Source organism: Falco biarmicus, chromosome 1, assembly GCF_023638135.1.
Source record: "Falco biarmicus isolate bFalBia1 chromosome 1, bFalBia1.pri, whole genome shotgun sequence".
Lineage (NCBI taxonomy): Eukaryota > Metazoa > Chordata > Aves > Falconiformes > Falconidae > Falco > Falco biarmicus.
Window position 1 is genome coordinate 56,762,398 of NC_079288.1, and position 255,947 is coordinate 57,018,344.

Here is a 255,947-nt window from a genome sequence, read left to right on the forward strand (position 1 = left end):
TTAAGATCTGTGGACTATATTCAGGTTCCTATAGTTTGACTGTTGCAAACCAGCTCATTTTTCTAGGAGACGAGATTTTATGGACTTAGGGACCACAAACAGAACTACAGGTGGCCCCTAGCTTAATAGTTTTCTGGAGTTCACAGCTAGTTTCTTTGAACCTTTTGAACAGTGAAGTAAATATATTATATTTTACTCTTCACAACAGACTTTTAAATGCCAGGAGATCTGTTACTGTGCCAATTTAAATCTCACTGAGAAGTTTGGGATCCAACCAGAAGCTGCTGAAATTTGTGGAAGTCACCTGAATGATTTTGACGGAGATCAGACTTCATGTGGGTATAGGAACATGTTGATGAATGTCACAGAAGATGATCCTTTGCCACACAGAGTTGTTGCCTCCTTTGTTTTAAGGAAAGAAGGAGATAAAAAGTTTTCCCTTTATTTTTGACACAGCTGGACACATTGGAGCCTTACTGGCTTCATAGAGTCATCTTTTTCACAACAGTCAGGGAACCAATCAGAGACCTTTTAACATGGAAACAAAAACTTTTCATCCAACATACTCTAAAAATGTTCATATATCATCCTTGTACACAAAAGAGTTATTTCCCATGCTTAAATGTGAATCAAGGGTTTTAAAAACAGTATAGTTCTATGCCTGTTTGTTTAATTCTCTCTGTTCAATTCAAAATAGTTTTGGAGCTAAGCAGCATTATCATAAAACAAACCTAGACACATTACAGAAACAATACAGCATTTACAGGCTCAAAGAAAAGGTCATATATACTCTGTCAGGTTTTTTTCCCTAGGATTTCTTTTCAAGAATGTTTCATAAAACCTCAGGATTGCTCAGTCTGGTTTATAGTTGGTTCTTACCTCAATTTGATTAACCCAAATCAGAATTTTGGCATAATTTCATCAATTAACTCCCTGAAGTTGTATCAGTGTATAGCAATGCAAAATGTGATTTAGGTAACTCATGATACACGGTAACAAACTGAGTTGTATGCATGAGCTATACTAGATAATTGCAAAAAGAGGCATTTCGCTTTTTTTTTTTTTTACTTTTGCTTTTCTAGATGACAAAGGGAAGAGAGAAAGATGGTTTTAATGGCAAAAGTACCCGAGTTGTCCTCACACTCACAAAACTGTAAGCATGCACCATGTAGTGCAGTGCCAACTTGTAGGTTCAGGGCTCCTGATCCTGGGTGGCCAGTAATCACTGGGGTGAATTCCATCAAATATGGGCAAAAGTCATAAATTTTGTGCTGCTCTGAAAGAGCTGCAGCCAGTGCAGTGCCTGAGTGCAGTTGTCCACTAACAGTGTGTCACACCTTTGAGTCTGTTCCCCTCATCTCCCTCACATGGCAGACTGTGCACCCCTTCCCAGCAGTGCAATACTACAGACTTCCTTTCACTGGCTGTGTCGGTTGCAGCAAAAGCAAAAAAAGTATGTGCTTAGTAGGACACTGGAGTAAAATCATCAGTTTTATAGAAATTAATGAAAAAAAAGCAACTACAAAATATCTTTCACTAGGTTAAACTGCTTTTCTTGGACCTTGGACTCCTGGCAATTTTTCGAAGTAACATGTACTTTTGCTGTTAAGACTGGATTTCCTTTCTGTTACAACTGCCAAAACAGCATATATAATTACAAGAAAGTATCAGTTGATAAAATTGAATATGGTAGAGGGTTTGAAACGTTGACTTTTATGCTACTACATACAAATAGTGAAATTATGGTAAGAAAAAATAACCTATTTAGTAATTCTAAAAACATGAAGGGATGTGATATTTTATCTTTTCTGATCTGAATATAAGTTAAGAGTATGATTTCCCTCTGATGAAGACTATGGCTACCACTGATGTTAGTAGGCACTGGATTAGCCTAAAAAGTTAACAAAGGAATTGGTTCATAGCTCAAGTTCACATTCAGTCTTTGAATTCTGCTGTTAAGATCTACATAACACAAGATAAAAATAACAAAAAACTAGCAAATGCCTTGTAGAAATGAAAGCATTCAAGGTGTTCTGATATCTTTACCCTGGTAAATGGTCAATACTGCCATGTTCTGCTTTACAAAGCACGTCTTATCTGTACAGCAAACTGTGAACAAGTGAGAGGTCATCCTGGTTCCCGCTCACATCCCACCCTAAACTGCCGTGCAGAGGAACAGATCTCAAATCTGCTGATGTGAAGTCTAAATGACTAAACTTACTAAGCTCTCCAGCTCTGCGAGGTGTATTAGCAAATGTAAAAGAAGTGAAAACAGCATCTGGAAAGGTGGAAATGTGAAACAGTGGCAAGATGGTTGTTTCCTTTTCAGGCCTGATTATCAGTGCCTGATGATAAAGACTGCTAAAATGAACTTTCCCAGTCTTGCAATCTTAAGATAGAAAGAAACCATGCCTGGCTTGCAGGTTAACAACTAAGGTACCACAATATCTTCAAATAAAACAGGAGTCTTCACTTAGAGACTGTTACAATACCACAAATTTAATTTTATATTTATGTATATTTATATTTAATACTTATTTTTATTATATTTCCATGCTTATATAGATTTATATTGTTAATGATAATCCACATAAATAAGAAGCCAGCTATAAGAACTAACCTCTCTATCAAATTCCTATGTTCTACCTTCTTATTACTAAAAATATTTCTAGGCTGGCCAGTGGTAGTTAGCCACCAGAGGGAGCCGGCACAACTTCAAGAATTCCAGAAAGACCGTAAGATTGACAAAAGAAAAATTGGCAGTTATTTGTATAGAGAATAAAGAGGACAAATGAAGTCTTTCTCAGGATCCACAGAAATGTTTCACATAGAACCCAGGCTCCAAGTGACATTATTTTACTGCTTCACTTGGAAAAGATAGGAAGCTACTCAAAGCGGATGAAGACACTGAAAAAAGTTACAGTAATCATGTAATAAAGGGGACAATAAAGAGCTAACAGGTTCAGCTTCATATAAAACGACTAACATAGGAAAATCATAATTTATAACGTTATTATGATATATTAGAATATATTCCATCATATTCCTGTTTCTGTCTGAGTGGGGCTAATCTGCCTACAGTGGAAGTCATTTCAGAAAAGGAAATAATCTCATTTTGTATAGGCACAAGTATGGACAATATGGGTATCATGAAAAAGAAACAAAGCAATGGACTCTCTGTACTTGTACTGCTCTAAATATTTAATATTACTTCAACAAATGTCTTTATGAATGAAAAACAAATACTTCTGATTATTATAAAAATAAGAAAACTGAACATGCCTTGAGAATAAATTCACAGTTTTCACCATCCACTGGTCAGATTTGCTTCTCTGAAGAAGATCGCTGTCCTTTTGGATACCTTATATTTATAGCTGTAGCATTCTAAACGCATTCAGTGATTTCTTCTCAAGCAACCCTGTGAAATGCCAAGTTGACATTTATGAAAGCAGTAAGATTTATGGAACACTCTTTCAGAACAAATTAGAAATTTCCTGTGATGACTTTATTGGAAAAAGATCAAAGAAACATCTCTCTAATAATATTGATGTTGTTACAATGGTAACTGTTTATTTTCCTGCAGTGCACAGGAATGAAGACGCATCAAAAGGAAAGTGGGGGCAAGAGACAAAGGATGGAAGGGAAATGAAGGCAAATGGCAGGGGGGCGCTCCAGGTAATCAAACTGATCAGAAACTATGTAAAAGAGGAAAAAAAAATGAGTAAAAGAGGAAACAAAAAGGACAATGTGTGTGTGAGATGTCTGCATGTTGAATTCGACCTATTACACAACACCCACCAGTGAAACTACTGGCGGCTCCTGACACCTCACCAGAGAGGCCTGCTGCGGTCGTGAGTTACAGCCTTAGTGCCAACATGACTATTCTTGCTGACTGCAACAGATGCAATATGAATAGATGGCCACATACTCCCTCCCTGCTCGTCACAGAGGGCAATTAAGCTCTTTAGAGGCCTACATCCAGGTTATGATTTCTGTTCAATCCAGTAACTGTTGGATGTATGGCAGACGTCAGAAGATATATGTCTTGAGGCTCACAATTAGTGGGAACGAAAGTATTGGGGTATCCTACAGTCAAGTATCTTTGCTCACACCTTCAACTCCAGCTGCTGGTAGGCTACCATGAAATTGTGCTTGCTTACACTACTGTTGTAACGCCTCAAGTTTTATATATCTTTCCTAATGTCATCCCACACTACAAATGTCTCAGGTAATTGAAAAAATTGTCACAGGCAAAAAAAATTGAAAGGTTTGGTTTCTCATTTCTACACTTTTGAAGAAATAGCTATGATGATTGGGCCAGTTTGCCACTTATGAGTTTAAATCTGTTGGGAAAATATAATTTCAAGCATATTTCTTCCATTTCTCACCACCTACTACAGCATAGATTGGCAGAATGAGCAGTACAGATAGCTAAGAAGCTTCTATTAAAAAAAAAAAAAGTTCCAATATTACCTCATCCTAACTACAGAACATCCCTTGTGCAGTGACTAGAACAGCCTCAGTTTAATTGCTTCTGCAACTTTGCCAATTTGCAGTGTTACTGGAAAATCTCATAGTATTTATTTATTTTTTCTTATGGGTCAAGTACTGCAGTCAGTAGAATGTATGAGAATCTCAGTTTTCACTTCTAAAGAAACTGTAGCTTCTGCATGGTGCAGTTCTGACTTACCTCTATGAGCATCCAGGATTAGAAAGTAATTAGAATCAAACAGCTCTTGTACATTTTAAGTTTTGTGTGATTCTTTGGGGCAGACATATGCTGTGGGTTTCCTCTTTGCCTTTTTGATTTTCTGATGACTTTCAGTTTTCATTGTTGGATGTGGTGATGCAGGACTGACATAGCACTGATAGCCACATGGATCGTGTTTTACCCAAAGTAACCCAGGGTTCGGAGCCTCGGAGGGGTGGCAAAACACCACACAGGATTTCTTAGGCTTTCTCCTTCGACTTTTCTGACGGACATTTCAAGTGGCCAAGTTACAAATGCAAGGAAAGCACTCAACTCTATGGAAAACAAAAGAATGCAGGCATGGGCTTTGCACTGAGCATTTTAGTTGCATCGGAAGACTTTACATTGTTCAGATCAAACAAAAGATTTGACTCAGAGAAGTCAGTGGTATCTTCAGTTCCTACTTTCCTAATCCAAGTAATAAAAGAACGCAGGAGACATTAGGATCTGACATCATGGCCACCTTCCAGTGAGGCATTCATCTCTCTTCACCCAGCTGCTTCTTTGCACATTTAGTATGCATCGCAGGGTCCTTTTGTTCTCTCCCTTGCACTAAGACACTGAAATGTTTGTCACTGTGCCCCACATAAATGTAAGTGTTGTTCTGTACCCACCTGCCTTGCTACAGCTATGCAACCCACTTAAATAAAAAGCAGAATTCTTCAAATAGGACAAAACAGCAAGAAGTTAATTTTAAGAATTATTAACTTGTTACCTGCAATGTTTGAATAATTGGATTATGTCCTGAGGCCTGGCGCAGTTTCACATTACAAATTGTACTGGTAGCTCAGGACTCAGGTTGGAGTTTCTAACTCTTTAAGTTAGAGAGATACATCTCTTTAAGTGTAAACTCTTCACACCACTTGTGACAAGTATTAGAATGTGCTGCTATGTTTTGATATCAAATTGTATCTGCATATATTTTTCATATTTATACAAGAATGTCCAACTGAGATGCAATGTTTTGTTGATAGGAACACCTGCTGGGTTTCATTACAGCATACTAATAATGGGAACATGCCTGAAGTATTTAAAAAATAGAAGAGTTTTTCCCTACAGTTTAATTGGAATGGAAAGTTGAGAGAATACGGCCTTCACTGAATAAGGAGGTAACTCAGCAAAGGAGATGTATGTGTGTGCTTCATAAAGGTATCACTTTTCTTTCCAAATATAAACTGGCAGCTTTGGAGGTAGGAAGAAGTGCTATGTCTATTTATTTAAAAACATGGGCAATATTTATAGCATTCATGTATTCACATTTTTAGATCTCTACTCAAATATAATTGTCTACCATATACATAATTCTAGCTACTTAACCCAAACTTATTTTCCTCTTCAATTTTTAGACAATAAACAGGAGACATAAAATCAGTATGTGTAGCCAAAAATCCTGTGAATATATACACCACATCTATGCAGTATCCACAGATATACATAAATCTATGTATATGCTGTTGACATTTTACAAGAAAAAAACTTGTAAAAATATGTAAAACTACTTAAAGAAGTCAATTAAAAAAACCCCAAACATCTCTAATGTATTTCAATTCTGAACTGCCCTGATTTTATTTAATCAAAGATGTAGGAAGAAAACCATCCATTACAAGGCTTAAAAATACTTTCAAGGTATTGTCCAAACATGTGTGGCCCAAATATGAAATAGCTGTGTAGTGTGACATGAATTTAGCTGGCAAAAAAATGCACAAAATTGTTCATGAACAGCATAGAGATTAAAGTGTAACAAATGACTAAAACCATTACTCTGCAAACACCATTTATTCTACACAATTTTTTCAGAAATGTTTTAAGAAAGTTTATGTATATGTATATGTGTATATGTGTGTATGTATAAGCATTTTTAATGCATACATGTACATATATTTTTATATTTTGACATTTATTTTTGCATCCCTCTGTATCTAAAGCCAGGTCTTAAGGACTGATTCAATATCCACGCTGACAAGAATCTTTCCACAATTTTCAGTGGACTTGATTAACTACATTGGTTTCAAAAGGAGAGAAAAAGAATAATTAATAAAGCACACCAAAATTCCAGAAAGAACAGTTGTCTGGAACACAAGTATGCCATTGTTTCTAGGTTTACTATTGCCTGGCTTTTTAAGCTATATCTTTCATTTCTAGTTGCTTTAATCAAACACTAGGAAACAGACATTGCACCATAGCTTCCACTTAAGCTGTCTGCCTCAACATTAATTCTTATTCTTTCTCTTAAATCAACACTAGCTACAACCAGAGACAAAACCCATATGATTAAATGGCTCCTCAGTGTTCACCATAACTCTAATTTTGGTGATAAAACCATGGCTATAGCTTTGAGGATTTCCAATATACAATATTGCATACAGTTGCTGCACATCTTGTCTCATCTTCCCTGTTCTGCACATACATCATGGGTTAAATGGCTCAGAGGAACAATAGTTTGTTTTCTACACCACAGAAGTCAGCAACTGACTGCCTTCACTTTGTAGCATTTATTGCATTGCTTGCTTGGTGTCCAATAATCCCTATGAGCCATGATGCTGGAGTTTCACATCTCTGAGCCACTTTCACACAGCCCACTCACCACTCAGCATCCTGCTGCCACAATAGTTATTTCAAAAACCTGTTTTGAAACAGTGTATTTAAAAGGCAAGCCCCACAGAACTGCACTGTACTAACAGACAACACAGCACCATTTATTCTGAAACAATGGAACATGACAGGAAAGTCAGTATTGCCTGAATCCTTTGACTTTGTATTGGCACATGCACCACAAAGCTGCACAAGACTGAAAATTGCATAAACTGTTTGTTTATAGGATACTAAAGTAGGTGGGTGAGAAATATCACCCTTACAAGACTCTTGCTTGCAAGAATATATGTATGTATTCCTGCATATATGAACTGATGGAAAAAGGTATGATGAATTACTAACAAGGAAGCAAATCTAACTTCTGTTCCCTGCTGGAGCACAGAGAAGCAGAAAAGAACTGTACTGTAATTCTGTATTTGACTTTTTGTGCATCCAGTCCAGAACATTGTCCCTGATCGTAGTTAGCATTAGGATTTTGAAATAAAGGTGACAGATACCTTCCGTCATCTATATCTAAGGTCTTGTCCTAAACTCAGTACCCCAAATTCAATCTCACTTCCAAAATTTTTATTTCTAAGTACTGTAACTTGAGATGTGTTTCCAACAGTCTTCAGATCTGCCTAATTTTTGACCTTGATACCATTCTGTTTAGCTAGAAGTTGCATGAGAATATTTAATGAAAGTCACTTTTGGTGAACTATGACTCAGTGGTGTAGCTCTGAATCACTGTGCCCCTGAGGGTTACTCACAGGGTATGATGAGGACAGTTTCTGGCAACGTGGGCTTCCCAAAGTCTGGAAATAGATAAAGGTCAGTGGTTTCCCCTCCCTTACAATACCGCATCCTTTTTCACTTCAGCTTAGCCCGTACCATGCTCTTTTTCCCTGAACCATTAATACACTCATGCCCTGGTCCATTAGAGCTTGCTCTGTGTTGTGGTTTAACCCCGTCTGGTAATTAAGTGCCACACAGCCACTCACTCACCCGGAGGGATGGGGAGGAGAATCGGAATGTAAAACTCAAGGGTTGAGATAAGAACAATTTAATAATTGAAATAAAATAAAAATGAAAGAGCAATAATAATAATAACAACAATAACAGTTATAACGAAAAGGAGGGAGAGGGGGAGAAGAATGAAATCCAAAGGGAAGGGAGGAAAGAAAACAAGTGATGCACAATAAAACTGCTCATCACCTGCTGACCGGTGCCTAGCCAGTCCCTAAGCAACAACCAGCTTGTCCTGGCCAACCTCCCCAGTTTATATACTCATAATGACATCCCAAGGTATGGGATACCTCTTTGACTAGTTCAGGTCAGCTGACCTGGCTGTGTCCCCTCCCAATTTCTTGTGCCCCTCCAGCCTTCTGGCTGGCAAGGCCTGATAAACTAAAAAGTCAGTGACTTACTGTAAACATTGCCTAGCAACAACTAGAAACATCAGTGTGTTATCAACATTGCTCTCACACCAAAGCCAAAACATAGCACCGCACTAGTTATTAGCTACCAACAAGAAAATTAACCTTATCCCAGCTGAAACCAGGACATGCTGTGACTCTGCACACTGCAAGACATGGCAACACTCAGGTTAGATCAACACTGGTAGGCCATGATCTACCAGTTCCCCTAAAAGAAATGGGAAGGAGGCAGCATTAAAGGTAATACAGAGGTAAGAAGAGTGACGGAGAGAGACAACTATTGCACAAGGTCTGTGGAGGCCTTGGAAATCCTGTTTTTTTGCCTAGTTACAGCCCTCCTGTTGTCAACCACTGCAAAGCAGCCAATCATGTGGGTACATTGCAGGCCAAAGTTAAGTCAATTGAAGTAGCATTACAGGGCGATTACATTGCTTTGCCCATGCTGATTGCATGGGCAGGCCGCCATCAGCACAAACCACAACTGCAACTGCTGAATCAGCTCCTTCTTTAAGGAAAATTAAGCCAACCAACCTGTAAGTCCCAGCAGCTACCCCATTACAGTCCAAGAGAATTACCCCCTCACAAGCCCTTCCTTCCCTTTTCATTTAATTGGCAATGAAATGCAGGGAGGTTATTCATCGGAAAATAACTCATTCAAATATTCACAAGGGCTGTTTGATAGCTGGACTCCAATTCATACACAAGATGCCTGCATAGAAAAAGGAGTGCGGTAAGGCAACTACTTCCAAGCACAAGAGTGCTGTGCTAGAGGGTGGTGAAAAATTGTTTGGATCATCAGCAGATGGCATCTATTTTACCTTCACATCACTAAAAGAAAATAAATGGTTGTTAGTCCCACTGCCTGAGACGAGTTTCCCTGGGTGAAATCCTTAAAGTCATCAAATTTTGTTTTAATTTATCATGTATGCATATTGGAGAGTTGAGTCTTGCTGTGATAATTCCCCTGGAGTCTTTGGAAACTTTGCTTAAGGAAGCTGTGACAAAATCTGGCTTTTGAGACAACACCTCAAAACTGTATGGGTTTTGAAGGAGGTCCTTTCCACAGACAATGATTTCTCTGTTTCCAGTGCAGGAGCTATAGGATGTGTGAAGCTCTCATTCTAGTCTAGTTTTTGTAGCTTGCATTTATCTTCATTTGTATTGTCTGCCTTTTGCGTAAGATTCATAGCTCTTCTGTGTAACAGTCCCAGCATGAACAATTCTGCCAGCAAAAATGAAAAACTACAAACCCATGTATTACTGTAAAAGCTACAACTGATTCATAGAATGTAAACAAAAATGCAACCATCTGAAGGTCTCCATGTAAAACTAGTACAAAAAAAAAAGTTAGGTGAAGATTTGGGCAGACATATTCTGTTGACCGTTCATTTTGTGATTGTAGATGTGTCGGATATTAACTTTTATTTACTTTGCCTTACAGAATGAATCCAAGGCTGTTTGTCAATTATAGCACATCCTCCTCAGAATACGAGAAACAAGCAATGGACATTCCCCGAGTACATTCTTCAATATGAATCTACAATCACTAGCCAACATCTCAGCCATCTATGATGGGCTGTTCCCATTTTGACATAAAAGGAATTGCTGCTGGCATGCTGTGTTATGTATCTCTCTGATTTTACTTCAGAAGCTCAGCTATTAAGAATATCAGGCAATTTTGGTTGTCTTCATCATTTGCTCTCTAAACCTGTAATTGAGAAAGAATCCAACAGGCAACTACAGCACCCATCAAACAACATTAAAATCTATTGTAAAGAGATGGGATGGTATGAGGGAGTGAGGGACAGAAAGAGAGATCTCCTAGAACACACTGTGCCATGTGGGAAATTATATAATCCAGGCAAAGCATGATACAAATATTTCTTGTTTGTGTCTGTGTGTGAAGGAAAATACAGCATCACCTTCATTCGTGTTCACGCCTCCTCTTCATAAAGCAAAAATCTTGTGGTCCACTGTAATAGAAGGTTCGTGAGCATTTCATGTACTGAAATGCTACCCATAAACAACAAAAAGGCAGCATTTTATTGCATTCTGTCTGGGTTATATAGTACCCAATGCTATAATGTGTTCTCCAGTGGCCTAGATATCAGGGTGTAACTTGGATGTAGAAGATCTTTAGTTTTTAATTAATAATACATAGTGCAGAATCTGAAAGGCTATCTATAATTTATGTATCAGTGTCTCAAAAGCAGTCATTCATACATTATATATTCAGACAGAAAATTATCTCGCTTTTATTTTCCAATAAAAAGTATATTAAGATGTTATTATGTGCCCGCCAAAATGGATCAGTGCTACCCAGAGCTTCACAGCTCCCAAAAATGCCAGGTTCTGTTGGGTTCTGCTTGCTACAAGACGCTGAATGTACAAAAGCATTACCGACTGAGCACCTCTCCTGCTCTTCTGATGGGCTTTTAAAAATGTTCAGGCCACCTCTTGGATATGTGCTCATTTACCCATAGAGGGACAGATAATGTCAGGAAAAAAAAGTTTATAAAAAGGGGAGGAAATTATTTACCAATACGAGGTTTCTAAACTGGACTTTTGGACAGTTACCAAACTGATTATGGTAATATATCACAACTCCTATAAAACAGAGGAAGAAAAAAGTCATTTTTGAAATACAACTTTTAGCAAAGCTACTGCATATAAAGCATGTTTGATATTAACAGTCGTTCTCATCATGCTGTCCCATTTTGCAAGCACCCACCTACTTATGGGCACTTTAAAAAGTAAAAATAAAAAAATGCATAGTGTATGCCGAACATGCAACTCTTAAGAGTTGCTTTCAATGCTATATTTTCTCCCTGTCTCTATCAAGCTACAAAGCCTAAAATAGCGATACCAGGCTACATGGTGCAAAGTCAGTCAGCCTCTCTTAAAATTCAGTCTTTGTTCTGCCCCTTTTATGTGTAAAACAATGCCAGCAGGATCAAACAAGCCCTCCCTCCTGCCTCAGGCGCTGGGGAGTCATTTCTGGGTGGCTGGGAGTCCCAGTTACCTGACAGACTGTCTGAACGCCTTCACTCCAGGACAGAGGCAAATGAGTCACATGCATACTGGCTTTGCTGCATCTCCACCACAGCAGATGTGGGACCAAACAAAGTATGAGTTGTGTTTCTTTCAGATCTCCCTCTCTTCCACGTTCTGCACTCCTAAAAACCTATTCACTTTTTTTCCCTAAAGTACTGAAATAATCCAGCCTCAACAGATTTAATAGAACTGAGATAAACAGTTTCCAATCTCATATGGGCAAGGAGATGATAAACTAAATAATATTTGTGACGCATCTGGAAGTATGATGATTTGTATGTAGTGAGACTGTGAGCTAGGAGATCAGAATTCAAAAGACAACTTTCAACAAAGTGAGAAAAGGAGTAACAACCCACATAGGATACAAAAACTATATATTTTTAAATGTGGATCTAAAGTTGCTGTCTGAATTTTATTTCCTCGGTACAATAATATTTTGGAGAAAACAAAACAAAAGAGTTCAACATGACCTACAAACAAACAATCTAGAAAAGAAACATAATTCCTTGAGATTAACATACTTTCCTTTATGAGAAGAGCCAAGCATTAAGCTGCTCCTGCAGGTATGTCATGGGGGAAAAGACTGGTCATAGATATTTTTGGGTTAAACCTACATCTCCCTCTCTACCTAGCACAAGACAAAACCAGTTTGTGCAGTATGTACAACTAAAATTATCACCTCTCAGAACTGAAATTTGGGGATGGAAGGGCTTCTGAGAGACGTGATTATTAGTAGACTGAGGTGTTATCAAACAGAATATTTAATTTGGGTAGTCTAAAATCACAGCATATTTTTCCCCCACAATTTGTGGCTCAATAACTAGGATTATCAATTGGCTCTTGGCAGTTATTTTGAACATTATGGTAATTACACTTCAATGAATCTCTTCATAATCATCTGCTTCTTAGTATAATAAAATTTTAGAATATTACAGAGTATGAATTAGCAGGTAGTTACCACAGATCTCTGAAATACAGCAGGCCAAATCCACCTCTATTTGAGTTTTGAAATACTATTTCTTAATCTTGTAAACTGTCCACTCTGGTGGTGAACAGTTTTTCTATTTATTTTTTTATTCTCTGCTGCTAATCTTTTGTTTCTATTCTGTAAACTTGCATCACTATGTATTTTAAATAATGTTTTTTCTCATGGGACCTTACTGACAGTTTTTGCACAGTGGTCTATGCTATAAAGTTGTATTTCCGTGATATGAAATTAGTAAGAGGAAAAAGGACACTGAGAAAAAAAATGTCTATGTTACATTTATCAGTTATTTTTTAAAAAAAGCTTTAAAAAAGCCCTGTGAAACCTCAAGCTGAGGCAAATATGAAAAAGAATTGTATCTTTGCAAGTAGTTAACTGCAGGCAAATGGCAAGGTAATGTATGCTGAAATTGCTTCTGCAACAGGAACTGTTAGATTTTTCTCATTAGTTAAAAAGTAAAATATTGGCAAATTAGACTACAATTTCAGCAAAAAACTCTTAAGTCACATGGTCTATTTCTTCTATTCTGACAGGACTGAGCTGTTCATTTTGAAGGAAGTGTTTTGTACAACCTCATTTTGAGTAATTCCAATTAAAAAGTGAGTAAGATCATTCCAGTGAAAGGTTCTTTACAATTCATTTGCCACCTGACAAGGTGTCTTTGAAGACTATCACAAAGTACTTAAACTTCATGCTATTAGAAAATATTCTTTAATAGACATGTTATTGGTTTCTTCATAATACTTCAGTTTTATATGAAAAGGAATTTCTTACTTGAAGAATAATGCCTATAATCTGGATTACATTAATTCTGTAGTCCACGGTCAAAGGTATGCACATTATTAAATTAACAGGAAGAGGCTGTAAATCATTATTGTTTTAACAAACCATTACAGTACAATAATGGTTTTCTTAAAAATTACAAATAGTCCTCAATGAATCAGTTGTCAGGACTGCATAATGTTACATGGGCTACTGAGAAGAAAATAATGTTACCTTAGTCTCTAAGGCACATGCAATCAATAAAAAGCAAGTGCTGACTATTGGTCAGGAACTATGCATCACCTTTGCTCTGGTTTCATTCTTGGATAGCTCTCTTTCCAATCCCAAACATTGAAATCAATAGCCTCATTGGTTTTAAACCTCCACATGTTGCTACAGTCCTATTAAATTGTTTTAAATTAGTCCTTCCCTGTTCACAACACATACATTAGCTATTTTTCAAGAATGCAATCCAAATGTCCCCTTCCTTTATCTTCCAGACCATTCTTAACAATTGCTTTTAAAGAGGAGCCAAGCATCACTCCTTTGTCATTCAAGCAGTCGCTACTTCGCTAAACATATTAGCAGATATTTTACTAATTTGAAAAGAACATACAATATGATAGAAAGGAAGAAAGAGTGATGTATAGGAAGGTATGTCCATAGACTTTGAGAAGAGTGAACAGGGAATAAACCTGACTTGCATCAGCCAAGAATACAGGCCAAAGACTGTGAGTAATCTAGGTCTAACAAATCCAGTATGTATGCATCCAGTTACACTTTCAGTGAAGCGAAGAAACACTGAATTCTGCTACTGGGGATCTGAACTGACTTCAACAACTATTAATTGTCTTTCCAGTCATTCCTTTGTTAGAGGTTGCATATGGGAAGACAAACCAGCAGTTCATTTATGACCAAGCTTTACTTATAATCCATAAGCCACTCTGTTGTCTATCTAGTAGGATTTGAGTCCAAATCAATTCAATCTCAGTTTTACTAGCATCCTGTGGGGCACTGCATCAAGTGATTTATTAGCAGTGTAGTTCTTCAATACAGATTTCCAAATAAAGGTATAAAACAACCATGATGGCAGACATTAAAAATTCATCTTTACCAACAATTACCATAAGGCATAGACAAGACACATCAGGTATTACCTTCCTAAGTATGTAAGAGCAGTTTGCTATATAGCATTATATTGTGGCATTGACTTTCTTATGCTATAACCAGTATTTGAACTGATTTCTAATCACAACATGCATTAATTCAGTTTGTTACCACTGAAGTAATCCTTAATCTATGAGGACTGATGTGACATGTACATGCATAGCAAAAATTAAATCACAATAACAGGTACATGGGATTCTATTCTGGGGGGGGAAGAATTTCATTTCTGCTCTGTTACACCTGTGAAGAGACTTTTTTTCTTTAAATCCACACAGATGTATAATGTATCTGAATTTCTTCAAAACTACATAAAACCCTGTTGTGACCACCAAGGACCCTATGGAAGGCAATAGATTTTTTTTTTTTATTTAAGAATGAAATTAAAGAATGACACAATTTTTATGACATACTGGCAGTGCTTTTATGTTCCAGGGCACCTATTTTATATTCTCTTATATTTCACCTGTGTCATTAGCCAATTTAATCATAATGGTACTAGAGAAAGAAGCTATTAAATTTGTCTCACTTGACCCATTTTTTCCTTAACTGATAGTGTTACTGTATACAGTAACATTTTCTTTTGGATTCATCTTCCCTTCTAGATCTTCTTTATTATTATTTTAGCAGGCATTAACTTAAGTAACAAAACGAAGGTCTCAAGCACTATTTTCTTGCTTCCTTGAAAGCTATCATACAAACTGAGTTACATTCTTAACGCTTTGATATCCCTTCATAAGATTTAACCAATATTTAGAAATATATCACATACTTAGTTTCTTCTTTTTTTCCATTAGACTTAACGAGAGTGGACACTCAGCTAATTCCATGTTAATTCCTATAGTAACGTCTGAAATGAAGTATCTGTGTGCACAAGCAGATAAACTAACATGATGACAGCATGTATCTAAAAAACCCCACATATATGCAGACCCCCGTTAAAATACAAAACCAAATAGTATCCTGCAAAATGCAATAGTCCCAACTGCTTGTATTAGTGATTATATATATATTATTTTCATTGTTGTATAACCTAGAAATATTATCAGTGAATTTTACAATGAAAGCTGCAGATAAAATTAAGAGTTTATAATGAACTGTGAATAAATCTTCCAAGACTACTTCAGCCTCTTCAATAGAGAAAAAGCTGTTCCAAATTTAGCAGATCTGTAGGAAACAAATGTGTAATATATGCATGAAATTATACTGGCAATGTATTGAATATTAATTATATCCAGTCCAGAAGCCACTATTTCAATAACAGCAGTATATTCATTAAAGGAAAAAGAAAACCAGTATTAATAAGAAATCAGTTCTGAGAATATCAGTGAGAAACCAAAGCTAAAAAGCATTCTAGAAGTATATAATTATCCCCAAATTAGTGCCACGAATCTAGGACCTTTGGAGGTAAGCTTATACTTGAAGTAAATTTATTAAAATTGAAGCTTGAAATTCATATCAAGCACACCCAGACAACTTGGACACAACACTGACGTAATTCCCAAGACATGTTCTTCATGTTTTAACATGGGTTTTCTGTTTGTTTTCCCTCTCATATAGCACTGCTGCATGACAAGTACTGAGGTTGCTTAATAATTTAACTAGTTTGTCCTTGCCTAGAAACAGTGAGTGTTCTTACACATCCAGTGTGAATTATAAATTCCTTGAATTTATGACACATACAAAGTGCAGTGATTAGGAAGCTAAAGAACTGGGGAAACCTAATTCTTCTGCTGGGCTTGTAGAGAAGACCTCAACATGAGAGACTTCACAGTAAAGTTATTTTGTCAGCAGGAGTATTTGCTGGAAATGGCATTGGCAGTAATATCTAGTCACATGCAGACATTACACCCCATCAGAGAAAACCTTCATAACTGGGCTGGTATAGGAAGAAGTATAAACTGATGGCAATAACCCTCCTTTGTTCTTAAAAATAAGGCTGCTGGTTGTAGGCCTTCCTATGCCTAATACTATCTTGAGTTGCAAATGGTCCAGCTGACCAGCACCACACTCACTGTTACCTCTGTTGTTCTTATTGTTGTCCCAGACAGGCCAGTATCACTGTCTCAAAAGCTGTGGTGGCAGCACCATAGCTCAGGAAAACCATATTCAAGTGAACACTAGTTCAGCTCAGTAGCAAAGGCTGAATCAGATTCAACTAAAAGCACAGACCCAACACATCCAGCCTAATCATCATCAGATAGGGGTTAAAGTGCATGTACCATGACAAATGATTTACACTACACCAAGCAGTCCTCCTTAAAACTGCTACAATCCCCTCCAAGTTTTATCCTCCTTTAAACTGTGATCTAACAACACAGCTCCTACATTATGTTCCATCTCTGTCTTCATCTTCTCAGTAACCTGTCCTAGGTGGTCCCCTTCCAGCCTTATCCAGATCATCCTACACATAGCACCACAGTTCCTTCTTCCCCCCAGATGAGAACAAACATTTTGCTCATACCATTGCAAGCCTCCGTGTGTGCCATACGCATTGACCAATGTTCCAGCAAGGCCTCCATGTGGAGCAGAGCTTCTTGCTTTTGGACTCTGCCGATGGCTAATCTTTCTATGACTAGTAGAAGCCTGCCTGTTCTTGGTTTAAAAATATGAGTAGGACAAACCTTATTCTTCCTTTTAGGACTCATTTCCACAGTGCTGGATTACTTTTATTTCTTCTCAAAATGTAAAGAACTGGCTTATCACAATTCCATTTTGCCCCTCATCGTAACACCCAGTGAAAACTAGTTTTGCTTCGGTTTAGTAGAATAACAGAGTTCCAAGCTTCATTTTCGTTATTTTTATTTTTAAATACATTTATATTAATTATCTTTTCTATTTTTCTGAATTCTTATTCCTACAGTGAAGACCATCTTCAGACTGCTAAATCATCCCAACTGCTTCCAACCACATTATCTAATCTGTCTTTTAAGAAGCAGAAATCATTATTGTCTTGGCAAAATAGTCAGATACAATATTTCCAAATGTTTAACTTTGACATATTGGTTCTTCAATTATATCTCATACCTGTTCATCCCGCTCACGACTCAAGACTATTGACGCTCTAGTGCTGCATCCCTTGTGTCTAAAAATACAGTACTGGAATGAAGTATTGTTGAGATACTTGTCACTTCAATGAATGGAACATGAAGGGAAAAATGAGCAGAAAGGAACAATGGGAGGTATTCCAGGCCCCTCCTGATGCATCTGTAGATTGACACAATTGGTTCTAGTTTGGATTTTTCCTGTCGTCCTGGTTTCAGCTGGGATAATTTTCTTCTTAGCTGGTGCAGTGGTGTGTTTTTGATTTGGTGTAAGAACAATGCTGATAGGACACTGATGTTTTTAGTTGTTGCTTGGTAATGTTGATACTAAGTCCCTCTGCCAGGGAGAGGGCTGGAGGAACACAAGAAGTTGGGCGGGGACACAGCTGGGACAGCTGACCTGAACTAGCCAAAGGGATATTCCACACCACAGAACATCATGCTGTGTATATCAGCTGGGGGAAGAAGAAGGAAGGGGGGGACATCCAGCATCATGGTGTTTGCCTTCCCAAGTAACCATTATGTGTGATGGAGCCCTGCTTCCCTGGGGATGACTGAACACCTGCCTGCCCGTGGCAAGTGGTGAATGAATTCCTTGTGATGCTTTGCTTGCTCATGTAGCTTTTGCTTTACCTATTAAATTGTCCTTATCTCAACTCTCAAGTTTTACGTTCCTTTCTGATTCTCATCCCCATCCCTCTGGGTAAGGGGGGGAGTGAGCGAGTGACTGTGTGGTGCTTGGTTGCTGGCCGGGGTTAAACCACAACACCTGCATATACGTAGCTAGAGGTTTTCTCGTTTCCTCTGTGTGGTAGGCCAGGCCAGAAATTCACCAAAACTACCCACTCATTAGCAAAAGCATACTGACCCACCCCAACCCCGCTAAAAAAACCCCACATACCAAATAAAAAACCAAGTATCATCTACCTGTGCAAGAAGAGAAACAGGAACAGCTCACGATGGTTCAGTTTTTTACATATTTCAGTTGGACACAGGCCCTGAAGCGTGCAAGGGCTTTACAGAAGTAGTTCTTTGACTGAAGTCCAGCTTCCTGCAGCTGTGTGGTTTGTGGCTGATAGCAAACGGAAGGTTTAAAGACTGCCTCTATGTGGATTTTCCTTTCTCTAATACTGCTTGAAGTTCACCCTGCAGCCTTTCCTTCAGGCAGAGCTGCACATTTGTCTCCTCTATTTTGGACACCCATCTTCCTGAAACTTATACTTAGCCACTTCACCTTTGAGATCTCTTAAAACCTTTGATAAATTTCAACAAAATCAGTCACAAGGCATTAAAGTTCTGGTAGGGAAGGGGAACACTTCAGGATGTTCAGATGGCCGAGAAGCACATACTCATGCATAAAGTGCAGTTGGTTAAGCTTTGCTTCCTTTGGACACCAGCTCAACACTTCTTTCTTCCAGAAAGTACTTTCAGTTTTCCTGCAGTCCTATTTTAAAGGGCAACTCCGGCTCCTCGTGGTAGGTCAAACCTTTATTTTGAACTTGAAAGATGCTACCTTGATCGATGGCTCCTGACTAAATTTTGCAGACAGCACAGCAGTGAGCTGGTGCTTGCAGTCTCTCTCATTGGCTACTTCATCTTACTTCTTTACATTTTGGTTCTCTTCTGTGCCACATTAAAAAATAAATATATGGCACAGTTATCACAGAGATACTAAGTCAACGCTGCATCACGCCACCTTGCCAGCAGGGCACAGGGACTGCCATACTACGACAGAGATCTCTGGGGACTATTGCCCAGGTGCCCTCCGCCCTCGGGCTTTCTGTGCAAGGCGGCGGGTCCCTGGGGTGACCTGGGGTCCCTGCTGCAGCAGCGCACTAAACCCAACTCTCTGCGGAGCTAGAGAGGCTCACCTGCCTTCTCATTTTCTCTCCGCATCCCACCAACCTCGACGGCCGAGGGCTCTCGACCGGCGTCTAATGAGGGAGGCGGGGGCGGGGGGCGTACTGCCGGGGTCCCCTCACCCTTCCCACCAAGAGCCGGGCGCAGGCGCTGCCCGCCGGCGGGAATATGGGGGGGGCGGCGCGGGCAGCGGAGCCCCATGGCCGGGAGGAGCCGGGGGCGGCCCCACGTTTCCGGCCCGGAGGCGGCAACCTCAGCGGCCGGGACAGCGCGCTCTGACCCGGGGCCGAGCGAGGAGCGGCGGCGGCGCCATGCGGCCGGCAGGTCGGTGAGGGGCGGGGGGGCTGGGCGGGGGTGTGAGGGTGGGCGCGCGCCCGTCCCGCCCGCTGCCTCAGCCGTTGGCGCAGGGCCCGGGGGCCGCCCCGCCACAGCCACCAGCCCGCACGGGGGCGAGCGGAGGTGGGTCGGGTCGGGTTGGGCTGGGCTGCGGCCCGGCCAGAGCCGTGCCCAGGTAGGCCTCGTGGGTGAGGAGTCGGCGAGCAGGAGGGCATGCCCGCGGGAGCAGGTGCGGTGGTTTCCTCTGGGGCTGCTGGCGGGGTGTCGGTGAGGGGCGGTGGCGGTGGTGTGGCAGTGAGGTTCCTGTGGAGAAATGGGGTGCGCTGCTCCCCGGGAAGTGCCTTGGCTTCCTCAGGTTGTCGTCCAAGTGTCACGTTGGTGCGTGGAGAAACCTACCTGAGGTATTATCTGCTTTTTCTTGATAAGGCTGCGTGCTTATTGGGTGCATACCCAGTTAGCATGGCTGGTCCAAAAAAAATTTTTTTTTCCTTTTGGTATTTCAGCTTATGTTACCAGTTTTCATGACAAATTATGCCAGAGCTTTTATTGAGGTAGCTGGTCCTGGTACCTCAAGGCAGTTTTAGATAACTTTTCCTTGAAAATAACCCTGAATTCCAAGTAGTATTCAATGCGCCTATTACTGTCTTGCAGTACAGAACGTAACTTTTCTGAAGAGCAGGAAGTCTGGCACTGGAAAGTTAGGACATGAAAGAATAAAAGTTGTATGAGCAATGTTAATTCTGTCTTACCTGTATATTCACTCTGGGATAGTCTCAACTGGCTAATCATATGCTATGGTATTAATTAAAAACTGATCATCCTTTTCCAGTCTTTCAGCATTCAGGATCCAGCCTTATTTTATACCATACAGTAAAACCTTGCTAGACATTGTACAAAAATACTCATTTCCTTATTTATGTTTTTATGGGTGTTTGTCATGTTATCTTGTGTTCCTCAAAACTGTTACTGTACCTTCCATTAGTCCCTTGGTAGTATTGGGCTGTATTATCATCCCATTTACTGGTGAAAAAAAATTGATGAAAAGATAAATGACTTACGAAGGTCATGTGTAAAACAGAGGCAGTCCTGAATCAGAACCAGAAAGCCCTGACTCCATGTCCCTGTGTTCATTCTTCCCAGTCATGTTTCCTTATTCACAGAAATACTGTGTATTTACTGCTCCTGTTTTCTTCATGTGCGTTTGCAAGGCTCAGCAACACATAAATCAAACCAGTGACAGCAAAGCTGGGCACTTATTAAAGGGGAAATGAAAGATGTGCAGCTAGATGCTAGAGGTTTGACATGCTTGCAACAGGGAGCTCAGCTTTACCTTTGTGACTCCTCCATTAGATGGGACGATGTTTTATCCTTTCTTTATGAATGAGGAATCAAGAAAGAGAGATCTGAAAGCTTGACTCTGCAAAGGTGACTCAATGCATTGGTTTACTGTTCTGGTTCACCATTTTAAATGACTACTTCAGATGTCAAGGCAGGTTTTTTCAGAGTAACTAATATTTTATATCCTTTTATAACATCAAAGTAACCATATAATATATTAATTATCAAATGCAGCATTCTAATGACGTTAGCATTGCAACCCACCTTTACCTACTACTCTCATTATACAGATGAAAACACTAGAGAGGAAAGGCAAAGTGATTTTCCCAACTGTTGCGTAATACATTCGCTTTAGATAAAATGCCAAAATTCAGGACTGCTTTGATTTCTGCCCAAGGCTGGTTGTAAAATGGATGTAGTTGTTTTACTACTACCTAGCCTTTGACAGGTAGGATTTTCTATCTAGACTCGCAGTATTTCACAGTTCTTTAAAGAAAAAAGTAGTATGCATGAGCAAAACCACATGTTTAACAGCATTTCTAAATATGCATGTACTATCCCAGTTATTAGGCAAACATATTTCTAGATGTGACTGGTCAGTTGTATTCTGATAATCAAACGTTTGCTTAGTGATCATTTTGTATAAATGATGGTATAGAATTGTGCATGGCCTGGGGACATCCAGTTTATAAAGTCTGGTTTTTGTTGAATAAAGGCAGTCAAGCTCAGAGTATGCATGTGAAATTGTTGGAGTAATTGCTGAGCAAATACATAAGGGCACCAAAGAGGGATGTCTAGTTTCCCAGCTGCTGGCAGCCAGTTCCACACATTGGCAGGGAAACAACTAACTGTAGGTTCATCCAGCAGTGAATATGCTGGCCTTCTACTCTGTCGTCATCTGTCTCTGTCATTTTTTTTTCATGTATTGCTCTGCACAAGCCTCAGTCACCTGGGTCCTCAGTGCATAGACCCCTTTATTGCAGTTTTACTGTGGCACCAAACCTTTCTTTCCACAGTGAGAAGAGGTCTGTTTTCTCCTGATGAAACACTAGCTGTGAGGTATTGAAGTTGCTTTGGGTGGGTTGCCCAAATTTGGGTGGATTTGTCTAGCACAAATCTGAAACCTGTTTGGGATACTTGATGTGAGGGACAAACTTGTTATTTGTCAGTACTTTGTAGGAAACTGTAGCCTAGATAAACTCCTTTATGCAAATTCCATTAAACATGCTGTACCTAGTAGAAATAAAATATCCATTATGCATGATCCTTGATGACATCTGTCTTCACTTGAGGTAGGAGGTAGTGGCAGTATAACTTGCAAATGGCTATGCTGTGTTTGAGTTGTCACTCCTCTCCATACTTATGAACATAAATACCAGCACTGAGGTCTTCCATTGTGAACTCTTTTATTTACATGATGTACATTTCTGTGCATCCAATTGTTTTTGGGGCAGTGTTTACATGACAGATGTTCTGTGAGGGAATCTGGCCTGTGAATAGACACAACTAATACTTGACTTTTGTTTTTCCTGAGAATTGGGGATCACTTGAATTTTTAATAGCCTTAAAAAATTTTAAACCCTTTCACTTTCAGGGACAAAATAGGTCTCAGACCATGACTTGATTCAAAATCTAAGGGGTCTAGTGGTGGAACTTTGAAGCATATTCAGCAATAACATCATAATATGAATAATTAATATTACTACCAATAATGTATTAGTAATTTGAGTGTCAAAGAAGCCCGTACTGCAAAAAGATACTGTCATCTGTTTACAGTCTTATTATTCTGAAAGGAAGTTCCTATTTTTTGTTATTGATGAAACATTTTGGTATTTCTGCAGTGAGAAACAAAGATATAATATTCAGATATTTTAAAGCTGAAATCTGTCTCCTTAGAATGTATAAATAGAGATCTTCACTGTGGGTAAAGAAATTATTCCGGTGTGTACTCCAGGCACACCATTTTCAGGCGAGTGGTGGCTAGAAACTAGATTTTGATATTTTAAAAATACATTGCGTAAGGAAGAAGAAAAATGGATCCATTAAGCTTTGAAACTCAAGTACCTTATGATTAATACAAAGCTACCATTTGTCCTCAGAAGTGTTGGGTTGCTGATTCAAGTTCAAAAGTTGATTCTAAGGCATTTTCCTAATGATAATCCTCTCTGGTCTCCCTTCTCTTCCAAGCAGTGATTACTGAAGTTTGCATGCAAGCAATTGACCACTCACATTTGAAAAATTCTATCACTGATGCCACAGTAATGGTGGAAAAGCAGTAATCTCAGTTTCTGAAAAGAAGAATGTTTGTGTCCAAGTGTCCCTATTTTCTTGTCTGTGTATCTTTTGAAGCTGGTCTTTGAGCATTAGGTTAGCTTATATACTTGCTTGTAGGTAATAAAGAATGTTTTAACTCCTCTAGTAAGCTTAAGTGCCACAATGCAAACAGCAGCAATAGCTTGTGATATAATTATATCCTCCTGGAAGGTCCAGTCATTTCTGGCTATCATTAAAAAATAAAGTTGACTTAACCTTTTGTATAAATTAAAATCAGACTATTACAATGTGATCTGTGATAAACAGCTAGGTTTTATTAAATGTAAACAAAAGTAGTAAGTTCAGAATGTTATTTTAAATATCTAGGCATTTTGAAACCACTGTGAAGATGATAAGAGTCACAAATACCAGGATCTAAATTTTAAACTAGGACCTATTTCATGTGATAATATTGATTATTATTTAGAGTTTATTGGCTCCCTGCATAGTAAGAAAGCGAGTCGTTGTACTAAGCCACAGAGTATAATTTGATGCAATTGCAGGCCTGCCAGTTAAAGCAAACTAGTCTTAAGCAGTCCCCATCATTACTTTATTTTTCAATGTTTTTGTGAGTCTTTGTGTACAATTAAGGCTTACACATTTTTGATGTTGAGATAGTTCAAGCAGAGGTATAGCTGAGTCTGGAAAGCACTGTTTTGCTTTCAGATCACATGCTTAACAGCTGTAAATAACTTGCTACTTTATACAGGAGATTATAAATAGCTTCAGTTTGTGGCTATGTTTCATTGCTCCTTGTAAACTTAGGGGTGATGAGCAGTCATTTTTATTATATGACCAATTGCCAACTAATGATGCTTCATTATTGCCAAATATTACATGCTATTAAAAACGAATTTACAACAGTAAGTATAAATCATTTTAGCAGTATCTTGAAATTGCTTTTATGGTGAATGAGACCTCAAAACACCTATAGGAAATACAGTTACTGTCTGAGTATAGACAATTTGGAATATCTGCATTCAGTGATACTTTCATCAGAGAGCAATGTTTTACTAGTATACCATCTGAGCATTGATTCAGAGTATTTTAACCCTGAAGTACACAGTAATGTATATTGCAATTAGGAAAGGAAAGCTTCTTCCTTTTTGATCATGAAGGTAGTATCAGTGTAGTTCAAAAATATAAGTGACAGATGTTATTGAAAAGATGCCAAGGTTTTTTAAGAGCATGTAGTGCCAAGTAGTTCCCATTATTTTCAGGAGACGAGCTTTTTTGAAAATGTGGGACAGACAGTCCATGAATAGATTTTCTTAAATGTCCATGTTTTTTAAAAGCCTGTTTGTTTACCTTCTTTGAAATACTTGGGATTTCTTTTCAAAATACTTAGGAATTACTGTTGCATTTTACCACAGGTGTGTTTGTGAGTACTCAGTCTTTTGAAAGTAAAATCTTGGATAGGTAATGCAGATAGTGAAAATATGCAGGTCTGTAGTAAATGTTAACTGATCAGCTGCATGAGAACTTTCAGGGCAGTACCTTTCAACCTGTGGGGAAACAAAACACGAAAAGGATAAAAATAGATTTATTTATTCATTTATTATTACTTGCTTCTGCTGTCTGTTTATAAAAACTGACTTAAACATGATTGGTAGAGTTGTAGCTCTCTTATGTGTATGTAGAATGCTGGAAAACTATTGTTAATGTTGGGGCACATGTAGAAGATACATTTGTGTCTTCTGTCAGGTCAGAGCAAGAATTGTTGTGAATACACTTAATTATAGGTCCCATACTATTTTAAGCAAAGAAAACGTAGTTCTGGTGAGGGTAGAAAGAGTCAAATGTTCAGGGTGCTGTAATAGTGTGCAAAAACCCAAAGGGTGAGTCTTTGTACAGCAGTTCTTTGCTGTGCAGATAGACCCAAAACTAAATCTAGATAAAGAATATGATAGTTGTAGCAATAGGAATTCCCTTGGGTGGGATGCTGCACAGAAAGATTTTGATCTTTTTGGTATTTATGATGGTCCATTGAAACTTGTTGTCTTGGTGCTGAATTACTCTCTTTAAGACTATGATAATATTTTTTAAAAAGGAAGAAAGATAATACGTCCTAAATTAAACAGCTTGTCTAGGAATGACATAGAAAACTAGGAATGTTACCCAAGGTAGGAATGTCTTAGTGCTACAAACCCAGGACCCTTATTACTAAGTAAAAATAAATATATAAATAGTAGTAATAGTAATGTTTGCTTTTAACTGAAAAAAACAAACCTATTTTCAAAGCCTATTCAACTCTTTGCAGTCTTTGAGCATCTATGCAGAGTTTGGACATAGTGGTGGTTTGTAATGTGCAGTGCAGGGCTTAGCTTTCCTGTCTAGAGAAGCTCTTAAAGGATGCTGAGATGAAAGGAGATGGTTTTACAAGTGTATGTTCCACCTTTCCAGTGGTCAGTGCAGTAGTGGGTTCCTCAGATACTAAGAGTAGTGAGCTTCTCTTGGAAATGCTGTCTGTAGCATGTCCAGCTGTCTTGATGTATACTACCTTATAGTTTTATTTCTGAGTTCTATGATTATATCAAGTACAGATTCATACTGCAATACTTCATTATTATTATTGTTAAATACACTGTTCAAATAAGGAAATCAAAAAAGAAAAGCAAATAAAAAAAGGGTGAAAAATTGTTAAAACTTCATTGGTGACTTGGCATTTTAAATTTTTCATTTGTGTGTGGTAAATGTGATGTGCTTATGTCTGTATATGCCTAAGGATGTTCTTTAGAAAAAGGGAATAGGGATTTTCATAACTGCTGTTGCTTCTGTTTAAGAGCTAGACACAATTAATGTAAGGCTGTGAAGCTGAAATGCAATATCTTTTCTCAAGTTTTGTATTTTTCTCTCTGTATGTACTGGTAAACTTCAAGTGAGTTGCTGAATCTTGTGGGTTTTCATAGCTGAAGAAAAGAACTGCAAATATCTTCCCCCTTTTCCAATAGAATATTTTAGTAGGTGTCTTTATTTCTTCATTCCTTTATTTTAGAGGAAGAAAAGTTTTCTTGTAGCTCTGAAGTCCATAGGTCCTGTATGCATTTATTGTTCTTCTCTTTACCCTTGTGAAACATGTTCTAGCAGTTTCCTGATTTTGCACATGACTTTAGGGTAAAGAATTTGGAAGGAATGAGGAGAGTACATTCTTACAAGGTTCTCCATCTTACTCTATTTAGCAAAACCTCTTAAAACCACAAGGAAAACACCTATCTCATCATTCAAGTGACTTAATAGCTGTGCCTCGTCTTCCTGCTGAAGTGTACTACAGCTTTTGTCCAGCTTGCATTCTTGGGTTTTCTTTCTATGGAAACCAACATCAGATGTGAGAAGGAAGAAAGTTTTTCATGGATGCCTGAGTTTTGCTGTGACACCAAGTTAAGGTGCAACTGAATACTGCAACTGGATCTAGGAACTAATACCTGATCCAAGATTCCCTACTCTATATATACCATATTAACCAGGTAAAACACTTATTACAAGAAATAGACTAAAAGATAAGCAATATTGTCCCTCCAGACCTCACTGAGATCCTGTCAAGGGCTCTCTAATCTATTTAAGTCTTTGTGTGAATACACATTTCAGTTCATGCCTTAAAATACTTTACCCGCCAAGTTTCTCAGTGTTGAGGACGTGCATGTGTTCTGTCTCTCAAACAAAGCAAGCTATTTTCCTGTAAAAATGTAATGAAGTAATATTTTTCACTCGCTACTTATCATTATACTTTCTTCCAAATAACCCCCCCCGAATACTACATTTCTTAGTTGTTCTCAATGGCATAGGGGAATGCTAACTCATGAAGAATAAATAATTCAAGTTTGACTGTATTCAACAAAAAGTGGTGGGGTTTTGTTTATTTTTTTAAATAGCAGATTAGAGGTATGGTTGAAATAGTAAGCATTATTTATATTCTAATGGAAAATACAAAACATTATAAAAGCTTTTTTAAAAATAGAAAAATGTATGGTATAGCGTTTATGAATTGAACTTTTAGGAAATTGAATAATATATGTTAAAATATACATTCATATAGTACACCCTTCTATTATTCATAATTTTCATTTATTCATTAAACATTTACAGTTTAAATAGCTGAAAGGAAAAAAATATGCCTGGATTGAATTGAACAAGGACCATTTAGAGCTATTTGAGGACTGAAAATAAAAGCCCCCATCTTAAGTAATGCTAGTGTCTTCTGTAAAAATGAAAGGCTAAATACAGTATAGACTTCAAAGCAGTTTAATGCTGATATGATAGTGGGAACTAAATGAAAACAAGCAGTACTTATAGCAGAAGCCCACAAGTGTGGTGTTCCTCTGATTTATTAAGATTTATGTGATTGAAAAGACTTGGGCACTTGCTCTTTCTTAAACTGTAATATGCATGACTGACAGAAATCACTTTTTTTTTTTTAACAAAACCATACAAACAGCAAAAACCAGGTATCTTCTGACTTTGATTAGCTTCCTTTTTAAAAATAAGATTTAAAAAAAAAAATTAAAAAGAAATGGTGGGAAATTTGGTGAATATTAAGTATTCAGTATAAAATCAATATGCAGAAGAATGGAAGCTTACAACAGCAAGTAGCCCTTAGGAGGAAGAGACTTTCCCCAAAGCCTGAGTTGCCCTTGCAGAACCACTTCACTGCTCTGCAGACTGAAGAGGAAAGACCCGTCACATCAGGAGAGACACTAGAGCTGAGTAAGGCAGCCTGATCTGCTCCCCCTATAACAATCAGCACAACTAAGAGAAGGTGACAGGTGATATTAGTAGGTAACTCAGAGGGGTATGGAGGTGCCCCTCAGAGCTTGAGAGGTGGGCCCGTGCAAACCTCATGAAGTTGGGCAAGGCCAAGTGCATGGTCCTGCACATGGGTGGGGGCAATCTCAAGCACAAATAAAGGCTGGGTGGAGAATGGATTGAGAGCAGCCCTGAAGAGAAAGACTTGGGGGTGGTGGTTAACAAGAAGCTCAACATGACCCGGCAGTGTGCGCCCGCAGCGTGGCCAGCAGGTCAAGGGAGGCGGTTCTCCCCCTCTGCTCTGCTCTCGCAAGACCCCACCTGGCAGACTGCTTTCAGCTCTGGGGCTCCCAACATAAGGAGGACATGGAAGCTGCTGGAGTGGGTCCAGAAGAGAGCCATAGAGATGAGAGAGCTGGAGCACTTCTTCTATGAAGACAGACTGAGAGAGTTGGGGTTGTTCAGCGGGGAGAATAGAAGGCTCCAGGGAGACCTTACTGCAGCCTTCCAGTACGTAAAGGGGGCTTACAAGAAAGCTGGAGAGGGAGTTTTTACAAGGGCCTGTAGTGACAGGACAAGTTAATGGCTTATTACTGGAAGAGGGTAGATTTAGATTAGATATTAGGAAGAAATTTTTCACTGGGATGGTGGTGAGACACTGGAACAGGTTGCTGAGAGAAGTTCTGGATGCCCCATCATCGGGAGTGTTCAAGGCCAGGCTGGATGAATTTGCTCTTTGAGCAACCTGGTTTAGTGGAAGGCGTCCCTGCCTTCCACTCGATGGAGTCATCATAGGAACTCGATGATTTTTAAGGTCCCTTCCCACCCAAACCATACTGTTCTGTGATTCTATGAAAATCCTTCATCACACTGATTTCACAAAGGTTTTGTTACTGAGATTTTTTTGAAGTGTTTGCAGTAGCATTCACAGAATTTAATTATGACCGATAATCATGTATCGGTAGCCAGGAGTGTGTGCTTGAGCATATGTATGAAAAAATTTTAGAAGGTGGCCAATATGGTTAATGGTGTATGAGTGGACTATATCTACCTTGAACAAGTTCTTTGCATTATATGCTCAGTTTAGCTGAGCATTAAAAGAGAAGGTGGCTCAATCAGTTCTAAGATGTTTACAACTTTAGATCCAACTTAAAAAAAAAATATAAAAAGAGCCCTCTGAAAAATAACTATTTGATCATCCTTAATTTTCAAATGCCTTTTTTTTTGTTCAGGAAACTGAAGTAAACAATCGGTGTGATTTATGAGTCTCCATTCACTTTGATTTCAAAGCAAGTCGATTAGGCCTTTAAGTAAACCAGAGAGACCACACAAACATCTTTATGAGTGTCTAAATGATTTTAGTTATATCCAGAAAGTAATTTCTAGCAGCTTAATTTTACTTTTAATATCTAAAGATAATTTACGTGTCAATTTTTTCTGAATCTTTTAAATAGTACTTTTAAAAGGTAGGGATACGTTACCTGAAAATTCGATAAAGGTTGAATCAAAGAATTAAAAACATCTTGCTTGGAATGAATGTTCAATATCATCTAGAAAATCCAATAAAAATGCAGAGAACTCAATAAATCTTTTTTCCTCCCTCCCCCCCCCCGATGTCTGCTACTAGAGCATTTCACTTAAGCTGATTCCCCAGGCTAGTATGTCAGAATAACTCTATTTAATCAATGAAGCTTAGTTGCTGTGCACTGTCGGGGGAAATTTTGCCAGTTTTTAATCAAAACTTTTTAAGGTTTTCATACTTGCATTCTGGTTTTATAATGCTATAATCTTATCATCAAAACTTCCAAATTTGTTCCTTTCCCTTATAAATTCTGTTCCCTGTTCAAGATTGACAATTTTAGAGGATGCCAAATCTAATTTGGCCTTTAATGCATGAAAGAGTCTGTAATGATTGAACTGGAGAAAATATATTTTCTGTGGAAGTTTGAGGCAGATCCTACATTTATCAGTTTGGAAACAGAAATATTTTCTGCTTACAGGGTACATTCAGAACAGTTTCATTTTAATGTTCTTGTAGTGCTCTTGCCAAGCTATTGTCAGTTGGTTTTCTATGGGAGTTTAAAAACAGTTCTGTTTCATTGGCAAGCTTGCAGCCTGTATTTCAACACCAAAGCTTATAGAATTCATTAAAATGGCAATCCATATTCTTGTGCTTTAGCTTGCAAGCAGATAGTGTATACCAGAAATTTTGTACTCCCACATTCTGTTAAGTCCATGCTGTTCATGGTGGAAGATGTATAATGATCATTATTATTATTAATCTTGTACACAACCCCTTCTTTAAAACATGTATTAAATAACGTCATAAAAAGGCAGAACTATCCTTTGAAGCTGTGACAAGTCATTCATTGGATTTAATGTTTTGGAGACTTTTGTGAAAAGCTAGTGCTTTTAATCAGAAATCAAGGGTTGAACATTAATTTAAACTATCATAGAAGTCAATTATACTATTTTATTTCTATCGCCACGTTTATGTCACAGATGAGCACTGTAAAATTTAAATTGCCAAAATGTATATACTCTCCTCAAAAGTGTATTTTGCTCAGTATACTGAAAAGGGCAAAGTTTTCACACTCACCTAGCAAAAAAAACCCCAAAACAAACAAAAAAGCTTGCCTGAAACAATCCAGTACTGAATAAATTATAGTTAAGAATCTAAGTCTTCATTAAAGCAGTAGGAGTCTTTAGAGGAGTGTTTCCAAACATAAATTCCTCTTTTTTTCTGTTTTCTTTTTTTTTTTTTTTAGTCGTTTTATGTTTCTTGCTGGCAGATCAGGTTGATGAAAAGTGTCATAAGATATTTAAGCAACTGTCAGGTCTTGAAAATGACTCAAATATGGTTTCTTTGTGGATATTTATATTCTTATTATATTGTTAAAGTCTTGTTCACTGAATTTTAATGTCTTAATAAGCGTTTCATTTAACAAGTGTTTCATTTTGTTATAGTCCTAATTAGCCAATCCAGGTACCTATAAATGCATTAAGGACTACAGGATCATATAGCATTACAGTCTGTACAAGCTATGAATTGAAAGTAGCCGTGTTACTTGAGGAACCTGCTTTGGCACAAACATGCAAGAGTGAGTGGGAGCTCTGATGCATGCTCACATTACCTGCAGTTTAGCACTGAGTGTCTGTGGCCAAGTCAGCGAGCACTCTCAGGTCTTAGTTTCCCAGATGCTGTAAGGCTAGTTCCACACTGGTAAATAGTGTTCCATAAAGAGGGGGAGTTGTACATGCCAGCAGTAGGTGCTAAGGACCTCAGACATGCAGGATACATTAGAGGGAGCTTATTTTGAACTCGCTGTAGTCTCACCCTGTGGCATTAGAAGGTGGTGAACATTAGGTGCAATTCCAAAGCACGTTGTTTGGCTTTACTTTCGTCTGAATGGTATGCGGTTTATGTGCTTTACGGCTAGTTGGTAAGGTGAAGCAAAGCCTGGTGAGGTTTAAAACTCTCATTTTTTTATGAGATATAAAAACAATGGTGGATTGGTTTTAAAACATTCAGATGATGTGTTTTAAAAGTATACGCATGATCTCAACTGAATATTAATGTTGACTAAGCCATAGTTGTTGCTACAAGTGGCCATCTTCCTCTCTCATTAGTTTCAGAGGTTTGTATTTATTCCATGCCTCATTTTCCCTTTTGTCAACTGAAGTGCTTAGGCAACTGCAAGGCAAAGCAGGCTGGAGAGTTGATCAAAGTGGTGAATAAAAAAATAGGTTGCCAGAATGGGTATAAACAACTGTATATTAGAAATGTGTAGGATTGCCTCTTCTGATAGCAGTGAGGGTTTTTTTGTGGTTTTGTTTGTGCAGTTCTAGCAGTAAACTATAACTAGTAATTATATAACTAAGAATAATCTGTAAGATGGAGCATGGGAGGTATGCACTTCAGAGGAGGAAATGTAAGACTGCACATTTTATTTCATATCTATACCAAACATGCAAGCAGTTACTGGTGAGCAGGTGGCATATAGTAGCATGTTAAACTGTTGTATCTTGAGGAATCTTAGATTAGACAGTAATAAAGTGTATGTGGAAAGAAGGCGGTGACAGACCTATGTGGTGGGTTGACCTTGGCTAGATGACAGGTGCTCTGTCACTCCCCTCCTTAGCAGAACAGGGCTAGATGGAGAAAATAAGATGGAAAAAAACTTGTGGGTCAAGATAAAGGCAGTTTAATAAAGCAGTAGCAAAGGTTGTTTTCCTTTGTTTCCACATACATAAAAGATGTTATTCTCTACTTCCCATCAGCAGGCGATGTTTGGCCACTTCCCAGGAAGCAGGGCTTCAGTACGTGTGGCAGTTGCTGTGAAAGACAGATGTTGTAAATAACAAATGCATACACACACCACCACCCCCCCACCCCCCCACCCCCTTTCTCTTAGCTTTTATATCTGACCAGATGTCATAGGGTATGGAATATGCTGTTGGTCAGTTTGGGTCAGCCATCCTGGCTATGTCCCCTTCCAAGATCCTGCCCACCCCCAGCCTACTGATGACAAGGGGAGATGTTGGAGAGCCAGCCTTGATGCTGTGTGAGCGCTGCTCAGCAGTGGCCAAAACTCTGATGTGTTATCACCACATTTCTAACTACTGATACAAAGCAGAGAGCACTATGAGGGCTGCTATGGAGCTCAGCCATACCCGATACAACCTATGCTATCTTCAGCCTGTTTTTTCTTTTAAGATTTTTCTTTTTTTGGATATTCAAGAGGGAAGTAAAGATTTGGTTATTTAGATTTGGTCAAACAGTGAAGGGCTTGATCATGTAAAAAACCAGCATGTTTCATCATTCCTTGGTCCTGTTCTGTGCCCCTCAAGCTTCTGAGTTTTACTGTAAATTTGAACTATACAGGTTCTCTGACTGTAATGAGGTAAGGGTTAGTTTTGTTGCAGAACTGGTTCAAGAAGGATTTGGTTTTCCTGTTTCTATCCAACAGTGAGAATATACAGCAATGACAGTAAAGTATAATAGGTATGTATATATGATGTGGTAAATCTGTTTGCAAGAATCAGAACATACAGAAGTTCCAATTGGTTCATTTCCAGGAAGCAACCCATTTGGTCAAAGGTAGTAGTAATTACATTAAACTTTTCTGTGAGGGCTGTCTGCTAGAGGAGGACTCAAAATGGGTGCTCAGGTAACTCTCTGGTTTGGTCCTATTTTTGGACTGGTAATTTGAGAATTTATATTTTGCAGGGAGGAGACATAAATTGTATGTATTAAACTTATACTGAGGAGATAGGCTTGCTGGAAAGACATTTTTTGAATCTCATGTAAGCTTTATGGTATTTGGGCATCACGGTTAATTTTGTAATCCTGTGGGTGAATTGTGTGAAGGTAGGCTTGCACTCATGTGACTAACTTGATTTCTTTCTGTCTGACAGGCAGAAATAAAAGTAGTTTGTAACATAGCTAGTGTCGAGGATCTTTGTCTTAAGGCAGTAAAGAGGAAGCTGAGATGGGTTTAATATAGAGATGTCAACTTTCTATTGAGGTTGTTGCTGAATCTTTTATTTAGCTTGGTTTCTAACTCACTGTTGGCTCTGTCATTGCTCATTTTATGAAGCCACACATATTTATGTAATAGTTTTATACTTCATTTACTTTCTTCTGTGTGAATCATTACCATAAATGCTGTTGAAAAGGTCAACACAAAAATATAAAGTGCTTGCCCAATGCTGATTAGAGATTTGTCTTGTTGGTTTTGGGTTTTTTGGCTATTGTTTGGGGGGGAGGGGTGTTGGTGACTGTCACGTATTTGTCAGAAAGGGACAGAAGAAATGAGCTGAAATGGGAGGACACTTCTACAGCCTCATGGCTTAGACATGTTATACATCAAATTGAAACTGCTTCTCACACTTCCTTTAATTTCTGAGTGAACGCTCAAGTAAATGAGATGCATAACAAATGAATTTAAAACCAGTCTGCAAAAGGAGGAGAAGATCAATCTATTTGATTCATGGGGTGTCAGAAGCCCTTCCTGGATACTCTGCTGACATGCAGCAAACAAAACTAGTTTCAGAAACCTAAAGAAGTATGGGTGAGACACCGGAACAAGTTGCCCAGAGAAGTTGTAGATGCCCCATCATTGGAAGTATTCCAAGTTAGGTTGGATGGGGGCTTTGGACAGCCTGATGTAGTGGAAGGTGTCCCTGCCTATGGCAGGGAGGTTGGACTAGATGATCTTTGAAGGTCCCTTCCAGCCCAGACTGTTCTGTGATTCTGTGACTGCTTTAAGAGAGTTCTACCAGACAGTTTTCTTGTGTCAATGATAGTCTTAACTTGGCAACTGTTGAGATGTCATCTATGGTTAATTCAGTGCATTTGACCACATTACAAATTCAGGGAATGCAGAAATATCTCAGCAGAAATTGCAGTAAGTGGTGATATTTATTGAAAAACATTGTCATATAATGGTGATTGTCTGATGATCAGTGTCTGCCCAGTCCTTGGTGTACAAATTACACTACTTAATGTGTAAGACACCTTCTTTGTGTTTGATACAGCAGTGCTACTGTGTGTCCTCCCCAGATCACAGCAGTTGGAACCACAGCAACATGCCCAAATTGTTTTGCTTGCAAGATTAGCGCTTTCTGTTTTGGTACTTAGGCACTGTTTTCTGAGGTATGTTCTCTTGTGATAGAAGTAAATGTACTGGATTTTATGAGACTGTTTCCTCTAGCATAGTTAGTATCTGCAGAAAATGTTTTCCATCCTCTGTTTCTTATTTTGAAGAAATTTGAGGTAAGAATTTGTGAGGAACTGAAGTAACAATGGAATCAAAGGTGGCAGAGAAAAAAACAATAGAAAGCAGAACAAAAAGCTAAGAAGTTGAATTTAAACGAGCAGAGTTTAAATGTAATCGTAAATCCAAAAATCCCTGGAGTAAGTTAGGCATCTAGAGAGAGCCTGAGAAGAGAAACACTGGCAAAAAAACCCAAAAAATAAGTAAGGTCACTTTGGTATACCCTAACAGTGAAATTTTGAAATTGAAACTTCTAAAAAGGTTTCATGTTTATAGATCTATAGTTACAGTGATAGTATAAGGGCATTGGTTGTTCTTAGTAGCAATAGCATCAGTTAATACAAACTTGATACAGCTTGTTCAGGTTTTCACGTGACCTAAAAGACTTGTTCCACAGCAATCATAAAAAAAGTAGTGTATATACTTCCTCTTTATCCTGTCATTATGGTATATTTTTCTCTTCATGATTTGTATGTGTCTAAAGCATTTCTGAATTATCCAATTATATTGTGCTAAAATCTACCAAAGGTGTGGTTTTTCTCTCAAAGAAGTGACTATAGTGACCCAAAATTTTGTCTTGTGGTGGTGATACAGGATGAGGTATACCTTGAAATAGAGAACTGAGTTCTGATCTCTGTATCACATGTTTATGTTTAGTCTTGTTCTTTAGAAATGAGAGCACGTGTCAATCAGTAGGTATTCAGCTGTGAATGACAAGATGTTCACAGGTGAAGATGCTGTGATAATCATTACACTTGCGTATGTATTCACAGAGAGGCCTAAAGCAGGGAATAAGGCCATTTCACTCTTCAGGAGAAACAGCTTTTTGGGCTGTCATGGTTTAACCCCAGGCAGCAACCAAGCACCATGCACACACTTCCTCACTCCTTCCCACCCCCCCCCCCCGCCCCCCCCCCCAAGGGATGGGAAGGAGGATCAGAAAGGAATGTAAAACTTGAGGGTTGAGATAAGAACAATTTCATAGGTCAAGCAAAAGCGGTGCACGCAAGCAAAGCAAAACAAGGAATTCATCCCCCACTCCCCATGGGCAGGCAGGTGTTCAGCCATCCCCAGGACAGCAGGGCTCCATCATGCCTAACGGTTACTTGGGAAGACAAACACCATAATGCCAGTTGTCCCCACCTTCCTCCTTCTTCCCCCAGTTTATATACTCAGCATGATGTCATATGGCATGGAATATTTCTTTGGTTAGTTTGGGTCATCTGTCCTGGCCATGTCCCCTCCCAATTTCCTGTGCCCCGCCCCCCAGCCCTCTGGCTGGCAGGGCCTGAGAAACTAAAAAGTCCTTGATTTAGTATAAACATCACCCAGCAACAGCTAAAAAATCAGTGCGTTATCAACATTGTTCTCACATCGTAGCCAAAACCCAGCACCATACTAACTACTAAGAAGAAAATTAACTCTATCCCAGCTGAAACCGGGACATGGGCCTAATGGTAGCTTTGTCAGGTTGGGTATCTTTGTAATCAACCTGTGTCAGGTCCATGCTGTAGAAAGGTACCTCAGGAACTTATCTGGCTCTGTGTTCCTATTGTGACTGTAGGGAAGGTCAATGAGACTTCTTTACAGAGAAAGCCCACAAGACAAAGCTTAAACTCATCCCATTTGTAGGAACCTTTTCCTCTCTGTAGAACCTCATTTTGCCCACTCCAGACCTCACTGAGCTTAGTGAGAAGAATGATGAAGACATGAGGCTTGATTTTATATAGAGCAAGTACTTGTTTTCACACACTGCTTAGCAATGAGTGATAGATGGTATGTAAACAATGAAAATATTCTTATTATGTGCTAGTTAAATAGGCATCTGAGAATAGAAGTGCAGCCGCTCTGCTGGCTGATAACAGTGATGGCAGGAATGTCCCATGGTTTAGGATAATTGCTTTAATTGAAACAGGTGTGCCACAGTGCTGCAGCAATTTAGGTGCTTTTTGATCTCACTCTAAAGTTTACAAGCAGGCTTTTATAATTTTCATTTCCATTAGAGGAACATCTCTGAGAAGCAACATAACGTTTTCCATTATCTGCAAGTAGTTCTAAAGTGCTTTCTGCTGTCCTTCCCGCGATGAATCCATTTTGGCTTGCTTCAAGGGATTTGCCTTGCAGGATTCCAGCAACCAAGAGCTAGAGATGCATTTTGAGATATATTTACTGGATGTGTGTCCGGTGTGCTGCCTGGGAAAATCAATGCTTTCTTGATGGGTGAGGGGCAGTTCATTATGCTAAGACAACTGATTAGTGCTGAATTAAATGTTCTCATTCTGTTTCCAAATACTAAATTGCAGGGGTTGTTTGAAGTCCTAGTGGAACTTCTTCCATAGTTCCTTATATCATTTTAAGTAATGAGGGCAAGCAATATGAGGAGATGAACGGCTGAATCCTTGTGAAAAGATTGCAAAGGGGCCAAGAGACTAAAGGACTTCTGTTTCTGAAATCTTATTTGACCTACTATATGTGGTTGCCATTCTCATCCTACATACAGCCCGAATGGAAATGGATCTTCTTGAGATTAGAAGAAGGGTTTTGCAAATGTCTGAGCTTATGTTTCTCATGCTCCGGTCTTTGTCATTGTGTCATTACCCTTGACTATACCTTTAGTTTTATCCTACAGGGCAAAAGCAATGTGGGGAACAGAGAGAGCAGATGAAATGCCTCAGAGGGAAAACAGACATTTTTCAAACCTAGCAGTCTTAAAAACCATCTACTTAAGATTCTCTAGATGAAGAAGGCATGTTTCTGTGAAATGGGAGCTTATGGAACAATGTTATTAATTTTCTTTGGGTGACATTTGATTTGTAAAGTGAAACGAGAATCTTAAGATACATAGGAGTCTAATCAGGTAAGTGTGGTTAATTTTAAAATCTTGAGTTTCCTTACCCTGGTTCTCTTTGCCTGGAAAAAACTACTACTTCTTTTTGTGTAAGTTTTTAACATGGGAAGATACTCATGGTAATCCTAGAGCGTAGTCTGCTATTCAAAAAAGTATTGAAGATGCAGTGGGTGTCTTTCTGTGTTGCTTATGTCACCTCAGGTTTTCATCAATATGTTACGAGAAAGTGACCAAAAACTTTCATTTTGTGTTTTTCCACTTCTTCTTTGAAATATTCAGCAACTGTACTCCAACAGATTTTTGCTGATGGACAGTAGCTCATTACATACTGACAGAATTAATACACTTCTTTCTCAAATATCTTTTCTTTCAAGACTGGCATTAAAAAAAACAACAGTAAAACAACTTCCCCTTCCCCAAGTGAAAATGTCTGTGACAGGAAGAAATAAGAGGTGAATTTTCTTCTTTCTCTAGCAGTTGATCCTCTCCTTTCTCAACACAGTGTTTGAGAACAATTTGAAAGGGAGTTTTCTTCACACAGATATCAAAAGCCAGTGTGCTTGAGGCAATGATTTAAGGAAACTTGGATAACTTTTTCGTTAGAGTTGACTGTGGCAAGCTTGTTGGGTGGTTACAGGAACTCTGGGGCAGCTGAATGAACAACAGAGAATGCCAAGGTCCAGCACCCCAAGTGCAGAAGGCTGTAGATGACCCCAAGAAAGAAATTGCCATGAGAAATGTTGCTGTTCAAATGTTGCTGTTCAAGTGTCACCTTTTTTTTTTTTTTTTACCAAAGCATCCTAAGGCAGTGGGACTGTAGAACCAATTTTTAAACCCTAGCCTAATTGAAACCAGCCTTACTTAGTCAAAGTACGTTAATGCTGAATTGCTGGAAAAAACTATAGTAAAATGCAGGCATATACAAGTAAAGCACATCATCTATGAACATTAAGTCTTTAAAATGTGGGGAATAAGTTGGCATCTGTGCAGAGATCTTGCTTTTCTGGATCTAGCAGTGTTATTATCAAAGGTGTGTTACCAAGTACTACTTGATCACTTCTAAACGCACAGAAATTCTTTTACAAGATTGCAAGATTCATAAACAGAGGTACCTGTTTAAGAGTAGCCACCAGCCCCCAATCTTTGATTTGTTTCCTTTGCCTGCCTGATGTTTAGTGCATTACAGAGTTCTGAAGATTTCCTTTCATTTTCTAATATGTTTGCCTTTTTTTTTTCTCCATACTGTGTCTTTTAATTGTTGCCATAAAAAGATGTTCTGTTGCCTTATGTAAGTTCTTACTGCTTCATCACACTAGTCTGCAAAGGTGTTTTCATCTCATTTGGTTCTCATAACATTCAGAAGGTGTTTTCAAAGAAGGTTTCAGGTGGCATGTTTCATGAGATGTGCTTTTTGGGGCAGCTACATTCCAGTAACTAGAGAATAGTTTTGCTTGGCAGAAGAACCCATTCAGGTTGTGGATGACTGCCTAAATTCTCTTAGTCTTTCTCATTGCCCGTTTCTCACTGCTGAACTAATAATACATTTTATTTCTACCTTTGAGTCAGTTTCCAAGCATGAGTAGTTGAAGCATGGCTTAATTTTTTCAGGATATGATAGTTCCTATTACATTAACTTTCAAGGGAACAAAATTCATCTCAACTTTTATTATATTCCAAGTGCAGTAACTTCAAAGAAATATTCAGTGAAAGATGAAAATAATGAAGGGAAAAAACTCTAGCTGAGAAGTTAAGCATTGTTACTGTGTATTCAGTATTGGGTAGTGTCGCATTAAAGATAGGCCAGTTTTTGTTGTTTCAGGTTAAAATGGTACTGTTTTGAAGGCAGAGTTTTAGGTGGGCTTTAATTTTCAAGTAAGATGCATTCAAGCATCTACACGTTTGCAAAATTTCTGAAGGCAAAACCATTGTTTAATAGGAAAAAGCTAAAGGCACATGGAGTAGGTTTTAGACAGGGGACTTCATAACTATCCCTAGGGTAAGCTTTGACTCTACATTTAAAGTCAGGCAAGCATTTTGAAATACCGATATTTGATCTCTTAAAATAATTTTGGGGAAGTAAGATGTAGTTCTTGCATTCCTGCTTAATATCGAAGTTAACTTTCAATACAGAAGGCAGATCAATAGCAGAAAAAAAAAATACAAGCATGTAATTCAAAACAAACCCACATTTGGTTTCCCACAGGTGACTTTATAGCACTAGCTGTTTTCTTCAAACCAATAAACATTGCACCAAAGTCCACTGTGAAATACCTCACTCATATGAGTCTCTCCTCAACAGTATGGCTCTTCCCTTTACGTATAGACAGACAAATTAAATATGGCAGCCATATTAAATTAGTGTTTTATGAGATGTATGTTGCATAGTCTTTCTTCCATCAAGTATGGTGTTAGGTGTATTTTGCTCCCTTTTCTTATATAAATAAAGCTTTCTTATATATAAAAATCAATATAGTTAAAAAGAAATAAAGTCGAGCCTACAATAAACGTCTTAAAACACTCATGCATACTTAGCTAAGATCAAAGCTGTGGACTTGGGTGTAGATACGCTGAATGGAAATAGAATTACTGTGTCTTCTTTTAGCATTTCAATGCAATTTGCTCACTTTTATCTTTAGCATTTCTTGAATGCCCAAGCCTTGTACTGTCCATTTGCACAGGGGTGAACTTTATACCTTATGTATATTTTTATTATGATTATTACATAATGTCAGCTCTTTAAGAATATTTCTACTGAAGGAATTACTCCTCCATGCCCAGCACACAGAGAGCTCTTGAGCTGTGCCTGAATGTTTGAGTCCAGCAGTTAATTCCTGCTCTGGCATATGGGAATGCTTCGTGGGTGCTTCCAGTCTTCACAGGGACGAGGCGCAGTTGTGCACTATTTCTTACTAATGCTCGCCTTCTACATGGAGAGGATACTTAGGCTTTTGGTCAAGTGGGAGACACCAGCAGATCCCTCTTCAGCACAATCAGGACACGAAGATTCTGTGAGGCTATAAAAAAACCAAACATTTTTACCATTCAATTTAAATATGCTTTTTTATACCCCCCTGCAATTCCATTTAGCTATGTCTTTACCCAAGTCCATGATAATAGAAGGAAACACAGATGTGCGTGAACTTAAAATGAGACTTTTTAAGTTAAAGAGTTAGTATGAACTTTCCATGAACATCCAAGGTAATCTCAAATGAGATTATTTTATTCTTCCCATACACTTTATCAAGGAGCTTCAACGCTGTATATGTTTTTGGGTTCCTCAAAAAGTATTTTGAAGGGGTGGGAGTTCACAAAAGTGCAGAAAGAATGGTAGGAGTTCTGCAAAGCCTCTCTTGTAGTGGGAAGAGTAATAATTCCAATTTACAAACTGTAATGAAGGAAAGGCTAAGAGTCACTTCATGGGAGTCTGAAGACTTTAGGGGACAGATTTCTGAGAGCAGGTACTTCTTTAAGCTTGCAGAAATAGATAAAATTATATTCTGTGGCTGGAAGTTGAAACTAAGCAAATTCAAGCAAAATGTAAAGAATGAATTCTTGAATCTTCATGGACTAAGCATCCTCTTTAAATCCTTATTTTTGAAGGACCACTACAGTACTTTTAGTAAACAGGGACTGAAAATAGAAGGTGCAAGGTGATTCCATTTCCTGTGATGTGGAATGGTGTGATAAGACTGGAAGAGCTTCTGGCCTTACAGCTCTGTTAACATAATTTCTTCTTTTGAAACTGTGCAACAAGCTTCATAGCTTTTTGTCTCTTTATTGTGAGACAAATTTATGGAAAACCAAATGAGCTGCTGAAAACAACATTGCAACAAGCAAGGTTTCTTATCCTAGTGTCAAAAACCACATAGTTTTGCTGAGTTAAATGAGAAATATGCTACTATTTATTTTTATTTCAGCATTTCAGCAGAAACAGGAGTTTGTCAGAATGCTTTTACCATTGAAAATGTAGCGGTTACCTTTCCAAATACATTTTGACAAATACTACCTTGCTCTAATGTATTGGTCAGGGTCAGTTATCTTGAAATATCATCACCCACTACCATATTGAGCATGGCCCTATATGATTTCCAATGACTTTGAAAGGAGGAGTAGTCACAAATGTTTAAAAGATAGCAGCAATTCTCCAAGCAGTTTATATACATATAGCAATGTGAAGAGACTAAGCCACAGTGTCCCCCTATGGTACAAGTTTTAGTCAGCCTTCAGGTGGGTAGACTTTGAAACATCTCCTGAGTAAAAGATGAATGAACAAAATTTAGATTATATTAAAATTTAGAAAGAATGTATTCTAAAAAGAAGGGAAGTCCAATAGATAAAGCACTGATCCTAGACTGGAGATATAGGTTCGTTTTCTTCTTATGTACAAAGACTTATGTGGGATCCTTGACAAGTTTTTATTATCATTAGCTACATCAGTATTATGCTTCCAACGGCGCATCCCACTATCCAGATCCATTGTGCGCCCAAGAAACACTTTAATTCTGTGTATGCCCACCATTTCCTTGCTTCTTTGTGACTATCAAGAGACAGCTTAGATGCTCACCTGCAAAGAAGCTCTGGTGCACTGCAGACAAGTGTCCATCGGGTTGCCTGACCCATCAGGAACCTGGGAGACACAGTCAAGTTCAATGGAGGGTTAAGTGCAGCAGCTACTTCTATTCCCGAGTCTCTTACTGTTGCTCGACAGGGCTGTTACTGTGAACTACCCCAGGGGTATTTTAGTGTATACTACCATGGTGTTTTAATGTATATTTTATTGGTCAGCAAATCACAGGTTTTCTATTGTTTCACAGAATCACAAAATGCTAGAGGTTGGAAGGGGCATCAGGAGGCTGTCTTGTACAACCACCCTGCTGAAGCAGGGCCACCTAGAGCCAGGACCATGTCCAGGTACCCTCTGTACCTTCAGGGATGGAGATTCCACAACCTGCCAGTGCTCACAACAAAAAAATAGTTTCCTGATGCTCAGAGGGAGCCTCCTGTGTTTCAGCTTGTGCCTGTTGCCTTTTACATACTGTCACCCTAGTTAACATGTGGAAGAGTATTAGTCATGTTTTACATTTTGTGGCATCATGCTTTACATCTTGAAAGGAAAGCAGAACTAAAAAAATGTAGTTCTAGATTTATTTTTGTCAGGTTCGTAAATAATTTTGTTAGAATAAGGACAGGAAAGAGAGATCGATAACAACTGTCTTAATACCATGCTGCCAAAATATCCTGAACATACAAATCGTGTTTCTAATGAAGTCAGATCATGTCCAGTGTTCAAATATATATGCTTTACCTTTACCATTGATAGCTAACTGTTGCATTTTTAATAGTATCACCTATTTGTCAAGAATCTAGGAGTAAGCAGAATGTGTGAATACGCTCTGCTTTCTACACTGCAATTTCAGTATTTATTCTGAAATACTAGTTGAAGCTATGCTAAACATATATTATTTTGAGGTATTTTACCAGCATTTTTGTGGGTGATCTTTCTGCCTTGGTCTAGAAATAAGTAGATGGTTATCATTTCAAGGTGATAACCTGTCCAGCACCTCAAGGTTTTTTAAGAGGGGGGGAAAACATAACTATCTGTCTTCTGATATTTATAATGGATTCAAAATGCATTTGAAATTATTTTTTAATATTTTTTTCTCTCTAGGAAATACGAAGGATATTCTCGTGATATATGAACAAGAAGCAGAAGAGTGGGCTTTGTATTTAAAATGTCTTTTTGGACACATAGTGAATGAAGGAGGAATCTTACTCTACAATCTAGAGACTTCATCTTTCAAGCACCAGGAGCTGTTCTCTTTACCCTGTTACAAATGTAAACTCCTGATACTATCGTGTGGACTTCTTAACTGCCTGAATCGAAAGAGGAGTTATTTTCTGGAGCAAGTTCTAAAACCTCCAGATAACGTGGTGATTCTACTTTGTGGGGTGGAGAGCTCGGAGATTCTTTATGAGATACTGACCTTAGATGGAGGCAGCAAAGAGATTTCCACTGATCAGGAACCTGAGGAGTATCTCTCTGTTGTTACTGGAATTATTCAACCAGGTAATCTAAAACTGAAAACTTTGTATGGTTATTAAAAGTTAGCTGTATTAGTATCATTTGGAAGAAAAAGTGATATTTTTTTCCAGAAAATCTGAATTATGTCTCTTCAGCTTGGTCCAACAGTTTTAGTTCTGTGATGCATTTCTTATTGAAGTGTGATGAGATAGTGCACTCTTAGTCCAGCTTCATTTTTGCAGCAAAGCAGTTTTGGAAAGCCTCAAATCTGCTGCTGGCACCTGTGATCCTACCATCGCTTCATGGTCAGATTGAAGACCTGATATGCACTTGTTTCTCTGTTTCTTGGATTTACAAATCTCAGAAACCGTACAAAACTAGGGGTTTATGTTTTATCTCTTTCAAAATGCCGTAATGTGACAGTGTATATATCTCTTTAGATAAATCTGACAGTGAAAAATAATTACTAAGACCCAGTTTTGTGGATGGCATCATTTTCTGTGTGACACAGAAAATAAGAGCAGAAGTTTCTTCCCCTTTTGCCAACCCAAGTAGTAAGGACTAAAACTATCCAGTTTGTATGTTTTCACACGTCCATGGAAACTACAAAGAAGTATTGTTGTAGAGATTAGCACTTCTGGAATGTAAGTAAACCTCCTCTCTTGAGAGTGAGAGGTACTGAAATGGCAGTCTGTACACATGGTTTAGTTTAACCTGCAGTTTAACTTTGTCAGGCTGCACAAATATAAAGAAGAAATAGCTTTAGAAAGATAGATGCATGGGCCATTTTGGCAAGGTGATATAAGTTGTGTACAGGTTTCAACTAAATAGCTGTGTGTTTTGCTTTAAAAGCATACTTACTACTAGTTCTTTAGAGTCTATAGATCTCTTACCTCCTCTCAGCTCTTGCTATGTTATCATGATTTTATCTAAGCAGAACATTGTGTTCCTGTCTTTGTTACCTGCAAGGTGCCATTTTACTGGAATGGGAGTTTGGGCTTGAGAAAGACATCCTGCAGTTCAGGGTTCTTACTTAGAAATTAACCAGGTTTTGGGTGCAGATGAACAACCAAGAATATTCTTTTGAACACAGGGATAGAGAGACCCTAGTTCAGTCAGTGTGACCTATCTAGATGTCCCTAATGCCTTGTGCTTGAGCGGATAAACTTAAGCGTACTATGAGGCTTGCAAACCTGCCCAGAATATGTCTACACACAGTGTGGCTAATATCATATCAGTGTTTTCAAAATTAAACTTCTCCTGCCTAACCATCTCCTGTTCTAACATTTCTTGCTGTCCAGTATTTTTTAACCTTTTCCTCAGTATATCTTTTCAAGTGTCTCTCAGACTTTTTAAGTTTTGGGGGTCATTACAGCTTTTTACTGGAATGAAAACAGCGGGTCTATGCTCTCTCTATGTGTGTGTATACAGCAGGGAGCTGGGTCCAGAAGCAGTCAGTTGCACAGGAAATTGCAAACTTTTCTGATAAAAGTGTTTCCTAGAAGACAGATGATGGTTCTTTTCTTAGGTCTGTGCGTTCGCAGAAGTATTTATTGCATATGCCCTTACTTTGTAATGTTGAAAGACTAATTTTAATTACATTGTAATGTCGAAAGACTAATAAGTGCTCAAATGACCTTTTCTTTGGCAGTGGTCACTATCAGTAACTTCAGAGATGAGTACAAAGCTCAATTAGTGAATAGTTGTTGAAAGCCTCAGTGTCAATGTGTACACCTATACCAGGGATGCACAGACTGTAGCTGGGACAAGTTAAATTGACTGTACTAGGTCCAGGACTGGGATTAGTGTTGCTGCCTGTGGTGCCTCAAGCTGTAAGCCCTCCTCCATACACATAGTTGAGAACTGCCTTGGCCCTGTTTTTTCTATATTGGTGTGCCCCGGTCATCAGGCAGGCCAGCTCAGATAGGTGCTTGCTAGGAGACCTCTGCACTGCTCTGTGTTGCACAGTGAAAGTATTCCAAGTGCTAGATTTGCTGTCACCTGGGTGTTGATTTAATCTCTGAGGGATGAAGATGTGCGTATTTTATCATTATTTACCTTTGCTTAAAGGTAATGGTGACTGTTTGCAGTGTCTGTATTTATGATACACTTTTGTAGAACCCTGTTAAGTTCTTAGCCTTTGTGATATCTGTGGCAGGGATTTTGACAGATTACACATCTGGGAAGAAGATTTTTCCCTTGTATTTAAAATGGCTTGCTAAGGGGTTATTAAGTATGCTTGGATTATTTTTGCTTTGGAGCAAATTTTATGCCTTTCTTCAGGACTATGCATTTACGAGATTTCCCATATCTCTTCATATGGATCATCATCTTCTGTCATTTTAAATTGTTTTCAGTGCTTGTCCCTTGTCCCTTACATTGCTTTTGGAGATACTGATGAAAACACTTTTGTGTATGTTCTTCATGCTTTCCCATTCCTTTTTATTTTTTTCCCCCATAAACTCTTCATTGCTGTTAACTTCTTCCTCCATGCATTTGCACCTCCTTGTCTCCTCAGTATTAACAAGAGCTATCACTTTACCGAAGTCTAAAAATTCAGTGATGCACTTTAATTACAATGATTACATGGCACTATGCTGCTCTACACCACTGCAACTAAATTCTGTTAATCCCTTAGGGCAGCATGGTATTGAGATCCTAGGTCTAATTGATGCCAGGGCTCAGGAATGACTTGTAGGTAGTTAGAACAACTGGAGACGGATGCTAAATCAGGTTGTTACCTCACAGTCTTGAAGAATTTTAATAATAGCTTAGGTGCTAGTAATCACCACCCTTCCACTACAGCTTTCTCCGTACTTTGCAAATTTCCTAGGCAAGGTAAGTTCTCAGCTGTGTCTTCTCTCCTAGATGGTATTCTCTTTGCATTGTCTTTATAGTCTGAGATGGAAAGAATGCAAACTAAATCTAATTTTATATGCCCCCCTCCCCCCCCAGTTATTTTGCTGAAACCTTCTACTTACAAGATGGTATTAGTTTCATCTTGTTGGAGCAGGTAGGGCTCTTTATCTGCTAAAACTTCTTTCTACCTTTTAAAGTAGTATATATGCAAAAAATTCTAAGCCAAACCCAATACTAATTAAAATGTTCAGTAAAACTAAATACAATGGAAGATGCAGGGGGGTTTGTACCCAATAGAGAGCTTGTTTGCCCTGTAATCTGATTCAAACACAAAATCTGAAGGGTTTGTAATTTCTGTTTGAACATGTTCTTGGAGGAGTAAAGGGAGAACTGAGACATGGCAACTGGCCTAACATATGTTTCCTGGATGGTGACAGATTTTATTATATTCACCTTATGCATGAAGAGGAACATAAATATTTTTATTGATGTCAAAATATTCCTTTAGCAGGACTTGTTCACAAAATACTTCACTGTTTGAAACCTCTACCTTTTAGATTTAGAGTTGGTTTTGAATTTTGTGTAAGGGCCTATTGTCATAAAAAAAGATAAACCTCAGGGAAAGAGTAGAACACTTAGAAATTCTTTTATTCAGTGTTAACATTTAAGATGGCCCAGTGTGACTCTAGAATTCTGACTTAGCTTTAACAGCTTTCTCTAATATTGCTGAAAGTAGAATCAGGAGACACATTTTGTTTGCATCTGTCTTTTCCCTTCCCTTTTTCTTTCTACAGCTTCTCCTTGGTCTGCTGAAGTGTGTACCCCTTTTTATATTAAATTGACATACTTTCAATGTACCCTGGTGGATTTTAGCCTAGACATAGCTGGGTTTTTTTTGTTTAGTCTTGAAACACTTCCACTTCAAATTCAGGTGAGCCTTATGTTTAAGCAGGAGATTTGTAGATACAGATAGATATTTGCAGCTGGAGGTAGTTACTTGGCACTTTAAATGTCCTGAATTCCCTGTAGTTATTCGTGCCTCTGTACTGATGATTCAAAAATAATTTTCTGTGACACTGTTTCTAAAGTGTGCTGACACTTTTATGAGACTTTTTTTGTGGGACTTTCAGTACAGCTCAGGAATCAGAAGTATCCATTAGTGTGCTTGCTGTTTTATTAGGTTTTGTTGTTTACAGTTCAACTAAACAACACTTGTCACTTCGACTTCCAGCCTTTTCTCTAAGCAGTGTTATCCTTTTTTTTCTTTCTTTTTTTTTCTTACACACACACACCCCCCCCCCCAAAAAAAAAAATAATGAAGAGAATCTACTTCTAGAAAATTTGATATTTGGGAACTGCTCAACAAACTTATGTGTATCTATTCATTACCTGCTATTTTATCAAAAAGTGAGAAGAGGTATGTAAAGTGACATAACCCAACTAGAAAACTCTATGTACTGTTTTGAAAGCCCAGGAAAGATTCTCAGAATGAATATGTAACTTTTATCTGAGACAGCAATATGCTGTTCATTTCTGATTGTTACTTAAATATTCAGTGTACCTGCACACAATTTTAATCACCATGAAAAGGAATGTTAAGAAAACTCTTTTGCAACTATTAGTAAGGTTTAGATCTGAAGTAATGAGATACTAGCTGGGTATTTGTCTCTAATAGTAAATGAAGGACAAAGAGGCTGGGAGCTTATGATAGGGCTTAACATACAAATCTTCAGCCTGCTTCAAATATGGGGCTAATTTTCATTGTGCAGGTCACAGAAAAAGAGGAATAAATCACTATATTTTTACCATATGCTTTTATGGTATCTCTTGTTTCATTTCTAGAACAGTGGCATAGGTTTTATTGGAATTGTAGCAGGCATTTGGATGTAATGTTGAATACTGAAGTAATACTTCACATTCTGAATCACTTCTTTGCTTGTTCTGTAAAATCCTCTTCACATTGGTACTCAAATATGAGTAACCAATAATGATACATTTTCCTAGACTGTCAGCAAGACTTGTGCTGATGAGCTAAACCCCTTAATTTAGGTGGGAACTTTATCATTCTCTTCAGTGGGCAAGTGTTTCACCTATGTTTTCACAATGACTTGCAATCTACGAAGAAATGAAGCTGACAAGCACGAAGTGCTAATAGGAACCACCGTTGAAGAGAAAACAGAATCACTAGAATTTTGGGGTTGGTTTGTTTGTGAGCACTGAATACACTGTGGCTTTGTGTGTGTGAATTAAGTGTCTTGATTGTAAAGATTTCTTACAAGGTCACACAAGATTGAGTAAATGGAGGAGGGAGGAATGGAGGTAGTTCTGGCCTCGTTCACTGTGGAGGAATGAAGGCAGTGGGTTGATTAGCATTGATAACATGCAGCTGTGACCTTGCCTCAGAGGCAGTGGGTTGATTGACATGGAAAATGTGCAGCTGTAGCTCGTTCCCACTAAGTGGTTAAATAGCCCTGAAGATTGTAGGAGAGGGGGGTTTGATGGAGGAGGAGTTGTGTGGTCTGATTGCTGGAGGAAGAAGATACAGCACAGACAGTCGAATCTGACCAATGGTAAAGCCTTGTTGCAGCCTGCTAGTTTGTATGTGCTGCAACAGTTTGCTGCTGTGGAAGTTGCGGTAGATGAGACTACTCAGTTGTGCCTCCCTTTCCTCCTCCTTCAATGTATTTACAATCAGGCAGTGGATACCACTGTTGGTGCTTTAAGGTAATGAGGTCATCGGCTTATTGAGGAGCACCTCAAATGCCAATTAATTTTTTTTATTAAAACAAAAATAATCTGTATGAATTTATCATAGGCAGAAGGACAGAAAGGACATTTTGTTAGCAGAAGTATGCTCCAGTATAGTCCTAGTTTCTGTTTTGCCCTGCCAGTGAGTCTTTGGACTGCTGCGAAGATTACCAGATTGATAATTTTTCCTGAGAAGTTCTGTTTCTCCATCTCCACAGAGGATGATTGCTGGGATGCCAGTACCCTGATGGGGATTTTTAATGGGGACAACTGTCAACAAAAAAAAAAGTTAGTGTCGCTTTTTTTCATCTGGTATGTGATCCTGGCTATTTCAAACCAGAAGAGAAACTGAAGTGGCAGCCTGGAGGTGGCAGCCACAGATGGGATTTTGAAACTACCACCCCCTGCTGCTTAAACTGTTTGAGTTCTTTGTTTTTTCTCGTTCCTGCAAAATCCAGAGAAGACTTAGTTAATTATGTAGTCAGGTTTCTAGGTAGCTCGTGTTTTGATCTGTCTAGCCAGTCGTGGTGACCTGTACCCCTGGATTCTGAAGTATGCATCATGTATGTGATGTGTTTTCCTCTTACTTTTGACACTAAACTGCTTACACTTGGAAAAGTAAATACACTGACATCTTAAAGTGAATGTTTTTTAACACTTAGGACAACCTCATAAAAGGTTTTATTAATAATAAAAAATGTGGCTAGAACAAAAACATTATTGCAACAACATGTACTAATTTAATGTAATCTGATTTTACTGTTGCTTCTTTAGGTTATATATTTTAAAATTAATTAATGGATTTATTATCATTAGTCTGTTCTTTCAAGGTTGCAAGTGGACACCATCCAAATTTATGTCTTGTTTATGGCACAACCATGATCAGTTAGTATTTAGTTGCAGTTGTGATGTTATTTCTAAAGGTTACAAATAATTCAAGATTTCCAGCAGATATTTTGCAGCTAGAACCGTAATATGGCTGTATGAATCTGTAGTTTTACACGTCCTTCACATAATGCATTACTGACTCTCATCATGTTTTGCACTGTGGTTATCAATCACAATTACTGAAAAGTTGTTGGTAGGCATCTAGAGAAGTTTTCTGGAAATGCATTCCTTGTATATTTTGTGGCACACACGTTTTGTTACAACAAAATTGCTATTTGCAATTTCACCATGATGTATTTCTGTTGAGTTAGTGCCAGCTTTTTGAAAATAGGATACAATGTGTCATGTGGTTTTTCAGATTTGAAAAGTTGTAACACCTATGTAGCACCTACTTAATTTGATACTGAAAAAAACAACTTTTTTATTTAGATTCAGATTTTGCTCTTGTTAGGGTCTCTCTGTACGTACTTAAATGGCTATAAGGACAGATCTTGGTCCAGAAAATGTTATTACAGTTAGAAAGTTAGGTGTTCAAATGTCAAAAAGATACAGGCACAAATTAGCCTATTAAACTTTAGGTAGGACCATTGTTCGTTGCATTGATTGCCTTTAATTATGTAAGTGCATTCTTCCTCCCCCACGAAGAACCTGCCCTCATTAGTATACAGGATAAATAGTGCTCAGTTAATTACCAGTTATTTGATACTTTGTTTTGTGTTTGAGTTTGCAGTTGCATTATTTATGTACTGAATGCCATTCAAATCCTGTTGAGAAAACAGAATTATTAATTTCCTAATGTGCATTCCTGTAGAACTCTGTTCTGTATTGAGTACTGTCAAACAGTGGGTTATCATTTTATGTACTAGTATTTAGCATGATCAGGGTGAAGCATTTCTTCCAGTTCTGAAATCACTTTAAGACATTACTTCTCATAACACATAACAGTATACAATATTTTTTTATGTTTATATTCAAACTTCCTTTAATTTCAAATGCATTTGTGACTGCTGAGATGTCTGCAGGTCAGCTGTAACGTCTTTCGTATAAAGTGCAATGCAAAACTAATGAGCACGTCTGAAAAGCATGTTTTAAAAGCCTTCTAGCTCTTTGCCTGAAAACTTCAGGATGGGAACCTGAAATTACCTAAATTCTCTAGATCAGCAGTCAGCTAATATCACTGCCCTTTCCCCTCACTAGAATTCTCTCCTCATTCACTGGACTTCTGTTATTACAAGAATAACTGAATCAAATCAGGTAAACAACACCTTCTTTAAGTACAAAACCACAAGTCAATGCCAGAGTAGGTCTAACTTGTGCACTGTCCACAAGATCAATTTAAAAGAAATAGTCAGCAATATACTTCAAAGGAGAAAGACTGCTTTTGAGTGTTTGGGTTTACGCAACCTTAATGAAGTCATTTTAATGCAATTGCTTTCCCAGGCTCCTCTTCACATCCCAGCCTTGGTGCCCTTACTCAGTGACTCTTACTTTTCAGACTTGGTCCATTGTAGTAATATTAGTTAGTCACTTCCAGAGTACCCAGCAATATAACACAGGATCTTGACTGGGATCCCACAGATGCTGTGTAACAGCATGTTTGTTGAGTTAGTTGGATCTCACAATATGGAGCTCAAGAAGGCCTTGTATCTCTTATGTGAATGTTACCTCAGATGTGGAAAACCAGGTGATAACTTGATCCAGCATAAAGAAAGAGTGGCATAGACAGACATTGCTTAATATGGCAGAAAGTCTCCTGGTGGTTACTAAGCCAAAAATAATTTCAGCAAATCGGAACTGACAGTTTTTTAATATTGGACCAGTATTTTACATGATGTGGCCATCTTTTTTTTGACCCAATACTGGGAACTCTGTAGCCAGATTTATTGTGTTACCAAACACAGCCCTACACAGTTGTCTTCCAAACCCTAATGCCTGCATCCATTTTCCATTTCTCACTTTCCTGCATGGGATTTTTTTCTCTTTCATTTTTGCCCCGCTCCTTTTGCATTGTTTGCTATATTGACTTTCAGGCAAACTTCTCTTCTTCCTGAAGTCCATTTTTCTTACCTGCTATAGTAAATTGAAAAGATCAGTCACAGGAATGTTTATTGAAAAAAATTTAAATACAGTTCCATCTCAAGATCTGTCTAGGCTTGTTCCTCTCCGCTAGTCCTTGGATATTTTTTTTCCTATCTGCAAAACTTTAGCTTTAAAATAGTTTTATCTTACATCTTAAATAACATACAGAATTACATCTAAAAAAAGAAAATGGAAATTGCTATCATGGTATTTCCTTATTTCTGAGAGTTTAGGTTGCTTAACTGTTTTATTTTACCATTTTTTTCTTTTTTTTTTTTTTCCTAGCTTGATTTCTGATGTTAAGATCTTCCTTAGAGCAAAGTAAAGATTCTATGAAACAATCAAGTAGGATAGTAGTGAGATGAGATAGTGTCATGAAAGTCGATGACCAGTTAGGGATATTTCTAGGTAGATACCATTAAAAGAACTTAATCTTTTTTCCTAGGTAAGCCACAGAATGAAAATCTTGGAGACTCTTTGTCTTACATTTATGAAGCAGTTCTTGCAGATGGTGAGTTGAATTCCCCTTGCATTTACTTGAATAAAGCCAGTACTCTTCAGAAAATTAAATTTGTTTTCTTACATCTTGTCAGACATGAAAGGCAATAAATTAACCTTACTATAGCATACAGTTGTGTAGAGGAACATGCCTTGTTCTCAAACATCCACCCACAGATCTATACCCACACATTCTCCTGAGGAGTGTGAAAGGGGGACAGAGATTCAGCTGGGACATTTCCTTTTTTTGTTTTGTTTCGGAGTAGAGAAATGGAGAGCTTTCTTTTTGTGTTCCCAGCTTGTAGTGAAGAGAGAGCTGATATGAAATTGCAGATCAGTCCTACTCGCATTACATTTGTAGCATCGCTCATTGTCAGACAGTTTTTGGGAGAAGCCCTGCATCATGACTTCAGTGCCTGTTGATACTTGTCATTCTGGTTTATTTATATTTGTGAAAGCCCATAAAGAGTTATAGTAGAGAAAACAGGCAAAATCTCCACTTCCTAGTGAAGAGCTACATAGCATCTTTCCTATCCCCAGTTCTTACTTAACTTGATTTCTGGGTTGACACTGTTGTGTACTGATCGGCTTAACAGCAGCATCATGCTAACTGATAGAAAAGCTTGGGTAAGTTATTTTGGAGTTCCTGGTATAGCAGTTCTGTGCTGCTGGACTCTAAGGTTAGTGACTCTATGGGTCATCTTTGCTGGCAAAGTGGAGCGCTGCAAGCTCAGTGACTCTTCCTTACTGGCACTAATTTAGTGTACATGTCAATGATGTGTGGAGTTTAGAATTTTAGCTGCTTCAGTTAATTTCAAGACACCAGCATCAACCTGTGTGCTTTTAAATGCTCCAGTTATTCCTGCTCACCATGCTTTCATTCACAATGCAGAAGAATTTTGGAGCATGCACGTTGGTTTCTTTTCAGATAAAGCTAAAAGGGAAAATGCACTTATGGTGCTCACTGGGTTCACTTCAGACACTGAAAGGTGTGCATTCTACAGGTCTAGACCAGAACTAGTTGGAAATATGCCTCTTTGAAATGTGGAAGGGAGTATTTAGCACCAACTGTTTCCCTCTACTAAATTTTTTTCTATTGGTCTCCCGCTCCTTTCTGATAGGAACTGTTTATGACTTTCTTGGTACCTTGAGTGCACTGGTGTGGTCTCAAGCAGAAAACTCCTGGAAAGCTGCAGTGTTTTATGCCTACAAACCTACTGTCAAGGCTTCCAAGGATATCTCTTTTGATTGTGTGTTGAATGTGCCATGGGCCAGTGCGTTGAAGAAGTTTGTTGATATAAAGAAGGAGTTTTGTTATTACTGGCTCATCATCCAGGTGCTCAATAAGCTGGCGTCACTGTTCCTGTCATTCATGAATGTGATGTCCAAAAAATGAGACAGTAAAAGAGGGAGTGGTCAGAGAGAACAGAATCCTAAGAAAAGAAAGGACTAGGGAATTGTTTCTCCAAGCTACTCCCATGTTAAACCCTGACTCTCTTTATATGAATCCTTTTCTGCTTTTATAGGTGGACTTGAAGAGCAGCTTAAGTCCAAGTTTCCCATCAGCTGAATGGTTGATGTTGTATTAAAGTGAACTGAGGATTTTCCAGCTAAGAAAATCTTGTATTAAAATCAAAAATTTCACTTAATCTTCGCTCAAGTTGCCTGGACCACAGTTCTCAGTCAGCTTTTGGTAGTCGACAGCATTGATTGTATGTAGCCTGTGCTGCTTAACAATGTTTAGTTACTGCTAAGAGGACCAAAAAGATTCTCAATTGCTGTGATGAGTGAAAAGGCCAACTAGAAAAGTGGGTTTCCCAATAATTGTATCCTGTATGTGAGGTTCAGACTGACTCCCGCATGAGTGTAAGGCAATACGTGGTCATTTCTTCTGTGGTGGTGCAATAGGGAGCAGTGATTTGATACCACTGCAGAACTTTGGAAGGAAAAGTAGCCCAAGAAGTGAAATGATCGCAGTTTCCAAGATTCAGCATGTCAGTCTTTACAAAGCCAAGAAAGGAAATATGGCAGCTGCAAATGAGCCAGTGTTTGTGCCCTGTAGAAAGCAGGTTGATCTTCAGGTAACCAGACAGGATTTGGCTTTGGATGAATTCTGAAAAAATGTTTCCAGGCACTTTTTGTTCTTCTTTTTTCTTTACAATAAGAAGGAAATGTATGCAGTGCTGAATTGTATGTGTGACACAAAACAGAAGTGTCAGGAGGAATTATAAACCAAGAAAGGATTTTTGCTAGAACCCTATAAATTCACAAAATAACAGCACTTTATGTAAAGTCTGAAGTGGAGACTGGCATGCTGAAATCTGAGGTTTGTTTTGACTGCACAGATATTGTACGAAAGAGGGATAAATCAAGGGAAGATGGAATTTAGACTTTAACTGGAATGAAAGTTAAACAGATCAGAAGTGTAAAGCTAAACAAGAAATCTAAAGCAACAAGGGTGGGAAGAGCAGTAAGTGGATGACAGGACACATAAAAAAGCCCTAGACCATAACAAATTATATCCAATAAAGCAAAGATAGATGGGGAATGAGCAAGCACTAACAAATCAATAAGAAGTGATTGACTAAAGTGCAATTGTGCAAGGCCTTGAGGGAAGAGGTCAGACAGTACATTGGAAAATGGAAAAACAATATGATCACTGAGATCCTTTTGGGGAATATGAGCTACAGGCAGATGTGAAAACAATTGATTTGCCTAGTGAGTGATGGAAAAGATCCAGTTGTGGAATGCTAATCACCGTGATATGAATATATGAGCACTTATTCCTGTAGGTGATAATAGAGCAAGTCAGCTCTTTAGCCACTCCGAAATGTTGTGTGTTTGCTGTGTTTCTTGTTTCTATATAAGAAAAGTAGACTTATTTTTATTACTAGATAGCTGTATTTTGAGAAGCTGTTGTGGTTCCTCAGGAAATTTTTTGCTCCCCAAGGAATCATTATTTATAATTTGTACTAAGGTTGGAAAAGTGAAGCAATCTTACTAGAATCTGGGAGTAGAGCCTTGTACCCACACAGATAAAATGTGAATGCCTTATTGTAGAATTGGCATTCAATATTTTACCTGCAAAATAGAGCTATCCTCAGATTTAGATGCTCATTAGGTAATACTCAGCTTCAGAAAAGTCTGTTCCCCAGCTGTGAAACAGTTCTGTCTTTTTTTAGCATGTGCTATTGAAGCTTGTATCCTAGCACTAATTAACTGGACCAATTAAGGACAGGCAAGCAGAGCACAAAAACGGTGGTTTTAAAATATAATAGCTGTCTTCCTATTAAGTTTAACAGCAGACATCTTTTGGTTCTGCTCAGAGGTCTCATCAAACTCACTTAAATGTGCATGTTGTGTTACCTGTAGCCTTTACCAAACTAAACCAGAGAAAGGCCAGGCCTTTGTAACAAAATAGGTGGCATCCCTTCTGCAGATAAAGAAGAGCTATAGGAGTACCTCTCTCTGCTATACTGTTCTTTCCTATAATGCTATCTGAAATCCTGTTTTACTAAAATGTGGCTCTTCTGGGGTCTAGGTGTTGGGTTAAAGGACAGTGTCTTAAAAGATAAAGACCTCACATTACTTTCCTATTCGTAACCCTAGAAAAAGGAAAACAATCAGGAGTTAGAAAGCAAGCATAGTTTTCAGAAATGTCTAAAAAACATCACTCTTGATTGTGTTCCTGAGAAAGTAGTGTACCTTTTAGCCTGCTTTAAGGTTCAGTAGATTTTAGCTATTTCAAACCAAAGGTGGGAGTAAATTGCAAACCAGCCTGTCCCCTAGTGAGTCAGTCTTGCTGACAACTGACTTTCCCCCCCCCCCCCCCCCCCTTCTTTAATACCAAATGTGTCTGGTGTGAATCTTTCTGCTGACAGCAGCTGTGGCAGCGTGGCACAGGGAGACATGTGGTCTCTTAGATAGACAAGTTCCATGTAATTTATTGCTGTACAGATAAAGAACAGCATCATAAATTTCATCCAGGCATTGGTAAGAGCCCTGTGCAGGTATTGGAGCTCTGCTGGTCATATGCAGGCTAAAATACACTGTTTGAGCTGCTGCAGTCCAAGCTGGCTTGTGTTACCAGAGTGATTCAAGGGATGCTGTAACATGGAGTATACTTGTCTTGTGTCAGTAAACATTTTCATGCTATTAATAATATGTATCCTGTACTTTGAGTAGGGCAAAGGCTGAGAATGCCAGCTACCAGCATTTCTCCCCCAGCCTCTCCCAATGCAGTTGTTAAAGGACTTCTCATTTATGTTAAACTTCATGTCCTTTCAGCCATGTAATTTTTTGAACTTTCATGACTGGAAAGAATATTCTTTATCAAGAGAATAGCTTCAAACATGGCCAAGAGGGGAAAGTTTGGCTGCTCACTGGTAGTTCCTTGAGGGTGGTATCTGTAAAAACTTTAACCCATATTCAGCCTGATATGTGAACACTTGGCCTGCCTGCCAGGTGTGCTTCCCTGAAGTATGGCTTGATTCTAAAGTGCTTCTCTCTAGCTATGTTCTTTTAGATCTATGTAATTCAAAATGTAACCTCGTGTCACATCTGTGTCCAAGCACAGTGTGCAGTTTGTGCCAGGCCAGTTATGAGAGGCTTGAATTGTAGTTATAGAAATATAGAGCCACTAGGCAGCTACAGCTAGCCCCTCTGGAATAATAAGGAAGTTGCAGGACCATTTTATCAGGCAAACACCTTTTGGAGGTCTGCTCACAACTGTGGATGCCTCTGCGTATCAGTCCTTTTGTCTTCAGTGGTAATTTGAGTCAGCAGCAGGAGGATAACCTGTCACTGTTCAAACAGCACATCTCAGATTTGGGGCAATGTTTAGTGCTGTATAATCCTTCACTGAAACAGAGGTGAGGGGTGTGTGTGTGTGTGCGCTGATACCCCAGAGAAATGGAATAGAAATGCCAGCTAGAGTGTTCTTACTCTGGTAGAACTCCAGTAACTCTGAAGTGGATAGATGGACTCTTCAATAAAACATCAGGCTTTAATAACTGAGAACTGCTGGTACACACAGAGGGCCAGACTTCAGTTTGCTTCTCCCTGGAGAAGAGACAGGATAAAAGCATGCAGAATGTAGAAAGTGGAAATAACAGGCTTGGGCTCCATCAACAGTTCTGCTCAGCAGCTAAATGACCTCAGGCAGGTAGCTGTTATTTCCAAAATAATCAGTGTGCCTAGCAGTTTAGGAACTTCTTGGGACTGTCTTCCTATGTGTCTAAAGCTCACAGAGCAGTAATGCTATTAATACTGCTGGTACAGCTGAAAATCATGTGTTTGACTGCTGTAAAAATAATAACATTAATTGATAATATAGTAAAACACAAACTTAGTCCCAAAAAGCCTCTAAATGTATGCATCCTAACCAAAGCACTGATTGTTGAGTTTAAGTCAAATCTTTCTTCCAAGCCACAGACCAGTTACAAACTAGTTAGTTGTCATAGCCTTGCATAGTCTCTGAATATACAGTTACAGTTATATAAAAGTATATATATAAAGAAACATCTAGTTTATGTGGAAATTATTTCTTAAATATTATTGGTAAATTAATGGTAAGTTGCTTTTTACTGTTTTGGGGTTATTTGAAGGCAGGATTTTTTGGTTTAACTATCAGATCCAATATGGCTACTCATAAGAAGACTTACATTGTGTTTAGATGCTTACATGAATCAATCCATTAGGCTACAATTATATCAGAGTGGGGTGTTTTTTATTGTTGTGTACAAAATTATACCTAATAATACAAGAACAGGTTGGTACGCACCTTTGCAATCAAATCAGCCTTTGCCTTACATGTATGAAGTGATGCATAAAGTATTAGATGTGGGGGCTGTTCCAGGGATTGCTCTGATAAGGGAGAGAAATAGATGTGAATGAAAATTACAGCACCATCAGTTGCTTAGATGACATAAACACCAACTCCAAATATTCAGAAAAGGAAAACCTGTTCTTCATAGCTTTTAAAGGAACTGTCAACTTGATGCTTATTTGGAAAAAAAATTGTTCACCGTAAATAAAGTAATAGAAACTTTTTGGAAACATGTGCAAAATAGGCCAACTCACAGAAATCTACTGTTTTTGACAGAAGAATGCAGCCATGCAGGAGGAACTGGGACTGAGAATGCTTTTGAGAAAAACAAAGGTAACTGTCAATCTATTTAAAAAAGATAGATGATTCAGCATAGAGAGAAAAATTATTTAAAGCTTGTTCAGTAGTGGATATGTTTACCTTGGTCTGGAATTTACCTGATAGGAAACAAATGAAAGAAGTTAAGATTTAAGTCAGATGTTTATATGTTTTAGAATGTATTTAGTATTGTTCTGTGATTTTTAGAAACCTTTCTGTTCCTAAGTCCTCTCTCACCATCAGTAAAAGAAAATTTTTCAGCAGAGCAGAAAAAGGGATTTGCTTTGAAATCATATCTTAGATAGGGTTTATGGTAAAAAATAATAAATCTCATCCTCATGCTGAGGAAAACAGGCTCATTGAATGAAGCCCAGTGTGGTGAATGTTTTCTGCCTCCATGTTTCTCACAGCCTTTCTCAAGTCATTTATAGAGCAATCCATGCAGTTAGAGGCTGCCTTTCCATCCCACTCTGCTGCACTTTTCTGAGTTCATGCAACATTTACAAATACCCATATTTTAAGAGGATTAGCTTTCATAAATGTGTATGATAAACTCATGGTTGATAGCAGAAAGAATATGACGTGCGTAAGTCTTGTTTCCTAATTTTTCCACATAACAGAAGGTTATTTTGGTTTTTTTTTGTATGGCTTTACTTTCATCCATTTTTCTGCAGAGCACACATCTGTGTTTGGCTTGAAGGTTTTGAATTGCAATGAAGCTATTTACACATAAGCACCTTTTCAATTATACTTCACAGAACCCAGTGGGACCATCTCTGCCTTTACCTCATATTGTCTTGAGGAGGGGTCCTGCCATATTACATGGGATGACTCCTGCACTTACATGATCTGCTGAATTTAGCCTGAGTGTTCTTCCCTGTAATCCCCTTTGGCTTACTCTTTGACACTGGAACACCCTGTCTTTTCTTTCATGTGGCAGGTTGGCCACGCGCTTCATTACTTTTCCATTCCCTGCCATCTGCCTAACCAGATTTGCCCATATTTCTCATTCTCTTGTATGTTGTGTGATCTAGGGATGAGGACCTTGTTTGTAATTCAGTTGCAGTTCTTCAGCTAGCATTGCTTTAGCAAGACTTGAGGAAGAACTGAAATTTGCTAAGCTAGCAGGTATTTTGCTTTTGTAAAGCCAACTAAATTTTGGCTGTGAGATTCATTCCATGGGTAGCCTTAGAAAACACATAAATCTTTCATAAGTTTGTTTCTGCTATTTTTAATACCCCAAATCTGTCACATACATTGTTGACTCAAAACACATAGCAAGTACCAAGTAATCAAAGACAGAGACGGTTTATAATACTCATGTAGGCTGCAATATGGATAGCTAAATAGTGTATTTGAAAAGTTAGAATTTGGGAGCGGGAAGGAGGTTGGATGTGGCGTGGAAGTTGTTCAGAAGCCATGGTGAGGCATTAATTGTTGAATCCACAAGAGAGTAGAGAGGCTTCATTAAAAATTCTGAGTTTATGTGTAGGAATGCAATTTCAAAGTCATTTAATGAATTCGGTTAAAAATGTTAAATGAAAAGCAATAATGCATTCCAAAAGGCTTTGTGTAAAATATACCAAATTGATGTATTGAAGTTGCATGAATTAAGGGAACATTGAAGTAAAATTGAAAACATCAGCACTGTGCCCAATTAAGTGAATAACTGTTACAGTAAATGTGTGTGATTTTATTATTTAAATATGAACTTAAATTTAAGATCAATCCTTTCAATGTGACCATCAGCAGTAGATATTTGTCAAAAGTAAGCCAACAAAAGTAATGTGATGGAAATAGAGCATTACCCTCAGTAACAGACAGTAATTCCTGGTGGGAGAGACATGAATACTCAAGGGAAGATTATAACAGATTTTCCTTTCTTTTCAGCTTCTAGCTCATAGTGCTGTCTAAGGATCATTAGATATAGTTAATAATTTCTTAGACTTCAATCCTACAAGAAAGGGTCCAATTTTATTAATCCATTATTTTAATTGTTACTGCTCCATTTTAAGAATCTCACAGATAGGTCACCGTTATATAAAATGTTAAAAGAACACATTCACCAAGCAACAAATACCCTTTAATAAATCCTCTCTCTGATATTTCAGCATTATAATGATGTTCCTTTTATGTTTCTTTTAAGCTAATCTTCGCCTACAGTTTTAAATCCTTGTTGAATGATCATTTTTCTGAAAGCCTTAGCAATTAGTGGAGCTCCTTAGCCATTGCTTTCAGGTTAAAAGTGAGACTGTAAAGGATTCACAGTGAAGATGTCCAGAATGTAGGTGTTCAAAAGACCTGTACATCAGGCAACACCTTCTACCCACAATTAAACAAATACTGTCTGTACTTGTTCCATTTGTGTTACTAGAATCTCATTACTTTAGTATTAAACGCTTATGAGCTACATTGTTTTAGTTAATGCCACCAAGCCAAGTATTGCTTAATCTCTGATGCAGTGTTTGTTCAGCACTGACAAGTAACACTTGACATGGTTGTTTCATGTTCTACATTTTAGGACAGTGTGTGCAACTGCTGGTAGGAATCTGAGTGCTGGAGATGGTTGCTCTGGAGTTTGGTTATTAAATATATAGTAGTGATAATAGAGATCCCTGTTACTCTTGGACTGTTGTACGTGTCTTTCACTGATTCTCAGGTAGACCTGACATTTAGTGAAAGAGTTTGTGCTTGATGGTTTTTAGCTAATAAATTGCTAACTGCTTTCACAGTCAGTAGGGGAATTGCTGTTTCTCTTGAATATCCAAGTCTGATGCAAAGGCTGCATTTTCTTCATAATTTGTCTGAACTCTAGGGCTGTGTAATCCCAATACTGACTGAGTTGAGGTCCTGATACTGTAGTTATATGTCACTAAGCATAATAAAAATACTAAAATGCAGTTAATGTGGGAGGAAAATATTATCCTAATTTGAACGAGCTTGTTAGCACTAGCATTGACCTTCCTAGTAGATGAATTATTGTAGACATTAAAAGGTGGAAGTTAATACTGTCATCTTTGATAAGCAGAGTGCAGGCTAGAAATAAAGCTGTCGTGAACTTCACATAGATTAGAATGCATCCACACGATCCCTGAAGAATGATCACTGACAGAAAGCTGACATCGGAAAATCCAGTGCCTACCAGATTTGTTATTCAGTCCTTTCATTTTGTCAATCTGATAATGAAATATTTCTTGTCTTTGCAAGACTCCTTTGCTTAAAGTGGAAGACAAATTTTCAGAAGAAGCATGCACCTCATATGAGTTGTCTTAAGTAAATTCTATATGATTAAAATTGATGGGAGACTTAAAATATGAACACGTAATATTCCCAAAGTACGCGCTGTGGGCATATAGTATCCTAGCTGTTCACGTCAGCAAGGGTTCAGGCCTTCCATTTTCTGAAGAGCGGTGCTAAAGTCTAGTCTTCACAGTGATAATCATAGAAACTAATGTAGTTACTTTTTGAGCTGGAATAGTTAAACTGCATTGAATTGTGCGTGGATTCTCATTCAGAATCAAAATAGCCTTTGTTCAGTGAGCCTATTTAACTTTCAAAACAAATTAAAACAAATGGAATTAAAACTATTTCAGTAAAGTATGTTTGCACGCAGGTTCAGTGTAATTTTATCAGTTTACATTGAATTCACAGTTTAAATTTAGAATTAGTTTGCTTTAAAGGCATGAGACTATAAGCAGGAGTAGGGTAGGAAAATTTACTAGCTGGTGACCAATGCTGAACCTGCACACCTTAGATGTTCAAAGAACTTTTAGCTTCCTTAATGAAGCAAGGACAAATGATGCTACTTTTTTTTTTTCCTTTCTTTTTTTTTTCTTTTTCTAAGATCTTTCCAACAACCAAAGCACACTTCTGGGAAAAAAAAAAAATCTACATCAGACATAGCATACCCAAGTTTCTGTACTGCATTGTCTGGCATAACTTCACTTAGTAGGCACATTTATTATAGAAGTTTATGAAGTCTGTGCCTTCTTAAGCAAGGCAAATTTGGTAAGGAAAGGAAACATTTTGTATCAGACGAACTGGTACATATGGGGGAAATAAAGGCAAGCAAGAAGTGAGAAAACTAATTGTAAATTACCAATACTGATGCTAAATGTAAATAGTTCTGTGCCGCTTAGGAGTACTGTGTGGTTTGTATAGCTCAGTCACTTGGGCACTTTTGGAAAAACCTCAAAATGGCTGCAGTACTTGTTTGAGCAAAGCCAGATTGCTACTGTTCTGTATTCTGCCCATCACTAATTTATATTAATATTCTACATTCATTTGAGAGGAAAATATGTGCCTGAAAAGTTATTTATGTCCTTGAATGTAATTGACTGTGAATATTCCATAATTTACAGTAATACAAGATACTCTTGATGACTCTCAGGATATTTTCTCACCAGCCAGTCAAGACTTTAACTCTGAGCTGCTCGGAATGATACTATTAATCTAACTAGGTTACTGCAATATGCTGGGTAATCCTGTGTGATGAAGAGCTGCTGCAGTCCTTTGAGATGGGTGACAAGAGCGTTTTGTACAGGGTAATGGAGTGTCTGGAAAGGAGTAGTAGTGATACAACTGTAAAGTGGCAGGTGTGAAGAATAGCTTTTCTGAAACGTAGGCTTAGTCAGAGCTCTGCAGATGCAGTTGTCAGTTCTTTTATATTTTCTCATTAAAATTCTGTGATTTGGTGAAGGAATCACTATGGCTTTTGGGCCTTTACTGGTATAGCAGAGCAGAAAAGAAACTGGTTGCAAGCTATCTGTATGACTGGCATAGCATTTCCAAACCCAGAATATCCTACGCAAAAAATGTATGCCTTCAGTCATTCATTTTGTCTGTAAAGGAAGGCAGAGACCATAGCCTGTGTTAAGATCTTTGTCTACCGTCATAGTCACTTGGTCACAGGTATCACTGCCTTTACATAAATCCTTCCTGCAGCCAGGCAGGCTGATGTTGTAAATGTGTAGCATGCCCTTGTTTACATATAGAGAAAGCAAGAGTGGTAAAAATCCCACTTTGTCCCAGTGTATGAGAGTTTGTTGTTCTGAGACTAGAAAACTGGCTGATCTTGTGACTTCATTGGTCACGATGTTTTTGGTGTAAAGGCCTTGTCTTTGACTTCACAAGACAAAATGTATGAGAAGAATCTGTTTATATAAATAAAGGCTGCAGGTTCAGGACTTCAGAGGTGAGCTCTGATTATCAAAGGGGGGAACCTCATCACATTTGCAGAAAAAGGAATATTGCCAGGCTTTCATGCAGTGCTCTTAATGTGACTCCAAATGCCATATGAGCTATATATTGGAAACAACATCATTGCTATGTTTTGTTGCTGGGTTTGTTAACGATGTCCTCATTCCGCATTATATATTTCAGGTCACCACACTTGCTCTGATGTTAACTTGACAGATGTCAGGGGAGTATCAGAAAAAACGGAACTCTGTTTTAAAACAGAGATGCTTTCTGAAACGTTAGAAACTAATGAGCAGTCAATACTGGTGCTTCCAGGAAGAATATCATGTGAGGTAAGGTTTTTGGGTGCTAAAATCGTTAGGATAACAGTCAGTGCTCTTCTCCTCTTCCTGCTGTAAACTCATTCATACTATTAACAGTTTTGAAAACCGATAGCAGGTAACAGGCCAAAATGAGAGTTCATCAAGACTGCAGTGGGGTTTATTTTGCCTTTGTCACATCCACGCTGCAGCCAAAAGATTTGTAAATAAAATAGTTTTGAGAGAGCCTCTGAGGGATTTTTATCTCTATTAGAATTTTTTGGCAGCTTGAGTAGAGATGTTAACTGTCATGTGGGCCTTGTAGTTTAGAGGGAGCGTGTCGTCAGGCACTTCTTGAGGGATACGGAGTGTCTCATGGCAAGAATCCATGATTGGTTTATGGGTACATGCATATGTGGCCATACCACAAGTTACACAAGCGGTTGTGTGAGCATATACCTTGTCTAATTTTAAATTAAATCAGAAATATTTATATATACATATCTCCATGCATATCCAATGGACACAAATATTCATATGTGTTTGTTTTTAATCAGAGTTTCTGTGAGAAAATATATGAAAATATAAACAGAGGAAGTACAATATCCTGCATTAATTTATATAAATGACTGGCCACAGTCAGATTTTGAGGTTGTGGTGTGTATAGAACGTCATGTATTTTGCTTGCTATCTGTCTTTCAAAGATGGCTTACATTATTTCATTATTGCGACCAGTACAGTTCTAAGGGAGTAACATTCGCTCTCGTTCAGGAGGCAGTAGGATGGTATTGTATCACATTACCTGCTGCTTCTGTCTGTCTTTACTGGCAGTTCACTGTAAAGAATTTGAGTCTAAAGTATTTTAGGTGGTTCTTATTAGGCTGAATGTCATTCTCTTGGACTATAAAGTAGAATGTTCTTAGAAAACATAACAGTTCAGCTACATATGTATTTAAAATACTGTCTTAAAATTTTGTTAGATAAGATGAATTTAAAATACTACATTAATTGTGTCATTTATGTAAGTAAAATACTAAAGTATAACACTGAGATGGCAGCATGTTTTGGTATTACTGTTTTTTTGTATGAAGGAACTTTTCTTCCCAGTTATGTTTTCATTTGCATTTTACACTTCCAGTATAATTTTCTGAAGGACTAACAAGAACATATTTTAATTTTATAGAATCCTGGTGAAATATTCATTCTGTTGAAAGATGAAATAGATGATGAAACATTAGAAATTGAATTCATAGCAGGTAATAAACGAATTAGGACGCAGCCAACCTCTTGGAATAAAAAGGTCAAGTACGTGAAAGCCTTAGGTAAGAAAAACTTTCTTTAAGTAAACAGAAAACTTTGGGCTCACATCACTTTTTCTGATAAGTAGTTTTACTTCCCACTATTTTGTAGGTGTTTCCTGTACATGGGTTTTGCACACAGAACATTTATTAATAATGCAGAGAAGAAAGGCCTTGTGATTTATGGGAAACTAGGTTCTCTTAGGTTGTTTTTGTGTGGTTAAATGGCAGGTGGCAGTCTTAAAATGTCATTGATTAGTCACAGGTTAACATTCTTCAAAATTACTGCCATAAAATGCAAAGCTAATATTCTTTTCTTATTACTCCATTACTAAAATGTTTCATTTGGTATTTAATGCAGTAAATTTGGTTATATTCCTCTCTATAATTCTTACTGATTAGGAAATAATTTCTTTTCTTTGTTTGTATCCATGCCATTTCTCTGTATCACTCAGCTCTGCTGATTTCTAATGATTTTTTCAACTGCTTCATCTATAACTAGTTGTCAACAGTTTTAGCTATGTAACAACAGTTTCTTTTAGAAGGTCTGTGCAGATTTAAGTGCCACATCTATCCCTACTCACATGATGTGAGTTAAGAATTAAAAAGATTTTCACGTAAATATTTAGAGTGTAGCTTGCTACTGCACTGCATGCTGTGAATTCGCAAAAGAACTTAAATTTTATTCTAAAAGCATTAGAATACAACATTAGATAGAAGAAATATATACGTATAGGCTACAATTTTCAACAGTGGCTTCTTGGAATTACATTTGGGTAATTCTGTGGTCTGATTTTCATCCAGAACACTGTCCTGAGGTGACAGCCACATATGATCTGAGTTTTTTTTATCACTGTGATCGTGCAGAGAGTTTGTTTTTAGAGACCTGATTGGGAAGTACATGACCAACAGGAAACTTCCATCTGTAACTGATTTCAGAGGAGAGCTGAAATCCTCATTCACAGATCTTGAAAGATTCTTCCAGAATTATACTTTGAGAACATTGTTGATTACAGTGAGGTTTCTATAGTGCATGAGGAAATAAAATATGAACAGTAAATGAAATATTGTGAAAAATCTGGCAGAGACCTGCAGCCCAAGTTTCATTTTGTTTCTTATATTACTGGTATTTAATGCTTCCCTCTGTAAGCATTTTTCTGTTCCAAAATCTGGAAAAGTTGGAAGTTAGGGAGTACCCTGTTTTAATAAGAGTTCAGCTGACCAGAAAATGGTTTTGGTTTGTTGTTTTTATTAAAAATGCATTTGATCAGTTTCCATTTGAGTGATTTAAGGTGATGTTCTATTTGTTTTGTTTCTTTGGCCCTATTACTCTTCTCCATTTTCAGGATTGTGCATTTTCATTGCTTTTCTGTGGGCAGAGTTTGAATTTTAAGGAAACTGTGCTAGTGCTGGTATGGTACAGCAGGATGCCTGGCACAATGAATACTAATGAATTATAAAATGTGCTCATGAAAGGGGCTTATGCTGCGTACACAGAGCAAGTTACACTTAAGTAACAACAGACTGTACAAATGCCTGTTTCCTTTGGTTTTACTAGGTAAACAACTGGAATGGAAATAATTACACTGCAATTTCTGCAGCCTAGTTCAAATCCAATTTTGAGAACCTTGTCTGCAATTAAGAAAAATGTTTCAAAAGATGAAGAGCAATTCCACTATTTGTAATAAATGAACTTTTCCTTAGTTTGTAGGCATAGGGGATCTGTTTATAGGTCATCAGTATATCAAAGGGAAGTTGGAAATTTGAAGCATACTCTCTTCATCTCCTTTCTAACGTGAAGCAATACTATAGCTTTGTTTTATACAGATTTACAGATATGTATTTTCTTCTGTCAGCTTTTTAATGTTAGACTGAAAGACCTGGATAAAAAACTGATTACACTGAATCATGTGTGAAATGCAAATCCATTTAATTGACTCTATGCATTTTCTGTGGTATTTTCCTGTTCTTTTACTTATTCCCCAAGACCTCTGGTCTGGGACTGGAAAATATTTTCAGCTACTGTTCTGATTTGTGTTTTAAAAGATTTTTGTGCTGGCCCTGTATATATAAATGTCTACTGTGGGGGAGTCATTAAGACCACAGCGCAGATAGAGTACTATACTGCACTAGAGGAGATTGAGCACATTTTCAAGAAGGTGGCTGACCCAATAGCTTTCACTTGTCAGGTAAGTTGACTTCTGCATTTTTAATTAAAAAATACAATATAAGTGCCTGTATGAGCTAAGAGATAATGCACAGTCTTTTGATTGCACAGTAATGAGTAATGGCTCAGTAACAGGTTTACAATTACAGAGGCCTGTCTTTTGAGATGTCTAGTTGTAAGCAAGTCAGGCAAGTGAAAACAAATTTTCTCTTTTCTTGTTTTTGTATAGAAAGTAATATAAACATCCTTTGTACTGTATATGCCTAGTGGACAATATCCTGCATTACAGAGAATGAAAATAATAACAGTAGCAATGTCCCTCTCCATTTAAAGTGCCCTTTTTAGTATGTTCTAAGACCAATAGAAGCAAGTAATCTTAAATCACATTGTATTTGGAGGGTTATTATTCATTCACGGTCAAGCAGGATTTTTCTGGCATAGCTTGTATGGGAGACAGTAGGTTGCTATTCATATAGAGTACATTTACAGCTGCTGAATTATCATTCATGTGGTTTGCTGGTTGCCATGCAGATTCTTTGCATATATTTAGAAGAATTCAGGTTTTGAGCTGGGTTTCAAATCCAGCACAGCAGGCTGCAGTGCTCTGCAACGTGTCCTTTGCCAATAGCACATACAAAATAATAAGAAAAGAAAGCATCTATTAAGAAAGGACGGAATCTCAGTTATCATTTGTTGAATGGTGGATAGCCCAAGCAGACTTGTCATGATGTCTATATTGTAACTGCAAAGCCAGAACAAAAATAATGGTCTGTGTTTCCAGTGCAGACAGTCTCATTTTCCTGTGACAAATCTACCTTATCTACCACCTCAGGCATTACACTCATAATGAAAGGATTAATAAAAAATGATGTATTGCAATATTAGTGTTCTATTAAGGGTGGGGGTAGATTCCTTCCCAGTACAAGTCACTTCTGTTTTAAGAAAACAGGCTATTGCACAAGAAAAATAGTGCAACTCCAAGTACAAATGCATTTTTAATATCCATTATTCTTTAGCCTGTGTTTTGAAGGACATCAAAGTAAGCTTCTAACAGGTTTCATTTACAATTTTATGCGTAAGAAATATCATAATGATTAAAAAAATTATAATTAACATGGTAACCTAGATACCTACAACACACCTGGTACTTCCACTGGAGAATTATTTGCGTTATTCAGGAGTTTGACCCTTCATTTAACCAGCATGACTAATATTTAGTAAGACACATGCAATTCAAATTATATTCAAATGCAAAAATAATTCTAGGCAGAGCAGTAGTGCACACCAGGAAATACAGCTGTAGGTTATGACTGCCAGGTATGTTCCTCAGCTTTACTCATCTGGATAATAAGCAAGGGTTTAAATGAGGCAATGCTGTTTGCCTGCTCTTAATTTTTTGGTTTTAGCATCTGAAAAGTTAATACCAAGAAGATATTTATAATTGGATAAGTTTTACAAGCCACACAATATAATGGCTGCTCTGTGGGGAAGTATACTAATGGTAATTCTTTTGTAAGTGTACATATGTGTTGGAAGATTTGTCATCACACTTAACGTCACCTGCTGGGCCACAGATTGAGGTAAACTAACTAGCTAGGTAGCTAAAGTATTTCCACAAACTTTTAAAATACTTTAAGCTCCCATGTAAACCTGATTTAATGGCAATAAGATAGATCATAAAGCTGCAATTTACATAACATGAATTACCTTAATCTTTAAAAATATGTTCACGCAAGGAAAAACAAAACAGACTTGATAGTAATTAAATTCCTGTCAAGTCGCAGGAGTAGTAGTAACTTTTATTTAGCCAGGATAATTAAAACCTTTGAGACTATCAGCTTATTTGCAAAAGTATCTGGGGGGCAACAGTGCAAAGTAACAATCAAACACAATGGAAAACAAAATTAAAATAAAATAGAAAAGCTTACAGCAATTATTGATCAAAGCAATATTACTCCGTGGTTCAAAGAAAAATTCAAGATTTTCACAAATGCTTGCAATCTGAGAAGTATCTCCTTATTAGAATTCTGTGATGAAAGCAAATTGCTACAGTAGTGCATACCAAACCCACAGTGCTTTGGTAAAATGCTTTCATTGTACTGTATATTGTGTTGCCAACCCTTCCAGCTAATTTGAGGTGCTATTGTTGTTAAGATTATTTTCCCTTTCTCCACTTTGTCCTCCAGTAAAGCCAAGCAGATAAACAAAACCCAACACATAGGCTTACAGCTAATCCATTCCTTTTACTGATGGTCGGGGCAGTTCATATATCTTAGTGGGAGACCAACGAAGTGTGGTACTGTTGCATTTGTGAATTCCTCCTGTCAGAGAGCAATTAAAGATTAACATTGGCCACATTTCAGATTAAACATATTCTAAGGTTTTTACAAATTACATTTTTGGATTAAATTCTTTGCCACATCTGTTCGGTTGTAATTTTCTGTGTTGCGAATTTTTCTGAATTTAGAAGTAATTTATCAACATTAGCAAGACATTTAAACAACTGAATAAATATTTAAAATGTAAGGAAATAAATAGAGTAAAAAATGAAATAAGTTTATTTGCATAAGCTTTTCAAGAAAAAACTCTGACATTTTATAGTAAAGTAGGAAGCGCTGGGGTCATAATAACTGAATCACAATGCTCAATGAACTTGCTACCAGGACATATGAGGGTGGGTGCTGGCTAAAGGCTGTGAATTTTTTTGTTCTCTTGTTTTCTTATAATTTTGCATTAAAGAAGCTGTTTTAGGGAGTTTCTGTAATAACCCAGTATACAGACTGATTTTAAGGTTCTTATAATTCATAAATAAACTTTTTCATATCTTTTTTTACTTTTTATCAACTTCTCATTTCAGCATTCTGCTGGATTTACATGGTGTATTGATTTTTCTCTCAGACGTTCTACTAAATGCAACTATTGATTCAATTAGTTAGTGTTGGGGTTTCCTGGTACAGATTTCTTAGGTTTTTAAAAAAAATTGAAAATATGGTCATATCCTTATTACTGAAATTAATGATTGATAAGGTTCATGTTTGTTTGAGTGACTTAGAATATCTAGAGATTCAGAAAGTCTGTATGACAAGCTTTGACGGAATAGTACTGCTATGATTTTGAGAGACTTGATATCTTAAAGGATGTTTTTATCATAGTCATCAAACAGGATTCCGGTTACAGTGTATGTTGAAAAAGAAGAAGGAAAATAAATTGCAGATCCTCTATGGAAACTTGTAAGAAAACACTACATGACTTATGTGGTCATATTATGTATGCGCCTTTACCTGATCCCCAAAGATAATTTGAAGCTTCTTAATGTTTCAATCTTCTAAGCCATGTCAGCAGCAGTTACTTTAAAATGTTTCTTTATTTTCCTCTAGGTATGAAATCTCTCCATGTTCTGTCAGTGGCTAAAACTGTCAGAAAAGCCTAAGTGATTTTTAAGTCTAGCCCATTCTTTTTGGCAGAAGTAATCTAGATATTGAAGCGCATATAAAGTAGTGTCTGATATATAAGAACTACTGAAAGAGTTCATCTTTATGTAAATCTAACCTTGTTAGTACTGCTAAAGCCAGCAAGAAATATGTTAATTTACTGGCTGTGTGTGCTGTGTTTCAGTGGCACATATTTTCAGGCTTTGTTAGCAGTTATTGAAGAATGTAGACCATCTCATTCACAAAAGTAGCAAGATATGTGCTTCATTTCCTTTTTCAAGGATGTTTTTGGAAGCCCATGTGTGATGGTCAGCAGTTGGGGTTCCTCTGTTGCATACAGCTGTGTCATGTTGCTGTGAAAAGGGAGCGAAGGAATGCAGGTAGTGCCTACACCTGAGGAGGTGGTACTGAGTGAGGAGGACAAGCTACTGGTGGTGAGCTCTGGGGCAGGTAGTAGCACTTGCAGAAGGACCAAGATTGAAAGGTGGAGCAAAGAGCAGCTGGCTGTGCTTCAGAGACCATAAGGATTACCTACAAACTCACTAGCTTAATTCCGAGTGGCTCCTGGAAATAACTTGTCTGCAAGAACACAAGGAGAAAGTAGTGCTTTTACTTCTTTTCTGTCATGTTTTAAATCAATATTCAGATAAAATGTGGACTTCCTGAAACTCCTGAATGGCTCAGTGTTCCCTTGCAGTGTGCTTAACTTCAAATACAGTTCTACTTCCCTTGGCTTTGGTGAAGATTCAGCATGAACTTCAGGCATGTACTGTTGGGATTTCTTGGGAAGATTTCACGGGCCTTTAGAGACTTGTGTAGGGTGCATCAAAATATGTAAATGCAGCTTACTTAGAGTCTGTGAGTGCTTTGGAGCAGGAATAGGCAGTAAAGTAAAATTCTCTAAACTGAATTCTTTCTTGGGGGAAGTGCGCTTTGTGTTGGTATGGAGCTAGATAGTGCTAGATACTATTGCTAGTTAGGTTTCGCTGTTGTTTCTGCTGTTATCTTCACTTAAGTACTGGAACAAGTGCTCCTGTATGTGAGACAAAAGGCATCAACGTAGACTTTTAAAAATAACTAACCTAGATTTTCCTGCTGTGCCTTTGTTGCAGAGTAGCAGAACAAAGCTCCTCGTTATGGTTTAGTTAACAAGATAGCTTGTTAAATCATTGCTTGAGCCTTCAGATTTTAGATCCCTGGAGCAAGAGAAAAAAATAATGAGGTGGAAAACTTTGAGCAAATTGCACTAATAACTGTGTATAAGAAGTGTATTGTGCCTGACTTGGAAATCATAGAAATGTATAGACAGGCCATTGGAAGGCAGGCCTGTTAAAGCATGAGAAATTTAACTGTAAATTAGTCTGTTCCCTTTGGGAGATCAGTCTAACTTCTGTCTCAGCAGCTTGTCAAAATTGAGTTAGCCTGATGTAGTTAAGCCATGCAACTGTTTATGGCCTTGAAAATTTTGCTGCAAGTTCCTGAAGTTGTGCATTCTCATTTCAAGAACTTGCTTGATCTCGGATTGTGAAACATTGTTTTATCCCATGTAAATTTGGTTGTCTGAGTGCAAAATAAGAGCTAAACACTCCTCAGGTACTTCTCTACCAGATTTCTGCCTGAATAAAAGGGAGAAGGAAAGGTTCCTGCCTCAGGTCATTAAAAAGCAGAGGAGCTTTGCTGGCAAGATTAACGAGCATGCTTGCTGAAAAGAGGCTGTAGGGTGTTTATTTGGCTTTGATATACAAGACAGTCTGAAATGGTTTTGGTTTGAAATTGCTCCTTGAGCATTTCAGGACAGATTATAAGAGGCAGGTGTTGTTGGGGTGTTTTTACTTTGTTCATTTTCTTTTGAACAGGGAAGGCTAGATAGGTAGGGGTATGGAATGTGTAAGGGGTATCCCTGCTATTTTAAAAGGAAATTATAAATATTACTTCAAGTTCAGTTTGTCTAGAAACCCACCTATATGATTATTCTCTATGTACTGGAATTTCTGCTATATAGTTGTTTCAGTGAATACCAGTGGGTTTGAGCCTCTTTCTTCATGGCACAGTACCTGCACATACTCTCATCTGAGACAGTTCCTATGTTATTACTTCTCTCTGTCCTACTCTAGATTGAACTCTGTTAAGGTGGTACCAATGATGATATTGTATCTAAGAAGACCTACTTGGAATAAGAGAGAATAGTATGGTTTCCTAACTGAATTACTCCCCTTAATTTTTAAATGTGGTTATTCATGTTAATAGGGTTTTTTTTTTTTCTTAGATATTTGGGAGGTTTTGCATATCCTTTCTCAATTCACACTGTAAGTCTGGTACTCCAATTAGATCTTTGTTCTAGAACAAGTCTTCAAGATTTTTTTTTCTAGGTAGAGTCTTTTTTTATAATACTTACTGCTTTGGTTACTGAGAACTAAATTATGTATTTGTAATTATTGAGTAACAAATACAGAGAATATAATTCAGCAGTACAGAAAGGGTGAATTATGGAAAGAAATAGGTGACGAGTTACTAAATGTGATGAATTTGATGTGTCATAATCAATATTGGAAGGGCTAGTATCAATTATGGGAAAAATAATCATTTTATTATTGGTAGCTCCCTATCTGCGCAAACTTGTCTTCTAATTCTGGCTAGGACTCAGCTGAAAATTGTATCTTGCTTGTGTACTCAACATTTTCTGATCACGTCACACTTATTTTCTTACTCGCTTTTAACAGCCTCGGGAGTTAAACTTTGTGTTTCATCAGTAGACCCCTCTGTGTCCTTTTCTTCTCAGCATGTCAGTCACAGAGTTTCTTTTTAAGTTTATATGCTAAGTGTATCTGCAGATATTCCCTGTTAGTGATCCCAGAATTGTCTTGACCAGAAACAGTTCAACTGTGGAAAGGCAACCTTTAACACACAGCTGCTGCCATCTGACTGGAGTATGAGCATGGATGACCATCAATGAGCATCTTTTGGCACCCAGTGCAGCACAGACTGGACTAGTGCCATAGTAAACAGTGTAAAATAACCTTACTGCTCAAATCTCTGTAGTCGTGCTTATCATGTAGTCTCCTATCACACCAAGCAAACAAACTTAATTATGGCTGCCTTGAGAGTCATTAGGAATAGATCTTGGCCTTCTCTCCAGAAAGAGGCAATCAAAAAAAGATCTTGTGGCAAGTCAGTGAGGATTTCTCATGTCTAAAGACTATGTATTTAATAGGAAGCTAATCTCACTGGTTGCTATCAGTTCTTAATCTATCAGGAATGTTAGGCCTCTGCAGACTGAATTGAAGCCGTTTCCTACCTACCAAATCTTAATGTAAAGATTTTGGGTAACAGAAGGCTACTGTAGTCAACTCATCCTGAATTACTGCTGTAGTAAGATCTTGGATTTATTGGCGACTCGTGTCTGTCAGAACAGTTCCTGGTTATCACCCAGCATTGTTGTACACAGCTAAACCAAGAAATAATCATCCTGTCCTTACCCTTCATTCAGAAGGTTTTAGTCATGGCTGAACTTCATAAGTTGTTATACCTGGTTTTCTTCAGTTGGATTGTGTTACCATGATCCTTCTATCTATACCGGTATCTCTTCTGTAGCTTTCAGAAACTGCTTCTCTTACTAAAAGTGAATTTGTAATAACACTGTTTTCATTCATTTGATTCAGCAGCACCCTGAGGATAAAGCTAAAAACATATGCAATAAATAAACTATTTTTTTTCTTTGATTTTTCTTATTTTAAACAGGCTTTTAAATTTTCTTCTGTAGAGAAGCTGGACAATGTTCTGACTTGGTTATTGAAAAGCAAAATATCTACTTATGAATTCAGCCCATTCCAAAGTGAAGAAGAGCACCATCAACAAACTAGTGAGTCACTTCTTGTATGCATTGATTTTTATTGCTGATGCTATGGTTATTACTTACAAATGTTAATAAGACAATCATTAAGTATTTAAAACCACTAGTAAAATGGAGGAATCCACAATAAAGACAACATAGCAAGGAAAAGTGGAACAAAGAATTCTATAAATCATTACTTTGAGACTCAGTACTATGTATTTATAATTGTCTGGATGTTTTTTAGCTTTAGATTAACTGCAAATTGACAAATTTGCAGCTGAGAAGATTTATATTTGCAGAGAAAATGGGCAGTAAGAGACCTAAAGAGATTGTAGAATCACAGAATAGTCAGGGTCGAAAAGGACCTCTGCAGGTCATCTAGTCCATCCCTGCTACTAAAGCAGGTTCACCTAGAGCAGGTTTCACAAAGCCGTGTCCAGGTGGGTTTTGAAAAGAAACAGATGGGGCTTTAAGTATTTCTTTGGTTTAATTGATATTGACACTGTAGAAGTCATTTTAACTGTCTATTTAAATTGCTAAAAAAGAAGTAATGTTCTGTGTCAATAATTTGGGAAATAAGAAGGATGTCTTCTAAGAGCTGCAGAAATATCACTTTAGGCTCTTGTTTGCTTACTGCAATTTTATGAAAATTCCCACAGACTAAGACAGTACTACAATACTGTAATATTAGATTTTCTGCTTTTTTTATAGCTGAGGTGTTCTAGAACCCTCTGCAGAGAATATCAGAGAAGGGAATATCACATGACAAAACATACAAAACAGCAGTTCCCTCTTAACCTTGTGCATGTCAACTAAAACTTTAATTAAGACAAGCACTGGCCTCAAAGTTAGTTGAAAGTTGAAGAAGCCACCTTAACGCACTTAAAAATATGCCACTTGTCACTTTATCTTTAACCTTTCCTTCCTGCTTATGATCACTAGCTAACTAGTTCTTAGTGTAGGTTCCAAACAGCAGCAGCTTTTCTCTTTTAACGTTCTTCATTAAAATACTGCTACTGAGTAAAAGTGGTTCATTTCTAGTTACCCTGATCACTACTACTTTTGTTCAGTTCTATATATTTAGCTGAAATGTATCAGTTGTTCCAGTTTCACAGCTGATAAAAGTTCAGCAATTTTCCCCAATTCAGTTTGTCACACAATTCAGTATGACAAACTTGCAAGTTCAAGAATGGTATTTTCTGCCTGAAGCATGTGTGCTTTCAGATAATTACAGCCTCTTCCTACATGTATAATACAAAACTTCAGTTAAAGCAGTTAAACACGGTATGGTGGAAATTTCTTTACATTAGAACATTAATTTGTCTTAAGAGCTCACTGAATTTTGTGAATTGGCAATTAAGTGAGCAAATACAATTAAAAAAAACCCCAAACCCCAACCAAAACCAAATGCAAATAGATCTTGTAGTCGGTTATTCTTACCTGATAATTTTGACACTGGTACCCTTAGTTGCCATTGACTTTTGCTGTAGAACCTGAAAGAAAGAGGTAACTTCTTCACCTTTGTCAGGGGACGGGAGGGAATTAAACAGTGGTGCCTCTTTTCAGAATTAGGGCACAAAGAAAGACCAGTAGCCTTCAATCATCTCTTGTGAGGTCATTAACCTTACTATATTTTTTAATTAATCAAATATGTATTTAGGGGAGGAATTTGAGAGGTCAAGTCCAACAACATCCTTTTCCCCTCACTGCTTGGGTGGCAAAGCCATTATCTTATACAGGGCAGAGAATGGTAACTGGTACCACAGCTGCATGCAAAATGGGCATTGAAGTGTTCCTGAGGTTGCTGAGGGAACAGCAGCCATCTTAGCTGTTGGTATAGTATTTGCCAAGAGAACAATTGTATCAGGATGGCCTCAAGTAGTTCAATAGTTCAGAGTTTTCTATCAGCAAGACTTGGAAAGTTTGGCCCTTGAAGGTTGCGTCCTACTTTGTGTAAGTGCAGGGTGCTGCTGGTTGTTGCCTGAAAAGGCTTCGTGAATCAGAGTGTTTAAAGCTGTCTTAAATTGGTGGAGCTCAGTATCGTCGTCTGATGGTCCTCACAATAACTTTTTGCCTTGCGTCACAACTTGATGGTACCAGGCTTTTGTGTAATGGTCAAGAAATTAAATCTGTCCATTTGTACCACTCAGTAAAGCCTTTGCATGCATCTGCACTAATGGACAACCAATCCCACATGACACTGAAACAAGATATGAAGGTCCTCCCTTTGAGAGTAAGGCTGGTGGTGCTGTAGCAACTGAAGATGACATGAGATTAGTACCTGAGGATAGAGGGCTTGCTTATTTTCTGTATTTTCAATATACCACCGTATAGTGATACCTAGAAAAGATGTAATTATGAGGCATTTAGTGGGTGGAGGGGCAAGGTGACAAGTCAGGGGCCTCCTAATCCCAGCTGCTGATTTACATGACTAAACAATGCACATCTGTCTTGGACCTGAAGAGACCCTCGTAGTCCAAAATCGTTGTGATAATTAAATGAAATGGAATGTCAAAGCCCAGGACCAATAGACAAAGCCGCATACCTGCTTTCCCCACGAGTTTCTGATGTTTGTGTGGCCTTCTCCCTTCAGACCACATGGTATGTATGAGCCATCTGTGGGAGGAGCTGGTACAGTTTGATGTCTGAAACTGCTCGTGACTGACTGGAATGCAGAAACAGCAGTCATCATGGCTGTAAGCTTTATCCTCCTACATTGTTCATGGCTGAATCTGTAACTGCAGCAGCAACTGATTAATCTCATGCCTAGCATTAATTCATTGAGTGGAAGGGAAGAGAAGTCTGAACAGAGCTTCTTCCATTTCTAATCAGAACCTTGCTAGTACACAGTCTATGCTGGAGATGGAATATTACCATGTTCAAAAGAAAGCGGTTTAAGTCCAAAGTAAGATACTGGGAATAGTATGATGATGTGGTTCAGTGATGTTTGGATTCCTTAAAGGAAGAGTCACCCCAGGTGGTGTCTTGAGTTACCAGTCTGTATTTCTTGTCGTCAGAATTTTCAGTTGTTCATTTGGGAGTATGGACACCTGGCTGAGGAGAGCATGATGCTGTGGGTTTTTTTTTTTTTAGCTGGGATCACTAGCTTAGGGTGGTAGGACTTGTGTGACAGCAGTCAGCTACTTTCAGACAGCTTTTTGCTCTTAATGCATCTGTACAATAGGAAGCCCCAGAAGCCACGAAGCCACGTGTATGCTCACCTGATGTGCATTTTTTTTCTGGAAGGTGGCCATGCAACCACCCTACCATATGAGGTCTGTGTAGTTCAGATTTCTTTGCACAAGAAAATAGGTCTTTGGGTTCTGCTCATTTTGAGCAGAGCAGAAGTACCAAGAAGTTCAGTAATATCTGAAGGGAAGGACCTGAAACTTTTGAATGTAGTTACACATTGTGATGATCATGTCCACTAGCTAACAGTGATACTAGGTATTGTGTTGCATGGCCTGCAAAAATCTGGATTTTTGTCGATAGTGTATTTTGCTAAGTATTTGTTGGGAAGATCAGCGCATTTATACAGTTACATTACTGAAAAGAAACTGTGTTTACCTTCATGGAAGGCTCATAGCTAAAAAATCCAGTCATAGAAAGCTCAAACTGCATATTTAGCTATGCAAAATATTTCAGGCAGCCAGTTTTACTCAGTTTTACTTGTAATAACAGTGTACCGACAATGGTGCAAATGTGATGATTTTTTTTTTCACCCGGAGTATTGAATTACTGTTAAAATTGCTATTATCCCATCATATTTTGTACTACTGAAACACTTTCAATTCAAGGGTCAGTTATTTATTTATAGATAATACAGCCATATTTATTATAGAAGTGGGTTTCACTATAGTATTCAAATTTGTCTGTAACAATAGATGTTGCAGAGAGATCTCTTGAATGGAATTAGGAGATAGGCTACAATAATTTTGTAATTCCCATGCAACATATGTTATTTGTCCTCTCTGGACTTAGGGTTTTTTTACTTTTGTCTGTTGCACCTGTTTTAAGCATGGTGTGGAAATTCATACTGTGAAAGTAATCTGAATTACTCTGCGAACAGAACTTTCCTTGTAATGCTTATTTTTGAAGTGGATGCCATGAAAAGGTAGGAAAGATGAAATTATTTATGACTATCAGTAGATTTATGTTTTAAGCAAGATTTGTTTCCTGGAATTAACACTTCAATACTTAAGTTCAGTCTTTAGATTTAACACAATCCCAAGAAAATAAGGTAAACCCTCTACCTTCTTTTTCAGAGATGTAATAGTGATGCTAGCATTGATGCTTGCTTAAAATTAACCTTGTTGGAAATTGCCTTTTAGTCTAAGATCCCATTGGACCGTGTACAAAAATAAAATCCCTCTGCTATTGAATAAAACAGTCCTTCTTTTATCTGCATGTATGTATGGAATTTTGTTGCATTATTGCACAAAGTTGCAAACAACAGGTTTGTGTATAGCAATAGCACTTTCCTCAATGGCTCCTTTACCTAAAATCACAACTAGAACCAACATTTTGAGGCTGTATGATATTATGAGAAAGCTCACGTAGCCCAAGATGTGAAGATGTACAGGTTAGATTTATCTGAATACTCATTCTCAAAATAAGAAATAAATAAAACTATTTATCTACTGTTCTTGGTCAAAGTGCTGTAATATTGTTTATGTGGTGTTAAAAATATTATGTCTTTTTTGAGTATTACATAAAAGATCTCGCTGCTAGTGCTGCTTTTAAAGTTTTCATACCCAAAGACAGCCTTTTATTCTGCTTACTGCAAGAAATAATATTTTTTTAAAAGGTTGTTTTAGGAAATTAATTTATTTCATATATTTCATATATGATTTTTACCATCCTCCATAGCTGGCTGAGGTATTTCATTTGTTAATGATACAGTCTCCTGTAATGTTCCAAGTATGTAAGTGTAGCAGTCCTGCTTGAATATCAAACCTAGCTAGGGAGGAGTTGAGTGGTAACCAGGAAAAAGCTTAATTGTGAAGGAGCTGAAGGGATTTTGGAGTTGGTTCTGGGATACCTCTGTTTTGTGTTACTTTGAAAGCTGAGATAAAAGCGTAGAACAGGCTTATGAATACCACTGACTTTTTATATTGATGGAGTAATCATAGCATCCAGTCCATTGGTAATAGAGACTTGATTTCCCTTTCAGATTTGTAACCAATTGTTTCAGGTTTCGTTAGCATGAGTGGAAATTCTTTTAGATCATGTTATTAATACTTCATGAAGGCTCTTTGTACTGACTATATTTGACCTTCTAGAGTCTGCTAACAGGATGAAGACTGTTGATTAGAGTTCATGTAATTTGCTCTTCTTTAAAGTTAATGCTAAACACCTATTTAATTGCTGGATATCTCAAAAAAAAAGAAGCAAAAGACAAGCATTAAGAAAAGCAACTTGATGATTTGTGGATGTTTTTTGAAGTATTAGCTTGGGCTTGGGAACTTTAAGAGAATTCTGTGCAATATGTAAAAGTACACTTAGCTTTGATGCGGTTGTCCCAGCCCTAAAATCACTTGCATACTGTTCACATGACTGCTTCTTAAGTTGGTACATGTCTACATCAAGGGTGTGTGTGTGTGTGTGTGTCTGTGTGTCTGTCCCTGCAGTTAGCAAAGTACAGACAAAACCCAAGAAGTCCAAATGGCTATATTCTGGGATAACACTTAGAGTTCTTGTAGTTTGTGGTGGGTTGACCTTGGATACCAGGTGCCCACCGAGCTGTTGTATCAGTCCCTTCCTCAGCAGAACAGGAGGGGAGAAAATAAGATGGAAAAAAACCTGCAACAGCAAAAGTCATGCACATGGAAGCAAAGGAAAACAAAAGATGATATTCTCTCCTTCCCATCAGCAGGCAATGTTCAGCCACTTCCTGGGAAGCAGGGCTTCAGTATGCATAGCAATTGCTCCGAAAGACAGACTTTGTACATAACAAATGTGTCATTCCCCCACTTCCTCCTCTTTTCTCTTAGCTTTTATATCTGACCAGATGTCGTACGGTATGGAATATGCCATTGGTCAGTTTGGGTCAGCCATCCTGGTTACGTCCCCTCTCAAGATCTTGCTCACTCCTAGCCTACTAGTTGTTGGAGAGCCCATCTTGATGCCGTGTGAGCGCTGCTCAGCAGTGGCCAAAACACTGTGCGTTATCTATACCTTTTTAGCTACTGATACAAGCACAGCTCTGTGAGGGCTGCTATGGGGCTCAGCCAGAACAAATACAATCTCCATGCCTTATTCTGTACCATTTGCATTATGTTCAGGTTCCATATAACTTCATACATACATATATATGTCTTCTAACCATTCCATTGTCATGAAATTCCTTCTTATCAACACTTAAACCGCATACTTAAACCATCTTTATACCCAACATATGGATTTATACCTTCTCATTAACTACGGTGCCCCATCCTTTAACAGATATTATTCTTCTGTTCCATGAGCATCCTCTTCTCCTTCAGATGTTTACAAAAGGCTATTACTTGAGCCCTGTCTGCCAAGATGGGTACTCAGGACAGGAGAAGCAGTATGTTCAATTGTTGGGTACCAGCACCAGCTTTTTACTGTTTACCTGAAAGGAGCTCAACTTCTTGTGTGTAGGAAAGCAACTGGGACAAGAGCAACGTGGCTTGAAACACACAGAACTGAAATGGTTGAGCTGATGTGGTTCCCACCCCTGGGGCAGTCAGTTCCAGGTATATTGAACACCCCTCCATGTGAAAGCAAACTGTGACCTGCGCTCTGCCAAAGCAGTTGAGAAAAATGCATTGGCAATGTCAGTTGTAGCACACCACTTGGCTGCTTTCAGCTCCAGTTCATATTGGAGCTCTAATGGGTCTGATACAGCAGCACTCAGTGGTGGCATCACTTTATTCAGCCCATTTTGTTCAGACTGTCTGGAGTTGAAGCAATCAAGAAGTTAGAGCAGAAATGGTCAGGTTGAGCACAAGAAATTGCCAGAACTAACTGGTATTCATTAACAGCTCTGAGGAAACAGTAAAATAGCTGTATTTCTAACAGTACTGTGCAATTTTTCAGTTCTGTAGTGCTAGAAGGTGTAATTGTGATTCCAAAACCCAATTTCTCTGCAGACCTGAGAACTAGAAGCAGGTTAATGTGTTGCCTCTACCAGACAAATTAATAGAAATTGTAACCAAATAAATTTTCTGTAATGTGAAGTCTTGCTTTATAGATTTCTTGTTGGTTTTTTGTAAGAGTCAGCAAACCTGATTAAGTCAGTAATTGGTTGGGTATGGATGAGTAACTGGCCAAAGACAGGAGGCAGACAGTTGGAAAAAACTTACACTAGTGATACAAAGTATTCAGAGTAGTAAGGAAGAGGGCTAATTGAAAAAAAAAAAGTATGGGAGGAAAGGCCTTACAAGATTTAGTAATTATGCAGTAAAATGTCAGATGATATTAATTGTAGGTAAAAACAGTGATGCAAGTGGAAAAAGCAGTCCTATGTTGTCATACAAAATAAGAGGCTTTGAGCAGGCTGTTAGCACTGAGAAATAAGACCACGCAGTTCTATGATAACATCAACTTGTTGCTAGGCAGCAGATCAAAAAGCAAATGAATTACTAGGAATTGTTAGAAAAGGAGTAAAGAACAAAACAGGACATAATTATGACAATGCATAAATTACATGGCTCACCCACAAGTTGTCACGTGCAACTCTTTGCCTATCATCTCAAAATAGTTACATTAAAGCTGAAAAAGGTAGAAGAACACTTGGGTGATGGAGTTTATTCTCTGTAAGGCACGATTAAGGAGACGTGATCTCTTCAAGAAAGAAGTTCTGGGAATTAGTAAATCACTAGAAGTGAAGAGAGGGCAGACAGGGATGGAGACTAAGATTAATTTTAGGGACTATCAATTGAACCTAGCAGGAGCCAGGCTCAGAACACACTCGAGGAAGCGCTGCTTCATGCAGTGGGTAGTAAAGACCCTGAGGGTGCATGAAGTTGATGGTGCCTGGGGCAGATTGGATGCATACTTGGAAGAGAGATACACTGCATGCTGATATATAGACAAATCACTACACAACAAACCACAAGTGGTTATAGAGGAGAGTATTAAGGCAGTGGGAAGTATTGTTTATGCTTGAGCTCTTTTTTGTTGTGGGGGTTTTTGTGGGTGTGGGGTGGGGTTATTATTCTATGTAACTCATAGAATTAGAATAAAAGACTATGCTGAAATTATTAACTTCACTTTACATTTGTCCCAGTCCTCCAAGCTGAAAAATAAAGTCTGTGATAGAAATTAGTATTATGCTATTTCAGATAAATCCCAAAAACCATTACCCAATACATTAATCTTTAAATTCTCTGATTTTTCATTACTGGGGTAAGCCAAATTTTGCAAGTCTCTGGTAGACATGGGAATTTTCAGAAATTTCTTTTAATATGAAAACATAGCACCATAAGCCTATAAAAAATGTCCCATTCAAATGTCTCAAATGAAAATATTCCTAAAGCATTAAATCGTATACATCTAGAGCAAAAGCATGTTTTGGCTGTAGAATTTTCTTCCCCTTGCAAGAACACTTATTTCTCAATAGAACTAAAGTGTTCAAAATCCCTCTATCAGAAAAAAAAAAGAGATTTCTCAGTTATGCTAAAGGCTTCTTTATTAAAATACTTAAGTGAATTGTAAAACTGTTAGTTGGAGGAATTGTTCCTTGAATGCCAGTTCTGCATTGGCAGTTTGATAACTGTGATTCTGTAGCACTAATATTCAAAGGACTTTTACAAAAGAAGGTGGAATATGTTCCAAAAAAGCAAAACCGTTCTTATGAAAACTTTGTTTCCATATGCAGGTAGCTATTTGGAAGAATTTCCTACTCTCCTTCACTGTGCAGCCAGATTTGGATTAAAGAACCTTGCAACATTTCTACTCAGTTGCCCTGAGGCCTCATGGGCTTGCAAAATAACCAACAAACATGGAGAAGATCCAGCAAATATTGCTGAGAAGCACGGGCACAGGGAACTAAGAAAATTAATCACAGAGTTGTCAGTAAGTCCACATGCTTTTTCATGTCATCTATAACCAGGGACCAGGTGTTGTACTGCTGAGATCCCATAGTAACAACTCTTGTAAAGCCTCATACGTTGTAGTCCTTCTGTCTGAAAATACTATTACACTCCTCCTATCTCAGAAAGGGGTCAAAATGGAGTACAGCCCCTTTCTTTGTACACTGTCATAATGGAGATCCGAGCTTTTGTGCTGATTGAATTTGAGGCATGGAATGGAGGGAGAACAGTGAATCAGAAGCTCCTCCTGTGGCCTAGCTATCTTGGTGCTGTCAGCACCCAATGATTATATTTTAAGTAGTTTAGCCCAACCACCTAGAGTAGGAGATAAAGACTTCTTTCAAAGTCACTTTAGAAATGACTCTGAACTCTCTCAGGATTGCCACTCTTAACCATTCAACAAAGAGTGGTTGCCCTGCCTTGGCTGTCCACTCCACTGTGAAGGAAGGCTAAATTTTAGCACCCTTTGTTAGATGGAGTAAATCTTTCTTCAGCCAGGTATGCAGGAGGAGTTTGGGGCAATAGTTGCCTTTCTGCATGAAAGATAATAATAGAATAACGGTCTGTGTGTAGTTCTAGCATGCAAACTATCATCAATGAAATCTAACAGAATTGGCAGTGTAAAAAGCAATATACTGTAGCAATATTTGAGAGCTTTAACCTGTTTTAAGTCTTTAGTGTGCTAATTATAATGTAAGCAGAGATGATAATTCTTGTCCTAGAGGTTTTAAAGCCTAGAGAACAAATCAGATAAATCATATATCAAAAGAAAAACAAGGTGTGATTGTTAGCATAAGTAAGCCTATGTTGAGAAGACCTGGTGCAGCTTTGCTGATAGTGTCGGGTTTTCTTGGTTTTTTGGTGTTGGATTCCATGTTCACAGACAAATGGTAACAACAGACATGTCAAGAGTAGAAAATGCAAGGAGTGAAAGCCAGAAGTTTTGCTTTTCTGCTAACCAATCATCTTGATGGATAGACATAAGACCAAAGATAGCACTTGAAGAAATACAATACCTGTCTAGATTATGTAAGGGAGAATGTTTTACATGACTGAGGAGGAAAAGGCAAGAAACCTAAGGGTAGTTTAATGTAGAAAGAGATATCATAAGGAGTGGAAACACTGGCTGACTGAGTTAGTTATTAAAATCCTAGAGCAAGGGCATAGAGATTTGTCAAGTATTTTCTTTGACAGAATTGGTATCTAATGTAAAGGTGTAGGAGAGGGATTGAGAAAACTAAAGACAGGCCTGTCATGATGAGTGGAGAACCATGAGGATAGCTTTAGCGGTGTTTTATGAGTGGTTTAGGTTTGGTTTTTTTTCAATAGGTTCAAGAGGAAGAAAACTGTAGACCCCAGAGACTGAAAGTAAGGCAATTTGGCAGTGGTCAAGATGCTGAATGAGAGTGTACTATTTAAATTTTGTTGTTGAACAGCTATTGACACAGGTGCTGAAAAAACTGAGGGTGACAGAATATCTGCAATCTGGTATTTCTCTTTTCTCATACTATTAAAGAAAGTTCATACCTAATTAAGGAAGTGATCTGGTGTTGTCGTGGTTTAACCCTGGCTGGCAACCAAGCACCACGCAACCACTCACTCGCTGCCCTCACAGTGGGATGAGAGAGAGGATTGGAAGAGTAAAAGTGAGAAAACTTGTGCATTGAGATAAAGACAGTTTAATAGGTAAAGCAAAAGCTGTGCATGCAAGCAAAGTAAAACAAGGAATTCATTCCCCACTCCCCATGGGCAGGCAGGTGTTCAGCCATCCCCAGGACAGCAGGGCTCCATCACACATAACAGTTACTTGGAAAGACAAAACACCATGATGCTGAATGTCCCCCCCTTCCTCCTTCTTCCCTCCAGATTATATATTCAGCATGACATTATATGGTATGGAATATCCCTTTGGCTAGTTTGGGTCAGCTGTCCCAGCCGTGTCCCCTCCCAGTTCCCTGTGTCCCTCCAGCCCTCTGGCTGGCAGGGCCTGAGAAACTGAACAGTCCTTGACTTAGTATCAACATCACCCAGCAACAACTGAAAGCATCAGTGTGCTACCAGCATTGTTCTCACACCAAATCCAAAACACAGCACGCACCAGCTACCAAGAAGAAAACTAACTCTATCCCAGCTGAAACTAGGGCAGCTGTATTTTCTGAAGTGATAGAATATTTCCTTGTGTTTAGTGGACAATTAATCTGATCACAGAATCAGAGAATCACAGAATGGTCAGGGTTGGAAGGGACTTCTGCAGGTCATCTAGTCCAATGCCCCTGCTAAAGCATGTTCACCTAGAGCAGGTTGTATAAAGCCACATCCAGGTGGGTTTTGAATGTCTCCAGAGAAGGAGACTCCACAACTTCTCTGAGCAGCCTGTTCCAGTGCTCTGTCACCCTGAAAGTAAAGGCTTTTTCCTCATGGAAACACAGATGGAACTTCCTGTGTTTCACTCTGTGTCTGTTTCCCCTTGTCCTGTCGCTGGGCACCACTGAAAAGAGCCTGGCCTCATCCTCTTGGCACTCGTCTTTAAGATATCTGTGTACGTTGATAAGATCCCCTCTCAGTCTTCTCTTCCACAGGCTAAACAGGCCCAGCTCCCTCAGCCTTTCCTCATAAGGGAGATGCTCCTGACCCCTCATCATCTTCATATCCCTTCACTGGACCCTCTCCAGTAATTCCTCATCACTATTGAACTGGGGAGCCCAGAGCTGGACACAGCACTCCAGGTGCAGCCTCACCAGGGCAGAGTAGAGGGGGAGGACAACCTCTCTCAGCGTGCTGGCTGCACTTCTCCTAATGCGCACCAGGATGGTACCATTGGCCTTCTTGGCCACCAGGGCACACTGCTGGCTCATGGTCAGCTTGCTGTCCACCAGGGCTCCCAGGCCCTTCCTTTGCAGAGCTGCCTTCCGGCAGGTCAACCCCAGCCTGTACTGGTGCAGGGGGTTGTTCCTCCCCAGGTGCAGGACCCTACACTTGCCTCTGCTGAACTTGATTAGGTTCCCCTCCACCCAGCTCTCTGGCCTGTCCAGGTCTCGCTGAATGGCAGCGCAGCCCTCTGGTGTGTCAGCCACTGCTCACAGTTTTGTATCATCAGCAAACTGCTGAGGGTGCACTCAGTCCCCTCATCCAGGTAATGAATGACTAAGTTGAAGAAGACTGGACCCAGCACTGACCCCTGGGGCACACCAGTAGCTACAGGTCTCCAGCCAGACTCTGCACCGCTGATCACAACCTCTGAGCTCTGCCATTCAGCCCGTTCTCAATCCACCTCACTGTCCGCTCCTCTAACCCACACTTCCTGAGCTTACCTATGAGGATGTTATGGCAGACAGTGCCAAAAGCCTTGCTGAGGTCAAGTTAGACAACATCCACTGCTCTCCCCTCATCTACCCAGCCAGTTGTTCCATCATAGAAGGCTATTAGATTGGTATGGGATGGTTTCCCCTTGGGAATCCATGTTGACTGCTCCTGATGACCTTCTTTTCCTCCACATGCTTCGAGATGACCTCCAGGATTAGTTGTTCCATCACCTTTCCAAGGATGGAGGTGAGGCTGACTGGTCTGTAGTTTCCTGGGTCCCCCTTCTTGCCCTTTTGGAAGACTGGAGTGACACTGGCTTTCCTCCAGTCCTCAGGCTCCTCTCCTGTTATCCATGACCTTTCAAAGATGATGGGGAATGGCTCTAGAGCAATTACATCTGCCAGCTACCTCAGTACTCGGGGGGGGTGCATGCCACTGGGGATATCAAGTTTGCTTCAGGGATCTCTAACGTGATCCTCCTAAACCAAGGGCAAGTCTTCCTTTCTCCAGACTTCCTCTCTTGCCTTCAGGGTCTGGGAGACCCAAGGGCTGGCCTTGGCAGTGAAGACTGAAGTGAAGAAGGTATTCAGTACTTCCACCTTCTCTGTGTCCTTTGTCACCAGGGCACCCACCTCGTTCAGCAGCCTGCCCACATGTTCCCTAGTCATCCTTTTCCTGCTGATATGCTTGAAGAAGACCTTCTTGCTGTCTTTGACCTCCATCACGAGATTTAATTCCAGATGGACCTTCACCTTCCTCGTCACCTTCCTGCATGTTCTGACCACAACCTTATATTCCGTCCAAGTGGCCTGTCCCTTTTTCCACATCCTGTAAATGTCCTCCTTCTGTCTGAAGTTTGCCAGAAGCTCCTTGCTCATCCGCGCAGGCCTTGAGGTGGCTGAGGTGGCTGGCCTTCTGGTACTCATCTTGGGAGGCAGCAAAGGAGCACACATCAGCGCTCTGGTTGGCCTGGCTTATTCCCCAGTTGGATTCGGTGGCATATGCATTGCCATGTTGGACCCCTCCCCCTGAGCCCTTCAGTTTAAAGCCCACCTTACCAAGCTGGCCAGCCTGCTGCCAAAGCTTCCCTTGCCACTTCTAGACAGGTGGATCTCATCCCTCCTTAACAGGCTACAGTCAAAGAAGTTCCCATGGTCATAGAAGTGAAACCCCTCATGATGGCACCAGCTGTGAAGCCACAAGTTAGTGTGTGTTACATGTCTGTTTCTGGCTGCACCCTTTCCTCTTTCTTGAAAAATGGAAGGGAAGATAACTTGAGCACCAAAATTTTTCACCTGTATGCCCAGGGCTTTATATTCTTCCTTTATTCTGTCCAAGTTCTAGCTTGCAGTGTCATTCATGCCCACATGAAAGGGTACCAGAGGATAGTAGTCCATGCTCTTGACCAGTAGTGGTTCCCTCTTAGCATTAACTTGGATGTTAGCTCCCAGAAGGCAGCACACCTCACATGACTGCTGGTCAGGCCAGCAGATGGGTGCCTCAGTGCCCCCTAACAGAGAGCCCACTGCAAAGCACCAGATAGTTCTTTTTGCAGTAACCAAGGTGTGCTGCTGGCACAGCATGTCCATGGAGATCTTGCTTATGGGTGTCTATAGCTGCTAAAGCTTCATATTTGTTTCTTGTTGTAATACAGATCTCAAAAGTACTGCAGAGCTTTTTTCTGTTGATGGAGGGGCGTTATACTACAGAGGTGATGCTTTTACGTCAGTTTTTGATACAGCAATTGGGATCAAATTTAACTGAAGAAAATGTGATCCTCCTTATTATCCAGCATAAAGATGTCCATAAAACCAGGCTGTCTTCCTGGATCAACATGTTAGTAATTTCACATTCAGAAATTTCTAATTGTTGCTGTTGTGTCCCGGTCATCCTTGCACTGGTCAGAGAGGTCCTCCGAGTAGCAGTCTGATGCCTTCAGCAGTCAGGGCCTTCAGCTCTTGGGGTTTACCAGTTTGCCTTGAAGAGAATGGAAGGAACTTAGTTCCCCAGTATCCCTACCTGTCCATCTGGCCAGATGTCATCTTTGCTCATGTACTGCCAGTACGGTACAATGTATTTGTAAAGGCTTGTTAAGAGTAGGCAGAATTTGAATAAGGTGATATTTTAGTTTCAGTGAGATATCTAGATTTCTTTTGAGATGGTCGTATGAGTCAAAGGGTTGAGCATGGGAACATAGTTTCCAAGGGTAATTTATCATGTTTAATGAAATGGTTAATTCTGTAGGACATCTGTTTTTTGCACTAGTGTTTTAGAAACTAATCTCCCTGCACTTCAGATGTCTTTGTTTTGCACCCCAGATAGGATTGGAGGCTTCAGAAAATCAGTGATTTTCTTTTTATCCTCAGGAACACAGTCATACTCAACGTCATGATATAGTTTAGAACCTTTGTAAGAGGAGACATAAGCACATATGGTACCGGCAGACTACAATTAATAGGGCTTGAGAGAGTACGTTACACTTCTTTTTACATGCCTTTTTACATTTTGGTAGACACTGTCAGTGGCAGAAGACAGTTTTGTGAGGGTGTTATATTTCACTCTAAAAGGTGTGCAAATTATATGCATACCTCTGATAAGCTTTTCTGTTTTAGTAGAATTATTAATTGTCCTAATAAAGTCTCAGTATAAAAGTATCAATCTAGACATGGATTTATAATGGTAACTGACTTCATACAATGTAATTTTTTGTTCAAATGGTTCCTTCATGTTACATATTTGCTATTGTTTGCACGTAAACAGTTAACAATAGTTGTTTTCTGCTCAAGATGGCTGGTCTCCCAGGTGTGAATACTTATACCAGCACTGAGGTAAAAACAACTCTACTACCATCATAAGCTTGTGTAGTCTGGTTAGGACATGCAGTTGTACTACCCATTTTCAGTTGATTCAAATGGCACAGCTTACTAATGCAACACATATAAAAATGGGAGCTTTAAGTCTGCCAAATGTGTAATATGGTATTTTAGAAATGTTAGCTCCAACCACTGGAAGAAAAATGGCTTATTTGTGTCCCCTGTAATAGTCCACTTAAGAACAAAAACACTTACTGTATTCTGTAATTGATGGGAATGTAGAAAAGAAATATTTGCATGGCTGTGAGCCAAGCAGAATTTAGCTTAACCATGTTCCAGGAACTTTCTGTTACAGCTGGAGTGTTGAAATTGCTTGTTATTACAATAGAAATACTTTTGTACTTGGCAGACCTCTCACTGTTCTAAAATTGTTACCTGTGTTTTGCCACTTCTTTAAGGAATACCCCCAAAATAATACACAGTAATTCATCACTTCTATCTTAAAGAGCAGTAGGGTTCCAGAAGAATGAGTGTATTAAAACATACGTTCAGTTTGTCCAAAATCCTGGAAAGCATCTTCCATTTGCCTTTGTGCTGGAGAATCCTTAGGGTAATAACAATTTCCCAAGGTGCTTAGAAAGAGAGAGAGAGCAGCAAAAGAGAAAGTGGCAACACCACAGCTACTGTTTCTACCTTCAAGCCCAGAGCTTTGCTGTGCAGCCCTCTTTGGTGGCTGGTGGGCAGATCTGTGCTCAGAGCTTCTTAGTGATGCAGCTTTGATGGTAAGGCCCTTCAGCTCCCATGTCCAGCAGGCTTACTGAAAAAGTGTTCACGGCTCTGTTTACAGCATTGAGCTGTAGGAGCTGGCTAACTTGCACAGTGGGTCATCTGTATGGCCCAAGTTCCCTGTCCTTGTTTAAAGGGAAAACCTCTTTTCTGGAACTGGACACCAACAATGTTGATGTGGGAGTGTTACGCCCAGAGAATGCAGATTTGAAACGTCTGGTGGGTATGCTGGGAGCTGATCTGATTTGTGTCAAAACAAAGTACAAAGAAAGGATCATATAACATATGGCATGCTTCTGTGATACAGGTGTATGAATGGGGGGAAGAGATTTTCTCCTTTTAGTACCAGTGTCATATGCAGATTGTTAAATACTAAAATATCACGCTCTTTAAGAACCCGTATAGATGTGTGCTTCCACAAGTGGTAGTATCTGCCTTGTCTGTCAGAAATCTTGCACTTCAAACACTCATTGAAAATGTGTCCTTTGTGCTGAGGGAACACTGCAAGCTTGAACCGTTTGTGTTAAAGGTACTAAATTGATGGAGCTGTCCCTAAAAGAGGCTTTAATAGTGATTATGGTAAAGTGCAGTTTCAAATGTGCCAGCAGTTTATTAAGCAAATGGTATTTTTCTTGTATTTTAGCACAAAGCCACCTTAATGGACATTCATTTCCAATTTCTACATGTTTCATAATAGTTTAGATTAAGTAATTCCCTCTTCTATAGCATAAAAGATGGATATCACTTAACATTCTGCAATAACATCCTGAATTGTTAGTCTTGTGATTTGATTCCTCTATAGAACCAAGTAGTTGAATATTTTCTATAATTGCTCTTAGGTTGAATTGCTTGAATCAAGTGTGTGAATTTAAAACTAGTAAGAGTCATTCAATAAGAATACTGGCAGGAATCCTTGTCTCAGAGTATCTGAACAGGGAAACAATGAGTCTTTTGAGTTTAATTGCTCCAGATGATGGCTCTAACACCAGTAAGAAAGGCCAAAGTACTTTTGCTTTCCATTAGCCAGAGGCTCAAAACATATTGTGGCCAGTTGTTACAGTACCTGTGACAAGTAGTAGTACCTTGTTAAGTTGCAGTTGTTTAGTGGGACATTGGAACCCTATTTCAGATAGTCTGTCTTTTGCATATGCTTTGTCCCTGGAAATTGCTTTGGCACTAGCTTGTTCTTGTCACCAGCTGTGGTCTTCTAAGCCTATGTAAAAGTTCTGCCTCCAGAAAATAAAGAGATCACGTACATGAAGTTCTTATCCAGCACACAAAGGAAGACTTTAAAAAACAGATGAGAGAAAATTTCTAAGCATTAAGTGACTAATGAGGGGAGTATGATCAATTTGTGACCTAACAATTTCAAATTGAAGGTCGTACTGATAGCCAGTTTAGGCATTTATGTGTTTGTATGGGTGTAATTCTTTGTTCTAGCACTTTGGGTTGCTAATTTCTCCCTTCTTTTACTAAGAACTGTGCTTCTCAATGTGTCGTAGTCAGGAAGATTACTGTGTACCACTTGTAGTATACATCACAGTTTCTAAGAAAAATACAATTCAGAAAGCATTTTATAGGTTGTTTAATGCAAATAACTTCTGATTGTTGGCTTTAGCCTTTAAACCAGATTCCTAGGGGGGACATAAATGTTATTTAAATATAAAAATTGAAGCAGTCATTTCAAGTTGCCACCACATGATCAAGACAGCACAAATTCATTTTTGTTCTTAAAATACCTTCTAACATTTCAGAATTGATTGCCTTGAAATCTAAGGCAGAAAATGCAGGTTATTGGAGGGGGTTTTTAACCTGCGCAAGATCTATGGCCAAACCTGTGCCAATCCATGGCAGAACAGTGGACTCATGGAAGAATCTTCTTCCTCTGCCACCAGCAAAAGTCTTGTCTGGATTTCTTGTTTAATAGAATTTTCTGCCTGCCTGCTTCAGGCATCTCTTAGGCAACTATTGAATATATAATAGCTATGTAATTCTGTACATGTTGGCAAAGTTCCTTTAGAACTGCATAGATTGACACAGTGCCCTAGACAGGCTTTTCACAAGAAGCTTGTTTTTTTCCAGAAGGGAGTTATATAAATTCCTTTCTAACTATGTTGAGGTACATCCTGCAATGTCTAGATCCATAGCTACGGAGTTCACTGCTCTTCGAAGTTCCCTCAGTAGCATAGAGAAATGTAATCGTACAGGTGGTCATAATTCTCACTCAGAGCCTGTTTTATGGAAGATATGTTTCAGACAGGTGGCAGGGTGAAGGAGAAGGTTTTTGTTTCTGAAATGCCAAGCTATATTTTTATAAATTGTAGTGAAGGTGTATATCTTCTGTATCATGATTAATATTGATTAGGTGAAGAAACAGGAAATTAAAAATTCCCGTTGCTGTCAGTGACCGTCCAAGAAGAATTTCCCACCAGTGCTGTTCTCCATTCTTCTTCACTCTGGAAGACTTAAAGGATGGGCAGGGATGTAGACTGGCGAGTAATTCATCATTGACCATCTCTCTGCCTCATCTCTTTGTCTCTATCTTTTTTTTAATTGAATGGTTGAAGCAGAATACAGAATTCTTCAATTATCTTCAACTTGATGAAATAGATAAGAATCTACAAAACCAGTGTATTGTGGAAATGGAGGGTACTTTTTTTTCCTTGGATGTTTTATGCAGAAGGAATCCTACCTGGCTTTGTAGCTACTATCACCAAATGACAATAAATCTTTAGATAGCAGGAATCCCTTCAGCAAGGTTTCTCATTATTTGCTGTGGAGTTCTGGAAGCTCATCTGGAATCAGCTTTTTTGAACACAGTGTTATTCTTACATTTACATTTAGCTTTGTGTTTCTGTAAAAGGCTATATGATATGGCAGAGCTCCTCAGCATGAAACAATTATATTTTTAAATCTGGTTGCAATGTCTTCCTGAGCTATTAATTTTCTGCTGTGTAAGGAATGTGTAGAAAGATGACGTGCATATATATTAAAGAATCTTAAATTAAATGAATCTGCTATCAATATTTGTTTAATTAATTTAAATGCTACTGTAGTATTGCACTGGCCCATAGCTCATTACTTTCAAATAGCTGGTAGAGTATGTGAAAGAGGATTAGGCTGGTTTCTGAGATCCATGCTAATCCACTGGTGATTCCTTGGTGAAACCTGCTGGGATTGTATTCTTGCCACAATATTTTAATGTTCAGAAATGTGTGCTACATATATCTTTTGGTACACTGGAAGTTACTTAAATGAATAAGTAAATGTATTATTTGATACTCTTTTAATAACTGGATATTCACAAATCAAATCCTTAAATTTCTTGAGGAATTTAAGCTAAGACCTGTGAGCTTCTGCCAGCAGATATGAAAATGTTATCCTATGGTTTCCACCAGACATTTGTTCGCTGGGTTCTCTTTTCCAAAATTGCTTGTGGAGAGGCTTCCCATTATCAGTGCTTGGTGTTTTACGTTTAAGATTTGATTTCGGGAGTTTATTACTGGGTGACGAGGTTTCCTTCTTTTTTTCACATGTTATTAGAGGACATGCTCCCTGTAATAATAATTTGCTGGCATATACTGCCCTTTGGGGTCTGACAATTTATGTTTTAGTGAAGAGATAAGGTACAGACTAAGTATGGAAAAGCTTGGCTTTAAGGAGAGAAGGCTAGATTTCTCATTTTTAAAAAGTCAAAGTCATTAAACACGTTTTTAAAGTTTCTATGTAGACTTTTATTCAGGCTCGAACCTTGCACCTTAACTGTGACTAAAATATTCTGTCATAACTACGCAATTGAGTACAGCCTTGTTGCAAAAAGAATGATAAATGGAACTGCAGGTTTGGAAACTTTACTTCTGTATGAGATGCCTGTTGAAATTTGTGTGTAATGTAAAATGGAGTGGGATGTTTTTTTCCAAAGAATTGGCTGGTACTTTGTCTCATCTTTTGATATTCTGTAACTATAGCAGTGACACAGTAGAAGTCAGTTATTTACAATTCACTGTTTTAAAAGCCTTTTACAATTTTTAAGGAAAACTTGAATACTAATGGAATTTCAGGCAAAATGCTTGTGAATTAGAAGCAGGAAAAATGAAAAAGGGTTTTGTGATGATATATCTGTTCTTAAATGTATTTAGGACTGTAAAACCAAGGGATTACCATAGGTCTTTCTGACTGTTTTGCTGACATGGCAACATAAGCAAAGATACTTACCTAAGGGGCTTTTTGGGAAGGTGGGATGAGGATTATCCACTTTTTCAGAAGGAGTACTTAGGGTGAAAATAATCAGCTGGAGAGACCTTATTGCAGCCTTCCAGTACCTAAAGGAGGCTTATAGGAAAGCTGGAGAAGGACTTTTTACAAGGGCCTGTATTGACAGGGCAAGGGGGAATGGCTTATTACTGAAAGAGGGTAGATATAGATTAGATATTAGGAAGAAATTCTTTACTGTGAGGGTGGTGAGGCACTGGAACAGGTTGCCCAGAGAAGTTGTGGATGCCCCCTCATTGGGAGTGTTCAAGGCAAGGTTGGATGGGTCTTTGAGCAACCTGGTCTACTGGAAGATGTCCCTGCCCATGGCAGGGGGGTTGGAATCTGATTATTTTTAAGGTCCCTTCCCATGCAAACCACTCTATGATTCTGTGATTCTGTTCAGCTAGTTAAGATACCACTGAAGCTAGGATTCAATAGGCTAGAGATTTTTGTGGGTATTGAGAATTTTTAGTCCCTATGTAGTATGTTGTTTTCATCATAAGGGCATGAATCCTCTACCTAAGTTACAAATAAATTGCATGAGGTTAAGGAATAAATTTTCCAAGGGAGAAACTAACCTATAGTTGTCCATTAAAGCAGTCATTCCTTGCACCTTTCCATTAACGTTCCTGCACTGACTATTCCACCAAGTTTATGATTAGGTGAGAAGGTTGCCTATTTATTTCTTCTTCCTCAAATACAGATATCTCAGAAGCCCTTACAGTGCAAAGGAAAAGGTGAAGTGGTCAAAAACTGTACGCTGGCTCCAGGTTTACTACAGAAGGAAGGATTGCTGGGGCATTCCAATACAATGTCTGGAAGCAAGTTTTGAATCTTGCCTCTGTCAGTTGAAGCAATTTGAAGGTATATGTATAGCTGTCAAAAAACAGGTTCATCTTGATTTAGTATATGCTCTCAATGAAACTACCTGGAGTATGCCCTTTGGCTGCCTCCCAGTGATCTGGAAGGAATCAAACATCTGTCATATCTTACAAGTTGTTGAGCACAAAGAAAGATAGTATATCAACAATGTCTTTCTCCAGCTCCTCAGAAGGGAAAAAACAGAAACAAAACCAAAACCAGAACGTAACAGTAATAAGGGTGTTTCAGCTTTGGGGAGGAAAATGACGGAAAATTAGGAGAGGAAGGGTTATTGTGATAAATATAACCTGTGAGCCAAAACCGCCTACCTTTTGAGTGACATTGTGAGGTCTAAAGGGAGCTTTTTGATCTCAAACCCCTAAGAAAAACTAGGTGGAGAAGCAAGAATTAATGAGTGAAGTTAGGTAAGAGTCTTATCGTGTCCTCAGCAATCCAAAGATTCAGAGCTCTGCACAGATCTAATAGTGACTTACCAGACAGCTGTAATTTATTGCTTAATTAGAAAAATTGTCTTTAGGCACTATGTCAATAGAATGACCATTAGGGAAAGGCATTTCTCAAAGCTACCAAGCCCATTATATGAAACTGCTTAAGAAAATCCATTTCTGCCATGCATAGTGTTAGTTCTGTTTAACACAGCCATGCATAGACTCAATTTATAATTCTGTCTGAGGACCCTGCACAGAAGGCACACTCTTTATTTACCTTCTATTCTTCCCACCCCGTATATTTTTTTACAATAAATGATTCAGTATTTCATCGCCAGGACTATAGGGTGTCTAGCAGTAATAATTTCCTTTTCTTGTGTTTGATGTGAACTTAAAAGTGATTTCTGAGTTCCCACAGTCTACCAAAGTCAGAACATGCAGCGACTGACATACATATGTTCACTTTAAGGAAGAAAGCCAATATATTAATAGATTGCTTCATAATATGTGTTTAATAACCATTACAATCACTTTATTTGAAATTGTATGTTGTGTCTGTAACAGACCTTGCTCAACCCCATGAGCTATGTACCAGAATCTTTGTGTAGCTAGCAGCAGTAGTATACATACAGCAGAGGTTTGGGAGTTGTTCTCAGGCTGAAGTTATTAATGGTTCTCTATGGCTCTTACTGTGAGTGTGAGGCATATAACTGGATCTTAGCACTCTCCAATGATGCCAATCTTATGAGCCAGATTTGCTTTATTTTACTTGCTCCTGAGATTTCAGGTTACTCTGCTGCAGCTGTATAGTCTTGGGGTGACCTGGGAGCCATCCTTGATATATTAGAGAATGGCTTGAAACCTGCAGTTGACCACCTGTGACCTTCTGAATTCCAAGTGAGTTCATCTGCTGTTAATAAATACCACTTTCTGAGAGCCACGAGAATGAAAGTAGGCAGGATTTTCTTCTGCCCTATGGAAGACACTAGCAAATTCCCTTTGGGCTAGCTAGGAAAACACAGAAGCTAGTGTCTGTACCAGGCATGGAAGTAATATAAGTGTGATTCCTGATTGGATCACTTAATCAAACCTTCAAAGATCTTTTTTAATGAAGTATATTTTTTAAAATGCTGCTGGTTGATAGCTTGTCCTGTCTTACATAAATTGGTTGAAGGACTAAACAAAAGTTTCCATGGAGACTTTATATGAATGCAAGGTGCTTTCCAAATTACTTAGTCTTGTGTTACAAGTAAAAGAGTTAAAGGAGACAAAATCTGGTACTGGTATATAGATCTGCCGTCAGTTCTGGCCAGCTTATCCTAGGGACACCTGTTATCATTGACAACACAATCAGTGAAGTTACAACTGTAAAAGCTAGTGGCTTTTATGGACTTCTTTGGTCCTCTCTTCATAGAAGGTAAACAAGACAGACCTAGGTACAGGTTTGAGCTAAACATGCACATACAGAACAAGAAAAGAAAGCCTCCTTCTAGAAAATCCAAAATAGATAATTTCAGAATTCTGAAAGCAGTAATGACTGAGCTCATGAGCGAGGACCGTTCACTGTCTTTTTTTCCATATTATTAATTAAAGAATAGGGGTTTATTTGTAATTTCTTTTTATTTTATTCATATTAAATGCATCCATATAATGCAAAGAGAAAGATTATATTTCTTACTAGCGTATACATGTACAGTACATTGGGACTGCTTTGTGTTGTATTGTGGCTCACGAAATACAATGTCTTTAGTTAGAGCTTGGGCACACAGTGAAACAGGCTTCTGTCAGACCCTTGACTGTGAATCATTACTGAAGAACAAATAATGCACAGTGCCAGGAGCAAAAAGCAGCACATTGTTCAGGCAGTACTTAACTAGGAGGAGCAGTTAAAAGACTTACTGGAGTTGAAAATCTCCAGAAAGGTGGTAAACAACTGGGTAAGGTTTTAACAGTGATTCACTCTATATCTGGAAGCAGTAGGTGCCAGCAGAAAGGGTAGATGGTAGAAGTGTATCAGCAGAGGCTTTAAGCAACCTTGGAAAAATGCAGAGCTGGTGGGCTACTGTTGAGTAAAAACAGTAGTTCCACAGAGCAGAAATAACATGCCCACGGCATAAATGAACAAAACTATACCTTTTTTAAGAGCTGAAGTTTTAACTGCCTGCTACAATAGAGTTGAAAAAAGTAAAGGGATTTGAAACAGAAGATACGGGGATTTGCACTTACTTTGAATTGCAAATTTGTTCTTAGGGAATTATTTCTGATCTAATTTTTCCAATGGCAACTGAAGATCACCAGGGGTGAAAATATACATTGGACAAGGTATGCTGATCTGAGTAGAGATGGAAAAGCTAAAAATGATCACTAAAGTGTCTGGAGTTCTGACAGTGAGTATCAAGTGAAGTTATACTGTGACACCATGTTCTCATAAGCCTATGGTCAAAATCTGGTGCTTGTGACTTATGTAATACGGCCACTAGCAAAAACAAATGGCATTATACCTAGCAAATGAGAAGGATTTAGCAGACTTTCAAGATTTTTAAAATATTAGTATCCTTTTCAAAAGCTTGTGTTAAGCAAAATGGATCACACACAGCTTTTTCGTTGTTGCCTAAGTCCATGAGGACTCAGGGGGAAGCTAGCTATGGATATGTGCTCTGAACACCATACGCAGAAGTCTGGTTATAAAAGAAAAAATTTTTAGAATTTAGTGTATTTGGAGAAAGCAAACTTTGTGATCTACTGTAAAAAGGGCTGTAGACCGTTTGTGGATAGTAATGATGACAATACTATAAAGCAACAAAAGTTGCATATTCCTAATTTTTACTATAAGTTTTTCTGCTATATAGGTGGGATTTCTTCTCCTTTTTAACTGGATGAGACTGGAAACTTTTATACTCTTGTGTATCAATACATTGTAAAGGATACAAAAGAATACAGATGCATTTAAGAACAGAAAAATCTGTGGTAGGCGAGGCAGAGATATTTTATACTTGCATTGAATGAACCATATGATTGGAGACACAGATAAGACTTTTCATATGTGTCAAAAATAGAGGCCAGGTCAAGTGAAAGAATTAATTGTTGATAGTTTAAGAAGAATTGGCTCCCTAGAGAAAAGCAGACATAAGTTTGTTTATATTGCTGGGGACAGGGGGAATCATGTATTCTATATTTTTATTCTTCTCATTTCCTTAAGAGAGCTTCAAAAGATCTTTCAATAGCTCTCATAGAAAATGTAGATAAACTACTGATTGGCTTGCTTGACTTTGCTGGAGAATACCACGCTTCACATAATATATGAAAATTGACCATATTTATGTGGGCAAGAGTGAAAGGCTTTGCAATTAAATATAGGTTTAAAAATTTGAGTGCTGCTATTCATTATTTTCATTCTTAAATACTAGTGAAAAATGGTACTTAAAGTAGCTATATGCTAACAGGCTGTTGAATTAATACTTGGCTCTGTATTAAATCCTGTAAGTTAGCAGAATAGTGCAAATGAATCATGGTTTGTCATATTCTGTAACCAAAAAGGTTGTGCTCCTGGCAGCAGAGGACAGTTGCTGTAAATGTAAAGGGTTACAGCAACAGACAGTGGTCAGAACTCAACATGAATTGCTCATCTAGCAGCTCTCTACACAAGACTGTATTTAGAGTGGTCTCAGTGACTGCAGAATTCAATGTTTTCACAAAAAATAGTGGACTATTTAGCAGGCTAACAAGAGATTACTTTAAAAAGCCGAAGCATAAGAACTGCAGGATCTAACCCATCCAGAAGAAACAAATGGATTGTTGCTACCTGACAGCAGCAGTGTTGACATATTTTAGAAGACTTGGAAATCTAGCCCCATTTACAAGGAATCACATGGAGTATTTGAATGCTACTAGTTTGTTTAGTTAATAAATTGACTGTAAGAATTTTAATTGCCAAGAGCCCGAGCTTCATGATACTAGTTTCAAACATTTCCTCTGATATTTTGTGAAACTTCATCATAGCCTCAAGAAGTTTGTGAGTCATTTTTGATATTCAGAATTGTAATTTGACCTTTCTTTTGGATTTTTCTAGTTACAGGTATTTCCATTTCTAATACCTAATAGTTGGGAAATTTTATTGTGTTCATTATAATTCAGATTGCAGTGAAATGTTAATTGAATACTGCTAGTTTGTTAGATAATAGCTTTAGATTAATTTGCAGATTTTTCTTATTGTAGCAAGTTTTGTGTTAGATTGGTACACAGATTATTACAATGGTCTTATAACTTTTATTGATTCTATTGGTACTACACCAAGGTCATAACATGCTGGTGTATCGGATAGGAATGTGGTTAGTAATTGTTCCTGAGTGATTTGGGGAATAAATGCTTCCATGGTTACTGAATACTCCAATTGGTGTCAGCATTGAGAAGGAATTTATGTGAGCATCCCTATCTCGTAAATCGTGTCAATACTGTGATTTAACAAAATTATTCTAGTGTTTGGCTGATAACATTTGCATTTCTATGTTTTTAGGAAAGCATTTTGTGATTTTAAAGGTGTTCTTGATTATATCCTTCAAATGTTGTTTTAGATGTAATATTCACATATCAGTGTAGGTTGTATGTAAAAGTACATGGTGATCTTTCCTAGAGCTCAGGCACATGAAATATCGTGCATTAAAGTGTGATGTTATGAATAACAACTAGAATTATCTCACATTACAAAAATCTGTCAGTATTTGTCATCCTATATATCAATGTTTAATTGCCAAACTGTATACTAAATTTTTTCCCCAGCTCCTACATGTTTTAAACATTGCATCCTCAGTGTGTGCTAACTTTTTTCAAGATTTAAAGCTTAAATTTATTTGGTCAATACACATATTATACAGATTAGACACCCTCTGTTCCCACCACCTTGAATGATCTGCAAAAAGTAACTAGAGACCTAAGTTCAGAAATTCTGACAAAATCATTCCCCTGATCCATTACGCTCATGTTGTACATCTAGATACAGCAGAGGGATAGAGACAAATTGAGTACAGACTTTACATGTGTTATTCCATGTTTTAGCTGTCTGTAGCTACTTAAAGGAGTACGAAGACGTTTATTTATAAGAAATGGACTTACAGGATCTCAGCCTTCCTGGTTTCTGCAAACTTCTGTTTTGATCTGGCTTTCTGTTACTCCCATCACAGCTAATGTGGGTGTAACATGCCTGACATAATAAAAAGTCAGATTCCATTTGTGATTCTGATCTATTTCTAATTATAATCACATTTTTTGATTTCATGCTGATCAAGGATGAGGTACAATTTCATGACAGGTTTTTCCCCATTAACACTAATATTGGGGATATTTTAACATCATAAATAAGGAACGTATTCTACCCAAAAAAGAATACCAACAATACCCAAAACTGTGATAGTGGTGTGCAGCTTTTGAGTAGTGTTTGCAGGAACACAAAATTGTGTGTGTCTTTTTGTGATGGTGAATCCTGTTTCCCTCATTCAGGCTGTATGTAACAGGCATTATTGCTAAGTTGGCTAGTCTGAGATGGAAGAGGCCTAACTTTATTTTTAGAGAAGCTCTAAGAGGCCTTTAATAAACGTATTTCTGAGTAACGTGATATTTTTTGAGATCCCAGTTATATTCATGTGGAAAAGCTAAGATTTTGCTCAGACTGGCTCTTTAAGATACTCCTTTTATCTTTGTCAGTTCTTTTCTTCTGTATTTTTACTATTTTTTTACCTCCATGCAAAGGAAGCTGGTAAAAAAAATTGAAAGAATGTCAGATGTCTTTACACCGGCCTCTATCTGGGCTTAGTCTTGCACTTGTGCTTTGCACTCTGGCTCTTGCAGACTTAATCAGGCTTTGAGAATATGCAGCAAATGGAATATTCAAACCCTGAAGCATCACAGGTTCAGTGGATGTCACTAGGCCTTTGGAAAGGAGTGTTTTCAGAAAAGTTCTTCAGTCCTTTTTCAGGAAAAGCTGCTTTCCCTAACCTTTTATACAAAAAGGACTGGAGTAAGTAAGAGAATGAAACGGAAACAAAACACTATTACTTTTTTTTTTAGTTTGTTAGTTTGATAGTCCTAACATTATTTCCAAAGCATAGAGCAGTGTTGAGCAGAAGGCAGATTAGTAGAGATGACTAATCTATGGACTAAGCAGAGATCAACAGCAGCAGGAGGAGGATAAATCAGTGCAGAAATCTCATATTTATTTTATTAATGACGTCTAAAATATCAGCCAGTTCTGCTTCATGGAAGTTAGATACGTTACATGTGTAAAATTTAGATTGGTAACCTGATCATTTTGTTTGTTTTGTCTTTCCCACACCAAAATTTCTGATACTTAATCCCAAAGTTGCTAAGGTAATAGAGATGAATTTGTGGGCATCTACCCAATTCTTTACAGTTTTGACAAGTAACAGGGCTACAGCTTGTCCATGACATGAGCTTGTGTCACTTCGGGCTGAGTGAGTAGGCGATTCTGTCCCAAGGAACTTAGTAGATAAAGAATCAAACCTGCAGTTTAATACCAAGTTATGAAAGTTAACTCTGGTTATTGTTTTTTGTTAGGCCTAGTTGCAAACTATTGTTTTCATTGCAAACTATTTATTTATTTTTAATATATATTAGGTTTATGAATTTATTCAGATCTAGTGAAACATGTCATAGTTCAGGTGCTTTCACTGTAATTTTTTCTTTGCCACTTCTCTCCTCAAAGTTTTGTTCTTTTTTCTGTTGATCGGAGAAGTGCAACACCAATTAAGAAAAGGATGAATGCCATTGGGGCTGTCAGTTTGTCAGAAATAACAGGAGGGCTGTTCCTAGGGTTAGAGAAAGATAAAGGGAGTAGAAGTCAGGAAATTTTGTTGTATGTATATGTGGGACTTTTATGTTTGTAAGCTTTTTGTTTAGTGCTACTTAAATTGTGTCTGCTAATAAAATTATGGTGCTTGTATGAGGCACTTTTGTATTAATTATGTATGATAGGTGGACATGTTAAAAAGGTGTAAAGCTATTTTAGTCTAGTGTTAATATTCTCTGGCCTCATAGAGCACTGATTGGTGGACTTGGAACATGTTAGAGCTCTTGTTCAGCCTTACGTGTTCTTACTCTACACAGAGAAATATTTCATACCTTTAAATGAGAAGAGTCTTTTATTTTGAGGTGTGGGTCTCTCACCTCTCTCTCTCTTCCCCCTTGTAACTCCACTTACTGCCCTCAATGAGGTTCACAGTACACATAAATGATGTTAACCTTGGACAGTATCCCTGAAATAGCTTCCAGGTCTGGAAAAAAGGCAGTAAGTCTGACCTTTTGAAATTCCAGGTTATTCTATCCAGTAGTGCTCGTGTTGCTTATCAGCATAGAGGAAAGAAGAAAAGAAGAAATAGCTAGAGCAGAGGTTCAAGCATAGCTTCGCCTGGCATTTTCAGTGACAGCAAGCCACAGTGATCTGCTACAACAAGAACAGCTGTATTTTTGTCTGTTTTCTGTGCTTTAAGGAATATTAAGGCAGACAGGCTTTGGTGTTCAGATCACCAAAAAACTTGACCTTTTTTTTAGCACAGGAAACTTGACCTAGGCAGTTACCTAATTGGAGGGTAATGCAGGTTAGAACACTATTTCTGAAGAGGAGAAGGAATTTGTCTGTATGACACATGTCTGTCTTTCTGTGGAGAGAACAGCAGATAATGCTCTGGGAAAATAATGCAGATAGCCTAGAAAAGAAGGAAAAGCAGGGATCCTCAGGTTAATAGCAGTGGACACAGAAGAATGCGAAGCATTTTGAAGCAGTTTTATGTGCCAGTTGTGGGAGTTCTTAAAAATTTTGCAACCGTATGCATTCTCCAAGCAAATGAATATATGCTACAAGAAAATGGCTAGAAAGATTCACAAACTTAAATATAAAGGTGACCTGACTGCTAAATTCAGAGTTTAAATTCAAGTATAGCTTATTTTCCTGTGAATTCATGCAGAAAGTAGCCTTTTTCCTCTAGATTTTTGTTCCTTGTTGTATACAGTCTTGCACTACTTTGATCTTACTGGTCTTCTGAATGAAACAGATTATTCTGTAGGTAATCAGTAGCTGTTCCACATACAGGCTTTGCCATTAAACTTCCGTATGGTCAAATCCTGACTCAGCTGAATAAACATAGTATCCGTCTCAAATGATCTCAGCCACATTGTAGCTGGCAGTGCAAGGCATTCCTGCCTGTGTGTCCTTCAAAAATACTTATTTACATGACAAAATAGAAAATTAGTTCTAAATACTATAGATAAATCTACAATATTAAAAGCTGGCAGGCAGGAAGATGATATTTGGCAATCAGTATTTTTTAAGTGCTTCCAAATCTTAGTCCTGCTGTAAGTCTACTTGTGGACTGGAGATGAACAGCTAGAGATGAGTACAGCTAAAAATGCTTACGTAAACCTCTGTTTGCATATCAAATACATTATAAAAGAATACATGTGGAGGTGGGCTCAGAGACTTGGGAACTTCTAATGGGAAGGACTGATGAAGTAAATACTATTTTTACAGAAGTATTTTTTTAATTATTTTTTAGTTAAATTTAAAATTTAAAATGTTAAAAATATTTTAAAACTTAGAAAAAGTCTAGATAGACTTTTGTGTTTGCTTCGTGTGTTTTGCCTGGTGTGATTTCTCTTTGTGCTTTTCCCTGCCACGAAGTCTGTGGACATGTAAGTGGGTTAAAGAACTATAGAATGAGATGCTACAGGTGTATTACAGTGATAGTTTGAAAACATTTTATAGATTAATTATGTTGTTAAGTGCACAGTCACAAAATTCACAACCATATTAAAGGAACAGAGTAGCTCCAATCACAACTGAGCTGTTATCCATTTGTATATATTTAGATGATGAATTATGTATTCTGTAATTTGCCAAGTCTTTAACTAACAGCAAAGAATAGCTAGATTTAGGTGATGAAAAACAGTAATAATCTATTAAAAATAAACAAACAAAGCAAGTCAAAATATCGGAAGGAAACTCTTCAGAACAAAATTAGTCCTGGAAGCTATATTTGACGTCCAGTGGATACAGCATGACAAGGCTCCTGTTTGGTTTTTGTGTTGCCATGACCAATAAAATACAGTCAGTAAAGACGGTAGTGAAAGGTTTGTGCTTTTTTTCAGTTCTGAGTCGTGGTCAAAATTGGTTTGTGCATGTTATCTCACCTCTCATTTTCGTAAGGAACTGTAGGCTGTTCTTCAAAAAGCTGGGGGAAGTGGCCAGTGTGTTAGGCCATGTACCCAGCAAGATGGCAAGGTTTTTTTGAGAAGCCAGACTGCATGAGGAGCTTGAGGAGAAGTTGCATACCTGTTATTCCTCTCTGATCTCCATGCTCAAAAGATTTTGTTTATACAACAGAAGAGTTGTATAAGAGGGAAAAATTAAGCTAAAGGAAATGAGCTGCTTTCCCTGCTGCTTTATCTGTCTTGCTCCTCCTTTCTTCCTTTTCTGGATGGTTTTGAAAAATCCAGAGAGCAGCAGATTGTGCAAGTCTAGGGATAGTCTATTTCTGTGTTTGAAGTTCCCAAAACTTGCAGTATTACCAAGATGTTTTGATTGGGGCTTTCTAAATGGTGTTTACTGTAGCTGATGATTCATTCACAGCTGTTTCAGTAACTGTTACTGTATCATTTATACATTTCATACAAAACAGACAAATTAAGTTTGGCAGGGAGTCATGCAGTAGGAGCTCAAGATTTGTAACTGATGCAGAAGCCTGTCTCTTTGGTGAAACCATCAGATAAGGAAGGCCTTTTGACTGTGAAGAATTTTTTAAAATTTCTGCTATGTGGATCTGTCCTGCTTCCTATGGATAGAGCAATGGAGGGAGAAGTCTCCCTGTCCCTTTCCTGCTTGAGTGTGAGGGCAGGAATAGTTTACTGTTGTCCTATCCAGGTTCCCTTATGTTGCAGTGCACACTCAGAACGTCCTTGTTTTGGGATCAGAGAAAAAGTCAGCATACAAACATTGAGAGAAATGTAAGGGTGTCTGCAGGCAGGCCAGTGGGATTTTTACCACCCTGTTTTAACACTGGTAAATTGCAGAATCAGATAGTGATTTTTATACTGCAGCAGTTTGGAACAACTCACAGATTGATATGCAGATGTTTACTGAGGATTTCAGAGTAATAGCATGGGATTTGTTAGTATCAGAATTGCTGGGGCGTGTGCAGAAGGCTCTTTCTGGCTCCATTTTTGCATGCTAGTATGTGTATTTTTTATCTGATTTAGAGACCAGTGCCTGTCTGAATTTGCTAATCTGTCTGCTAATCTGTGTTTGGGGGTTGGGATTCCCCACTCTGTTCTGGGTTACTCACTCCATGAACAGAGATGAGTCATACTGTTCCTGTGAGTCTGTTAAGGCTCTTGGAACTGGAACTATATCACACAGGAGGTTGTGGAGAGTCATATGATCAGAAGAGTGCATGCTGGTTGTCTCTAATTCAGTTGCTTTGGGAAAAAACTGCAGCACTTAATGGTTCAGAGTTGAAGAGACTGAAAGAAAAGCCTTGATAAATGTGATTTTAAAATGCAAATTACTATTTTTTAGGGTAATGGTAATAATTACTGGGGTTTAGTTCTTAACCTATAATAATTTTAACTAATATAGCACTGTATTATGCCCAGTCATTGGTAAAATGCTCTAACATTAGTGATGGTGATAATGTATTATCCTTCTGATTTATTATTCATCAAACTAATCCCTTGGAAATTTCTTTTAATTTTATTTGCCTTTTGTATGCAGGAAATCCATATACCTTTTAGCAATTTTTGCAGATTTCTCAGTAAGAAAGAATTATTTTTTGCTTTTCCAGTAAGGCCTATGCATTAGTGGAGAACTTCCTCTTTAGAGATGCATTTTAAGGGAACTGCAATGTTAGGCGTACAAACCTGCTACAGATACATTTTTGAAAACATAAACCCCAAAAATCAGTATTCGCAAAACATTTGCCCGTGGTTCTTCATTAAGAGTTTTGTGTTTTCTTCCTTTTTTTATTTTATTTTTCTTTTCTGTGGGAGTTCTACAAAGTGCTTAAACACCAGAAACAGCTAGAACTTGATGCAAGCAGAGTAAGACTTTCACAGAGTGAAATATCCCATTATGGAACCATCAGCATTATATGTTATGGCACCTTCAGGAGAGATATTAGTAGTGACTCTCATTTATACCCATATAAGAGATTACAACCAAGGCAAATACGGCTAGCCAGGAGTGTCTTCTCTGTAAAGCCCTCTTCTCACTCTCTTACTATAGAACAATATTTTAAAAAAATAGCCTTTCTCTGGATACTTTAATAATTGCTAGTTGAGAAACATCACTTTCAGGCTTTGCATAGTTGTTTGTTTACTTTTAATTTTGCATATTTGTTTATTTGTCTTAAGCTTTGAGCAAAACAGCACAGGGTTTCAATAAAACAAATGCAGAGATGAAGGTGAACTTGTAAGGAATAGACAAGCTATCAGAGAACTTGAGTATGCTCAAATTTTAAAGCTATTTGGCATTTTTTTAAAAACTCTTAATGATTAGATCAAGTTTCTTATTTACAGTTCTGTGCATGCTTATATATGCCTAAAATGCTGTGTTAGCTGTGATTTTGAAGATGGCTTCAACTAAAAATATTTTGTGCTGACTCAAAATACTGCTGAAGGAACTGTCTGATTTCACAGGACTTGATGATGTTTTGTAAGCAGATGTTTCCAGTTTTTATAATACTACTGATGTTAATTCTAGCAACACAGTTTGAACCGGTGCAAATACGTTCAGATGGCATATGTATGTGGGAAGTAGTTTTGTCAGAATGTTCCAAGGATGATTGTTCTAGAGATGTGTATGACAACAGGTCACTATTTAGCCTTCAGTATTCATGGCTGAAGTATATCTTAGAGCATAAATTTAATTTGACTTGACACGTGGCAGAAGACATCTGTCATCTCTTGTTTTTATCACTTCCCCCACTTGTATATTTTTAAAATAATAGAAAAATAGGGGAAAATGTGTATTAAAATTTTTCTGAGAAGAAAATGTTGTAATTTTACCTCTTAGCCTGATTTCACAGAACTTTTTAGCCATTTTTAATTTTTTCATTTTTATTTTATTTTTATAACTTATTGAAAAGAATTGTCTCCTTTTTTCAGCTCAGGCATTGATTAATTTGATCGTAATTTTTGGAACTATTGCTGGTAATGCAGTTCTTTTCATTCCATCAGACAGGCTATAAGATGACCATTTTCTGCACTCTTTTTTTTTATCGTTCTAGTAAAGCAGTGCAGTTATTACATTTCTCCTATTTTTAGAAGAAAAGATTGCACAGAAACTTTCAACATTAGCTGAAGGTATTTTTCATTTGGAGATGAGGAAGTTCCTGACCTGGTTCAGAAGTTAGCTGAATAATAAGATCATTTCCACTAACCTCTGCAAAAGTTGTAGTGTGCAAAAAAAATTTCATCATTCTAATACATATATAGCACAGTACTGAAGTGCAGATAGAATCTTATCCTCTTTATTCATGTCTCATTAAACTGGGTCCTGTTCATATATGGATTTATCATAAATATTCTGTATACATGGCTATAGAGGTAGTCTTGTGCTTTGTATTTGTAACAGTACTTCTGTATATAGCAATATATACAGTTGGAGAGCGCCAGGTTGTTCCTTTACATCTTTAAACATCTTTAAAACTGAAAAAAACCCCAACTTTACATCTTGTTTCTCCTACAGGAGTACCAAAGGATAAGACTAGAGTCTGTTTCCTGGAAAAAAAAAAATGCTTTGGTGGCATTAGACAGAGGAGTAGGAGCTCGTTGTGGAGGCCATAGGGAAGAGTGGTTAGATATTCTCCAATGTTTGCAGTCGGATACTATTTAGATTCAGAGCCAGGCATCCATCGGGCTACAGCACAGTTCTCTTGAGCGTCCATGGAAACACTAAGGCAGAGGTTTACATGTGCCCTCTAGCTATGCACTTGTGGGCTACTCAGTCTGGTTCATGCATTGAGGTTCTTTCTTCAGGAGTGTGCAGCTGATCTTCTGTTTCACAGATGCCAATACTTTCTGGGAAACACTGATGCAAAAATCAGGGAACCATATGCAATGTACTGTAGGAAATGAGAAGACTTCCCCACCCCCCAGCAGATGTAAGTCCAAGACAACATCCAGTTAAGGCAGTAACTTTATGGTTTACATTGTAGAGGATTTTATTGGAATGATTGTACAGCCTAAGTTCACATTTGAAGGTCAGAAGAGATAGTGTTCATTATCTAAGTAGCCTGCATTGTTTATACATCTTGCATTAGTGCTGCTGTGCTGACCTTTTAGCTCTGGAGCTGATGTAACCCCCAAGGTTTAAAGGCAATATCCTTTCTCCAAATGCAATTGCGTCTTACAAAAATATTTGCACTGACAGTGCTTCCACAGAGCTTGTGGGTAGTAGGAGAAGATAAAAGTGTCATGAATGAGTGATGTAGATCACTGAAAGTATCACTGTCAAAGGTATTAGCAAAAGTGGTTTTAATATGATGTTGTAAAATTGTGACTTAACAAAGTTCAATGGCAAGGTTCACTCTTAACCATACAGCACAGTCATTTGAACAATGATTCAGTTACTAAGGCACCAGTCAAAGTTACCATACTACAAGGTTACACGTGATATCTGTTGCTACCGAAGACTTGCCGTTGGTAAAAGGTTTCTCTGCCTTAAGGAGCAACCTTGAGGGGCATCCCAGCTCAAGGGGAGACCACCGCTGTGCAGTTACGCTGCCTAGCAGGGAGAGCTGAAAAGTTGGCTATCAGGCTTTAACCCCAACTGGCAGCTAAGTACCACACAACCACTCGCTCACTCCCCCCACAGTGAATGAGGGCGAGGGTCAGAAGGGTGAAAGTGAGAAAACTCGTGGGTGTAGGCAAAGACACTTTTATAGGTAAAGCAAAAGCTACATGAGCAAGCAAAGCAAAGCGAGGAATTTATTCACCACTCCCCATGGGCAGGCAGGTGTTCAGCCATCCCCAGGACAGCAGAGTTCCATCATGCCCAATGGTTACTTGGGAAGGCAAGCGCCATAATGCCAAATGTCCCCACCTTCCTTCTTCTTCCCCCAGCTGATATACTCAGCATGATGTTCTATATTATGGAATATCCCTTTGGCTAGTTTGGGTCAGCTGTCCTGGCTGTGTCCCCTCCCAATTTCTTGTGTCCCTCCAGCCCTCTGGCTGACAGGGCCTGAGAAACTGAGAAGTCCTTGACTTAGTATCAACATCACCCAGCAACAACTGAAAGCATCAGTGTCCTATCAGCATTGTTCTTACACCAAATCCAAAACAACAGCACTGCACCAGAGAAAATTAACTCTATCTCAGCCAAAACTAGGACAAAGGCTTACTTAAGCTGTTTTATTTATGGAATAAAGTGGTTGGCTCGTAGTCAGATTACATGCAGTGTCAAAGGTATGCATGAGACTCCTTGTACCCACAACTTTCTTTGCTCCTTGATAAGTGAGTCTTTGAAAAAACACCCACTAGTCATGTGTTAATTGCATGATCGGTGTTCCAAGTTCATATGCATCGATGTTCACAGTGTGACTCTGCTCCTTTGTGGGTTTTCAGAGAACAGATTGAAACTAGAAGAGTTCTTGGCTCAGCTACAGCTGAGACCTTTACCTCCTTCAGAGCCTGTACCAAACTACTGCTAGTTTGGTTAAGGGGTCATGTGCTTCCATCACACGTCTCTTGCTTGTGTGTCGTAAATATGTGACATATATCAGTGGTAGGAGTCCAATTATTTCATAAGCTGTTTAGTTTTAGTGTCACAATTAATATTCTATATCATTTCACATACAGAATCAGTTGATTGTACACATTTTACTGTTGGATTGATGTAATTTGTTTCATCTTTTGTCAAACTTTGGTATACAGAATTATAAGCAATAGACACAATAAGGTCAAAACTGCAATTGGGTGCAGCATCAGATTCAAAATTCCAGATACTGTTGCTGACCATTCAAAAAGAATTTTCCACCATTGATGTTCTCCATCTTTCTTCACTCTTCTAGGACATGGTGCATCTTTCCTGTCATGATGGATGGTAGTCAGGGTTCTTTGTTGTTCTGAGTTAATTTTAGCAATTGACTGAGGTCATCATGTTGCAACAATTCTTTGACCAATATGAGAGTCATTCCAATAGGGTTAGGCAATCAGTCTTTATACAGTGTATAGTTAGATTGTAGCAATTGGTGGGTTGTGACAGGAGCCGAATAGCTAAAAGTTGTATCCTATGATTTTTGTAAAATTAGAAATACAGATATTTGAGTGATTGTGTGTCTGTGCAGTGCTGTTGTCTGTAAATATAGACTCACAAAGGGTTCCTATACAAACACAGCCATTTGCAACATACACAAGCACAGTTTCAGGGGTTTAATCAGTATTTCAAAATTACAGACACTTTGTTCAGTGTCAAGGCGAATGTCTTGGGCCTTAATGGTATTACTTTCACAAATAAATCCCTGTTGTTCCCATACAACACATGCATCAACACTGACAGTTTGCCATTTGTTCCCATTTTGTTGGGCCCATACTCTATGTTCTAACTAATACAGGACAGTTCCACTTTGATTCAATCTTAGCACAATGATTGGGTATATGGTATATACCAAAGCATTGCATATTGATAGAATAAAATCTGTGGCTTTACTGTTGGTGGGGTCATAAGTGAAATTAATTAACCACCAGGATTGGAATTCCCTTTCATATTCAGTTGTGTTATCCCAGATTACCTTTTGAATTACAGTGGGTAAGGTGCCCTCTTCACTTTCTCTTACAATCACTGCCACAGTAGATGATAGCCATAGTTGAGCCTGAATACAACTCGGAGTGATAGAGACATTAATTTAGGCTGCACCTAGTGTGTTCACAATTAGTTGGTGTTCCTTTTCATTAATTCTTTCCCATTGGGGTAATATATTAAGTGAGAGCCATTGGTTAGTTCCCAGTGCTGATAGAGAAGACTGCAATGGATGTTCTAATTTGTGTAAATTACTTGTTGCTGAGCTTATTTTGTTTGCTAAAAATTCAGTGTCCATGCTGTTTAATATTCCTAATCCTGTTCCTAAGATACCAGTCACATCTCTTCTTGATCATTTTAGAGAGGTGAAGGTTGATCCGTGCAACTACACTAACCATCCTGCATAGGAGGTACTTAAGAATAGCAAGCAAGTAGGTTTAATTGCAGAGATACTGCATTGATAGTTCCACTCGTCTGAGGGACCACTACAGATTAAACAACAGTTGTTGTTGGCCTGTGTATTTAATAGTGTATGGTCCAATTTCAGAAGTCTGTGAGGACAGAGCAGTAATTTATGGGGATAGAATTGTCTTATCCTTTACAATCAGGGTGGATGTTGGGGAGGAATGGGTCAGTAATGTCTATTTTAAATTTAAATTATAGTCCCATGTCCTTGTGAGCCCAGAGGCAGATTATAAAAATGGGTTGTACTAAGGTAGAATTGTACCAACAGCCCAGTCTTTCAAAGCCCAACGTTCTGTATGTGATGTTTGATGTAATGTTGTGCACAAAAATCTCAGTTGCCTTCTCATGGGTAGAGACATTGATCATGCAGTATCCTATTTTAATTTCTTTCCCTGCTGTTCCCTGAAGTCGGGGAACTTTATTAACATCAATTTCACTTTTATCCCAGCTCCATTCATTTTCTAAGTATACTTTAGTTCAGTGCATGACCACAATGGAAAGGTTTAAACCTCCCTTACTAGGGAGTGTTCCCATAGTCCTGGTATACTTAACACAAGCTTGAGACCATGGCCACCCTAGGGTTCTTTGGCCACAGGTTGGGAGAAGAAGCATTGTTAGGATTTGGAATAGTAATATGAACATATCGTTTCTCTTTGCCATCCTGCAGGATGCTGTAAGAGAAAAATAGACTTGTTTCAGTGGGGAGAGTCTGAACAGGTTAGCCCATTAAAAAGAAGGAAAAACCCACTGTGCGCTAATTCTATGTTTTGTACCACTGCTATCAATAGCTTCCCAGGCAAATGGGCCATGAGGTTTAGTTAAGAGTCATATAGGTACAGTTCCAATTTGTGGTAAATTTCCCATGACAGGTTATCCTTGCTGTAAAATTGTCAGCTATTGTCTTTTGTCAGAAGGTTCATCAATTTCAGATTTTGCGAAGAATGCTCAGCTCACAGGGCTCCCAGTGGGCCCATACCAGTTATTGAATTGATCAAGTACTTTGGAAAGTCAAGTGTCCCAGTGGGCCTGGTGTGGCTTATGGCACTTTTTCAATAAGCCATTAGGTCTTTATACCATCCTGTTTGATTGAGGATAATATGGTGTGTGAAATACCCATTGAATTTCTTGTTTTGCCCATTCTTGCACTTCCATACATGAGAAGTGTGAGCCGTTATCACTCTGGATGACATCAGGAGGAGGCAGACTTAAGAACAAAAACAGTAGCCCTTGTACTGTATTTTGTCCTTTGGCTTTTTGGCACTTAGTTGCCACAAGCAAGTTGGAGACTGCTTCCACTCCTGTGAGGATATACCGATATCCCGCAGAGGGTTTGAGTGGCCCAGTGTGATGTTTACCATGTAGAGCTTAAAGTTTTCCCTTCATTGATATGTAGAGGTTGTGCCTTAGCGGGATAATCTGCTTGTAATTTCAATCTACTCTGGGGACATTCTGTAATAATAGTTTCATGAGTTTTTCTGTTTATAGGCCAACCCTTGCAGCAAAATAAAGCACTTCTTTACCTATGTGGCCTAATCTTTGGTGTAGTCATTCTCCCAACCAATGCCACTTGGGATTTAAGGAGTTTACTAATTTTATTTTCCTAGTTTTACTCTGTTCATCCACCTTTTGGTTCTAGTTTGTGGCCGGTTTATTGTCCTTGGCATGAGCTTTTACCCATCCCATCTTACATGATGTTTTTCTGGCTATATTTAGTAATAGGTGCCAATCTTGAGTTCTCCAAATTGGAGATCTGTTTACTTCCCAGTTCAGGGATTCTCATTGACAGAGCTGTTGTGTGGCTTCTGCCCACGTGGCATAGGACTCAACAAAGATAACTGGCTCCAATCTGTGCTGTTAGAATAACTGCCCTTAAGTCTCCTGCTTGTGCACTACCTTCATTTTCTTCTATTACTTGTTCGCTGGTGCTAATTTCTAATGTGGTGGCTTTATACTGCCATTTACCCTCTTTGCTGAGGCACTGGTAAACCACGTCTTCAGTTGGTGTTTTCTCAGGGAGGAGAGGTGCGTTTAGAATCAGTGATGGTTTAAATGGCTGTTTTAGTACTAGTGGGTCAGTGCTTATAGGCATTTGTAATTTGGAAATTTTTGTATGTCCTTCAGTCAATTGCATTTCATCTGCTACTCCCATCAGGTAGGCATACCGTTACCTGGTGGTAGGTTTATGTGCAATTCCTTCTAAGGGAGCAGTTCCTTTTAGGATTGTTTCTAGCAAATTAAATGGCCCTCTAGTCTGAACAGGTTGCCCCTGGTGTGTTTTCTCAACTTGTTTAACGGCTTGAACTAAAAAGACAGATGTCCCTTTTCCCACTCAGAATATCTCTGTTCTGTCTCTTTAAATGCAGTCAAGCTAAACGTTAAAGGCCTTTTTGGCCTGCTTAGCCAAGTACCTGCAAAACGCCATTCTGCTATAACAGGGCCACAGGGGTGTACTGGCCCCAGTGACTGATATGTTTTTAATTCCTCTGTTAGAGTTTTTACTGCCTGTTCCTATTCTGGCTTCCATTTCCATGGTTTTCCCTTCCATAAAAGTGAGTACAGTGGGTGAGCAATGATTGAAACTCCAGGTATATTTCCTCGAGTATCCTAAAATACACATAAGTTGTTGTAATTCTTTCCTAGATTGGGGCATGTGTAATTGTTCTATTTTACTTTAGGTGTCTGCTGGAATTGCCGCACTACCTGCAACCCACCAAGTACCTGAAAATTTTACTTCTCTACTTGGTCCCTGCATTTTTCAGTTGGAACTTCAACTTCTGCTTTATATAGTGCCTGCCACACTGCTTCTGCCACTTCTCCCAGCTTTTCAGGGGAGGTCCCTCCAATCAGAATATCATCTATATATTGGTATAGTTTCATATCCTGAGGAAGTGAGATTGTCTGTGAAAGTTTAGCAAGCACAGCATGAGCAGTCATGGGTGAATGTTTATACTCCTGTGAGAGCCTGTTAAACGTTCATTGTATACCTTCCCAAGTAAAAGCAAATTTCTCTTTATTCTTCTCCTGCAAGAGGACCATAAAGAACATACCTAACATCTAGCACTGCCATCTATGGATGTGTGGCTCCTTGTAGTGCAGCAATATTAGGTAATTAGTTGCAATATTAGGTATGGCAACTGTTAGTGGAGCTGTGTTGGCATTTAGGCACCAATAATCAACTCTCAGGTGCTGTCTCACATCCAACTTTTGGACTGGCAAGACAAGCGAATTGTATGGCGAGTGGGTTCTGGAAATCATATGCCGTTTTTTGAAGTCTGCTATTACACTAGAAATTCGGGGGGGGGTTCAGCAGCAGAAACCGGATGTCACAGTATTTTTTAATCGGGGAGTGCAGGGTCTGCATGGAATACACACACTGTAGTCTCCTGATTTCTGCTGGGGTTGGCATAGGTACCTGAAGAACCACACACTGCCATCTGGCAAGCAGCAGTTTTTTCCGGTTAAAACATGAAAATACAGAATATTTTCATAGTACTTTTTAATCAAAAAGCTAGTAGAGGACAGGCACTTCTTGCCCAGGAGCCATAAATTAAATTCTGCGGTTTAGCAAATAACACATGCTCCATTTTCTCTGGTGACTTTAACTCTCTGCTGTCCAGGTCGCACACCCAGCTTCTCAGCATCCTGTTGTGTTAGTATTGATATCTGTTAGAGATTTCAGCAGTTGTCATTGATGACCAACTGGAACCAGAACGTATTCGGTTTTAATGATGGCTCTAGCCTGATATTTAGGGGAAACTGAGGGGATCAAGGGGTCATCATAATCATCAGGATCACCTCAAATATCACCATCCTGCTCCTGGAAACACTATTAATTTCCTAATTTTCATGGGGTTAGGCAGGTGTGGGGCCTGCCTCACATCATCTTGATTTTTTCTTCCAACTTTTGTTTTTGCTCCTTTTCTTCCTGTAACTGCTTTTATAGTGGTTCAATTTGCAGGGCCAGTAATAACACAGCTGTCTTCCTGCCTTCTATTTCCTCTCTCAGATCTTGTCTCTCTATATTTTGGTTTTTTGTATCCTGACAGGTGGCTTCTAGGTAGGTGCCTAACATCTTAAAAATAATTCCTTTACCTTTATCATCTTTAATATTTCCTCTTGCTAATGTTAATTGTTCTTCAGTAACACCCCAGTCATGCCAGTGGTCACGAGCCCATTCTTCTGAGGATTTGGGACCCAGACTTATTCCGTGTTTCCCTAAGTAATCAGTGATACTACTTGCCATCCTGCTGACTACACTTATTTGTGTCAAATGGGTGATGTAAATTGCTGGAAGGACCACTGTCAAAGTGTGGTGGTTTTTACCCTGGCTGGACACCAGGTGCCCACCAAAGCTGCTCTGTCACTCCCCTCCTCCTCAACTGGATAGGGGAGAGAAAATATTACAAAAGGCTCATGAGTCGAGATAAGAAAGGAGATCACTCAGCAATTACCGTCATGGGCAAAACAGATTTGACTTGGGGAAATTAATTTAATTTATTACCACTCAAACCAGAGTAGGATAATGAGAACTAAAAATGAAAATTTAAAAACACCTTCCCCCTTCTTCCTGGGCTCAGCTTCCCTCCTGATTTATCTGCTTCCTCCCGTGAGTAGTGCAGGGGGATGGGGAATGGGGATTCCAGTTCATCGCATGTTTCTGCTGCTCCTTCCTCATACTCTTCCCCTACTCCAGAGTGGGGTCCCTCTCACAGGAGACAATCCTGCATGAACTTCTCCAATGTGAGTCCTTCCCACAGGCTACAGTTCTTCACACGCTGCTCCAGCGTGGGTCCCTCCCATGGAGTGCAATCCTTCAGGAACAGACTGCACCAGTGTGGGTCCCCCACAGGGTCACAAGCCCGGCCAGCAAACCTGCTCCAGCGTGGGCTGCCCACGGGGTCACAGCCTCCTTTGGGCATGTACCTGCTCCAGCGTGGGGTCCTCCATTGGTTGGAGGTGGATATCTGCTCCAGCATTAACTCCATGGGCTGCATGGGCACAGCCTGCCTCACCATGGTCTTCATCACGAGCTGCAGGGGAATTTCTGCTCCAGTGCCTGGAGCACCCCCCTGCCTCTCCTTCCTGGGTGTCTGCAGAGCCGTTGCTCTCACATATTCTCACTCCTGTCTTCCGCTGCAATTTTGTTTTGAACAGATTTTTTTTCCCCTTCTTAAATACGCTGTCACAGAGGCGTGATATCACGTCGCTGATGGGCTTGGCCTTGGCCAGTGGCAAATCTGTCTTGGAGCTGGTTGACATTGGTTCCATCAGACACAGGTAAAGTTTCTAGCAGTTTCTCACAGAAGCCATGGCTGTAGCCCCCCTGCTACCAAAACCTTGCCGTGCAAACCCACTACACGAAGGTATTAGCAAAAGTGGGTTTAATACAATGCTGTAAAATTGTGACTTAACAAAGTTCAAAGGCAAGGTTCACTCTATTACCATACAGCACAGTCATTTGAACAATGGTTCAGTTACCAAGGCACCAGTCAAAGTTACTAAGGCACCAATCATAGTTACCATACTACAATGTTAGGCATGATATCCGTTGCTTACCGAAAACCTGCCATTGGCAAAAGGTTTCTCTGCCATAAGGAGCAACCTTGAGGGGCATCCCAGCTCAAGGGGAGACCACCACCATGCAGCTACGCTGCCTAGCAGGGAGAGCTCAAAAAAGGCTCATTTAGGCTGTCATATTTATGGAATAAAGTAGTTGGCTCGTAGTCCAGTTATGTGCAATAGCAACAGTATGTATGAGACTCCTTGTACCCGCCACTGTCTTCACTCCTTGATAAATGAGTCTTGGCAAAACCACCCACTATTTGTATTATTCATGTTAATCACATGATCAGTGTTCCAAGTTCATACGCATCGATGTTCACAGTGTCACTCTGCTCCTTTGTGAGTTTTCAGAGAACAGATTGAAACTAGAGGAGTTCTTGGCTCAGTTACAGCTCAGACCTCTACCTCCTTCAGAGCCTGTACCAAACTCTTGGCTCAGCTACGGCTCAGACCTTTACCTCCTTCAGAGCCTGTACCAAACTACTGCTAGTTTGGTTAAGGGGTCAAGTGCATCTGTTACACAAGATTTTATAGAACTATGGTTTTATTCCACTTCTCCTTTCCTGAGTCCCATAGAGCACTGAGTATGTCCCAGCTATGGCAGAAAGGAAATCCTGTAAAATCAGAAGATACAGGAAACAAAGGGGGGGGGCGGGGCAGAAAGAAGCATCGTAGCTGCTTTGGATATTTTCAGGTTTCGTTCCTCTGAAGTCTGAAAATGGGTGTTGGTGGGAAGTTTCTCTCTCCTTCAGTTTTAAGTTTGTAGGTGGAGAAGGAACAGATGATGGACAGTAGCAGCTCAAATTTCTGTACTAGCTAAGTCATACAGTAGAGTGCTGGGCACTCATCACCAGTGCTGACAGCAGCAGAGGTGGGGGTGGACAAATGATTACTAGAATAGCATGTATATCACCAGGAGCATGTAGTCCACCAAATGTGGGAGCTATTCCTGCTTTTTGAGATGCTAACCAACTCCTTTTAATAGAGATTGGCTGTGCATTACCCAAGGGGTTAAGCCGTTCTGTGTTCAAGCCATCCTTTTACACTATTGTAGGAGACTAATATCTACATGCAAGGTATTTAATTTCCTTGCCTAATTAAACTAGGAGGAAAATGAGTGCTGTTTTACAAACAGTAAACTCCTCAGTGGTTTGCTTCATGTTAAGTAGATTTGTGTAGAAATTCTTCTTTGTGGTACAGAAACTAGATGGTTTCTATCTGCAGAGCCATCTGTCTAGATTAGCCTTTCAGATCTAGCCCATGTCAGCAGAGACTGAAAGGTGGCAGCCAAAATTTAATTTAGCTCTTGTTCTTTGCCTTATTTTTGCAGAATACTATCACCACTGCAGTTACTTGATGTCTTTGTTGAATGTCTCGGTGGAAAGGCCAAAGCATGTTCTCTTGAATGATGGACTTCCAAGCCAGAGTTTATAGGCAGAACAGGGTGGGAAATCTTTACAGTTTCTCTTTCCCAGCTAAACAAACAAATAAATCAGCCTTCAACTGACAATTTACCGTCTTTATGAGAAATGCAGTGGATGTTTCTTAAGTGTGAAAAGAATAAAGTTCATCTGGGAACCATCAGAATACTTGAATAGATTACAAGCAAAGCTACATTGGGATGCTATAATTAATTCTTATTAATATAAGAATGTATAGAGCAGATTTTCAGAATATTAGTTACCTAGTAACTTGACTTAAAGAAAAAATGCACTTGTATTGCAGAATTGTAGGGAAAGACGAGAGGTAGCACTGAGCTGAAGAAATAACCCTGTATAGACTCATGGATCCAAAAGCAAAGAAATGGGTTTAGTCTGTGAGAGCATATAGGGCACTAGAGTTCCCGTCTGTGACAATAGCTTTGCAGTAACAAAGCAGTTAACTTTTAAGTTAACAGTTTGGTTTAATTTTTCACTAATTTTATTGAGATTCTTACTGTTCAGTCACTGGTACATAGAAGAAAAGGGCTTTCTTCCTGGTTTGATTTTCTTTGCTGGAAATTTCTGTACTGGTTTGGGGCCTTTATTTACGTGAAGATGTTCCACAGTAGCATGCTTACTTTTGCTTATAAATGTTTTTGGGTTATATTAAAGAAGTAGCAATAAATACAGGCACATAGAACTTTGCCTCAATTGGGTTTATGTTTACTATGCAAAAACAGAAAGTAAAAGTTTGATGCAGTTTGTGAGCAGGGGGAAGTAACAGGGAAGAAGTTTTCATACCTACATTGTTTTAAAGGTGCCAGAACAAGACTGATGCATCAAAAGACATCATTATTGCTAATTAGCCAATGACGTACAAGGAGAAATCAGTGGTGTTAAAATGTGGATTGACTACCATGCTCAGAGAAGTATGCTACTCCTTGAAGACCATAATTAGATAACTCCAGTACTGAGTATGATACTGTTTGGGCAGATGATCCCCATGAATTATCCAGTAAGGACTCAGTACAAAACTTCATTGGAAGGGTCCTTCTCTGAAGAACCCCATGGGTGCCAAGTGAAGCAATTGCACCTGAAAGGCACTTGAGTGCTTGTCTGTTCCCATTCATCTCCAGGTGGAGGTGATTAGATTAACTCGTTCCAGTTGACATTGATGTAGTTGTTGTTCAGAGCTTACTTGGTGTTGTAAAGCAATCGAATGAAGAGACTGGCATTGCTTCCATCTACTAGATTAAGAAAAAGAACATTGAATGGAAGTCTGTCAAAGACTAGTGGACTTAGAAGAATTTAAATCACCAATTGACAAATGGGGTAAGGGAAAAAAATTTGAGACCACAGTTTGTTTAAAAGCTGTTGCTTTTGGCCATGGGGGTGAATGCTGCTTGCCAGAGTTCTTTTCTCTTCCAGAATCCACCAAAGCTACTGCTGCTTGACAAAATGACAATGGTATGATGATTCCAGCATTTTATTGTGTCTGGCAAACCTTTTATTAGTTATACTAGTGTGTTTTAACATACTGAAAGTAATGTTCTTCAAATCAGAAGGGTGTGAGTCAGATTTCAGGATGATAACATTTCACTTAGATACCATTGGTATTTAAATGTCAGGCTTGAATTTAATTTTCTGTTCCATTTGGAAGGCTTTTGGGCAATGATTTTTATACACAAGCACTGAAAAATAAGCTGGCTGCTAGAAACTGGCTATTCCTATTGTTCTTATTCACTAACCACCAAACTCTCAGTATGCCATAGTTCTGTGTACAGTTTAGGGTTTGATTACGTTGATTTTTCAGTTTTCTGTTCTGTCTTTAGTCTGTATTGCTTACATCAGCTGAACTGGAAACTGTTAACCGTGAAAATACAAAGTTGACTGTGTAAACAACTCGCTAGCAATCCAAATGGATCCCACTACTGGCATTTTACTGTTGTCTCAAAGGTAACACAGGAAAAGAAGAAAAAGTAAAAAGAATAGAAAGTTCTGATCATTGGTTAGTAAAAAAAGATACATTCATAACAACAGCTGAGCGTGTGCAGAATAGTATAGATTTGGCTGTTGAGCTTGTACCTTTTTTGTCTAGGTTGTTACCTGTATGCTAGGTCAGAACAAGATATATATTGCAAAGAGAAAAAAAAATCTATGAATATGCATATGAGTTCAGCATTTGTCTGCTTATTTGTTCTTTTTTTTTTAGATTTCTTCTGTGAGCTATGTTCTAAAATATAAAATGAAGTGCTTCTAGTCATAATTAAACAAATTAAACAGAACTTTAGAATTTAACCATTCGCAGAACACCTATAGTCTTTTCTCACAATCTGTGTCAAGGGTTCATTCAGGAACATCCTAGAGACCGCACATCCACTTGGCTGGATCTCCTGATGTTTATAGATAATTCCTTTGGCTTATATACAGTAGGTAGCAGTAAGGGATCTATGAATGGATAGGGAACACTTTCTCCTAGACTTGTATTTGAAGTATCAAGTTTTGATTTTTATTTTTGTTTGCTGCCTTTTGAAAGCTGTGTTTGCTGAGTGTTGATATGGCAGGTGAGCATATTTGACAAGCAATCTGGCTCTCCTACACCTCTCTAGTAGGACAACAAGAGAAAACTTTGAGATATTTTCCATTGATAAATTGTATTCTTTAGGTTTTTACCTTTGCATGGTATTGAGGAGTAACAGATCTCCTAGGTTTTTAAAAAAACAAAACCAAGGCCAGGTTGGATTGGGCTCTGAGCAACCTGGTCTAGTGGAAGGTGTCCCTGCCCATGGTGAGGGGGTTGGAACTAGATGATGTTTAAGGTTCCTTCCAGCCCAAACCACTGTATGAATTTTTTTGAAGGCTATGTGGAAAACAACCTGACTTGAGAACCATGTGTGTATCATTGACGCAATCCTCCTTTTACTCTGCTTAGTGTGAACTAGTAGTATCTGTACTAGTGTTAGTTTAACTGCATTGTTATAAGCTCTTGAGCTACCAAAACATTAGTTTTCAGTGGAGCTGGTTTCCTGTGTCAGGTGCTTATACACTGTAGCTGCATGGCTGGCTTAGAATCTGAAAGACAGAAGAATAAAATCTTCAGAGGTTAAAATAAGTGTTTTTAATGGTATGTTCCAAAGAGTGTATATTGTGTAAAAATAGCAAGCTTGCAGATCACAAGGAAATAGTAGCTACAGCTGAATTTTTTCAAAACTGTTTCTTGTATTATGTAGAAATACAGATGCTTCCGGTGTTACATAATCTAAAAAAATAGACTTTTCAACAAAATTACATCTTACATGTTTTACATTTACTTGGCAAGCAGTTCTGTGGTGCAGTACTTACGAAGAAAGCAAGTTCGTCTTTGATTGACACCACAAGAACAAGGTAAAAATGATAGGCCATCTTTAGGACTTGTGTAATGCAGCTATACATTAGAGAAACAATGCCAACCTATCAAAAAATATTAAAAAGGTAGATGCAATTATAATTTACCTGAATTGTCAGCATTGTGAATTAATTTTTTTCAGAGTTTTCTGTCAAAGTAAATCCTAAAAGCCAAGCCTGAAGAAGTCATGTTTTGACATGTCTCTTTCTGTCTAGCTGCTTGGAAGAGTGCAGCAGCTCACCTAATGAGTTGTGACAGAGGAAGGCTCATGTGGTGTGCATTATTTGCCTTAATAGTATGATAAGTGTTTTCTGCTTTTATAAAATGCAAAGCTGGATAAACACAGAAAATGACCTGCCACTAAAACCACTTTTACATGAAGAGAAGACTTGCAACACATGTTATTGCCTAATACCACCACATTTAATAGATAGTTTAGAGGAAGAAATTCAAACAACTGAGCTGTACAATAGCTCAGGTATTCGCAAAGGTAGCATAGCAAGAACGTTGTGTAAGAATTTGGTTTTAGTCATGGTATTATAATGTAGAACCGTGGAGTATGTGTTTCAGCTGGAAATACATAATGGGTTGAAGCCACTTTTATTTTTGTATTATGTATATTTCTTAAGGGACTTCAAGATGTTCAGTACAGAGTCTTTTTCCTGATCATTCACAATGGTTTACATAGAAGTTTTGGTAATCCCCAATAAATGCATAAGCATAACTTTTTCCATTTGCTTTTTGCCATAACTATAAAAGCAAACCTGGGGTTAGGTTTATCTGGCCATTTCCAGTTCACTGTGATGAAACGTTTAGTATTTGGTGGAAAGGAATTTAACTACTGTTATCTTTTAAAGATGTTTGCTTTTTGCAGATTTTGTAAGAAGATATAGTAAGTGTTGAGGAGAGACCCTTGGGATTGTGCTCCAGGGAGGAAAGCGTTTCACTCATGTGAGCTCATGCTCTGTTACTCAGTACACTCACAAGTTGTTACATGCTCATGAGGAGAAAGCTTTGCTTGGAGTTTGACCATACCAGATACAGAAAGTTCACTCCTTATTCCGGTTTTCTCTTTTTCCTGTGATGTGTGGCCAGTTCTAGGGGGGGTCTCATGTTGCAGATTTAGTATTGGTGGATAAACAATACCTTTAATAGCAGAGACCACAACTAAATCCATTTCCATTAATATAATACAGGTAGTCATATACAATAAACAGATCACATGCCTTAGCTGAGCCCAAGGCACAGAAAAAAAAAGAAAAAAAAAAAGGGCAGAAAAAAGCAGTAATTCCTGCTTCTCTCACTCTCTAGTAAATACAATCCCCAATTAAGGATCGCTAAAATAAAGTGTATTTACTGTAAGACATAACAGAGAAAACCAAATATAAAATACATTAAAAAGCAATTATACTGAAATATGACCTTTTGCAAAGATGACATCTTTTTCTTCTCCTTTGTGAACTGTGGGGGAAAGTACATTTGCGTTTATACTCATTTAGTACTACCTTGCTACAGTCATTTTCTTACAAATAGTAAGACACCGTTTTCTTTATTTGTGTGTGGTCAATTATCTAAGTTTATTTCAAAGAGTCTTTTGATCTTTAGACATGTCATAAAATGTGAAATAAGTCTGTATAGTGTCTCCACAAGATTCCTGCAGCAGTATGTACCTTTTCCAGTGGAGCAAAATTTAGGTGTGAAAGTAAGACAAAACAAATATTGGGTCTGTTCAGTGGTGATTTAAATAGTAGTTTGAGCTGTTGATTAGGTCTTGAGTTGGTAAAAAACAAGTGGAATAGAAGGGTGATGTGACTAGAACTGATTTTGTGTTTAGTATGTGTGTGCAAAATAAGTATCTTAGGTGGGGAATCAAACTCAAGCTCTGACAAGTGAGCAGTGTTCCCTGTAAATGGATGATGCAAACATGGAATTTGGTCTTAAACACAGAGGGCCAAGAAAATGCACAGGAGCAGCTCATCGCCTCTTCTGCCTCCATTCCCTCTGAATGTTAAATCAACTCACACCTATTTTCCACTCAGTTCCTATACTCATTTACAGCAATACTGAATTTAGCCCAATTATTTTCACAAAAGTTGCTTGCAGTGGACCCTTGTGCTTTCAGCAAAGTGGCTCAAATTAGGTGCAGCTTCAAAATCTAAGTAGTGAAATTACCATGATTAAAAGGTAAGTTGATGTCAGAACAAGTTTTCATTTGTAATCATTCTGAAGTGATCTCCCATGTGACCCAGGTGACCGAAATAAAAAATAGGGAGGAGTCAAATATTGACATTTCCAGGCCAAAGATTAATTCAGATGGCCAAATCTGTCAGATGTAGCGATCATGGAAACTGCATGTATTGTCAGCCTGAAATGGTATTTCTATGCTTAGGCTGTTAAGTCTATCAGAAAATTGTGAAACAACTGGAAAGTTTTGAATAGTCTGCTCCCAATTCTTACACAGTTACTTTATGGATTTGATATCCTGGAAAATAATGCAACGGGAAAGGTTAGTAGGCTATAATGTGTAGTAATTTGGAATTAACATTCAGAATCATCACCACTTCCATGCTATGCAGTTAAGAGATTTCTTCATTACACCCTTCTTATGAAAATACATTCCAGTCTAATTAGCGGAAAGCTATACACTCATTCTTTTAGTTACAAGAACAAAGGTAGTTATCAAAGATTAGAACTAACAAAACCATTTCTGTTTTAAATGAGGACTGGCTCTGAAAGCCCATTTATTTTTCCCACTCCTTACAATACTTGTTCCTGCCTCCCTTGTTATGTTAATTTCTGAGCTCACTGTATATCACGGTGCTTGATTTCACTGGAAGATGGCAAACACTCAGGCTTCTGATTTTCTAGGCTAGGGAGCTCCTAGCCATGAAATCCATTTGTTGATTGTTCTGCCCTCCTGGGCCAAAATGTAGTAATATTTGATATCGCTGAGTGTGATTTTGCAACAAAATGCTAAATTAGTGCAGTGCTGTATTCTAGTGGAATGATACTTAATATCATTTTGTGTACTTGAGAAAAATCAATTGGGAATATGCTAGCACCAAAACACAGCTGCATTGCCCACAGTGTTTTTTAGTAACAGTTCACTGGCATTGTCTAAGGGTCACAGCAGGCCTCACTGTGGCAGGTAGTTGATGAGGCTGATATCAGAAAATGTGGACAGAGCTATAAGGAAAAGAAAATACCATTGCCAGCTTTCACTGAATTCGTATGCAAGCTTCTGACTGTCAGGCGTGTTTTAATGTCTTGCTTTCAAAACCTTGATCTGATGCAGGAAGCAACTGGGCACTTCAGTGATTCATAGCTTTCTATGATATTTAGAACAAGATAAATTGTGTCCATTTCAATGAAGTTATGGTACCTTGCTTACTGGCAGCTTTAAAAGTATTTATTCCTGCAAAATGATGAGCTCTGATTCAGCAAAGGATCTCTATCCTAAGTTCATTGCAGCACTGCCTGGTGACATTAAACACAAAGCATACAAAACTCATAAATTCATGTCTAGCTGAATGCAGTAGATTGGCAAAAGCATCTATGACTCTAAAAATGATAAGCTATTTTGGTGGGACTTGGATATCTGAGTTCTTTGGATGATGGTGTTTTTTAAAAGCTTTCCCTGATTTCATCACTATAGCTGATCTGTAACCTTCGTATTCTTTTTAACTGGTAGACTGCTGATAAAAGTGAAATCAGAATTAGTTGGGTGTTTTGCCTTAAAAGTAACTCCTGATTTTTCAGAATGGAGTTTAGAGGAGAAGTCCACAATGATTGTTACACACAAAGATGGTGATTGTGGTGGTTTATTTAGTTCTAATTTATGGGGGAAATCAGGTCTAGAGAGTTTGCTGCATTTTCTGGACTTTCAAAGGTAAAGAAGCAGAAGCTGATACAGCATGACAGCTCAGTGGTGTGAAGCGTTAGGAACTGGTGTTGATTTATTTACAGTTCCTTGGTCTGCAGTGGGATTGGTCCTTACTTATACTGTGTATAAATCAGCTGAGAATTAGGCTGAAAGAACATAGACAAGGCAAAGCCACAAGTTTTGTTTGATAATGTAAGCATGTACACTTTAACACAGTATTTGTAGAGTAACGTTGAAATGATGATTTGAGCCCTATTCACTACTGCCGTGGAAATACTGAGATACAGATTCCAAGTAAGGGCTGAGAGGGCAAAGCAACCAAAATAATTCTGTTTGGTTTGTATTACCCCACATCACCATATTAAAATTAGAAGTAAAGTTTTCTAAGGAGTGTGTGGCATAACATGCTAGATTTAGAGCTGTGTACAATGAGAAAATTTTCAGTTAAGTGAATTTTAGTGACCAAAGATTGTCATGTTGACAAAAGTTACTCCATGATTTTATGACTGTTAGAAAAAGTTGCTCTATAATGCCAGTCCCAGGAAAATATTTTATGAAATCTTTTGAACAAGATGTGAATAGAACTGAAGAATGTTGTTTGCATTTTTATATTTTATAATTCAGAAACAGCAAGAAGGATTTTTATGACACTTTTTTGAAGTTCAGAAGAATAAAATACAGTTCTGTCAAGAACATGACAAATCTGTCAAGGAGAGGTTTTAGCAGTAGTAGTATTTTACAGATCCTTGAGTTGCTTGGTGCAATTTACTTAGGAAAGGAGCAGCTCTCAGGGCAGGATATTTTTGTCAGCTAACAAGCTCGTAGTTTATTTTGGAAAAGGAGATACTATTACATGAGTGCTGAGACAGGGCTTTTAATCAATTTTTAATCATGGTAAAAACAGCGAATATAGGTAAAATTAGGATTCCTTTATCAGTCTTGGGCCAAGGCTGATGCAATTCTGTCAGAATATATGCTTATGGAAGAACTTGCTTTATGTGTGTGGTGTTCATCAGTAGGTGGGGAATATAAGAGGGGAGGGACAGAGGCATCTTGAGGGGCAGGCAGTGGGGAGATAGGCATCCCTCCATCAGCCTCTCTTCTGGTCCAAGAGCTGGAGAGCACTGGGTGAAACTGGTTAAGAACAGAGTTCAAGACAGATTATTTTTCACAGAGCAGGCAATATACAGCTGGAAATCATTGCCACAGGCTGCTGTGAATGCTCAGAGTTTAAAGGTGTGTCCCTTAAGTCAGAGGGAGATTGGGATAGTACTAGGAAGAGAAAATCATTGTGGGTGAATACATACAGGGAAACCATATTTAGCTCAGGAAATCTCTTGAGCCCACAACAGTGAATATGGAGAGCACTGCAGGTGTTTTGCCCCATGTCTGCTCTTAGGACTGGGTTGATGCAGTATATTCATATTTATTTTCTAATGGCATTAAAAGTTGTAAGGCAGTTTGTTTGCCTGGGGATTCCAGGAGGGTTGGTAAGTAGTAATAGTGGCTAATGTGGTAATACTTTCTAGTAGAGCAGTGCAATGAGAGCCATATCAGGCTTTTAGAAAAAGGACATGCAACTGGAGCTGATATCAAACCCTTTCTAACATTGGCCCTTGACTGACTTGTTGGGTGGAGAAGGAAGGTGGGTTCAGACTCACTAATATTCTTTGTTTCATGTGCTCTGACAGCAGAATTTGCCTATCTAGTTTTACCTTTGTAAAGGTGATACTCAATTCCCCAAACTAAAAGAAGCAAAGACACTTAACAGCATTTAAATTTCAAAGAGAAGAACAGGATTATGGCTCCTTTTATAAGATACTATTTCAGTATTTACAGCAGAATTCTTTGACAGTCCTCCAGAGATGAGTGCTAGTTGTGGATTTTCATAAATGACTATGTTTATAGTTCCCTATAAAGTTTCTTCCTGTTTTGTTCAGGTGGCTATGTAAATTCTGTTACTGGCCAGTTTGCTGTGTATTTTAAAATCTGTGGTTTTTTCTCATTTGCATATGTACTAGAACAAGAAGCAAAAGATAACTTTATAGGCAGTCAGTTTTTTGCTCAAGAAATTTTGGTGCAAAGTTCCACACACAGCATTATCTTTTGAAAGACCTAGTTTATATGCTACCTTTATTGTGATTGTAACTTTGCCATTATTTCTTCTTGTCCGCTATTTTTTATGGAACTGTCAGACCCCCAGATTACAAAAGCCTATTTTGGCTGGAATCCTCCTATTAATCTTCTTTTGCTACTGGTTGCATTTTTTCTGTGAATTTATCATGGAATTTATTGTTTGAGATCAGAAAACTTAATTTAAGCTCGCATCTTTTAGTATATGTCTTTCTTGTTAAGTTTATATTAAAAAATATTCCCTCCTTAAGGAAACGTGTGCATAAAATTATAAACAGGAAAGCAATTAAAATAATTGTAGTAGTCATTATCAGTAAATGACACAAGCCCTGTGCTGTTGCATTACTTGTACAGAATTCTATTTTGGGTCTCGTTGTTCAGGGCTGAGATTTGCATTTTGGGGGGGGAAACATGAAACACAGACAGACCCTGTAGCTGTTGGACTGTTAATTAACAGAGGGGCATTGTTCAGAGTGTTTTGTTTTAAAGAGCTGGTGGTAAAGCAGTGTGGGACAGGTCTACACTTTCTGTCGCTGCAAATAAGGTATGTAGGCATATGTGTGCATGATACATACCTGCACCTCTAAAACTTTACTGTTCTCTTCAACTGTCTGCTTTAACAAAGCTGAATTGGACTGTGGTGTGTTGAATAAAAATTGCTTCAGTACATGAGAGGAGTGGAAAATGCACTGTCTATTGCATATCAAAGTGGGCATAGAGGCAGCTAAGGTATCCTGCAGAAAGGCACCCTGGCAGCTACAGCTTAATCTCTCAACTTCAAAATGGGAGAATGACTTTTAATTCCCACTTCTTCTTTTAATTGTCCCCAAATTCTTCCCCATAGGCTTCAGTCTTTGATGGCTGCATACCTTTATCTGGATTTTACTCTTCTTTAGACTGTTTTTAGGGAAATGAGGAAAACCTCATCCTACTTTTGCATGGCTGTGGGAATGTCGTGTTAAGTCTTCCACTCCTGGTCACCAGCTGGGCAGAGATAGCACATTGGCTGTGTGTTTCAGACTGTGCTACATGTAAGCCTCCAGTGAGCTGATTTAGATGTTTCTATACAGCAGTGATACTCCTGTGCACTTTGTGGTTACCTCACATTGATTTTGAAGTTCCAAGTGGCCTTAATTGTAGACAAAGACAGAGCACAGTAGTGTTTGCTGTATATCACACAGGTTATAATATTTGCAGTTTCTTTGAATGTTGAGAGAAAACAAGATTATTACTACTCTCTTGCTTTAACTAGGATGCCAGTTTTCCTCCCAGTACACTGAATTAATATTTTGGTAAGAGGGGACTCTGAGTGTGTGATACAGCTTAATACATAGGCTGAATACAAAGAAAATCTGAGATCAGAGAAGAATTTGTATGGAGCTTTGAAGTTACTTTTGTTGGTCAAACCCTGTACTAAACACAAGGCATGGTTTGTCTGCAGCTCTTTGTCCTGAGACTAGCTGCCTTCAAGAAGATACGTATACCAATCTGACATGGAGACGTTGCATTTTGTGTTTTCTTGTTTTCCCTAATATAAAAAATAATGCAGGATAAAGGTGCATTTTTCAGGAAACAGAAAATCTTAGTGGCGATGTGAACATTACTCCACTCTGTCAGAATTATCAGTCTGTGTGTATGTGTGTATTGGGGGAATGAATGTAACCAGTCAAGAAAATAATGTATTGGGACAGTGGGGTATGCAGCTACTTGTAGAAGTTAACTTTTTATACTGTGGTGAATAATTTAAAATAGCACATTGAACAATATCAGGAGTCATGAATATAGTCCATTAAATCCCTGGAATAATAACTGGACCTCTAGTCAAGAGGTACAGAAGTAAATAAGTGTATTGGTATTCTCAGTTTAATTTAAGCTTCAAACTCTCATAAAGCAGCTCCTCAGCTGACATAATTCATTTCAGGACTCCAAATGGCTGTCTGAGGATCTGCCCCACAGAATATAATACAGTCAAGGGTTGTGTACGCAGTCACAAATGTTCAACATCTTTAAGCTATATGTTGCTTGTTCTATTTTAAGTTTATATATTATCACTCCTTACTGTATTATCTTCCAGCTTTCAGTGTAAGAGTTGATAGCAGTAGTAAGGTCCCTTGTGGAAGCTTTCTCTTTTTTCACTGAAAATCTTCGTATTTCTTCTTTTTTATATTGTTTCATTGAAATTTCATTATTGTTTCACAATGCTATTTTTGAGGGGTGGAAGCACAAATACAACAGACACGTAATGTGAGTATGTCAAATGCCACAATATAAATACAAAAGGAATGTGGTTGGATTTGGAAGGAGAGCAAACTTTGTATTTAGCATAAGCTGAGCTTCATACTTTATTGTGCCCTGCTACCCTTTTCATTACCTTGTTGATAATCTCCAAGAATCTTAACAACACTCCTAGAGCAACACATCTGAGCCTTGTCCTGAATTTCCACCTGGCCCACAGTCCTGCTAATGGCAGTGGTGGCATACCTGGGTGCACAGAACACAGCTCCTCATGGTCCTTCACTTCTGGGCAATAAATGTTTTTCCAGTCAACCTGCAGGCCTCATTCTCTTTTATGACTGTAAAGACATTAGTTGGAAAATACATGGCCTCCAGAATAAAAGTCTCTTATGAGACAGCATCTGAAAAATACATAAAGGTTGTATTTACATTACAGGGCAGAGACCCTGGAGCGTGTTCCTCAGCCTGGATTCCCAGACATGGTCTCTGGAAGGCCCCTCGGTGGGAAATGTGGACATGCATGTGGGAAGGGAGCAATTGTTGCTTTCTGGTGGTTCTCATCTGTGGTCACTGATAGCAGTCCAGACAGATGATAAAAACTGCTTTCCAGAACAAAAATGGCCTCTAGAACAGCAATTTCAAAACAGTTTCCTGTGTGAGCTTATTCTGTGTGCTTCCAGCTTTTTAGCTATTTTAAGTTACTTTTGGTTATCTTTATCAGCTAGATTATTTTTAATACTGTTGAGGCTAGAGTTTTCATGTCTTTATTCACTGTCAGTAGTCTTTTATCTTGCAAGCATTTGCACTGTATAATACAAGAGTATAATGCTGTCTCATGAAACTAAGGCTGTTGGAGATAGTTCCTACAGTAAACATACTCATTTTTGAACTTTGCACTGATATTATGGCCCAGATGGTTGATAAATTCATTTTCTTTTCCTGTTGTTTAAATTGTCATTTGCAATTAAGGTCCTGATGTTGTTTTCTCCTAAAACTGTCTACAAAATTCAGCTCCCGATGCAGTAGGAGTAACATCAAATACCTGCTGAAGACAGTACAGTGGAAGTATTTCTATTTACTTACTTGATAGATGGGGCCAGAAACAAGGTTTTGCCATAAATCTTTGTCAGTATGTCTCCCACAAGCAGCCTCCTGTCTTTGTTTCGTAAGTTATTCCATGTGCTTAGTTGGAGAAAAGAAGGTAGCAACTTTGTGAGGAACACGTGTTGGGTGGCATATCTGCAAGGTAAACTGGCAGCATGTTAATGGCCAACACTGCTCTTACCAGCGTGAGCTAGAAAAAAAAAGTTGAGGAATGCAAAATCAAAGCAAAACAATATTTTTTATTGCAGTTGTTAAATTCGTGGCTGGACATAGGGAGAAATTTGAGAAATCTTTTGTCACAGTCTGGAACCACTAACAACCTTCCCAAGAACACAGACTGAGACACAAGTCTAGTGCTCCTCAGATCTCACGTTGTAGACAGTTGTTTGTCTGTAGGAATCGAGGAAGAGAAAAACACTTTGTCTCATTTTTTGTATTTTTTTCAGTTTCTTGATTCTCCACTCATGGATGCTTAGGGAATCCAGAATAATTTAGCTCAGGTGGGGAAGTTAGTGTGGCTTACAACTAACAACTGGGAAATAAGAATCAGGCCTGTAAATGCAGATTTTTGGGGAAAAAGTGGTATGATTTGGGGAAATTTGAAAGATGCTGTGTTAGAAGGTCAAATTGTAATGGATTTGAGTTCTTTGGAAACAGCAGAACACATTTGTACGTCACCTAGCAGCATAGAGTGTAAGCATGTTATAAGTGGATTTTGAGACTTCAGTACAGCAAAATACAGCTGTCACAATTAGCTCCATGTAAAACAAAACCACATATTTTGAGCGTGTTCTCCAGGTTTGTCACATGCTATTAAAACAGGAGGAGGTTTTTCAGGTTTTGTGCAGCATGAGACTTCTCTTCAGTGCTGGGAACAGAGTCTGCATCAAACTGTGAACGCCACTTGGAACATTGAGGTTGCTTTCTTTCTTGGCAGTCTCTCTTCCTATATTGTTATAAAATCTACCAGGGAGAAGAGGGAGAGTATCTGCAGTGCCAGAAAGCAAAAAGAACAGGTCATTTAAACTACAGTGAACATGTATTTAAATAGAGCGATATTTTACAAAAAGTTGGCTATTGCCCCAGACAGATCATTTTTGAGTCTGAAACAGAGGAGCAGTAACTAAGCAACAGATCGGCTGGTGGGACTTGGATCACCTAAGGAGGCTGATGGAAGAGTCCCCAGGTGAAGAGGATGAGGGTTATAAAACAAAAGTGCTTGCAGTAGGGAGGTTTGGAAAGGAGAAGAAAGGGAAACAGATTGCTTTAAAAAGGGGAAACTGGTTCCCTTTTCTCAAGAAAAGCTGTGCGTTGAACCTCTGACCTAGCCCCAAGGAGTGCTGAAACGTGGCAAGGAATTTGAAGCATAGTAGGGCATATGAACATGTGTTGTTTCACAGATATCTATAGTTTTTAAGCTACTGCTTTAGGTAAAGGGTCTGGACTCCTGAAGAACTTAGAGGCTGCGCGGGCTTTAACTTTTCCCCATATGCACAAGGTTGAAGCCCTTGATAATGCCTAAGAAATTACGGGATCTTGGGAGCCAACATTCCTGACCTATATATTGCTCTTACAGCCCTTGTACTGCATTCCTGAGAAGGTTGTAGTAGCCAGTCTCTACCTAGCAGGAGCACTAGAGAAGGGAACTGGAATTTTTTGAGAGATCTAAGAAAAATGAAAAAAAAAAAAAGCCCTAAGCATTATAGGACACCAGAGATGTGGCTATCCAGCAGGCAGGATATAATCAAGACCGTTGAGCACCTTGTGTAGATAGCTAAGAGCTCTAGCTTACAGAAAAAGAGCAGAATTTGATTATTTAAAAAAAAAATACCACACATTTCAGCTTCAGGTTTTTGTTTTTTTTTTTAACCATCTCAGAACACAAGAGGAGGATAAAAAGCCACTTTATGACTGTATTTGCCAGAACCTTTTTCTACAGGTCTGCTATGATAAAAACATAGCAAGATGTTCTCTATACTGTGAGTCTGGTAAAAGATAACATGCTTTTCTTCACCACTATAGAAATTTTCCAGTGCTAACTTTTTGGTTTTGAAGAGGAAGTTTAAGTGATGATGTTTGTGGGTGACAGGAGGTAAAAATTGCATCAGTGCTATGAGATCCATTGAAGCCAGTGTAAAACTTGTTTACCTCAGTGCTGTTGGATCCTGGCTTGTATACTTCTCCTGTGTCTGTGTCTTGGTAGGAAGTTGCCTCCCTGCATATATACCACTGTTCCTGTTTGTTGGTCAAGGAAGGTCAGCTGCTACCCTTCCTTTGCATGCACGGTATCGCTCTTATGCATCAAATTTAGTCCTGGTACACTATCAGGATGGTTCTTCAATTGCTCGCTTACTCAAGCTCCCAGAGTATCTTCTGCTTTCTGTTGTTTCCAGTTCTTTCACAAGAGTCACTGCAGTTATCTCCAGATACTATCAATTTCTTTTTTCTTTTTCAGCCCCACAAAAGAAACAAAAACACTTGTCTTTGTATGGGTCTGCTAAGTGCGAAAGACTGGAGGTGACTCCGCTGCTCCATTGATGTTTAAGGAATTGCTACATTTGTGAAGTACTGCTTGTAATGTGATGATTATTCACCTTCAGCCACAAATGTCATAAGCGGCTTCATAAATACTACACGTGTGTGTACATACAAAACCATCTTTGCATATTGAGATCATTAACTAACTTGCTAAATTGGAGTTGTGAAAGTTATCTTTTCTTCTGCCTGAAGAGGAGGCATAATACACTGACTATTCTGTTGAAAAGCACCATAGCTTGATTTAATGTTGTTTTTGCTTTTCTATTTCTTTCTCTTTCTCACTCTCTTTCTATGTAACCCTTTCATTTTGTCTCTTTTGGGTGGCTATATATAATTTTGTGGTACATTCTTTGGAGGGTTGGGGAGGGTACTTTTTTTGTTTATGAAAAATGCCTTTCAAGTACTGAATTCTTCACTTAAATGTTGCAACAGTTGATAAGTGACACCTTTACTACTGTAAATGGAATAGAATTAGGCTGCTCAATTTCTGCTTTGTAATTCAGCAAACGCATGTTTGCATATACACGATACAAAGACTTGGATGTGTCTCGGGTCTTCACAAGGTGTGCTGAAGTAGATGATTGTAATTATATTGTGTTAATACGTTCTGTGTGTTATTTTGGGGTATGGCTGAAGATGCACAGTATTTTAGGCTGTCATATCTATATTTGACAGAAAACTACAATGAAAAGCATGACGTATTTCAGAGATCAATGCCCTTAGTAGATGCTTTGTGAAACAAAAGGTTTACACAAAGGATTTCTCTGACCAGTTTTTCTTTTCTGGCCATAGAGGACATTGCCTGAAAATCTATTGGTAAATGATACTCTGATACATTGACGAGATAAGAGATCTTCAAGGTATTAAATACAAAACAAGAGATAGTTTGTTCCCTAATATTTCTGTCAGTCTTAACAGGTTTCTTCTGGTTAGTTGCTTGCTTTTTAACTCAATGGATGCGTAGTTTGGACATGAGTTTTAGGATACACAATCCTGCACTGAGAACTGTGAGGACAAATTCTTTAAGCTTCCCAGTCTGTGTGGAGGCACAAGAGCATCTCCCCAAGCCCTTCTTGTGCCAATACTTTGGGGTTCTGCAGAGCTCTAGTTTTCATGGGTGTCTATTTGTTTCTTTTACATTAACAAAAACAATTTGGATGTTGCACATTTCTCCTAAACTGGATATTTGTGTCTTAAACATTGACAATATTTTATTATATAAGGCAATCAAAAAGTCAAATCGGCAAAAAAAGGGAAATCTAAATGTCTTGACTGGTTAAACAGCCAAACAGGTAGAGCAAAACAAAGTGAAATATAAAAATGTAAATGAAAGTTGTCCCTTAAGCTTGTAAATTGCCTATTTCACTAAACTAAGCTGAAAAGTCATAGTTGCTATTTCGGTATGTGGAGATGGGTTGTGATGAAGAACACTGTAATATTTCCTCGAAATATTCTGTTCAGGTAACACTACTTTTCCCTCTAAAATATGAGTCTTTTGTGTTAACTTTGGTAGTTCCTTTGGTCTACTACAATGTAAAAGTAGTATTACTTTAGGTACTAAAACTTCCCCTCCCTAGAAATATCGATGCCTTGTCATAGAAACAAGGTGTCATTCATCTATTAAGATTTCAATTGAGTCAATAAATAACCATCCTGAGATTCTATATTGGAGGACTGCTGTATAAAACATCAGTCTCTTGTGTTTAATCATTTGTTATTAGACAGTGAGTTTGGTAGTGTGTGTTCATCTGTTCTCTCATCATTCTCTTAAACGTTTTATTGCCTCTTCTCTGCTTGCTCACTTCAAGGACAAATCTAGGGCACACAGGACCCCATGATTTCCAAAACTGTGCAGCTTGAACTGCACAGGAGAGAGGTATGATTATATTATTTTTTCCTACTTTGTCTTCTCTTATGGGAAGGCAAAGTGATGCAAGGTGTGTGTTCCTTGGGCAATGGAGTCCAGTTCTGTGGTTTTCTTCCTGACAGCATGTTCAGGAATTATCAGTCTTGTGCAGACCTTGAGAAGATGATCCCAAGCAAGAGAATCTAGTTGTATTTCAGTTCTTTCCCCCTTCCTTCCAGATGTTCCAAACCACCATCATTGTTAGTGAAATGCTTTTTAGTGAAGTATCAAAAAAAAACCTGAAAACGTATGTAGTGTTTTTATTATTTTGGTATTTCCATTGCATCAGTCATGCAAAGCACCTGTATACTGCAGAATCTGCTGTGCCGAAGGGGAGGCATCCCATTTAAATTGATGGTCAAGAAATAATGAAATCAACTGGGGTCTGCTCAGTACTCATGAGCTGGTTTTCATTTATTAAACCTGAGCTCTTCTAAAGCATAATAAACATGAGTGCAGTAGTCTGCAACCACCCTAATGTATGAAGCATTAACAAGTTTCCCGTGGAACACTGAACTGCAGGCATGACTAAGTGTCAAAGCCATGTAGCTTCTGTTTTGATGATATCTGTCACTTTAAGAAGGGGGGGGGGTCCTCGAAGCTTATCGGTTTTCCAAGAAAGACAGGACCCTTGTGTCCAACCAGCCTGTCCACTACCTGCATTTTGACAGCCCACTGTATCGGAGGGTGATTTGACTAACCTGTTCGGGGACCCCTGCTGACAGCATCACTGAGTCAAATCCCTTATAACAACTACTCAAATCTCTGGAGACTAATACAAAATTCACTTCAGCTGAAGATTTTTATTACACAAAATACAAGTTTGTGACAGAATAAGGTTCAAAGATCGCTGGTGATGACTGCAAAACAAGCTTAAAGCAGTACACTTAACAGCTAGCATGAGTTGGTCATAGAATAAAGTTCTTGCCCAACAGGCATCCCTATGGGGGAGAAGGCAGGTTCAGCCCGTTGACTTATCCCAGAAGTTACAATGGAGCCTTCCCTAACTTCTCCTATTTGTTCACTTTGTAGTATATATACTTTAGAGTACATTGCATATTCATTTATCATACACAGGATTGGTTACAAATGTCTCACTTCTAATGCACATTAGCACACATCCTCAGATAGCACTACCGGAGTTGTTTACTAACTACGCATACTCTCCAAGCAGGGTTTTGCCTTCTTTTGGGGGGCTATTTGAGTCAGCAATCATGATCTGCTACTACCACAGTTAACTTTATCCTACTTTCAACTAAGTTTCTGTTGATGTATGAGGTTTGCAGCACCTTATCAGCACAAGTCTTGTCTTGCAGCCAGAACTTCCTCACTTGAATGCTTCTTTCTTAAATAATGGTTTTCTTTTCCCCATCTGTTCTTCGTCTCCTGTCCTTCTCAAGGCTGAATCCTTTCATTTCGTTCATCAATTTTGACAACTTTAGAAGGTGTCCCAGCTTGACCTAACCTTGTGACACTAAATCAGTGTGTGGTATTTCAGGAGTTCAGACAACAATCCCATTCCCCACCCCACACCCTTTGACCAGGACCAGTTCACTTTCTTTACATTTAGGTGAAGCTGGAGTGACTCTAGTCATACATATTGTTGTTACTGATGGGTATCACAAGCCCAGTGAGGTGTAGCTGTACCTTAGAGGCAGGTAACTTTGGGATGGAGGTGTGCATTGGTATTACAGTGAGATTATTTCATCTGAGGAATGTAATTGAGCCACAATGGTTTGCTCAGCAGTGGACATCTTCTCATATATTCTTCATGTGGCAACTGCTCTGCAGCTTATCAGACCATCAAGTTCCCATTCCTGCAGGGAGCACAACAGGGCCTGGCTGCAGTGTCTCCACTGCACTCCACCCTCCGTTACTTCTGTCAGCAGGTGCTGAGATGGCAGGGTGTGTTGCATAAGGAGCTGTGGTAAAGCAGATTCCGTGCGTGCCAACCATCCTGAAAGTGATAGCTGTATTTTACTCTAAAAAGCTTTCTGTAATGCTATACTTCTATTAGCTCCCAGCTATCTCTAATTCCCCTCCAAAGTCATTTTCCCACAATATCTGTTCCTGTGTGGGTTTTGCTGCTTGCTGTTTCAGCATGAGTTAGCTAGAGACTGGTGCCTAGCAGTGTAGTAAGTCAACAACTTCATGACTCGTGCCCCAAGGTCCTTGTTCATCTGTCAGCCTCTAGCTCTCTCTTCTGTCAGTCTATCCTGTCTACCTAGCTGCTGAAGTAGAGATAGGCTGGAAATTGAGCAAAATTGTAAGTTTCATATTAATCTATCATGTGACTGCCTGTTTTTCAGGAATGCTTGAGTAGTTTTAATCAGTTTCTTAAAGATAGATATTTGGCCTTGTATATCCCTCCTGCCCTTAGGTATGTTGTTAATATTTTTTTTTATTATTCTTTGGTTCTTCAGCGCTCAACAGCACAACAGTTCATCCAGCACTCATGGCGAAATGAACCTTTCAAGCATTTTAGGCAGAAATGGAAATACTGATATGAAATACATTTGAGTTACGCTGGTTTTCATATTCTCTAAACTGTAATTTCCTTGCAATGGCATTGTCTCTTCTTTATGGTGTCTGCTAAAGTTTTTGAGTTTAAAAATACATTGAATTTTCAGGTTTTACTATTCACCCATTCCTCTGAACCAGAAAAGTTGTATCTCTCAATGCTCCACAGTTGCCTGCTGTGACAAAAAGTAACCTCTCTTCAGTATTAGAGATTATTTTAAAATGGTTTCCACCCTCCGCAATAAATCTGATTTCCAAGCTTCCTCAGCATCATACACTGTTGTATGAAGAAGTTAAACGTACTGTGAGTTTGTTCAGTGAAACATGAATATCAAAAGTTTGCCCATCACAGGAATTGCATGTCAGAGTTTATACACATTATTAGATTTCCACAAAATGGAATTTACAATGTAACAGAAAAACAAAAAGACAAGGCAGGACACTCAGGAGTCCATTGGAAAACAATACCAGGGTGCTACAGACAGCAGGTTATACAGTGCCATCTCCGTCTTGCTTTTCTTATTCCTGCCTGCCAGAGTAACTGCATTTAGTAGGAGGTCAGATGTGGCAAGTCACCGTGAAGTGATAGTTGGTAGCAGTAGTTGATTTGTCTGGAACACTTTTTTTCTGCCACAGACTTGTTTTTATAGGTGGAGTTTATAGACCTTTAGATTCAGACATTCTTCCTATCCTGCTACACATGTTTAGACAAAAAGTAGGTTTTAGAGTTCATGTAAATTATTACAATCCCTTTGAGGCTGACATACATTTTACTACACATGAAGATCTGCGCCAAGAGTGTTATCCTGCATGAGCATGTTGCAGCAAGGCGTGTGCAACGTGGCTGGCAGAGGCCCCAGAGGAAAGAGTAAAATGGGACTCCTTTTGTAACTGACTGCTGCTGATCTTCCCCTCTGCTGCTGGGGTCCTTCCAGCTCCTGAGCTCTTGTAAAGTTACCTTCTCTTTACACTCAATAGCTACTTTCTGCTCTGCGTGAGAGCAGAGGAGAAGGAGGGGAACAAATTAGTTAAAAATTGCTATGTGACCTGTTAGGGAAAAAACGCTCTGGAAAAAACTGAAGTGAAAAGGTAGAATCCAGTTGCTTATTAACTCCAATATCTCTGCTTGCTTGTATTGCTTTACTGCTATATAGTGTTGTGTTAATGATAGTAGGGGCTACAAGGTGTCGGAGAGAGGGATGGAAGCAGAAAAAAAGCAATCCATTAATGTATTACATCCCAGGTTCATTAGCATCTTGTTTTACTCTAATGCAGCAGGTATGTCTGCCAAATGTAAAACTTGGCCCACTGCTCTAAATTATAAAACTGACTAACTAAGCTTCTGGATCCTGACTGTGAATTAGAAAAATGTAAGTGACAGCAAGGGTAATTGCAGTAGACAAATGCTACTGGTATTAAGTAAGAATGTGATGCTGTAGGAAGCCACACACTGGATGTCAGATTAAGTTGCTTTCCCCTTTTTCTCTCTTGTTTTATAGTCTTTTTCTGCCTCGGCTTTTTTGGTTTTTGCTCCTTTCTGATCTTGAGAACTGAAAGTGCTTACTGAAAAGGTAATACTTGAGATCTATATTCATACCAAGTTCTAATCTAGTAGCAGCTGCCTTTAGGATAGCTGTCAAATACATTTTTACTGAGCTGTGCTTACTAAGCATTTTCTAATACTGATGTCATTAGCATAACAGAAGGCTGATTAGCCAAGTTTGGTTGGTTCCCCTCCTTAAATTGAGAAGAAAAAAAAAATTACAGACTTTTTTTAACACAGATTACATATATTAGTGCCTTCAAGTTATAATTTGTCTTTATGTCTCTTTTGCCCTCCTGAAGCAGAAGTAGGCCTCAACATGCCATGTGATCCAAAGTAGCTTTTACGACTTTTAGCAAGTACCTGGCTGTTCCCTGCAAGCAGCAATTGTTTTTCATTCATCAATCAGGGAATGTATTTCTTTCAGATTTATGCAAAACACTCCTGTTTGTTTAACCATTCCTCAGCTGTGACAGGTTGTATGGTTTATAGCACATAGTTCGGTGCATTGTGCTGTTTAGCCCTTACGTGTTCATACAGGATTCTGGGGGAATACAGTGCTACAGGTAACAGAAATTTAGATGTGCATTGGGTCTATATGGGAAGCAGCTGCAGCTGATGACAGTCTGTGGTAAAGATTGAACAAACGCAACAACACAGTTCAAGAAGGATGCTCTTGTTTAGAGACAGAGACCACATATTGCAGCAGGTTTCACAGTAGGTCACCGAGTGCTGAAGTACATATGGCCCCTGGTACAAATCACATATATCTATTCTCAGAAAGACTGTCAAAGCACAGGCGGCTGCTCACTGTTGGTTTGTTGCTGTTCATAGAACAAACCAGGCTAAGAGGACTGGGTATTTTCCGTAAGATATGAGAGCATGTCAGAGTGAAATATAACATTACGACAAATAAACCTTTATTTCTTTCGATAGCATCTTCTGTGAACTCACATTCCACGTTGTATAATTTTTCATTCAAGCATTAGGACTTTCTCTCCATAGAAATGTTCAAGTGAAACACAGTGTTACTTTATGTTGCATAACAGATCATTGAAAAGAATTTTGTTTTGCTGAGTTGTAAGTACCTTGGTTTGACTTTTTAAAAAGTAGCTTGGTATTCTTTTCTCTGTTGCCACTTTCTCTCCTCCTTTTGGGGGTCTGGATTGTCAGAGGACTTGTAGAAGCTATGAAGATGAACTTTATATTGTTGGCATGCTGTACACAAAATGGACCGAAATTTAGGCTGGCTTTTTTGCCTCTTTTAGCTGTTTTCTGTACATGCAAGGTGTATTTCTGAGACAATGGATTACAGTTTGAAAGTAGTAAATATATAGCCATCAAATAAAACCATCACCAAAATATGTGAAAGCAACAAAGCACCTTAAAGGGAAATGATTTGTCCAGAGACAGTAGTGTAGAGGTCACTGATCAAATGCATAGATTGTCTTTTTCAGAGAGAGAGAACAGCTTTCACTTAAATTGGTGTCCAAAGGATTCAAAGCAGTTTGCAGCCTGTTACCAAGACCTGAAACTTGCTTACAGAATGAAAAAATTAACATCTCCATTTTACAAAGAGAAGGAGATGAAGTCTCTAGCAGAGCCTGTCTTCTGATTTGCTTTCTGTTGTTTTGACTACAGTGTCACTATCCTTCAGTTTATATACAAAGATATACCTGAACTAAAATAATGCAGAATGGCCAGGGTACTAGCAACAGTTTTTTAGTAGTTGAATCTGAAAGCCAGTACATGTGCCAAGTTTGTATCTGTTCAGAGATAACTAAAAATTAAGAGAAAGACCCTGGCTGGCCTTTGAAAACTAAATTCTACAAAGGCTAATTATTTATCTGATTAACTAGGGGTTTAATTTACATGATACATGTTGCAAAGGGAAAATTGTTTTACCTTTTTTCTCACTTTTATTTCTCATCAAGTGCCTGATTTTACCGTATGCTGTACCAGTGTCCCCACAGAAGGAATGTTTCACTAAAATGTATTTGCTGGTGTGTATATACACAGCCTGAGAACAGTAGCTTTTTAGTTGACACAGTTGAGTGCAGTACAGATAATAACTACTATTTTAACTACTGTTCTCATTCTTTTTCTTAGCTGTTGTTTAGGAATGTAAAGATGATTTTAAGAACCTGAATATAAAAACTTGTATCTGAAAACTCTTGATTATTGATAGCACATCTGTGTGGCACATATTCTAGAAACACCATGGCATTTCACAGATTTAGGCGCTTTATCCCTCTCCTCTTTGCTTCAATATTAAAAAAAAAAAGGTTGGCTAGACAGCAAAACTCTCTCACTGGTTCTTGTGAGAAAAGAAAAATTTCTAGGCATGCAGCAGGATCAGGGTGAAGAGCTGAATCCTAGAGGTCACCAGAGAGCTTAGAAATTTCTATTGAGTGCAAATGACAAACAACAGCATCTAAAACATAGTTCTTCTGGTGCAAAATACAGCATCTGCTTAACACACTAGAGCAGCACTGTGCAGCGTATACATAGAATACAGGGCAGAAAAAGAGGGATTGGCTGATGCTGGAGAACTAGAACCCACTGATAAATCATAAATGTTCTGCCAGCAGTATAGATGCCACAATCTTTGACTCCAGCCCATGACATAATTTTAAGTAATCTGGAGCATAAGGCTTTGAAGCATACCATACTGAAAGACTCATGTTCTTTTCATTAGCCAGACCATGTTTGTCCTCATCACACTGCAAAGGGATTGAAAGACTCACAGGTTGTAGGCATGTTTGATGCATTTCCTCAGTGTCCTCTCCATCATCTTCCTTTCCTTTGAGATAGAGTCACTGATTATTTCAGTGGCCAAAAACCCTGCTAAATGCCAGTTATTTACTCTTCTTTATTAAGCATAAGCTGTTCATTTGTGCAAATGTTAAGTTTTCTACAAGTGTTGCTCTTCCACTAGCTGGTTACCCTTTCAGGTGCATTTCTATCTACCTGTTATTTAGCTGCTGTGCGCCTGCAGTATTTGAAACATTTGACACCCCTATATGATATTATGGTCATCTAAAACGTAATTATGCTTTACAAAGCCAAAATTCTTACCTGTACATATTATGGCTGTCTAAAAGAACCAAATAAGCTTTTTTTCTTGCTTTGGGTAAAACAAACAAACAAAAAAAAGTTTTACTATGTGCCATCTAGGAAAAATAAAAGCAGAAATAAATAGATATGAGATCTAAAATTCTGCCTTATTCCTGTATTATTCAGGCGCTGCAAATGCTGTCTGTCTTTTAAGCTGAGGAACCTCTGTAGTAGGTATAGCATTTTTGTTCCATTACAGGATGACTTTTGGAGGTGCTAGGAATCTAGATGAAGCTATGCCAGAGCAGTTTTGAGCTGGACAGCAGCTTCTTGAGAACTGTCATGAACTGATGGAAGGAAGTCTTCACTGCATAGTGGCTGATGCTGCAGTTGACATAGCCTAAAATGCTTTAGAAATCAATGTTACGCTACACATGTTCCTTTTTACAGAGTATACTTATAGGGGTATACAGTGTGGTGAGTTGACCATAGCCAGCAGCTAAGCACCCACACAAATGCACACTCACCCACTCTGCCCCACTCCCAGTGGGATAAGAGAGAGAATAGGAAGAGCAAAAGCAAGAAAACGTGTGGGTTGAGATAAATACAGTTCAGTATGTGAAGGAAAGAGGGAGAAAAAACAAGTGAAGCAAAGGAAATCGTTCACCACCTCCCACAGACAGACCAATGCCCAGCCAGGCTCTGAACAGCCACCTTGGAAGCCAAAAAACCCACCCTTTTCTTCCTCCACCCGTTTTTATTGCTGAGCATGATGACATATGGCATAGAGTACCCAGTGTTCAGCTGTGTCCCCTCCCAACTTCTTGCCCACCTCAGCCTGTTTTGCTGGGAGGGGGACAGAGGAGGAAAAAGAGAAGTCCTTGAGGCTGTACAAACACTCTTCAGTAGTAACCAAAACATGAGTGTGTTATCAACACTGTTTAAGTGACAAATCCATACCACACCATAGGGGCTGCTGTGAAGAAAGTTAACTCCATTCCAGCCAGGCTCAGTACATCTATATTTATAAATCCTGTTCAGATTCCCACAGGGAATCCTTATGGAAAGGGTTCTTCATCTCGCAGCATACACAAACCCTAGATGTTACCTAATGATTGATTAATTAATTAATTAGCATTTTCTCTCTCTGCTACCAGTTGGTCTGCTAAGGGAGCAGTAATTTAGTAACTACACTGAAAGTTCAAACAGTATAATTGCCATCAAGTGAAAGAGAAGCTCTCTGGAGAATGGTTATCATTCTGCCCAGAAAAAAATTAAGAAAAGCAAGAAAAATTCTTATCCTGCTGGACTGAAAAATTAACCTGTTGGTGAGATGGGAGTGCTTTTGTGGAGTTTGCAGTGATTACACAGCCTGTCAAACAGCAGTGGATATTTTGTTCAGCAGAATCAGTACTCTACAAGATTTGAAAGTCTTTCAAAAAGTCGTGTGGGTGTATGAAAAGTGAAGTAACAAGAATTGTCATTAAAGGAGAAATGAGCTAAAATGAGTCTGAGGAGGAATTTTATTTTTGAATGCTCAGAAGAAAAATCCCGTGATACTCAGTAGTTGGAGAACAGCACAAATGCTTGGAAGAGAGAAAGCAAGCACAAATTCTCTATAATAATAAATGGACATTTAAAACACAAAGGGAGATACCGTTATTTACACACCAAGATTTTACTTAGCTTGTGTTTTACTTAGCTTGTGTTTTGTTTATTGCTTGTTTCTCAGTGGTGGTGAATTTGTTCAATGGAAGAGCTTTTTTCCCAGAAATTCAGTTAAAAGCAGGAGTTTAAAAAAATATTGCAGAAAGTTTACTATGATTTAATAGACAGGCATACAAAGTAAGTATGAAGTTACACAAAATAATGATGCAAATAGGGATCAGTTCAGGGATGCTAGCTGGGTGATATGCAGTGCAGTAAATCTGATTGTAATGAAGTTAAAGGCAGATGTGCAAATGAAATGGTTTAGTAAGACAGCCCAGAAAGAAATTACTTAAGATCACAATAGATGATTTCAAAAAAAGCAATTCTTTTTGCTCTTATTAAAATATCTGAGCCCAAAGTTGGGTATTCATTGATATTTTAATTTGTTTAGTTTCTTAATATACTGCAAGTAATTTGTTTCAGTCATACATTTACTCCAGACTGATTTCAAAATCATTAGATTTTGGTAGTGGAATGGTTCATGTCTCATTTCTTTTATTCTGTGTAGTCATCTATCTGTGGTAGTTGTGTCCATTTATATACTTTCAGCACATTGACTTAAGAATTCTAACACGTTAGTATTCCAGAAAATATGGTAGCTGTTGGGACTTCTGGCAAACTATATGCAGAAGGAATTTTACAAATTATTGTGGAAGTCACAATATTATTTTTACTGTCATTCTGCATCCTTGTTCAGTTTTCTGCCTAGTTTAGTATTTTTTTTTAAATTCATATTAATTTGTTAGGATTAGTCTAATCAGAACATAAGTATGCTTGTCCGTTAGATCATTAAGTACTCCTGAGTTGGACTATTATGAACAAAGCAGAAACCGGTCAGTTAAACTGAAATCTATAAAGAGAAATAAAGCAATTATACACACCTATGACCCAAAAAAGAAATCTGTGCTCTGGGAAAGATGATGATGCAGTTTTACACAACAGGAATGTGCCTTTGAAAGAAAATCATGTGTATTGCTGAGGAAGAATTAGAAAATGGTTTGGATCAGAAGGGAAATTTAAGGATCGTTTAATCCAACCCCCCTGCCATGGGCAGGGACAACTTGCAGTAGACCAGGTTGTTCAAAGCCTTGTCCAGCCTGACCTTGAATACTTCCAAGTGTTAGGAGTTAGTCGTAACAGGGGTAGGGGTCATATACTTAAGAACTGAAAACATTGCTGCATCTATTACATCCAGACATCTGATAAAAAGCCACATGGTGTAAGCAGCTGCATGAGAAACTAAAAAGGCATGAGGTTTGTGGTAGATTGTGATAGCTTGCTACTCTGAGAAGTCATTTTGAGTAATGGAGCAATCATTGCCTTTTGTTCATAGAATGAGCAGCTTTATTCAAAAATACAGTTACTGATCTTAAATACCCTTTTTTTTTTTTTTTTTTTTGTGGTCCAACTTGTGTGGCACACAGGTTTGGGTCAGTTGCTTCTCACTCAGCTTGCTAATGGATGTTAATGGTGCTGTGGATGCTGTCATCTTGTATTGGTATCATAAGGCCTCAATAAGGCATGGAAAACTGAAAGGAAATCATGGAAAACACTGAACAGCATCAGTGAGAAAAATCCTAGGAACTTTTTAGGCCCTGCACTTTTTCTGTAAACAGTTAGAGAAGGGTCTTCTAACTCATTTCTGGGTGTTGGATGTGCTGATCTGTCTGGCTCAACCGTGCTGCACATGCAGCTCCTGGGCACAGCCTGAGATGTGTATGAGTCAAAGATGCGGTGTAGAGCAGGCACTACAGCACGCAGGCTCTCTTGTCTCTGGTGAAGCTGAGAAGGAGGAAGCTGAAGGCCCACCTTGCACAGCAGCACGCAGTACATTGGCTGTGGCTCAGCCATGCTTTTTGAGAAGGCAGAGTGCATTGCACGTCACACAGCTTGCTCTGGCAAATGGGGAGCAAGCAGTAGAAGGCAGCAGTTTTGGCTGGCCGGATAATATATGCTGTTCTTGGCTTTCTCTAAGGCAAGTCTTGCTTAGGTCAGGAGGCCAGGTTTAAGTGTTTCAAGGGCTGGATCCAGCCCCCAAGCTACTCAGCCCACACTGCTTTAAACTGCTTTCTCTTTCAGCATTTCATGGCAGAACATGTGCAGCAACCCCCCCCCTTGCTTTCCACCTGCCCAGCTTTAAAACTAGGTTAGGTTCCCAAGTGTTTTTTGTCTTTGCTTATAACATTGTATTGAATGTTTCACTGTGCTCATGCTTTAGAGAAATCTGTGTTTTCTCATCTGTTTTTTTTTTGCAAGCATGAGTTATCAAGCAAGGTAATAGGGTAGTAAAAGTGCTTAACATTAATAAAGCTAATGAACAGCAATGTTGGATCTGTCCTCATGCATGCAATCAATTTTATGAAGCTGGCTTCTTCAGTCATTTCTCCAGGTGCTCATACAAGGCCCTAGGAAAAATGAGTAATAAATACTTAAACACTTCCAATACTTTGATGAATATTTTACATTGTAGAATATGTGAATATTAGTAACATTAATGCAGACTTGAGAGTTAGAAAAATTTTTATAACCAGAATGGCTTGTCACTAGGCTGTAGCTCAGGGGTGTGGGTGGAACTGAATGAAGGAAAGTGTTTGCCAAATTGTTTGCTAGCTTTTCATGAAGTACTGAGGGTGCAAATGGCAGATATTTCCTGGACCATATCTAGTTTTCGCCTTTGCATTCTGGAAAGCTGGGGCAGGCCCAGTGGCAAAGGGTATAGCACAGGGTAGACCATGGCAAGGGTCAGACAAAAGGAGCAATAACTGTCAAGATGGATGCCAAATGGCAGTACATTTGAGGTCCCTTCTACTTTGGTTGCTGCATCTAGAGTCTAAGCAGACAGTGCTGGCAGGTCTGAGGAGTGGTCTGAGCAGATCACCTGGGGCTGGAAAAAAAGTCCATCCACTGTGTTTCCATCCAGTTTCTCTGAAAGCAAGAACAAATACTTTAGAAAGCAAGTCTTTATGCCTGTGACAGGGAAATGGAGGAAACATCCAGCTAAGGAAAACACTTTCTTCTCTCTTGAGGTTCTGAGATAATTTACCCTATTTCTATACCATTTTCACCTGTGTTTAAGTTCACTCCCAGTGAAAGGATGCTATAGCTGTGGTTGTGGTCTGTTAAGCAATGCAAACCTCTGTAATCCCTGCCTGGTGAGATCTGTATCCACATCAGTCAGAAATGCACTGAAGCCCTTTGGTTGATAAAGCCTGCAGAGCACAGCAGAGGACTCCATCCCCTGAGAGGCACCAGCACCCTGCTTGGGCTACAGGACAGATCTCTTGGTTTAGCCCGCACAGTTCACCTCCCATGGAAAGAAACAGTCTGCCAAACATGTCCCTGGGTATCTAGTAACAGAAGAAAGCAGTGTTTTATTGTTGCTACTGCTTTCTGGGAGCAGATGGCATAGTGTAGGCCAGAAGGACAGCCCCTTCTTTTGGGAAAGGCTCTCTCCTCTCATCTCCCAACATCAGTTCTTACTGGAAGTTAAGGTTGTCTTCATGGGCACCAAAGTGGAAATGCTTGTCCGTCAGAAACTACCCTAAAGGACCGCATAAAGTTAGTGTTAAAATTGTGCTTCTCGTAGGACTTAAGAGAGTTGGAATCTAGTCCTGCTTTTGCAGAATTTAAGTCCTTTCTAAATAAAATGTGGATGTGTCACCCACCCAAAACCAGCTAACATTAAAATGCAGACAATGATGGCTGTGCAGAATTCACTTGGAAGCAGTGTAGGGGTAGGAAATATATCATGTTGATGCTTTAATGCTGGGTAAGGAAGAGAGCTGAGTTTCCAAATGAGCATGTTAGGGTCAAAGCCAACAAATAATTCAGTAATGAAACATGAACTAATAGAATCATTTGAGGAAATATTTTCTGCTCCCGAGATCAGAAATGCCAACATAGGGCATAGAATGTGAAGTGTGGTGGTGTTTTGAATGATACTTAATCTGTTTCTACATCTATACAGCATACGTGAAAGTGGATTTTGTGGGAAGACCAGATGAGTGTTTTCTATGAGGTTTGGTTTTTTGTTTTGTTTTTTTTTTAATAGAGGCAAATCTCATTTTCAGTTCTACAGTTTGTGAAGAGATCAATAAGTTTTCTATTACGTCAGGAAGTCACATGGAAGAGTCCGTGAAATTACTGAAAATTTATGTCACTTAAAAAAAACAAACAAACAAACAACAGGTTCATAGTTTTCTTTTTAAATTATCTGGAAGAGACTTTCCACTTTGCAGTAGAGAAGATGTAGAAACAGGGGTGGGGTGGGGTTGGTTGTTTGGGTTTTTTTTAACAAGTTGACCTTTTTTAGAAGAATCCAGCATACTTTTTCAGAAAGAAGCCAGCATATTGATATCCATACCATTGCTTTGAATTGAATAGATGAAAACCCATCCTTCTCTATTGGAGTAGAGAACTACTTATTATATTAGGGCTTGTTGATCTCAAATTGAGGCTTAGGTTGCTTGTGCTATCTCCCTTTCCTAGAATCTTAAATGCTGATCCGTAGTGATTTGTATTGCTGTCTGCCAACTGGGAAGGCAGAAGTTTCTTTACAGTTTCATTTGGAGGGGATTTTTAGCCAAAGGAAGAGAAAAAGTAGGCCCGTGCTCAAAAAACTTAGGCAATTGTATAAAAATTCAAAAGATACAGAAGTTAAGATAAGGATACAGTTCTTTTATGTGACCAAACTTGGAATTAATTCATATAAGAGATAGCTGATGGAATAATTTACATGTTTTATATGAAAGAGCATAGCTTGTTCAGGAAATACAGTCAAGGGTAAACAGGAAAAAGTGCAGTGTTTGTGTAACAGCAATGTGTGGGCTTGTTCTGAGACCCAGATCACCAACACCTGCCTGGAAAGCAGTACGGCAGGAGACATTATCCAGCAAGTTTTTAAGTGCATTGGTAAGGTTTTGATATTTAAGGTGAAGGAGGTAGCTAGAGGACTCTTTCCTTTGTAAACAAAGAAGAGAAAGTCATTGAGGGTGTCCAGAGAGAGTAATGTTGGCAAGAGGAATCTAAGATACGTTATTGTATACAATATCATATACAATACAGTGTTTCTGTAATGAGAACGAGAAATAACAACATAATAGTGGTAGATTTCAAAAAAAGCATTTCTAATTGCGAACTTACCTCACTGAGGAGAAAAGAATGGAAGTACAGTAAGTAAGAGAACAACCCCAACAGGAGAATGAAGTCCTTAGGAAGTAGAAACTGTAGCAGGTTACTAGGATTCCCAGTAGTGTAGCACAGGCACTTAAGGACTTTATGAGAAAGACCAAGGCACACAATGAAATGCAGCTAACAAGAGTAATCAGAAGTAATAAGAAATGTTTTATAAGGCTAGTTTTCAGCAATTCATTGTCAGAATGGAAGGGCTTATTGATTAGAGTCATCCTCGTTCCAGTGCTATTCAATACCCTGTTAGCAATTTAGATAATAGATTTTTCAGTATTCCTTCCAGCTCTACAATCCAGTGTGGTGATTTATGGGTGGGCATACTCTTACCCAGTTACATGAAGTTTTGAGATGTTCGTAGTTCTCATCTACTTCCAGGTTTTCAAAACTGTTGGCTTTACTTTTAAGAAAGGACTGTATGCAGTATTGAGGCCTGCACTGAAGAGAAAAAAAGAGAGAAAAACCACTGAAAATATAAGTGCAAATGAGTCCATGTCTACTTGGTTTTCTTTTATAATAGTATTTAGAGAAAATGGTGATAGTTTCTTTAGGATGCACTGACCCCAAAGACACAGGCATCCATGTACCTGCATAGTTGCTATCAGATAATTTTAAAAGCACCACTGTACTTGCATCTGAGCTATCCATGCCCTCACAGCCTTTCTAGCAAGTCCATATAGATGGTGATAGCCTTGACCAGCACGTGGCAACTTGTTTCTCAGAGACCCAGGAAAATCAGGGCTCCGGATCAGCAGAGGGAGAGGGCAGCTGTGGAGTCTTTCAGACTGGTGCACCTCAAGGAAGCCACACAATGGAAACTGTTTCACTCCTGGTGTTTGACACAGGTTCAACTCCAGGTGACTGGCAATGTCATCTTGTTGCTTAATAGTCAGAAGAAGATGCCCCAAGCTGCACTTGGAGGACAGCCATACCGAGGTGGTCCTCTGATCTGAAATGCTGAGCTACAGAGTAGCAGGACACACCTGAATGAGCAATGCTCCTCTTGGCAGAGTTGCAGACTTTGAATGTTGGGAGTGGAATAAGAAGGACTGTTGTGGTGACGTGTTACAAACAAATCAAGCAGCCAGATCTGTCTCAGCTCTGGAAGAACAAGCCTTAGTGTGACTGGATAATATTTTTGAGATATCTGACAGCAAGGCTGAAATGCTATCCAGCAGGCAGCTGGAAATGTCCTAGAGTCCAGAAGAAGATCAGATAGTCTTTGTCTTAAAAATTGAAGGCAGCACCTTCAGTTTAATCTAGTGTTTGAAGTCTTGCTTCTCTCAGAAAAAGGCTTAATGAAGAAAACCGGTAGGCAGATGGACTGACTGAGGTGTGAAAGTTGAATTAGAAATAAAGATTAGAATTAAAATTTAGATGTGGCCTGTGGCAATCCTATAAATTATGGGCTTTGCAAGACTGGCTGCAGGGAGCTGCCTTTTTTGTGCTCTCCTGCTTGAGATACTGCCTACAAGGAAGATAATTTGTACTGAAAAGGAGGAGAGGATCACCTAGCTCAGGCAGTAATGCACTGACTTTCAGGAAAGAAAATCTTGTCTCGAGGAAGGAAAACATGGTGTTTTTCACGCATCTTTTACACAGGATGCAAAAACATCATTTCATCCTGAAGAAGAAGATATGTGGAGAGAATGCAGCAAAGTATATCCTGGTAGGCCTGGCAGAGTCTGACTGACTTGTAGAGAAGAAAATTGTCTGCAGTTCCGGTGTTTAATGAAAAGATTCACTGCAGAGCCCCACAGAATACACATTTCATTTAGCGCTGTAAGTGGTTCTGCAGTAATGTGCCTTGTCCAGATTTAAGGGGTTTGCCAAGGTGGCATTTGAGCTCTCAGGTGCAGCAACACTGAATGCCAGACAGCACAGAGCTGTGACTTGAGAATACAAAGTCTACAAGAAATGAGAGAATAATGAACAGAAGGGATGACAGATTTGTCAAGACAGAGACACAAAACTGTTGAGTCCATGTCAGCATTTTAATGGTGTGCTTGATATTTAAGCCTAAACAAGCAACTCTTTGTTAGTCCATACAACAACTTAAATATTCTAGTGCACTTCTATGAGCTACCCTGCATCACGTCAGGGAACTAACTTCCATGGGCTAATAATTATTTTTTAATTCAGCTGTAACTAAAAAGAATGTCTTGTCAGAAGGATCCATAAGAATTTTACAAGCAATGGTGAGGATTTTCTCTAGCAGTTTTCCTAGTTGCTGCAATGCCGAAAAACTGAGGATGTAGGAGAAAGCATGAATTCCCAAATTACAACTTAAGAAATACCAGTACAGTAAGAGGAAATAGAGATGTGAGTCTGAACGTATACTCACGAGTGATGTAATTATTCAGTGTAAAAGAGATGGACAGATAGATCGATAGGTAGGTAGATAGATATACACACAGTTGCCTTCCAACTTATTAAAGGGCCGATTTTCTGGAAGAAAAGGACAACTGATAAGGAGACAATTGGAAAAAGCAATGGAATCAAGCACATACGAATCACATGAATTAATGAATTATTACCCTAAGCATTGTCCCGTGCCCAATTTTAAGCATGAAGATCTGATTTTGAAGCTGTTCAGCAATGTACTGTAAGGAGTTCTGTGTTACTTCTTTTCTAGGAATATAAGGTATGGATATATTTTTTCTATATATCCACTTATATCTTATACATAAAGGCTAATGTGAGCTGTGATTGATGTATTTACCTGTGAACTACTGTTTATAAGTGAAGGTGCTTCTCACTCTTGCCATAACTTGATACAATGTCACTGTTGGGTTAGATTCCTCTGAATTCTCTCATGTTTCACTCCTCTCTATACACAATGGTGTGGGCCCTTGCCAGGGGGAGGATTCCCTCGCAGTACATATTCACTGGAGAGAAATATTTTTGAGGGGTAAGAAATCCTTTGCATAAGAAGGAAGAAATCTTTAGAAAACATGTCTTAAAAAGGATAGCTTTTCAGAAAAGCGTTGCAAAAAATGCTGACAAGATGGTTATAATAATTTTGCTAATGGCATTCTTGAGTAAATAACTGAGGTAAATCAATTCAGGCTTTGTATAAGAGGGACAGTTCTGAAGCTATTAAAAAACTTGGCCTTTTTGAAAGACAGTTAAAATACATAACTGAAAGAAAATTAAGTTTTGATGTTGAGAGGTGGCATTTAGTCTTAGGACGTGAAACATCATCAGCCTCTCAGAGGACTTTCAATTCATTCCAGCATTCCTGTGGCATCTTGAGTTAAGGAAATTTTATTGCTAACTAGAAAGCTAGAGTTTCAGACCTTCAGAGCCCTTTTCAGCAGTCTGTTGTGAGCGGCTCTGTGCTGACAGCAACAACTTTTTAATACCTTTTTTTGTAATACCCGTTTCCCATAAAGCTAGTTCTTCCTGTGGAAGGTGACTTGACATCAATAAGAAATCCAAGTGTAAATCAAAGAACCTAAAAGTAATAGGCATTCATTCAGGACATCATGGCAAGGTTTCCAAGCCGAGCCATAGGATTATTGTGATTTAGCTATGTTGCTTTGCATTCTTAAATAAGGACACTCTCCACTGCCTTTGGAGGTGCTGCACCATTTTCAGCTGCATGATGTCTTTATGCCCAGTATCAGAGGAGGCTTTTATCAATAATTTGTGCATTATACAGAATCTTTTTCTAGTGCAAACATATTTAGTTAAAGTCTGTTTCCATCTTTTCAGTTTTTTCTGTGTTTCCCAGGTCCAGGAGACTTTTAGGAAATGTCGTCAGCGGCTAAACTTCTGAACTGCATCCTGAATTCCCTAAGATACAGCATTATCAGTGGAGCCACTGTAAGCTAGCAGGGCAGGAAGGCTGACCTTCAATATTCTGACACACTGAGGTTTCAAAGATGTATATTAATCATATCTATTCTGTTGTTTTCCTGCAAGTCACCAGGTTTCCATCAGCTGAGAAATATCTATGCCAAAGAAGAAAATCAGAAAGTGCCATTTGTTTCCTTGACTTGCCCTTTTTACCTCATTCTATGAACTATATATCCATGTGTACTTCATGTTTGCAAAGATAAAAGAATTTCATGGTACTCAACTGTAATAGCAGAAGAACTTAATAGATCTAGAGCTCTGCTTGTTTGATTTCTTCTGCACACATCCTCTGTTCACAGGAGAAATGCAGAACTTATCAGAAGACCTTTTTTTTGCCTCAACTATGCAATTACATTTAGCACATGCAGGCCTAAATCTTCTGAAAATAAATATTCTGGAAAGCTCTGACTTCAGGGCTTTGAAGAGGTATCATATTTCTGTGAAGTGTAGAGGAACAAGACAAACGATGGGGAAGTTCAGGCAAAACAGAGTTCTGTTTGTGTGCACTGATTTGCACATTATATGGTGTAGAAGACCGAGATTAATACTTCGTTGTTGGAGGCAGGTATAGCCTTGTGGAGATCCAGGCATATTCTTAAAACAGCGCTAAAGTGGGCCAGGGAGGCACCTGATGCACAGACTGATGGCTGCACTGTCTTAAGGCTGGTATTCATGAGATGACTGTGTACAAGAGCAGCAGGGAAGAAGGCATTCTCAGTTCCCCAGAAAAAAACACCATTTCTCCAAACTTTTTCCCCTTTCACACAGTGAAAACTCTGTCCCTGAGGCAGTGGCTGTGGATGCCAGGAGACAGCAGGATATTAGGAACAAACTTCTTGAGAGTCTTGGACAAGCTCTTGGAAAGCAGTTTCTGTTCATCAGTTTCTTCTCTTGACTTCACTGTCTGTATTGACAGTGAATGAATGAATTGACAGTGAATGAATCTGCTTGTAATTCATCTTGCACTCTGGATCATGTGTGGACCATGCTGTTTCTCTGCCTGCTTTGGGGTTGGTGTATTCAAAACTCCAGAGTTAACGTTTTGTGATTTAAAATTCCTGAATAATTATTGAGGGCTCCATTGTGTATTACACTTACATGGGAATCAAGGTCCTGCTGGACTCCTTGGGGGGGAAAAAAAGGGCACCTTTTGAAATTCCAGTTGTTTCTGAAAATCAGCAATTAACAAGTGTGTTGTATATTTTAAGACAACAGAACTGTGTGTAGTTATGTTACAGGTTTGCTCTTAGTGGCTATGGGTGAGCAGAAGTTTGTACCTCTTCTGCGTGAAGAAATACATTGATAACGTTTTCGAGAACTGTTGTTCTGACCTCCTGAGGTTAATTTTGAATAGTGCTGTGTGAACATAATAGCTTTCTAGAGGAACAAAACCCAACACTTTGCCACATTTGGGCACTGAGGTAGAACTGTCAGCATGCTTTGCAGTCCTGTTTCTGTCTGTTTCATGCACGTGCGGCTTTTGGTACTAACCACTAGGCTATGGGAATGTAATGGGCTCTCCACAGATTTCTTGGATGCTGTGCACCCTTGAGCTATTCAGTAATGTCCTATAGACTTCCTGGTTTACTGGTCTTTGTCACTACCTATGAGTGCTTCACTGCTGGGAGCAGAGCTGGGGACTGTCTGGACAGCCCAGCACAGTGCTAAGGAAAGACCAATTAGCCTCAGTCCTTGCTGTGCAAATTTGGATATCACTTCATGGCAGAACCTTATGTCCTTTATATGTGCCCAGATAGATGCATTCCTTTTGCCTATAGTACTTATGCCACTACATAGTTGCAAATGCATGATATTTCTGTCTCCACTTCTCCCTTAGTAGAATGCTGAATATTATATTGATAGCAGAATGTGAAGGTAGGAGATGATATCACCAAAACAACTGTTCTCCTTTATTTTTCTTTCAAGATTAACACAGCAGATAACTTCACCAATTGCAAGAAGGAAGCAGAAGAAGATGACACTTACATGCTTATGTTAGCCTCAGAAACCCAACGAGCTGTGAGTAAGTGATGTTGTTAGACAGCTTTATCAGTAACAGAGCATGCGCTGTATTGAGTGGGATTATGGACAAACAGAGGGGGCAAATTATTTTAATACTTTCGGTTTCCACATGTTACTGCAACTTCCAGGGAGGGCAGATATCCTAGGAAAAGGGGGAAGGCAGGTGAGGGACGCAGTCATGGTAACAGTCACCACCCAGTAAAACAGACCTCACTGCAACCACCCCTCCTGGTAAATTCTGGAAATCTGTGATCTCTGCTCTGAATCTATAAAACAGATAAATTCTCCAAGTTTTCAGAGAACAGCCTTCATATAAGGGGAGACTCTGCCTACAGCGGCAGCCAAGTCCTGAAGACACAGATAGTAGACATTTTGCAGCTTGATGTTCATACATCTAAGCATGTCTTGTTGACAATCTGTGTGACCATGCACATTCCCCTTGAAAAGTGCAAACAAAATTTCTGGTTTGCATTTACTGGTGGTGTGTATTTTGCATATGTTTTGCAGTATCATGGATCAATAAAGCTAAACTTTATCCTATTTGTATCTTACCTGTTTGTTGACAATTCTGTTTTCTCAACTGTCTCATATTCTGTATGAAAAGGATATTTCTTATTTGCTAAATTTAATCTGGTTGCTTTAGCACATCTGGGTAGATGATAGACACTGTGAGAATGAGAGCTAGAAACCTGGTTAGCCCCGATCACATTTTCGCTGTTTCTGTCATGCTGTACATGGGAACACGTCAGGATGGGCACATGGAAGAAGAACACGGACTTGTGGACTGGAACAGCTGGCCATGTTTGCCAGCTAAATGCCCTAACCTGCCATTTGAATCAGTGGTGAAAGCAAGGCGCCACCAAAGGGTAACTCAGAGTAGAAACCTAATTCAAGGGGTTTATGTTACCTGCTATGCATTGACTGTGAGTCTGCTGATGGACTTGGATAGTTTACTCTGTTATGTTACTGAGGCTGACTACCCAAATCTCGATGCTGTACATACTGACTAAAATGTGCGCTTTCACATCCCTCCACTATATTCTTGTTCTGCAGTCTGCAGGCCACTGAAGACAAAAGGGTTCCATTTCCACAAGCATACAGCCGTGTCTCCCAGGGACAACATTTCTGGGTTGTTTTTTTTTTCATTTTAAAAAGATTCAAATAAGCACCCAAAACCCATTGTACGAAAACAAGTTACACAGCTGCCTGAGCTACAGCTTTATTTTACTAAGTGTTGCTCTGTGCTGCACTGAAAGTCAAGTAATACAAGTCATGGAGGCAAGGTAATTGTGTGTGATTTCATTCTGACAGCAGCTCTAGAAAAGTTTAGCATTGCATGCACAAGGATGGTATCAGAGTAGCAAGATACAATAAAAACTTCCACTGTTGATTTGGTAAATATTTAAAGAGCTATTCACTGACAGTATGTATTTGACAGCTCTCCTACTGTATCAGTTCATAAAAGTTTTATTAAGCCATTGTGTTGCTTCTGTGGGAATCCTTTAAACAGGAAATGTTTCCAGGTGGCAAATTTTAAATGAAATAAAATGCATTCTTTAGCATTAAAAGCCACGCAGAACCCAGGAGATCAATGTGGACTTGGATCAAGGTGCCAACAAGAAGCTGAGATGGATGAGGGAAAGAAAGATGATGTAGAAGACAGCAGAAAGGAGACAGAACATGAAGATCAAGAAGAGGAAGATTCATACAGCTTTCACAACAGTCCTGACAATTTGTATGCCAGCATACCTGATGACCTCAAAGAGAACAGAAGAGGCTGTTTTTCCTGTAAGGGGCCACCCCCTCCTCCCCCTCAAAATCTACCTGGCATCCTAAGACAGGACGATCTGCACAATTTAGCACAAGGTATGATCTTGGGAGGAAAATAACCCCAGGTACAAACATGTGCAAGTGTAGACTAGGTGCTGCTGTAGAGATTATGTTTGATTACTTCTTCTAGCAGTGGTAGCTGGGCAGTATGGTCCTAAATTTGCAAAGCAAGCATGTGCACATGAACTTTGCCACATCAAGATCTTCATGACCAGGTATGTCAGCTTATACTGTGATATGGACTGCTGGGTTCAGGTTTCAGGTTTTTGCCATACTGCACATCTCAGAGAGCTGCCAAATAATACATGATGCATTGGATTTACAAGAGAGGCTTGAAACAAAGATTGAGCTTGTATTTTTGTCAAGTTAACTCAAGCATTTACCCTTTAAAAATATTAAATATTATCTTGATTTAATACAGCTTGGAATTTCATAGGTAGAATTAATAGAAAGTGACTGTATGGAGAGATTCACCATGTTAAAAGTATTAAACACATTTGATTTAATACAGCTTGGAATTTCATAGGTGGAATTAATAGAAAAGGACTGTGCAGAGAGAGGTAACATAGTATTTTATAGTATTTTAATACATTTTAGCCTATGTTATGGTTAGAAATAAGAGGCTATATTGTGTTGCAGAATGAAAAGTGAGAGAGAAAATGTGACCTGTAATAAAATGCTTTGCCCTTTTTTTTTCTTTCCTTTTTGTTTAAAGTGCTTCTGCCCCAGAGTAAAAACCTCTTAGTATTGTAGTTTGATTCAAGTGATGAAAAGCCCAAAATACTATTTGTATCTGTTTCAGAAAGGATGATTATAATTTTTTCTTATTGAGAAAAGTATGCAAAAGAATTTGAGCTTAAATACCAGACTTAAATAGTCACATAGGGTGAAAAAACCCAGCTTATTTGTCACGGACACTACTGATAAGTGTGCACACAAATTGCTTCTCAGTTTCTCCACTGCTTGTTACAGTTAACTCTGTTTTTAAATGTGGCATAACCTATTAAAGTCGTAAATTACATCACCAAGCACTTTGAAGTTTACATAAGTAGATCAAAATAGCTTTCTAGCCTTATAGCCTGCTATAGGTAGGGTTTTGTCCTGTTTTCTGCTGTGAAAGAAAAAGCTGGTGTATGCAGGAAGTCTAGGTGGATTCTAAGAGAAAGAGGGGCAGAATAAAAGTAATGTTAAAGGTGCAGTTTACTTCCCACAAAATACTCAACTGCAGCTATGTGTGCATAAATGAGGAGTCAGGTTTGGCATACAGGATTTGTTACTGTGGGTTTGATATAAATGCCTGTCTTGGTCACATTACTACTTGATGGTATAGCCACATGAGAGCTACTCCCTCTCTGCCAAACACCGGCTGTCTGTATGTGGGTACCAGCAGAGAAAGTTTCTCAGCTACGTTGTGTCCTGTGCTGAATCCTGTGCTGGTGAGGAAGAGTTTGTCTAAAAGCACTTCTGTGTGAATAGTTCATTTAAAACACGCTGTGAATTTTCCTGAGAGTTAGCCTCAGTTTCGTCATTGGGGAGTGGGGTGGGGGCTATCAGAATTCCTCTAAATGAGGATGGTGCTTGCTTTCAAAGAGGAGCTCTTAGGAGTCATTGCGACGTATTTTTAGTCAGCCACAGTTTTAGGTGTTGCTGTGGAATACGTAAAAGGCAAGTCTCCTCTTCGTGAAATCTGTTTTGGCAGCGGCATTAGAGTGCCCCCAGTGGGAGTTGAAAGGAAGAATACCCGACAGAGAAAGAAACAGAACTTTTATGGCAACGTGGAAACAAAATATTTTTCATATTTAATATGACAGGTGTATCAATCCCACTTGTTGTTTTAAAGCATTTTTGCATCTCAGCCAGAATATCTGTTGACAGTACATATTAATAATACATCCCATTTATACATGACACATCCCATTTATAAATGTATCTCACTTACAAAGATTGTTTAGCTCCCCTGAACCCATAAACAGATAAAACAGTTCTTTAAATAGCGGCCAAAGGATTGAAAACACCAGTAGTGACCACAGCCTAGTTTAGCAGATACACATTTACAGGCAGTAGATCACAACATGAGGAAAACGTAACTCAGTACAAGAATTTTCAGGCAGGTCTACTGTTTTTGTATGAAAGACGGGTAATCAGCACAAGGAAGTTACAGACATTTACAGGAACACCAACCTCAGTAACAGCTTCTAAATCTTACCATTTGTGGTGGTTTTAAAGACAAATTAAAACAAATCCAGGTACTGGGAAACTCTTTGATTCCTTTTAATGCTGTAAAATGTAAAATCTAAAGGAAAGCAACTTCCAAGTAGTTGTACTATGAAATACATGAAATATAGGTAGTATAGAGAGTCAGGGAAGTTACTGGGGGAGTTAGATAGTCTTAGCATAGATTATAAGGGGTCATAAATTTCATTTACACTGTAAGGGGCTTTTAAAGTTTTTTTTCACCTTGTCCTGCAGTACATCTTTGTAAAGCCCTCAAAACAAGTTGGGATATCAAAGATATAGGAAAGACAAAATCCAACATCTTCTAAAATAAGTTTCAATTCTTAAGTCATTGTTGCAACAGCTATCAAATTGTGTGACTTTCCAAAATGCCACAGGAACCACTTACGTGGCTTCACCATTAAAGAATATGTTTGCATGACTCTTGCAGGAGCAACAGGGGCACTCGGTATTTCTTTTAAATAAGCCCATTTATTTTGTGGCTAATAGCCAAGCATCTGCTTTTGATAATCCAATGTGAAATCATGAGGAGGCCCTGAAGTTGGAATTAGTCCTTTGGGGCATCCTCTCTTCTGACTTAGATGATCAGAAGCCTCTGAAAATCAGAGTGCTTTAGCTGAGAAGTGAAATGAGGTCTCTGAGATACTTTAGGAAACTATAAAGCTTTAAGTCCTAATCTCTTTTCTTTACCCTATGTATGGAACACAATTCCTTGCTTTTTCAGAGAGGAATTTTGTGGAGGACAGAAGTGAAAGAGAATGTGGTGGTGGACTCATAACGGCACGCTACAGAGAAGACCAAGATACATGCGAGGGAGATGGCGAGGAGGAAGACCCGTACACTTTGGTGAAACTGGATGAATCTCTGTATGATTTCGTACTGGCTGAAGAGGAGGAGGAGAAAAGGAAAGAACGCAGGTCATTTATCATGAACAGGCCACCAGCCCCTGCCCCTCGTCCCATGTGTTCACTAGTCAGGGATGAGAACACTCCCTATATAGTACAAGGTTAGTGCTGCTGCTTTGTAAATATTTGCTGGTAGAATACAGATGTGTCTATTCTATTTGATGAATAGTAATTTTAAAAGGCTAAGATCCTGTTCAGTTACTTTCAAACCAAGATATCGGTTGATTCAGTCAACCTATTCTCACCTTTCAAATGAGCTGAGAACATCTCTAACTAATGTTAATTTTCAATTTGCATCTCAGATAGCATCACTTTTTTGCTTTAATTTTACAAAAATTGTGATGGAAAATTTAAGAATCGCTGGGCTAGCTATGAGTGTGTCTGTTCTTAATGGTGAGATACAGAATGTGCTATTTGAATAGCCTATCAGTTCCTATCAGTTTGTCAAAACTTTTTTGCTTAACTCTGAGAAAGATTGTAGTAGGTTTTTTGGGGGGATTTTTTTTTCCCCTGATGAGAGCGGTAGGGAGAAATGGGAGTGTGAGAGCTCTTCTTTCACATATCCTTTCTGCAATGTATGGCTAGAAATGGCCACCTGAGGAAGGATTGTGTCCTTTTACCATTTCTGTGAAAATGGGGGGACCTTTTTGAGCTTATTCATGGAGAGGTAAAGCTGAAAGAGATTTTTTTATCATGTGGTCCAGTTCAGACTCAAGCCAAATTTCAAAATAACAAAAGTAATTTCTGTGAACCTACTGCAGAGATCTCTGTGTAAGCCCCCAAATCCATACTGCCTGCATTTCCAGCCTCTTCTACAAAAACCTGCCATGTAATAAGAATATGCATAAGAATAAATGGTAGAAAACCAGGCTGAGAAAGGACACCAGTAGATTGCTTACTCCATCCAGCGCATGCTCTGCACTAAAAGAGGATTAATATTACCCAAATCATTCTGCCAAACACAGAGGAGCACCTCCTTTTCTATGCCTATTTCAGTCAGTGATTTATTTTATTCTTCTAGCTAGCTCTCTGCCTCCAGGCTGTATAACTCCAGGTGAGGGCCAGAATGTGTAGGCTAATGCATTCATCATTCAGTTGCTCTTTCTTCAGTAGGTTCAGGAGGTATAAGGATAAATCGTAACAGTAGTTAAAGTGTAATCCAAGAATGGATGTATACAGGGGGCCTGTTAGAACTACAAAAGTCCTGGAATGGTCGCTTTTACTAAGATTGCTAGAGCAGCGTCTCATATCTTCCTCCTCCATAATAATAGACAGGCCAGTGACTTGAAAACCCTTACTGTGAAGATAAATTATTTGGGAGATTGCTTTTACTGTCTTTTATTGCACTAGAGTGTTTCTGCTTTGTCTACCCTAACTGTTCACTAAAGAAGAGACTATAGAGGAACTGCTCTGATGGGACCATAGTTCTTTTACGCCAGATATATATATAGATAGATACATATACACACACCCCCAAGGTTTTTAGCTTTGCTTTTATAAGCAGGTAGTGGTAGACAAATTAGTTTCCTGTTGTTCTGTGAAATCAGCCTCTGGGTCAAGTTCATTTACTTACACCATACATGAGAAAAGTGGAAGTACTTCAAGAAAGCTTCAGTTGGCGCCTCAGACTTCTGTTTTGCCTGGCCATCCTACTGGTTCCAGATCTGGAGTTTCTCAGTCTCCTGTTTTGTGCACTATCTCTCACTGAGAGAGATAGTGAAATGTTAGACAGAAGTGATACATCTTCAGCTGAAAGATTTTTCTTGCGGCTTGGGTTGCCAATTTTTCTCCTCCTCCGCAGTGGTTTAAAAAACTCTGTCCAGTCCAGCAGTATCCCAGTTTCCAATTTATTATATTAAAACTGCTTATAATCAGAAAAAAATATTATTTCACTGTAAGAACCAGAAAATTTCACTCCAGTCCATCATTAAAATCTGCATGTGTTTTCATCCATTGCTTTATAAAAGAATCGAATCACTGTAGAATAAAATTACTCTGGCTAGTGCATATACAAATTTTTCATCTCTCAAATTAATGATAGTTTCAGGTTTTGTTATCATACATTATGTTAAAAAGAGCATTGCAGAAGTTGCAAAGCCAAATAAACAAAAAGCTAGAATTGAGGTAATTTTGCTGTCTTACTTCTTTCTCCATGCCACAAACATTACAATTCTTAAATGTGTATATACATGTATCCACGTAAGTCCTTAAGTATACAGCCACATGCTGCTATTTATCACAGATACTTTGTTTCATCTGTTGTTTAAAGTGGGTGAGCATAAGATGCAAAATTCTTCATTTTTTTTTCATTCCTATTTTTGTTTAAAATAAAATTCGTGCCTGCCCTAGGTCCCAGTGTGTTGTTTCAGGCCCTCCTGTGATAAACCCTTGGATTTTTCTGGATTGATTTTTTGGATCTCCGGTATGAAGTAACTAAGATGCAATTCCTAAGACTAACAGTATTGGATAAGGTTGTACCTATTGAAAGCAGAGATTCCATTGATTTCATGGCCACTACGAGTGCTCCAAACTTCAAAGTAAATCATGAGTGTGTCTAGTCAGCACCCTCATGTCCTGGATTCACCAGCCTGATTGCTGACTGAAATGACTCATCTGGGGTTATGCTGGGGCTGTATTGGAGAGAGAAGCCCTGTTCTGCAGAGCAGCTTTTAGTTACTTAACAGAGGCATCCTTCCCTCCTCTTTGTTCTCCTTCCATTCAGTAAATACCTTTTAACTTTTAAAACAAATTAAATATTCCTGTAAGAAGCAGGTTGTCTTCACTGCACAGTTCTGGTTGATCTTCAGAACTGTTCGCTTCTGGTGTCGAGTAAGGTGCAGGTCCTATGGGAAAAATGGGTTTAGAGAATGGAGCAGGATGCACAGAGGAGGGCTGTGTTAAGGCTACACAGTCACCCACGACTGATCCCCATGTACTTGGGGAGTTCATGGAAAGAACAAGTTTCATGCCCCAAGGATCACAGGGGCTGTTGTGATAGCACCGTGCAGAGATGCAAGAAGAGAATTTTTCTTGCCCTTTATGCACCCACAGAGATGATGGGCTTATTTATTGGCAAAAAAAAGCATAAGCATTGCATAGCAGAAATGGCTTTTGCTTTTTGGCTTGCACGCTTGGTGCCTCCTTTTTAATTTGTTTTTTGAATCCATCAGGACAAAATTAAGTGGCTGAATTCGCACGAGGGTTTTCACCACACACTGAAGTCCATGAAGTTACAAAAGAGTATCTTCTCCTTTAAGTGAAAGTGGTGGGGTTTCCATGAGAACAGCATAAAAGAATGTGAGCAAATAGCCCTCTTCCTAATGAGTAGCTTTCAAATAGATGGAAGCTCAAGTATATACTAGGCAGAAAGCCTGCTCCCTGTAGGCTTACCCACTTGGTGCTCTGCAGAATAAGATAGCAGAACTGTTGATCTATAGAAAACAAACGTGGAACTTTACAAGTTCGTTTTTTCGAGTCTCTTTCAGAGCAGGATCTGCACTTTAAAACCTAGTCAGTAGGCACTCATGATGCAAGCTGTCATAACTGAACTACCACAATATATGGTTTGACCAGCTGACCTGAATTTGCGACGAATTCTGGGAAACATGAGTGAGTTGAAATATATAAAACAGGAACGTTCTAATTGCTTTTACTCTGTTTCATTTATTCTATTTTCAAATTTTAATGAACATGCAAACTACTGTATTGAACACTGCTAAACGTACTGCATCTTTAACAAACAGAGAGCACATTCAGACCACTGCAAGAATTCTGCCTTCTGTGTGAAAGGCTCATCAACCAATGGAGCTGCAAATTGGTGCCATATAGCTTGTTGTCCAGATTGTGTGACTCTTAGCGTGCTCCCTTTCCATTCCTCAAGTGCTTAGTATTCCTTTTTAGGTTATTTCAGTGTTTTCTCAATCATGTGCTGCCAAAACAACTGTTAAATAAATGTATGAAGGTGTTGCACTTTCAGTTTACAGTGCAGTTTTAATTTTCCCTGTTGAGACCAGATTTGATTGAGCTGGAAACCAAAGTCCCTGGTGGATCTTAGGACAGGTGGATGAGTTTCTATAATGCCTCCCTCCCATTCCTGACCTCCCAGGACTACCTCAGGGCTTAAGGATTACGTTACTGTCCTGGTTTGATCATTTACCTCTTTATCAGGGACCACCAGTATGAGAGAGGCTCTCTGCAGCAAGGACACCTGTCCTACCTACAACAGCTTAAATGAAATTTCATATGCACTATTTCTTTGCAAGCCTCTCACAAATCCCTGAAGGAATGCGTTTCCCTTCTGTGCACTGGAAATGTTTTACTATTTAAAGATAGCTGTCTGGGGGACTTCACACTAGGGTTAAAAGTTAGAAGTGGAAAAATATGTTTCCCAGGTACTATCCCACAAGAAAATAGCTTTCTCATTGCTCCTCAGAATCAGAAGATATGCAGAAGTAGCAGCAGCCAGTGAATATTTGTAGGTAGGCAGAATATCTCATATACAGAATAGACAACATAAATGAATTGAAAAAACAAAACCCAGAACAGATCTGTTAGTGTCTTGGAAACTTACCAGGCTGCTTACTGGGAACCGTAGTGATTGCATCTTGAGTTAGTAATTCTTATTATGCACGTTGTTTAACTGCTGTAAAGCAGGGGTTTCCAAAGTGTAGTCTCATGCAAAGTGCAAAACATTTATGTCCCACAGAGGGATTTTTTAGTACTTTCCTACAGTGAGTATAAAGTACTGCAGTGCAGATGAATTTCATTATGTATCCCCAAGTTAAGGGTGTTTTTCCATGAATAAAATACTAGGAACCACTGCTCAGCTGTCTTAGAGCACTTAAACTGTTTTTACAGACCTGGCTGGGAAGTGGTAAACCAGCGTCATCCACTGTGTTCATTCCATCAGATTTTTTGCTATCTTGACTTCGGTGGATTGAAACATGTACTGAATAAGGGGCACAGAGAGAAGATATTTGTCTTGGCTGAAAAGCAAACTGTTCTAAATAGCATATTTCTGGTAAATACAGAGTCTTCCCCTTTTTTCCTTTTCTCTACAGAAGAAACAGGACTGCAGAAGTATATTCGGGTTTTACAGGCTGGGGCAAATATTCTTGAGTATATCGCTCGAGTCCTTCCAACTTCTATGATCCACTAAGTTAAATTTCTGATAAGAGCAACAGTGGGGAAGTTCTCTGCATTGTGTGTGGCACAGCAAGCATTGACACCGCCTTCTGAATGGCTTCTTAAACTAACCACCAGTACCTATTCTTCTCCCTCAGTTTTTACCCCTCCCATAAGAAGGGTTCTGGTATTACTTTTATTATCTTGCCTCAGTGTAGGGGAGTTGTCTCTGTGTAGTCTCTTGAGGTCCCTCCCTGACCAAGGTTGCTGGAGTTGTAACAGATCAGAGCTCATATTTGACAGACTGAGAATCTCACTGCAAATTGGGAGGAGAATTGCTGGTGAGCATAAGTTTATTTTTGGACTAATGTTTTCACATTGTCATTACACTGGTTTTAAAGTCATTTTCCTTTTGGTCTGAGAAAATGGGGTTTGTCAATCTCAACTGACTAATTATGTGGCTGTGGAAGGCAGAGGCTGACAACAGCCTGTGTAAGTTGTGACCGGTGGGCGTGATGCTGTGGTTCAAAAACTCGGGCGGGATGCATTGGGCCACTGCAAATAACGGAGCAGCATGGCAGTTTGGTGTTACCACAAGTGCATTTGACATCATCTAGTTTTTATTCTGCTGAAACAACTGTTGCGGGTTCTCGTAAGTGTCTTGAGTGTCAGACAGCACATCTAGAACAGATCAGAACTTACGTACCGGTTTAGATGTGGTCACTGCTTTTCTGACACCAGTGCAGTTAAAAACTGGCCAGTCATTTTCCCCTTGCCTCGTACCAGTGTAAGTGCATTCAGACACCTGTGCTACCGTGACAGGACAGCTTCTGGGACTTCAGCCTTTGTCACCTTGCACAGCGTAACACAGCCCAGCCATCCCTTCTCCCCAGTGCTTTGACCTAACGAGACCAGAGTCACGAGGCATGCTGATACACTTTTGTTCTGTGCTCAGCTGTCTCAGAAAAATAAAGAAGTCCATACTGTTTACAGTATCCCGTTTCCATGGTTGAGTTCATGTTAAGAATCACTAGACTTTTTTGGTTTAATTTTAAGTATGTGAACTAGTTTGCTTAAATTTTAGGGGCAGTCCTTTATCATCTCTCAGAAAATGTTGGTTAGCATTGCATTGGTAACATCTGCCTAGTCCTCATGCTGAGTGATGGTCAGCGTGTCGGCAAACAACACAAGACAAAAGGGAAATGAGATCTAAAATAATGGGGGAAAAAATGAACGAACATCTGCAGAGTTCTCATCTCCAGAATAATATGTGTATTATATTCCTTCCTTTGTATTCTCTGTGTATTTATCATCCCTTGCTGTGCTACATCTAATTTACAATCTAAATCAATGTGCACACAGTTTAAGTGTTAAAATGTTTAAATAACGGGGAAAATAGAGTGGGCAAAGATAGGAGTCTCTCCCTGCAACATATCCCAAGTAGCAATTCACCCCTCCTTCTGCATTCTTCTATTAATCATGAGTTAATTGTGTAACAATTCTAAAAAGAATGAAGCAAAAAACCTACTAAGAAGGAAGAAGCTTACAAACTCACTGTAATTTGCAACTGAGCTGAGATGTGTTAATAAGTGCAACCCTAGTGTATTAATTAATTTGCATTATCACTTAACCTTGTGTTCCTATAAAGATTTTGTTCCCCTGGATTTTCATTTTGAATGTTTCCTAAATTAAACAGTCATGGCGATAGTAATTTTGTTTGGAACATCAGCTCAATGAAGCTGATGGGTAAATGCATCTTGAATTGCCCCAAGCAAACTGAATTCAAATTAGTGATATTTATTGATTGGGGGGTTTTCCACTGTGTCTTTTCTCTTTTGCGTTTGTTCTGCTGGAAAAGTTGAGTAAGTAGGTAGGTATTAGGTACAATTAGCTCACATTCTCTTCCAGAGGATAAGTTCTTTGGTCTGGTTTTATTTTAATTGCTAGTGAATAGTGGCAAACTGTTGTTGATTTTTAGAGGTAACGCTGCTAATACAACAAATCAGGCAACATTGCTCATAGTTTAGATGGGTGAAGTAAAATGTAGACTAGAAACCATATCTTGGTTGATCATTGCCTCTTACCTGATATGAGTTGTCCTCTCCTATATTGTAACTGTTTCCGCATTTCAATTGCCTATGTTTCTAATTATCTCACTTCTTACTGGCGTAACACTAAGCAATTTTTGAAATGTCATAGCGCATCTATGATTCCTTACCATTACAGCTTTGTGTTAGAACCTCAATTAATTTTGAAAATCAAATTCCTGTTCTTTTTGTCAACCTGCCTTTACTGTAAAAAATTTCATTCTCTCTTTCTAGACGCTTTATACTCATCACAGTTTCTTGCACAGTGTGTGACTAAAATGCTCTTCTTGGTACAAAACTATACACATGAGACTTAGATTTAAAATGTTTCTAGCCCTTCTGTTTGTGGTGATAACCATGACAATATTAACCCTGTTTCAAGCCTCATAACGTTATTTATCTGCATGTGCAGACAGCCTGAAACAACATCTGTAGCTACTCTGATTGAGATAAAAAAGGCAACTTAGAGTTCCTTGGATCCCACTCACTTTCCATGCCTTCTCTTAAGGATTTTCCCAGAGTTCTACATATTTGCTACAAAATTTGTGTTTTGTCACACTTTTAAAATGTTGTTTTCTGGTTTGATGTCCTATTAGAAAATACTGCAGTAGTGTCTTACTCTCAGAGTTTCCTTTACTGGAGAAATACAGAGGTCACATTACATTCCTTAAAAGTGATCTTATACCTAAGACATAAAAATTTATTTAGGGCATGCAAAGAACTTCATCTGTGTCCTGTAGCAACTGAAGAGAGGAGAGGAGAGGAAATAAAATGGAATTACTTATTAGTTCTCTCAGCCTCCTTTAATTCTGAGAAACTGAGAGGAGATACATTGTAGACAAAAATTATATAGCATGTATTGGGTTGGGACATTTAATCTGTAGATTTTGACCTACAAGCATCTATGGGTATTTTAGCCAGTCACAATGTGATTAAAAATTCAAAAGGACTTGCCTTCTAATTATGCAGATATTACTGGAGGGCACACATAAAGCAAAAAAGTGTAGTAGAAGTACTGCAACTTTTTAATCAGATTATCTATGGCAGAGAGGCTCTGAAAAAAAAATAATTTTTTTATTTCTTCCTCGGCTGAAGGTCTGTGGCATTCTGACACTTAAAAAACCTGCTATTAATTGCTATTGGTTTACTGAAGGACTATTAACTTTATCTTCCATAAGAAATAAGGGAGCGTATCCCTGTGCAAGATTAACTGTTTCTTTAATTCCACTACGGTATTCAAGCAGTTTGTAAGTAATTAGAATGTGGGAATTAAAGGGTAAATTGCTAGAGACTTCCCTAAACCTGTGGCAGTCGTGCAGTGGTGTATGCATATGTCTTTCCAGGCATTCCAGAAACAGAAATTTGTTTTCATTGACCTCACCCACTGAGGTCTTGCTGAATACTGAGTACTTGCTGCCAACTAAAATCATTTCCGCAAGATGCGGCATGTAAAGTGGTTTTGACAATTTTACGTTGAACTGTAAGAGTAATTCCATTTCTGATTACGCCAACATTGCAAAACTCAGCAGAAATTTCAAAGCACATCAATTAAAGTGCTTTCCAATCAGGGACATTGTTGAGTATATCCCTTCTCCTCCTCACGCAGTAAAATTAGAGCTGCCTGCATTACTTCTGTGTTCTGGTTTACTTTAATTTCTTCTTTAAAAAGAGAATACTATTTCAAGTATAGAAGGAAACACTGCAACCATATTTAGCAGGATTCTTCGAGAATTACAGAGAAAAGTTATTACAAAAGTTAAACTTTAACGGTGTTAGGCTGGAGCTAGGGACATAACATCCACAGACTCTGCTGCCTGTATAGTTCTTCTAGTCTCTCCATTTAGCCTGAGAACATTTTTAAGGAACATCAAGTCCCCAGCTGTTTTCATTCATCATCACCTTCCATACAAGCCTACTCAGGAGTTAGCTGGAGACTTATTCTGCAGTGTAGAAAATACACCCTCAGGAATCGCTCCTTCCTCACCTCTGCATGTAGCACGCACAGAGTTTAGATCTCACAGCAGACTTTAGCATCCATTTTACAAGTTCCCCTGAGAGAAGTGGATACATCATACAAGGCAGGCTGAGCAGGCCAAGGTCCACTCAGTTTCCCAGGTCAGCAGGAGCAAGAAGCCAGGACTCTGGGTACCCTGCGGAGCGTGTCTGCTCTGCCACTTGAGCAGAGCTCCGTTGTTCTGGGCCTTGGCCCCTGCGCGAGTCTTTGCTCCATTGAACTGGCACCCTTGCTGCATTGCAGTGATGTCAGGAAGATTACTTAGTGGAAGGAATTATTCTAGTTATCAGGTTTTTTAGCTAAAAACAGAACTGAGACTTCAGAGGGAAAGCCTATATGGCAGTAGCTAAGTCGGAAGCCAAGCAGTTCCCACCTTCTGGGTTTTACATACGCTGCCAGCAAAAGTTTGACTGCAGCTTTTCAGGGCATGCCCAGGCTGGCTGTACTCCAGCCACCTCACAGGAATGGAGATGATGGGCTATGCTAGTGGAACAAGTGATCATGCTTTGCTGTTCCTGGTGCTTAAATAGACAAAAATGTATGCAAACTCTTTCTTAAGTAGTGTCATCATTCTCACCAAGTACTATTGTTTTTTCTGCCTTAGCTTTCCCCATAAAAGAAGAAACAGGCTACAGTGTCTGCACCATGTGAAGAAAACTCCAAAATCTAGCTGTTTTTTTGAAACAAGTACTCCATTAATGTGATAAGTCTGGTTTATTTTCTTCAAAGCTTCTTGTCATGGTATCTGTAATATCAGTAATTCTGCCATTCTGTGCAGCAGAACAGTTTTTCAAGTAATTAACATTAGACTGACAAGTGGGTTGAGAAGTACTTCTAGGCTAGAACAAGAAATTTATTCCAGCCTGCTTTCTGAGCCTACTTCCTTCATTCAGGAAGTGTGATGTTCTTTATTACAATTTTTCACCAACTTCCTTTTATTATTAATTTTGTTGTAGTGTTCCAGCAAAAGGCCACCCGAGTGCCCGGTGACAACAACAGGACATACTGCAGGAAGCCCGGTAAGGAATTTAATTTAGCTCTTTATCTGCTTTGATGCTTTTCAGTAGAACTAGTAAGAGATTTGCTGTGACTTGATTGTGACTGATTTAGTATCTATTTTCCCACATACCATTTATATCCTTAATGGTATTGCAGCATTAGGAGATCAGATTAAGGAAAGAAAAATAAAAGTTAGTCTTGTGGAAAAGATTTGTAGAGTCAGGTTACTTTATGCTCTGCTGTTTCCATTCTCCATTGTGATTAAGACCAAGAAAAGGAAGGGCAGGAGGGCTCAGCTGTGCACTAATTCCAGCCATGGAAAGGCAGCAGCATGGGGAGCAACTTGCTTACCCCAAGATCCATGTAAAAATGAATTTCTTGTGACAGTTCAGTTGTTACTTGAGTTGTAGCACATCCAAATGTTGCTACCATAAATTCCATTAATGGTACTCTAAAATAATTGACAATGTTACGTACGAAATGAACGAACACTGAGTGAAGATTTTTTCCTCCTTCTTTTAACAAGCAGCAGGTCAGGACAGCATATAAGCATCTGTTGCTGCAGCAGGGAACTGCAGTCTCCAGTGCAACTGGTAATATTTCTTATGAATGCTAAACCACTTAGGAAAAGATTACAGGACCTTCTAGCTCTTACTATGTTAGAATATTGGTAGCATACCTCTTGTAACCAACCTAGTGGCCTTTTGTGATGGAGCAACTACATCAGTGAACAAGAGAATAGCTACCAGTATTGTCTATCTGGACTTCTGTAAGGCCTTTGACATGGTCCCCCACAACATAGAATCATAGAATCACAGAATTGTTTAGGTTGGAAAAGACCCTCAAGATCATGAAGTCCAGCCATTAACCTAGCACAGCCTAGTCCACCACTAAACCACATCCCTAAGTGCCACATCTATGCATTTTTTAAATAACTCCAGGGATGGTGACTCAACCACTTCCCTGGGCAGCCTGTTCCAATGCTTGACCACCCTTTCAGTTAAGGAATTTTTTAACATCCAATCTAAACCTCCCCTGGCACAACTTGAGGCCATTTCCACCTTGCTACAACCTCCTTTCAAGTAGTTGTACAGAGCAGGAAGGTCCCCCTGAGCCTCCTTTTCTCCAGGCTAAACCACCCCAGTTCCCTCAGCTGCTCCTCGTAAGACCTGTACTCCAGACCCTTCACCAGCTGCATCGCCCTTCTCTGGACACGCTGCAGCACCTCAGTGTCCCTCTTGCAGTGAGGGGCCCAAAACTGAACACGGGATTCAAGGTGCAGCCTCACCAGTGCTGAGTACAGGGGGACAATCACTTCCCAAGTCCTGCTGGCCATGGCCACAGTATCTCAGACACAAGCCAGGATGCTATTGGCCACCTTGGCCACCTGGGCACACTGCTGGCTCATGTTCAGCCTACCAGTCCCCCCAGCTCCTTCTCGGCTGGGCAGCTTTCCAGCCACCCTTCCCCAAGCCTGTAGCGTTGTGTGGGGTGGTTATGACCCAGGTGCGGGACCTGGCACTTCTCCTTGTGGAGCCTCATACAATTGGCCTCGGCCCGTCAATCCAACCTGTCCAGATTGCTCTGATCCTGTCCTCAAGCAGATTAACACTCCTGCCCTGCAACTTGGTGTCATCTGCAAACTTACTGAGGGTGCATTCAATCTCCTTATCCATACTTCTCTCTAAATTGGAGAGATATTGATTTGATGAATGGACTGTTCAATGGATGAGGAATTGGTTGGGTGGTTGCATCCAGAGAGTAGTGGTCAGTGGCTCAATGTCCAGATGGAGATCGGTGACAAGTGGTGTCTCTCAGGGGTCCATACTGGGACCAGTATATCATCATCAATGACACAGTGGGATTGAGTGCATCCTCAGCAAGTTTGCAGACAACCCCAAGCTGAGTGGTGTGGTTGACATGCCTGAGGGACGGGATACCATCCAGAGGGATGTGGACAAGCTCAGGAAGTGGGCCCATGTGAACCTCATGAGGTTCAACAAGGCCAAGTGCAAGATCCTGCACCTGGGTCAGGGCAACCCCTGGTATCAATACAGGCTGGGGGATGAAGGGATTGAGAGCAGCCCTGTGGAGAAGGACTGGTGAGGGTACTGATGGTTGAAAAGCTGGACAGGAACCAGCAGTGTTCGCCTGCAGCCCAGAAAGCCAACCGTATCCTAGGCTGCGTCAAAAGAAGCATGGCCAGCAGGTTGAGAGAGGTGATTCTGCCCCTCTGCTCTGGTGAGACCCCACCTGTAGTGCTGTGTCCAGCTCTGGGGCCCCCAACAGAACAAGGACATGGACCTGTTGGAGCAGGTCCAGAGGAGGGACAGAGAAATGGTCAGAGGGCTGGAGCACCTCTCTATGAAGACAGGCTGAGAGAATCAGGGTTGTTCAGCCTGCAGAAGAGAAGGCTCCAAGGGAGACCTTATTACAGCCTATGAGAAAGATGGGGACAAACGTTTAGTAGGGCCTGTTGCAATAGGACAAGGAGTAATGGCTTTAAACTGAAATAAGGTAGATTTGGACTAGATATAAGGAAGAAATGTTTTACAATGAGGGTGCTGAAACACTGGAACTGGTTGCCCAGAGAGGTTGTAGATGCCCCATCCCTGGAAACATTCACAGTTAAGTTGGACAGGGCTCTAAGCAACCTGATCTAGTTGAAGATGTTCCTGCTTACTGCAGGGGCTTGAACTAGATGACCTTTAAAGGTCCCTTCCAACCCAAACCATTCTGTGATAAAACAGAGTTTTTATGGGTCTGAGAAATACACACATGCATACCTGTTTTGCTGATATGAAAAATGCAGTTTTGTCTAAACTAGTCTGATTTCCAATTAATTCTCTCAGGTGGAAGCATTAGGGTCAGTACACCATCAAAACAGAAACAGTTCGCCGAGATTCATGCCTAGCATGTGCTCGTATGATCAAAAGGAAGGAACGGGAGAAGCCACAGCAGCTCCTTATTAGTTTCCTTAGTGTATTTCCCTTTGCACAGTCCTTCCTCACTTAAAATGAAGATATTGGTGCACAACACAGAAAAACGGATCTAAATCATACCGACAGTTTCAACTTTTCCCCTGGCTGCATTCCCTGTGCAGTGAAACAGGTGCTTTATGGCACCTTTGCAAGAGCCTTATAGAGGGCAGGGAGAGCCCTGCTTCACGGTGGCTCATGCGTTCTGGATCGGCCATTTCAGTATCAGTATCCTGGCGATATGTGGTGCTACACCTCCTTGGGCCAAGCTGTGACTGATCACACACGTCTCCTTGTCGTTTCCCTTCAGCTGGGCACCTGTATCATAACCTCGAGGAGGGACTGGGTTGTAGTCCTAGTGGTTTTCTTGTCACTGCAATGTATTTAATAATTTGGGGTAGGGAAATCAAGTGAAATTTCAATATGCTTTCTGACCAGATTTCAGGCCCAGCTTTTGAGAAATGTGTGAAGTTGGAGAAGGAAGGGGAAAAGGCACTGTGGATATTATTTGTCTTAACATAGCAACAATTTCCTTTAAAAAGTCAGTAACAGCTTTAGCGGTAGAAGGAGTACTGACTGACACTAATGGAGAACCCGTGGATCAGGACAATAGTAATGAATGAAAAGTCTAAGATGCTACTCTGCTGCCAAAGAGTAATGGTAAAATCCTCACTGATTTGTTAAATTTCTCTCATTGAAATAAACAAACAAACCAAAAACCCAGTAAAAAAACTACAGAAAGAGGAAAAGGGAGGGAGGGAGCCACGCTGAAGACTGTGTTTTTATTGATGTCCAATTATAAAATCACTGCTTACATGCCTTTGTTGAAAAAAGTGTTTTTGTCATAAAGCAAAACAAATGAAATGGGTTAATAATATTTTCTCTTTATCTTTCTACATTTTGTACCAGCACACAGAGGCCACACTGACACAGTAATTGATAGCACTGTGAAACACAACATCCCTGCTGAACAGGAAGAACTCATCCACTTGCAGGAACAGGTGAAAAAGGGGGCAATTTCTGTGGATGAAGCGCTCGACAGATTTAAACAGTGGCAGAATGAAAAGCAGATACTACAGTCTACTCAACAGGTATGAGTCTGAAATTTATGTTTCTTGACAGGAATCTTGATCAGAAGTTCCAAAAACAAACGCTTGTATTTTGGCTCCTAGATATGAGGGCAAAAATAAGAGTCATGATTTATATACCCATCAGCTCCCAAGGAACTTGCTGTGTATGGTTCTGAATCTTCGAGATACCCATTTCCATGGTGGTTTGATTTACTTGAGAGGTTTTCTGAATTTATTTCGCCTAACTTCAGGTGCTGTTGCATTTGGTTAAAATCATGAGTTAATACGTTGCTCTTCTAAGCTTTCTGTTTTGAACTGCTATGTGACGCTTGGGTCTATGCATCTTTTATGAAACCACAAAACTTTCTGTAGCTGAACAAACCAAATGCACTATTGAACAGTGTCAGCTACCAGAAACATAACTATATCAAGCATACATTGTTAATATATATTGACTTGCACCAGGCTTGATGCCTCTCTGGAAGTGTTGAATCTACTTAGTGAAATTCACAATTGTTAGCTGTGCTCTTCAGCTCCTTTATATTCAGCGTGTGGAGTAAAGTGAGGTGCATAAACCCAGGATTTACAAAAGCCTACGCACTGAGTCACTGAAAGAACTCCATCAAAGCTACAGCCTAAGGAGTAAGGCACGGTGAGGAGGTTTGTTAATTACTTCTAAGAAGACAGCTGGAGGAAGAGGTTATGCCCTCATTTTATATGAGGTTGTGCATTAACAAAAATATTTTCTTTGCATTTGGTAGAAAGAGGAAGAACCAAAGCTAGTCTGCTACTCTAGCCATGTGGAGTGGGAGAGCTCTCAGGTGCTGTCAACAAGGAGAGATTAAATGCTCTCTGTGTTTGCATTTAATGAAGAAATAGTGTGAGCTTTGTCGTCACAGTGCAACATGTCACAGCACAAGCGCAAGGCTTAGAACAGTTTAGGAGCCCAGTTCCCAGGCTGGGCACCAGCAGCACAGCACCAGCTGTTGGAAAACCGTGTGAGTGTGGTGGGCGTCCCCTTCCAAGTCTGCCTGTGGCCAGACAGGCTGGTGGAAGCTGCTGGTATTGCTCTGTCAGGCAAGGAGGAAGCTGATACAACTTAGTGCCGCTACCTTTGCATAGATTAGGGAAGTCTTTTTTTTTCTTGGTCAACTAGAAGATGCCTGTATTTCAAGGAGGATTTACTTGGCCTGTTTTCACTGCAGGGAAAAAGCTGCTTTCTAGGGGTGGTTTATACCCTGCACTGCGTGTGTGATTGCTCTTTGGGTTTGTACCATAGAAAAGTCTTTCACTATTACCCCAATGTGAGCAGATGAATTTACTTCATGCTGTCACTGCAGTTGTCTGGTCTTCACTGGGATTTCTGAGAAAAATTGCTTGTCCAAAGAAAAAAAATAAACCTCCAAGCTTCTTTAATCTAATGCCAGAATCTGTGTAACTTTCTGGTAGGAAAAAACTCCACAAGAGTTTTTAGGTATAAATGCTAAAATTAGTATTTACTTATAGCACATCATAGACATTTTTCATTCTTTCAACATTATTTTCCTGGAGAGGGAAGCTTGATCTTCAGAGTGCTAAAGAATCCAACTTTTTGTAGTTATTCGCTATTCCTACAGTAAATTTCCGTTACTGGTTTCTGGTGCTGGTTTTACGCTTGTTTTTTACTAAAGGAAAAAGCATATCACCTTAGAGACCCCACTATTGGAAACAGACTAGAAAAGGAAAATCTGAATGGTAAAGTTGCACTTTCTCTGCCTTTCACTGAAGCCTGGAACTGTAAGCATACTGCAAAGGTCTGATCCAAAGCATAAGCAGACTTTTGGATCAGGCATTGAATTTATAATGAGCATTTTCCGTATCTGACCACATTCCAGTTATCTTAGTGTAATCAGTCTTCAGCAGGGTCAAGATTTCATCTCAATGATGAGCTCACTGAGAGTTAATGGGGCAGAAAGTTTACCAAGTCTTCGTGGCTCAGCTTTTCTGCAGCCCATTTCCTACTGCTTCATCACAGTTAGCGTAGGTGATTCCTTTAGAACAATATACTTGATGACTTCAGTATTTTATTTGTAAATCAGCTATCAATTTGCACTGGCAAATTCTTGATGAACTTTCCACTGTCACAGCAGTTTAGTATTGTGAGTCATTAATAAAAGCTGTACTTCTGGTCATCTGAGATGCTTTTTCCCTTTGTGATTGAATGTCATCTGCAGCAGCAGCACCTGCATTTCCTGCAAACGATCTCTTGTTGTTATGAAAAGATTGCTTTAGATGCTGTTGAGTTTAGGCCTGTGATTTCTGTAAACTTCTAGTACATACACATTCTTGGAAGGGGAATAGTTTCTTTTTCACGTTGGACTTAGTACCATTTGTGTATTGCTATTTAAAATTATCGCCTAAATGTGTAATTTCTGTACTGCAAGAGAGAAACATAATCCACAGTACTGCTTTCATTATTCTGTTAGACAGTGTTATATTTATGTGGATCTCCAAGATACTGCAATTTAGGGAAATTCTTGCTGGCCCTAGCAGAGTTGCAGTAGAAACTTTATACTTCTATATATATACTATATACTATATATTTCAGCTTTAATATCTTCAACATTTGGTAAGGATGCAGCATCCTGAGCATGTGACAGTCCATAAGCCTTCACGAGGTGCTTGGCACCTGGGGGCCTGGGATCACTGCATTTGTTCCTGCAGTCTTTTCTATGGGCAAGGCAAAGCTCAGGATGACATGAGAGTGATTCTTGGAAAGTATTTGTCTGTAGGGTTTTCTTCTAAGGCCACATCAGTCCTGTCTCTGACTGCTCCCTCCAGAGTTTGGTTATTGAATAATACCAGCAGAAATGTAGTATCAACACCAGAATTTTAAATTTTGGAAATTATCCAGTAAGTCGGATAACAGTCACTGTGTTCCCTTCTGATCCCAACCTTTCTTCCCTCTGTTACACTATCTTGTATCCTTGCGATCCATATAAATCAGCAGCTTCACTCTGCAGAAATACAATGGGAAGAATCATTATGGAGACCCCTGTCTTGTCCAACGGTGCACTTTATTATCAAAGCTTTAATTTCTTGAAAATAAGAACTTCTGAAATATGGAACTCCCTCTACAGCTGGGAGCATATTGGTGGCAGGAGTAAAGAAGAATCTCAGGAGACCAATACCTAAGCTCAGGCGTAAATAAATTGCCTGGAACAAAAATGATAATCACATTCTTTTCTCTTTCATAGTTCCTAAGGAAAGCAGGCCAGGGAGCATTTGTTTTCGAGACCCTTTATTCCAGATGCCATTTAATAAAGCAGTATGCATGAATGTTAGCAGGTCTCAGATTTGTTTAATGAATTCCAGTTCTTACATGCCTATACAGACTCTCAATCTGCACCTCCCTCTTCAGACTCCATGTTTGAAATCAAGATTCAGACAGCCTTTTTCATAGATGGGTTTTGAAGTAGTGATTGAGGATTCAATCATGTCAGAAGCCTTTTAGAAAAGGAATTTGATTTTATTTTAATGAGAAAAGAAAAGAACTTCTATAAATTGGTATGGAACATAATTGTTAGTTTCTTGGTAAGTTTGATCTTGCTTCCACTGTAATGAAAGTTATTAGCGAGAGTGGCACTCAGTTCAGTCTTCCATTAAAACATCTGATGCTATCTCAAAATTCGTGTCTCATTTTGCAACAGTTTAATATCAGACTGAGTAACACCCCTCAAAAAAATTAACTGCAAAGAAAAAGTTCCGTCACTCTTAGAATGAAATATCTACAAAAACCTATTTATTTTTTCTTAAAATAAGGACTAAGCTTGTAGAATGTTCACTTGCAGAAAGTACAGGCACAATGATGTATCTCATTACTATATAATATACATAAGGCCTTGCCCATAGACATTGATAATATCTTTTCCAAGAAAGGAAGCAAGACATAGCCAACAGAACAACAACGAATAAAAAATACCTTTAATAAAATTTAATGGAAATACGTAAGTGATTTGGGGACAAAAGCTCCATTTTGAAATCTGAGTGGCACAGACATTTTAAGGTATTTTAAGATTTTCCTTGGCATTTTTCCTGACACCACCGAAGTACTGAACTAGAAGTAGTCTACTGCCTATGGGAAGCTTCATTTATAAGCGAGGCTCATACACTGTCCGGAAAGGCACCTTGCCAACCGTGAAATACTAGAGCAGGAGACAAGGAAGAATGGAAAGAACAACAGGATTGAAACAGTTGAACTGAGGAGGTATGTCTTGGCATTTGAAAGCCTCAGCCATAGGTCTCCTCTGGGCGACATTTCCAAATCAGGACAGCCAGAATTTGCCCCCAGTGAGGCAGATGTGTGCTGCTCTCCCAGGAAGATGCTGTGCTGTCACGCTAAGGTGGATGCGTGCTGCTGCTGTGACATCCCACAAGACATGAGCACCCAAATAGTTAGAGCTCAGCTGACTCTGTGGTAACTGATTCCTTACCTTACGCTTAAGGTTATGGGCAATGCTTAAGAGTCTTGGGTTTGTGCGTGTCCACTAACAGAATGAATGGCAGCAGCTTAGACAACATGTATGTGAGGATGGCTAGACAAGTTTCCTTTACAGTCTTAAAAGACAATGCAGCTTTCACATGCGTTCCATGTCCATACTTTTTAGCACAGGATTTTATTTAAAAAAAAAAAAAACCAAACCAACAACTATCTGCGCCTTTGGACATTTGAATTACCTATGTGAATATCATTTAGCTGTTTCTGAAAATGAGATTTCAAAATCTGCCTTCTATTGCAATTAACATTATGGCACCTTATGTGCCACATCCCACAGATTTAGTCATCCAGCATCTAAAACTAAGTGCAAGATTGCAGAAACTACGTAAGGTGGCTTGAATTGCTTGTAGTTAGTTATCCCCTCATAGCCAATCTGTAGAGCCTTGAACTTTGTCTTTAGGGATACAGCCAGTATAGCGTAAGAGTCCTCCTCAGAACCAGGAATGGCTGACACTGTTCTCCACTTCTAGCGTAGCAGCAAGAGCTGAGCAGTAGGCGCACTGCCAGGTAACAAGCAAGATAAAGGCCACAGAAGACCAACTGTGATTCAGATGGACTTCAGAAGACCAGTACTGCATTAAGCAAATGTGAAGCTTGACTTTTTTAAAATTATAGTAGTAGTAGTATTTCAGTGCCAGCAACTTAACGTAATAGTTTAAAATTAATATAGATCTTAGGAAACATGTAAGATTCTTAGTATTGCTCTGGTGACAAATATACCTGTGGGGCAAATGAGCAATTCGGTCTTTGCATCTGTTCCCGTCTTGGGATCCTTGGCAAGACTGGCAAGGTAGGTGGCCTGCTGTGGAAAGGTCAAAAGTTTTTTCCACAGGGAACTCAACTGAAAGCATTTATTTCTTAGCTGTTAAAATCAGTAGGTACTTACACTGGAAGTGGCCTTCATATCCCAGAAGGACAATTTTACTGTCTGTTGCTACAGGCTGCTCAATACTGACATACTGACCCGCTCCTGTACGGCACTGTAAACAGCCAGGCCATCCACTGCAGTAGAGGCATCCTCCACAGAATTTCTTCTTCCAGATTTGTAGATGCCTGTGAAAATAAAGCAGCTCTGGCTTAATTAAGTTTGCTCAACCATCTGCCAAAGACCAAATCTCTTCCTCAGCTTCATCCAGAAAACCACTCAGAAGAGCTCTATGCACCTTTCACAAACTGGCAGGTTATTGATTACGTTTGCTATCCTAAAGGTCTGGCTTCATTCCTCAACCCTCATCAGCACTTTGTTTTTAGTCCAGGCTGCTAACAGATTGCTTATTCATCAGTTGATGCCACTCCAGCTTGCAGTTAGTGTCTAAGTAGAGTTCCCTTAAAACTAAAACAGCAGCACTTAATTTTGAGCACATTAACCAATTTCCATCATCTCTGATAGGTTGATAGGAAGAAGAACAAAGACACTAATTTTGACATTTGGATCGATGGGAACTCAAGACTTCTTTACTCAACCCAGTTAGCAAAGTTGAAATAACTCAGGATCCTGAAGCATATACAAGCTTTTGTATGTGTGGGGAGTGAGGAAGTCACAGAAGATTTATCTTCTTCATGACTTCAACGGTATGCATTTCAGTCAGGGCCTCTAGTCTGGAAAATACTTGTTGGTAGTTTACAATAGTGTCCATTAGACTTGTGAAGCTGCACCTTTAGCCTGGCTTATTTCCAGTTTCTTAAGTATTCTGTAGCTTCACATGATGCTTAAATTTAAAATCAAGAAAATAACAAAAAGCTAGGTTCCTGCCCATTCGTCACCAAATCAGGTCTTCATGAGGCAAGCTCACAGTCAGACTCTTGACTGAGGAGTTCACCAAAACAACTGAATATCCATGTACCCTCCGCCTCTCCTAATTGCCACCAGTAAAGATGGCTGTTAGAAATAAGATTTGTACAAAATGCACCTCATGTCATTCTCCTACACAACACCTGCCTGTTTTTGTGGATGTCTCTTGCTCCCCTGCTCCCAGGGACACATGTTATATTCACATTTGAAGTAAAACAAGTAAGAAGTGACTCATCCTAGGTATGTGTTTTGAGAATTAATCAACTTTGAAAGACATTCCGCACTGGCCTAATTTATCATTGATATACATGACTATTTATTAATTGCATCTATTTCTTTTTAGTCTCCAACTAGGAGCCCAACAGAAGGGGAACAGATGCCTAATTAACACAGGTAAGAGCAAGTATATGAACACAGGCACAGAGACGTTATTTGTCATGGAAAACACTTGTGGAAGTACCTTCCGTCAGAGTGCATTTGTGTAACAATAGAATGGAAGTGCATCTCAGAAATCTGATTTCACATCAGTCCGATTCTCGAAGTCATTCTGGCTTATACTGGAACTTGGTTTTTATCAGGTGTCAACCTATTCTTGTTACTGCAGGGCAGATTTGCAAGCAGCGAGACACTTGCCTGACTTGTCGATGCAGTTGACGAGAGTTCCTGTTAGTTATTGCAATTCATTGAGCTTATGCACCTAGAGGCTGTATTCCTCCATACTGATCACACATGCAGTATCAAATGTACCGAACATCAAAATCAGGTTGAAAGGCACAGATACAAGCATGTGTCCAGAAATACTGATTAACCAAGAGACCAATGGTCACTTAAGTGCTCAAAAGCCAACAGGTGATGGTATTGTCTCGACAAACAGCAGAATTTTCTGATGCTTGTGTTAGTGACTGTGAGTTTCTTGGCTTTGGGCATCTAATGAGTTCTTTAATAGTTGGGGGGGGGGGGGTAATTAGTTTTTGGTACCTGTGTGCTTACATGTAATCTCATAGCAGTTTTAGAACTGTATGTCTACCTTTCAATGAGGCCTGATCATTAGACTTGCTGCTAGGAGGGTAAAGTAAATAAATTGGGTTTACAGCATTCATTGAGTTTTTTGGGGGGTTGGTGGTTGCTTTCTATGGTTTGTGTTTTGGTTTTTTTAATCAGTTCAGTTTTCAACACCTGTGCTGAGAAAAAAACTTACCAGGAACTGAACTTAGATCACCTCATGAATTAGCTTGCCTTCATTTTAAGGATAGGGTACACTGAAAAAATGATCTGGAAAATTTCTCATTTTGCTAAATGAATTATGCTGAAAATGAAGGAGTCATGCAACCCTTTTTATGCATGGAAGGATGACAGCTATTAAAATTTTAAGGATAAGGACAAGGATGTCTGCATTCTGGTCATGTATGTGCAAATCTTTTCCTTGAGATCTTTAACAAATTTCCAATCCCTTGGTTTTCTTAGGCACTGAATTTCTTCAGTTTGTTGATCTCTGCAAGAACAGTCTGTGCTGAACAGCTCCAAAAGTCCAAGTTAGATTTTCTTCTTCAGTTTTCATTCCTTCAGATGAGTTTAGGACCTGAAAATTTCAAAATTAAAATTTACCATTTTAGATATGAGTAGCATTTTTAATTTTGCATTATTAGAGTTATAAAAGGGATTAAGTAATATTTGTTCACAGTAACAGAATGATGCAGTTTATTCCTGAAGACAAAGGTAATTTTATTTAAAGGCTTTGTTAGCTAAGTTACTTTGATTCAATTTGTGTCTCCAGCTTTTCCAAGTGGCGGAATGACATTTTAGACTGTTGCAGCATTATTTTTGAGGCACTGAAAACAGATAATATTCAGTGAGGTCTTTTCTGCCACCCTTCTCCCATGTAAAGGAAAGAGCAGTAGCTGCTTGTGAGAACTGTGTTTCCACATCTCATTTCTGGACCCAGCTGCCCTCCTGCTCACTGGAGTTCAGTGCCCACACCATAAAACAATAGGTACCTTCCCTGCTGCTGCTCAGCCTCTAACTCACTTGTTCAGGCCCCCCTCCTCCAAAGTTCTCATAAGAACCTAAAATTAGTCTTACGGTGTGACCTGAAAATGAAAAATTACCACTCCTTGTTCAATAGGCAGCTCCACTCCTACATGGGCTTTCCTAAAAGAGCTGTTTCCTTGAGTAGAGCTGAAGTCACCTACACTAAATGGGTAAAAAAGCTTTGAATGTTAAAAGCTCTGAAGCTGAAGAAAACTATTATGAAAAACTTGGTAACAGCAGAGGTGCTTACAAATTGCAGATTGCTGAAGTGAGATGAATCATTCAAGGTGGGGAATTACCCCTGGGATCAGAATAGGTGATCTGTCACTTTTAGAAAATTGTTACATGGGAGAGAGAAGGTGAATTAGACGTGGGAGATCATGCAAAATAGAATTTATCCAGAACAGAACATTCAATCAGTTCTGTTTGTGAATTATCCGCACCAAATGCCAAGGTTCTCCTCTTCTGCAAAGTATGGCCTCACCATAGCTTTCTTGCTCTTCTGTCTTCAGATTGGTTCAGAGGCCTTACAATACCATAACACTGAACGTACTAGTCTTCGAAAAGCAAAGAATTTATGTAGAGGCACATGTGCCACAGCTGTAAAGCAGCAGAACAGCCCTGTCAAGATTAAAAAAACTTGGTGGTTTGGAGGTTGAGGTTTTTTCCACTCTCTCTTTTCCATCACTTGCAAGGAGATCGTATTAACAGAAAAATAACAGTTGGAAAGGGAATGTTCGTTCACCCACATGCGCTGGAAAACATGTATTTAAGGCAAAATTCTAAATCATGAGAAAGTAACTGAATGTCTTTTTTTTAATTAAAAGACTTCAGTATTCTAAACGTGATGAAATATGTTCAGTGATGTACACAACAATACTGTGCATACCACATAGGAGGATGGGACCTTTCTTGATTTAAAAAAAAAAAAAAATGTGTGCCTGAAGACAGACCACTGTTTGGTTTTTTTAATGACCAATTGCAGGGAGATTTTTCAGTGGTTAATTATTACAAAAACCCTGCAGATAAAACGTTCAAAAACTGCAATTCTATTGCTAATACTCTGACTCTCCAAATGATTGAGCCTCCAACTCCAAGGCGAAGTTCTTAGTTATGTTGCTCATGCCCACCCACAGATCATCACACTTCCCTTACGTAAGGGGGGAGAAGAATAACAGAGTTGAGATCCAGCTGGTGGACCTGAAGGAGGAGGCTGTGGCTTTGATTCTTTCGTACTTGTTTCAATAAATACAGTGTTCGATCTTATTCTAAACAAACATGACCAGTCTTACTGAATAATGGGCATTTTCATTATTTCTTACAGTGGTTCTTCAGCCGTCTGTGCATCGTTTCCTCTGCTTGGCATCCAACGCGTCTCCAGGCTGCGCCCTGACAGCCTGAGGCTCCATCCAGCGCATGCTGCTGTGGCGCGGCTGCGTGCGATCATCGCTGCACTTCAGCATCTTGGAATCTCACCTGGGCCAACTCTGGACGGAATCCAGTATCACTAAAGCAAATTAATAAGACTTCTGGTAAAGTCAGCACTGAATTTCAGATTTTTTTCTTTGTCTTGTTTTTTTCCCCAAGATGACAGCTGAGGTTTTATATAAAGATATATTGCATGTTTTGGTTCATCATTTTTAAACTCATTTCAATTTTTCCATAATGCTTGATAGTTGTTTAGTAGTAGATTTTATGCACAAAAGAGGAAGATCGTGACAAGTTATGAAGATTATGAAGTTATAATACACAAAATTTAGGTTTTACTTTTTAAGACATTTTTCTATAAACTTTGTATATACATTTGTCTTTCCTAGGAATAGTAGTTGTACTCCATCACTAGTTGAAATAATTGTACTCAAAGCTAATTTCTGAAGTCAAACTATGTGTACTAATTATCTACTAATGCATTAAAGTGATTACGAGAATTGGGTTTACAAGGAAATTGTTTTGTCTAGTAAGTCGCCTAAGGTAAGTGATATCCAGACCAAACTGAAAGAATCTCTACTGCGTTCACACAGCAAAACTAAAGTAGTAGATATGGTTAATGGGTATAATGGTCTCCATTCCCACAGCTATATGCTCCAAAATTTAAGTGAGCATGTGACAGTAACAGGAGTATGCAAGAAAACTTGCCCTAATTCATGCACAAAAAAAAGACCTCTGTGTCACCTGCTGGGGGTATAAGAGGAGTTTTTAACTTTCAGGTAAGTAAGAGCTTAAATTGACTTTCCTCACCCTCGTTATTTTAGCTTTGCACGAGCCTTCTTAAAAAGCAGGTAAATATGCTGTTGGCCAAAACTGCCTTCACATAGATCTTAATCTTTACTAAACTCTTAGTTGTGCATTATTCTCAGACATCTTTATGAACCTGAATTATTCGTAGCAAGCGTTCCCTCAAATTCTCAGTGTTGAATTTCTGCTTTGCATGTACTAAGAGATGCTTGCACTTAAACTTCAGTTAGGAAAAACTGAAAACTACTTACAATCAGAAACAAATACAAATAAACGTGGCTCCTTAACACATGTTAATGTGACACCCAAATCTGGAAGAGGGGAGTGGATTTCTGTTCAGACTTAAGAGTCTTGAAGGTGTCGTGGCTTAACCCCAGCCAGCAATTAAGTACCACGCAGCCATTTGCTCACTCCCATATCCCTGACCCAGCAGGATGGGGAGGAGAACCAGGAAAAAGGTAAAACTCATGGGCTGAGATAATAATAATTCAGCTTAATAGTTGAATTAAAATAAAATATTATAAAAATAACAATTGTAATTAAAAGAGAGAGAGGAAAGAGGAATGAAATCCAGAAGGAAAAAAACCCAAGCAATGCACAATACTTGTCATTTTGACAAAAAATGTGAGCTTACTACCTGCTGACCGATGCCCAGCCAGTCCCTGAGCAGTGATGGGCAGACCTTGGCCAACTCCCCCCAGTTTATATACTCAGAGTGACGTCATAGGGTATGGAATGTGGAAAACCCTTTGACTGGTTCAGGTCAGCTGTCCTGGCTGTGTCCCCTCCCATTTTCTTGTGCCTTTCCAGCCTTCTTGCTTGAGAAACCAAAAAGTCCTTGACTTGGTTGTTGCTAAGTAATGCTTATACTAAAAACATCAGTATGTTATCAACATTATTCTCACATCAAATCCAAAACACAGCATTGTACCAGCTACTGAAAAGAAAATTAACGCTATCCCAGCTGAAACCAGGGCACAGGGTCATATTATTTTTTCAATTTCAACAAATTACTGTGCCAAGAACTGTTACAAATAGAAATAAGCCAAAAAGACAGTGTTGGGATTTTAAAATAATGACAGAATCTTGCAAGTTTAAATTCCACATATAGCTTTAGGCTAATTACATTTCTATTTTCAACGGGTCAATTAAACATTTTCAGGAAATGATCTGTTCTCTGGGGAAAACCCCCATTTCTTCTAGAAACACTCCCACAAATAGCACAGATTTGTTGCTGTAAAGTCCTAAGTATCAGTGACTGCTGTATTAGCATGGTAACATAGCTTTGGATTCCATACAAAGGCTTGTCCTGAGCTAGTTGAACCACAGCAAAAGCTTTGAAATGTATATTTGTTCCCCAGATCTGGAAATAGTCAGTGTCTATGAACTGAGGGACATGAGACTTTCAGGCTCTATAGGAGAGGAGCTGTGATGTTTTAAAACTTACCTGACCACGTGGAAATGGAGTAGGGAGAATTACTTGGAAATCTAAATGTGTATAAGCTGTTATTTTCCCTTAAGAGGTTCGGCTTGCTTCCCCCAAAAATAACATTTATATTCCTATAAACCCAGCTAGTCAATGTATCCCCTGGCAAGCTTTCCTGAGGAGCCCACATAAACTGAAAAGAGAATACAAATCATTAAAAGCTTCTTCATGTCAGTACCTGGTGGCTTTTCTGCAGTTTTTTTTGCTTTTTTCTGTAGCAAAAGAGATGAAGGGACCTTTCTTGGGGGTGGTCAGTCCTCACAGACCTCTGGGCAGGATCCAGGTGCTCTCCATGCTGCCACGGGACAGGCAGTGGCCCAGCAGCTCTGTTGTCCCAGTGAGAGGGCACCTGGGAAACACAGCGAGTTGAGGTCAAGGTAAGAAACTTAACAAAACAGGAAATGTACAAAAATAAAGCACAGAAAGTTGCATCAAGAACAGCTATGGGTTTCCTAGGGAAGAGTGTAACAATATAGCAACAGTGCCAAACAGACAAACTAGAAGCCATGCTCCGTCTATGTATGTACACGTATTTGCATCTATAATGCATTCTGTGATACTCCACAACTTGCAGCCCAGGGTAATTTAGGATTACCCATAACAAAGCAACTCTTCTTCTCTGCTTGTGCTAGTTCAGCCAAGCACGGCTCCAAGCATACCAAGTACAGTAGCGCCAGTGTTAGACATTTCAGCAGCGTCCAGGCATAGCACCAGTCCACCGGGGAATACAACCAGGGAATTCCCATTGGCTAAAAATTGAAGCACAGAAGAAACTGTTGCCTTGTTACAGGATAACAATAGCAAGCAGGATTTAAGAATTTTAAAGGCTGAATTCAAGCCCCAGCAACGTTAGTGAGATGTAAAAGGCAAAAAGCTTCAGTAATCCTTGGACAGGAAGGGCAAGAGGGCAGGCAGAGGCACCTCACGTTTTTCATCAGTGAGGCAGTTAGTAGGGAGTTTTCATGAGCAAGCTTTAGCGACTGAAGACACAAATTTCAGGCTAGCCCTCCCAGCCAACACATTCTCTTTTTTTTTTCCTTTTTAAATCTCCCCATAATTTTCTAAGGCTGTGTCATTCTTTCAGGCAGTAAGTGCACCTAGTGTTTGACAGACACAATGTCTCACTGTTGCACAACAGAAGTATAATAACAGTAAATATTTAAACTCACTAAACCTGTCACTGAAACAACTTTAATCTTGATCTGTGAGGTACAAAAATCTATAGTATTTTAAGTTCCTGTACCTGGACAGCTACTTTTGCCACTGTCACAGAAGTACAACTATTCTACAGAGCGCAGAGCAGTCTAAAAAGGATGTAAAAAAAAAAAAAAAAAAAAAAAAAAATCAATGGGGAAAACACAGTGTCACTTCAATGAAGAAATACTTTTGCTACGTTACAGATTTGCTTGCTTTTATTACTCTGATCTTCAGCTGAGGGTGGATTTGACACAAATAGTTATCTCCTCTGACTCCTGGTATTTTAATGTAGAACACCAAAAAAATAACCCACCCCACCAAAACCCTTTCAGTTTCTTTTATGTCCTGTATCTCAGATAATTGTTGTTGGGGTACAAAATCTTTCTGACAAATTGCATGTAATCCACGACAATGTAATTTCTATGATATGAAATTCCACAGCAGCTAAGCAACAAGTTGAGAACAGGGCTTTTGTTCATGTTTTTTTGTTTACACACACAGAATTATCCACCCACCCACCCACGCTCTGAGGCAGACAGCCAAGGGATGGATGCTTTTTTTTTTCCCCCTCCTCCAAAGGGAATTTCTAAATCTCAGTATAGTTAATTATGTGCAAGCTACACGTAAAATCATTATACTTCTACAAAAAAATAGAAGCTTCTGTCCCCACCCCTTGGATGTTCGGTATTCACACTGTTTTCTGCTGCAGGATTTCCCCAAGGTGTGCCACTAAACTTCAGACATGTTTATAAGCAGACATTCTGACACAAAGGAAGTCCTGAAGTTTTGCTAACCAAATGTGTGTTACTAACGGGAAATGTCAGCAAGTGTCTGTGTAGCAGTGCATGATTAAGTAAATCACAAGAGCCTGAAAGCCTACCTGACGCAAGACCCCTGTTGTAGGAGCTCTAAAATATTATCTTCATTGTAAGCTAGGAGATTCACTAATTGACTGATCAGCAAAGTAACACCACTCTTACCCTTCCAGCTGCCAGTGTGTATTCTATTAAACCTCAACCGAGAAGACATTCAAAAATATTTTAAACACGGTGACACCTAAGAGAAAGAAGACAATACAAAGAGATTCACAGTGACTGTAGTTATCAGCAAGTCAGAACTCATGTCAGGACCCTTAAGACAGCCTGGCTGATGTGCCAGGAGGAGCCTCACTACAGGAGAGGTTTCACTGGGTCATCAGTGCTCAAAGACTGTCCACTTTTTGCTCAGGTGACTCACTGTTCAGATGTAGCCTTGCTGGATGTTCACCCTATGAAAAAATACTTGTAGCGTTTCAGAAACAGTGCAATATATACGAGAATGAGAATAAACCTAAAGTCCTGCCTTCATTTTATTAAAAAAGCTATAATCCTTGCAGGAACCTAAGAGATACTGAAGATACATTTCAGTCTTGGTAGGAAACCCCTACTGTAATAAGAGCCGGAGCAAAATGACAAGAGTTGTCCTGACACTCCTCATGGGGGTGTTAATAATGAAGGGAAGGCAAGAGCATGTAGGCTGATGGCTCATCTCCTTCGTTTGCTGTAACCAACATTTGTCCTGACAAATCAGCGTTACTGAAATGCAACACTGAAGTGTATCATTCCAAAACCAGGCCCCAAGACAAGCCATCAACAAGCGAGGAGGAGGGACATACTCAGTCTCATCCCACTCTAGACACGCTGGGCCACAGTAACTGAACTGAAGAACTGTATCCAGAGAGTGGAGAAGAGTCTAACGGAGACAGAAAATGGTCCCAGGGAAGGGACAGTCAGCTTATGCCAGACTCCCAGTACAAGAAATCAGAAGACCTACACCAACATCATTGCTAGCTCTCAACAGTTATTCCAAAAGCTTGGATGAGCTGCCTCTTGCCAAAAATAAAGTACCCAGGTCTCAGCTCACTTCTGCAAAGACCCTGTACGTGCAGACAGCACGGGTTCAACATAGATGAAGAATCCATTTTTTGGATTGTCTATCATGGATGCTCCCTGGTTCATACAGTACACAGTGCAGAGTTCAAAAGTAAAAAAACACGTATTAGCTGCAATTATTTGCAGATGCAAGGGACTAAAATACTTCTCGCATGGGATATCTAAGCCCCATTAGTTATCTAAAAAAATAAAACCACGTGTGAAAAACTTGTACCAGCAGTAGTTTACTGTTGCCATATGCAAGAGAATGCAGGTAGCCTAGTGGAGAAAAAAAAAAAAAAGGAAAAAAAGAAAAAAAAACCCACAAAAATGTGCAAAAAGCAGTATTTTTAATCGGCCAGTATTCATCAATCATAATGCTAAGATGACTCATGAACCTGTGGTTTCACTCCTGGCAGAAGACAGGCCAGAACATTTCACCCAGAGGTGCTAACCTATGCAGCTTGGCTGGGTTACAGCAGCTCTTCAGAAAGTAACCCTGGATCCAGCGCGTTTCAAGGCAAGACACAGGTGGAACAACTATCTGAAGACTTTTTCCTACCAGAGCTTTGTCTTATTCAGCCCCCTTCTCTGACTCTTCTAATACCATGCTCTGCTAGATTAAGTGCTGTTACTGGAAATCTTTTCACACAAAGATATTTCTAGATAAAGAAAAAAAACCACCTTTGGAAACATCTTTTCCCTTCTTAAACTGAGATTGCAAAGCAGACTTGATAAGCTTTCTTTAGTATTTGAGGTTACAACACACAGTTCTACCTGCAAGGCATGGGCTTGCACACATCATTGCTGCTTACTCACACTACCGGAAAAACCACGTGCCTCACTCTGGAGATGAGGACCCACATACATAAATATACGGGGCGGCACTCCACAGCTGAGCTTTCTGTCATACTCAGAAGACGAGAACTGGGAACTGTAAGGTAGCAGCAAGTAACCAAACAAACAGCATTAGTGCACGTAAGTAACTGCACCTCTCTCAGATTATCACGTTGGTAGGCTTTTATACACTTTTTCACCCAAATGTGGTGGCTGTTCAGCTCCAATCCTAGACACCCAAGGAACACAGGCACCCAAATGAGTTTGGGAAATGCCACTACTGGAGGTGAATACCTGGAAGTTTAGGGTACAGCATGCAGTATTTTTGCATCAAAATCCATTTACACACACAGTGATGCTTCAGGACATCTTTCATATTCCCCTATGCCACAGAACTGTTGTGAATAAAATTGCAATATAGATGGCAGGGCACTCAAGCCTGATTGGAGAAAAAAAAAAAAAAAAAAAAAAGGAAAAAAAGAGCCATGTAAGTACCAGTGGTTACGCCACAAATGTAAGCTGCAGCTTAGCCTAACAATTCCCTGCCAGCTGCTAACCATGGAAGCAAACACCAGCAGCTGCCTAGCTGCCAAACAGCACCCACATGGGCTATCGTTGTCCCAAGTCATAGTTTTAGCCTCACGGCGCACAATGGCAGCATGGAGAGACACATAGTGCTCTGGTGAGGGAGATGGAGAATGGGAAAGGATTAGGCAAGAAATAAATTGCACCATTAGTGCAAGAGGGAAGCCTTCATTTAAGTATGTCCTCAAAAACTCCATCACAGCCAACAGAGCTAACAACTTACATTAGTCTTCTATTTTAGGGTGGATTCAGTCAATCTATAAGCACAGGACGTAATAAGTTCCTGATGCTGTCTCTACTGATCAATTAAATCCCTTTAGAGCCAAGCAAGCTTCTTCATTAATATCAACACCATTAAAAACAAACCTTTTCCAGCCCTAACAAACTAGAAACATTTGCAGTGATGTTAATACACAGATAGCACACAGGTATTACAGGGAAATCCACTAACTGCAGTGCATAATTTCTCCTACACAACTTCCACAGCCCTCCTCTTCCATAGTTTAAATATCAGTTAATGTATCAGGCCCAACAGTGGTGTGAGTGCTTTAGCAAGCACGATGGACCAACAAGTGATGAGAGCAAAACAGGTGAGCAACTTCTGCCCCAGCTCTACAGAGAATCCTTCTCTCCTTGATCCACCTAATGAGTTTTAAGTTGCCTTTACACCATACCCGACTCACCGTGGTTTATGAAGAGCAGACTAAATATCACGCTAACATAATCCATCTCCTGCAGGAAAAATGACTGTAGTATTTTTATTTCTCAGAATTAGACATCTGGAGTTACAGCAGAATGAAGGGAAGAGGCAGCAACATTCCTCTGGTCTGATAATTTCATTGCCATTTAGGCATTGTGACATCATATTTTCTCTTGCCCACCTAAAACAGAAGTTTACAAGATGTAAACATGTTGTAAAAGGGGTCTCAGAGGGAAAATACATTGTAAAACTTAACAGGCAAGATTATTTCTTTTCTGGATAATTTCATGCTTTCTTTTAGTATTTCCTGCTAAGTGAGCTTGAACACTGAATTTGATTGCCATCACGCAGTATGCATTACCTCAATTTTTATGGGTTTTTTTTGTTTTGCAGAAGTGTCATTAACAACTTAAGGTATTCAGTTTCTGACTGTTGATCTGAATACAGCTATTTCTTTTGCCAATTTTACACACTAGATGTCAGATTTGTGTCTAATCATATGCCTTGCAAACACATAAGATAAACAAAACTGCACACTGGAGGCATTTCAGAGTAAAAACACATACTGTTTGCAAAACGAAGCTGAGATCAGGATTCCAGCAAAACAAGCTCTTTAGAGCATGGGTCAGCTTCCCAAAATAGTCTTAGAGAAAGCTACGCTGCTGCTCCTGCCATCCGTACCTCACCAAGCATCAGCTATTTTGAAACAGGACAGCAGGTGTGGTACTATGTTATAAAACAAGGTAAGTAAATAATACTGTGGATGCAAAGCAGGCTCCCTTCCTCCTCCCAGATGAGACAAGATGGCTTAACCCCAGCATGGGAGTTGGTGTTTAAACATCCCTTGTGCTGGGATATTCCCTCCAAGTCTTCCCTTTCCAACTCGTCCAGAGCAGTGACTGAGCTGTCATTAGTCCCCACTTAGGACCAGGGTTAACTGGATGAAGACTGAAATATACTGACAAATTTCTGATGTTTAAAGGGCAAGAAAAGCATAGCTTCCTATTTTCAGTAAAGAACAGAGGTGAGATTTGATGGTTCCAAATGTCATGACCACAACCACAATACCATCGGTCAGTTATACAGACCGGATGGTCATTATCACCCCAAAATTCTTAATTTCACAGCGACTGCTCTCTAATTCACCTTTGAATGAAAGATGTCTGACTTGTATCAAATAACCCAGATGGATAGTCAAGACCGTAAAGTTTGTAATTTAAAGTGTTTAATGTACTACTAAAGAAAAAGCAGGAGATTTGACCACAAAGTCTGACCAGATTTTGTATGGTTATAGCAAGCTCCACTTCTCCAAAGTAATTTAAGGAGCCCCCTTATCTTTCAGCAAAATATTGGAATAAAATGTGATGGTGTTCCTGATGAGGCCCATGAATTGAATTAATTACATGTGTAAGAATGCATGCATATTCTGTGGCACCAACAACAGGGTGAAAAGAAACTGCTTGCCATTGGGAGGAGGAGGCTATTTTCGTTCACAGGTTAACAACTCTAAGGTTACAAAGCAAACCACAATCAAGAGTACAAGACACTTTTTTTTTACAGGCACTTGACAGAAAGTATTTGAGATACTGTACCATTTCCCACAGAATACCAAATTAACATAAGAAATCAAGGCTAATGAGATTAGATGGGACTAGAGCAAGTCACACACTACAGGAAAGCATGCAAGTCCCCTAGCTCAAAGGAAGCCAGACAATAATGTTTGTTCCTCTCCTGTTCTACCTTGTTCAAAGGCTTACTGCAGCTGTATGAACAGCTCAGCTTGGCGCCCCCTCCTCCCTCGATTCCCTCCCACCTTAGCATGGTACATGACTTGAGGAAGAAAAGCTGGTATCTCACCCACATACTTCTTACCCTCTTCTGCTTGGTTGCCTACCCAGGCAGCCATAAAGGACATGCTTTTCCCCATGGCACACCAGCTAACCCTTACGCAGCAACACAGAGACTGAGTTATTTTGTATTCTCCCTTAAATTTCTGCAGGCCAGCTACAGGCAAACCACGCCATAGCCCAGACAGAAACCAGCTCCGTGGTGAGAAACATTGTTCTTCCACCCCCACCCCCCCACCCCGCCCCCCCTGAACAGGTCACAGTTACCATCTAATTGAACAAACTAATGAAACATCCGCATATCTGTTCTGCTTCACTGACCTAATCTGTCTGCTAAACACTTTGGGGGTTAGGATATCAGAAAATCTCACAGTCAGTTGCTTGCTCAGTCTCACAGAGCCAAGCTCTCCTTATCTAGCAGCTTTCCATGAGCATTAAGTTAAGCAAGATTCCCTACACTCACCACAGGAGCTGCAGCTTACTTATTCAGGATATCATGCTGTAAGAACACTGGCATCCAGGGCATTTTCCCTCTTCCTAAAGAGAGCATAGAAACAAAAATATGCCCAAAACAAAACCACATTGAATTCAAACAGCTGGGGGAGTAAAGACCCCTTCACCCTTTTCTCACTTGTATACATCATTGTAAAAAATGTATTAAAGTGGTGGGTGAGCCAATTTCAATCCTTCTCTTTCCACCCACATCTTTTGTTGCGTTTACCTCTGTTCAATCATTCATTCATGCTCCCTCAGCCACTCGCCCACATATATTCCTTGCTGACAGCCCAGCTGCACATATGCATTCAGAATTACAGTAACAGCTTTTGTGATTCTGGTATTGACAGAATAAGAGAAACAGCGTGGAGGGATAGCTCTGAAAGGCTGTACAAGATGGACCGTCACAGGTTTACATCACACACACGCGCACACACACTCGCGCGCACACACACATGTATATGTAATGTGCCAGTGTTCCAGCTAACTGATACAAAGCCACTAAAACAGCCCCCAGGGGCTATTTGCAAGAGCAAGTAGTTGCTAGTTTTAGATCTGGAGCCAGCATCAGTAACCACCAAACATGGAAAGTGGGGTTTCCAAAGAAGCTGAAGGCAGGTGAAATTAGATAGCTTGAAGAGCTCAGCCTTAACAGCCATGGAAAAGGCAGCTCCCCATTACAGCCTCTGGGTTGCAGGTACCCCGTCTCACTCAGCAAACCCATTGTACGGGAACACCAGGACAAACCACGCCACCCTTTCCAGAGGCAAAGGCAGCTGCCAGGCCCTGTGTGCTCAGCTGCAGGTGCCCGTGGCCTCACTAGCATTGCACGCAGCAGGAGCCTTCCACTGCCCAGCCCGGAGACCCACGCTGAACAGCTCGCTCTTCCTAGGGCAGGCGCGTGCTGACAGTGCCTCCATCCCAGCTCAGGGATTTTGGTATTCAACAGGCCGGCGACAGCCCAAATGCACGAGCAAGGACAGGCAAAAGGGACAATTCATCTCTTTTCCTTTTGAGTGCATTTTCGCTGCCATAGCCCCAATCCCCCCACATGGGTGAAAAGGACCCCTGACCCGTGTGACAGACTACACCTGGCTAAGCTTTTGCTTGCCACTGTCTCCTCAGGCAAGAGAGCTGACACCTTCTGCCCTGGAATCAGACAGAGATGACAGCTAACCACGGCCTCTTGTGCCACGTGTTATCCAGCCCTTCTCTTGTCCAGAAGAGGTGTTATCCACCTCTTACCCTGCTCAGGAAGAAAAACCCTGTCTTATCTGAGAGAGGCCTGGGCCCAGGCATTCCACTTCACATCGTAATAAAGGATCATTACTGAAGAAATTCAGTGCAACAAAATTTTAGGAGGCAAAGCAATCATCTTCTATAGACACCGTAAGAACTATGACACCTGGACACGTCTGGGCCCGCTCTTTTTTTTCCTTATGTTTTTCTAGCAGCCTTTTTTCCTCTTTCCTTGGGGTTCAAGGCAAGCTTCAAGACTGTACAGTTCTGTTTCACACAGCAAAGAATCCAGCCTGACCCAGCAGTGAGCTACACAAACAGCCCTGACAGCAGTATTTCAAGTTCTCAGAAACCCTCTTCATGAACTTGGGCATTACCAGCACGACATGATATATGCAATAGCAAAGGGAAGACATAATGGTGCACCGTGGAGCATAATAGCAGGAATAGCATAATTCCCTTACTTTATCTTCATTATTTGACAGTTCACCAGCTCTCCAAGATGAAACTCACAATCTCTCATCAGCTGATGTGCTCAGCTGATTGCAGTGACACAGACTACAGTAAATTCTCCTGCAACCAGACTGTTACGACCCCCACTGCTGCTACAGATTGAAACTGCCATTTTAAATTATTCGGGTTTTTTTAGTAGATATGGGTTTCTTATGAATCATTGTGTCTCAGTGTAGCAGAGGGGCTGGATTACAACGCAGCTAGATAACCAGCAGTGAACATAAAAGACTGTATAGCAACATGACATGCAAAGCATAGAAAAATAATGATCAAGCAAAGGCTTTCAACCCTGAATGCATGAAACCAAGCTTCTAAATTATACAGACCATTAAATAAGTATGCCAATGTCAAACGTGGTGACTACCTGCTAGGACTATATTGCAATATTTACTCTCGTTTATAACGAAATGAGGAGGAAGGAGAAGGATGCTCTTGCTATTAAAGCACCACCTGAGACTTGGGCAGCAGGGCACATTATCCTAGCACAGCAGCTTTTGCACGTAGCTTAATTCTGTGTTGTGGCTGTAAGCTGTCGACTGGATTTTTCCAGGGGGGCTGCAGTCAGTGTGGCTGCCACCACCCTGCCACAGGTGCATGCATATAACACCCTTGAAAATGTTGTCCCTGTGATTAGTGCTCTCACAGGGGATGAGAAGATTAAGCTCGGGGATTCATCCCAAATCTAAGCAATGCACTTGGAGCCCAAAGGCCACGGCTGTCCTATAACTTGAGTGCTTTGGCCACACAGCAGCACTTCAGGCCCACTCTAAGGCGTCAAACTCTGCGTATTATGTAGGAAGGACAAAATACCTATTTGTAAGGAATTAGAGATGCAACACCTACAAGTTCAGTGCTGAGAAGCCAACTATCATAGGTCCTATGATCGTTTAGAAATCCAGCCTTCTCAGGACTTCTTCAGCAATTAGCAGTTTTCACCTAACTTTTTAAAAGCATAAAGCTGCTAAAATAGAAAGCATGTACTTGCAAGGTTAAGACTTAAGAGCATTACAGCATATGCCAGATATCTTGCCCAGGGCAGAGAATACCAGAGAGCTTGAGGTAAGGGGGTTAAAAGCTCCCTTTTTAGCTATTCTGCATTAAATTGTTTGGTTATTGCTGAAATGTGTGTCACTTTTTCAGCTCCACAGCTGGCCGCATTGCAAAGATGGGTGAGTTCATGTTATCATAACCAAAGCAAGACTCCCGGAGTCAAACTTTTCACTGTGAAAGTCATCTAGCAAATATAAGGTATTTCTTAGTAGCAGCAGGCAAAGTAAATAAGAGGAGAGTACTCTTTGGATGCTTTAAGATATTTAAATAAATGAGGCTTAAAAGCCATTTATTTTGAAACCACTGTTGCCAATGATTAACATCTTCTAACAACTCAGCCTTGTGTTAATCTCTTTAGGCAGACAAAGAAACATTACATTAACCTACACTGTTTGTTCATATTTTTTAACTGAAATCTCAAAAGATACTCTGGGATGCAGCAGTCTCTAGAGATCCAATGGAAATGGAAATTTTATTATTTTTTTCAGATATCCACATCCTAAGGAAAGCAGGCTTCAAATTAGTACCTTGCATTAGATGAAACGGCTTCTCATTGTGCTCACTGCAAAATCTGAATTAACAGAGAAACAGGAGTAGCTGTGCTAGCAAATTATTTTAGAATAAATCATATTGTCAGAGACACTCTTTGCTTTCTCTCTTCAACATTCACACAACTGCACTGAAGTAACACTGGCAGAGGCTTGCCTCAACAGAGCGGACTATGCTGAAGACCATTTTAGTGATTGTATCAGGAGAATTCAGACATATGCAAGATTCAGGCAGGGATAGGGGTGCGGGTGGGGTGGTGTATGGTGTTTAAATCAATAATATAATGGATAATGCAAGAAGTCCTCCCAGTCTGTAAACTAAAAAAATTACTTTGATTATGAAGACATGGAGAAGACTCAACTCAGCAGATATAACTGCACTTGTCAGTCCCAACACTTGATGTGAAAGCATAATTTATGATTAACATTTTAGCCAACCCATTCTTTGTTAGTCTTAGTATTCATCCAGATAATATATATCTGCTCAACGTTAGTCTTAGTATTCATCCAGATAATATATATCTGCTCAACATTCTTTTTTAATTTTGGCAAATTGGTTTTGATCAATAGCATTCTTGCTAATAGCCAACTTCCTAACTGGCACCACAGCATAACTTCAGCTTCTTGTCAGATTTGTATTGGGGTGGAAAGCTCCTTCAGTTACATCTCTTTTCCAAAGTGCTTGCAATGCTTGCCTAGCATGCCAAATACACAGACTCCCCTCCTTGTCCCATCTGCAGATCAGTGTGGCTAACACCCACACACATTATACGTATCATTTCATATACATTACACATGAGTAGAGCCAATTAGACTACGTGAGGCAGCCTAGGAGTACTGATTCCAGAGCCCCAACCAGCTTGCAAAACTTCTGACCAGCACTGGGGTGTAATGTGTTGATAAATCAAGTCTCTCAGTAAGCCTAGAAGAAAGATCCTGACAAGCTTCAGGACTGAAGTCACTAGGTAACAAGATGGCAGGTTGGGTTCATGTTCTGAAATCAGGCATATTTTTTTATCCAGCTTGAATAAACCACACATTCTCCAGAAGCTTGGATGAGTAACTTAGAAATCACTTTGAGTCATTCAATGAGAGATTCTGCTGAATCTGCAATTGTTGCTAAAGCATCAACAAAAATCTTTCACTGAAGAAAGAAAACAATGGAGGATAAAGCTGAAAACACATTACTATTTATACAAAAGTCAGTTGTTTCCTCTTTGGATAACATGCTTTAAGCCACCTCCACACACCCAGTCTTCAAAATTGTTGTTCTTTTCCATGTCTTTCATATGCAAATGATTTGCACTATGGGAAATTGCTGGGAAGGGCTTGCTACTCTAAAGATCAGAAATTCAAATAAGAAAGGATAACACCTGAATATGTGTAAAGATACAGAAAGAATGAACTTGACATGTCTATTAACTGTACCTTCAAAATACAAAAGAGTGAACCCAAAAGGCAATTTTAATGGAAATACATATAGATTAGTTGCTGTAAGCATTGCTAAAAATATAGTTGATGCCAGGAATTCACAAATTCAAAAGAATATTTGACATAGGTAATAAGATTTACACATACATAAAACATACCTCAGGACATACCTCAGCCACTCAATTTGGGGGAAAAATAACCTATAATGGATGTTTTAGACCTATTTGCATCACAATTCTTATGTTCCTGCCTATTCTTTAGAGCAACTATGAGATTAGCTTATGGTTATCATCCCAACACCCTGCTAACAGTAAAAAAAAAAAAGCCACTTATTCACAGAGACTGCTGCACTCTGCTCTCATTTTATTCTGGAACCAGACATATACAAGAAAATAATTAAATGTAAGGAAATCCAAATCTTGTTTAAATTCTACCACAGGATTAATTATGATGTGCAAAATATTTCAGCCTGATTTCTTAAAGATAAGGGAAATGGCATTTTTAGATTAAAGTAAATCTAAAAAAAAAAACCAAAACAACACAAACAGAGAGAGAAAGAACACTACAAGCCCTGGTAACATGCAAGCATTCAGATGCTCTTTCCAAATCCATTGGAAGCTAAGAAGTAACACATGGCTTTGTTACCAGGTGTCAGTGCTGGGAGGCACATTTTGAAAACAGCAGGAATTTAAGAACTTCCCCTGCCCCTGCTGAACTTGCAAGAGAAAACAAGCACTGTGGCGCACTGAACCACAAAGGGCTCCAGAACGCCCACCTCTGCACTTTGGAAATAACACATTGGCTACTAAACCTCTCAACAATAATTAAAGCAATTTATAGGAAGGCAATGAAAAGGCTTAGCAGAACAGTAAATGCAGATCCCATTCAGAGAAAATGCAGATTTGCAAGGCTGTTTGCACATTACACTGGATGCTTCACTGGCCACAGGATTCCTATATTGGAATTTCTTTGCCATCTAATCTTCTGGGTTATGCCCCAGAAGCAAACAGATTGATAATTAATTTGTTTCACTGGAATAATTTAAGAGTTACATTGAGTACCTGTTAAAGAAGACCAAGTGCAAGGTCTTGCACCTGAGCCACGGCAACCCCCAGTACCGACCCAGACTGGGCAGAGAATGGACTGGGAGCAGCTCTGAAGAGAAGAACTTTGGGGCACCGGTGGACAAGAGCTCAACATGGCCTGACAATGCGCACCTGCAGCCCAGAAAGCCAACTGCATCCAGGGCTGCATCAAAAGAAGCGTGGCCAGCATGTCAGAGGAGGTGTTTCTGCCCCTCTGCTCTGCTCTTGCAAGGCCCCACCTGGCAGACTGCCTTCAGCTCTGGGGCTCCCAACATAAGGAGGGCATGGAGCTGCTGGAGTGGGTCCAGAGGAGGGCCACAGAGATGAGAGAGCTGGAGCACCTCTCCTGTGAAGACGGGCTGAGAGAGTTGGGGTTGTTCAGCCTGGAGAAGAGAAGGCTCTGGGGGGACCTTATTGCAGCCTGCCAGAACCTAACTGGAAGAAACTCTTTACTGTGAGGGTGGTGAGACACTAGAACAGGTTGCCCAGAGAATTTGTGGATGCCCCATCCCTGGCCGTGTTCAGGGCCAGGCTGGATGGGGTTTTGAGCAACCTGGTCTAGTGGAAGGTGTCCCTGCCCATGGCAGGGGGGTTGGGACTACGTGATCTCCAAGGGTCTCTCCCAACCCCAACCATTCTATGAATCTATGAAATATTTAGGCTTCTCTGTCTTCTGAATTGACTTCAGGCATTTGTTAAGTGATGCACTCCCGCTCATCCTTCTCTACCAGTTCTCCAGTACTACGTGACCTCAGGAAGCTGTAGTCATGCCACATCTCCCTCAGAGTTACGCATGTTTGGGAAAGGAATATTTACTGTGAGTAAAATGTAATTGTCATTGACACATGTTCTATTTGCTTTGACATGCTTCATCTAGATCCCTCTCACTCCACTAAAACAAAAGGAAACACTGTATTGTTTTCACTTCAAGAATGGAAGACAGCTCCAAATACCTGCTCTTTGTGACAGAACTGTCATTTTCTTCCCTTTTAACTGCTATTAGATTTTTATTAAGGTTTTGGGCATTTAATGATCATGGTTGAATATGTATACACATGCACAGGAAGCTGGCTGATCTAAATAATCCATTATACATAGGACAGCCACCAGATTGGTGTAATTTATTGTAGTAGGGAGGCATTGAAGAAAATCACTGTTTTATTCTACGTCCCCAAATCATGCCTGCTATGCCAAGAGGCCAACAAAATCCTCAATAGGACGTTAGGACATACAGAATCTAGTTTGTGTACAAAAAATGCTACAGTACTTGTGTAAACGTGCTTTCAGTAAAAGCTGGCATAATTCATGCTCAATTTAGGATCCTCTGACAAAAGGGGTTTTCTAATTATGCAATATACATATAAAAGTGCAGTTCCATTCGTATAATTCTTATCATATTAAAATATTTAACTAGCCCATCCCCAAATTTTTCTTTTTGTTCCTCCCATCAAGCTTTTGCAACTAGATTAGTCCTAGAATATCTGCAATCTGCTTTTTCATTAACCCTAATGTAACATTTATTAATTGCATATATATGACAACAAAATATTAGTCCCAGAATACACACTGCAAGCATGTTTTCCTTATAAAACGGTCTGTCGAGCACTGGCTAGTACATAGACTAAAGCGTCTAACTGAAGCCTTAACACCAGTTCTCCCCATCTTACACTCTGGATATTCATTCGTAGTTGTGCAGTCTGGCATCAAAATATTGCTGTTTTTCTTTAATTTTACTGTTGTATATGAACAGTGAGGCAGTGGTTGGTTGGTCCTTTTTTTCCAATGAAGATGGCAAATCGGGGGAATTTACCTAATTTCGGTGCCAATTACAGATTACAGCATAGGGACAAAGTTTGTAAGGAAATGGTCCTACAACATTTGACTCTGATAACATGAAAACTCAGAAGAGCTTCAAGGACTACCAGGAGGTATTTTACATTAACTAGAGCCTGCTTGTTGGAAATGCAACTCCCAGCAGGTGACTGCTGTGCTTCTCCTAAGCAGACTGACGATTCCGAACTGCTGCTTAAATCGGTGAGGAATCAGGTCCCGCTGCATGCAGAAAGACTGCACTATCCTTTTCCTGTTTTTTTCTATTCCCCCTTCCCAGCCCTCCTCTCCAATACTGAAATACTGAAACCACTTTTTCCCTGTTCACTCACCTTCACAATTCTAAATGTGGTGCATTTTTGTATGCATACTTTTCAAACCTTTTGGTGAAGAGGCAGGGGGGAACACCCCACTATTTAACACTACTAGAGTGAAAGCCTATTTGGAGAGGAGCCATCCACTCATAAAGCACATGCAGATTCCGTTACTCTACCTCAGGGCTGCTTTGGAAATAGGATATAACTAGTTTTACGGATTTCACTGAAAGCAGTTATGCTGCTGCTGTCATAAGTTATTACCTACAGAGAACAGTGATTTAACTTACCCTGAGAAGAGGAAATAATGTGATAGGATGGAATATAGGAAATATTTACTATAATTCAGAGCCACTTGAAAATGAGGAAAAAAATTAAGTTTGGTTATACACATCATACTGGTGGTACAGGGGGTTGGTTGATTCATTGGCATTGGTATTCCTGTCCTTCCTAGCCCCTGCAGCCCTTCTTTAGGTGAAAAAGATATTTTTTCTTTACTTTCTCTTCCCTCCTTCTCCTCCCGTGCTCCAGAAGTCAGCTAGGTGAATTGCCTTTTCTAGTCAAGAGATTTCATTTCCAAAGATTATGGAAAGACAGTTATGCCAGTCACAAGAAAAGCTACAGTCTGTATTTTACAAACAGCTCGGATGTGTTTCTAAAGGAAGACTGTACCTGCTACAGATTTCCATAAGCCGTCTTATGCCTGCATTCATTCCATAGATTTGATAAAAAGTGTATTTTTCAGCATGTTCCACCGTGCAAATCACTGAACAAACTTTTCCCAAGATATCCTACATTACTCCAAGGAGACAAAAGTCAGATCTGGAGCTTCTCTTTAAAAAAGGAAATATGCAAAAAAGGCAAAGCCAGCACTGCTGCAATTGTCCAGACTTCAAGTTTATCTTTTCAGTTCAAAAACCATTCTGCTACTTATCTGTACTAACTGTGTTAGTAGAAGACTGCGGTTTTTCTGGAATAACCTGCCAAAGAGACAGATTTCTTTTCAAACCTCCTTTGGAGGTTGCTTTCTGACCTCAGCAAGTCACTAAAGTCTCAGCTTCATTCTGTACGTGACGTAAGTATTTGAAACAAAAAGTCATTTATACTGCAGAAGTGTTGCTACTGTGATCAGACTTCACAGAGTTGTGCTTTCAGACGATGATTGTCCGGTGCCTAAAGCAGTTTACAAGGGAGGAAGGAAGTCCTACCTCTGTGTTCACATAAGCTACCTTCAGAAAAAAAGGTGAGCAACATAAGACCAAGAACACAGCATTTATTTACATAACATACACAATAATAAAAATGCAGGCTATTCCTGCAAATGTAGATGCAAGCTCTCACAATACGTTCTGTATTTCATTCGTTAGAGACTTACATCCATTTTCAATACATAACTTTGCAACTAGTTGTCTTACTGTCTTTCACAATAATTTTTTTTCCTCACAGTAAGAAATAAGATCACAGCAGGCTTAAAATCAAGCACACCTAATGCCCCATTAGGAGAAACATCAAACTCTCCACCCTGGAAGCAGAACTGATAACAAATTTTATTCAATATAAAAATCCCTGTCTGGAAAAACAGGAAAATGCCTGTATTGTATGAATATGCCTCACTTGTTTTAGATTACAGCATACAGCCCAGAGTGCAAGTCATCTCTCCTTTAGTTTCACAGCCCTTCAGCCAAAGCTATGGTACTTGCTGTGTGCCAGCCCTTACCCAGCAGTAACTGAGGAACAAGTGATCTTTCATTTGCCAAGCAGTAAAACCCACACAGAATAATTACCAAGCAACAGCCAACATGCTGTAAATCTAAAGTTGCTGCACAGCCATCCCCTCAAGAGGCAGGAGGTTTGCTGGCTGTGTTTCAGAGATCTGGAGGAGGCCACATCACGGTACAAGCACAGGTCTCAAAGAATAGACCTTCTCCCTGCTTGCTAGCATCATCCCTGGGTGAAAGGCAAGTTGGAATGAACGGTCTTAAATTGTATTCTCCCAGGCATCTAAGAACAATGTTGAGTTCCTGAGCAAACAAATTTCCCCTTCTTCCCTTACGGTTTTCCAAGCCTGTATGCACTAGTGATAACAGAAGGCACTGAGAAAGGGTAGAAAAGGGCTGGGAGAAATAACAGTAGGCATACTGGGAAAGGGATGCCACAAGAAAAGGCAGTTGCCAGACAAGTCCTCTTTCCCAGGATCTTCACTTCCATGTGAGTTCATTGCACTATGATCACTGAAAACAGAACTGTCCCCCTAGGCTGCAGACCAGGATTCCGTTATCCACACAGCCCTGCTCAAAGATAAAGGCATCCAACTCCAGTAAGATTATAAAGGAATACACCTTATTGCACAATGGACTGTAAGGAACAGGAGCCACAGCATTTGGTATCCTTTCAAAAGGTATGGTCATATGGTAGAAGACACCGCTTTCAGAAACTGTCTAAACTCGTGGATCAAGAATGATGGCCCAAATACTGTGAGAAAATAGCTGATTCCCCAACAGCATGCACCTGGGATACATTCAGCAGGTTTGCTCATTGCTGTCCACATCTGTCCCAGGAAAAAGGGCCTTTCTGGGGTGACACGCATCCCAGCCACCCTCACACAGCCGAGTATGGGATGCACCAAGTTACAAATGGCTTTTAACAAGGACTTCCCTGAAGACAGCCTCCATGTCAAACTTTCTTGCCAAAAAAGGTGTTATACTTGATAAATGATTATGTTCAGAACACTTAGAAATTGGAGAGGTGTATTTCACGTGCTTCATAGCCATGATTTAAAGTGATCCTCATTATCACAGGGTCTGTGTCATGCCAGGCAGGTGGCTACTGAATCTATTGCCATCATAGTCAAAAGGTCTAAGTATCTCTGATACAAACCACACACAGGCCACAGCTGCCACAAAAAGCCAGGTTAGTTTGTTCAACTGAATGTTGTTGCCTTTTGTAAAGCTATAAAGGATGGAAAACTATTGCCTGCCAGAAGTCTCCCATCACCACTTCCACAACCTGCTTTGTCTGCACAAAAGAACGTCTCTGTCTCAATAGCTGTAAATTAAGTAAAACCATAACTAATATTATACTAAAGTCTTCAACAACTTCACTATATTTTTACAGGGAATGGCTTCACTTTGTTGTTTAAAAATTACCTGTGACTGAAAATGCCACCATTTCCAGAGAAATTATTAGTTTTCAGAGACAAATTAACCTTTAGTCTAATGCAACTGAATCCACTGACACTGCTCTTGGTGAATCAAATTATTCCAAAAATTCCTGTCTGTAACAAGCACTAACTAATGCCCCGTGACTACAAAACACAAGCTAACTTGTGGCAGATGTCACTTTCAGATTTATTCTAATTGAGTCCAACTCAGACTAGAAAATCCACATCAACGCACAGCACGTACAAGCTGAGAGTGCTGGTATGCTCGCCCCGTTCTACGTTTTTAGCTTGGTATAACACACATGCCTACATACATGAGCACACATCTACTCTGGAGTTTTTATCCATTAAAATGGTAAAGGGCATTACTCCTTGCACTTATTACTTGATCGGCCACACTTCTATAAGCATAGGAAAAAAAGTTTTAAAAATGCTCAGCTTTAAGTAAAATTAATCAAAATGGTTTGGGGTTTTTTAACCAGGGTATACAACTTTGTGCAGTTAGTATTGCTCCCATATTTCTTTTAGAGTAATAAATTGCAATGTTCTTTCCCTGCCTTTGCAATCCAGTTTCTTATTTTATCTCTTGATTTTTATTCTCTCCCACGTGCTCCTCCCTTAATTACAACTTCAGACATTAGAGAAAAAAATTGTCACAATGAATCAGATGGTTAGTCCATGAGGTGCGATATGCTATTTAATACTGATGTCAGACTGGCAGATCACTTGGAAACAACACTGCGTTGCAAGTCAGCTGAAGAGAAATTCACCTAAGCTTTCTGAACAGTCAGTTCCTTTAGCTGACTCCATAGCGGATTAAACTGATGTAAACCAAGCAAAGACAAAGAGACTGCCGGCAACAGTTGCCACACACAGGTTTCAAACAGATAGCATTTTCTCTGGTGGCAGCACAAGATGCCTGCAGAAAAGGCACATCAACTGGGTCTGCAGAACATGTTTATACATAAGTCAACTCTCCACCCAGGCATACCAACTTTCTACCCCTATAGGATTCTATTCTGTATGCTCAGTGAAAAAAAAAAAACCAAAACCAACCAACCAAACAGAAAAATACATTAGGTTTATGCATTTGTCCTAGCAGAAAACGTTAATCCCTTGAGAATCATATTTGCACTGTCATTTCAACTATCTGCTTCTCAAGCAACAGATTCTCCTAACATTTCCAGGTGGTGAGAAGGTAAGCAACAGAGTTAAGTTAACCTAAAGGCCAGCAAGGTCCACCTGAAGTCACAGGTTGTGTTTAATCTCAGGCTGAAAAGTTTTCCCAATTTAAAGTTTATAAGTTTTGAGCCTTTCAGTAACTCTGGCCAGAAACTTCAGTTTAAAACTATTTCTGTGTTATCCAGTGTCAATTAGCTTCCCCAACAGAATCACACAGCTTGGGTTTTAATTTCAGATTGGTCCAAGATGTATTTCATGAAGGAGTAAGTGTAAGGGCAGTGTAGAACTAGAGCCTGTATAATCGGCTCTGCAGTGACTCTCCCTTTGGTTTACGTGCAGTCAGAAACCAGGCAATCCATGTGTTTTTTGAAAGGTAAATGCACATGTGAGAAACCTGAAGCAATTAACACACAAGAGAACAAAGACATGGATAGGAATTTCTACAGAGATGCAGTTAAGACAAATGTTGAGTCTTAAGAGTTCATGATTCAGCAACCTTTTCTAAATATCCTGTTGTATATTCAGTGTAATCTCTCAAAGAAGGTCTGAGATAAACTAGGCTTCAGTGCAAGTGCAGCAGCAGGGCATGCACCTGCAATCAGTAAGACTCATCCACTTATGTCCACAAGACCAAAATGAATTTTGACTAAGACTTCTTGTTTATCATATAGATACATACTGTTTACTTAGAAGTCTATCCTCTCCTTCCTGCCTAGACAGGTACTGAGCAGTTGCTGCACTCCTTTAATACAGCTGGAATAGCTGAACCATCAACCAGAAGGTAATGCTGCACATACTGTTTTGTTAGGTATTTTATGATAGATTATACTCATTAAACCTGTGATTACTGTTTGCATTTATTGTGTTCCAAGGATGGATTACAAAACAATTACCAGTCGTACAGGCCTGCTAGAAGGCTTAATTGCAGATTTGCTGTATCTGCACCACAAACTAAAAAGCAGAAAGTTACATTCTTTAGGCAAAATTAAATTTGCCCACACATACATACCGAGGGTTTTTTTCTAGTTGTTGGATTTCACCACACTTTATTATAGAGTCCTGATACATAAAAGGCCCTATTTCTATACATAATGCTTCAGAGATTAGAAAAAAAGAAAGAAATGCAGCTACACAAAAGCTTGAAATTATTTGTAGAAGTAATAGTCATTGGTAGTGGTACCTCTACATATCTGAGCTGTCTTTTTTTACTTACTGGTAGACTTGAGATCGAAGTCCATCCACATGTTTCTGCTAAGTTTTCTAAGGGTTGCACTTAATTATTTGGCTACATGGTAGTCCAATTAAACAAAGAAGTAAAAATGCCTGTTATATGAAAAATGTACAGATCATGGCAGGGTAGAGTTTAAAGAAATGGATGAGACCAAATACATTGTAATAAATAAATAAATAAATAAATAAATAAATAAATCTTTTCTCCAGTAGCTAACAATGTGTCTTTTACGTGTCAGTAAGATTTAGGCATTGTCAGTTTTCATCCTTCTGAAGGTTGCTGCTATTTATTCAGCACTTCAAAGGGATTTGGCTTCATTTCAGCCTCAGACTGTGATCTCCTCTCATAACTGGAAAAAAACTGCTTCAGATTTGCAAGAGATTTCAAGCTTTTTCTCACTAGCATAGAGATCTTTCTGAAAAAACTATGTTGTATGAAAAGTATGGAAATGACCAAGCTGGACAGACCTGTATGACTCATTTGAAGGGAGCTCTTCAGCAAAGCCCTCGTAACAACGTCATTTCTCCTGTACCAACCAATCCAGCTCCAGAGCCATGCTCCATGGGAACGACACTGAGTCATTTGTAGTGAATACACATGAGCAATACCGACACCAATTCTTCACAACAAACTGCGTACGAAGTAGATATGTGCCAGAAAGGAATCCTGATAGTCTGGTATTGTATACACACATCATAAGAGCAAGCAGCATATGCAGCAAGGTCATGGGGAATTAGGCTCGCAAGCTGTATTGGGCGGAGGCCATACTGCAACACAGTCGTAACTGACGCTCTCAGGGGAAACTAGCCTACACCTCGCCCCATTTGCAAGAACTTACAGTTTAGTTTGATAATACAGCTTGAATAATCAAGTGCTTGCGTGAGTAGGAAATGTACATACACCTATGAGTGCTGAGTGCAATCTAGCACTATAAATTATAAATAAATTTTATATCCAAACAGGGCACAGATGTCATGATTGATTTTGCAGGGGACTTAAAAGGTATCAGGTTCCTTTATAAGCCTGAGATGACCATAGCAACGTGGATTTTTACCCTAAAATTTCCTCGGAATTTTTCCACCAGGTCAAGCACAGTTTGCTTATTTCGGTGTCTCAAAGATCTGCCCTGCACTGTAGGCTAACTTTTTCCTGTTTAAGAAAGCAGCTGGCCAGTAGAGATTGGTTTGCTACCTCAGAATTTAAAGCCAAATGTGTAATTATACAAGCTATAAATAAGCGGATTTTGTGCAGCAAGAACCTCATTACAGCAGTGTAGCTATGTTGAGCCAGGAAGCGATGTGATTAACAACTGATAAGTATCTGACAACTCAATAACTTGGCTTTGCCTTATAATAATGTACATCACCTTCTAAGTTTTGTCGTTAGTGTCTATCTGTTGTTAATTGTCTCACAACAGAGGGGAAAATTGTTTCCAAACATGAGGAACAGCCAATATGTATGCACCAAACATATGCAGTCTAACAAATAAAAAACTGTATTACCTGACATATCTAGCCACTGTTTTAATTGCTGGCAAATTCCCTACTCAAAATTCTGTAAGGTGGTGCAAATTATGACAATAAAACCATTTCCAGTTATTTCCAAAGGGTATTTTTCAACAGGGCATTAACAGGAACTCATCAGACATGTGAAGATAATGAACGTCCGTTTCTGTATGTGATTTCCTTTTGAAGGGAGGGAGACAGTCACAATAGAAGGAATCTGCCAAGGGAAGAATGAAAGCGGCCTTTATGTTACAGCCCCACAGACAGCAGTCCAGCAAGAGGGACAAAGATCACTGGTCTAACCCCACAAAATCCCTCAGCCTCCGTTTATGAAACACACACTTATGAATAACAATTGAGGTGATGCAGCTGAGAGGGAGGTGTTACTCTTCTCCAATACAGGCAGTATTTATAGGAGGGACACTGCACAAAACCTCAGAGCAGCTTTGAGACCTAGAAGGATTTAAGTCAAGTGAGGAGCTCTCTCCCCTTAGTCCATATATTAGGCACAGTTGCACAATCAGTGTTACTCTTCTTAAAATATCCCATATGCAAATCCAAAATGAGCAGATATTACAGACATGAACCATGTATTTCCGTGGCAATTCTTCCATGAAATCATCAGCCGGGTTGTCAGCAGCACTAAAGCCAATGAAAACACTACAGAAATTACAAAAGAAGGAGGTGATTTGTAACACAGACAAGCATTATCCTTTGTCAGTAAGAAAGAAGAGAAAATTGAAAAGAAAAAGGAGTTCAAGGCCAGGAAACTAATTTCTCCAGCTGCTATACCAGCCAGCAAGATCAGAAAGGCTTCAACCGCAGTTGGTAATAGCTCTTTTCCTCTTGACACTCTTTGGAAACCACAACTAAATGGCCAACTGTGGGAGGAAAAAAAGTACTCTATATTGTACTTTATTTCCTATATTATTGAGCTAAAGAGTGTCTCATGAGCAAGGATTTTTTATCTTAATAGAATCAGTCCAAGTTTATAAAGAGAATACTGAGAGTTATATTTCCTAGTTTGTCATCTAAGCAAAATCTGTTTCCTTTCTTTCCTTCTTGTTACTGGGTTAAAGAGAACACTAACACAGAACCTGTCTTTCCAAAACACACCTTGATTTTTGAGAAGAATGTGTGGATGATCCTATCCAGGAAGGGTTTGGGGAAAGACACCTTGAATAGAAGAAATCCCTAAGATTCTCCAGTAGTTTCTTTCAATTAAGCTTAAGTCTCGGGCCTCTGTAGATTCCATTTTTTGATTGTCCATACCACAAACAAGAACTTCAAGAGCTTCAGCTGGCACCAAGAAGTAACAGCACATGGTACTGTTGCCTGACACAAATATTCCCATGGTGGATGGAGGTTTTTTATCTTAATTTCAAGCAAAAAGTACGTAATTAGATTTTAGGAATAAACAGGGCAAGTATAGCACTGTTGAGTTCACCAAAACTTCTTTGCACCAACATGGAAATCAAACAGTTCCCACAAAGTGAACAAACAAATAAATAGTAAAGAATACACTGATTTAATTTGCCGAAAGCGCAAGTGACATCAGCAGCTCTAGAATACCAGAATCTAGTCACAGTACATACGTTTTCCATGAGAGATTGTCCATTCCAATTTTTTCTGCTCTCAGAACAGTTGCACCCAGTTGCTAAGGCAAGACAGGAAGAGCTGTCATTTCCTACCCAGAAAACCGCCTAAGCAACCAACAGCAAACCAGCAGTCAAATCTTTCTCTGCTTTAAGCCTCCAGTGTCTGCCAGACTCCAAACTGTTTCTCCAACATGCTGTCTCTAAAATGACTTGCTACAAACTTTAAGCAAGTTTGAGCTCTCAGCTGGGAGTGCTGTTGTCTAATGTTGTCTGCTTTATTTCAGTCCAGGCTGCCTTTTCAGGTCCTTCAACACAAATATCCCAGTGCACAGATCTTTACAGGGACCTGAGCTTTCTGGTTTATTCCACAGCTTAAATGTCATGTTCACACCTTCCTCCCCTATCCACTGCTGTGTGACTCAGCAATCATTTCCGCCACACCTGCATTTCCTCTAGCATTTAGTATCTTGGCTCAGTACTCAGAAGCTGCTCTGACCTGCAGCCCACACATGCAGGTTCTGTTGCCAAGGGCCTGGTTAGCCCTGTTATCCCAGTCTGCAGACATGAAGACTGGACCTCCAACTTTTTTTTTACTAGAAAGGGCACAACCAAGGTCTGGTCTACTCTATGAACAGAAGGTATTCAAGAAAGCCAACAAAAATTGCCACGGAAGACAGACCATATATATTCTTACAAGTTGTACAGGAATTGTATTAATTCCAGCCTTCAACTTAGGTCTGCAGATTTGTGATGAAAGGAAATTTTTAACTTGACTAGATTCAGCTATGAAATATATGGCCTTGCTAAAAATGAACATTAGCTCATTTACCCTGACCATGATATGGACCAAATCATCAATCTGGACATGGATCTAGATAGACTGGACAACCTTCCAGTACTGCAAAGCCAACTGGACTTTGCATTTGTCTATTCATGTTAAGAGAGTCGCTATGTTCTTTTTATCTTTTTTGAAAGAATCAAGAGCTTAAAAATTCAGCATAAACTAAGCATTTTACTTACATGACTAGACAGTTGCCGCCTTGTCATCTTGGATCTTGGTTTGAAACTAGAAGAGAGATTTCTAGTTAGTCTGCCAGACAAATTAATGTTAATAGCAGCAGCCAGCCATGCTAAATCCTTCTCCTGTGGGAAGACCCAGGATTTAGCTGGGACTGCTCACTACAGTAGCAAACACTGGGTTCCGACTTGCAGAATTGTACCACATCTGTGAAGAGGAATTTCCTGTCTGGGGTAGCTAGGGAAAGCCATAAGAACCTGGATGTACAAGTTTCAACTGACAGGTTTTGATACTCACTAGTAGAAATACAGAAGGGCAGCAGTACGATAGTACGCAGTACCCGTTATAGGAACTTCTTCTCATACTACCACCCACACACTTCTCCCTGGTGGCTTCTAGCACAATGTTTTGCCATTCCCAAGTCTACTCACAAAGTGCTCAATAATTTTTTAAATCCTGAGAAACTTCCCCTGAAACTTGCCTGCCAAGAAGTAATACAGAAGCAAAGCAGTGTTTTGCCTCCAAGGTTTGAAACACTTTTTTTTTAATTTATATATGTTTTGAAGAACAGAGAGCAAATAGCTCTGTTGTCACTATATGAGTCACAAATTGCCTCCCCAGGCACAGACCTCAGTGATGTCAGGCCTGGGGTCAAAAGTGGATCTAAAGCAAGTTGACACTGATGTGCTTTTATTTCTGTGGTAATAACAGAGTGGCAATTTGACATCATCCAAGATGGCTATCCATTTACAAAGTGTTTTACAAGCATTAACAGCTTGCAATTAGCAATGCTTTAAACTGATAGACAAGATGGACCATTATTGCCATTTCGGGGAGGCAGCATAAATGAAGGAAGAAGGTAGACTTAAGTGATCTACACAAAATCACAGCTGCAGCTAAACTCAGACCCAACTTGCAAGCTTCATGTTGCCTTTGTCTGAAAGTCAGCAAATATGCAAGTGGGATCACATGCCATCACACATTCAGCAGTGAGATACGGGGAGTAGCATAGCCAAGTTCTTGTGAACTCATACCCCATTTAAATAGATACTGGCTGCACTGCTACATTAATACAGTCAGCCTTGTTACAGACACGCTGTTGCAGACCCAGGGAATTTGGGCATCTCTGTACCATGTTCCTCACGCTTCCATTCAGGAATTACTACAAGCCAAGCTGAATGTTTCTTTACCTGCAGCATCAGCAAGTCACATCGTCTTACTCCTCCTTGATGTCTTGTTTTCCAGAGAAGAAAACAGAAAGCTTTTGAAACTGTTAAATTTAAATTTTAGATATTATTTTCTGCATAGCAGTCACCATAACGTGTAAATATTTATGAATTTTGTTAATACCACTCCTGTCAAGTGGGAAATTTTCAGCTTACAGATCAGAAGCGCAAGCAAAGAGCTCTCAAAGGTCCTTGCTTCTCCATCTTAAACACAGTATCTTCCTTACTATTCATTCTCTTCGTTAATTAGTTTTCAGTTATTTGATGCTCCCCTTCACCCAACAGTGAGCAAAGAGGAAGTGATAAAAGTTCTTTCCTAAACCTCTCTCTCCAAGAGGGTATGTTCACATCCACTAAAATTAAGCAAATACACTCATATTAAAAGAGACCAAACTGCTGGCAGGCACCCTTGAATGCCCACAGACTCCAGTGGCTTCATTCCTCATAGAAAACACTCAGCATCTAAAAGTCATCACCTAGCAATTACAGCAGGAATATAACAAAATAATAGTAAGAACATCATCCCCAACAGCCTGGGTACCTAACAGGACAGAACCATTTAAAAGAGAAAGAACATCATCTTCACAAAACTTTGTATGTTCAGATGAATGCAACCAAAAGAACTCATTAACAGTTCTCAAAAATCACATTTCACACACATTAACAAGTAAGTCCCAACAGCAAAACAAAGTTAGGAAATTATAAGCTATAAACAAATTGCTTTTAATTAGCCCAGGCAGAGCAGCACATCAACCCCACTATTTCACTTACCCCATTCCTGTGACAGCTCAAGCGACAAGCACAATGTGTTACACGAACACAGTCCGTGTTCTGCTGGGCAGCTCTCTCTGGCACTCTGCACAGCATAGCAAGCAGGGCAACAGACTTGGATTCAAGTACCCAACATCATCTTGCATTGAGCTGTAGATCGATACACAGCTAAACATGTGCATCTGAACATATACAAGTGACCTGCAGCTACTTCCCCTGCCATCGTTTTTACAATGCCCACAAAACTATACACCACAGCAATTATGTAACTTCCAGCTCTTTTTGCAGTGATTCAGACCAATGTTCTATAAAGGCTTCTTTATAGGATTTCCCTTAGAAATCTGTGTTGCAGCTACCACTACAGTGCACTTGGTCCTGGAGAAATCTGCCACTGCAGTTCCTTTGCTTCATGCTTCCCTTGGGTTTTCCACACACTGGGTTGTAGCACAGCTCTCTGGCTAGCATCCTCAGCACTTCTCGAAAAAAACAGCTGCAGCACACCAAAGCAGGTTCAGAAAAGCAGAAAACCACAATGCAGCTCCATGCCACCCACAGTAGTAGAGGCTCCTCAGCTGCCCTAGCTCACCCTTCCCAGCAACACCACCACTCTTACCACCTCCTCCTCAGCTCAAATCTACACCTAAGTCCCAAGAAGTTCAAGCTTCTCTCCAAGGTTTCCTAGCGCAACCCAGGCTCTAGTCACTCCCTTTTCAAAGCCAGGCATTTTGTTTCCTCAAAAGCCTTTATGTAGTGAAGTCTCTCTTTGGCTCATGTTTAAACTTAGCAGGATGAGTGGCAATAAGATACCAGTAAGGCCCAGAAGGAACCCTCTGTCCTGTTACAAACATCCTTAAGACTGCTTTTTTAATCCATTTATGGTGCATCTTCATCAGTTTTATATATCCAAAATTTTTAAAGCAGGCTGTTTCCTGGCCCTGCAAAAGCTTCACTCAGTCTTGTTAGCCACCTGAACCTAACCGAGAGAAGTTGTGAAGTTCATTATTACAGCTAATGGCTTCATGCACGCTGCCTGGGCTGGGGCACTGCCTCAGCATGTGCTTGCCGTTCACACCAAGGGAAGCCTCTTTTGTCAATGCATTGTTCACATCTGCAACACATACTACAGCATATATAAATAGATATATTTAATTACCTCATCTCACTGATGTATTCCAACATGGTACGTCTCTCATGTGCCTCTGCCCATATCTTTCCCACGCTGTAGGGTATCCTTTATGCTACTTTCTTTCAGATCTTTATAGCACATGCTCCAAATCCATGCAAGGTTACAAGAAATCAGAGGGTAGGCATGACAAACTATAGTCACCCATCTATTCTATTTGTCCTTTTCCAATCTAGATAAAACATCAGCAGTTTTCCTGTTTTTCTTCTTCCACGACATCATCCATCCCCCACATTACCAGACCTTGCTTTCTCAGTATACCTGCCCCAAAATCCTCCAGCTGACTCTTTCTTAAGAAGTCCTGCCTCGCTCACCAGCAACACTGCCAGCCCCAAGCCTTTGCTTCTCTTCATTATTTAGTTTCTCACCAGTTCCACCCTCTGGTACCTTCCATTTTTCACTAAAGAGTGCAACTCCTCCTTAACTCTCCCTACAACAGAAACAGCAGGTGCTGTGCCATTCTGTTTCCATACCAACATTTCACCTTCTTCCTATTCTTGTACCCACTGCTCAGGACTTCACCTTTCAGACTCTGGCTTCAGCCTGTTATTGCCAGGTGCTACATTAGGACTCCTGCTTATGCAGGGATCAGTGAGACTTCAGGTGATTAGCTGAGCAGACCTCTCTCTCCTTTGCCCTTAGTGAATAGCAAACAGTGGCCAGAGGAGCTGGTGCCTTCCGTATGCTCCCATCCTTGGCTGAGTTTCTTCAGGAAATTGATTGTTGTTATTTAAAGTATTAAACTACGATATTTCTTAGCCTCAAAAAGGAAGTCACTGTTCACCATGCAAGGGGAAAACTCTATTTGAATTATCTTTCACTTCACAAGCCACAAATCACGATGTGTCCATAACATTAATTACAGCATTTAGTGCAAAAATAAATTTATGTAAATAAAAGTAATTATAATAATTATTGCTACTGTGGTGCAATTATACTACCAACTGCCCTCTCAAATTATGATTGCCCTGACTTGCATTTCTAGTATCAGCTATGTCTTTATATACTTCCCCCCCGCCCAACTCAGAGGGAAAAAGAACAAGAAAGCTCCTCCCTCACACACCTTCATCACCTACCAGCATTCTAACCAAACTATCCTGTTCTGACCTACTAAACAGATTTACTAATCTTGTCAGGTTTAGCTGCTGTTCAGGAGGCAAACAGAGTGGATACAGCTGGGGGACAGGCAGTATCTGTGGCTCATGGAGTGCCCTCTGTTATGTAGTAAAAAGGACTAAATTTCCCACCAATACAAGTATTTTCAAGTTTCTCATAAACTGCAAACTGGGATCCAGTTTCACTTTGAAGACACAAAATGATAATGTTACTGAAACAGAGCACGTTCCCTGAACCCTCCAGGCTGGGAAGTCTGCAGGTACTTCACACCCACACAGGACAAGTAATTTCTAGTCAAATGTGGTTTACAGCTCCAATTGTCTCTATAGCTCCATAGCTATGTTGGTACCTATGTTTGTGTCTAAATCACAAGGCAAATATGCTCTGGAGAGTAAACCACAGTCCCAGGTACGCCACTTGCCTAAAGCGAACAGCTACACATCTACCCTTCCTGGCAAGCCACTTTCCTTCCAGTGGAAATTAGAGTGGACACAGAAGGTAAGAGGGTGGAGGAAGAATGTTACTTACTGGGTCTCATCTTAATCTGGTGTCAAGATGTATCCGGACTCTCATCCAGTTATCAGCTAAGAAGTATTCTTAAATTGCACTGGTGAGATCTGCCTTATAAATCGACACTCTCTGTTGTGTTTTACTCTGTAACTTTCTCCTCAGCATGGCTAAATAGACTAGGAAATACGACTTCAGCTAAGGTCAGGCTGCAACCCAGTAAGTGATTAAAAGGTCTTCAAGAATTGACTTCTAAGGTGTTGTAGAGAGTATATTGAACCAGTATTGCATTACGGTGCTGGAAATACCAAAGACGATCACTTTTCAGGTAAGGTGCAAAATGCAGGTTCTGCTTGCTGTGATCATTGTTAGCCTTTCAAATTTTGGAGCTTTACTCTCAGTGAACAAGCAAATGCCATTCTTTTTCACTGTTTTGAAGAGCTGTTTCATACTATCTTGTAGCTGCATTCTACACATTCTACTCTGAAAAGAAGAAAAAAAATGATGAGTATGTTAAACTGAACTAGAGTGAGGATGTTGGTGTATAGGCAGCTTTTATGCCAAATGTGTTAGAATGCAGTTATCACAGAACAAGTTCGTAGTGCAGTAACCTCCAACACCATATATACATTAAAGACAGAAAATCCCGTGCCTGATACTTACTATGCAAATATATAATACTATCACTTCATGGAGATACATTATCACTGTCACAAAGAGATACTGTCATTTCATGACACAAGGGTTGATGCCTTACCAATATGGCTGTCCTTTTTCCTGCATGCACTATTTATGAACACGTACTGCTCTGTTTATCTGAGCTAGTATAGATCTCTTTCAAGACAACCCATCATTGTGCAGCACATGCCCATTTAACATCAAGAAAGAAGTTACAGAGTGCAAACCCAACAGGACCACATTGGTTTCTACGTTCACAAAACAATCTTGGCAGAAGACATCTTCAAAGACATACATTTTTCAAGTATGAAATATGGTGAGTATGGTCACATTTAGAAATCAGCTCTATGCCTCTTGCACACCCAAAGCTCTCCCTGAAGTATATAAGAAATTTTTTACTTCAGCAAACAAGCCACCCTTTATTGTTATCAATGACAGTCATCCACTTGAGCTGCTAAGTGATTTTTCATTATGGTAAGACAAGCAACCATGGATTTAGCTATCATTAGAAGAGCAATAAAAATGCAAAAAAGGGAAAAGTAATTTTTATGGACTGATTTTTTTAAAAACAAAAAGGGTCAGGGAACATAACATACCTCATCTAATTACTTAACAATTCAGAAGAAGCTGTAGCTTTGATTTCACTAATACACAAACGAGGTGAAAAAATACAAAATCTCTAATGAATGGAGGACAATTTCTCTGTTGCTACAGAGAACCATGCTCTTTAATACAAGATCATTAATCACGACATAGTAATTTTTTTGCACTTGGGTCTGCTGTTTGTAAAAGGAAATTTCAAACAAATCACACCATAACTTAGTTCTAATGAACACTTACCTATTGCAAATTACTACCAACATTTTTAGAACTAGAAGGGGATCTGTATGATCTTACTAATAGCTTATTAAAATGGTCAAGAGCTTCCTGTAGACGGTAAGAAGTACATAGAAAATTAGAAAGGAAGAGAGACACTAAAAGTTCTGTGATAAACTTTACAAGACATCAATTAATTTCAGTATATGAAAACCTAAGAAATTATTTCAAAATCTTAGCATCAGACACAAGTTTGACTCTCTTAAAAATAAAAGAAACATTCTAAAAAAGTTTTGATTACAATTAAGTCAGCTTAGTGCAAGTCATTGCAAGGACAAAAAATATACAAATCTGTACCATAGCAATAATTATTTTGTCTTACAGGAACAACTTGGGAATTACTTACCTTTCTCTAGACAATACATTGGTTTTGTATATACTGTGACACAAAAACTCCATTACCTTTCACCCATGAATTGGAAAAGTGGATTCTAGTGTAGTTTCTGTATCCTTTAGGCCAGTGACATCCAAGCCACTTGGCATTCTCTTTACTAACTAAATATACTTGACTTATATAATCTCATTTCATGTGTCCTCTGATTAGATTGGTTTTCTCACTCTTTAGCAGTAGGGGAATGACACTGTGCATGTTTTCTTCTCAAGAACCAGCCTAACCAGAGATGACTACTGCTGCTGCCTTTCCAACTGACTAAGGCAAATTGGATATAAATTTTCTTCTTGTCTTTGATTGTCCATACCATTACTGTTCTACATAAAACGTCTAGTATAACTACTAAATGCTTTTGTTGAACAGGATTACTAGTTATTATTATTTTCTTTTTAATAACTCAGGCATTGCCAAGACCAACTCCATAAAACACCATGTAGCTAATTTCAGCAGCTTCATAGGTCCAATTATATTTTCTTAGCAAACAAAATCATGATGGGCTACTCCTCAGCACTTGCTAAGATAATTTAGAATGGGATATATGTAGCTGCTGTCAAGAGATGTTGGCTGTGAATGATGAAGTCAAGCCATAATAAAACAGAGATAGCAGAAGTGAACAGATTTTGGAGTTTGAGAAGCAGGATGTTTTTGATCTCAGGCAAGAGCCATTCAATGTTGTATCTTGCCATCTATGCAAGGTCTGGATTTTATTGCCAGAGAATAGCATCTTTTTATTTATTAAACTAAACCACATTTATGCATGTTACTCCCAGTGTCATTAACAACAACTGTACATACACAAAAGCTACAGAAAGCAGTGGACAGATTGTAACCAATATTTTTTAAAAGAGCAAAATAAAAACATTAAGGAGAGCTTCTGATGATATTAGTATTTGGGATGTCAAGAATCTTCTCAAATGGTTTAAAGGATAGCTAACAAATATAGACAGAAGACTCTTATTCTACTCTGTTTCTTGCCTTCTATTTCATGTTTTTGACTGACTTTCCTTATCTGTAAGCTCTGCTATTTACACAGAACCCCTTCTATGGGACAATTTGGGATCTAGATCTGAAATGAGTACACGAGAACTAAACAGTTTAATCTGAAGTCAACACAATAACTTAATATGCATTGGAGTTTGTTGTGAGAATCACAATAAGAATATTTTATATTCAAAACTCATAGAAGAATCCAAATAAGCACAGGAACAAGGGTAGCACATCATAGCGAGGGTAGGTGGGTTTTTCAACATTAAGTAAAAATAATGACTTTTTTTCCAGTAACAAAAGCTAAGATTGCAAGTTAAAAGACAAAGCAAGATAGCTAGTAATCAGTAGGAAATTAACAACTATCCATGGAGGTAGTCACAATAAGGAAAAACAGTACTGGACTGGAATTAAACAGGGTGAAATAACTGAAAAGCTTTGCTCATCTGTTTAGGACTTTCAGATACAATAGCCTTGTTCGTAGTGCAGAGAAACAAAATAAGAATTAAAAGTTCAGAGAAAATGTTTTCCAAATTCTTCAGTCTGGAATTTGGTCTAAAGAAGCAGTTCTCCAAGAGTTTTACTAAGCAGCTTTGGTAAGAAAACAAGCATTTTTCTAATGAACCAATTCTACTTCATATTCTTTCCTTGCACATGTCCTGTGTAAAGAATTACTTCTTGGAGCACTTTGATCAGCGCAGTGCTCCTGATGCATTTTTAGGCATATTCTCTTTATTTTCTTGTACAGAACAGAGACATCCCCCAAAAAAACCCTCCCAAAACATGATGATCCACCAGTTTCCTTAATTTCTAGAGGAAAGTGAAAGACCAGGTGGAATATTAAGCACCATTGAGCCCACTATGACACTATTACAGATGCTATTACTCACCTCCATCAATGATTCTCCCAAAGTCTTTTGACATACAAACAAAAACTGTAAATGACACAGTCACAAGATAGAACAGCTTTTTGAGTGTGGTACAAACATCCAGGTCCCTCTTTGAATACTGTAGTTGCTGCTTTTTTATGTAGCCTTCTATCTTGGAAAAATGTAACAATCCTTACTTGAAGCTGTTTATTCTTAGAGTCAGGAACTGTTATCTCTCTAAAGGAAATCAAATCTGGGTCCTGTGAATCCTTCATAGTGCTTTCACCCAGAGCAGCAGTTCATAGCTACATCATGGAGAATTATATTAAATCCTAAATTTACATGCTATTTGTAAATTCAGACTGCACCTTCCCGGCAGTTCGCTTCCTATGCCATTCAATATCTCCTGTTTTTACCCCAAACCTTAAATGCTGTAGCACGTAACTTTAAAATGGAAAATGAAGTAGAAATTGTGGAGGGTTTTTAAAATTAGAATTAAGCATGATGATCATAATAGGGACTACAAAACATGTAAATGCATTATCTTCTTCAAAAGTATTGTAACAAGTTAAAAAAAAAAAAAAGAACAAACAACAATACATCAGGTACAAAAGAAAGTTAGTAAGGATTAAGCCCTAAAAATACAATATCACCTTATCTTTCACAGGTGCAATGTATCTACTACTAGCAGACATATAGCCTTCTGTCTAGTTTTCACTTTAGCAACCTTTGTCAGCTTGTCACACCTGTACATTTTGGATTGAATTGCAAGATAGGGAGAGGAGTTTCTTCTCAGATCTTAAGAGAGAAATCTTGTGCATCAAATATTTTAAGAGCTGGTAAGGCACTTACAGTATTCCTGGAAACTTGGGGATATTATAGTAAATCAAAAGTCAAGAGCTACAATATGCATTTGGTGTATATGCATACGTAAAATCGTTTGCTGGCACCTACCAATCTACACAGAGTAACTACCTGCAGCGGGATAATCCAAGTTAGTGCCCTTATCCACATGTATTTCTGAAATAAAACATACATTTCTAAAGACAATTTTTCTCTATCTACTTTTTCTTTAGTCAAACTTCCATTGAGGAATTCTGACCGATTTTGATCCTGTTGGAAATGGTCTCACAGCATTGTGCTTTCTTGGACTTATCACACAGGCTGGAAGCTCAAACATCTGAAGCTGTTGCAACACACGCAAGGTATCAACTACAGCTACTAGCTCCCATAACCGTAGAGAGGAGAGTGGGACTGTCTCTTGTTATATGTTCTTGTTCTTACAATCAGATTTCTACCCAAGCAGTTTTTACTTATCTCAAACAGTTTGTGGGATTATATTTTTTTAAGTTTCAAGGGATCTGAAAGATTTATTGAATTCTACTGCTTAGCATTATTGCCTAGAGTTAAAGGAAACATGTTAAATCCATGTTCTAAATTGACATGTTCAGAGAATTTAAAACTTGGTTCAGCACTGTTTGCCTCCGTAAATGGCTTCATTAGAATTGCATGAAGTAGACCGTTACTAAAATTGACTTCTCCCCAGATCTTAGTTGCTTTCAAATTTACACAGATGAGATGCTACAGTACAAGACAAAACATGCAAATATGTATATCTATTCACTTATGCACACCAAAACCCAGTTGTTTCTTTAAAAATTACAGATTGCAATATAGAAATTGGTATACACAATTGATTTTCTGTGTATCAAATCTGAGATATTTCCACTGTTATCGTTAGCATAATAATGTAATTTATGCATATTCAGTGATCTTTAAACTATGTTGATCAGGTTTTGTAGCTCTTTTAACTAAGGCAATGCTAAGCTTCAGGCAGGCTGCAAAACTTGATGAAGCATCACAGCTTCAACATATAGAAGACCACAATAAGTTCCAGACTGCTGTTAGAGTGGTGCTGGTATTTAATTTAGCTGGTTATAGTTGAGACCAAATTTTTAGTTTGATGCTTTAAATCCTTATTCAGTAAAGAACCCATTCAAACATCAAAAGCAATAACCCTAAACTTTAAGTATCTATTTAATTAATTGCCCATTTAATTTTTCAGTTCCTTTTTCCTGAAATCATAGACAGTAATTATGTATTGTACTTTTGACAGGTTTCCCCCACAGACCGTGTCACTTTTTTGCATATCCCTTCTTCAAGGGATCAGAAGAAAGGTTTATCCTTTGTCCATGTTCTTGCTTTTTCTATGCTTCCGACTCCAGAATCAATTGTTCTTCCTCCTTTAGTGTCTTTTATAGGTGTGGGGGTTTTGTGGCGGTGGTTTTTTTCCCCCAACTCTAGTGAAATTTACTGAAGTGTGTCTTGGGTCATGAACTACATCATCAAAAAAAGAGGAAACTTTAGGACAGCGATCCATTTATGACAGTATACTATCTACGATAGTATTGCATTACAGGGTAACCTCCTAAGTGTATGTTAGAGAACATCTAACATGAGATGTCAGATAATTTGCCCTAAGGAAGTAACAAATAAAAAAGGGTGTAAAAGCCCCCTGAAATTACATTATACACAGAATTTTCACCACTGTTAAAAAGAAAGCTGAAGTGATGACAGAATATAGGATGAACAGTATTACAGACAACATTAACATGAAAAATACGAAAATCTTTCTCTCAACTAATTTCCAAACTTTCAGGGAGTAACTTAATTGCAGTCTTATTTGTCACAAAACAAGAATTTTTTGAGTGTCTGCTTATGCTTCTTCCTCCCTGGACATATCAGCAAAATCTAGGAAATCATTAGCGGTCCTAGAATTGGAATAGATTTATTGTATATGTACTGGACAAACATAATAGCAGAGATTATACAGACAAACCAGTTCATACAGAAATCAAAAAGCTTTCTTACCTACTAAATACTCCACTAGCAGAAAAGGCAATTTGGTTTGTGACTAAAGCCCTGAAAATCAGACTTTGTTCACCCCTAGTCTGCTCTGTGATGTCCAAGTAGGTTATTTCAACGAGTTGTTTGTCTCAGTTTTTCCTCCTTAAGGGAGGTAACAAAAATCAAGCCTCCCTTGCAAATGTTTGGATTTAAAGATGAAAAGTACCATGCAGGCATCTTATAATAATCTGATGAACTAACAATGGTAAAATGATTTTTAAAAGTTAATCAACATTTATAGTTACTATAATACAGTCTTGTCATATACAAGAGTAGCATTTACAAACAGCTTATATCCAAGGAAACAACAAAAGAAAGAATTAAAGGGAAGAACAGGGAGTGGGTGGACTCTTCTTCACAGAAACTTAGAAGGCATAAAGTGACTAATAAATGTTTTTTCCATAAAGCAAATATCATAGACTACTATAATTACATCCTAACTTTTATGACATATTTTAAAATAAGTATCACACACAACTCCTGTGCAGTTTGCCTTAAAGTTTTTAATCAACCAGACACCTAGTTATTTTTTCTAATGTAATTACAGATGAGACTTAAATAAAGTATTAAAATAAATCCCTTACCTGATAGAAAACATATTTTAATAATGAATTAAAAATAAAAGACTTGTCCCTTCCAACTGCCAGGAAATACGTCAAGAAACACTACCATCTTTGAACTTGTAAAACTTGCCTAAAAGTAAGTGGAAAAAAATTAACTTACAGGAGAATAAAAACACTTCCTTCAAAGTTTAGTGGTGACTGAAATGGAATTTTTTTTTTATTAATTTCCTTGCACACATCTTACAAGACCAGAGTAGCTGAATTGTTTATTTCAGAAGAACTCATACATATAAGCATGATTTTAGAAAGTTCACATGCAACAGATTGTGGTAAGAGTTCATGTATTTCAGTATCACTTAATTTTACCCAACTGCACACAAGGAAATTATTCAAATTACAAAAAAGCTTACTGGAATGCTGATTTTAGCAAGTTTTTTCTAAATTCCATTTTGCTAAACTGACAAAAAAACTTTAAAAATTCTAAACCAAAATACTGATTTTTAAAGGTATATTTGTGGAACTTAAATGTAAAACATTATTCTTTTCATAAAATACAAAATGCTTGAACATGTTTAAAATACTCAATGTTTCCGAAATATTATGGAGTTGATAAATTGTCATAAATTTAACACAGGATCCCTCTAATTAAAAAAAGTGGTTCTCAACATAAATCAACAATTCCCTAGTGCACTTAGAAAAGATCAAAAGCAGTAACTGGTATCTTTCCTTCCAGTGTTAATTAGTTATTAAAAATCTTAGCTTCATTAGTACCTACTCTGAAATAGTTTGATTTTTTTTTGGGGGGGGGGGGGGGGGGGGGGGGAAGGGAAAAGGATGTTATACAAACAAATCCTACAAAAAGAAAGTCATGAAAACTAACTTGTTTTGAAACTTCTTGCCTTTATCACAGTAAAAAAAGGATATGAGACTCCATTATTTTCTTTTAAATGAGCATCTTCCTTGAAAGACCTCAGCTTTCATTTGGTCCTGAGTTGCATGTAGTTGTACGTACTGCATAATTCTACTGGCCAAGTAATATCCTTTCTCTATGTCAGTTCAGATATGTCTGATACTTGTAAGTAGAAATTAAAAAATCAGAATCAGTTCTTTGGCATAGTACAGAAGTTGACAGCTCCTACTATTTGGATTGACTGCAAGTTCTAAAGAATTTCCTGTAATTGGAGCAAGGGGGACAGGATGGGACTTCATTTCAAAACCAAGTAGATTAAATGAATGTTCCTTTATGGATTTCAAGTGTCTTCCATTTGTAATTTACTTGATGCCTTCAATACCAATTCCATTTTCACAGCTGAATATTTCCTGCATACAAGGTAATCATCAGTATAGCCGTAAACCCTGTTAGTAAACCAGCATTCTGAATAAGGAAGAATGTGAGATCCATCTTTCTTCCTGTCACTTTCTCTCGCAGCATATCATTCATCTCTGGGAACTGAAAAAAGGGATATTTTTAGGTAAATATTGCCATCTTGTGGTAGTATGCATAACTCGAGGCATTAAGAAAATTATATTGCTACTTCGGACTGAGTATTACAACTAACAAAGGGTGAAGGCAGTCACAGGAATAAGTCATCCTAATTACTCTGAAAAACCACTTCACTGAGGATGGTAACATGAAATGGTGTTTTGTTCTGCTCTACTGTGATTTCACTTGGTTTTCTCTCACACAAACTTCCTTTTTTTGATTCCAGCAGTCTCCTAGGGTCCAACTATATCTAGGAGCAATTGCCATTGCTACATATTGTGTTTCTTCCTTCACTAGTATAAACAAAGGGAAGTGGAAGATTAGGATTCTTCTGCTTTATCTATAAGCAAATAAAGTGAAGCTGAAAATAGAGACAACTCATCAGAAATAAGAAACCTGTTACAAATAGAAGGTCTGGTGGGCTGATGAGGTAGTGGTAAAGCAAGAAAGAAAGAAGAATGTTGTGAAACACAGCATTGCATTAGATTGCAGTGAAGGGATTCCTCATTACATAACATACATCTTAATGGCTACATAACATCTATGGATAACTGATCTGCTCTTAACTGCCACAACAAAGATAACTTTGAGAGCCAATGGAGGTGATGGCAGATGAGCACTAGTGATAAAGTCCCCTGTATGGGGTGATTCAGGGTATGTTTGCTGCAGATAAAGTCAACCGCAGTGGATTTTGACAAATGTGCTCAAATAAGCTTTAAACTCTTCTCCTGTTGTGCTGAGAGTAGTATACCCAAAATGCAATGAAAACTGTGTATTTCAGCGTTAGTTTAGAAACCTTCAGGCTGGGTGACTCAGAAGCTGTATCTATCTTTGATCTGATAAGGCAAAAACACCCACTGAAGGTAATGTAACTCTTGAAGAACAGACTAAGGTTAGTGGGAACTGGCCAAACTTCCCAGAAATCATTCCAGAGCTCTGTAATCCTCTTGCATAAGAGGCAAAGACAACAAACCAGATCAGCTTCATGCCATACAGCAAGGCTCATTTGTGCACGCGCATCACTGTACACATTGTCACATGCCCGCAGCCTCACCACAGAGTGATCTTACTGGTAGAGGTTGGACTATGCCAATACTGAAGGAAAAAAGCACAGCAAAAAGGAAAGAAGGAAGGAATGACATTCTATTTAATCCTACCTGCTTCTGGACAAGCAAACCAGAAGTGTGTGAAAATCGTAACAGAAAGCAGAAAGCCAGATCTCTGTACAGAGCACTTGAATACCCTATTTCAGACTTTTCAGGGGGAAGAAAAATTCAGATAGGTAATTGATACAATCCAGAAACCTATAAAAAGAGAGACTGGGATTGGGGGGCGGGGGCAGAGGGGGAAATACAGAGAGAGGAACAGAGAGAACAGAACAACAGATACAAAGAAAAGAATGTTACCTACTTTGATGGATTCAATAACAAATTTAATTTGAGCTACTCTAAATTTATGTCACGAGTTTTACACGTCATAGTTCAGTACAGTAATATTCATTATATAAGTGAAACTAAATGAAAAGCATTAGCAATTAAGGTACTGCAAACTTGCAAAATAAACTATTTCTATTATTCATTTAACATCAACATTATTACTTACTAAATATAATATTATTACCTAAGCTGTAATAGTATTTAATGAAATAGTCACTATAACTACATAACATTTCTTAAATGCATATAGAACTAAACTGGGGTCTCAAATCTTTTCAAATTCAGGCCTCAGTCTTCCAGTTCTACACTCAAATGGATTCTCATGTGGTAGGCATAAACACCTTTGCAGATAAATCTGTTCTCACAACACTGAATTAAACATAGTAAAACTCAAAATTATTAAAGGATCTTTCTTAAGATAAAGCATCATCATAAGAGTAAATTATGGAATATTGTTGACTGCCTGTGAATCCAGATTTTATTTCCCAGCATCTAAATCTGATCTGGATCTTAGCACAATTTCTTTGCTTATAACTTCTAGCACGCTTAAAAAAATAAATGATAGACAAACCGTTTTGAATAGAGTTCAGCAAATGTTTTAGTCTGAACCAAGAAAATGGGGCTAGCACTGTTTAATTTAAACATAGAATAGAATTCAAGTCAGATTTTTCATCTAATCACTGTAGTTACACACCTTTCATTCAACTCAAAACTAAATGTTTCCTTTTGTTGACTTTTTTTTTTGCTTTTCTTTCAAAATATGGTTTAAATAGAAAAATGAACCTTTTTAAAATAAGGTGAAAATACTCTGCCACTTTAAGATGCTGAAACAAAGTATTTAAAAACTTCTTAATCTTTGATGAAACTAACTCAAATTCAAAAAAAGCTTGTCTCTCTCTAAAACTCCTTTTAAGCAATGATCTGATCAGCTCTATTTATGAGCTTTCATGTTTCATAAATAAGCATAACCATTTGTGGACCTCCATTAGAGGTATAATTGATGATTTAACATAAGTAGATGACACTAGCATGAGGAAGACAAAATACAAAATTCTACTGGAAAGACTTAGTGCAGTCTTTTTTTTCTTGCAGAAGAATAAATCACTGAATATTAAATTCTATCTCACCATATCTGCCAGAGAGATGTACAGGAACATTCCACCAGCTACAGCAAAGATGATGTTAGGAGCAAAGTTGTTGCCTACTAAGATACCAAAAGCCATTCCAATGTAACAGGAACATGCAGACAGAAAGTTGAAAAACAGGGCCTGCCGAGCACTCATTCCTGCGTTAAGCAAGATGACAAAATCCCCTAAAACAAAAGAAAAAAAAGAAAACCATCTTCAGAAAATGATATTGTGATTATTTTCTGTTTTCAAAGGAAGTCTGAAGAAAAGACATGATTCGTATACAGATTATAACCCCTTGCTGTTTTTTTCCATTCAATTAAACAATGGGATTTCCCTTCAATACTAAGGTAACTGACGTACTCTAAAGCAAGCAGATGATGCACAACTGAGCTAAGAGCACAAGAACTTAGAACTACCTATAATGATTAAAAAAAAAAAAAAAGATAATATAACAGTGTATACAGCATATATAAACAAGGCAGTTAATATCTCTCTAATATACATTCCCAACTTCCACCCACCTGCACTTGGGAACTTCCTGTGCTAGATGTGTATTTTGGTGCTTGGGAAGTTTTTTATGAGTACTTTTTCCATTCATTTGTCTAAACTTTCTTTAAATCTGTGCCAACTTTTGACCAGCACAACCTCCAACAACAGTGATTCCCACAGTATAGAACGTGTTGAATGAAGTCCCTTACCCAGTTCATGAGGAAACTCTTCGCACAAGATGGCTATGGAGGTACTAAGCCCTTGAAACAGAGACAAAGTGAAAGAAGCACCAATAGCCAAACCATCTATGAAATTATGTACAGCATCACTCAGTGTTACCATCCAAGCAATGGTCCCAATCTTTGACAGTGGACGCCCCTTAAGACACCTGCATAAGCTGCCTTCAGTGGCTTCTGCCTGGAAAAAAAAATCCACAATAAAGCAATTACATAAAACACTGAATAAAGAAGCCAACGAATCACCTTTCTGTCTTTAAACGAATGCCAATTATCAAACAAAGCACACTACTGTCTGTGGACACCAAAATGCTTGGTCCAAGAAGAGGCATATGTAGCAGAAGCAATTGTTTCCTATTTCAAAATGTTAACACACAAGGTCCAATCACCCTTCTGACTACAAAGCTTTACCTGAATGCCCTTCAGCTGAGACAGAAAGCAGTTCAGGCCATAGTGGTCTGAATGTCTCTCTGGAGTTTCTGTCAGATTAAGAGAGTGCCAAGGCTCCTCACAGCCTCCTCAGCCATCTCCATTAAGCACACACAGACAGAAGGATCTGATCACAGTGACTGACAGCATCTGTATTTCCTACCTAAAACACATGCAGACCAGTTACATACTGCCAGTACATCACGCTCTCAGAGACACACTTAGATGCCACAGTAGCAGCAAGGTACATGTGAATAGACACACAGCCAGATACTCCATAAACTTTATTTCTAGTTGTGGGCAGTGACAGTCAAGTCCAGCTATTCAAAGTAGCTTCTACAATGTTCACGTTTAATAAAAACACTAGTGGGTAATTTTGACTGTGTGAGTCAAAGGCTCAGAGCATGAAAACAGGCTAATAGAAAATAGCAATGCACATACACATCAAGGATCTCCATGCCTTCTAGAAGTAGAAGTGATCTATACATGTGGTGCCATGAAATAATGAAAAACTTGAAGCAGATAAAGTAATTTACATTTTCACTAGGAACACAAACTAACTTCCCCTAAAAAAATTCCTGATGATCCTTTCTGATAATTTCTGTACACGCATATACTGCAGTTATATAATACTTGCAAGCTTTATAGTATTTCCCCCCTAAAAAAAAAAAAAAAAAGGATTTGCATGTAAGGCATTAACTAGTGCTTACTTACTGGAATACATAAGCAGTAATACATACATCTGTGTGCCCATAGACGTATTTATACACCTCTTCTTCTCTTGTAGAAGAAGGGTTTAGAGAAACATGTCTTCCTCCTTATGAAAAGGTCACAGATTATTCTAAGATATTTGACGTGGTAATGCCATATCAAATGCAAACACTACCAGGCAACTGTATTTTGAACTTCCTGGAAATATAATGGTTAATAAATTCTTACAAAATCTTTAATGCCAGAGCAGTAAGGTCTGTCTCATTATTTGCTCACCAGACTCTTATCTGACATACCACTTACTGACTACTTGTATGAAGGAGTTATCTTGGGACAGGACAGGATAAAAGTTCAGGTCAGCGATTTCTGAGTCAGATGCCTGTTGCACTACTTCAAACTTGTAGCTAATAAAGCCTTGATTGAGTAGTGCCACAATTGCCATAAAGCATACTTATGCCTCCTATTCAGTGCATAGGAAGTCCTGAAATAGTATTTGTGCAACTGTACTTAAAAATTGTTTCAGTCATCAGGGAAACTCCCACATAGGTTTTAGACTTGTACTATACGCTTACCTTCAGTTTTGGAGGGTTCCCTCTCAATATTTCATCTAACACACAATCAATGCCAATCATATTTTTGGGATGATTAATTTCTACCTCTACTAATTCTACCTGAAATAGGATCACTTATGAATAATAAACCTCTCTTAATCCACAAAGGCAAATTCAAAATCACTTTAAGAAAGAAATATTACAAAGCCAGCTACATAAAAATACATATATTAGGTAACTGGAAGTAAATAGAAACATGAGTATGAGAAAATCCAAACAAATTAGCAAAGCTCTTCCACCTATTCATCTAGCTCCCTGAGCTGAAGTTCTGTTTCCCCATGTTTTTTTCTGTTCCCTGGTGGCCATGTTCCAAGCTGCCTAAGAACTGATGGAGGCATTGTTTTGTCGATCATCCTGATTTCTGCCAAAAACACATCTTCTTTCTGGGGCACGTTTCTAGCTTCACTGAGGAAAGGGAGTTTGAGGAAATGCACAGAATTTCATTTTGAGTAATTCATTCATTTTTCTACTAAAAAGGTACATTGTTCTTTTGGAAACCACACACAAACGCAAAAATCCCAACAACAGCAGCAAATATTTTCTGATAAAGCAACAATAATAATCTCAGGGGAATGTATTTTGACAAGGTATATTAGCAACTTTATCACACATGATAAAGAAAAGTAGTGGTGGTTTTTGTTCTGTAAAAACTTTCTACTACCAAAAATTCTCACATCAAATGCCAAGCCCCTCCATAAATTAAATGGGTTTATGAAAAGAGTTTATTAGGATGAAAATTCCTAAAAGATAATGAAAACAGTGAGCAAATAATACAAGTGTGCAAAAACGTCACTTATATACATACTTGTCTATGTTTGTTCCCATTAAAGCACATTTGGTTTTATGTGGGAACCATGTGTGTGCCTACAGTTTTCTAAGGGCTGTAGGGGCATAAATGGCTTAGCCGCAGAACTTAAGTGAAGGATCCATTTTCTGGTACCAGTTGCACTGCTGAGAACTCCAATGACAGTCCAAAGCACTGCATATACATAAAAAAACCCCATAAAAATCTGATCTGAAGAGTTTTTTGGTTGAAATAAATAATTTACAAATATATGTGCTGAACTTTCTATGTGTGTATGAAGAAAATGAATATTGAGTAAGAAGATGATATTAAGAATTACCTGCCAAACTTATCAAGAATGGAACCGATTCTGGAAATGTGCTGAGGTTTAGGCTGTTTTATCTGTGTTTGGTTGTATTTTAAGTAATTGCAATTAATTTAGGAGAATATTGATTTACTTCTAAAAAAATCACTTTCTTGATCCAGCCTTTCAAAATGCAGAAATAACTGTAGTTTAAAATCCAGGAATCAGTCTGAGAGGGTCTGTAATATATATAGCTATCTGCCATTTACCATGTTGCTTTGAAGTATCATAATTCTTGCCTGTAATCTATTTCAGATAATGTCTTGACTTCTGTAAATTATGTAAAGTACAATGACATTGCTTGTCTGAGTTTATATGCTGAACTTTATACTAGATTGTGTGCCTGATAGAAGTAGGTTAACAACTAATGCATATTCTTAATGTTTAAGATAAGGCAGGCTACTGTCAAATTTACCCTACAAATACATAGGATTCCAAAGCAAAAACATGTCTGCCTCTGCTAGACTGTTCTGACTTCGAGATGGTAGTTCAGCAGATGTCACAGAAGAGATGCCAGCTAAGGAGCTCTGTAATACCCAGCTGGACTATCAGGTCTGACTTTTATTAGTTATTAGTACAGTTCTGTATTATTTGTACCTCTGCAGTTTATGGTAAACCAAAGACATCCTTGGTATTTTTGCTCTTCTGAACACCATTTTTTCTTTAAAAGTAATGGCCACTCTTTGGTTCCCAAATTTAAGAAATTATACACAGACTCACTTATTTTATCCTACTGTGTCTCACCAGATTACTAGTTATTTTTAATGCATCTGACTCCTACAGACATGAACCAGACATGTCATTTTGTATCCTCTGGAAGTGCCCACAGGACCAAGAAAGAATCCTGACACTGCCTCCAGGGCATAAATAAAGGCCACTGTAAACTTTTGTTATACAGCTCTAACGTTGTGCACCCGAGGATAAAGGCATTTCAGCAATTTGTCTCTTGTAGAGGAATTATAGAGGACTGTATGAAAAGTTTATTTGTAAAAAGGTTGTGATGAATGGTAAAAACGTAAGGTATGAGAGAGAGAACGCGAGCCCTGGATGAGGAGAGACTAGGAGAAGGCAGTAGAGGGACTGGCATAAAGACTATCTTGGTATGAGATGATAAAAGACCTTGTTGCAGCTTGATAGTTTTGAGAGTGCTGCGACAGTTTCTGAAACAACTTTTGGTCAAAGTTACTGTTCTAAAGCCATATAATTTTAATGCATAGTAGATACAAATTTTGGGTAAGCACAAAAGTTTTCCAAGGCTGCAATTACTGCTGCAAGTGAAATCCAAAAGTATGTGACTAATTAAACATTTAGATTTACTTTGGCAGTCAGTGTGTTCTGGTATTAAAAAAACGAATATGGCCAAATCCCCATGGCTGAAAACAGCTACCTCACTTTGGTACAACTGGACTTCAAACTCCCTCCTTAAAGCCTACGTGATGATATCTGGCTACGCTGTTTGCCCTCTCTTAACTTTCAGATTACAATGACACATCAGAATTCTATTAGTTAAGTGTTGGCTTATGCCAAATTGTTCCTTCATAAATACCAAACGCCTGTAAAGTTGAACCCATAGCTACCCCTCGTGGTACTACCCCAGCTGCCCCAAAACCCCTCAGCCACATTGGCCCCTCCCTGCCTGCTAATGACCCTGAAAGGCTACCCAGCCAGCCCCTTTGAACCTGCCTGCTGGAGAAAAAGAGTAATGATGGGGTTTTGTCTGCTACCTCCAATATCAGCAGCAGACTATCTGCCACTGAGATTTCCTTGCAGCCGGCCTTGGCTCCAGAGTTAATTTTACCTGGTTACTTTCCAGAGGTTTTAATACAATATATTCTTTTCCTGGATTTGGAGAAATGGAGAGCAAGAAAGAATGGAAAGCATGAATTTTCGTAAGAACAGTAAGTAGAGAACAACTTCTGTGAAATTTTAAGTTCTTGAACTTAAGATTGCATGTAAGAGGAGATGTATGAGCATTCCTCAAAGGATCTTGGGGTGACCTACAATACTTCATGATCACAAGCACTGCATCTAAACTAATTGCTGGAAATAAACGCTATACAGTTACAATTTATTGTTATAATATATGGTATGATTTTGTTATGTTTACATTATATGCAAGCAGATGGCTAGCCAAAATGTAATAATGGAATAGGTCCAGATAAAACTTCTGATAAAAAGGGCAGAAAAACACCACCCATACTGAGATGACTGTCTCCGCAGAGAATGGAGGGTTCTTTGATTTGTTTTATAAATCTCAAAATACAGTTTAAATATACTAATTTCTTCTTGTTGTCCAAGCATTTTTAAACATTAAGCATGTTTCTCCTAGATTGTAAAATGCCCAGTATCCACCACACTTCATGACATTTCTACAGTAAGGACAAGTACAATTTTGGTATTTAAACTGTGTGCATCGAATGTCTTGTGAGTCTGCAGGGTCAATACTGTACTTTCAGATTCTCTCCCAGCTGCTAGGGCCTGCCTCTGGCTTCCTTTTCTGTTCCTCATTGCTCCACACAAACAACTTACTGGCTAAAGAACACGGGTGGTAAACCAGAAATCTCTACTATGAAAAAATCTGCCTTAGCCAACAGAGAATTGTTTCTATGTCTTATTTTTTTTTAAATAAGGGGCAGTACTGCCTCTCCCTGTACAGGGAAAAAGAGTAAAGCAGCACACCACTTTCTCCTCCTGCTTCCATTTTCTTCTTAGACAGAAGAAAGTCATATTTGTAGTATGAAAACAAACACAGAGAAATATAGAGAACAAATCTGAAAGAGAATCACACTTAAACCAGGAGGAATGTCTTCTGTTTCAACATACTACCTCCATAATTCCCACAGTATCCAAATACACTGGTCTAGCTCAAGCAGAGCTTACAATATATTGCATGAAAATTACTATACCAGTTTACTTAATTAATCATTGATTCAGAGGAATCAGGTTCTCACACAGCTTTACATAGTCAGAAACACGATACAGAACATGGAACACTACAACATACTATCACTCTTCAAGCAAATCAGTAACAACAGCAAAATCAAAATTAACTGAATTATCTGATTAAATATATAAATGTCTGTCCTACCCACCCCAATACTGAGCTCGATTAGTTCTTTTTGTTGGCCACAAATCAAATGCATCATTCAAATTTTATAAACTTGCCCCAAAACCCTTCATTTTTTTCATAGGTCTCAAACAAGTTGTAAGTTTACAAAAACTTGACAAATGTAACAAAAATTAGTATCTAACTCTCCTCTCAGATATGCTCATATATTTGGCAGGGATAAAATAAATACACACAATTTTCATACCTGTGCTGAGACCACACTGATGCTGTCAAAACCAAGATTTCCATTGCTCTCTATGATGGCAGAATTTGCGTAACACGTCCCCCCATTGCTGGATGACAGTGGTTTGGGTGGGTTAGGCTTATCCTGAGGGTAATTCTGTTCTCCATTTTCAGAGTCGTTATGGCCAGTCTAGGTGACAAATGAATAAGTAGGTAGCTAATTAAAACAACAGCAAAATAACAAACATAAGAAAATAGAGACCAAAAAAGAAAGGGTGGGGGCATCACATTCATAGAATCATTTAGGTTGGAAAAGACCTTTGAGATCATCAAGTCCAACCATCTACCCAGGACTGCCAAGTTCACCACTAAACCATTTCCCTAAGCACCACATCTACATGTTGTTTAAACACTTCCAGGGACAGTGATTCTACCAATTCCCTGGGCAGCCTGTTCCAACACTTGACCACCCAAAGAAATTTTTCATAACATCCAATCTAAACCTCCCCTGGCACAACTTGAGGCCATTTCCTCTTGTCCTATTGCTTGCTACCTGGGAGAAGAGACCGACACACACCTCGCTACAACCTCCTTTCAGGTAGTTGTACAGAGTGGGAAGGTCTCCCCTGAGCCTCCTTTTCTCCAGGCTAAACCACCCCAGTTCCCTCAGCTGCTCCTCATAAGACCTGTACTCCAGACCCTTCACCAGCTGCATCGCCCTTCTCTGGACACGCTGCAGCACCTCAGTGTCCCTCTTGCAGTGAGGGGCCCAAAACTGAACACGGGATTCAAGGTGCAGCCTCACCAGTGCTGAGTACAGGGGGACATTCACTTCCCAAGTCCTGCTGGCCACAGTATCTCAGATACAAGCCAGGATGCTATTGGCCTTCTTGGCCACCTGGGCACACTGCTGGCTCATGTTCAGCCAGCTGTTGACCAGCACCTCCAGGCAGCTTTTCAGCCACTCTTCCCCAAGCCTCCCCGTTCCATGGGGCTGTTGTGAGCCAAATGCAGGACCCAGAACTTTCTCATCGAACCTCATACAATTGGCTTCGGCCCATCAATCCAGCCTGTCCAGATCCCTCTGCAGAGCCTTCCTACCCTCAAGCAGATTAGCGCTCCTGCCCAATTCGGTGTTGTCTGCAAACTACTGAGGGCACACTCAATCCCCCCATCCAGATCAATAAAGATACTAAACAGGACTGGCCACAGTACTGAGCCCTGGAAAACACCACTTGTGACCAGCTGCCAAATCGATGTAACTCCATTCACTACCACTCTTTGGGCTCCTATTCACACAGCTCATATCCATGCTGCCTTGCTTTCAACACCATCAGTAAACATTCATATGTTTAAATGAACTCCACATGTATCTAAGTTCCTAACTTACCTCTTACTTTTAGTTAATCGGAATATATGTGGGGATTTATCATTTTTATACCTTTATACAGAACCTCCCAAGCTGAACGTCTGACCATAAGTGATCAACATTTGCTAAATATTCATGACTGCTTGTCAAATACAACTTATAAGCCTTTGTCAACTGCTCCCAAACACAAAGGGCAACACTTTTTTTTATATTTTTTTTCTGGTGCAGTTAGTACAAACGAGGGAACAGGAACAGTTGATCTTCATAACCTTCAATATCAGCAACAGTTTGAATGGGGGGACCATAAGTGAGGTAAGAATGGGAAGGCAGGACAGTTTTCTTCACAAAATGTGAGAAGAGAGGACCAAAAATTTTGGGACGCCCTTCTCTCAGACAAATTCAGCCTCACTCCTGTGAGCACACAGAAGCCAAATACACTGACATATGGGTAGAAAGCAAAGCCCTGTGCAGTAGGGATAACTGCAGTGTCACTAAGGCAGTGTACTCTGTGTACCAGAGCATGGGGAACCAGCTAAGTTACTGAAGGTGAGATTCAGGCACTGTCAGCACAGTTATACTTTATAGATAACTAAGAAGGTATATAGAATCAGAGAATCATTTAGGTTGGAAAAGACCTTTGAGATCATGAAGTCCAACCATTAACCAAGGACTGCCAAGTCCATCACTAAACAATGTCCCTAAGTACTGCATCTACATGTTTTTTAAACATCTCCAGGGATGGTGATTCCACCACCTCCCTAGGCAGCCTGTTCCAGTGCTTTAATATGTCACATCGATTTCTCCTTCCCAAAGGGGAGCTCCAGGGGCAGACTCAATTCTCTCCAGCTCTTACATATTTCCACTTTTTTCTGAAGCATTTAGCTAGCACGGCAACAATTTGGCCGTTGAGAGCAACTATAGTATACTCCAGTGGCAGCAGACCACACACATCTGGATTCTATTCCCAGCTCTGCTTTTAACTCCCTTAAAAAAGTGAGATTGCTTCCACTATCCATATGGATTTTAAACAGATATATAAGAACACGCAGTAAGGCTGAATTCCTCAGATAAAATGGAAAAAACCCACATTTTATTAACTTACCAACTCACTCATAAAATATAACAGGTACTTTAAGGCAAGGTTCATTCAGTTAGTGATATGTTTCATTACCTGGTTATAGATCTTCAATATCACTTTAAGAATCCTTTCCACAAAGAAGAGAATATAGAATCCACCAAACACAGCAACTGCTTTCTCAACATAGTTGTCTACTTTAGGGTCAAACCCAAATGCCTAACAGTGAAGAAAAAAGCAATGCAAATTAGTCTGCAATCTTAGCACATTTCCAGAACAACAATCAAATACAACCCCACACACAGGTACTCTAATATACATACTTACCTGTCTACCAACCATGAGTTTTCATGAAGTTGAAATTATGAAATACCTGATCTTTTTATTTTTTTTAACTTGGATTAAACGTTAACAGTGTTTTAATTTAGTAGAACTTTATATGCGGAATATGTAGTAGTAAAGTACAAGACAAGGAGGGTCTAACCTGTAGGCCATTAATGGTAACTAGAATTTTGTTCAATACATTTCTCTTTCTGTCTAGAGGCAGAATAGCCTTTGGTCCTTCCCATGGCACTACAAGACAATATCCCGATGGCTCTGCTATAGAGATAGTAGCTAATGATGCTGAAGCCCACCCACAACTCTTTGCAGATTGCAGCCCACACATAGAACCCACTGAAGCATGCTTCTAAAATTAATACACTTTAGAAACGAGTATGCAAACCAAATAATGATTGCCTTTGCTTACCTCTGGAATGAGCTGGAAAACTGCATTAGAAAAAAGAGTGCCAATGGCCAAACCCACAAAGTAGGTTAAAACCTTGGGAAAATATGACTTCTTTAAGAGGGGAGTTAAAACCAATCCCAGAAGTGATGCCAAGTTAATGATAGTCACAGCCAGGAACCCAAATCCCCAAACTGTGGATAAACAAGCAGAAATACAAAATATTTTAGTATAACACCCACTTCAGGCTGTTTGTGATTTTTCTACTATGGAATTGGGAAAGAGAGTGGTTCCCCTTGTTGAAATTACACTTCACAAAAATAAAAATCTTAACATGCATAGATACTTAAGATGCATACTTGCAGAAAGGAAATATCTGGAAACATTGCCTGGGACTACCATATTAAAAATGGAAACTGTGATAGTGTAATATCTGGGATAGCCTATCTGCTTCTAGTATAAATCAGGACTCTCTACAGTCAGTGAAGAGTAAAAATTAAAGCTGAAGCCAACAGTCAAAGTAGCTATAGCACAGACAAAAGACAAAACTTACTAGTACCATGGTTAGATCCAATTATCACTTACTCCTAAGGAACTCCAACACAGAAAGTCTACTGTCTTAGCTTTACTAGATCCAAAAATACTTTCTGATGAAGGATAACTCCTTCAAATCATCCTGAGATGGTAACTTTCTGTTCTTAACAATCCTCCTCCTCCTCTAATTCAAAGTAGCTGGCTGGAAATGCTGCTCATCACTGCTTCTTAAACAGGTGAGGTAGCAGACAGCTGATAGTAGAGACAATTATAATACAGAAATTAAAGCATATAAAAAAAGAGGTCCTAGGTTCAAGAAGATGGACATGTGGTTTAGGTATACAATAGGGAAAACCTTTCCTAAGAAGTGGCAAAGGCACCAGGGTTCACCATTTTAGTTTCCTTCATCATAAGCATAGTCTCAGATTTTCAGAGTTCAGACACCAGGACTTGTACAAAGCCATACCATAATTATTCTGGAGTCTGAATTACAGGTTCGGGGGGGGGGGGGGGGGGGGGGTGGGGGGGTGGAGAGCAGAGCCAGGTGGTTGCTGTTGCTGTTCACATGTATCACAAAGTTGTGTCTCTGTGCATGACTACCGTTTTTCCCAATGATATCTCAAGCCCCTGTGAGTACAGAGAAAAAAGCTTTAAAAGTTGCACTGACTAGTCTACAACACTGCCTCAAGTGATGCCACCAAACCACCAAGTTATCCACATAGACAGTGGGTTTGTCTAAATAACAATCAAAGACAACACAATGTTGTTGATTATACCAACAACAGATTGGTATAATCCAGGAAGTTACATCATTATATGCTTTACAATACATATGCAGAGAAGTTACCATAAATTCCTTTCTGCATAGCAGAAACTAACAGATCAGATTATGATCTACAGCCTAACTTTCCTGCAACACAACCAGCAAACACACTAAGCCAGATTCCTCACCTGCAACTAGGATGGCTCTGCCTTGTTTGCACAGTGTCACAATTTTTATATGTAATTAATTTTATATTATGTCAAAACCAGAAGGCATTAGAAACATTTAAAGCATTTGCAGAAAGTAAATCAATGTCAATTAGGGCACTCATTTGTCATTTGGAGGGGGGAACACAAAACTAGATATGGGTAGATTCACTAAGCTACACAGAAGATTAATTTCCATTAATATATGACATTTCAGTTTGTAAATATGTTTTTGAAATCAAATCTATAATAAACAAATGGGCTTCCAATGCCATCGTGAGTCACAAACCATCGTTTACAGTTTGGGATTACTACAGAAGCACAAGTCTCTCAGTTCGAGTATACAGAAAGCTCCTACACAATCCTGTGCAAATGTGCATAATGTGTATTTTAAACTGAGTTAACAAAATAAACCCCCCGTTTATCAGATATGAAGCATCTAGTGTACTTGCCCAACTTCATCTAACACGGGAAATTAGAACAAGTTTCAAAAATTACAATAAAAAAAGCTAGTACTAATTACTTTTTACAACACAAGACAAAGAGGATAAACCTACAAATTATGTGTGTAGGTTAGTGGATGACAAAAATGATAGAAGAATGGAGCTTAAAACCAAGCACAGAAAAACATGTTCTTGCCGAATTGTGAGAGAAGTTCTCCCAATACCATATGCTTCACTAACAAATGGTCTAACTTTCATGCTGGTACTCGTTGTTCAGAACAGCAAAACATACCGGGACACTCAACCTGAAGTACGTGTTACAAATAATACAACCATTTTGTATGCTTAAAGCAACGGGAGATGTCTCATAACACACTAAATGACCTGGACTCACAAGTAGGGAAATATTCTGAACCACTGGAAAAGCCTTTCTTCTTCCTGATTTACCAGAGATTAGAGGTACCAGAAGATAGATGTGGTTTTACTTTTAAAATTCAGTCCTAGATCTGGATGGGTCAAAGAACTTGGGATTTTACATATTGATATTTTGTTTCTGATTTACTCACCCAAATTGGGAGAAAAAGTAAGAATTAAATTAAGCAATCAAATAATCTCAGACAATTCATGAATGCATTAAGTATTATCCATCCTAGGCATTCCACAGATCCTACAATGAGCCTCAGTAATATGGAGACTAGTTTAAGCTAATTAAATTTTTAAAGATATTCAATAAATCTAAGATCTTTTTTATGCGTTCTCCAGGAAGGTGCTCCTGGGTCTTCTGGCAAGCTTTTCTTTGAGTTCAGGAAGACCTGAAGTGTAATTGGAAAGGAAAAAAAAAATATTACCCCATAATTACACAATTACAGGAACGGGTACTTCAAGAAAAATACCACAAATGGGAGGAGGGGGTAAGTGATAAAATTCCAAGGCAACCAATGTTGCCAAATTTCCTGCATTATGGATTGTATTTCACAATATCACCTATGCAATCCTGTCTTAAAATCAGTTTTATTTACTAGGACTCTATCCACACCAAGCTTTCCATGAGTCCATGCTGGCTAGTAAGCCAGCTAGTCTGACTTTACGTATCAGAGCAGAACAGTCTGCTTAGGACACACACTCTCTTCCCCTGAGAATGGTGGCATGATCAGCTTTTGCCAACTACCATTATTCCTTCTGTCTCTAGAACTCTAGCCCCAACAAAGAGACAGTCAAGACACCCAAAGCCACAAGAAACAAAAAACAAAAAATGGCAGGAGTGCAAGTAATATATCCTCCTTAAGAACACCACTGCTCATCACTGTTCCTTGTAAGAAGTAGGGACAATTGCTCTGGACCTTCCTGAGGCAGGCTCAGGCTCTTCCTTAGTTGTGTCCTGGGATGAAGAGGAAATAAGGGTACGAATACCTCTCTAAAGAAGCCAAGCAAACAGCACAAAACCTGTTTACCTTGGACAGAAGGAATGCCGCTGGGCATTTCCAGCTGTTTCATGCAGCTCTATACACCTCCCTATTATCTTTCAGAGAAGCAAGAAAAGGAACAACATGAGCAGGCCACTAAGGTCAGCTAGGTTAGGTATGAAGTTATACAAATCACAAGGAAAAAAACATGCTACATGCTGCCTGTTAACTTCTACTGTGCTTCAGCAGCACTTTTTTTTTTTATTGCAAGTAGCTGTCCTGTAAAGTTTATTGTACTAATTTGTTCTGTATGTCTTGTCCATTTGTATTTTGGAAGACAGAATATTGTTAAGCATGTGGGAGTCCCTGGGCAGAAAACTCAGATAAGCACAGCTGGAATACATGCATAGAGGATTTTGCTTCATGGGTAGTAATTGAAATCAGCTGGTCTCAATGCTGCCACAATACAGATTCATTTTGTAACGGGCTGGAGGTATGCATAAATCAACACCTGCATTTGGCACTGGGCCTTACTGTGAATCTCCCTTCAAAATCGATACCAATGTGTCACAGCCTCACATACTTGTGGGTTTAAAACACCCTAACCATGGGTCTTGCAGATTTCTTGTGCTACAGCCAAGGGAGGGGCAGGGAGAAGGCTGCCTTGCTTATCTGGCTACTGGACATTGTTTCTGAGCTGGCAGGATAAAAGAAAAACAAGAGGGATGGTCTAAAACAGCTTAGGAAGTTAACTATAGGTCAAGCTTTCCATGTACAACCTACTTAAACTGCCCCACAACAAAACAAAACAAAAAAATAAAAATAAAAAAAAAAAAAGAGAGAGAAATCCTACTCTCCAGTGCACGTATTATGGACTTCTTGACAATATGTGCCTTTCTGTGGTATAAGCCATCTAGAATAACCATGGTAAACTGATGCCATGGTTTCAGTGATTAATCAAATATAATTCTGATTATTCACTGACACAGCTATTTTTTAGGAATGATCTATAATTCTTTATAAATACCAACCAACACTTCTATTAATCAGAATGTTATTAATACTAGAATTTCAAAATTTATGAAAAATATTGCTCTATCTCTGCTCATAAATACTGCCATTAGGCACCTGCTTATTGAGCATCCTAACTTTTAACTTTAATTCAGCTGGTTCCCTTGGAACAATAAATTTATTTGGAATACTGAGTCAAAAAAATAGGCTACTACCTATTTAATCTTTATCAGCGCAACAAGCAACTTCATTAACCAGCTGAATCTTCCCTGTCCCACATTTTTTACTGCACTGTATAGTTCTGTGCATAATAAATACAGAAATAGGGAGAAAAACAGGAGGAAGGAAGATTAAGGCTACTCAGCCAAGTGACGGTATTACACGTGGAGGGCGCAGCACATAAAGGTGACATGAAAGCAGGAGTTGGAGTTTGGAAAGAATATGAGTAGTTTTCTTCAGTAAAACAGTCACTGGCTCCCCTAATGTCATGACTCCCACCTGCAAATAATTCCACTCAAATGCAGTCCCCCTAGTAACTTTACCTTGAGTTGCCTTGATACATGCACATCCCACTAACCCTGATTTGCCACTGCAAATCATGGGCACAAATTTCCTTTCTCTACGCCCATCTTTTCTCCTACTGACCAGCTATTAGCAAGAGTCTTTACGCTTCAAGGCACAAATCATTATCCAAATAAAACAGGTCAGAAAGTCTCTTCCTTTAATGGGCCGGTTATTCCATAACTAGCTACTTGGTTCTTTCATCTTTCTCTAAAACATTTTTAATAATCACTGTCAAGAGATAGGATATTTATTTAGCTAGTCCACTGAGCTGAAACTGCATTTCAATTTTATGTTCCCACTTTACAACTATATCCTCCTAAAAAAGATGTTCCTGTTGTGTATAGAAAAATGCTTACTACTCACCTAAGAAAATTCCACTGCAGTCACAGTATTAATGCAATAAATATTAACTAACCTTGTAAAGAACGTGGTTTAGATGTATCCACGAAGTCTTCCTGATGATCACACGGGTGAAAAATTAGCTGTTGCAAAACAGCAGGACATACTGTAGAGAAGCTTGAATTTGACACGTGGCTGTTGTTCGGTATTCCATGCAAAGAAAAAATTTCCTCACTAGTCAAACACTGGAACAAAAAGGGATTCTGTCAACTTAATACTTCAAATCAAAAAATAAGTCATGCACTGAGAAATCCAAGAATTACAACATGAAAATACTGTAATGCATTTTCAAGGAAGTGTACGCAGTGTTTGTAAGATTGCTTAATGTGAGGCAGAAGTGATCGAAGTATTTTAAGTAAGAAATCACTAATAAATGTAACATGATCTCAAAAGACCTTTTCAAACCTTATTTCCTATGAACCAGGACAGTTAAACCTTACAATATATTTGGAAAAATAGCTTCAAAGTAATTAAAATCTCATGTAATTACCAAATAATTAAGTTTAAGAGCAGACTAGATACAGTTAAAATCTCAGTGAGAGTATGGCAGAAAGTGATTGGTTACTCAGTGACCACTTGTTTAAGTGACCACTTTACTTTACAACAATGCTTCTTACCTATCTCCCCAGATTAGCTGTTTAAAAATGATCTAAATGTTAGCAGCACTCAACATTTTAGATTAATTTTATAGCAATCATTGTTAACAGCAAACGTTGTTTTGTAGAACCATTCTGTAACCCAATGAAATAAACTCTTACTTGGGATCTTCACTTGTCCTCAGGACGTAACAGTATCTAATGGATCAAGGATAAACGTACTTAGTGCTAAACCAGGCCAAAGGCAGGGCCAGTTGCTCTGTTTGTTATTTTCAACCACAAAGATAAAAGGCAAACACCATGAAAAATCTTAAAATATACATTACAGAAAAATTGGTTATCTTTACATGAAAATGTTATATACTACTCTTCCACCTTTTCATTTATTCACATTCAGTATTTCCTACAATGATCAATAAGGAGTGTTCTTTTTTGAGTTTAATAAAAAGCAATTTGGTTTATTGCTGTACAAAAAACATGTACCAAGGTCGAGTCTGAAGACAAAAAAAAAAAAAAAAAGTCAAACGTTTTCCTTTTATATAAAACATCAAGTTAGAGCATACTTGTCCCTGTAGCAAATCTCAGTTTGGTTGCAAAAGTAGAGCACTGGAAGTCTTAGCAAATTTAAAACGAACGTTCACTCACTGCTCTTTTCAGTTTTGCTAGCCTTCAGATTCCACAGCACTTCTCCAATAATTCAAGATTATTATTGATAAAGTAAATTCCTTCTAGATATAAGCCAAAGCAAGTAATTTACTTCAGAAGAGCTGCTTCTGTTTGTATTTTTCTAATACTGTCCAAAAGGTGAAAGGCATGCACACATCATTTGAATGTGTCTATTTCTGATTTAGCTTGGAGGAAGAGAAGATGCAGGCCAATTCAAGTCACTTCAGCTAAATTACATCCAGGATGGTTCTGTCCTTCCTCTTTAACGATGCAGTCCAACAGAGCACTCAAGTACATGCTTGAACTTAAACATAAGTATAAACTGTGTTAAGGCCATGAGACCTTTAAGACTCAAATGTGTACGAGCAATGTGCTTTCATCTTACAATGTCAATGCTCATGTCGAAGTATCACATATAAAATAAATATAGCTTGATAAAAGAAAATGTATTTTTGTTTTAAAGCATGTTGCTCCATTTAATCTCAGTGGAAGTAGTGCACAGAGAAATCATCACTGACGATAGAGTCTAAACAGCCCAACACATAAACTCTGGAGCTTTCTATACTGGTTACATGCCTAATCATTCTACTGGTAACTCTGCATTATGAAATAATGCAAAATACATGGCTAATATGTCCAGCATGAAACAAAAAGAGGATAGCTGTGGTCTACAGGAACAGTTCCTATATAGTGCTTCTTGTACTACTTGCTTATAGAGCCATTTCTGGAAGTCTACAGTGAAAAGCCCTTACAAAAAAAAAAAAAAAAAAAAGCGCCAGTAGGAGCCATGTTCTCGGTAGAAAAACAGATTATGGAGAGAAAATAAACCAGAGACAGCACGAATTAGTAAACGTTGAGACTTGTAATTTCAGCTACATACAAACAAGTGAGAAATACCATCAGACAAGAGTTCTTTTATGTGAAGAAGAGAAACAGCATTTTATTTAATTACTATTATTATTTTGATCAGGGACAAACCCAGAGGATAATGATTCCTATAAATGATTCATTGTTTTAAGTCACCTCATACTCTCAGTAAACTCCTACATACATCCAAGAGCTAAAAAGCAAGCTTGCATGAGTTCATTGGCACAATTAAAGGATTAATTAAGAGATTCAATCTATTAGAAGCCTTGGATTGGAGCAACTCATGTTTGCACACTGCAAAACTCTGCATTATCTTTGGAAGATAAATATGTTAAGACAGCCACACTGCTGTAAAAACGTAAGCTATTTATTTTGCAAGACTGACAGACCATCTCAGCAAAAAGGAAATTTAGCCTCATGGAACAGGGGACTGAGAATGATGTCCTTGCTCACCAACTATATTGTCACGATTGTCCCGTGCTGTTCAGTAAGCCTTGTCATAGTGATTAGGTGAGGGGACTGCTTGTAACATGACTGTCACCCAGTGTTTAATATACAACTGCAAAAAAAGATAGGACTGATCATGTCCCTGAATTGTTAAAAAATCATTTTAAAAAATGGTTTTATCAAAATTGTGGAGGACTTAAATCATGAGAATTTACACAACTACAAAGTAATCAGACTTAAAAAAAAAATTTAAACCATCAACTCTGTTATTTAAAGAGATGTTTACTTTTCCACTGGTAAGGCTCTCCCCAAAATGATTGACTAATACAAGATTTAATTTTTTTTAAGATGGTAAGTGAAGTGATGCCCAACTATCTAGAACCTCTTTATGCCAGTATCTTTATAAATGAAAAGCAGATGCCAACTCACCACATCCTTTGGAGGAAAGGATGTCACAATTCCTCAGACAGAAATAATGCAGAAAAGACCTCTAACTGGAAAATTAACAAAAAATGCTAGAGTGCCAACCATTTCATAAGTGTTTCAGTCCCTTTTCTGATCTTCTGCCATGTTCTTATCTCTGTTCCACCTTTGTTTTATCTGTAGCACTCAACATGCAAAGTACTAAGACACCGAACAGCAACCTGGATGGCAGTTTCTCAATGTTGCCAGATTACATACTGCCTAGCCCACACCAGGCTGAGCCGTGGGTCACACAGTACCCACAGCAAAGACAGAATGCAGTGAATACCTATCTGACCAGTTTGGGTTTGTTGGTTGTTATTTTTTCTTTTACTTAGCCTGAGTCTGGATAAGGCAAAAAAGGGACATATGACTATGCCTTCCACAACTTACCTGTAACAATTTAAAGAATCTAATGCTGATGTGGTGACACCTTTTTGTCACTTTGCACAGGTAAAAACTGGATGCTAGGAGACAGGAGACAACCATGCCTTCAATAGGCAGCACTCCATGAGAAAAAGTCAAACCAGATGAAGCCGCTTGAATGCACTTGTGTGCTTGAGGGATTACACACGCACCCCAATGTGTTCAAGGCAGCTGAAAACTGTCCATGAATGCTAAAATTTGCTGAAGATATTGTAGAAATAAAACACTTAGAGGGTACAACAACTAAGGCTATTTGTCTTCTCACTGGCCAGACAATATCAGATCATGGTGTTGGATCAAGACCATAAGCCACACACTGTCCGACTATTCCCGCTTCTTTGAGAAAGCACAAGTTGTTAACTACCGAAATACTACCAGAAAAAGAAAAGAAAAGCAGTTACTAGCCTGGTACTAGTTTACCTGAAACACTTAAGTTATTGGTTTTGACTCATCTTGAGGTGAAAATTAATTATATCTGATCATTAATATTAATAAAGATTTTAATTTCATTTTGTCCAAAAGTTTTGTTCAAAAATTAAAAAGACACAGTATTCGGGCAGCATAACATCTAGACTGGCATAAATACAGATTTAGAAAAGTCAAAGAAGGAAACTGGAGCATGATTTTAACACCTACTGATTATGTCAAAGCACAATATAAAGATGACGTTAACAAGCTTTCTTTCTAATGCCCATTTTCCTTCCAGGTATTTTTTTACAAAAACTTTTGAGCATGTCATATAGTCCTTCAGCACACATGTGTTTGGCTATCATACTACAATGAATCCAACAACAGCAGACCAAGCATAGTTTCATGTTTTTACATCTTGCTAATAATGTAAAATACAGAGTGAGTAAACATGCCATCATCTATTATACTGAAATTGCTAATTTTTCTCCTAATAGTAGCACTAAAATATGTTGGAATTCCACAGTAAAATGTGAAAAAAAAGCAGTGACCAGTATTTGAGTTTGCTTGGTTACCCTGATTTCTCTGACAGGAAGTCTTAGCTTATAAGGTGATACGGAAAAATTGAAGAGCCAAGAAAATATAAACATAGAATAAAGAGAATTACAGAAGTGCATGATGAAAGCAAAAAAAGAGCATAAGGAATTTGAGACAGTTCAATCAAAAATTCCAAAACAGTACCCAAAAAATTTTACTTTTTTGTCTTTCACAGGAAAAAAATTAGCATCTTCATAGACATCATAGGACATAAGTCACCATAAATGCCTACATGAGTATACGTTCAAACACCATCATCAATAAATCAAATATTTTTTTCTTCTCCATTATCTTTTCAAGTCAACCTGGTATCAAAAGAAAATAGAAATCAAGCATCCATCTTCTGGCTTACATATTCAGACACTTTCAATCTTTGAGCAAATGGATCAGGTTCTGGTAGATCTTCTCTTGTGAGATTAACAGGCTTACCAAAACTGTTATGAATGAAACATTAAAACTAAACACTAATACTGGGATAAAACTAAGAGACTGTTCCTTCCTGCCAGTTTTTGAAGTGCTATATCACCTGTCCCTTACAGATCAGCTCTCCACTAAAAATTACTTCAGGCTTGGATGAGCGACTCTGATAGAGCAGAGGCCTGTTATCTAGATTGGAAGAAAGGCCTGGGAATCATCCCACTAGCTCTGGGCACTGAAGTTAAGAACTGAAAGTCTAAGATAACCTTGGTTCCTCCTACAGGCAGATATTTATGCAGCCTGAATGGATTCAGCCTACTTGAGAAAGCCCTGACTCACTCTCCAGAGTTATTTACTTTCCTCTGTAGCAAAGCAGTAGAGCTTACACCTCTGATGCCTTCCAACACACTGTTAGATTCAGCCGCTCCATGTCTTCTGTCATAACCAGTAGGTACTCTAAATTATTAACTTGTAAGCACAAAGAGTCACAGTGTTTGAAAATGATCACACGGAATGTACTTGGTATGAGTATGCATTTGCAGGTACCACCTGCCTGAAATCACTGATAAACCAAACATCTATGAGGGATCAAAAGCCAGGAGGTAAAATGCACTTGCTTAAATGGTACTAGCTCATGGAGCAGCTGTAAGGCCAATTTTAAGACAGAACACAAGTAACTCAGCAAAAAAATATACACATTTCAGTATGGTATCCTAGATACTATTCAAAATAGATGCAACTAGAACAGGCCTGTAAAAAAACTTCAGTTAAACTTCAAATGACTTATGAGGCACATGCATCTACAGTAATAAGAAAAAGCATTACTACTTTTTTTCTTCTGTAGCCTGTGCCAAAGCCTGTGTACGAGGGCTACGTGCTTTTGCAGAGAGAAAACCTGAAGGACTAAAGAATCTACTAATTTCTGTGCCTTTTTAAAGAAAGCACCTTTTCATAGCCATATTCAACACTGCAAACTTGTATTTAGCATGTGTAGTTGGGAGTATTTATGTTTTTAATACACTGTGTTGGAACAGTGTTCCATTTGTGAGATTTGGGAACAGCTACTCTGGCATATATTGCCATGCGTATACAGAATACTACATTGATTTCAGTGGCATGAACTCCCAATTAAACCTCTCACAAGAGTAAAGACATCAGAATTGCACTCTATCTAAAACAACGGGAGTTTTTCCAAGGTTTGCCTCCTTCACAGAGCAAGCAAGAGAGCTACTACTCCAAATGTAAAAAAAAAATTCTCAAGGTCCCAAAAGCCATGCCTCCCCCATTTCTTAGGGAGTGGAACCAAACCAGAGCGAACAGTCAGCCCTGCTTTCCTTTCATTTTCATGACTAACTTCGTGTCCCTGATTCCTAAGCATAAGGAAGCCTCAAACAGCCTTATGATTCCCCTTCAAGGAGACAAACTAAGTCTACGACACTACAGAGACATGAAATTAAATAGACTTTTAAAAAAGTAGCAATGAGGTCCATGTTTTGTATGGAGACACTAAACCAAGTAAAATATTTTCATGAAAAGTAAAATTCCAATTTTATTTAGCCAGTAAATTAAACATCACTTTGAAGAGTGTTTAGTTGATTGATGGGTGTACACTTTGCAACTTAGTAAGCTGCAAATTGACTAAGTAAGTAAATTTGGTACTATATATAGGGCTACAGCTTGATATATCCTTACTACATAAAGAGGACTTTGGAAACTCAGATGAAACTTTCTGAAAAAGTTTCTTTATACAAGTAGACTGCCCATAATCAAGTTTATGCTATCGCATGACAACTGCATTTTAACAAGTCCTGAAGATTTGTTTATACAACTCTCAGAGGGAAACACTAACTGATTCTCATACATTTCTTGCTGTTGCCCAGATGTTATTTACCCAGGAAAACTGCCAGTTTAAGAGCTGAGCAAGGAAGAGGTAGAGCTAACCCCACGGGCAGCCCCACATCACGGCAGGCAGCAGCTCACTGATGGGTGGCAGTTTCTCCCCTGCCGCTCTCCTGGTGGACCGGCACCTCCGCTCGAAACCCGGCCCCAGCGCCGCAGGAGCCCTTTGCTCCCTCCCCGCTTCAACGTGAGGAAACACGACGACATCTAAGAAACCGGGCAGCTGCCCACCCAGCTCGGCACCCTCGTTCCTGGACGTGCGCCTCCAGCCCAGCCCTCACCGCCGGCGCGGAACGGCAGCAGCAGCACCCGGACACACCCTGCTCCCGCCGCCACCGCGGTACCTGGTTGTGGTGCAGGTGGGCCAGCGGCAGCACCGCACCCAGGGCCGGCGCGGCGCCCAGCTGGTGCAGCAGCGCCGAGAGCTGCCCGGCCGACAGGCTGTGGTTGGCCCCGAAGACGCGCAGCACATCGTCGGCGAAGGTCGCCGTGACCGGGGCGCTCCGCGCCGCCGCCGCGCCTGGGAGCATCTCCAGCCCCGCGGGACGCGAGTGTCGCTGAGCACGCTGCACGGCGCGGCCCCTCCGTACTGCCGCCGCCTCTGCGGGGCGGGAGGAGCGGCGCCCGCCGCCTCGGCCCCTCCCCGGGGGGCGTAGTGGGGCGACGGGGCGGGCGGGCAGCAGCGCGGCCGTGCCCCCGCGGTTCCGGACGGGGCGGGCGCCGCTCCCCGGCGGCCGCGCCCCCGCCCCCGAGCGAACCCCGCCAGGGGGCCGTCCCGCTTCTGGGTCCCCGCCGCGGTGCCGGGCCGCTCACCGAGCGTCAGCCTCGTCGCGCCGGCCCGAGGCTGAGGGCAGCCGCAGAACCTGCCGGTAACCCGGTGTCACCATGGAGGGGTGGCACGGGGCTGCCCGGAGGTGGCCGCACGCGCGGGCAGAAGGGGAGACGGCAAAACGCCCGGCTGCCGCCAGCCCCGGCCCGGGCACCAGGGGTCATGGCCCGTCAGCCACAGGCACGGAGGCACGCAGCCTGATCCCGGGGGTACACCCGGCTGAGCTCAGCCTGGCCGCCGCCCCCCGCCTGACCCCGCAGGCAGCCCCCGCGCCCACCTGCCGTGACCCACGGAACGCCCGGTGGGGCAGCCGTGACCCACGGAACGCCCGGTGGGGCAGCCGAGGCCAAGGTCCAGGCACAGGCCCAGGCCCGGCGCGCAGGCAGGCACGGCCTCGCCGTACACATCTCGCCGACAGTATCTCCACAGCCGAGGCGCCTGGACCTTGGAATGAGCCGTTCGGCTGGCAGCCAGTTGGGCAACTCGCTTCTGCCGGGCCCCCTCCCTTCCTCCCACAGGCGAGACATGGATTCGTGTCGGGTCTACCTTTTAAGGAAAGTATAATGCACAAAAATAAGTATGCCATTTCACGCATGCTTCTTAACAAGAAAATTGTGACTGAGCCCCCAGAATATACCAGTGACATCACTTAAGCGGTTTAGGTGGAAACACCCATACTTCAGGACAGCAGCCTGGTATTAGCAACTCCAGCTCAGGAGAGTTTTGTACTATTAACAAGTTATTCTGTAACTGCCTGTTACAAAACTTCTTACATGTCCCTGTAGTGGCAGAAACAGCATATTTTGAAAGTGGTATGTTTTTTTAACAAGACTCTTACTTAGACCTCTGTGGAACTGTGCTGAATTACATGAACTGAGACACTCGCCCCAGTTGCAAATTTTCTGAAACCGGAGTTTTGTACTCTGTATGCCAAGCAGTCTGGGTCACAGCACCATGAAGGAGGCATGATTAAAGATACTTCACAAGAAGCAAAACTCATTTGGATAAATTCTTCATTAACAACTTCCATACCACAACGCACAAAGCATCTAGCAGAAAAAAAAAAATGCCAACAGCAAACTCCACTACCGGGGGTGGGGTGGGGGTGGAATCTAGAGAGCACTACAGTCATATAAATTCTACTACTGGAAAATTTGTTACTCTTTCTGAATTAGAGCCTGAATAACTAATATACTTTCCTGCTTCCCTCATACTTTGTTGGTGGCAGCTAAAAAAGCCCTGGCACAATTTAGCTGCAAGTTGTTCCAAATGACAGTCACCGTCTGCACTGGTTATACCAACAGCTGTGGTTGAAGACACTCCACCCCAACTACCTCTCCGTTTACATGTGCATTTTCAGTTTCTTCCAGAGAAATCAACACAAGATTTCCTTTGCTGCTAAGGGAATTGCAACTTTGTCCTTTAGGTAGCAACTCTGTCAGTAGCAGAGCTGATAACCTCCTATACTTTCTTCTTCAGCGGCTCTAAACATAGGTCTGGTAACAGTTGATTATTGAAGGCACTCTGAAATTTTAAAAAGTCTGTATTTGAAAAGTGCCTTACCACCAGTAGATAAACTGGAAACAATGGCAAACTGATTAAAATAGGTAAATCAAAACAAGTTGCTGGTTGCATGAAAAAATTTGTCACTGCTCTGTTCTGCAGGGCCAAAGGGTTAATCTCAAAATGGATTATTTTAAGACTTCCTTGTTATCAGTATTAGAAACATAAAGGAATATTTAAATTAGTGTAGTTAAACTCATATTTGCATTAGTTCTTAGGCCCATATTTGCTTAATGCTGAAGAGTTCAAGGAATTCCTGGTTTATTCTATTAAGAATTATTCTCTGTTGCCATTCCTCTGTGAAAACCCTGCTCCATTTCTGAGAGACAGCAATTTTTTTCCCTCAAGGAGTGATGCATTCATACCACTCTAGTTGTTTGTGTAGGGTCTGTACATCACAAGAACAAATCAAAAAGTCTGATCTTTGTTCATGTCAAGTCTGATAAAGCTTAGCCAAATACTAACAGAGCCAAATTCTCTTTCTCAAACTGAAAGAACAATCTGTTTGTACACTGTAAACTAAGTATTTCCCAACAGTACTTCACGGTCCTAATTCACTATTGTTCTGTTTCCTGCTTTTCTTACACCTGTGTGATGTTACCGTCACGTTTAAACCATCGCAAGGTGCCAGCACACCAGATGGTGACTGGCAGTGGGCAAGACACAATCAGATTCTCCAATCTTCTAAAGGGCCAAATCCTCTCTGAAGTGGGTTTCTCAGGAAATTCAGTGAAGCTGTAGCTAATTACATCAAAGCTAGCGTGATTTGTAATTGTATGTGTTATTTACTTACCTCACAGTCAGAATCTCTCTGTTTATTGTCATTCAAACCAACTGAAATAAATGTATTTGAAAATAGCAATCATATTATAATTCTGTCATTTGGCAGGTAAAATAGACACACCTATCCATTGTATTAACATTTGTACCCTTTTTCTCTCAACGTAGTTGGATTAACTATTTAAATGGGATTAAAAAAACTAAACTGTAACTAAAAACCCTTGAATTAAATAACATATAGCAATGGATATTTCTAGGGGAAGTATCTAGGTAGATATGTAAAAACACTGGACTGAAGCCTTTTTCAAGTGTTTTCCCCAAGTAATTCTATTCACTGCGGTTAAGTGTTCTAAGCAGTTCTGCCTGTTCATTTTTAACTTGGTCAGGCAGACTCAAACACTCACAGCCACTATATTTTAGCTTCCAGAGCCTCACAGTCAAATAAATTACAGCTTAATAGCACGCTAAGATAGATACTCAAGTTTCAATATTGCCAGCTCAGGAATCTTGCAGTTCTCAATTCTGCTCTTGCTAATACTAAAAAGAGTTAATGAATTAGAGCTC

At 39.1% G+C, this 255,947-nt stretch overlaps 2 protein-coding genes across 7 annotated transcripts; one reads left to right on the forward strand and one right to left on the reverse strand.

Annotated features, from left to right (window-relative positions):
• The first annotated feature begins 19,809 nt into the window (after nucleotides 1-19,809).
• BANK1 (B cell scaffold protein with ankyrin repeats 1) lies at nucleotides 19,810-186,836 on the forward strand. 6 transcript variants are annotated; one of them, XM_056349091.1, is made up of 18 exons: nucleotides 19,815-19,950; nucleotides 42,795-42,891; nucleotides 43,649-44,047; nucleotides 53,022-53,087; nucleotides 59,178-59,234; nucleotides 64,602-64,750; nucleotides 65,901-66,039; nucleotides 68,062-68,204; nucleotides 75,352-75,472; nucleotides 84,291-84,487; nucleotides 157,209-157,305; nucleotides 158,865-159,170; nucleotides 162,094-162,375; nucleotides 172,456-172,518; nucleotides 176,386-176,567; nucleotides 178,217-178,280; nucleotides 183,219-183,268; nucleotides 186,239-186,836. In XM_056349091.1, the coding sequence occupies exons 2-17, from the start codon at nucleotides 42,804-42,806 to the stop codon at nucleotides 183,227-183,229; spliced, it is 2,364 nt and encodes a 787-aa protein (XP_056205066.1). In that variant the 5' UTR covers nucleotides 19,815-19,950; nucleotides 42,795-42,803; the 3' UTR covers nucleotides 183,230-183,268; nucleotides 186,239-186,836. The 6 variants fall into 6 exon arrangements, with proteins under 6 accessions (XP_056205025.1, XP_056205034.1, XP_056205043.1 ...); XM_056349050.1 differs by lacking the exon at nucleotides 42,795-42,891 and having other exon boundaries at nucleotides 19,810-19,950; XM_056349059.1 differs by lacking the exon at nucleotides 42,795-42,891 and having other exon boundaries at nucleotides 19,810-19,950; nucleotides 59,181-59,234.
• A 39,321-nt stretch (nucleotides 186,837-226,157) lies between these two features.
• SLC39A8 (solute carrier family 39 member 8) lies at nucleotides 226,158-252,894 on the reverse strand. The gene is made up of 8 exons (XM_056327471.1): nucleotides 252,556-252,894; nucleotides 245,443-245,611; nucleotides 240,128-240,297; nucleotides 239,476-239,598; nucleotides 236,958-237,125; nucleotides 230,718-230,925; nucleotides 230,017-230,201; nucleotides 226,158-227,420 (listed from the first exon to the last, which is right to left on the reverse strand). Exons 1-8 carry the CDS (start codon nucleotides 252,739-252,741, stop codon nucleotides 227,274-227,276), a joined length of 1,356 nt encoding a protein of 451 aa, XP_056183446.1. The 5' UTR covers nucleotides 252,742-252,894; the 3' UTR covers nucleotides 226,158-227,273.
• Between the last annotated feature and the right edge of the window lie 3,053 nt (nucleotides 252,895-255,947).

Bases quoted from the DNA above. Each gene is read 5' to 3' on its own strand.
- SLC39A8 (XM_056327471.1), bottom strand. From the start codon at position 252,741: ATGCTCCCAGGCGCGGCGGCGGCGCGGAGCGCCCCGGTCACGGCGACC. The intron at 245,612-252,555 runs GTACCGCGGTGG...TTTTTGTTCCAG, and splicing joins CCCACCTGCACCACAACCAG to TGTTTGACTAGTGAGGAAAT. The intron at 227,421-230,016 runs GTGAGATAGAAT...CCCTTTTTTCAG, and splicing joins ACATCTCTCTGGCAGATATG to TTCCCAGAGATGAATGATAT.
- BANK1 (XM_056349091.1), top strand. From the start codon at position 42,804: ATGCTAGAGGTTGGAAGGGGCATCAGGAGGCTGTCTTGTACAACCACC. The intron at 44,048-53,021 runs GTAATCTAAAAC...CTTTTTTCCTAG, and splicing joins TACTGGAATTATTCAACCAG to GTAAGCCACAGAATGAAAAT. The intron at 53,088-59,177 runs GTGAGTTGAATT...TGTTTTTGACAG, and splicing joins TGAAGCAGTTCTTGCAGATG to AAGAATGCAGCCATGCAGGA.